Raw genomic sequence first — 288,358 nt, 5'->3', positions numbered from 1 at the left:
GGCACAGAGAAGAGGAATGACTGGCCCCTTTCCACACATTTGAAAATGGCGGAGAGTTCAGCTCAAGAGATCAGACCACTCTGTTATGATGCCTCTCCTTTATTCTCACATATGTTTTCATACTCTTTAATTGTGCTACCTTTTCAGGTCTGTAAAAATATTTTTAATATTCTAGGGGTGCCTGGGTGGCTCAGTCAGTTAAGCATTCAACTCTTGATTTTGGCATATCATGATCTCATGGTTGGTGAGTTTGAGCCCTGCATTGGGCCCTATGCTGACAGTGTGGAACCTGCTTGGTCTCTTTCCCTCTCTCCCTACGCCTCCCCTGCTCACACTCTCACTCTCTCTCAAGAATAAATAAATAAAAATAGTGATGCTTATTGGATCAAATATTATGCTTGATGGATCAAATGAGCAAAAACTAGCAACCACTCTGAAGGATGGATAAGACATTTGCATGATAGGGGGCAGGAACCAAGAAAATTCAGAGATCTATCTCAGTAAAATTTCTAGGGGTTCAGCAGTGTGGGGCATGTCAAAATATCCCTTCTTTGTGAAGGTAGAATGAAGGATAAGTTATTACATGTTGCCTTCCTGCAATCAAAAAAGGAGGCACAATGCCTAGGGGCCTTTTGGATTTTAGAGGCAACATATTCCTCATTTGGGTGTGCCACTCAAGCCCGTTTAGCAAGTTAGAAGAAGAACAAGAGAAGGCTGTGCAACAAGTCAGCTGATGTTCAGGCTGCTGTGCCTCTTGGATCATATGATTCAACAGACCTAATGGGTCTTGAAGTAATATTGGCAGATAGAGATGCTGTTCGGAGCCTTTGGCAGGATCCTATAGTGGACCACAGTCCAAATACTTAAGATTTTAGAGCAAAGACCTGCCATCCTCTTTGGATAATTACTCTTCTTTTGAGGAAAAGCTTTAGGCTTGCTGTTGGAATTCCTAGCTGAATGTTTAACCATAGGCCACCAAGTTACCATATGACCTTACCTGCCTATCACGTATTGATGATGTCAGACACACCAAGCCGCACGTTTGGGTAGGCACGGCAGTACTTCTTCATCAAATGGGCGTGGTACCTAGGAGACTGAACTTGTGCAGGATCTGAAGTCACAAATAAGTTGCATAAGAAAGTAGCCCAAATGCCTGTGGTCCCAACGCCTGCTGCATTACTTTCTCTCATCCTGTCTATATCTATGGCCTCATGGGAAGTTCCCTCCAACCAGTTGACTGTGGAAAAGAAAACCTGGTCCTGGTTTACATGTGGTTCTGTGCAATACGCAGGAGCCACCCAGAAGTGGACAGCTGTAGTACTTCTTGGGACATCTGCGAAGCACAGTTGAAGCAGTGTGTCTGGTTGTTCATTTTCCCTGAAAGATGAAAGGGCCAGAAGTGTGATTGCATACTAATTTATGGGCTGTGGTTAGTAGTTTGGCTGGATAGTCAGGACGTTGGAAGGAATAGGATTGGAAAACTGGTGACAGAGAGATCTAGGGAAGAAGTATATGGAGAGACGTCTCTGAGTGGGTGAAAAACATACAAACATTTATTTATGTTCCGTGTGAACTTTCACCAAAGCATGACCTAGCAGAGGAGGATTTTCATAGTCAAATAAATAGGAAGATCTGTCTTATGGCTACCAGTCAGCCTATTTGTTCAGTCACTCCATTATTCCTTCCAATATTGCCTCTGCTCCATTTTCTTCTTTCAGGAACTATGATAAGATGTGTGTAAGACTTTCTAAATCTAGGTTTCTTGTCTACTAAACAGCTCTGCTTTTTCTATTTTTTGGGTATCTTCATTCTAAATTACAGATGCTTTCTTTTAACCTACCTCCTGGTTCGCTAATAATTATCTTTTCTGTTTTGTATAATCTGCTACCATACTTATCTATTGAGCTTTTCACTTCAGTTTTTTTTTTCAGTTCTTAAAGCTCTCTTAGTTCTTCTACAAATCTTCTACATCATTTCTTACATTCTATTTCATGCATATAGCTTCAAATTTCTCTTTTGTTTCTTTTAGGCATGGTGAGCATCAGTTTATTATAAGCTATCTGATAATGGCAGTATTTGTAGTCTTCTGCCTATTATCTCTTCTGTTTATTGCTTATGGCAACTTATTTACTTTTATGCTTAGTTACCTTTAATTGTACACTGAACATTGTCCTTGAAAACATTATTTATGGAAATTCCTTGAGGCTTAGGATATATGTGTTTTCTTCTAGAAGTGATTTACATTTGTTCCTTTCAGGTGTTTAGGAGAACTATTAGTTCAATACTGCTTCAAATTTATTGCTTATGGATTCTTGGAACACTTTGATGATAAAAAAAAATGTAGACTGCAGATACACCAGCCAGGATTATATCTCAACTCAAGATCATTTTCTTAACATATGTTCCCCGTAATCTGCCAGTGCCATGTAAATTTTTTGGGCATCCTAGGATTTATGGTAGAGGGAGTAGGCTCGGTCCTCCTTACCTTGAAGGTGTAGCCACTTGGAGTTCTACCTTACCATAAAGGTTTAGTCCTTTGGGGTGCTGACTTTCAGGTGGGCAGTCTCCAGTTCAGGTTTATAGTTCATTTTGTTCTGGATGGATAAAGGGCTTCTGGGCCAAAGCAGGCTTTGTCCTGCTTGCTTACATGATTCTCTGGGTTCTTGTTTTCTCATATCCTTTGAGCTGATAATTCTTTATATTGTAAGGTTTTCAATATTAGGAAACTATTTTATCAAGCATATTTCCTTGTTTTTAGGGTAGCATGTGTATGTGTGTGTAAATAGTCTAGCCTGCCATGACTAAACAATGGAAATCCAAAGTCGTCTTTTCAGCATGGTAAATTATGGCTTAGGGAAAGATGAAACATTTCATGCAGGTTGGCAATCATATGCTTCTAAGCTGTCATTCTACATTGTAAATTGATGGTGCACTTATTTTTCTTTAAGATGACTTTCGGGGAGGGATGTTGAAATTATACTAGAGAGTCTGAAAAATCTAAGGTAAGATTAGAAACAAAATAAGGTCAATAATTTTTAATATGTTCTAGTATGGCGTTGGATTCATACATAAGTATAAATGTGCAATATCTCTTTAGAACAAAAAGCCACTGTTCACTTTATCTAACACTGACTATATAGCTTTGAAATCCAACTGGTTAGTGAGCTCTGCCACTCTGATGGAAGTGTTATTGTCATGATCTTATAGTAGGGAAAGGATCCACCTTAAATGATGGTTGTATGGAAATCTGTATTATTCAGTCCTTTTTTCTAGGAATTGGATAACTTAATTTAGAACATAGTCATTTCATAAGTACTATTATATATAGTGCTTTATAACTAAGACGTTTTTGGTAATAATGGAACATGTTTGACCCTTATAGTTTTGCTCTTAATTCATTTCTACATATAAAGAATTTGGCAAGGAGCTACAATAGAGCTAGTAAAATAATTAAAGTAAAAAATTACAACTCAGGGGAAAAGGTTAAGAAAAGTAGGAGTTATTTGAGGAAAGAGGTGGCTGAGAGAAAGATAACATTCATTTGAGAAGAGGCATTAGCAATGGATTGTTTCTTCTTCTAAAGCAGTAGTTCTCCAATTTGACCTCATACTGTAATCACCAGGGAAACTTTAAAAATATACCGATACCGTAGTCCCATCCCCAGGACTTCCAAGTTAATTGGTCTGGGATTTTGAAAAAATTTTCCACGTGACTCTATGGTTCAAGACATTATTTACTATAAAATTACTTTAGGAAGCAAATTCCTGTAGCGCAATGACAATTTGTAATACTTTAAGTACAACTGTTTGGGCATTTGAGATACACCATGAAGTAGAGAATACTAGAAGATGAGATGTCTGCATTTTCATTATAAATAGGACAAACCAAACCAAACCAAAACAACACAGTGCTTCAATAGTAGCACAAAGAATTTTAATTGGAAAAGAAGAAAATACTTCCCTAGAGTTTGGTATGTAAAATTCTGGAATGGGTAACAGAGGCATGTTGTGGCATTTTGTTGCTTGTTTGCACTAATTCAAGAATAGTTTTGCTTCAGGCTCTAAAGTCAGACAGAGTTGAGCTTGAATTCCTACTCCTGGAATTACTAGGTGTGCAACCCTTAAGAAAATTAAACTCTCCACACCTTAGTTTCATCGTTCATTAAATCATGAAACAAATATTTATCAAACAATACCAAATAGTACACACAGGTGCTGGGGATAAAGCTGTGAATGAGACAATATATGCCACACCTACCTTGTCAGGCTATTTGCAAGGGTAGCAAGGGTCACGTGAAGAAATATATGCAAAGAGGTTGGTAGAGTACGTGCTTATTCTTGTTATTCTAATTATGTGAAATATTTTCTCTAAGGAATAGATAGCATTAAATTGGAGTTAAAATCGGTGAGAATTTTTATTAATAATCTATAACAATAGTTATGTTTTGCTATTCTCTGTATTTCCAATAGACCTTAAAACAAAAACAAAGTAGACACACACCTTTTCCTAAAACCAACCACCTAACCACCACCACCACCACCAAGAACAAAGCTTATGACATGTCCCGGGACACCGAGCAATCAAAATATTTCAGAACCACTTTGAAAACCATCCATAATATGTTCACCACAGGATGTAATGGATCAACTGCTCTCCTCAGTCTCCTTTTTATTCTTAGAAAAGAGGATGTTACTGATAAGAAGAAATAAAGTTTGTGTGAACTGTACATTGCTAAAGCATTAGCACAGAAATGTGGAGTTGAATATCTGACTTAGAAATTTCATTAAAATATAGAGAATTCTCCTTAAAAAGGATGTTCTTGGAATAGAGTAAAAAAACAAAAAGGTAAAAAAATCTGAGAAATATTGATGTTGCCCTTCAGATGTGGGCTACGTAGTTATTACTGAATGGAACTTTGGAATAGAAATCTGTTATATAAAGCTAAGTATCTGTAGAGATATTCGTTAGTCACCATCACTGGAAGCCTGGGAAATGTAAACCATTTACAGATATGAAACTCTGTCACATAGTTGGGCAGTTAAGTTTTCATGTAAAATCTGTACTAGAGTTACTAATAAAGTGAAAGCCTTTAGATTTCTTTCAGGTTATTACAGTTTTTAGCATACAGTAAATTCTTGACAGTGTTATTTTCTTTTCCTCCTTTCCTTGATGGTCTTTATACACTTTCTTCAGTGAAGTAGAAGAGTCCAGAAAGGACAAGTGCATATGAATACCACACTTAACTTTGGATCAATCTCAAGGGCTCCTATGCAGCAAAAAGGGCCAACAGATGTCATACACAGTCTACTGTTTCCTTTCGTACAAGCTTGCTCACATACAAATAGATTGGTTCTTTAGTTCATCTAATTTCATTGTTAGGGTGTTAAAAATCCTCAGTCTGAAATATTCAGTATAAAATACATTTTTACACTGCAGAGATATGATCTGAGTTTCTAACCCATGCTGATCAGGGTAGAAAAGATGGTCTGCATTAGGAATTCATAACTTCTTTTTGAAAGTTTGTTTTAAAACTGCTTAGGTTACTCATAGATATTAGAAATTAGTTTTTTGAAGACTGTTTCCATAAGTAACAAATTTTGCTGACTTAATTCTACTGAGGTGGAAATTGTAAAAACAAACAAAAACAAAAAAAACAAAACAAACAATGACAAAAAACAAAACAAAACAAAAACAAAGGAAGAAAACCTGACATACCAAGTGAGCGAAATTACATTCAGACCAGCTTTTCCAAAACTATAGTGTAGTGTACTTTAACTATGTATTATTAGTCTATATATAGTCTGTGGTATTATTTTAAATACTGACAAATGATATTTAAAGGTGACAAAAAAGTAACTGACCATACGCTGCTATAATGGAATTGCCCAGACGTTGTTGAGATGAGGGCAGATTGAGATACTTTGGAAGCTGTGCAGCCCTTGATGGGCCCATGCTCATTGGCGTTGAGCCTTATTGCTTTGTTTTCCTGGAGGCCAGTGACTTCTAAGTGTTCCTCCTTCGTGATCTGTCATCCTCCCTCCCTTGGTTGGCAAGTCAGCTTCTCTTTCCTTCCCGTTCCTCACACTTGACCTCTTGACCCCTTATTCAGTTACTCTTTATTCTGTCTATATAACCAAATGAGAATAGGACTAAAAGGAAAAAAAAATGGATATAATGATTTTTGAATTAAAAGATGTCAACTTTTTCCTTGTTTTCAAATGTCTTAAAAGTTAATGAAAGAATGAGGCATAATATTATATTTTGTGATTATGCATTGACTCAACCAAGCAATAAGTATTTATTAGAAACCTACTTCGTGTAAGGCATTATAACACAGGCTGAATTTAAATTCTGGGAGTGTTCTTACTATTTGGGTTTTAACATTATGTCACTAGGAAATACAATTTGGTAAGAAATGCAAACATACAATACAGGGCAACACACATACACACCCAGAGTCTCTCTCTGTTTTCTTTTCCTTAAACACAACATAAATAAATGGAAACACATTGATCCTAAAGGTAAAAAAAAAAAAAATCTGTGCTTCTTTATGGCTTGTTGATACTGACAGCGGAAAAAAAAAAAAGACAAGTAAAAAATGAAATTGTTTTGGGCTTGGGCTTTCACCCTTCATTTCCCATGACAGTCACCTATGCCGCTGAATCCAGCCAACACTCCTTGACAGCACAGCAGTGAGAGGGAGAGTGGAAAAGGGGAAATGTTGGGACTTGATCCAATTATGGTAGGACAAATGTACCACTTCATATTAAATGACTGAATGGCTCCTTTACCCCATTTGATGTCCAGTTAAAACTGTGAGAACTATGTCCAGATGCAGTTGTAACAGCTAATGTTCGATACTTGTTTAGTAATGAAGATAGATCTTTAGGGTGCCTGGGCAGCACAGTTGGGTGAGTGTCTGACTTTGGCTCAGGTCATGATCTTGCGGTTTGTGAGTTGGAGCCCCGTGTCGGGCTCTGTGCTGACAGCTCAGAGCCTGGAGCCTGCTTCAGATTCTGTGTCTCCCTCTCTCTCTGCCCCTCCGTTGCATACACTCTGTCTCTCTCTCTCAAAAATAAATAAACATTAAGAAAAAAAAAGAAGATTTGCAGATTTTCCATTTTAAGAGACTTGGATAGCATAGCTAATTTAAGGACGATTTAGCAAAGATTTTGGGGAAAATCTAGAGTAGCATAGTAATGATCTAACATACATTAGGTTATGTTGTGCTGGTCACTGCTTTCATCCTAGTTGTGACTGCTAATAATATCTATAAATATGTAAATTCAGATTAAGTTGTCTTAAATCTTCAGAGCATTAACTGGTCTCCCGCAGAGCCCTCAAATTTAGCGTGCTGATGGCAAAGCCCCGAGTTTCTGTCTTTTCTTTATCCTTTGGTCCACATCCAAAGCACATCGTTTCCTTCAGCGGTCCATTTAGATTTATTCAAGAAGAGGCTATTCATTTTGTGTTGACTACATTCACTGTTGTGTAGTTAGAGATTAGGCATCAAGAGACTGGATTCTGGTCTGTTACCTTGGAATGAAACTTACAATTTATTTAGGCAAACATCCTCACTTTATAGCCAGTGAAAGGAAGGTGTGAGGGGTAAGGGGATTCCCCAAGGGTGCCCAACTCAGTAACCTCAGAGGAAACTCTCCTTACTGCCCATCTGGTGATTTTCCCTCCACCAGGGACATTCACTTCCCTTAACTCTCTTGGTGACTCCACCTGTTACAGAATTGAAGACTCAATTTCCTTATCTGTGAAATGGAGATTCTAAAATAAGGTATTTTGTAGCATTGTTGTAAATAGAAAATAGTTTTTCATGTCCACTGAGTAGTATAGTGCCTCATGTATTGAGTGTATTCATTTCATCATCCTGCAAGTGGGACCAACCACATTCATTGCAGCTGCATCACAGAGGCTATATCATAATAGACCTTTCAGGGGCACCTGGGTGGCTCAGTCAGTTGAGCCTCCGACTTTGGCTCAGGTCATGATCTCACAGTTGGTGAGTTTGAGCCCAGCATTGGGCTGTCTACTGTCAGCACAGAGCCTGCTTTGGATCCTCTGTCTCCCTCTCTCTCTGCTCCTTACCCACTCACACTCTTTCTCTCAAAAACAAACAAACATTAAAAAACAAAAAAGAACAGGCCTGTCAGAGCTTCTCACCTATTCATGTTGTGAACAATTTTTGCTAAGGAATCTGACTGATTGTAATAGAATTGAGATAGTACATGATTATGAATTATATTTTTTAGGTCTTTCCCCTAATTTTAAAATTTATTTTAAAAGGGTAGTCTGAGTACCACTGAAGTATATTTCAAAGTACATTAACTCGGTATTGGTAGCTTCCCAGTGTTATCACCTGACCTTTGGCAACATAAGAGGCATGACAGGTTGGAGCAGTGGTCTGCAGTCACAAGTCCTGGATTTGTCCTGGCTACTTCAGTGTGACCTTAGCCACATTGTTTAACTGCTGTAATACTCCACTTCTTTTCATGTAAAATGCAGACAGAAATGGATGATTTCTAAATTCCTTTATAATTCTAAGATACAGAGAAATCTCAGCATGATAATCATAAACAAAACAAATATTACTGGTGTAGTATGGTATTTTCTGGGAAAATAGATTGTCTCACACGGGTTTTGAATTAAAGTTACTAAAAATCAAAGCAAAAGAGCAGAAAGTCTTAAATTAGTGGCAGAAGGCCTTCTCTTGCTGGCGATTTACAGTAGTTTTAGAATGAAAACAGCCATTAAATTAAAATTGACTTTGTACCTTCAGAGACACAAGAATAAAACCTATTAACAGTGTAACAGAGTTTAATTGAATACTATGAGTAATAAAAGAGATGTCTGGGGGTGAATGCTGAGAACACTTATGGATGATTTTGAAGTGCAATATTTGACTTTCTGTAAGACCAAAGAGCTGAGTTCCAACTGTGTGTGCACTGAGTTGATTAAAGAAGCTAAATTTCCATTGACATGGAAATGTACATGTACATGTGGTGTCTTTTCCCGGAATACCCAGGACAGCCTGACATTGCCTGGAGGTGGAGAGAATAAGCTCCTATCCAGCACTTGTTTCCCATGGCCCCTCCGTACCCTGAGACCATGAGCCAGCTGACTGCACACTTTCACCTCTGTCTGGCTCTGTGATATTCAAGGCCGGGAAGGGAATGGGGGAGGACAGAAGGCACATCTGGTGTTATGTAGACTTGAGGTTTTGAATTCTGGCTCTGGCTACTTAATAGCTTCGTGAACTTGAGCTAGTCATTGAACCTGTCTAAGCCTGTTTCTTCACCTTCAAAATGACCTTGGTAATGGTTACATGGTCCTGTCTCATCTTTTTGGCTTAGTCTTTGCTGGGATTTACATTCCAATTTGAGTTTCTTCACCTGGTTTTCATGTCTCTGGATTTTGTTTATGGAATACACAACCCTGCCTTGTACCTAAATGATGTCCCCTATTCCTTTATTGTAGTTCTCTACCCAGTTTCTGATTTCTTGACATCTAAGTGTACCTACACCAGACAAAACAAGACAAACATTTAAATGAATGATAGGTATTTCCAAGTAAAATGCAATTAGTATAAAGTTACTTAATTTCTTCACTAATAGAATCCAAATGTTCAGATCAATTGATACTTAAATATAAACACATTTGCTTAGTATGAAGTCCTAATATTGCAACCACTTTCCTCTCCAAACTTCTGGAAAGATATCACACCTCCTAATATTTCATCTGTCATTCATATAAATAAATACTTGGCTACTTTTATGAGTCACTAAATGTTCGTCTTAGCTTCCTTCTCATCCCTTTGTATTGTTTCCTTGTGCCCTTTGTGGGGAGCCTCAGGGAAGTCACCCTGTAATGGGACATTGCTCAATGTATCATTTTTTCCTTCTTATGGGATCATAGAAAAAGAATAAATTATGATTAGTATTCTTAAGATGGACTACATCCACTGAATATTTATTTAAAAGATAGACTGTTTACGTTGAGGTAAAATGAGCTGATTCCTTGGCTAATGGCCCTCTTGTTTAGGAAACCCACATGCTTGCTCTGAAAAGAAGTTAAGGAGAAAATTTTCTCTTGTGTATGCCAAATAAAACAAAATGAAATTACAATTGGATTTCACTGAGGAACCATAATTTCTGCCCGAGGGAGAATAGTGAAAAGTAGGAGAGCACTCTCTTACTTTTGCTACAACTAGTTCATCCCACAGAATCTGGGCTATAAGGTAAGGACGACTCCTTTTTCCCTAAGGGACTAAAGTCAGCTCAGGGACCCTGTAAGAGTCAGACACCCAGAAATTCCCATCTTAAGAAGAGGGTTGGGAGAAGGAAAGTGAGGACTATGGAAACTGGAGACACTAATTGGTTGGTATGTCTTAGTGTCCCGAAATGTCAGTGTCACTGCTATAAGGATACAGATATGGTTCTGTTCAGAGATAGAGGAGGTCCAAATGTTGTAGACTTTGAAAAATTCACAATGCACTTTCAGTATTGTTACACTAAAATCCTGGGGACACGCCTTTTCATGTTGATAGTAAACGTTTTGTTTTCAAATTTGTGTTCATTATTGCACCTAAAATAGTCTTCTCTAAGAGAGCAAAATTATAAATATATATATTTAGAGAGAGAGAGAGAGAGAGAGAGAGAGAGATCTCTATCTAGAGCTCTATTAAAAAACCTTTCTTTAAATTCCTTCTACCCAGAATATATTGAAAAAATATTTTGAAAAAGAATACCCCACATGGAATGGTAAGCAAATCAATGTTGATGAGAACTCCCTATTACTTCCCCCCACCCCCATCTCCTTGATTCTGACATACCTACTGAAAATCTTGCTTGCCATGATGGTTAATCATTTGAATTGTCTTTTAAAACCTGAAATTGAAAGATGCTATCACCAAAGACCTATTAACATCTCTCTAAAATTTCATTCTGTGTTGAATTAAAGGAGCAACATATTTCTGCCCAAATAATTTGTTATGGATTCTTGGTAGTAACTACTTGATTTCCATTCTCAGCTGACAACCAACATTTCTTCAATAATACTTTCTCTTGTGTTTTAGTTAGCTCACGACTATGCCGAGCTTTACTGCTGTGTCTACAACCACACTCCATTCTCCTTCAGTAACATTTTTACCTGATGTACTACAACTAGAAAAGGAAAGGGCACAAGCCTCATCTTTTGGACTCTCCTGAATTCTTCCTCAGGCTCACGTTTGGACCATTACTATGAGTTTGCACCATTTCCCTACTATTGAATCAGCACTGGGACGAACCTTCAATTTGTTTTTACTGTACAAAGGCTTTGATCCCTGAAATACATTTTTTAGTTTATGAATGGTAAGCTTACTATTTTCACCTGAAAATGGCTTTCTATTCTTTATTCCTGATTGATGGTTTAGCTAAATGTAGATTTCTAGGTTGATAGATATTATTTTAGTATTTTGAAGATATTATTTTATTTCTTCTGATTCCTACTGATGCTGAAAATAAGTTTGCTATCAACCAAATTGTTGCTGTTTTCAAGGCAATCTTTCTTCTCTGGTTGCTTTTAATTCTTGATGTCTGGTGTTCTGTAATTTCATCATGCCACCATTCTGGATTTGTTTCTGTTTATCCTTTTTGGTGCTTATTGCATTTCTTCAAGCTGAAGACATGTCTTTTTCTTTTATCTGAAAAATCCTTGCTATAGACTGAATGTTTGTGTCTCCCCTCCCCCCAAGTGCATATGTTGAAACCTAATCCCCAATGTGAGGGTGTTTGTAGGTGAGCACTTTAGGGAGGTGATTAGGTCACCAGAGTACAACCCTCCTGATGGGACTGTTCCCTTATAAAAGAGACCTCTGAGAGTTCCCTTGCCTCTTCTGTCATGTGAGAACACAGAAAGAATTCTGCAGTCCAGAAGAGGACCCTTACCCAACCATGCTGATCTTGGACTTCCAGTCTTCAGAATTATGAGAAATAGCTTTCCACCCAATCTATGATATTTTGTTATAGCAACCAGAGTGGGCTGAGATAGAGAAATGTAAGTATACATTTCCATGAGCTTTGCAATTGTTTATATTCTATAACTCCCATCACAACCAAGATAGAGAACATTGTATTACCCTGCAGAGTTCCTTTATATTCATGTCCATCAGTCCTCTCCACCCTTGATCACAGGCAACCACCGATTTGCTTACTGTCACTAAGATAGGTTATGCTTCTTTTTTTGAGTTTTATTTGACTTCCCATTAATTTAAAAATTTAATGACTATTTGGGACAATGGACATCTTCCAAAACAAGATTGTAGTAATGGATGTACAACTCTACACATTTACTAAAAATTATTGACCTGTGTTCTTGTAATGGATTAACTTTCTGGTATGTAAATTATACCTTGATAAAGCTATTAACTTCGATATAAAAATTTAATGACTGTATTTATTTCCTTTTAGAAATTTCATTTGGTTCTATTTTTACATCTTCATATTTACCTATTCTTATGTTATAGTTTCTTTTCCTTTCTCTTAACCTCTTAAGGTTTTTAATATATTTTCTTGAGATCTCTTTCCAATGATTTTACTTGTTCTGTTTCTTAAGAGTGATAATTCCATTAATTGATTGTCTGTAGACTCTTCATTCTTATGGTTTACTTCATTATCAAATGTATAATTTTTTATTGTCAGCTCTTCTTCAGAAGTTGTTTTAACTGGGAATATCTTGTGCCTTGGATTTTAAGTGTCCTATTGAGAGATTTTGATTTTTCTGGATCTGGTTTTTTGTTAATTCTTAACCATGCAGGCAGTATGTGTCCAGATGTTTCTGGAATGACCATTTATGTTTCTTTCATTGCTCTATAGGAAAAGCAGATTTCTTTACTGCTTTCTCATCCAGTTGTATACAGCTTTTTTACTTCCTTTTTTAAAAGACAGGACACCCTTTGAGGCCCTACTTGCCTGAGGCTGTGTCTCAAGACCTGCATGGGTAGTGAACATTTAGGCTCCAATCTCAGAGCTAATACTGGTCTGAGCACTCAAACTCCCAACACAATATTAGTTTCTACTACCCATTAAGTATTTGAGTTCAGTCTTCTTTTTTGGTATTTTGGAATGTTTCCCCCTTTTTTAAGAAAAAAGTTTATTTATTTATTTTGAGAGAGAGTGAACACATGTGAGTGTGAGTGGGGGAGAGGCAGAGAGAAAGGGAGAGAGAATCGCAGGCAGGCTCTGTGTTGTCAAAACTGTGAGATCACGGCTCTCATGAACCATGAGATCATGACCTGAGCTGAAATCAAGAGTCAGACACTTAACGAACTGAGCCACCCAGGCACCACTCCCTTTATTTTGAGCTCAACTTTGTTTTAAAAAATATCTTTGACTACCTTTATCCATCATTTCTATTTATTTCTAATGTGTTAAAGGCTTAACTACATTAGCTTAGTACACCCTGTTGCAAGAATTACTTACTCTGCAAATCATACGGTCCCCTTTCAGTTCTTAGTTCACTGATTCCTTGAAACATTGAAAGGGTCAACTTCTATATGGTAGCTCCTTATACCTTGGCTTTTGTGACATTACTTGGTCTCATCTTTTCTTCTACTTATAAAAAAACAGTATAAACTGTTGGAAAAGCGTGAATTTTGTTCTCAGATAGACTCAAATTCAAATACCGATTTGTACTTCTACTCATGTACTGTATGATCTTTAAATTCATAATTTAACTGTATTTTTCCACTGTACTCTTTTGTTGCTTGAACCACACAATTCAAGTCTGAGAATACATAACTAATTGTAACAGGATTCTTGGCAGTAGAGAACAGTAGTGATGGGCTATTTTTCTTGCCTTTTTAATATCTTCACCTTGCAGTGAGTTACTGCTTTTGAAAAATTGATATAATAATTGACATAGATTATATTAGTTTCAGGTATACAACAATGATTCTATATATGTATATATTGAGAAATGATCACCACAGTGACTAGTTAACATCCATCACCCTGCACATTTATATTCTTTTTTCTTTGTGATGAGAACTTCAAGATGTATTCTCTAAGCAACTTATACTGGGGTGCCTGGACCCCCTTGGGCAGATCTGGGGCTGCCAGTTGCTTTAGTCAGGGGACTTGGATGGGGCTGTCTTTCAGGGAGATAACAGCACTGCTCCCCCCGCACCCCCCTCCCCCGTTAACAATTTAACTTTAAGATCTTTATCTGTAAAAGAGAAAAGTAAGTATTCTTTACAGTTATAATGACGAATAACCTAAATAATGTATATAAAGGACACAGAGTAACTGACAAAGATTAATTGCCTTAATATTAGTAGTAAGAGCAGATATTTATGATACTCTTGCTTTCAGCTTGAAAGTAATAATTCTTCACATTCCTTAGTTTTCTGGATTCTTCAAACTGGGTCAGTTCATTGAGTTTTTGAAGGGAAAAAAAACCAGAGGGGATACCCATTATTTGTTGCCAAATCTCTGCCAATACATCAGTACATCATCGATCATTCCAAAGAAGATTTATTATTTATTTATTTATTTATTTATTTATATTATTACTATTATTTTTTTATCCTTGTAATTAGTTTCCTAAAGACAGGGATTGTGGACAGATAGTAACATCCAGGTAAAAGTCTTGGGTCATTTGAGGTGAGCTCGGTGGTGATATTAATTAATAAATCCCTTCCCACGTTGGAGACAAAGGTGAGTAGATTTTTCTTCATTTTCCAATAAAAACAGATTTAAGTCAATGTGTCATACAAACATACAGCCTTTGCCCAAGAGGACTTACCTTCATATTCTTGGTCAGTAGCGTCTATCTTCTATGAAAGGAGTACACAAATGTTAGATTTACAGTGTTTCAGTACCATGAATTACGATTCACAAGAAGGAAAAAGTCTCAAGGGTCCCTAGCTGCTCTCTTTCCTTCTGATTCCACACTTCTCCCTGCACCGCCCAAGGATAATCCTTTCTACTCCCATGATTCCCAATATCATTCATGAGCTATCTACTCTCAAAATTATAATTTTAGACTTCATCTCTCACCTCTCTCCTGAGTTCTGTATCTAAATGCTATTAGAAGTTCCTGGTGCCTGAATAATCTCAACTATGATTCTTTTCCTCTCTGGTTTCCTACAAGTAAAGAAACATACAAGGGTAATAACCAAACTGGAAAGTACCACTTTGACAATAGTTAGGTAATTATCTTATAACTTTGTGAAAATCTCTAGTAAAAGTTGTATGGAAAGGTTTGAGAAAGGTCTTGGGTTAAAGCAGCATTTCTTGCTTCCTTAACACTTAAACAATGTATATTTCACTTTTTGACTCCCACTCAAATATGGCCCCCCATGACTGCACTGAGAGAGATGCCAATCCAAAGCACATCACCTAGTCAGGGGACAAAGAAGAAAATAAATAGCCAGAAAGATCTCTATGTCTCCAATACCTAGTACTGAGCTGAGATGGACTACACATCCATGGGCAGAGCAATCTGGAGGTCATTGTGCAGGTGCAGAAAGGACAGAGAGATTTCCCAGTGTACTTCCAACACAGGGTAACAGAGGTCCCAGTTTTCTCATTACACTTGCTACATGGATCCAGAAAGTAGAAGACAGGTTTCTGATTTTAAAAGTGTACCCATCCCCTTCTGGACGTTTCATAGATAATGTATAGTCAGCATCTGATGCTTTAGTCTATACACTCATTCTTCTTCTGGTATTAGTAGCATCTTCCATTGCAGAGCTGCTTCTCTGCCTCTCCTTGTGGTTCCAAGGATGCTGATTTCAGAATTGTCCTACTCGGGAGTACAACCCAAATCTGGGCAATCGTAGTATCTATCTAATTGGCAATAGTGTTTGGCCTGAGCATGAACATACTAACCAAGCCAATCAGTCCTTTTCTTCAATTTCACATTGGGAGGGAAAAAAAATCTCTTTATTCTTAGATCATGAGCTTTAAAGATAGACTCCAAAGCTAGATCATCTCTATAGCTGCTATGTGGTAACACCTGAAAGAAATAAGCCTACAACTAGAGAGGCATGGTGAAAGGCAAAGCACAGGACATTGATGATGCATTTGGATTCCTGGATTACCCATATATATATATATCTATATATATATAGATAGATAGATATATAGATAGATATATAGATAGATATATATAGATATAGATATATAGATATCTATATATATATTTCAAACAGAAACCATTGGCATGCATATATATATATATATATATATATATATATATATATATGGTTTCTGTTTGAAATGTTTTGAGTTAGATTTCTGTAACTTGGAAGTAAAATATTCTAATATACATCTTAGCATATCTAAAGTAGAACTCAGCATTATATAACTCCCAAATCTCTCCTCCCTTCTGTCTATACCGGTTGATGAAATCTCCAGCTACATGCTCTCCCAAGTCAGAAACAAAGAAGTCATTTTAATCCTGCTACTGCTGTTGCTGCTTCTCTTTGGTGAATGGTGGTGTTCTAGACACCATAGAACTGATGGTGGCAGCCATGAATTCCTTACACAGTTAGCATTCAAGAGGATGGCTTTGAATCTAGCTTCCAGGATGACCCAAACTGAGAAATCAGTACATGCCCAAGCACTCACAAAAATATTGAGGAGAACCTCTACATTAGAGTCAGCTACGTGATTTGCAAGGGTCCAGTGTGAAATGAAAAGACGTGGTCCTCATTCAAAAGACAGGGGAAAAAAAGTGCCATTAAAGGTACTGAAGTATAAGGCTTTTCCCTTACTTCCTGGTTCTCTCTTATATATCTCTTATATAATAATACACTGTAATAGTGTATTATTTGCTATTTAATGCCAAGCCCTTGGGATGGGGATATTCATTGGGTTTAGATGCTCCCAGGTGCCCCCTAATTTGGCGACTGCACAGCCCACCAGTGGCAGGGCTTTTTCCCCCAACCATCACTGCATAGCACCATGTCCCAGTGGGAGGCAGGGAAATAAATCTCCTGTTGTGATTTGCCACCCCAATTCACAGTGGACTGGAGATGGCCAAAGATAAAAATCTCAATGGATGAGCCCATTCTGAGGATGGAGTGGGAGAGAGGCTCACAAGCACACCTTTGCTTCGTGACAACTGAATGTGTGCAGGCAGTACCTGCTCATGGCAGGGACAGCCACTGCCCTGTCTGCCCTGAGGTTCTGTCTCACGTGCCTGTCTCATCTGGACCCTCCACACATCCACACTCAGGCCTGCAGAAGAGGCTGAGTACAGCAGTGTTTGTTGGGCAGAGAAAGGGAGAAGAAGTAGAGAGACAGGGTGCAGTGGGACAGGGATGGGCTGCGGAGATCCTCTCCAGGGAAGGCCGGAGGTGGTGGGAATCAAGGCTGCATATAAACAGGACTGCTGTGAGCCAAGGCTCCAAGCTCCCAATACATTCTCCATTGTTCTGTGGACTTCACGTGTAGCATACACATTCAAATATAAAATTATTGAAAATTTTAAGATGATGACCAAAGAGCAATAAACCCCAAGCACAGGGCCCTTCTGAGCTTGGGGTCCTGTGTGACCACACTGGTTCAACCTGTATGAAGCCTACCCTGTGAACAAATAATCTTTCTGTTAATTTGGCCAAAGGCAGCTCAGCAGAACTGTAATTTAGAACATGTGTCTTGAACATTTTTACCAACAGAACAATGGACATGTAACCCAGAAGCCCCATATGTAAACCACATAAGACTGCTCTGCTTAATCAGTCAGAGGCAGGACACCCAGCTTCGGGTCCTCCCAGTTACACTGTCCTGCGGCATCCCTCCAACCCTACCTGTGGCCCAGGAGGCACCAAGTACTCCCTGAAACAGTTTGAACATTAAAAACAAAAGAAAACAAACAAAACGTTTGTATTCAACAGTCCGGGAAAATTCTGGCACTTCAACTGTAACATGCTTTCATTTTCTATAAAGATTCAGAAGACGGCCTATATTTAATAACAAGTAATCATTTAAAATATTAAAAAAACCCAAAAAACAAAACCCACTTGACCCTATTTCTTGGCCAGGAATTTAACAAGTCTTCATTTCCTTTACTACACACCCATTTCCTATTCTTGTGTTGCTTTTTCCTGAGATTATAATTATAGACCATGATTATGAATTTTTGACATCAAGGGTTTGACCTCAGGAATATTTTTGAGTTTTCACGTTGATTTTGAGAATTTTCAGAAGACACATTAAAACACCTTCGCGTATTTGTAGTTAGTTTCACTGTTCAGTACTAACCAATTCAGATGTACTTCCCCATTTTAGAGACCTTGATGATGATTAAACTTCCTACTGGGTGGAGTACATCTCCAAGGTTTTGTTTCATTTCTCTCATTCATGAGAGGGAAATCGGTGTTATAGTTTTTGGAGCATTTGTATATATAAAAATGTTTTCTGTTACTTTCATACATGAATGACATTTGGCTTGATTTGAGATTCTGTGTTCCCCATTTTTAAACTTCTTATCTCTATAGACATTATTCTATTCTTTACTGGAATTTAACATTTAAGAGAACATCCTAGTCTTTATACTTGTAATTAAAATATTTTATTAATTTTTCATGGAACACAACAGAGTGTGGTCTTTCCTGCCTAGAAAAATATTCTATTATATCTTGGATTATAGTTTCTCTTTTACTTATTTTGTTTCCTTGTTTTAGAATATCTTTTGAATCAGTATATTGGATTTCTCATATACTGTGACTCTCATAATTTTTATGATTTCTCCCTCTTTCCTGGGAGAAATTTTGGTTTTTTGCTTATATCACTGACTTGATTTGTTTGCTTACATCAATTCTGTTCCACATGAAAATTTTAATCCTATTACAATTTTTAAAATTCCTTCACAGTGTTTTTTTATTTCATTTGCTCTTACCTTACTCTCTGCTATTGTTTTCATGCTGGTATGAAGTGATTTATATCTAGGCCTTGGGTTTGCAGACACATTGCTGGTACAGATTGTCCATGGCCATCCTTACTGTCACTCGTGTTTCGGTAAAAACCATGCTCTCAAGTGTGTACAGCCTTAGCTCAATTTATGATACCTCAGAAACACTTACCTGGCACTGAAATAGAAAATTCTGTTTTTACTTCTCAGTTTCTTTACTCTGAGAGAGATAGCATGTATCCTAAAACAGCCCTCCATTATTTAATCATGTGCAGTCCGTGAAAAATTGTTCTTCCCAGCAAACACCAGTCCCAGGACCCTTTTTGTCTCTGCTACTATTTACATAGCTTTACCTGAAAGGTCATTTTCCTAGGATATGAAGGCCACTTTCCATTGTTCTCTATCACCAGCCTTCCTATACAAATGGCATCGTGCCAGATGAGGGTAATTAAGAAAGGAGGTACAAGATCTCAGCTCTCTTAAAGATAGTATAGGCTGGCTGCTCAGTTTTCTGATTAATGCAATCTGTTGCTTTGAAAACAAGCAATAAACATGAGTCAAAGCCTCTTTCTCTCCTTTTTATTTACAGTTGTGTCTCTCTACTTCAGAGACTAGATTGCATACAGGCCACTGATAATGCTTTTCATCCAACTGCTGCAACTTTAAAGTTGATGGAAATATCTGTCAATGTCTGGCATGTGCATTTGATTTCTGTCCTTATGTTTTAAGCTATTGTTAATTATTGTCTTCCCATATGACTTTACCTGCAATTCATTTACAAGTTGGAAGATCATGATCTCAACCCAGAAGTCAGGGTGTTCTAAATGCAGGTATAATCAACAAGCTAATGAATGTCGTAATCATTTTGTTATTTATAAAGAAACTGTTAACGTATCCAAGTTGAAGCAGTGTGATTGAGTGGAAAGAATGCCAGTGTCAGAAAATTTAGAGTCAAGTTTTTAACCCTGTTTATTATGTGACCTTAAGTCACTTAGCCTTTATGAATCTGTTTATTTTTTCATAAAGTGGCAATAATCATGCTTGTTCTAAGGATCTCACAGGGGTGTTGTGAGGACCAAATGGGTTAATACTTGTATAAGACTTTTGAGTCATTAACACTCTAGACCCAATTATAACTATCACTCTCATGACCTTGGCTTCATCAGTGGCAAGTTGAAACAGGTGAGATAGCTGAGCTACCAGGTCACAGAAGTGATCCATGAACATTTATTTCTAATTTTTAGCCATTAGTGACTATAGGTTTGGGCATAAAAAGTAAATGGTAATTGTGAGTCCTGACCCTCTGTCATTAAAAGAAAATAAAAAGGAAAAATAGATATCTTTTTTTTTTTTTTTTGCAAGTTGTTAAGTTCACATGAATTTTACCTGTTACTCCTAGGTTCTATAAATAGAGGGTTTCTTTAATGATTTTTTTTCCTTTTTATCCAAAAAAGCATGTGAATTTTCAGACTCTGTAATAGTCTTAGCTACATAAAGGATAGACCGAATGAGACCAAGGAGTCACAGATAAAACTTTTGCTCTTATTAAATTTGATTACAACAAAAGACCTGACAATTAAAATTGGAAAGTATTGTGTATAAAAGGAAGCAATGAAAAATTGGTCTTTAATTGTCTTTAAGGCTAATTGGAGACAGAGACTTCTAAATAGAGTTATAAGTTATAGGCTAATAAATGCCACAGACATCTCGTTATTAACATGAAAATTAGCAAACATACAAGGAGAGACTAGTTTGGAACATGACAGTTGTAAGCACATGGAAATAAAACAAAAATTAGTTATATATTTTATTTTTAATTGGTATATAATGCACTCCTCTAAGAAGAGAGAAAAATAAAAACTTCTAGTTGTAAGTGAATGAAATGGCCTGCTTCATGGCATAGCAAATAGCTTTTTTTAAGAAGCAAAATTCTTTGCTGGACTATGACAAAAGATTCTCTTTCTTTTTTCCTTAGCCCTAAGTTATTGAAAGAAGTCTGTAAGCCAATCTTTATTTTCCATGTGATATAGCTTTTCATTTTGTAGATAGGAAAACTGAGAGAGAAATTGAAGCATATTAGTGTCCTTTCTTATCATTTTACACTTCGTGTATATTTTTCCCATGTCTTTTTTTTCTTAATAAACTAGCTATTCCTTTAGTTAAAAACCATATCTTATCCCTCACAAGCCACCACAGCCTTGGATGCTGTCACTCAGTGTGCACTTGTCCCAGAGCTATATCCCTCTAATACAAAGGGGGAAATGACTAACAGCAGGTCTGTGATCTTTCCTCTAGCCTCTGGGATTCCTTGAAACATTAACTTAGGAAATTCATACAAGGATATTGAAAATTCTGGAGGTTTTACAACACCATCTTCAAGTGCAAGGATTTGCTAAAAGGACTCCTAGAAGTCAGAAGGGCTGTTATACTCACAGTTACAGTTTCTTATGGCAAAAACAGCAAAGGGAAGAGGAAGATAAGGCAGGTTCCAGGGGGTTCTAAGCATGAGCTTCCAGTTGTTCTCTCCCAGTAGAGTCTTGTGAACAATGCTTACTTCTCCCAGCAGTGATGTGTGATAGTACATGCGGAGTATTTCCAATCAGGGAAGCTCCCCCAAGCCTTGGAGGCTTTTTCCACACCCAGCTTTATTGAGGTATAATTGACAAAATCGTAAGATATTTAAGGTGTACATTGTGATTATTTGATATATGTATACATTGTGAAAGGATTTTCCACATATTGTTAATTAACACATCCATGACCTCACATTTTTACCTCGTTTGGTGTGTTTGTGAGGACATTTAAGTTCTACTGTCTCAGCAAATTTCAATTATGCAATACAGTGGTATAGGGAGAGGTTGGTTAAAGGGTATAAGCTTTCAGCTATAAGATAAAAATGTTTTGATGATCTAATATATAACATGGTGACTATAGTTGATAATACTTTATCATATAATTGAAATTTTCTAAGGAGTTCAGAAATTTTTATTGGGGATCAACCATATAGACACGATTGACTACCCATGGCTGACCTTATTTCTAGCCCATCCATTGGTCGAGCTAGTATCTGCATGGTCCACGGCCTTCAACGTAAATAAAAATGTTTGCATAGACCAGAAGTGGCCTAAGACTTCCAGTTAAACAGACGTTCCTATCAGGCGGACATTTCAAGGGCTTAGGGACAAAGTTAATGCTTTATTGCGCGCACACACACACACACGTGCGCACGCTCTCTATATCTGCTATCTACATTATCTTTACTATTATTGAGACTACTTTCACTGTATCCCAGATAAATCAGAATTGGTTGCAGTTGCTATGGACCTCATTGTTGACATTGTGCATCAAGTACTTGTAGCTGCTACAATGAGGTACAGCTGCACTGAAACTAGATACAAAAGCTCAAGAGATCGCAGAGCTGATGGCTTTCCTTGGCTGAACCCGTCCATGTCTAGTCAGCCTATTCTTTTGTGGCCACAGGCCCCTACATGAGGAGAGTTTGGAGGATATTTGGAAACTGCATCTATTGGGAGTAAAGAGACCTTCCCTATGTCATTACCAGTCAGGCTGTGAGTTTTCTATCCCATATCCTTTCTGCCAGCTAAGTAAACCTGATACTAGGGAAAAACTATTGTATCTCATGGATTTTTTGTTATCAATCCAAAACCAAGACACTTGATGGTTGAGCAGAGTGGATATTGGATTATATAACTAATGTTATTTGTGAGGCCTGCAATAAAATGAATCTCTTTAGTTTTTCCAGTTAGTTACATTAGCACCTGCCAAACCACATTAGCAGTAAGTCCATTTTCTCTCTTGAGATCTTTCTCACCACTATTCTCATCTCTGATATGGTGAATTGTGCAAGAAATCTGGAGGGACACCCAATCAGTGTCACTGTGGTCCATTCTAATCTGTTATAAATTTGGGGAGACTTAGATCTAGGACTTCTCCTTAGGAGATCCTTGAGCTTTTTATACAAGGTAGTATAGAATGAGGAGAGAAGGGACAGCATTGCTAAGGTACAAAGGAAATACAAACTACTGAAATAATGGAGCCTGTGTGGTTAGAGAAGACATATGCAATATGTGTGTCCACCATGTTCCTTGCTGCTCTGGTCACAAATAGTGTTCATGATGCCCAATGAGCACAAAGTTTGGTGGAACCACTATGTGTGGGAGTTCAGTGGGATTCAAAGTGAGTACAAGGTAAGCATATTCCATCTCTGACTGGATAAGCAGGTCTCTGACAGCCTTGAGAGGCTATGCTTCCTCTTAATGCCAAAACTTGCCTAAAAGAAGGCAATGGTATTTTAAAAAGCACACATAATCAAGGAACCCTGTCATATCCTTTCTTACTAGTATTACTTCCTTGTATTAGCCAATCACTTATGCTGAAAATAATGACATAGGAAATAGAGCAACTCATATTTCTTTTCTTTTTAATTCCATATCACTTATCAGTAAGCTGAAGTTAGAGTGTTAGTAGAATGTGTGTGTATCAAGAAGTGAAATAAAAATTGCTGAATTACTTTTGTGCAGCATTTCCATTATTCTATGAAGAACAAAATACATATACAATTATGAGTTATAAATTACAAATTGTGTTATTTCAGTGATTCTGTGTACAAGTTATCTTAAATTTTTATTTAAAACTAACACCACAGAATATAAAGATGCTAATAATTTAAACTTCTAATTTTTCTCTACTTAGAAAGGCATCAAATAGCAAATAAGAAACACATTGTGAGGATTCTGGGAAGATGGCAGAATAGGAAGCACCAAGAATATATCTCCCCAAATAGACAACAATTGACTGGCAGAATCTGACCGATATAACTATTTGGGAACTCTGGAGTATTTTGGAGGCTAGTAACTTGCGGGGGAAGACTTGAATAGTAAGTTGTGGTTAATTTCAGTCATTTCACCTCTTAGCACAGTAGCAGCTACCCATCCCCCACCCCTCAGCCAAATAGCAGGCAACTGTGTACATGTTCCTGGAGAAGCTTACATACAGCTTGTGGGATCCAGGGTGAGAAAAACACCTTGTTCTCTGAATACTAGGGATCTGATTACTGATTGCTGCTTCTGATCATAGAGATGGAAAGAGGCGGGGGTCTTGGTTGTAACCCTTCCTCCTGTTGCTGCAAACCCTTCCCCTTCTGGCTGAAGTGACTTCCAGGAATTTTAAAGAGCCAATGCCCTTTTCCCCTTTTTGTTCCTCTTCATTTTCCTCTTCTTCCCCTTTTGGGAATAATATGTTAAAGACTAGAACATTCAAAAACAACTGCATGGGGAAAATTAGGAAATGACTGCATGCCCAGGAAAGTCTAAGAAAAGACCTAATAAGTTTAAATTTACACCTCAGGCTGATCCTCAGCATGGAGACAGTCTATAACAATCAAAAATAAATCAATAAACAAAAATAATAATGATATACAGCAAATGCTGGAGAAGGTGGAAAATCTGATTTCCAGTGTTACCACACCATGAGATTCAACTGTCCAATTTTCAACCAATCACAAAGCATGCAAAGAAACAAAAAAGTATGACCCATTCACAGAAAAAACTACATCAACAGAAACTGTCCCTGAAAAAGGCCTAATGGCAGATCTATTTAAAAACAACAACAATGACAACAACAGCAAACCTCTAAAACAACTTTTAAAACTGCTCAGAGAACTAAAGGAAGAGGTGAGGGAAGTCAAGAAAATCATCAATGAGCAAAATAAAAATATCATTAAGAGATAGAAAATAACAACAACAAAAAAACCTAAAAAGAATTTCTCGAGCAAAATGTATGATAACTGAAATGAAAAATTAATTAGAAGGATACAAAAGCATATTTGAACAAGCAGAAGTATTAATCAATGAACTTGAAGATAGGACAATGGATGTGACCAAGTTTGAGGAAAAGAAAGAAAAAAATGGAAGAAAAGTAAACATAGTCTAAGGGATCTGTGGGACGCTATCAAGTAGGCCAGTATATGTATTGTGAGAATTCCAGAAGGAGAGGAAAGAGAGAAAGAGGCAGAGAGAATATTTGAAGAAATAATGGCTAGAAACTACCCAAGGACATGGATATACATATTCAAGAAGCTCAAATAACTCCAAATAAGATAAACTTAAGAGACCTAAACCAAGACATATTATACTTAAACTTTTGAAAGACAAAGACAAAGGGAAAATCTTGAAAGCAGCAAAAGAGAAGTGACTAATCACACAGAAAAATCCTCAATGAGATTATCAGTGGATTTCTCATCAAAAACTTTGGAGATCAGAAGGCAGTGGGCTGATCTATTCAAAGTGCTAGAAAATGTCAGTCAAGAACTCCGTATTTAACAAAACTGTCCTCCAAACATGATGGAGAGATTAAGATATTCCCACATAAAGAAAAGCTGCAGGAATTTATTGCCATTAAATTTGTCCTGAAAGAAAGGCTATATAGAGAGTTCTACAGGGTGAAATGAAAAAAACACTAACTAGACAGTAGCTTGAGGTCATGTGAAGAAATAAGATCTCAATAAAAATAAAAATATGAGCAATGATAAAAACTAATATTATTGTAACAATGGTTCGTCACTCCACTTTTTGTTCTCTACTTGAGTAAAGAGAATAATTTAAAAAAATCTATTTATGTGGAATTCCAAATTTTGTTTTCTACATAATTTAAGAGGCTAATGTATTTTAAAAATATTAATTTATACTTTGAGACACATAGTGTAATTTTGTGATATCAACAACCAGAAAGGGTGGGGATAAAGCTGTAAAGGAGAATTTTTTGTATGTTAACGAAGTTAAGCTTGTATAAATTCAAATTAGAGCGTTACAACTTTAGAATGTTAGATATAATCCCTATGGTAACCACAAAGAAAATAGCTATAGAATATACACAATAGGAAATAAAGGAATTTAAACATTTCACTATAAAAAAAAAATTAAACCCAAAAGAAAACACTAATGCAGGAAATAAGAGACAATAAATCTATAAAGTATATAGAAAACAAATAACAAAATGACAGAAATAAGTCCCTTCTTATAATTAATTACTTTAAATGGGTTAAACTCTTCATTCAAATACAGAGATTAGCAGATGGATAAAAATACATAATCCAACTATGTGATGTTTATAAGAGATTCACTTTAGATCCAAAGCCACAGATGGGTTGAAAGTGAAAAGATGGAAAAAGATATCCTATGCAAATAGTGATCCAAAAAGAGAAGGAATGGCTATACTAATATCAGACAAAATAGAGTTTAAATCAAAAAGTTTATATGAGACAAAAGGCATAATATATTAATAAAATGTTCAACATAACAAGAAAATATAACAATTATAAACATTTATAGAACTAATGAACAATTTAGTTTGGACAACAGTATGTAGGTTTCTCAAAAAACTAAACATAGAACTACCTTAACAAATGCACTACTAGGTATTTACCCAAAGGATGCAAAAATACTGTTTGAAGGGGCACATGCACTCCGATGTTTATAGCAGCATTACCAACAATAGCCAAATTAACAGAAACAGCGCAAATGTCCATTGACTAATGGATGGATAAAGAAGAGATAGTATACAATGTGATATTACTTAGCCATCAAAAAGAATGAAACCTTGCCATTTGCAATGATATGTTTGGAGCTAGAGTGTATTATGCTAAGTGAAATAAGTCAGAGAAAGAAAATTACCATATGATTTTACTTATATGTGGAATTTAAGAAACAAAACAGATGAATATAGGGGAAGAAAATAAAAGAGAGAGAAGCAAACCACAAGAAACTCTTAACTAAAAGAAAAACTGAAGGTTGATGGAGGGAAGGTAGACAGGGGATGGGCTAAATGGGTGATGGTTATGAAGGAGGGCACTTGTGTTGAGCATTGAATGTTATATGTAAGTGATGAATCACTGAATTCTATTCCTGAAACCAATATTACACTATATGTTAACTAACTAGGATTTACATAAAAATTTGAAACAAAAAAATTAAAGAATAGAATTACCATATGGCCCAGCAATTCCACTTCTGGATATATACCCAAAAGAACTGAAAGCAGGGTCTCAAAGAAATATTTGTATACCCATGTTCATGGCAGAATTATTCACAATAGCTAAATTATGGAAGCAATCCAAATGTCCATCAACAGATGAATGAATAGCAAAATGTGGTCTAAAAATACAGTAGAATATTATTCGGTCTTAAGGAAAGAAATTCTGACATATACATGGGTGGACCTTGAAGATATAATGCTAAGTGAAACAAGGCAGTCACAAAAAGACAAACACTGTGTGACCCTCACTTATATGAGATACTTAGAGTAGTCAAAATCATAGAGATAGACAGTAGAATGGTGATTGCCATGGCCTGGGGAAAGAGAGAATGGAGAGTTAGTGTGTAAGAGATACAGTTTCAGTTTTATAAGATGAAAGGAATTATGGAGATGTATGGCAGTGATGGTTGTACAAGATTATGAACATATTTAGTACCATTGAACTCGACACTTAAAAATAGTTATGATGGTAAATTTCATGTTATATGGATTTTACCATAATAAAAAAAAATGGAAATAAAAAACACTATGACAAGTCAAAAGTAGATCTTAGAAGAAAAGGAAAAAAACTGTATTTTAATATTTGTAATAGCATTTTATTCCTGCTTCTTTATCAGGTGGCCCTGCATTTTCAGTTTGCACTGGACCTTACAAATTACGTACTCAGCCCTGCAACGGAAGTTTCGTTTAGGCATTAAAAAAATATTTTATGATCAGACTAAAATACAGTTGAATTTTCTGGTAGAATTCGTTAAAAAGTACAGGAAGATAGAAGCATATAACAGAGATACAGTGAAGTTGGATTTGCCAGAGTCTTAAACCTGAATCAGACAAATACGATAGGGCCTGGACAGTCTTTCTAACAACGCATCTTGAAGACTATTCATTACACCAATGAGAATTATTTCAGGTAAACCCTCTGGTGTAGGTTTTGAGAACAGGATTTTGAAAGCAACAACATCTGTAGTATGAATTTCTGATTAGGGCACTTTAAAAGTTAATCATCTAGCTCTAGAATATAGATTAAAATTTAATTGCATGCACAGGCATTCAGCCATTTACATTTCTCTGACAATATAATGCCCAGACCAATCCCTCTTGGGAGTGCTAGGACCCCCTTCCCTCTAGCCAGACAGGGACTGATTCTCTCCCATTAGCGTTTAATACAGTAAAACTTTGGTTTGTGAGAATAACTCATTATGAAAATATGCTTCTAATCCAAAGCACTTGTATATCAAAGTGAATTTCCCCATAAGAAATAATGGAAACTCAGATGATTCATTCCACAACACAAAAATATTCATAACAAAATGATTACAATAGTGTAATATAATACCAAATAATAAAGAAAATACAAAATATAAAGAAAAATAAACATATTAACCTGCACTTACCTTTGAAAACCTTTGTGGCTGGTGTGAGGGAGACAAGAGAGAGGAAAACTATTGGGTAGGACAACTTTTACTGCTATCACTAATGGAATCACTGCTATCTATTGGCTCAGTAGAATCTTTTTGTTTTCATGCAACTTTAACAAGGAACCTATCCAGTGACACTTGCTTTTGTCTCCTTTTGAGAATTTCACGGAAATGTGACATTGCATTGTCCTGAAACAGATTTATCACTCACACTGCTACAGCCTTATTTGTGTGGTGCTTTTCTACAAAATTTTGCACTGTTTCCCACATTTTACACAACTCCCTGATCTCATTTGAAGTGAGGGATCCCTCCGCCTTTTTCTCCTCCTCCTCTGCAGAAGAGATCTCCTCCATAACCTCTTGCTGTTGCTCACGATGCAGATTCATCAGTTCGTCAATGGTCAGCTCCTGACCATGTTTCTCCACCAGCTCCTGGATGTCAGTCACCTCCAGTCCCATGGTCTTCCCCAAGGACACGATTTCATTGACTACTGGTGGCTCCTGTTCATAAGCAAGCCCCTCTAAGTCATGTTCCAGAACATAATCAGGCCACAGTTTTCTCCAAGCAGAATTGAGGATTCTCTTGGTGACCCCATCCTAGGCTTTATTGATGATCTTAAGGCAGTTAAGGATGTGGAGATGATTTTTCCAAAACTCTTGGAGGGTAAGGTTTGTTCTTTCGATCACTTCAAAGCATCTCTGAGATAGTGCTTTGGTGTAAAGCTTTTTAAATTTTGAAATGATGTGCTGATCCATGGGCTGGAGGATTGGCATGGTGTTAGGAGGAAGGAACTTACCATAATGAACTCAAATTCCTCTAGTAAGTCATTCTCAAAGCCTGAAGGATGATCAGGAGCATTATCCATAACCAGCAAGGCTTTGAGTGGCAGATTCTTTTCTAAAAGGCATTTCTTCACTGCAGAACTGAAGACCTCATTGATCCACTCAACAAACGAGATACAAGTTTCCCAAGCCTTGCTGTTGGACCTCCACATAACATTTAACTGTCTCTTCTGCACCTTGCATTTCTGGAAGGCTCACGGATTCTTGGAATGATACAAGAACAGGGGCCTGACTGTGAAATCCCCACTTGCATTAGCACAAAACTAGAGGGTGTGACGGTCTTTCATGGGCTTGTGACCCGGCATTGCATTGTCTTCTTCTGTAAAGTAGGTCCTTTTTGGCATCTTTTCCCAAAAAGCCCCCTCTCATAACAGTTAAAAACTTGCTTCAGCAGATAACACTAAGAAACCATGAGCTTCTGGAACTCTGTAGTGAATGCCTCAGCTGCTTAGCGTCCAAACTCACAGACTCTCCATGCCTCACAATACTATGGATGCCACTTCTTCTTTTAAAGTTATCAAACCATCCCGTTTGCCTTGAAGACTTCTTCATTTTCTGTTAATGTACCTGACAGTTAACTGATGAGGTCCGTGTACAAGGCCTTTGCTTTCCCACAGAGGAAGTTTTCCATCACAGTATCACCTGCTTGTTGCTTCTCATTTATCCAAACCAGAAGCAACATTTCTACATCTTCCAGAACACGTGGCTGTTGCTTTGATGTTGTCATAACTCCTTTTGCTGTATCTAGCCGCCTTATTTCTTTTTCCTTCTTTAATGTACAAATGGTTGACGTAGACTTCTTATAAAATCTTGCAATTTCAGCCACTCACATACCTCGCTTGTACTTCTTGATGATTTTCTTCTTCCATATAATCATCTCCTTCTTCTTACCACCTTTATTTTCAGCCTTTTTCTGAATGGTGGTCATTGTATACACCTGCACAGATGTTGACTACAGTACAATATTAATAAACTCTTGCAAATACTGTATTTAATAATGTAACTGGCAATAAGGCAGCAGAGGAAAGAGTCTATATCCGCAGGCAGCCTGATCTAGAATGAAGCAAACATTCCTAAGCTTAATCTTGTATGGGAAAGCAAAGGATTGTCCATAGGTGCTTTGAAGTGACAAAAAATACCCTAGTGCCAGTTGTGGGAACCTTCCAGTGTTCTGAAAAATCTGATTTCTTCCAAATACCACAGCCTGAGACCAAGCATCCGAGCATGGGAGACGATCACCCACAATCCAGCAGTGACAGAGAGAGAGGGAGAGAGAGGGAAGAACCACTGGCTCAATTGTGATCATGTGCTACTCATATTGGAAGACATTGCTCATTTATCAAGTGAAAATTTATTAGAAATGTTTGTTTGTCTTGTGGCACACTCAGAGAACAAGTTACTCGCAATGCAAGGTTTTACTGTATATGTAAATCTATCCCATCTTTAAAATCAAAATTAATCCCCCATCCCTATCTTTGCCTCTCCCAGCCACATATGTGTGTGCCTGTGTGCAGACAGACAGACACAACACGTATATACAAGCTGCCTTGACTTCAAGATATCACTCTTATTACCACCAAACCATTTCACCTCTTAGTACCTTGATTTCCTTACTTATAAAATGAGGACACTAATATTTACTTGTAGAGAATTTTATTTTCATCCTTCCCTTTTCATTTGAAATATTATTTCCCTTGGAAAGCCCTCCCTGACTTAGTAGTCCTTCCTGTTTATCTTGTAATGCTCTATCTCCGCTTTCATATCACTCATCATGCTTCGTTATTCCTTTACTTGTTTTTGTACCTAACACACTGTAAGTTCTGAGACAAGAAAATTGGCATGTATTACTCACAATTGTCTCTCTAGTGCCTGACAGAATGGCTGCCTAATAGTATTAATTTAATACATTTGATATATTTTGTATTCATTTAGAAATATCTACATGAATATTTTCATCCAAATTTGCTGCTATATAAAGAAAATTTTCTCATTTAAGCTGCCAATGATCTTTTTTTTTAAGTTGCAGAACTTTCTTATAGCAGTTCACCTCTCTGAATGTTACATGCTTATAAGGTTCAGAGATGCCTTCTGGCTAACTTCCAAAAGGACATTTGCAATATTATATCTATATATCTTCTTCCTGTCCGTATTCCACCCACTGGTACCCCCTCCCAAAGAAATACATCAGTTTGTTTTCTCCGGACGTCCATGATTGATAGCTACAGCAAGAGACTCTCTGACGGCTTGGTCATAGCAGCCAGACTGTCACTCAAGCAGGACTGATGAAAACAAGATTGAATATCACCGTTTATGGAGTTTAATTGTCCCTGCAAAACCTTAAGATGTTCCTTATGGAAAGACACAATTATAAAAGTTGAAACTTCCTCCAGGAACATTTTGCATTTTTAAAAATAAGAATCATTCGTGTTATCAAAATTGCCACATGTACACATACACACATCCCACTTCGTTTTAGTCTTTTAAGATACTTTTTGCCCCTACGTTCATATTATAGATGAGGAAACAAGCTTAGCAAGAAGAGTTAACCCAAGGCCTAGAAGCGAGGGAGTAGGATCAGTTTTCAGACATCAAGTTCTGGGCCTTTCTACCTCACCCAGAGGCTTCCACAGAGGAGTAAGATGCCTCACTCCTTAGTTTATATAACGTTCAATACACATACGAAACTTCATTGAGACTGAAGAATCTCAGTGATATAAATGTCTTTTGGGGTTCCTACTGCTAGAACTTGCCCTTTGAGATGTAGAACTATCTGTAAAAGGGCTTGGGAATTGAAATACAAGTTCAGTGCAACTTGATTCTTAGACACCAACACTGTGATTAACTGTCATAGAAATAACTGAACTATAACATTGAACTTTATTGTTTTGGAGTGCTAAAAAGGATTTGTATTTTGGAATTCACCAAATAGTATTGAATAGTCTTTGTGGCCAAAGGCCAGGGTTGATTTTCCTTGGTGTCCTGCATGTCTAACATGGTGCCTGGCACCCAATAGGAACTTAGTACTTATTAGCGGATAAGGGAAGAAGACATGGCTCACTCTAACCATTGTAAGCTCACTCTGGCACACCGTCCTCCTAATGACAGGCAGTGTGGACAGCTGTTCAGTGTGCACTCTGAAATCAAGCTGCCAACTTGAAAGTCCAGGTCTGACATGCATGTCTATAAAATGGTTATAATTGCAATATCTACATCATAGGGTTCTATCATTTTGAAGAGTAACTGACTTATATGTACTTAGTTAGAATAGTGTCTGGCATTTAATAAGCTTTGTATGTGTTTGTAGTTATTATTATTAAAAAAATTTTTTTTAATGTTTATCTTTATTTTTGAGACAGAGAGAGACAGAGCATGAGCAGGGGAGATGCAGAGAGAGAAGGAGACACAGAATCAGAAGTAGGCTCCAGGCTCTGAGCTGTCAGCACAGAGCCTGACATGGGGCTCGAACTCGTCAACTGCAAGATCATGACCTGAGCTGAAGTCAGACGCTCAACTGACTGAGCCACCCAGGTGCCCCTGTGTTGGTAGTTATTATAAACATGGGTACAAGGGTCATAATAGGGGATGTCAGTCATGATTTAACAGCTGTTAACATGTAAAAGACTAAATGAGTTTATAAGATGTGATGTATATATTTATACAGATGCATATGCTTGGGATTTATCACCATGAAGAATTTTTATAAAATTGTTTTGTACTGTCCTTTTAAAAATTGCTTCCCTCCTGCCCTACAAAAGAAAACCAGTCAGTAGAAGTTTATAGTTATGTTCTCTTAATCTCTTGTGGTATTTATTTGATTAAGCCAAAATAAGTATTGGTGAGGCAATATTGTATAAGGCAGATGGATTCCTGATTTATACAGCCTGTCATCTACAATAGGCAATGGTTGCAGTAGGGGGAGATGGTCTGACCTAGATATTTCTCTAAACAATACCAGAAGAGGATATTTACTGAGATAAGAAATACTGATTACAACTGTCTGGATCCTCACTGTGTAATATACAGTAACTGAAGCATAAATTATAAATGCCTATTATGTACCCAACATATAGTATTTGGAAGAATGAAAAGAATAGTACAGAAAAAGCTGGTGAAAACCCTTACCCTGCAGTATGGATTTTTCTTGTCTAAGCTTTTTCTTGTTCATCATTGGCCTTGTCCTGTATTGGTACATTCTGCAATGCTACTTCCTAGAATCGAGGTCCTTATTTCCACTTGCAGAGAAATCTGAGTTTATTTGTGTGTAATTGCCCCAAAATTCTTTTTTTTTAATTTGTTTTTAATGTTTATTTATTTTTGAGACAGAGACAGAATGCGAGTGGGTTGGGGCAGAGAGAGAGGGAGGCACAGAATGCAAGGCAGGCTCCAGGCTCCGAGCTGTCCGCACAGATCCCGACACAGGGCTCGAACTCACGAGCCGTGAGATCGTGACCTGAGCTGAGGTCGGACACCCAACCGACTGAGGCACCCAGGCACCCCCCCAAATTCTTTATTTATGGAATTATTGCCAGCTAGGCTTTTGGATGCAGCTTGTACGATAAACTATGTCTCTAGGTCCACTCCAGGCTGCCTCACTTCTCATCAACTCGAGCACAGTTGGTTTAGTGTGTGTTGTCAGGAAGGCAATGCCCTAGTCCTTTGCTGGAAACAATGGCTTCCCAGTGGAGATGTAAGCTGAAAACAAACTGCAGGCCCCCTTTAGATAGAAGCCTGGGTGCCATTTGCACTTTATGTGACTCTTACACAAGCTACCGACTGCAGCAGTTGAAGAGTATTAACTTTTTTTACCACTTACAGTCAATAACAATGTGAGTTAACTGGTCATTTGAAAGAGGAGCAATTAATTCCAGAAAGGGAGAGGTCAGTGGATGCACTGTGTTCTCAGAGTTTGAGTTTCTTCTTTCCCCTTTGGAAGTTGAAATACAGGTTATAATCCATAATAAATAAAATGTCTGAATTATTTAATAATATGTTGAGATTGTCACTATTTGTATCAATAAGCATGAAAAACAGAAGAAGAAAATTAAGAGAAAGTAAAATTATTCCCACAGACAGAAATGAAGTCATAAAAAGTCCTACAAAGCATGGTATTTAGGGAATACTGAACACATAAAATCTCAAACAATCCACTAAAACTGGTACTTTTTATTACAGTGAGAAAAAAAGTATGTGGAGGAAATAACGTGACCCTTTGATACCAAGTTAAACTAAACAGGAAGCATATTTATAGAGTTAATTCATCTAATCACAATTTCTCCATGAGAAGATTTTTTTTAACATTTTGTTCCTTATGTGAAAGATGTGTTCCTTCAAATCTTTAATCAAGCTCAATAATTCATTTCATCAACATACTATAACATATGCCATCAAAATATAATGTGCCATAGATCATTCTACTGACAGAGCGCCATAAACCAAGGAGTCAGTGAAAATAAATCACGTTGTCTTCTATTTTGCCTTGAGAGTAAACACGAATACTCATAGAAGAGAAATACAAAAGGGAAACCACAATTTGTGGATAAAATGTAAAACATCATTAAAGGCTTTAATTAACATTAAGTACTTTATCTGAAAATAGTGCCCATTAAAGTTTAAAGGTTTATGGGATTAGTTTGTTATTATACATTTCAATTCTGCAACAGTATTTTTAACTGTCTTCATTCTAAAGTGGAGCTGGCTAAAGGAGAATAACATAGTATATATAATATACTCCAGGCAATTCTATACAATGCTGCAAAATTATCCTTCTTCCAAAAGCCAGCTCTAGTCACACCATTTCTTGCTCAAAAATCTTAATGGTTTTCCATTTGCCTAAGGAATAAAAATTCACTGCATAGTCGTCACTTTATGCTCCAGCCAAACTTCATTATTCCCTTAATACCCTCTCTGTGTCTTTGTCCACACTGCTCCCTCTGCCAGCAATTTCTTCCCCATCTCTACATGCCAAAAGCTAGATGACTCTTTCCCCTCCATTATTTGTATGTTCGAACCCTAGATAACTTTTAGGGCTCAATCAGATGCCAACTCTGTTATGAATCCTTCTCTCTATACAAAATTCTTTTTCCAAACCCCTACATATCATAAATACTTTCTATCCTAAATTATAATTATGTTCACACCTGCCTTAACTCCTTTACAAAACCATAAGCTCTGTGATGGCGGGATCCAAAAGAGATTAATTTTAGTAAAAATGTCTTAGAATGCATTTGATGGAATAGTTGCTTATAGAAATTACGTATTTCTATAAAATTATAAAAAATTATAAAATTATAAAATTATAATAAAATTATAAAAATTATGTATTTTTGAGATTCAAAGAGTTGATTCTTGGGGCACCTGGATGGCTCTGTTAGTTAAGCATCTGACTCTTGGTTTTGGCTCAGGTCATGGTCTCATTCATGGTGAGTTTGAGCCCTGCATTGGGCTCTGTGCTGACAGCACAAAACCTGCTTGGGATTCTCTCTCTCCCTCTTTCTCTGCCCCTCCCCTGCTTGCTCTGTCTCTCTCTCTGTCTCCCTCTCTCTCTCAAAATAAACTTAAAAAAAAAAAAAGAGTTGATTCTCAGTTAGTTGAGTGATTCTCTCCTTTCGTGCTTATTTGCATATAGCACACTTAAAAGATGAGGGGTGGGGTAAAGAAGGAAATCTCAAAAGCAGTGAGTTCTCTCTGTTGTCTCTTTTAGGGGGGCAGAAAAAAAGCCCAGGTTTCTGCCTTTAGCTCAACAATTACCTGACTACTTGACTATTTACCCATATTTCAGGTTTTGAACTGGTCACTTAAACCTCATAGATAACTGAGTCTAAGTAAAGCAAAATGTCAAATATTTCTCAGTTATAAACAATAAGAAAATATTCTTTTAAGTAGAAGGGAAATATAAGATGGAAATGGAGCATATCCATTTATGTTCCCAGTATGTCATAGAGTTAAAACATAAGGCTTGCTCAGTTGAACAAATTCTCACATTTCCCATTAAAAAGCCATATCTTCCTCAGTGATGGAAAAATACACACATTTTAAAATATTTAAAATGTATAAAATTGAAGAGGACCTAATATTTAGCTCACACAGTAGAATTCATATCAAAAAAAGTAAAAAAAAAAAGTAATTATTATAGCCCCATATTTTGGAGGGAGGTCACATTTTAGAGTTCAGAATAAAGATAAATCCCAGACTCCCTAAGCAGACATATTTTTTTCTAATTTTCAAAACCATTTGTCAACCTGTTTCATATATCAGCTGCAATGAATTACAGCACAGAAAAATCACACTTAGATTAGAAGCAAAGTGAGATTAACCCATAGACTATATCTTGTTTTTAAACACTCAGCTCCAGCATCAGATAAAAAAAGAAAGAAAGAAAGAAAGAAAGAAAGAAAAAGAAAATAAAAGACTTTTATTACTTTGGCATTGATGAAAGTGGAATTTATTCTGGTAAGTTTTCCTTTCCTTTCAATCTTTTGGAAGAAAATTTCAATTACTTTAAACTGGTAGAATAACAAAATCCCAAAAGCTTTACTATCCACCTCTCCCCCCAGAGCACTGGTAAATTAATGTGTGGAAGCCTAGAAAATTTAAGAGGTCTGTCTTAGAATAGAATGACTATGAAATTTGGGTTCTCTTTGGTGAATTAAATGCCCAAGGATATTGTATGATTCATTTTAATAGTAAGTCTCACTTTTCCTGAGCTCCTAAATCCATGTTCTATATAATATCAACATCTTGGGAAGGACTTTTAGTAAATTTCACTTATAAAAGTGGTGATAGCATGTTCTAAATTTTCAGAGTTTGGGGATTCATGTTTTATTCTTTTTTGTATACTCAGGCCTACATAACATGATTAGTATCAGACCAACCAAATGTTGCCTTTCACTCTGTTTTTCCATCTTATGGAACATTACTTGTATTCTTCTGTTAATAATATTTCCATTAATTTATCTACTCTGTATAATCCCCCATTGACTCTGAACTTTAACTTGGTTCTCATCTGCCACCAGTCAAATGAAATTCTTCCTCCAAGGGTCAATGATGACGTCTTAAATCCAAAACTCTTTTCTTGGCCATTCTCCATGGTCTCTCTACAATACTTGGAACTGTTGGCCGCCTTCTCTTTCTTGAAACTCTTTTCCTTTATGAATCTGATTACTCCTTTGTTACTTTCCATGATTCTTCTCCTATATGTCTGATCACTCAGATCATTTCACTTCACTATGCCTTATTTTTTTTTTTTAAGATTTTATCTTTAAATAATCTTGACAACCAATGTGGGGCTTGAATTTACAACCCCAAGATCAAGAGTCACATGCTCTACTGACTGAGCCAGCCAAGTGGCCCCTACTATGCCTTCTGATCTCTAAGTGTTGGCTTTCTCTGGGTTTCATTTTTGGTCCTTCTATACCTTATTCCCTTGATTGATGTTAAAGAAAACCCAGAGCTGAACAGCAGTTGAAATGGTGAAGCCGGATTATTGCAGTAGGGGAAAAGACTTCAGTGCAGAGCTGGGCTCAATTCTGAATACAGTATGGACAAGAGGGGATTTATAGCCAGGGAGCAGAGTAGGGGTCACTGGATGGAAAATTACTAAGAAGAAACATCAGGGGTAATGAGGTATTCTAGCTAAATGGACTTAGCAAGATTCTTACCAAAGGCAGGCCAGGTAACTAGATATAAAGGATGGGGATGAAGAATTTGACCAGATATCAAGGGTGGGGAGTTCTGTCTAAGCTGACTTAAGAGGATCTTGCTATAATGTGGTAATGCAGGCCTGAGAAAAGTAGGCACTGAAGCCCAAGGTTGAAGCGTGGAGGGCTTACCAGAGTCTGACTAAAGTTTAGAGGGAGAGAGGCTTAGTGAGTGGTGCCCTTTTCAGTGATGAATGCGAGGCAGACCTTCCTACCAAAATACAGATTCCTATTTCTAAATGCATTCTGAATATGTCCACTTAGATATTCTGGGGATCTCTCAAAACTAGTATGTCCCAAATTAAACTAATCTTTTTTCCCTGCAAACCTGTTTTTCCTCATTAGATGTTGCCAGTTTTATTTGAGGCCCCCACTCAGGCTCCAGCCTGGAGACCTCATGTTGGGTTTTAACTCCTACTCTCCTTCTCCTCCTCTGCCCGATCTAACCCATTACAGTCTCGTGCATTTACATGCACGGTGTTTCTCAGATGATTCCTTCTTTGCTGCTTCTGCTCTTCCATTCCTTGATCTGATCATAATTTTTCATCTGGTACTCAAATCACCCTCCTATTTCCCTACATGCAATTCCTCCCCCACCTTTTTAACTGTTGGTCAAATCCTCATTCTTAAATACATGGTTAATGATAATTATTCCCTTCCCTAAATTCTTTTTTTTAAAGTTTATTTATTCATTTTGAGAGAGACAGAGGCAGCATGAGTGGGGGAGGGGCAAAGAGATTGAGAGACAGAGAATCCTAAGCAGGCTCCGCATGTGGGGCTTGAACTCACAAAGCCATGAAATCATGACCTGAGCCGAAACCAATAATCAGACGCTTAACCTACCGAGCCACCCAGGCACCCCATCCCTTCCCTGAATTATTTGGTCATTTTTTTGGTCATTATTGGTCATTATTTCCTCAGCCTATAAAGTAGAAGTAGGCAAAAAACAAAGGGACAGTGGTGAGCTGGAGTCAGTTCCTAGCAGCTCTTGAGAGCCAATGGTGTGCATCTCTTCCTAATTCTAAATTCAGTGATGCTCCTATAGCTTTAAATTGACCATGATAGCAGTATTTACAATCTCAAAACCAGCAAATGCCGCAAATCAGGGATTTTTTTTTTAAAAGATCTCTTTATTAAACATACCAGTACATCATTACAGAGAGAACTTGGCATTTGTTAAGTGTCTATCCTGATGAGATAGTGTTACTTGCTACAACTCAGTAGCCTTAAAATTCTTTGCTCTTATGTAACTTGAAATAATTTTGGCAATGTTCGAATCCATGTATTTTCAACTGACATCTGTGTTAGATATTATTATTATTCAAAATATATGCTGCTCCTCCAAGGAGATAGTTACATGTCTCCACAGCACTGAAGTCAGCCTCATGACCTGCTTTGTCCAATGAAATGCGAGAAAAAGTAATATGTGTCACTTCTGAAGAGAAACTCTGAGCCAGCTGTGAGGGACCAGAATGCTGTTCTGGCATTAATCTGGCCATAATCCAGATAAAGCTTGCTCTGTCTTCCTGGATCCCAGAGTAAATTTTTTTCTTTTCTTTTTTTTTTTTACAGAGTAAATTTTTTTCTAATGCATTATATTTTTATTTTTGAAAGTCTCTTATTGATTACTGTATGGCCCTGTATAAAAGTATATAGATTATATCCATATTTATATTATGGGTGTGTATATTTTTATTATGAAAGAATATATGTAAATTATATAAAGTTACATACACAATGGTATATATATATTGTATATATGCAGTCCCAAATCCAACTTTTTGAGCCCTATATCTTATATCCGTATGCCCTTTTTTTATTTCTGCATTTGTACCCTAACCAAACCCTTCAAATACATAGCTTCTGAAGCTTCTATGTCAAGGCTAAAACACCAGGTCCACCTAGAATGTCCTTTTCTCCTTTTCCCACTCCAACCCTACCTCCTTGCAAAATCCCTTCAAAGCCAAGTTCAACTCTAATCACCTCTGTGAAGGTTTCCTAGATACCCTTTAACTCAGACACAATTTATTTTAGCTCAATTTATATCTATCTGCCTCCCTCGCTAGATTGTGAGACATTTTAATAAAAATGTTGAACTTTGTTTAAATGTATTTATATTTATTTACATTCACCTTACTTATATATTCTGCATTGCCTAATATATTGTATAGCACATGGTTTAAGTTTAATAAATGTTGAACAAATGAATAAATTTGGGAGATTTTGTTAGATTCTCATTTCATAGCAGCTACAAAAGTAAATCCCAGATGGACTAAAGATTTGAATGTAAAAAGCAAATGTGTTTATATACTTGCAGAGGCCCTTTCTAAGTAAAATGAGGAACTCAGAAGCCAGAAAGAACTGTTGACAGATTTGACTAATTAAAATTAAAAACTTAAGTGTAAATCAATGACAAGAAAAAGTCTGGAAAGAGCACAAATACATGGAGGTTCAGTAACATGCTGCTAAACAATGAATGGGTCAACCAAGAAATAAGAAGGAATAAAAAAAGTACATGGAGACAAATGAAAATTAAAATACTATGGTTCAAAATCTTTGGGATGCAACAAAAGCTAAGAGGGAAGATTATACCAATATAGGTCCACATCAAGAAGAAAGAAAAATCTCAAATAAACAATCTACACCTAATACACCTAAAGGAGTTAGAAAAAAAAAAGTCAGTAGAAGGAAGGAAATAATAAAGATTAGAGCAGAATGAAATACAGACAACAAAGCCAATAGAACAAATCAATGAAGCCAGGAACTGGTTCTTTGAAAACATCAACAAAATTGATAAACATTTAGCCAGACTTATAAAGAGAGGGAGAGGAAGGGTGGGAGAGAGAGAGAGAGAGAGAGAGAGAGAGAGAGAGAGAGAGAGGACTCAGGTAAATAAAATCAGTAATAGAAGAGAAAAAAAAAAACAACTTTATGTATAGAAAGGAACACCCTAAACAATAAATAAAGAGAAAACTGTGAGAATATGATTTTTCAACAGAAATAACATAAAAATCATTTATAAGTCTAATATTAAGAAGGAAACTCTATATAAAAAAGAATTCAACCCAAAAGAAAAATTGGCAAAGCAATGGGTAATAAAAAGGAGAAATAGAAATTTCAAAACCAAATATGCCAAGATGTCCAATTTGGCTAACAAGAAAATGCAAATTAAAATGAAATCCATTATATTAGAAAATATTAAAAATACCCATTGTATCCATTGCTGCCCAGGGTACTCACATACAGGTTGGTGGAGTATATATTGATATAGCATTGGAGAGCAAATTTAGCAATATTTATTAAAACCTAAAACATGAGCTATTTGATTGCTACAATAAATTCCTGGGTGCTTGGGTGGATAGTCACTTAAGCATCTGTCTCTTGATTTTGACTCAGGTCATGATCTCATGGTTCGTGAGATTGAACCCTGCATTTTTCTCTGTGCTGACATCATGGAGCCTGCTTGGGATTCTCTCTCTCCCTCTCTCTTTGCCTCTCCCCATTCATGCTTGTTCTCTCTCTCCCTCTCAAAATAAATAAACATTAAAAAGAATAAAAGAATTCCTACCTCTGAGAATGTAGCTCATTAAAACAAAACCACTAATGTATAAAGAAATATGTAAGGTGGTAATTGTTATATTGTTTCATGTTAAAAAAATTGAATATTTATTAATATAAAACATAATACATATAATTTTATGTAATAAACTATAAAAAATTAATATAAAATGATTGAATTATTGTATATTAATTTTATTAAATATGATACAGCCATTGAAATGAATGGGGTAAATAGACAAATTGATTTAGAAAGATATCTACAACATTAAGTGGAAAAGTACAAATGGCAAAATATTAAGTGTAACAAAATTTCTTATTTTATTTTAAGCATAAGAATAATAGAAGTCTATCAATGTTCTATAAACATTAAAAAATATGACGGACGGTGCACACACTGTTAATATCAGCTACTTTAAGAGGTTGGTATTGCTTTCACTGAGGTATAATTGACACGCAATAATGTATTAGAGGTTGGTTTGCTTTTCATATATTTGATATTTAACTTTTACAATCACCATGTATTACTTTTGCTTAAGTACTCTCCTCATAAAGGTTTGTTTATATTTTTGATAGTGGAAAAAGTAAAATAGATCATTGTCTAAGCTGAAATAAAATCGCTTGATGAATTAAGTAACCACTCCCCCCCCAAGCCCCACACACATACCTTTCAGTAAAATAAAAAGAGTATATGAGTAGTGAGAGAGATGTAGGTGTGTGTACAGGTCTGTAAAGCCCTGGTTCTAGAGTAAGCAGATTACCTGGGTTTGACTCCACCATTCCCTTCCTAGGTGACTTTGAGAACATCCCATAACTTCTGTGTTTCAGTTTTATAATTTCTAAAAACTTAGATTAAAATGCTATCTGTGTCTTAGGCTTATCGTGAAAATTAAGTAAATTAATAACATTGAGAACAGGAGGCAAACAGATGTATCTGATTATAAGTGAGAGAATTACTTGATTAATGGTTAGCAGGTGGAGGATATTAATAATGTACTCTTCTGTAACTGTGAAAAAAATATTAACAGGCACATAGTAACAGTTCTAACAAGGTTAATTATTACTATACATTTAATAAAATCTGGAATAAATTATAGCAATCTATTGAGGTTGAGTGACAAAAACTTTCACTTCTTACTGGCAGTGTATCAAAGGCTGATATGGAGTATTCCACCCAGATGCAGGCAGTAAGTGAGTGCACTGGGTGGTAATGGGTGAGAATTTAAAAACCATTCATACTTTGCTATTGTTGAACATGCTGCTATAAACATTGAGATACAAATGCCCCTATGCATCAGCACTCCTGTATCCCTTGGGTAAATTCCTAGCAGTGCTATTGCTGGGTCATAGCGTAGGTCTATTTTTAATTTTTTGAGGACCCTCCACACTGTTTTCCAGAGTGGCTGCACCAGTTTGCATTCCCACCAACAGTGCAAGAGGGTTCCCATTTCTCCACATCCTCTCTAGCATCTATAGTCTCCTGATTTGTTCATTTTGGCCACTCTGACTGGCGTGAGGTGATATCTGAGTGTGGTTTTGATTTGTATTTCCCTGATGAGGAGCGACATTGAGCATCTTTTCATGTGCCTGTTGGCCATGTGGATGTCTTCTTTGGAGAAGTGTCTATTCATGTCTTCTGCCCATTTCTTCACTGGATTATTTGTTTTTTGGGTGTGGAGTTTGGTGAGCTCTTTATAGATTTTGGATACTAACCCTTTGTCCGATATGTCATTTACAAATATCTTTTCCCATTCTGTTGGTTGCCTTTTAGTTTTGTTGGTTGTTTCCTTTGCTGTGCAGGTTTTTATCTTCATGAGGTCCCAATAGTTCATTTTTGCTTATAATTCCCTTGCCTTTGGAGATGTGTCAAGTAAAAAATTGCTGCGGCTGAGGTCAGAGAGGTCTTTTCCTGCTTTCTCCTCTAGGATTTTGATGGTTTCCTGTCTCACATTCAGGTCCTTCATCCATTTTGAGTTTATTTTTGTGAATGGTATGAGAAAGTGGTCTAGTTTCAACCTTCTGCATATTGCTGTCCAGTTCTCTCAGCACCATTTGTTAAAGACTCTGTCTTTTTTCCATTGGATATTCTTTCCTGCTTTGTCAAAGGTTGGTTGGCCATACTTTTGTGGGTCCAATTCTGGAGTCTCTATTCTATTCCATTGGTCGATGTGTCTGGTTTTGTGCCAATACCATGCTGTCTTGATGATGACAGCTTTGTAGTAGAGGCTAAAGTCTGGGATTGTGATGCCTCCTGCTTTGGTCTTCTTCAATATTACTTTGGCTATTCGGGGTCTCTTGTGGTTCCATACAAGTCTTAGGATTGCTTGTCCTAGCTTCGAGAAGAATGCTGGTGCAATTTTGATTGGGATTACATTGAATGTGTGATTGCTTTGGGTAGTATTGACATTTTAACAATATTTATTGTTCCAACCCATGAGCATGGAATGTCTTTCCATTTCTTTGTATCTTCATAAATTTCCTTCATAAACTTTCTATAGTTTTCATCATACAGATCTTTTACATCTTTGGTTAGGTTTATTCCTAGTTATTTTATGATTCTTGGTACAATGTGAATGGGATCGATTTCTTGATTTCTCTTTCTGTTGCTTCATTATTGTATAGAAATGCAACTGATTTCTGTACATTAATTTTGTATCCTGCGACTTTGCTGAATTCATGTATCAGTTCTAGCAGACTTTTGGTGGAGGCTATTGGGCTTTCCATGTATAATATCATGTCATCTGCAAAAAGTGAAAGCTTGACTTCATCTTTGCCAATTTTGATGCCTTTGATTTCCTTTTGTTGTCTGATTGCTGATGCTAGAACTTCCAAACCTATGTTAAATAACAGCAGTGAGAGTGGACATCCTATCGTGTTCCTGATCTCGGGGAAAGCTCTCAGTTTTTCCCCATTGAGGATGATATGAGCTGTGGGCTTTTCATAAATGGCTTTTATGATATTTAAGTATGTTTCTTCTATCCCAACTTTCTTGAGGGTTTTTATTAAGAAAGGATGCTAAATTTTGTCAATTTTTTTTTCTGCATCGATTGACAAGATCATGTGGTTCTTGTCTTTTCTTTTATTAATGTGATATATCACATTGATTGATTTGTGAATATTGAACCAGCCCTGCAGCCCAGGAATGAATCCGACTTGATCATGGTGAATAATTTTTTTTATATGCTGTTGAATTCAATTTGCTAGTATCTGGTTGAGAATTTTTGCATCCATATTCATCAGGGATATTGGCCTGTAGTTCTCTTTTTTTTTTTTTTTCTGGGTCTGTCTGGTTTGGGAATCAAAGTAATGCTGACTTCACAGAATGAGTCTGGAAACTTTCCTTCCCTTTCTATTTTTTGGAACAGCTTGAGAAGGATAGGTATTATCTCTGCTTTAAATGTCTGGTAGAATTCCCCAGGGAAGCCATCTGGTCCTGGACTCTTATTTGTTGGGAGATTTTTGATAACTGATTCAATTTCTTCGCTGTTTATGGGTCTGTTCAAGTTTTCTATTTCTTCCTGTTTGAGTTTTGGAAGTGTGTGGGTGTTTAGGAATTTATCCATTTCTTCCAGGTTGTCCAGTTTGTTGGCATATACATTTTCATAGTATTCCCTGACAATTGCTTGTATTTCTGAGGGATTGGTTGTAATAATTCCATTTTCATTCATGATTTTATCTAGTTGGGTCCTCTCCCTTTTCTTTTTGAGAAGCCTGGCTAGAGGTTTATCAATTTTGTTTATTTTTTCAAAAAACCAATCTTGGTTTCATTGATCTGCTCTACAGTATTTTTTAGATTCAATATTGATTGTTTCTGCTCTGATCTTTATTATTTCTCTTCTTCTGCTGGGTTTGGGCTGTCTTTGCCTATTTCCTTTGTCTTTGTCTATTTCCTTTAGGTGTGCTGTTAGATTTTGTATTTGGGATTTTTCTTGTTTCTTGACATAGGCCTGGATTGCAAAGTATTTTCCTCTCAGGACTGCCTTCACTGCATCCCAAAGCATTTGGATTGTTGTATTTTCATTTTCATCTGTTTCCATATATTTTTTAATTTCTTCTTTAATTGCCTGGTTGACCCATTCATTCTTTAGTAGGGTGTTCTTTAACCTTCATGCTTTTGGAGGTTTTCCAGACTTCTTCCTGTGGTTGATTTCAAGCTTCATAGCATTGTGGTCTGAAAGTATGCATGGTATGATCTCAATTCTTTTATACTTTTTTAAGGGCTGTTTTGTGACCCATTATGTGATCTATCTTGGAGAATGTTCCATGTGCACTCCAAAAGAAAGTATATTCTGTTGCTTTGGGATGCAGAGTTCTAAATATATCTGTCAAGTCCATCTGATCCAATGTATCATTCAGGGCCCTTGTTTCTTTATTGATTCTGTGTCTAGATGATCTATCCATTGCTGCAAATGGAGTATTAAAGTCCCCTGCAATTACCACATTCTTATCAATAAGGTTGCTTATGTTTGTGATTAATTGTTTTATATATTTGGGGGCTTCCATATTCGGTGCATAGACATTTATAATTGTTAGCTCTTCCTGATGGATAAACCCTGTAATTATTATATAATGCCCTTCTTCATCTTTTGTTACAGCCTTTAATTTAAAGTCTAGTTTGTCTGATATAAGTATGGCTACTCCAGCTTTCTTTTGACTTCCAGTAGCGTGATAGAAAGTTCTCCATCCCCTCACTTTCAATATGAAGGTGTCCTCAGGTCTAAAATGAGTCTCTTGTAGACAGCAAATAGATGGGTCTTGTTTTTTTTTAATCCATCCTGATACCCTGTGTCTTTTGGTTGGAGCATTTAGTCCATTTACATTATTGAAAGATAATGGGTTTACAGTCATTGTGATGTCTGTAGGTTTCATGTTTGTAGTGATGTCTCTGGTACTTTGTGGTCTTTGCAACATTTCACTCACAGAGTCTGCCTTAGGATCTCTTTGAGGGCTAGTTTAGTGGTGATGAATTCCTTCAGTCTTTGTTTGGGAAAGCCTTTATCTCTCCTTCTATTCTGAATGACAGACTTGCTGGATAAAGGGTTCTCGGCTGCATATTTTTTTCTGTTCATCACATTGAAGATTTCCTGCCATTCCTTTCTGGCCTGCCAAGTTTCAGTAGATAGGTCTGCTACTACCCTTATGTGTCTACCTTTGTAAGTCAGAGCCTGTTTATCCCTAGCTGCTTTCAGAATTCACTCTTTATCCTTGTATTTTGTCAGTTTCACTATGATATGTTGTGCAGAAGATCGATTCCAGTTATGTCTGAAGGGTGTTTTCTGTACCTCTTGGATTTCAATGCCTGTTTGCTTCCTCAGATCAGGGAAGTTTTCAGCTATGATTTGTTCAACTACCCCTTCAGCCCCTTTCTTTCTCTCTCTTCTTCTTCTGGAATTCCTATAATATGGATATAGTTCAGTTTGATTGCATCACTTAGTTCTCTAATTCTCCCCTTATACTCCTGGATTTTTTATCTCTCTTTTTCTCAGCTTCCTCTTTTTCCATCATTTTATCTTCTAATTCACCTGTCTCTCCTCTGCCTCTTCAATCCGTGCTATGGCTGCCTCCATTTTATTTTGCACCTCATTTACATTTTTTAACTCCTCATGACTATTTTTTAGTCCCTCGATCTCTGTAGCAATAGATTCTATGCTGTCCTCTATGCTTTTTTAAAGCCCAGCGATTAATTTTATGAGTATTATTCTAAATTCTTGTTCCGTTATATTGCTTAAATCGGTTTTGATCAATTCGTTAGCTGTCACTACTTCCTGGAGTTTCTTTTGAGGAAAATTCTTCTGTTTTGTCATTTTGGTCAGTCCCTGTGGTAGCTCCAAACTGCAGGGCATTTCCCCTGTGCTGTCCAGAGACACTTGTGTTGGTGGGCGGGGCGCAGTCAGACCCGATGTCTGCCTCCAGCCCACTGCTGGGACCACAGTCAGACTGATGTATACCTTATCTTCCCCTCTCCCAGGGGCAGGACTCACTATGGAGCGGTGTGGCCCCTGTCTGGGCTGCTTACACACTGTCAAGCTTGTGGTGCAGCTTTCGATGGGATCTGGCCAAGGGCGTTTTAGACGGGGTGGATCCGCAAGTTGCACAGGGGCAGGAGGGGCAGGTTTAGTTAGCTTTGCCATCAGTGGTCCACTGCGAGAGAGACCCTGCAGCACCGGGAGGGAGGCAGGCTCATGGAAGGATGGATCCACAGAAGCACAGTGTTGGGCGTTTGCACGGTACAAGCAAGTTCGGTGATGGGAACTGGTTCCCTTTGGAATTTTGGCTGGGGGATGGGAGAGGGAAATGGCACTTGCCAGCGCTTTTGTTCCCCCCTCCAAGCTGAGCTCTCTCCTTCCGGGGTTCAACAACACTCCCTCCTGGCGGCATCCTCTTGCCCTCCCCGCTCTCTGAGAGCAGAGCTGTTGACTTTTAACATTCCAGATGTTAAGTCTTGCTGGCTGTCAGAACACACTCCATCTGGCCCCTCCACTTTTGCAAGCCAGACTTCGGGGGCTCTGCCTTGCCCAGTGGGCTGCCCCTCCACCACCCGGGCTCCCTCCCACCAGTCTGTGTAGCGCGCACCGCCTCTCTGCCCTTCCTACCCTCTTCTGTGGGCCTCTTGTCTATGCTTGGCCCTGGAGAGTCTGTTCTGCTAGTCTTCTGGCAGTTTTCTGGGTTATTTAGGCTGATGTGGGTGGAATCTAAGTGATCAGCAGGACACGGTGAGCCCAGTGTCCTCCTATGCTGCCATCTTTTCTCTCTCTATCTTAAATTATATTTCGTAACATTTTTCTAGAATTTGTCATTCTGGAAGTAAATTGTAAAGGAGTAAAAACGCTCAGGCAAGAGTAGAGTCACACAAATGCAGTCAACTGATCTCTGACGAAAGAACAAAATGAATGCAGTGGGGAAAAGATAATCTTTCTAACAAATGGTGCCAGAACAACTGGGCGCTCATTGTGAAAAAAAATTAATCTAGATGTAGACTTACATCTTTCATAAAAGTTAACTCAAAATGGATCATAAACCTAAACGTAAAAGCAAAACTATAAAAATCCTAGAAGATAACATAGAATCTAGATGACCTTGGGTTTGGCATTAACTTTGTAGATACAAAACCAAAGGACATCATTGATAAATCAAATTTCTTTAAAATTAAAAACTTCTGTTATGAGAAAGATACTGTCCAGAGAATAAGAAGACAAATATAGACTAGGAGAAAATATTTGCAAAAGACACATCTGATAAAGGACTGTAATCCAAAATATACAAAAGTAAAAACTCTTAAAACTCGACAATAAGAAAATGAACAACCCATTAAATAATGTGCAAATCACCTTAACAGATACCTCACCAAACAAAGTATATAGATGACAAATATATGAAAAGATGCTTCACATAATATGTCATCAGGGGAATGCAAATGAAAACAATGAGATGTTTCTACACATCTGTCAGAATAGCCAAAACACTGACAAAACCAAATGCTGGCAAGAATGTGTAGCAATAGAAATTTCATTTATTGTTGGTGGGAATGCAAAATAGTACAGCCGCTTTGGAAGAGAGTTTGTTGATTTCTCACAAAATGAGACATACTATTTTTTTTAATGTTTATTTATTTTTGAAAGAGAGAGACATGGTACGGGTTGGGGAGGGGCAGAGAGAGAGGGAGACACAGAATCCAAGGCAGTCTCCAGGCTCTCAGCTGTCAGCACAGCTCGAACTCACCTGCTATGAGATCATGGGGCTTGAACTCACCAGCTATGAGATCATGACTTGAGCCGAAGTCAGATGCTCAGCCGACTGAGCCACCCAAGCGCCCCTGAAATGTTCTCTTATCCCATGTTGTAGAAGCCATGTTCTGTGATATTTACCCAAAAGAGCTGAAACTTAGGTCCACACAAAAAACTGCTCATGTGTTTAGCAGCTTTAGTTATAACTGCCAAAACTTGGAAGCAACCTAGACATCCTTCAGTAGGTGAGTGAATAAGTAAACTGTGGGTACATCCAAACAATGGACTATTCTTCAGCAGTAAAATGAAATGAGCTGCCAAGCCACGAAAAGACATAGGTGGTGGTGGGGGGCAGGGACTTTAAATGCATATTACTAAGTGGAAGAAGCCAATCTGGAAAATCTACATAATGTAGGCTTCTAATTATATAACATTCTAGAAAAATTATGGAGATGGTAAAAAGATCGGGGTTGCTAGGACTTAGGGGTTAAGATGGATGAACAGGCAAAACACAGAGAATTTTTAGGTCAGTGAAACTGCTCTACATGATACTATAATGGTGATTTCATGTCATTATACATTTATCCAAACTCATAGAATGTACAGGCTGAAGAGTGAACCCTATTGCAAAGTGTGGACTTTAGGTGATAATGATGTGTTAGGTAAGTTCATGGATTGCAACAAATGTACCTCTGGTGGGGATGTTGACTGAGAGGCCGTGCAAGTGTGGGGGCAGGAAGTATTTTGGATCCCTGTACTTTCCACTCAATTTTGCTCTGAACCTAAAACTGCTCTGAAAAAATGAAGTCTATTAAAAAGATTCTTTTTAGGGGTGCCTGTGTGGTTCAGTTGGTTGAATGTCTGATTTCAGCTTAGGTCATGATCTCATACCTCATGAGTTCAAGCCCTGTGTCAGGCTCTGTGCTGACAGCTTGGAGCCTGGAACCTGGTTCAGATTCTGTCCCCCTCTCTCTCTGCCCCTCCCCCACTCTCTCTCTCAAAAAAAAAAAAAAAAGAAAGAAAGAAAGAAAACAAAAACAAAAAAACATTAAGGAAAAAAAGGTTTTTTTTTTTTTTTTTAAGCCAAAAAGCACTTGGGCACACCTTTTCCCTGTCGTCATCTGTTATCCTGGCCTTAAATGACCATACTCTGAGCGCCTCCCATGGAGGGCTTTCGGGAGGAAGCTGGGTTTTTCTCACACTCTGTGAACATTGGGTTTAGAGGTGAGATACTTCTCTTCCTTATTCTCTGTGGTTGCTTCCAGAACTGTACTCTCTTTCATCTTATAAAACCCCAACTCTTTTAATGACAACACACATTGACATATCCCCCTGTTTCCTCACTTCTGTCTTCTCCAGAACACTTTGCTTGCTAAGGTGGTATTTTCTAACCCCTATTCTTTCCTGTGGCTCAGCTCTTGCCATCACTCCTGGTGATGGCACCAGCCATGTGGATATCCAGTCCAACACCTTCTCCTTTTTTCCACTTCTGATGGAACTGAGGGTCTATTCTGCCTCCTTTTAAAGACTTGTTCCTCCATAGGATCTCAGGATCCTGGCAGCATCCTCTACCATCAGCCCAAGGACTTTGTCTCTCTAGTTACCACCTCTACGTCTGGGTCTTCAATTATCTCTCACTATTACATCATTAACATCAGCGTAAAAATACCTTCCTTGATGCTGCATTTCTCTCCAGGTACCATCTTATTTATTTATTCTCCCTCACAATGAAACTTCTTGGCCTGTTTTTTTTAAAGCATTATACTTTAGTCATATCCTTCTGTAAAAGCCTTTTATGACTCACCTTGATACTTTGTATAAAGTGTGATCTCTTAACAATAGCTCAAAACACCACAGCTGATTCACTACCACTCCCCTTCATGTCTTGTTTCCCCTAACTCTCTGCATTCAGGCCACACTAGCTTTCACGCCAGACTTACTCCCACCTCAGATACTTTGTGCATGCTTTTAACCTTTGATTGAATCTGTCTTCCCTGATTCTCCCCATGGCTGAATTCTATCCTCCAGGCTCAAGTAAATTTCACTTCTTTAGAACTTTCCTGAAACCCCCTCCCCCAGTATATTTATCTCCTTCTACCCATTCTCCATCAATGCACCCTGCTCAGTATTTATTATGATTTTTATTTATAGATTTATTTGTGTAATATTTTTGTTCATTTCTCCCATTTGGACAATGCATCTTAGTAACAACGGTCCAAGTATAAATCCTTTTGTTTGGGGTGCCTGGGTGGCACAGTCAGTTAAGCATCTGACTCTTGATTTCGGCTCAGGTCATGATCTCACAGTTCATGAGATCGAGCCCTACATTGGACTCTGCACTGATGCAGAGGCTGCTTGGGATTCTCACTCTCCCTCTCTCTCTGCTCTCTCTCTCTCTCTCTCTCTCTTAAAATAAATAAACATTACAAAAATAAATCCTTTGGTTTGGATTGTAAGTTTGAGGGTAGGTTCAGTGGATCAGAATGTCATCACCAAGATGCAAATTCCTTGACCTGGCCTGGATGGTCCTAAGATAGCTGCAAATAGCAACAGCCTTTATATCTGTATTCCACTCAGAAGGAAGATGAGGGGCACCTGGGTGGCTGAGTTGTTTAACTGTCTCACTCTTGGTTTTGGCTCAGGTCATGATCTCATGGTTTCATGGATTCAAGCCTCACATTGGCCTCCACACTTACAGTGTAGAACCTGCTTAGGATTCTCTGTCTCCCTCTCTCTCTGCCCCTCTCCCACTTGTGCTGTCTCTGTCTCTCTCAAAATGAATAAATAATTTTTTTTTAATGGGAAGGAAGATGAAAAAAAGCAGCAGCCATATCTGTAGCAGAAAAGAGTTTCTTAGAAAATTCTAGAAGATCAATAAAGTTTCATTGGCTAGAATTCTGGCCAAGTGGACATCTTGCAAGAAGGAATTCTCCTGAGGTGATTTATTACGTTTTCTAGTCTCTATAGTTTGTAGACTGAAGAAAATCCCATTGGAATGAGTATTGAGTGAACTACTCAATACCTTTACCACCATTTCTTCCCCATACATATACATTATATGAAATATATTTATTTTTTAATCCAGGGAAGATGACCTCAAAGTTATATCCAAATTTTCATTCATTCATTTATTCCTTTAAAAATATTTATCAAGAACTTATGTAATGCCAGGAACCATCTATGCTTTTGGAACAGTGGATGATCCCTGGCTTCACAGAGTCTTTTTTTTATTAATTAAATTTTTTAAAATTTACATCCAAATTAGTTAGCATATAGTGCAACAGTGATTTCAGGAGTAGATTCCTTAATGCCCCTTACCCGTTTAGCCCATCCCCCCTCCCACACCCCATCCAGTAACCCTCTGTTCTCCATATTTAAGAGTCTCTTATGTTTTGTCCCCCCTCCCTGTTTTTATATTATTTTTGCTTCCCTTCCTTTATGTTCATCTGTTCTGTGTCTTAAAGTCCTCATATGAGTGAAGCCACATGATTTTTGTCTTTCTCTGACTAATTTTGCTTAGTATAATACCCTCTAGTTCCATCCACGTAGTTGCAAATGGCAAGATTTCATTCTTTTTGATTGCACCACATCTTCTTTATCCATTCATCCATCGATGGACATTTGGGCTCTTTCCATACTTCAGCCATTGTTGATAGTGCTGCTGTAAACATTGGGGTGTGTGTGTCCCTTCAAAACAGCATATCTGTATCCTTTGGATAAATACCTAGTAGTGAAATTGCTGGGTCATAGGGTAGTTCTATTTTTAAGTTTTTGAGGAACCTCCATACCATTTTCCAGAGTGGCTATGCCAGCTTGTATTCCCACCAGCAATGCAAAAGAGATCCTCTTTTTCCCCATCCTCGCCAACATCTGTTGTTGTCTCAGTTGTTAATGTTAGCCATTCTGACAGGTATGAGGTGGTATCTCATGTGGTTTTGATTTGTATTTCCCTGATGATGAGTGATGTTGAGCATTTTTTCATGTGTTGGTTGGCCATCTGTATGTCTTCTTTGGAGAAGTGTCTATTCATGTCTTTTGCCCATTTCTTCACTGGATTATTTGTTTTTTTGGGAGCCAAGGAAAAAATGGATAAATTGGACAGCATCAGAACTAAAACTTATGTACTTCAAAGGACACTATGAAGAAAGTAAAAAGACAGTCTATTGCTGGAGAGAAGATATTTGCAAAGCATATATCTGATAAGAGCCTGGTATCCAGAATATATAAAGAATTATTACAGGGTACCTGGGTGGCTCAGTCAGTTAAGCATCTGACTTCAGTTCAGGTCATGATCTCACAGTTTGTGAGTTTGAGCTCCACATCAGTTTCACACTGACAGTCCAGAGTCTGCTTGGGTTTCTCTCTCATTCCCTCTGTCTCTCTTCTCCTCCCCTACTTGCTCTCTCTCTGTCTCTCAAAATAAATAAAAAATAGAATTATTAGGGTGCCTGGGTGGCTTAGTCGGTTGAGCATCTGACTCTGGATTTTGGATCAGGTCATGATCTCACAACTCATAATCTCACAGTTCATGAGTTCAAGTCCTGCATTGGGCTCCATGCTGGCAGTGCAGAGCCTGCTTGGGTTTCTCTCCCTCTCTCAAAGATAAAATAAATAAACTTAAAAAAAAAAAGAATTATTACAACCAAACAATAAAAAGACAACCTAATTTTAAAAATGGGCAAAAGATTTGAATATCTTCAAAGAATATATTCAAATAGCCAATAAACACATGCTTATCATCCTTTGCCATTGGAGAAATGACCAAGAAAAAAGTACAATGAGAAACCGCTTACCCATTAGAATGTCTTTAAAAAAAAGATGAACAGTAAAAGTGTTAGGTTGTGGAGAAATTGGAACCTTCATGTAGGGCTGGTGGGAATGTAAAATGGTACCGCCATTTGCATGGTTTCATATAAAAACTGATATATGATTATTAATAGCAGTGTTTTTCATAATAGCTAGAAGAAAAGGAAAGCACTCAACTGTCAAATGATGAATGGATAAATGAAATGTGGTATATCCATAAAATAAAATATTATTCAACCAAAAAAAGTAATGAAGTAGTGCTACATGCTACATAAAGGATGAATTTGAAAACATCATGATAAATGGAAGGAGTCAGACAGAGAAAAGGTACGTATTATATGATTCTATTTTTATGAAATGGCCAGAATAGGCAAATCCAGAGAAAGAAAAGAGATTAATGTTTTGCAGGGAATAGGGGTCAGGAGGAATTGGGAGTGACCGCTAATGACTATGAGGCTTCATTTTGGGATGATAAAAATATCTGAGGGGTCCCTGGGTGGCTCAGTCAACTCAGGTCATGATCTCACACTTTGTGGGTTCGAGCCTCACACTGGGCTCGGTAATGACAGCTCAGAGCCTGGAGCCTGCTTCAGATTCTCTCTCTCTCTCTCTCTCTCTCTCTCTCTTCCCCTCTCCCACTTATGCCCTCTCTCTCAAAAAAAAAAAAAAAGAAAAAAAGAAAAAAAAATCTGAAATTACGAAGTGGTGATAGTTGCACAACATTGGACATGTACTAAAACTACTGAATTATATGAAAGGGTGAATTCTTTTGCAGTAAAAAACAAACAAACAAACATGAATTGGAAGTTCTGTGAACATGGATAGGACTTTGACTAGTAGTAACTACTGGGCTTCACTGTAGGGTGATGAGGTAGAGAGACTGAGTAATTCTACTTTGACTCCCAACAGTTATTCTCTGTGGGTCTTTAGTTGGGGCTTAGCTTGCTGCTCCAGAAATGGATTTATAATCCCCCAGATTCTCAGGGAATTCTCGTAGGGAAGGGAGACTGGAGTCTTCGGTATGTGACACTTAGACTTGTACTCTGTCCACCTGCCTCAGCATGCTACTTCATCATCCTGCTGTGTTCAGTCTCCAAATCTGTTTCTGAATCAACCTCTCAAGAGGTGAATCTCATTTCTGAAGGAATTATGAAGAGGCAGTTGCCAGGAAGCTGCAAGTGGAGAAGAAGATCTGGAGGTGCAAGTTTCATGCTATAAATACATTGAACTCCACTTACTCTCCTACTTTTTATGGTTATGAGGCAGGAATCAGCTTGTTTCTGCACTTTCCCACATGCTGACGGAGATGTTAGCATTCTCCGGCCTGCCAAATCAGTCACCACGATTCTCAGTTTATAAATTTGTGCTGTTATCTCCTCGCCCCTTCTCTTTGGATTTGTGAATTGATGGTCTTTTTTTTTTTTTTTTTTTTTTTTTTTAAATCCTTTTACTGTCTGAGGTGGGCAGAATAATGGCCTTCCAAAAACTTCTGTAACCTAATCCTTGGAATCTGTGGATAAATTGGATTATATAGCAAAGGGAATTAAATTTGCAATGCAGCTGAATTTAAGATAGGAAGGTTATCTTGGATTATCAGGGTGCCCCATGGTAATTACAAGGGTCCTTAAAAGTGGAAGAGGAAGCAAAAGAAAAGAATTAGAGGGAACTATGCAGGAATAGTAAGAGATGCAATGTTGCCAGCTTCGAAGATACAGTGGAGGTACAATGAGTCAGGGAATGTGGGTGTCCTCTAGACCATTTGCAGGTGGAGAGAGCAAGAAAATGGATTATCCTCTAGAGCCTTGGTAAAGGAATAAATTTGTGTTGTTTAAGCCATGAAATTAGTTGTTGTTTTTTGCAGCAGCAATGGAAAACTACTATGTTGTCATTACAGTTAGTTGAGGAAGGTATAGTGTTTCACCTTCCATATTTAACTAGAAATCTCTCCCTTTGTTTTTCACATGCTGAAACTGATTTATCACACGCTGAAATTGATTTATCACACTATAAATTTTCTCTTTGGCTTGCAGTTTCTTTCAGCTTATGTGTGCTATCATTTTTTTATTTCCTAGCCAGTTAACACTGAATCATAAGGTTGACCTTGTGTGCACCCATGAAAACTAACCTCTGGTTTCAGTTCTAATTGGTTGGTTTCTGTGCCATAGCAGTCACTAGATATTTTGAACATTACACCTGGAGATAAACCAAAACAAACTTTTTTGCTACTGTGGCATTTAACTTAATACTCTTTAGTCAAAGAATGTTTTACTTTTCTGTTCAGTCAACATCCCAGCCCCTTGCCCCCACCTCCCATACTATGTACTTTCCAAGCATTCAGATCTACAGTGTGGATTTCGGGGATATCTGTTTTCGAAGATTAGGGAATGTAACTAAATATTTTCTCACTGACTGTAAGCTTCCCTGTAAATAATAACAGAAATTTCCTAAGGTAGACATCTCTAAACTTGAAAACTTAGTATCTCTTTCAGCAACTTTATGGTAGGATTCTCCTTTATGAAATGATTTTAATGGGCTTCTATCCTGCACCTACACTGAAAATTTGATAGATTAGAATCAGCATGACTTTTTTAGCATGCCATACCTCTGATATTATGAATTTGTTTCAGAAATAGGTAATCTGGAGCCTACAGAAGAAATCAAACAATCAGATTCTTAGATTCTAAGCCCTTTTGAGTCCTGAGTGAACCAAGACTGTCATCTTCCCAGGGTACCTCCTGACCAAGAAAAACAAATACTTCAAAGACCAGATGGTAAGTGTCTAGTGCTCACATCTAATCCAAACTCTGGAGTTGCATCCTCACATTTGATTCCACCTTGAACCTTGGCTGAGCTCCAGCTAGACTTGGATTTTAATGAATCATTCTTGATTAGTCACAGCACAATACTCAAATTCTCTCTTCTGGCTTAGAAATCGTAGCTTGCAGATCCTCGATTATTATTTAATTCCTTAATGTTCTTCCTTGTTTTCTCTAAATGCCACATCATTTTATCACAATGCAAATTATTTTGGAACTCAAGGAACACAATTATCTGGCTGCTAAAGCAACTTTTGAAAAATGAACCACTCTTAGCATAAAATCTGTTAATCCGAATTCGGCTAATCCACCACAATGAATAAAATCCTATAAAGTCACATTTTAAATTTGTTTACTTTAAGAAAGAAGATTATATCTCAAAATTATAGCTGGAGTATTTAGATTTTATGGGCAATTCAGGGAGGCCCAGAGATTGCTGATAAGCATGTTAAAATTTCTGAGAATGTCCTTTAAAAAAAATTGTTTTGAAAGGGAGAGGCAGAGAGAGAGAGAGGGAAAGAGAGAATCCCAAGCAGGTTTAGTGCTGTCAGGGCAGAGCCAGACGCAGGGTCTGAACTCTGGAACCGTGAGATCATGACCTGAGCCAAAATCGAGAGTCTGATGCCTAACCAGCTGAGCCACCCACGCATTCCTAAAATTTCTGAAAAATTTCAAGAGCTGATTTCTTTAGAAAGTGTTAGATGAGTGTGTTAAATAGTGTCTGTTTTCTTTAACTCCTTTATTCCCTTAAAGAAATACTGATTAGGTAGGTAGGTTTGCAGCAGCAAATTCTTTTCTGCCCTGGCTATGACACATGCACAGGTGACCACTCTGTACTTCTCTTCTAGAACTTCATCTGGAACTTTTTAAAACACACATTTCTAAATATATTAAGTCTGAGTTTCATGGGGACCTGTGTTCTTATTTCTTTAAAAAAAAATAGCATCACTTGCATTTCCAATTCAAGTAGTTTGTTCAGCCTTTTTAAAATTTACTTTTGAATCAGTTTGGACTTGTATGATTTTAACTATATTCTGTTTTCTGAATGATGTTTCTCAATTGTATTCAGAAATGAGATGGGGGCGCCTGGGTGACTCAGTCACTTAAGCACGTCTGGCTTCAGCTCAGGTCATGATCTTGCAGTTCATGAGTTCAAGCCCCATGTAGGGCTCTGTACTGACAGCTCAGAGCCTGGACCCTGCTTAGGATTCTGTGTCTCCCTCACTCTCTGCACCCCCCACCCCCGTGCTTGAGTGCTTATGAGTGCATTGTTGAAGGGGAAATTGATAACTTTTTACTTTACCAAGCAGAAGTTGTGTATTTAATGATTCAGTGCTAGGACTTAAAGATGATATTCTGGGCCTGCATCCTGGGAAAAGCTGTGTGAATTTAGGGAAGTAACTTGGCTTTTCTAGGCCTCAGTTTCCCCTTCTGTGAAAAGAGGGATGTCTTATTTCACTTTTCACAGAAGTTAGCTTTGAGACAGGGATTTAAGTGTAAATACTGCATTTGAAATGTAGAGAAAAAATAGTAAGAGTCAGTAAAAGTGCATTAGGGAGGAGAAGGTAGTCAGCAAAAATTGTGTTTGGAAGCAGTTAACACGTGACCCTTAGAGCTGAATCCCACCGGGGAAACTGTGGGAGTCAGTGCAGTTACCCCACGGGAATGGGGATGGAGGGAAGTGGAGGAGAAATGCCAGCTCTTGTCAGTCTCTGGAGGAAGGCTGCTCCAAGGGAGTTAATTCTCTGCTAGCCTACTTGCCTACCACACAAGCTAGTATCACAGAAAGCCCTTGGGTAAAGGTTGAGGAAATGCAGTTACTGGAGGTTGGAGGCTGGGCAGTGTGCAATGAAGCAGTAAAGGGAAGAGAATGTGGATGGGACAGCAAGAGCCCTTATTTCATAGGGCTTCTGGGAAAACTGAATGAAGCAATACATATTAAACACTTAAACCATGGTGAATACTGCAGGTTTCTGCCTCTCAACCTTGGAGTGCTTACAAGGCTTTATACACTCATTTTCTTAAATATCTAGTGGCTGCTTTCTTACAATCATTAACCCTAACTTTAAATTTTTTGGTAACAATGCAATGAATGAATGTTTATTTAAAATATAATCTTTAAGAGTTAAACAACAAAACTATTTCCATAATTATGATTCCTGGTGGTATATTAAAGTGACAATGTAGTAAGGAAAATCACTACTTTGTTCCTCTTTTGTATGCTTTGCAAGACCTGGCTGTTTAAGAAAATTAAAAGTAAAAAATGCTGTGTTCTTGCTGCTGTCATACAGCAAAGTCAATATAGCAGCAAAAGAATAAGCTGTGTTCCATTCTGTCTCATATATCAACAGAATTGCCCCCTGAGTTCAGACACGCTGTTATTCAAGATAGTTGATGATATATTGGCCTACAGAATATAGCTAGATTCCCAGGTTGCAGTTCAGTTTATGGTAAATTGTAGTTTGATTTGTATGGAGAGATAAAATGATAGGAAAGGTATTGATAAAAAAAATACATAACAGCAAGACACAGTTTTAACTGTCCATCTTGGGCTATTAAGAGTTTCAGAAAACATTATTTGATCTGTTATTTCATGACAAAGCTTATAAAGGATAGAGTGACAGTCTTTCTTTCAGTTCATTGATAAGATATATAACTACCTGAAGGCCACGCTGCTAAGAAGATAGTGTGGGTTTTATGGCATGGCTGTCTCCATTGGTGGCATTATTATATGCCCAAAATATGGAGGAAATTTACCTGATTCATGTAAAAGTTAAATGAGGATTTTGACAGACCTTTAAGTTAAGAAAGCTGCTATGATCATCATATGTTCTCTGGGTCTATGCAGTGATAATGACTTTGAAAGCTCTCAGATCTGTTTTACCTTGCCCTAGGGGCAAGGTTTCCTAATGCACATTGGTAGGGATGAAATTAAATTTCTGTAGTCCTGGTGAGGATTTTCACTCTTTCTGTTCTAGTCACCCTTACCTCCTAAACCTTTTCAAAGGAAGATTGGTGATAGTATTTGCTTTCTGTTTGGCATCAGTGAATATTGGTCCATGTTGTCAGGAACAAAGAAGAAAAGAATATAGGGAATTAGGTCCTTTGGTTCCAGTGATTCTTTCTGGGAAATCAAGTAAAGGCACCGAAGTGGAACTATGCAGGTGTCTGCACCCCAGCCGTAGCCAAATCCACGTAATGTTCTGGAAACAATTTCAGCATGAAGGCAGATACCTATTGGTATGAAGTGTGGTTTAGGATTCTTGGGAGATCTTTGTAAACCTGATAGATGTTACATTAAGTCACATGAATCCTGAATTCATGGGATTAAGGTGTTTTAAGAAAGGCCAGGAAAGGATTTGGAGAATTACCTTCTATGTTCCTGAGATGAGCACAGGGAAAGAAAAAGTATCTTATTAACAAAGGCAACATGTATGAATCTGATGATAACATAAAGAAGACATATATATTAATGATTATATGTCATTAAGCAAATGTTCTGAAGAGGATGTTGTTTTTCCATTTAAAACAGACATAAATGTAGAACATAAATATGCAGCTTATTTTTACGAAAATAACTACCCATTAAGATCAGATTTCAACATCCCAAGACAAATCTCTCAAGTACTTAATTAACTTAGGCTCCTGGTAATGCAGTATGTGTCCTTGTCCTCACCCACATTGATTCTACAGCCTCTGCTTCCTTCTTATCTTGCTGACTTATGTCATGAATACCTGAAATGCTTCTCCAACATATGATGGGTTAGAGGCCATGTGTATAGAGGTTATCGGCAAACACAGCTGTGCTCTTTAATCTGTAGATTTTTAAACAGGAGAGTAATACAGTCAAATTTGTTTCACAGCTATTTTGTGACCATGCAGATTGTGGATGGTGGCTGAGCGTGAAAGGGTGTTAGAAGGGACTTCTGGAGTCCAGGGCAGGGGGAGATTATCAGCTTGAATTTAGGTAATATAGGTGAAAATAGAGACAAGTAGACATATTTGAATGTTACTTTTGTGCTATCAATAATATTGCTTATGTTTCTCTAGTGTGAGCAGGAAATCATACATAATAGATGATGAAATTTTCTTTTGTAGACTCTTTAGAGGAAAAAATAATAGGACACCATATTCATATTCTAGATCTTCATGAATCATGCTGGGGGTTCAGTAGCATATTCATAAGATCACAAGTTATAGAACACTGTACAAATTCATGGTTATCATTGTTATCCTTGTGAATACTTTTTGCTAAGAATAATTAACATAACTTGCTGCTTTATGATTGACAAAGCTACAAAGTGCTTTAGTATTATCTATTTAATGTTATCTCATCTGCCATCCCCTTTGTATCCGCGTATACATGTTGGCTTCTTTCCCACATGGTGGGATTATTCACGCTGTTGCCTTTGCTCAGAATACCTTACCTGTATTTTTTCCCTGATGGCTGTATTTATCCTTCACATCTTGGCTTCAATGTCACTTTCTCATGGACGCTTTCCACTCTCCCACTCTTAATTCTGTCCTGTACGCCTACCATAATACACAGAGAAACACTTTTCCTTCAAAACACTTAAACCACTATTTGTAATTATGTATTTACATGTGGAATGCTGTTGCTAATGGCTTCCTTCTCCACTCCATAAGGTCCATGAGGAGGATGTTTTGTTCTTCACAGTATCACCATTGTAGTCCTACTACAATGCCTAGCTCACAGTAAAAGGTGAATAAATACTTTTTGTAAAGAATAAAGGAAAATAATAATTTTCACAATTCCCCTTTCCATGTGGAGGATATACTGAACTTTTTTCATTGTGTTTGACTTTAGTTACTTTCAAGGTTTTGTTAGCATCATTGCTGTTAACACCATATTGTATTGTAATTTTTCTGGGGCCACTAGAGCGTGAATCCTTCGAGGGAGTTTATTCCTGTCACATTATTTTTGTATGACCAGGTTCAAGGCACAGAATAGAGTAGGCACACAATTTGCTGAATGAAGGAGTCATTGTGAGCCATATGGAGATTTTTTCCAATAACTCAGGTGAGAGGTTATGAAGACTAGAATTAGGGTAGTAAGTTTTATGAACTGAGATAAAATAGAAATAGATTTTATAGAAGTAGAAGCAGTAGGACTAGATGACTTATACTAATTATACACAGCAAATGAAAGAATTAAAGAAGACATTTCAAATGCAGGGACCGAAGTTCTGGGAAGAAGATAATACACTTTATTAGGTTGAACCATGTGAAATTGCTGTTTTTATAAGGCAAAAGCTGTCAGTATTGTCAGTTTCACAGGGTTCAACAGATGCATTTGTCCTTTATGATGTTGAGTTTGAAATGTTGGTGGTTTCTTCAACATTCATTCCACACTCATGTGAAAAATTTTCCAGATTTGGGCATACTTAGAGTTTGGGCTAGATTGATCAGTTTGGTAATCATTTGAAACATGGTTTTGCTAGTGTAGGGAGAAAAAAGAGAAATCAAGAGAAAAAACTCAAAGAACATATTTATTGGTGGACACAAGTCATTTCTACATTTGTTCTGACTATCAGCAATGTATTAACTTTGCATGTGTGTTTGAACAAACTTTGAATTTTTTGCACATATCCTTTATTTATTTGTCATAACTTCCTGGAGAAGCATTCTTGGATTAAACAAAGAAGGAATTTAACATGTTTAAACACACTGACAGATTTCCCTTCAGAAAAGTCATCCTAATTTTCAGTCCTAAAGACAGGCTTTCTACCCAGGAAATAACGTAGACTAATAGAAAATATGTAAGCTATAGAAAGAACATAAAGTGATATTTCATTTTCCCTAAAAAAGTATTCTTTAAAATGGTTGTTCCCAAACTTTTAGATCTCAAGAACTCCTTACACTGCTAATAATTATTAAAAATTCCAAAGAACACTATTATATTAAAATCCATCGTCTCTCTTGCATTTTCATGTAGTCATTTACTTTTACATTGCAAGTGTGTACATTTGGAAAATATCAGTGCCCTGAGTTATGAAGATCTTATAAAGGATATATCCCATCATATAACATCAAATAATCTTATTGATATCACTGCAGATCTCATCAGAAAGTCCATAAGTATTGTGATGCTGTCAAGTTCAGGATACAAATTTCCCAAAATTTTAATTTTCACTTGAAAACTCCAATTGCATCATTGGTAGCAAATAGTTGTTTTCTTTGAAGGGTAAAAAATGTCTGCCAAATACCTAAATATGGATAACCATATTTTGTCCATCATTGTTTCAAGTAAAATTGTGTCCCATTAAAAAAGCAGAAAGAAGGAACACAACAAAGATGTCCACTCTCACCATTGTTATTCAACATAGTGTTGGAAGTCCTAGCCTCAGCAATCAGACAACACAAAGAAGTGAAAGGCACCCAGATTGGCAAGGAGGAGGTGAAAATTTCACTCTTTGCAGATGACTTGATACTCTATGTGGAAAAACCAAATACTCTACCAAAAAACTGCTAGAATTGATATGTGAACTCGGCAAAGTCATAGGATATAAAATCAATGTACAGAAATCAGTTGCATTTCTATAAGCCAATAATGAAGCAACAAAAATAGAAATCAAGGAATCGATCCCATTTACAATTGTACCAACAACCATAAAATACCTAGGAATAAAGCTAATCAAAGAGGTGAAAAATCTATACACTGAAAACTATAGAAAGCTTATGAAAGAAATCAAAGAAGACACAAAAAAAGTGGAAAAACATTCCATGCTCATGAATTGGAAGAACAAATATTGTTAAAATGTTGATACTGCCCAAAGCAATCTACATATTCAGTGCAATCCCTATCAAAATAACACCAGCATTCTTCACAGAGCTAGAACACACAATCCTAAAATTTGTATGTAACCAAAAACCCCCAAATAGCCAAAGTAATCCTGGAAAAGGAAAACAAAGCTGGAGGTATTGCAGCCTGCACTTCAAGCTGTATTACAAAGCTATAATCATCCAGAGAGTATGGTACTGGCACAAAAACAGACACATAGATTAATGTAACGGAATAAAGAACACAGATATGGACTTACAAACATATGGCCAACTAATCTTTGACAAAGCAGGAAAGAATATCCAATGGAAAAAAGTCAGTCTCTTCAGCAAATGGTTGGGGAAACTCGACAGCAACATGCAGAAAAATGAACCTGGACCACTTTCTTACACCATACACAAAAATAAACTCAAAATGGATGAAAGACCTGAACATTAGACAGGAAACCATCAAAATCTTAGAGGAGAAAACAGGCAATGACCTCTTTGACCTTGGCCTCAGTAACCTCTTACTTGACATGTCTCTGGAGGCAAGGGACACAAAAGTAGAAATGGACTATTGAGACCTCACCTAGAGAAAAAGCTTCTGCACAGCAAAGGAAACAATTAGCCAAACTAAAAGGCAACTGACAAAATGGAAGAAGATATTTGTAAATGACATACCAGATAAAGAGTTAGTATCCAAAATCTACAAAGAACTTATCAAACTCAACACCCCAAAACAAATAACCCAGTGAAGAAGTAAGCAAAAGACATGAATAGACACTTTTGCAAAGAAGACATCCAGATGGCTAACAGACACATGAAAAAATGCTCCACATCACTCATCATCAGGGAAATACAAATCAAAACCACAATAAGACACCACCTCACAGCTGTGATAATGGCTAAAATTAACAACTCAGGCAACAACAGATGCTGGAGAGGATGTGGAGAAAGGGGAACCCTTTTGCACTGCTAGTGGGAATGTGAGCTGGTGCAGCCACTCTGGGAAACAGTATGGAGGTTCCTCAAAAAATTAAAAATAGAACTACCCTATGACCCAGCAATTGCACTACTAGATATTTATCCAAAGGATACAGTAGTGCTGATTTGAATGGGCACATATACCCCAGTGTTTATAGCAGCTCTATTGGCAATAGTCCAAGTATGGAAAGAGCCCAAATGTCTATTGACTGATGAATGGATAAAAAAGATGTAGTATATATATACAATGGAATACTACTCAGCAATGAAAAAGAATGAAATCTTGCCATTTCCAACAATGTGGATGGAACTAGAGTGTATGATGCTAAATGAAATAAGTCAGTCAGGGAAAGGCAAATATCATATGATTTCACTCGTATGTGGAATTTAAGATACAAAACAGATGAACATAAGGGAAGGGAAGCAAAACTAAATAAAAACAGACAGGGAGAGAAACCATAAGAGACTCTTAAATACAGAGAACAAACTGAGGGTAGCTGCGGGGGGGGGTGGGGGGTGTTGGGTAGGGGGACGGGCTAAATGGGTGAGGGCCATTAAGGAAGACATTTGTTGGGATGAGCACTGGTCATTATATATAAGTGATGAATCTCTAAATTCTATTTTTTTAAATCATTAAAATAATAACAATAAAATAGAAAAGAAATAAATGAGAATAATTAAGAAAAGCAGAAAGGTCATAAAACATCTAAAAAAAAAGAAAAATACTGATACTATTAGACTTGACAAAGATATGAAGAAATGTGCACATTCTCAAATTAATAAAGCAAATAAAAATTGGCACCACCATTTACATATCCTCAAATTAATTTTGCAAATATAAATTAGAATAAGAAAAATTTGGCAATAGCTTCCATTTCTGGGGACTTATCTGAAGGAAAAAACTGGATGACTGTTTAAAGATGTGGTGTATGTGTGTGTGTGTGTGTGTGTGTGTGTGTGTGTACTCACTAAAATAGTAGTTATAATAGTAAAAAATTGATAACAATAATACATATGGATTTAGTTATAGGAATTCTGGTGTATTCACACTATGGCATTCTATGCAGCCATCAAAGATAATGATATAAATGTTTCCCATTGTCAGGAATGGTCTAAGATACATTAGATAATTAAAAATCATCAACATGCTACCAAAAGGACATAAGTAGTATGACTATTTAAAAATAATATGTATGTATAAACGCATATGCAACAGATATACAACACATGTTAACAGAGTGTCTTAACATGTAGTGGAATTGTAGGTGATTTTGAATGCAGTTTAATTTAAGGCAATGTCTCTCAATGACATTTGTGTGGTGAGGAGACAGTAGTTGTTTTTTTTTTCCTCGGGACATTTGTCAATACTGGGGACACTCTTGGTTGTCACAGTAGAGAAAGTGCTACTGGCATCAAGTTGGGGAAGACAGGGATGCTGCTAAACATTGTACAATTATTCAGGCCAAAATGTCAGTAGTGCCAAGGTTTTAAGGTCATTCAAGCTAATTTGATTTCATGAATATATATTGAGCTACTAACATGTGGAAGGCACTGGCTTTACAGGCAGTAAGCAAAACAGATATGGTTGCTTTCTATAAGGAATAATGATATTTGTAATACCTGGATCTTATATAATGAATCTTTTATAAATTCATAAAAATCATAAAGTTATGTTAATTAAAGAGAAATCATAAAGTTATATTAATTGAAGAGACTAAAAATAGTCTCTTTCTTTGATGTTTTAATCTCAATTATAGGCATTTTTTAAGGAAATAATAAGAAATTTGCACAACAATTTATGTACGATATTGTTCAATGGATTATTATTTACCGTAGTGGTAATTTGGAAACAAATGTTGAAGAGGAAGGTAAAATAAAATATGAACATTCAGTTGATGGACTACTAAATTTACATGTTTAAAAGATACTAATATGACAGATGTTCATTGTATAAAGTTAAATGAAAAAAGCAAAGCACAAATCTCTAAGTACTACATGATCCCAATTTTTCAAAACACACATGGGGGACAGACTAGCAGGAAATATGCCAAAGTGAGTTATGAGTGGCACTCTCTATGGTGTTGTATTAGGAGTAATTTTAATTTTTTTCTTTGTAAGTTTAAGTAGTTTCTAAATCATCCCAATGAACATATATTATTTTTATAATTAGGAAAAAAAAGCCATATCATATTGATTACTCCATTAGTATAGACAAAATGCCCTCCATTAGTATAGACGGAAAAGGAGAAATGATTTTTCTACCCTTGAGGAGCTTCTACATAAAAGTTAGAGAGATGAGTCAGATACATGTGGAGAGTTTATAATTAATAATAATAAATACAACAGTAAAGACAGAGAAGACGAATGAAATGGACTTATTTTGCATACCCGCTAATCTGGCACTGCACTAGGCACCCTCCCCATTATCACAGCTCAGGTGACATTAGTCCTGTGAGCCTGGGCTTATCCTCCCTTTCTTAGTGATGAAACTGAAGCTCATTGAAATTAAGTATCTTGCCTCAGGTCACCCCCAGGTAGGAAGTAGGAGTGTGAGAATTCAACCCCAGGCCTGACTCATTTGTATAAGAAATGATCCTTTCCACCTTCTGTGTCTTTCCGTTACTGAAGCGCAGAAGGGATGACCATCTTTATTAACAGAAGTGTTTCAAAGGAAGCTGTGAAAATTCTTACATTTTTCTCAAGTGATTTGGGAGTCGTCGCCAACCAGAAAAGCTGAAAAGTATTTTTTAATTCCTTCAAGGACTGTGAATGTCTTATATGCTTAATGCGTATGAGTGCAGAATTTTTATGTTTCTGATACTTGATTGCTTTAAAGACATAACATGAAGCTCTGCACAGTCAGCAGTTGCTTCTGCAAAAGGGGAGTTCTGAAACACCAAAGGTGAAGCGCTGGTGTGTGATTAATGCCTGCAGGCCGTATTACTTTTCAGGCCGTTCTTCTTATCTACAAGTGATATAACTTGGCAGAAAGTCAGAAAATGAGTGTTTTAATCAATCCTGCTTTCATCTGTGACAGATCTCTGCCTGAAAAGGAGTGGGCAGTCCCGTGTCCTTCCTATTCTTTGTCTATATTACTGGGCTTTGGACTCCATTTTCTCTGACACAGGAGAAGAATTTATTCAAAATAATGGTTCTCATTTAGATAAGAGAGTTAGATCTATCACTGTGTCCAGACAGCACAACCACAGCTAATTCCCTCCCTCTCTATTAAACAAATAAAACATCACCCTGTGTCTGCCATTGAAAAATGTCTGCCAGTAGTTCAAGATTTATTAGTTTGTTCAAGCCCCCCATTACAAGAAATCTAGAATTTCTTTTGTTGTTGAACTCAGAACTTTAACCGCGCAAAAGGGTTTGAGAGTAGAGAGGAGACAAAAAATATGGGGTGTGTTTTATTTAGGAAAAAAAGCATTGGGGTGCCTGGGTGGCTCAGTTGGTTAAGCGTCCAACTTCATTCAGCTCAGGTCATCATCTCACAGCTCGGCTCATGAGTTTAAGCCCTGCATCAGGCTCTGTGCTGACAGCTCAGAGCCTGGAGCCTGCTTGGGATTCTGCATCTCCCTCTCTCTCTCTCTGTCCCTCTCCCACTCATGCTCTGTCTCTCAAAAATGAATAAATGTTAAAAGAAAGAAAAAGAAGGAAGGATGGAAGGAAGGAAGGAAGGAAGGAAGAAAGGAAAGAAAAGAAAAAAGGCATTAAAGTATTTCGTTTCACTTTTACTTTTATACATTAACATGCAAGTTTATGATGATTAGTCTTCTTATTTTAAGGACTATTTTCTTTATTTCTCCCTTAATGTAATGTTAAATGACTTGGGAAATAGAGAATTTTTTCACTATCAGAAAAGCTGGAATCTCATTTGGAATTTTGCCAGTCTATCTAGTGTCCTGAAATAGAACATTATATTTGTTTTCTTCTTTTCAAAGTTATTAATTCTGACCATTATTTGAGTGTCTACCTTATGCTCTGGAAAATAGTATTACTTCCCTCACTTTATAAATGAAGATGCAGAGGTTCAAAGAGTTTAAATGAATTAGTCTTGGTCATATGGTGGTAGTTATCGGATTTGGAATTCTGACCTAGTCTTTCTAAGTGCAAATTCCATGTTTTTTCCCATATACCATGTTCACTTTTATGTCAAATATAATTGTTGAAGCACATGAAAATATGTTCGACATCAATGTCATTATGGAAATATGAATGAAAACTATTTTGAAGGATGAAGTATGAAGTGAGACACCACTTCATACCCATTAGGTTGGCTATCATGAAAACAAAAAACAAACAGGAAAACAAAACCAAAAAAAAACCCCAGAAAATAACGTTTGGTAAAGCTGTCAAAAAGTTCAGACTCTCGTGCATTGCTGGTGGAATGTAAAATGGTGCAGCCACTGTGGAAAACAATATTGTGGCTCCTCAAAAAGTTAAACACAGAATTGCCATATGATCCAGCAATTCCACTTCTAGGTATATTCCCCCCAGAAATTGAAAGTGGGAACTCAAACAAATACTTGTACACAGATGTTCATAGCTGCATGATTCACACTAGCCAAAAGGTGGAAACAACTGAAATGTCCACCAACAGATAAATGGATAAACAAAATGTGCTGTATACATATGATGGAAGATTATCCTGCCTTAGAAGTTAATGAAATTCTGATACATGCTACAACCTGGATGAACATTGGAGATACTATAATAAGCAAAATAAGTCAGTCACAGAATAACAAATCTTGTATATTCCACTCGTATGAAGCACCTAGAAAAGGTAAAATTCATAGAGACAGGAAGTATAATTGAGATTACCAGGAGGTGGGGGCAGGGAAAAGAGAGAATAATTTTTTAAGGGGTACAGAGTTTCTCTTTGGGCTAAAGAACAAGTTCTAGATATGGTGATGGTTGCGCAATATTGTAAATGTACTTAATGCCACTGACTTGCACACTTAAAATAGTTGAAATGGTAAGTGTTATACTATGTGTATTTTGTAACAATAAAAAATATAATCATTGAAAAATGATAAAATTAGGGTTTACAAAGCCATTTCTCTATGATAGACATTAAGCTTCAGGGGTGCCTGGGTGGCTCAGTCTGTTGAGCATCTGACTTTTTTTTTTAATGTTTATTTATTTTATGGGGGGCGGGGAGGAGCAGAGAGGGAGGGAGAGAGAGAATCGTAAGCAGGCTCCACGCTGTGGCTGTAAGGCTCGGACCGACAAACCAAGAATCGGACACTTGATTGAGCCACCCAGGAGCCCCAGAGCCTCTAACTCTTGGTTTCAGCTCAGGTCATGATCTCAGAGTTCGTGGGTTGGAGCCCCACATCAGGGTCTACGCTAACAGAATGGAGCCTGCTTGGGATACTCTCTCTCCCTCTCTCTTTGCCCATCTTGTGCTCTCTCTCTCTCTCAAAAATAAAAAAAAACATGTTTAAGAAAGAAGAAACTGAGCTTCAGTATTTGCATAACAATAAAGTTGTATTTCAAATATCAAACCAAGTTGTAAGGGATACTAAGGATTCTCTGGGATAAGAAGAAAATGTTTGCACAGAGAAAAACATTGATGTAGTAACATCTCTAGTGGCACACATCTCCCAAATTTGAAAGATTTTAAAATTCAAAACAGTGGTAATTAGTTTAGTTGAAGGAAGTTGTATAAAACTTCATTGAGAATACAGATTTTAATCTATGCAAATTAGGTGAAGGAATTGGATATCAGTATGGATTTAAAGCCCTTGATCACCTAGTGAGTCTAACGAAGGACTAAGCATGTCAGTTTGAGATTCAGATGATCACTCTGTTGTGTGTCTTTCTGGGCCCTGACCCTCAGGTAATCATATCATTATCATGAATCATCAACCTCACTCTTCTGAAATAGTGAATGGGTTTCACTTGATTATGTAGTTTATCAAAACAAGAAAGTTTTAATTTAAATACAGTTATGATAAAATATATTAACCATTTTTACTTTGAGTTTAAGGTCTGGAATAAACTTTTAAATTATTGGGGCAGTTTTTCATATTTGGTAGCTAAAGAATTGGTAATGTTTAAAGGAATTTGGTAAGTGAAAAAATCTTAGTATAAATTAAAACATGTCATGGATTTTGGAATTGTGTTTTTAAGCTAAAACTATACTTGAGAATTTGAGTAAATTTGTAAAAATATAAGAACTGGCAATGCACTCTATTTAAAATCATACTTTATTATATTTACAAGGCTGTTTGCAATGTACAGACAGGTTTTTCTTGTGAAGGGTTTCATTTTGAGTTGTCAGGAAGTTTTTTTAAGTGTTTTAAAAATAAAATATATTAAACTTTTAAGTATAGTCTAAAATATTTTAGAAAATGTAATTTACTAAATTTGTCAATAGGATTAATTATTTAAAGTAATTTAGTCTATTCAACTTGAATTAATTGGATATTCATCAAGGAAAAGTGGAAAATAATTGCTCTTTGCTTATTAGTTTTATAAATAGTAGAACAAGATTTGTTAGTTAAAAGCCTAAGAGAACCAGTTTCCTTTATAATTACAACTTTAATAAAAGTTACATTAATTTAAAAACTAAGTAATTGGGCATAGTTTTGCCATGAGCAAAGATCTCTTTAAGACATTTAAGAATTCACAGTGATGATCTCAACTTCCAAATGATTCTCATCTCCAATGGATACACTTTTGGTTTGGGATCAAGTAAATTGTTAATAATAAAATTATTAAAGCGTAGAAATCATTTACATTAGAGAATGGAGTAGATTTTAGGTTATCCCTACAATAATATCAACCTTTTCCTTGCTTTACTATATGTTGTCTTCAGCGGGAATTATTTCTGAATTGTAATTCACTGGGATGTGTGACGATTATCCATGAGGATCTCCCACCCAGGAGCATCTCCAAGGGCTGTGGAATGACTAGGAGAGCTAGAAGATTAAGGAATTATAGAGCAAAACAAAGAGTTCACTAGAATATAGCATTCTCTTTGGGTTCTAGTACAAAATGCCATTTTTTGACATCCATACTTGCCAGAATATTGCTGTTTCTGTCTCTGCCCATGAAGGTTCTGGGCAGTAAGACCTGACATATGAGATTTTAAGGTATGAAAAATTTTGATAAAACTTTTGATGATTCTAGTTGTGTATCATTGAATGGACACCAATTGAATACAAATCAACTGTACCTTTGAGTATTAATACTTTAAGAAATATTTTTCTTAAGGGTTAAATAAAAAGAAAGCATAGGATAAGGCCTCATATACAACTTCTAAGCATAGTCTGCTGGTAAATATTTAAGAACCAGGTGTCCAGGGGAAAAAATAACCCCCAAACTCTGATATGTAGCATTTGCCAATTTCCCTGTTGTAGATGATCTCACCATGCTGATTTCAAGCTCTCAACATCAGCACAGGTGCAAGCCAACCCTAGCACACCACTGCCTTTAATGCTTCCATTTCTGCAATTCAGGCAGCTGATTATGATGGGGAATTTTTTTTTTAATTATATGTGTATTTGGGGAGGTTGTTTTGTACCAACTTGTTTTTAAAAAAAAAATTTTTTTTATATATATATCATGTTGACTCTGCTTGTTACTTCATGGCTCATGACCATGAATCCCAAATGGGCTGTTGATCTGCCAGGCAGTCTTACTATATATTCCCAGTCTGTTCACACTTCCACTGTTCTAGATGACTGTTTTGTACCTTCTCTTTTCTCCTTAAGCTGCAGACAACCCTTCCCCATTTTTACTCTCTGCTGGTGTTTTTACTAAGAAACATAAAGCAATCAGTTAAGAAGCACTGCAAACTTCCTTTATTTCAGGACGCACCTCCAAGTACCTGTACCCTCTTCTTTCACCGACCTGTTGGCTCCTATCCACAAATGGTTCCTTCATGTGTGGGTCACAGTCCATCCCTACTGAAGTCATCAGGCTTGTAAGTCACCCCACTTTTCTCTGAAGCATTAGTTTCTTGCTTTCTCCCAGATCAGTAGCAGCAGTTAAAGTGTTACAATTGCCATCCTTGTGTTAGAGCTTATCTCAGGGTCACCTCCTTCATTAGCTGCTGCATCAGATTTCTGCCCCCTCTTCAGTAGAATTACTCTTTAAAGAGTAGTCTGTTCTCATGTCATCAGCCCCTCCCCTGCCCCCCTCTGTCATACCCCCTCCAGCCCGGCTTTCCTCAGAATCACCACTCCCCCTGAAGTGCCCACCCACACCATTTAGGTTGTTAACCATTTCACTGTGCTGCAGCTCTGCCTGGAAAGTACCGGAATCAGCACCTACAGCTGAAAGTTCTTTCCAGATCCTTGGAAAGTCCCATTCATATGAGAGGAAAGCAAGAAACATCAGGGAGTGAATATCACCCACACCCTCCCCTATAGCGTTTATTCTTCTTGGGAAGAATAAAATACCACAACTCCCTTGCCCCTTGGCTGGAATAATTCTGACCTGTATTTTACACTCTCCCAGAGTATTCTTGTGAGATGAAGCTCCAGTTGTCCCCTGTGGCATAACACACTTATGGCTTAACACACTTACTGGCTGCCTTCTGTCATTCCCCATTCCACTCTTGACCTTCTCCATACCTCTCAAATAAACCCGTTCTCTCAAGTTCTTGTTTAGGGTCTGCTGTTGGGGACCCAAACTAACACTGTCTCCAGTGACCTCCACATCACTAAACTGAATGATTATTTCTCAGGTTGCTTCTGGCTGGGCCTTGCAGCAGGATCTGTTCTCTCCCTTCTCCTGGAATCATTTTCCACCTTTGACTCTAGCTCAACACACCTTTAGACTTTTCTCCTAAATTACTAGTCACTCTTTCTCAGTCTCTTTCCTTGGTTCTGTTCCTTCTCTCCACTTCTACATTTGGGAGTGAACCTTCCTTGGTCCTCTTTCTTTCTCTGTGGGTGGCTCTCAGGGCTTTATTTACCAGCTCTGTGCCAATGATCAGCAAAGTCCTATCTAAAGCACAGATTTCTCTTTTAAACTTCACACTCATAGGTGGACAGCTGAGTGCTCAGCATCTCCACTTTGATGTTCTCTAGTCATCTGAAATTCAAGATGTTGAAACTGAACTCCTCTCCCCCTCCCCCACACTGGCTCCCGTTAGGAGGGCAATCTTGCCTGAAAAGATACTTCTGCTAATATTTCCTTTTTTCTGCTTCTTCTCTATCTTTAAAAACTTTTCCTTTTCTACAGCTCGAAGGAGCTCCTTTCTATTTTGCTGGATGGGATCCTGTCCAATTCATGGATCATGTAATGTAGCCAATCAGATCTTCAAATTTTCTCATTTAAATATTTTATTATTTAACAGTATATTCTCCCACCTCAGATGTCAGGCCCATGAGAACAGCAATCTTTGACTGTTTTGTTTAGTTACATATACCAACTGTTAAATGAATAAATGAATCTCTTGAAATGAAAAATTGATTAACTGAACAGTAGTTTTTTCAGTGTCTAAGGGTATTTAACTTTAGGCTGTTTATTCTTTAAGGATTTCATTTAACATTAAATAATAAATGCTTTTGCTGTCTCCTCATCACAAATTAAAAACAGCAACAACAAAAAAATGTATTTGATGACGTACGGACCATCAACACCTCTCATATGTAGATTTTTTACTTTTAGGGTAAAGTTATACATATCCTAGTGGTCCTCAGTGGGTATGTGTGTGAGGGGGGTATGATTTTTATCACCCAGTAAGTATTTGGCACTGTCTGAAGATAGTTTAAGTGTCATAACTCGAGGGGGAAGTGCTATTGGCACATAGTGGGTAGAGATCAGGGATGCTGATAAACATCTTACCGTGCACAGGACAGCCTTTAGAACAAAGACTTATGTAGTCTGAAATCTCAATAGTGTTGAGTGAAAAAACATGGGTTAACCTAAAAATTCTCTTAATAGGTCATTGATTCAACAAGTCTATTCAACACATATTTATTGAATGCCTACTTCCTGCTAGGAGGTTATCAGTGACCAAAACATTCTTGTCTAAATAGAGCTTACATTGTATCAATAGTTGGACATAATGAAATAGAGGACCATTTATGTAGTTCTTATTGTGTGCCAGACACCAACTCATTTAAACCTCAGAATGGTCCCAGAGAAGAACGTGTTATTGTCTCCATCTTAAAGCAAAGTGAAGTAAAGAGAAGCAGAGCAACATGCCCAACTTCACACAGACCATACATAGCAGAGAAAGAAATTGGACTGAAGCTGTTTGGCTCTACTCTGTGCTCTTGTCTCAATATGAGGTTCAAATACAAACTTATCTATTAAACAAAGAAACACTAAAAAATTTTAATTGATTTGATGCAATATTCCCAGTGCTTCAGATTTCAGAAAGTTTTAGTATAACTCCATATGTCTTAGGAATTTCTGCTAAGAGGTGGAACATTCAGTAAGTATCTATCAGTATAGAGCAAAAGTCATTGGAGGCATCTAATGGGAATATAAAGAAAATACTCATCTTCACCTCATTTCAGATAAGCCAGTGAAAATTCATTAAGCAGAAATGTCCAATAAATGATTCTAATAATATCACATAGAGGCACTGGGAGAATCAGTTGGAGAAGAGCACACATATTTGATCATTCCACAAAAAATAAGTTATTGTTATTGTTGAACACATAAAATTCCAGTTTCACTTCTTGTGGCATTTAAAGATGACAACGGTCATAAACTATGAACTATGTTAGGAATTGGAGTTCATTGATTTTACTTCCCTCAATTTATATGCATCAATAAAAAGAAATGTAAAGAGATTCATTGACTTGTTTAAAAGGAAACAGCCAAAAATTGGTAGAACCATGACAATCTATTCCTACATTCATAGTTCAGGTGTTTTTCCATTATTATTTCAAGCAATTAAAATCTCTTTGGGGTAACATACAAAGTGTATCTATTCAACTCTGTATAACACCCATTATGGTATTTTATTCACTGAATTATACCTGCTTGGCAGATAGTAAGTAGTTAATATATATTTTCTGAAAGTATGATAATTTGGGAGAAAAATGATTGTGTTTAATTATGTGGTAAAAATTTAAATGCTTTTGAAAGTTGGAGAATATAAAAACAATTGAAAATTGAAATGTTGCAGAAAGACTTCACAAAAGTGGGACATCAGCTGTATAATTAAAAGAAGTCTGCTCAATATAAAAAATTTCTAAATTTGCAGTATTCAGATAATGCAGAAGTATTCTTGCCAAAAGAATCTGAGTAACATTCAATGGAAGAGAATAAAAGACATCGAAAATAGTTAAGTGTATATCAGACTACATAGTATATAGTAAAATGAGCATTTTATATCAGTGGGAAAAAGTATTTAATGAATGATTGTAGGGTTATTTGACTGTTTCTTTATTAGAAAAAACTTATTCGAACCAGAAACAAACAAAAAACAAAAATGATCATTTTGCATTATGTATAAATATTGAATCATTATGTTTTATACCTGAAACTAATATAATATTATGTCAATTATATATAAATAAAAAAAGATTACCTCAGCAATAAATTATCTAATAAAAAAACAAATCAATATGTCTAAGAGTAGCATTTAAAAAATAATATGTCCTCAAAATCTAGAAGAAAATATTCACAAATATTACAAAATCTTGAGAGTACAAAAGGCCTTTTTGAAGTATGTAAGCAAAGACAGAACTCATAGATAAGATTAGTTATATAATTTATGGTATAAATTAAAAGAATTTTCAAGTCAAAAAATGTCATAAACTAGATTTAAATCATGATCTGAAAAGAGTCAAACTATTTGTAACAAATAAAGAAAAATATCCTTAATGTAGAAAGTGTTCTTTCAAATAAATATGAAAATATGAAAAAGGTGAACATAGGCAACATAAAATAACAAAATCCCATCTTACATAATTTAGACAACTCTTTTACACATATTATGTCAATCGGCTTCTCATACCAAGTCATATAATCCAACAGGGGAGAAGTTAATTACAGAGACACAACTAGAATAAAACTTCCATATGTATGCTAAAAATAAAGATATAGGGGATTACTTTACATTTGTGAAACTGATATAACTGAAGTCTTAAAAATTATATTACTCAGATGATCCATTAATATACTCACTTTTTCTTTTCCACTTGATCACAAATTTTATATTAAGTTTGGGTTTAGCTGTGTCTGACAGAAACCCCCAAATAAGACTGACTTAAACGAGGTAGAGGTTTTTATTTTGCTTTCACACAAACAGAAGCACAGAGAACCTTGGGCTACTAGGAACTCTATACAGTGTGATCAAGGCTTTACAATAGCATCAGGACCCAGACTTCTCTTACCTTGCTGTTCCACCAGTGCTTACCTCACAGTCCAAAATGGTAACTGACCATTAGCTGTTAACAGTCACCTTCCAGCAGAAGGGAGAAGGAGGAGAGGAGGAAGGGATGCCCTCTTCCTTCATAAACTCTTCCCAGAAGTTGGAGACAAGTTGATCACACATAACAAAAAGCAGTTGTGGGGGAAGCTGGCAAATGCAGTGTCTATTTCTGTTAGCCTTGTGTCCAAAGTTCTGGAAATTCTATTATGAGAAAAAGAAAACATATATGGAGACCTAGCTGTCTCTGCCTCTGACTTAGTTCATTAAAGTACATCTGTTAGAAAATCTGTATTTTTCTGAGTGTTTATTTTTAAACAAAGGACTAGAGAGTTAATGTGTCAATACTGCACCACCAAGGGGGGTGAAATACAAATCAGAGAGATATCAAGTACCAGAATTTCAATCTCTCTCTGTCTCTCTGAATCATTTGTCTGTCTGTCGATCATCTATCTTGACCTCTGTTAAAATTTGTATTGATAACCTTTACTTATGCATATAGGAGAAATTCACATTAGGTAAGGCTACTAGATTTTAAAGTAGTTGCTGCACTGATATCTAGAATTTACTTCAAAATGCCCGAAAAAACAAGACTGATGGTTGTATAGAGGGATGGAAGCAGATGGGAAAATCTCTGATAAAACAAATATAATAAAATGTAAGTGATGGAAACTAGGTAGTGGTCATATGGGTATTGACTTTAAAAGACTGCCATCTTTCTCTTTTTGAAAAATGTTGTTAAAAGATGTTGAAATACAGACTCCATTAGCAAAACTCATGAGTCTGTGAGGAGAGGATTAAAGAGTCAGGAATGGGGCGCCTGGGTGGCTCATTCAGTTAAGCATTGGACCCTTGATTTCAGCTCAGGTCGTGATCCCATGGTTTGTGAGATCGAGCCCCACATAGGGCTTTGTGCTGACAGCATGCAGAGCCTGCTTGGGATTCTTTCTCTTCCCTGTCTCTCTCCCCCTTCCCCCACTCACATGTGTGCACGTGCTCTCTCTCTCTCTCTCTCTCAAAATAAATAAACTTAAAAAAAATAAAAGGAAATAAAATAATTCAAAATGTCTTGTCACAAGTACAAATCAATAAGACTGTGAGAAAAATTCCTAAATATTTGGATATAAAGTATAATATTTCTAAATTACCCATAGTCAAAGAAGAAATCACATAACTCATAAATTATTTAAGCTAAATAGTAAAAACAACATATAAAAATTTTTGAGATGTGGACAAAGCAATTCTTAGATGAAAATGCATCACTTTAAGTGCAATTTATTAGAACAAAACAAAGTAGGTTTAATATCAAGGAGGTAAGCTACCTATCCAAGAAGATGGGGAAAACAAATTTAAAGTAAAAAAAAAAAAAGAAAGCAATAAGATAAGAATAGAAATCAATGAAATATGAATCAGTTAGAAAATAAGGAAAGTTGACAAAGCATCTAAAAATTTGTTCTTTGAAATGACTATCATAATTCATAAACCCTTACAGGATTGAAATGAGAGAAAAAATACAATGTATCAAAAAATGTTTCAGAGACATTTCAGAACATCTCTGAAAACAGAGATATTCCTATAAGTTGTATGATATTTCAAGGGTAATAAGGAAATAACTTTATGCCAACAATTTTGACATTTTAAATGAAATGGCCAAATTCCCTGAAAACCACATAATTCTAATTCTGATATAATAAGAAACAGAAAAATATGAATAGCTCTACATCTACTAAAGAAACTGAAACTTACTTAAAACCTTCTTGTGAAGACTTCATGTCCACTATATAAGAAATAATACCAATTATATACAATTTTTCCTCAGTGGAGGAAAAAATACTTACAAAGTCTTCTTTGGGGCTGATATATCACCCTAATATAAAAGCAGGCAAAGAAAGAAAAATACAGCCAAATATCTCTCACAAACCTAGGCGTAAAAGACCTGAACAAAATATTAGCAAATTAAATACACTAATATATAAAAAAGATAGTGTATTATGGCATAGGGGAATTTACCTTTAAAATGCGTGGTTGTCTATAATATCTAAAAATTAACCAATGTAGTTAACCCCTACATTGAATAAAGGATAAAAACAAAATTATTACCTCAATAAGTGCAAAAAAAGTGTTTCATAAAATTCAATTATGCTTAAAAAAAACCCAGGAAACTAGTCATTTGAAAGTACTTAATTTGATTTTATAAGGAGTATCTTTTAAAAATGTACAGCTAGAATCATGCCTAATGGTAAAATATTAAATACTTTTACCTTCATTTCAGGAAAGGCAAGGAAATTCACTTCTATTCAGTATTATATAGGTGATTTTAGCTAATGCAACAAGGCAATAAAACAACCAAAAGAGACTGACCATCTCAAGTGTGGTGAAAATGTGGAACAGTTGGAAATGGCATGTATTACTGGTAGGAGAATAAATAATTCAACCACTTTGGAAAACAGTTGGCAGTTTCTTTTTTTAAAGCTAAACAGGTATCTATCTCATGATCCATCAATTCCACTACTAAATGGAAAAGATAAATGAAAAACACAAGTCACAGAAGACTTATACACAATGTTTCCTAGTGGTTTTATTTTTCATATCCCAAGCCTGGAAACAACCCAGGTGAAGACAATAATGAGCAACCAAAATGAGTTTATATTGTCAATATCCACTTATATTGAGGTCTTAAAAAGCAAAACTAATTTAGGATAATATAAATCCAAATAATGGTTGCTTCTATTTAAGGGGTTGTTATTTAGTAGAAAAGTACATGGGAGAACTTTCATGGATGATAGAAATATTCTACATCTTGATTTGGGTGATGAATACACAAGCATACACGTTTGGCAAAATCCATTAACTATATATACATTTAAGCTGTGTGAGTTTTACTACATGAAATGTGTATTACAATAAAACAAATACATAAAAAGGAAAAGGAGACAAAGGAAATAAATCAGTGGATGTATATATATAATATTTTTGAAAAGCTTATCTTTAAATGAAGGAATGAAATGAAGCAGTAATGTAAGGGAGAAATAGAGATAAATAAGATATTTGCTGTTTGTTATGCTTTGGCTCTCTTCCACTCTAAACTCTTTTTTTTTTTTTTTTTTAAACTGAGAACAAACTGAGGGTTTATGGGGGGTAGGAGGGGGGTGAGGGCGGGTGATGGGTATCGAGGGGGGCACCTTTTGGGATGAGCACTGGGTGTTGTATGGAAACCAATTTGACAATAAACTTCATATATTGAAAAAAAATAAAAATAAAATAAAATAAAATAAAATAAAATAAAATAAAATAAAATATCTCAAAAAAAGATATTTGCTGTTTGGTTATTGGTAGTGCTATTTATTAACATATCTGTTGCTGAGATCATTGCAGTAGTGGAAATATAATATTTTTATATAATGAAAGGAAATGTCCAGAAGGAAAAAAAAACCACCGTGATGATATAAGAGAGAGATAATTGGTGAAGGCTGTCCTTATAGCTGCTTGGGTATGACACCTAATGCGTTAGTGGAGATGCTGGCTTTAGTTTGGAGCTCAGACAGTTCCTTCACTTAAACATAAGAGGAGATTTATTTGGACAAAGATGTATTTTTCTATTTTTAAATTTTATTTCTCTTCTTGGCTCCCTGAAAAAAATTATTTATTTCTTTTAATTTTTAGTTTACTTATTTTGAGATAGAGAAAGAGAGAGCAGGGGAGGGGCAGAGAGAGAGGGAGAGAGAGAATCCCAAGCAGGCTCCACATTGTTAGCATAGAGCCCAGTGAGGGGCTCGAACTCACGAACTGTGAGATCGTGACCTGAGCTGAAATCAACAGTCAGATGCTTAACTGACTGAGCCACCCAGGCGCCCCCAAAATTATTTCTTTAATTTTCAAACTTGGTAGCTTAGTTAGGATGTATCTCATCACTGAATTCTCTTTATCTGCAAAATCATTTTTGTTTTCACTTCAGAGAATTTTTCATATGTTGTATCTTTGAGTACATCTACATGTTCATTTGTTGGGTGCTTGCCTTCAGGGATACCTGTTATCTTTACATTGAATTATCTTTCTCAGTTTTCTCTCTAATGTATTTTATCATTTTTTATTTGTACTTATTGTGGTTATCTTGGGCCTTTTCTGTGACAATAATTTGATTTTTGTCATCTATTTCATTCCTTGATGATTCTAATTTATATATTAATTCTATAATGATGTTATTTTTGTCCCCAATTTATTTCCTCACGTTAGGCAATTTCTCTTATTATCTTATTCTATTGTACTGTCATCTTGTGTTTAAATTCTTATTTTATTGAATTCATAGTCATCCTGCATTCTTCTATAGCATAAAACAGCTCTGTGGAATTTTCTTCTATTTGTGATTTTCTTTAGGTTATGAGTGCAAATTTTGCAAACTGTTCTTTTCCTTCATCTTTGCCGTATTCTGTTTACATCATTTCCACAAAATTTCTTTTCATTTAGCTCAGAGCTAGGTGGCTCTTCATGAGTCATCATATTAGCTCTAATATAGTGAAGCTTTCTTTTTCACTTCAGGGCCTCAACATATCCTTGTGTAACTGCTTTATTGAACAGAGTGTCTGGTCCAAGAGGCAATTGGGGTTGACATTCAGCCAAGTCATCATTCATGGTGCTGCATCTTGTAGTGGATGCTTTCTCTTATCTGACACAAGTATGCCTTAGAGTGGTCCTGCTAGATTCTCTTCCCACCAAAACTGACACCCAGGTTTTGAATCCCTTCCAAACTGTAGTTTAAACTCTACAAGACAATTGCAGTTCTAGCTGCTTGTTTGAGAGAATGGAGGTAAAAGTACAGCTGAGGCAATAGGGATACATTTTTGGCATACCTTGCTGCTAGGTCTTTGCTGTCCTGAGATTTCTTAAATGTCCTGTGCCAGTACTCAGGCCACATCCTCTAGGATTCAGGGCAATGTTGGGAGTGATTTTCATTCTCATGAGAATAATCCTTAAACTGTGAGTGCTTTGCCCAATTCGGGGAGGAGCTCTGGAATTCATGTCAGACACAGAGTCACCCACATTGCTCCTTCTAGAAAATGTCCTGTTTGTCCCTCCACCCCCACCCCAGCAGTGGTTTAGCCCGTAATCAGTAGATAAGAAACACAGGACCCTATTCAGTTGCTTTTCTCAAAATTTGGAGAGTCTCCATGAGAACATCAGACAGTTCTTGGCTCAGGAGCATGGTTTCTTTGGGGGAAAGCAGTAGTTCATTGCTGATCAGTATTTCCTTGCTCTGTCTAGAATCCTGTGTTTTTCTCAGTCACCTGTACTCATGTGATAACTGTTAGAAGTTTTGACTTTTTTAAAATTAGTTTTGTTCACCACATTTGGGAAGGGAAATTCGATAGTGCATTTTATTCATTATTTTTAAAACCAGAACACAAAGATAAAACTTTAAAATAGAAGAGTGATCCCATAAATAAAACTATTATGGCACCTTAAGATTATGGCACTAGCTGGCCAGAGCTGTGGATATTTCAAAACATAAGGAATATTGTGAGCTTGATCATATCAAATGCTTAGTTTACATAATTATGGCCAAAACAATTATTTTTCCTGAAGGTATAGTTACCCTCCACTCTCAGAAAGTCCCATGACTATCCATTCCCCATTTCTCCTCCACCTACATTATTAAGATATAGCCAGTGGTCTTCATAGGGAATGCCATCATTAGGGAAGGTAATCAGAACTGTGCTGTAGGAACTCCTTGGGTGCAGAATAAGTCAGTATTTCAGACCAGGAAACTGCAGGGCCTTCTTCTCCTCTTTTTCTCCCTTTCCTCATCCTCTCCTTTTTTCTTCTCTTCCTCTTTTCCTCTATTTTTCCCTTTCCTCCTTCTCTACATTTTCCCCATCGTCTCCTCTTTTTCTCTTGCTCCTCTTCATTCTCCTCCCCCACAAAGATCATTTCCTCACTCTAAAAAATCGACAGCATTCTCAAACTCTGTGTCTGAGTTTTCATATGGCAACTTCATAAAGGAGTACTTGCAGATTTAATTGATGTAAGATCAAGGAAGGGTCATTCTGGAAAGTATCAATTCTATTGTTTTGTTCATTAGCTTTATTCTTCTTTTAAAAATTAGAAATAACTTGAATGGTGGGAATAATGCCAAGAAGGCCTTGACATAAAGGAAAAGAAATAGTTTTTAAAGATCAGAGTAAACAACAATTTAAATTTTAGCATATTCTTACAATCCTATTTTCCTTTTTCATTGACCAGAAAAGAATTTTGTAATGTTGACATTGAAAGTAAAACAGCTAGTTGTTTTACGGCAACATGGGTTCATTTAGGAATAGCAGAGGAATTACAATTCAGGGCAAGCAAGCTATAGTCAAAGCCATAGGCAAGTCTGGAGAGCAAAGTAGAGGGACCTCTTTTATAGAGTAAAAGAGGGAAGTTGGGGGGGGGGGCTGTTATAAACAAAAAGTCCATTAGAGTAAACCGGGGGTTCAGAGTCTAGTGGCTTTTCACTCTCTAAGTTGTGACAGTCTCTCATTGGTTGAACTGTTGCTGGGCAAAGAGAAAAATCTTCCTTCCTTCTGCTGAGCTAGTAGAGTAGGTTTCTTCCAGTTGAGAATACAACCTATGTCTCTTCCTGTTGGGGCTGCAAAAGGCTACCAGGAGAGGTAGGGTGTGAGACCTCCCCCTTTTGGCCTCCTGACTCCATTTTGAATGAGGTTTCCTTTATTCAGTTTCACAAATTAATACTCACCTGCTGATCTTGAGCAAAAAGATGCAGACTTCATTATTTCAAACAATCCCACTTTTTCCTGAGAGACAAACATAGTGTATGTTTCCTAGTGAGGTAGACAGCAAATTGGCTGGGTTGTAAGGACAGTGTAGACCTACCCAAAGCAGAGTTCCTGAGACAGGCAGTGTGTACTTTTAATGGGCACATCATGAAAACACAGTTCTGGGTTGAGATGAGCTGGTAAAAGTTAAACAGTTTTGAAAAAATTGTTTTAACACCAAAACGCCTTATAGTTTTTAATATGTAAATTTTGAGAGACCTATCTTTATCATGGTTGAATTCCATATTATTTTGCTATAAGGAGTTTTGTTTATGATGTACTTGTTTCGTCTTACCTCATGAGGCACATGTGTTCCAAAGGGTGTAATTTGGGAAAAGATAATCTAAGGGCAAGAGGCAAAAATTGTACGTTAAAAGTTTGTTTTCTGTACATTTGTTTCCTTTTTCTGCCATGTTATACCTTTGTGTGACCTCAACTGTGCTTTCAGGAGTATTTGATTGGTTTTCTTATTTCTAATTATAGGATAAAAGTCTTTCTCTAGTGATGGATCTTAAAATAAAGGATGATTGAGGTGGAGACTGTAGGGAAGCCCACACCAGGACCACTGCATCCTGTGTGGAGACCTGAAAGAGCTCAGTCAGTTGGCTGGGTTAAGGCTACTTCTGCCAGTCAAAATTGTAGATGCGAAAAAGAGGCCATTTTCATTGCCAATCTGATACTCACTTTCTGCTACCTTGAGGTAAGGACCCTGGAAATTCTAAGCTATTTTGAAAGGCTCTGCACTAATCTCTGTTGTGCTCCCAGGGCTGGTATTGCTGATGCCGTGTGCACCTGGGTGGGTCTGGCTTGCTTAATCATGTGCTGGTTTCCAGCTGCCAGACCCGAAGACTCTTCTGATCCATTGGCTCTGTTAGCACCTCTGCTTGCCCTCACCATGTCATTTGGGCACATCGCAGTGTTTTCATTTCACATGCAGGCAATAAGGAACATGGAGGACAGAATCAGGCTTGTCTGTATCACTGTGTTCAGCTGCTGCTATTGCCCCAAAAACTATGTTGAATGACTTCTCCTGCCTAACAGCCTCTCCCTATGTTTCTGGGAAAGCATACCACTACCACTATCATACCTATTTTAATGTTTTTAAAACCCCGTACCAGTTAGCTTTTGCTAAAAATAAGGCTGTATAACAAATAACCAACAAACCTCAGAGGTATACCTTACAGGTATACTTTTATTGCTCAGATGTTTGGAATCAACTAGGCACGTCTACTGATCTTGGTTGGGCTCACTCACCTATGTGGGGCTGGCTGGGTGTTCACTTCTCTAAGCTGCTGATAGATTTAAGGCAACTCAGTTATGCTCTAGTCTCTCATCCTCCAATAGACTAGCCTGGGCATGTTCTCATGGTGGGGACTGAGGCACAAGAAAGCAAACAGAGACAGGCAGATTTCTTGAAGTTGAGACTCAGGACTGCCTTGCCGCCCCTTCTGTTTCAATCTGTTGGATAAAGCCAGTCGGTGGTTGAGTTCAGAATCAAGTGGCAAGGCAAGTCACCCTCTGTATGGGACGGGCACTACAGAGTTACATGGCAAACGCGTATAGAGACAGGGAGACCTGAAGTAATGTAGTCAAATGATGCTATTTCCCAAGTCTTGGTACCAGACACATTTGGAGGTGAGCAAGGGCAAACCAGGGACCTGGTGTTTGATTTTCCTATTCTGCTTCCTCTGCCTCAATTTTGTATTATTTGATGAGGGAGCATAAGGTAGGCTGAGGCAAAGTAAAAGCTAGCACACCACCCCTGCCCCTCCGGGTGGGATATGTGTGATATTCTTCAGAAACTCCTAAAAGCTGCCTAAAAGTGAAGGAAAGGAAACAAATGGTTAACTGATAGAGATCACAGTCATACAGGACATGAGTCTCCATCTGTTTACATATATCTTTGTAAATGACAAGAAAGATGCAATCATATCAATAGCCTAATAATCTCCAGAAACTTGTAGTCTTAGTTTCCCGGAACCCCAACATCACCTTCCCCTCCATAGCGTTATGGGGAACAAAGGCAAGAAGAAAATGGCAGGTGAAATTAAATTTCCTTAAACCTAGAGCCCATTGACAAATACTTTAGGCAGGCAGAGTAAAACATTTCTCCAGGAGCTCCCTACTGTCTTAATGTTAATGCTTTGCTAGAGGGAAAAACAACCTTAGCTATATATATAGTCAGTCTCTCTTCGTGGTCCTGGGGCAGCTCTTTCTGCCCATGGGTCCTGTCCCTGTGCTTTAATAAAATCACCTTTTCACACCAAAGACATCTTCAAGAATTCTTTCTTGGCCATCAGCTCCTAACACAATCATCACCCCAAGAAACTTCATCACCATTCACTAATACCCTAAGGAGCCAACTCCCTTCCTTTCCTGTTATGAGCTGGATGAGATCTCCCTTATACAATATCATATAATCAAGCCCATCAAAAAGCCTCTTTAGTTATGAAAGAGTGAAATAAAATAGCTTAAGAAATCTGTTTCTTTATTAACATCTGATTTGCATGACTAAATTATTGCTAGAGAGACTGAGAAATTCAGGTTTAAATTTCAAGGTTGATTGTTGGCTTCTTTGCTTTAGGCAGTATCCTTGTTCTTCTTCCCTTGAGAAATAAGCCTTGAGCTTAGCTCTGAAAATTTAAGGCTACCAGTGACCATGATTTAATGAAGAAATAAAAATGCATCCGTTTAATATTTACAAAATACACTTCCATTACATTTTACCTCTAACTTCAGGTCCAGATTTTACTTCAGGCAGCGGATTTTATTGCTTGATTTCATAGTTTGTTCCAAGGATGTTTACATTGTGATACAGGACCTACGTTATTTCACCTCTTTTGGTTTCCATTTCCTTATCTATAAAAATAAAGTAAACAGAATTGAAATGTATAAGCTTGGGAAAATTATTTAACTGTTCTGGATTTCAGTTTCCCCTTCTGTCCAATAAAGCCTATTGGGAATCCCTTGCAACCCAATAGTCCTGTTATTCTTAAAATTCCAAAAACCTTCAAGACTTAAATTCAAGATCCCAATTGTAGCAGCAGAATAACTTCAATACTGTGCAAATGGGAAAGGAGACATTTAGAGATGTAGGGGAGCAAAATCTGTCACCCTAAAATGTGTCTCTTTGACATGTAGATTTTAGGCTTATTATTTTTAAGGGATAGAAGATTCAGGAAGAAGCTTTGACCTTCCCCTTAACTGCCTAAAAGAATTTAGGTATAGGACCTGCTCTAGGAAGGGAGCTACCACCATAGGTAACTACAGTATAATATGAGCTAGAGGTAGTGGAGGGCAGGAACTTAGCAAAATCTGTTTGTTAAAATTCCTCTCTATGTTACACTGTTTCTGCATACCCCAGCAAGCATTTGTTTACCAAAAATTTACTCTTTTTCATCTTCCTGTAAATTATCTTCCCTCCCTTTGAAGTCCCAGACCCCTAGCCTCTTCTCCTTAGCTCTGGATGACACATAAGCCTCAGTTGCCTGAATGCATGTGAGCATCATATTTTTATAGGGCTTCTGTCATATGTGATTAAATTTGTTTTTCTCCTGTTGATCTGTCTCATGTCAGTTTAATTCTTAAACCATCCAAATGAATCTTGAAGGTAATAGGAAAATTTTTTCTCCACAACAGAGAGAAAGGACTCATTTCAGTATTGTTCAAGTCAGAGAATGTAACCCTAATACAATTTCTAAGGCCAGTTCTGCTAGAGATGGAATACTGCCTATATAAAAACAGAAGATTCTGGAGAATGTTGGCCTTCTAAGGAAGCAAGTCAGGAATACCTAACTTGTACCTCAAACAGCTAAATGACTAACAGAAAATTGAGAGTTCATTTAAGTAAAGGAGAAGGTTAACTGAGGGCATATAAAACAGCAATAAAGGCAACCATGTAAAGTTTATTCGTCAGTAATTGCTGTAACTTATTATATTTCAGTGTTTCAGATACCATACTTTCATTTCTCCACTAATCTTCACAAATACTCTGGCTAGATAAGCATTATTATCCCAACTTCCAAAAGTATGAATGAAATTGATCTACCCAAGAGCACCACACATATTGGGGGGTGTGCTGGCTGGAGGTTTTGGGCATAATACAGGCTTTGCACAGGCCCAGCACAACTAGGTGGTACACCAAGTGGCTCTTTGGGGCCGCAATATTGTGTACAACTCTTCCCAACCTCTCACATTGCCTACTGAGTTGAGAAAGTTGAGTTAGCTGTCTTAGCTACTCTTGTTGGAACACCAGTCATTCTGTCACACATGCCGTACATTTTGTCCTTTAAAACAAATGTTAATTCCATTCAGTCTGAAGTAGGTTGAGTAAAGAGAGGTAGGCTATTGCGGGTCATCGTTCAGAGTCAACCATGAGTTAAATCAGAACTCTATTCCCTCCATGTGTGTGTCAACCACTTCTAAACAAGACCATAGTAGAATATGGAAATATAAAGTGGAGGTCTACCAAACTCACCCCTAATTATTCTGATACTATGATTAATAATAATACTTTGCTAAAGAATGAAAAAAGCCATCTGAGAAGAAAATGCAACGGAATGGTAAATTGATACAACACGTGAGATCCAGGACTATCTCTGGCAAAATGGGAATATGGTCACAAAAACACTTGACTTCTTTAGTTAGCCATCAGGCATTCACAGCCAGCCTTTTTGTATAAAGAAAGTTTTGCTAAATTCCTTTGGTTCCTGTTTAGGCTCTAGGCCCAGTGGACTGATTATGAAGTTTCCTCCATACTGTAAGGGTATGGACACCTCAGTCTTCTCTGACTTTGGACCTAGGAAGGAAGACCACACAAAAGGCATGGCATTCAAACTTTTTTTAACCCTAACTTAAAAAAAAATTTTATGTTTTAAGTCACAGCAAAAAACCATATTTCCTTTAGATATCCAACACATACACACACACGCATGCATACACACACACACCCCACACACAAGAAAAGTATCACAAAACAATATTCGTGCACCCTTCTGGTTTGCAATGCACCCTTCTAGTTTTGCAATGCATTTTGATATTTTCCACTCTTTTTCATTAAAAAAATGACAATTGCCTTTAAAATTTTTTTAATGTTTATTCTTTAGAGAGAGAGACAGAGTGTGAGTGGAGAAGGGGCAGACAGAATCTCAAGCAGGCTCCAGGCTCTGAGCTGTCAGCACAGAGCCTGACGCGGGGTTCAAACTCATGAACCATGAGATCATGACCTGAGCCAAAGTCAGACGCTTAACCCACTAACACCCGGGCACCCCTAACAATTGCCTTTTAAATTAATGCCATGTCCTGGTGACTGTTGGGTAGTGATTAGCAATTTGAAAGATGCTATACAAAAAAGAAACTGATATCTTCTGTTCTCAAGGCATTTTCTTAGAAGAAAAGAGATGGGGTAAAGGAGGAAAATTCTCTTTCTTCTCCCTTTTCTCCTGCTAAGCCTAGGGGTTGAGAGAGAGTGGTTTTAGAAGTCACCAGAAAAGTAAAGGAGCTCCTTGAGTTTCTACTGTGCCTCTTACTAGTACTCTGGCAGGTGGCAAACATTGGGGATTTGCTCGCACATGAATTCAGGGTGTTTTAATTGAAATATATTCATCAGTGCACTTAGGTAGAGGGAGGTTTCCAGGCTGACTGCCCCCTGACTTCCATGTATGATGTATTCAAGACTGTGAAATGATCCTGTGGAGACTTGATAGGTATCTCACAAGCTTGGCTGACAAATTAGTCAGAAATACTCACCATAGTAATGAGAGAAAAGGCCTTGGACCTGGGGCAAGGCAGACGACAATCAGAAACAAATGGAATTACAAAGCAAACCTCAGTGGGTTAAGGCACCGTGAGAGCTGAATGGGTCCCAGTCAGAAAGTGACAGATGGTCAGTTCCTAAGGAGAGGTGCCAGAGTCAAAGAGCAGACCACAAGATCACCAGTCACAGACTTTGACATAGAAGATGAGCAGAGAATCTAGTGAGCAGGTGGAGAAAGGGCATTGCTGAGGAATCCCAGAAGAACCAAGGGTAGTATAAGGATATTACATCCTAAGCTAGTACCTATACCCTTTCACCTGCTGGTCAACCCACAAGGGCATAGTCAACTCCCAGAAACAATCATAGGGCAAGGGGATGGCGTAAAAAAAAAACAAAAAAACAAACTGAGTAATATCTCAACACTTGACTATTTAAGTGTTTGTGCTGGGGAAAATTTATGAGATGACACTGAATTTTATATTTTTACCCTCACTCCAACCCCTCCACCCAGTTCTTATAAAAAACAACAGTTTAATTATCAAAAAAAAAAAAAAAAAAAAGAAACTCTTTTTCTTCCTCATGTCTGAGAATAGTGTGACAGAATCCCAATCATACTGTATGTCATTGTGATATTGTTTTCATTGTTACATAACCTCATTTATAAATGATATAATTCTTCAGATCATTTCATATACCAGTGTCAGATATTTTTAGTATAACAATGTTATAAAAGCCATTAAACCTTCTTTCAAATAAGGCATGTTATGTGTTCTTCAAAGATGCTAATAAAGGAATCCTGGTACCTACAGGTAGGAGACACATCGATGTATTTCTGTTGTCAATGTATATTGAGTATACTATTTTATCATGTAACTGTCATGTTAATATTAATGGATAAAATTTTGGAAAATAGAGACTGTGGCCCAAATGTGAAGTTAAATGCTACACTGAGACAATTTTTAGATAATTCTAGTAAAGTATTCACTTCTACAACCCATAGCAACAAAAGTATATTTTCTCTAAACTTGGCTTTTTATGTGTAACTATCATATAAATGTTTCCTTAGGGGGAAAAGACAAGCTATTCTTTTTTAAAATGAATATGTGCTTGTATCACACATCTATTCATATATTAATTTCTTTAAATGAAGACTTTGGAATGTATTTGCCATTAACAACTTGTCTTTGTAAAGAATTATAGCTACCAGTTTAAAGTAGATACCTATTTCAAGTAATAATACTTTCATCTTACTGCGAAACAACTCTGAATATCTGGTCAAGTACAGCAATAAATACAATAATATGAACTTTTATTATCTAGCGGTCTTTTTGGAAATAAGACACAATGTATTTGAAATGAACAGATTTTGGAGTGGAGCTTTTAGAGAAGATTAAGCATTATAGTAAAGTTTTTATTGTACTATTTTTACTAGAAAAATATTATTCAGTTTTAATAGTTATTTTAATTTCACGAAGCTTGCCCTGTGTTCTTAATGAAGAGCAACAAAATTAAGAGAGAAAAGGGACAATTTGAAAACACATCACCTATAGGAAATTCGGCAAAGGAAAAATGAGTGATTGAAAAATACCTATACCAGTGTTCAGAATTGAGAGGCCACACGGAGGTGCCAACTCCCCACCAAGAACATGAGATGATAGAAATATGACTCTTTCTTGATCATCAAACTGTAAGATCTTGACATTACCTAAAAGCACAGAACTCGCAAGACGTATTTCCTGATAGGATGTATAAACTCCTTAAAGAGGTGTCTGTATCTCTTAAGGTCTAGGGATGGAGGCTGGGGGCACAGCACTGTTAGTGCCCATCCAAGCACTATCCAGAGAGGGAGAAGCTTTAGTTAGCTGGTAACTAAAGGCAACTAGTTTAGGCTGTAAGTTACCTGGTCAGTTAGCTAAGTCAGTCCCAGTCATTCGATGGGTGAATTAATCCTCTGTGTTGATTCTGTGCACATAAAACAATCTGCTGATTCATGTCTATATGCATGTATTCATACAGGTTTCCTCATTTTAGGTGTACCTATAGAGAAAGAATGCACTGGTCCTGTAAGTACAGATACTTCAGTCCATGTGAAAATTACATTTCACTTTCTGAATAAATAGCTCTTTTTATCAGTTTGAGTGTTCTATTAATAGGATGCTGGCACTACATCCAAATCTCTACTCTCTCACCAAAGTCACAGATGACCCTGTGAGGCCCATTGGGAGATATCCAGCCTGATTTCATGCTCAGTGGCTGAAAGGAACTTTATTTTTTAATAGTCATGGCATTTTAGTATAATAAATGCTGAGTCTTAGTTTCCCTCTTACAGCGAGGATAATAGTCCTTATATGCCTATATCATCTTGCCAGTACTTTGCTTGGCAAACACTCCTGGATCCTACTTCTGGTCCCTTGCACTCAATTTCTTGGCTTGAAGAGCCTGCTTCCCATAATAGAGGGTGACTATTCTGGATAATTCTAGGTAATTGCTTTCCTAGCTTCCCCTGAAGTTGGAGCATGGAGTTATCACTCAGTCCTGGACAACAAGAACCCTGTAGGGAAATTATGGGAAGTTTTCCTCCCTAATGAAAATCACATTTGACAAGCTGAAAAACAAAGGGGATACTTCAACGTACACTTCTTCTTTCTAAAGCTTTCAAAATAAAATTTTCACTAGTAGAGTTTTCCTTTGGGGGCAGCAGAAAATGGGAGAGGACAAGAGGAGTTTGAATTCTTTGGTGCATGTGGTATGATTCCTCTCTGACTTGAGAGTCATGCCTTCCCTTTTCTTACAACCGTTGCTGGAACTGACACAGACCAGGACTCAACTGTGGCAGCTGCCTAATTGTATTACCAAAGCAGTGAATCTGTCTCTCTTTATCTCTCCTCTCTCTCTTTCATATCACCCCCTGCCACACACACACACACACACACACACACACACAACGTGAGCTGAAACAGCTAGGCACTTGACAAGTAAAACAACTTCAAAAACGGAGGAAAACAGGGGCGCCTGGGTGGTGCAGTCGGTTAAGCCTCCGACTTCAGCCAGGTCACGATCTCGCGGTCCGTGAGTTCGAGCCCTGCGTCAGGCTCTGGGCCGATGGCTCGGAGCCTGGAGCCTGTTTCCGATTCTGTGTCTCCCTCTCTCTCTGCCCCTCCCCCGTTCATGCTCTGTCTCTCTCTGTCCCAAAAATAAATAAAAAACGTTGAAAAAAAAAATTAAAAAAAAAAATAAATAAAAAAAAAAAAAAACGGAGGAAAACAAAGTGGATAGAATACGCAGTGTGAAAAAGAAATATTGGAATGGACTAATATTTTATAATAGCATTGATAATGTTCCAAATAGATATAAAGAAAGAACTTCGCAATATAAAAAAGAATCAAAATGTATTTTAAAAATAAAAAACAGGGGCGCCTGGGTGGCTCAGTCGGTTAAGCGTCCGACTTCAGCTCGGGTCACAATCTCGCGGTCCGTGGGTTCGAGCCCCGCGTCGGGCTCTGGGCTGATGGCTCAGAGCCTGGAGCCTGCTTCTGATTCTGTGTCTCCCTTTCTCTCTGTGCCTCCCCCGTTCATGCTCTGTCTCTCTCTGTCTCAAAAATAAATAAATGTTAAAAAAAATTAAAAAAAAATAAAAAACAGAAAACAGAAACTATGAAAAATAAAATTATTAAAACAATAAATCAGGTTAAGTAGATGGATAACAGCCAAAAACGAAAATAGTATGTTGAATAACACATTGAGGAATTCTCCCAGAAAGCACCGGGTAATAACAGAAAAGTAAAAAATATGGATAGCAGGAAGAAAAGCCTAAATATTTGGCTAATAGGAATGTCAGAAGAAGAAAAAAATTGAAAAGAGGCTATAACTGAAGAAGTAATGGACATAATCATCAAAATTAAAAATTAGAGACTCTGGGCCACCTGGATGGCTCAGTTGGTTGAGTGTCTGACTCCTTATTTCAGCTCACATTGTGATCTTCATAGTTTGTGAGATTGAGCCACGTGATGGGCTGGGTGTGGAGACTACTTGGGGTTCTCTCTCTCTTTCTCTCCCTCTCTCTCTCTCTCTCTCTCTCCCTCCCTCCCTCTGCCCTTCTACCGCACCCCCCTCAAATAAATAAACATTAAAAAAAATTATGAGAGACTCTGATCGAAAGGGTTCACAGAAAAAAAAAACCCTCAAAATCTATGCACATTAGAATGACACTGAAGAAAACTAAAGATACGTTCTAAAGGCTTCAAGAAACAAACTACAAAAAAAAATTAGAGTTACATCAGGTTTCTCAACAGCATCATTGGAAGTTAGAAGATAATGGAATAATACTTTTAAGATATTGAATAAAAATATTTTTGTTCATAGAATTTTATACCTGGCCAAACTGCCAGTCACCTGTAAGAACATAATTGCCTTAGAAGTTTGGTGGGCAGAATTCTAAATGCCCCCCAAGATCGCTGACTGTGTGTACACATCCACATAATCCCCCTGGACTTGTAAACGTGATGAATTTTACTTCTGTGGTGAAATTATGTTATTGTCTGGGTGGGCCTTTTGCAAACACACGAGCCCCTTTAAGTCTAGATCTAGAGGTCAGAGACAGAGACTCAGAGATCTGAAACAACAGACGCTCTCTTGCTTGCCATGAAGAAACGACTGCCAAATTTTGGAGAGGTTGACATGGCAGGGAATGGCAAGCAGGCTCTAGGAGCTGAAAATGGCTTTTGGCAAATAGCCAGCAAGAACTAGATTCTCCCAACAACCAGAATGAACTTGAAAGTGGATTTTTTTCCCCAGTGAACTCCAGACAAGAACCCAGCTTGGCCACCATCTTGTTTTCAGCCATGGGAGACACTGAGCAGAGGACCCAGGTCTCCAAGCAGACTCCTAACGCACTGAGACTGAGATAATAACTTTGTGTTGTTTTAAGCTGCTAACTGTACAGTAAATTGTTCCACAGCAGTAAAAACGAATGCAGAAGTCTTGCCACATAAATACTTTATCAAAAACAACTAGTGTTTTCAAAGAAGAAAAATCCAGGAAATACTTCAAGATGAGAACAAATGAACAGAAAAGTATACTCTTATTTCACTAACAGACATGGCTTAAAAAGCTCCTAAATAAAATATTAGCTAATTCCAGCCATATCCATTTGTTTTAAAAATTATGATTAAGTGCAGTTACTTTCAAGATGTTTGACCTGGTGTCACATGAGAATAAAACAGTTTTTGTTTTTTTTGTTTCTTGTTTGGTACTTTTTTGTTGTTGTTATGGTTAAAAAATAAGATAAAATAAATAAAAGATTGCTTTCTAAAATTCCATTTTCTTGGGGCTCCTGGGTGGCTCAGTCGGTTGAGCGGCCGACTTCGGCTCAGGTCACGATCTCACGGTCCGTGAGTTCGAGCCCCGCGTCGGGCTCTATGCTGACAGCTCAGAGCCTGGAGCCTGTTTCGGATTCTGTGTCTCCCTCTCTCTCTGCCCCTCCCCTGTTCATGCTCTGTCTCTCTCTGTCTCAAAAATAAATAAACGTTAAAAAATTAAAAAAGAATTCCATTTTCTTAAGATTAGCTAAAGATGCATGCAGCTTCATCTTCAAAAATGTTTCTCTTTTTTAAAGTTTAAAATTCTCTTTGATCAGTATTCAAGATTACCTATTTGTGAGACATTGATGAAATGTTGAGGGACATATCAAGATGGAAAAAAAAAAGCATGGGTTTCTGGCCTTTTGAGGATTATATTACAGTAGGAGAGACTGTGGCACAAAAATAATATAATATCAGGTAAAATAGAATGCATGCCATCAAAATGTAATGTAAAATAAGATGAATGTGGTTTTGTCTCTATCCTCAATGACATCATGTAGCTTTAGGTTTGAGTTTCCAGTATTTTTAAAACTGCATTGTGAGAATAGAATCTAGCACTGGAACTGACTCCTAATGAGGATAGTGTCAGAGAAATGTAATTACCTGTTCATGGTCACATGGTTAAGCCACAAGATTCTGACACAATGTTTCACAGTGTTTACTTTCTAAATTGGGAGTCTAGATTCACCACCTGTTGCTAAATTTGGTTCACAACTCTGTCTTAATATTATTTTTAGCTATTTCAGTATTTGAAAATTATTTCCTTGAATTACATCTGGTGTGCATACTTTCTTGAGTTGCTACAGGTATGAGTATGTATATGATGATTTGACCACCTTAACAATTGTGAGCCTCCAAGGGCATCTGAGTCCGAAATTGCTTCTGAATCTCTGGTCTACAGCATATGCCAAATACTACCTGAAGTGCGGTACTTGTGGTTCCCAGAAACCTGTCAGGTTCCACTTAAGTTCTGCTTCTTTGAATTTACAGCTCCCACTTCCTGGGACAAACATGACCATTCTTTCTTTTTTTGAACCGAGTGTTATTTATATCAAGACTCCGCTAAGCAACTACCTCCCTAGGAAATTGAATCAGCCTAGTTTTGCCATATCTCCTATTTGTAAGCACTGCATCCTGAATTTATCTCTAACAAAACACCTTTACTGTATATTGCAATCACCCCTTTACTTCCAGATGAATTGATGATGGGTATTACCTATTCATCTTTGAATCTCTAGTGCTGTAGGATATCTCTGACACATAGAAAAAATTAAATAAATGTTTATTGACAAAATGTTATTTTGTTAAATGATATGGAGAGGTAAAAATGACATGAGAGTTCCATATTTATTTATACTTTTCCAGAAAAGTACTCTGACATAAGCACATTCTTGGGATTTGTGATTTAATATTGAATGCTTTTTGTCCTTAATTATATTTTTAAATCTTCTAGGAAAAATAATTATACATCTTAAATTATAGAAACAGTATTAATAGCCATATGGTACTGAAAAGGGGGAATAACAAAGAACTTTACCTTTTAAGTTGTTTTTGAAAGTATGGCTTAATAAAGTTGATCTAGACCAAAGGAAAATAAAATACACGAGTGAATAACAAGGAAATTCATAATGTTTATGGTAAAGCCTACTATAGTGAAGACTTGTTTGAGCTGTGAGTCTCTATGACCAATAATCTTGCCAGTTGAAGACTCTGGCTAAGGGAGGCAGCTCCTCCTGGCAGGTACACTTTGAGGTTTGGATTTACCACCTCCCAATCACATCTAGCTATTAGCTTGTTTGGGGGTTCTTTTCAAAAATAAATCCCTGACTCAAGGATCCCTCTCTGGCCTGCTATTTCCATTTTGGGGTGGTTCAACTCAGACTCCATAATGGACAAGGTGGGAAGACTATGTAAGGCTGTCCTTGTCAAATGGAAATGGTGTATTCAAGAATGAAATTGATCTGGTTCCAGTGGCTTCTTGATTTTACGGGAAAAAGCAGAAGCTATCTCATTGGGAGAAACTTTATCCCCTACTGTGCTGCCTGAAGCTTAGCCACTGGATATTCTTGTTTCAAGAAGACTCCTCTAAATATCTGGGCCTACTTCACGTACAGCTTGGTCAAGCTGAAACCCGATGTTGTCTACTGGATTGCAGCCACAGTTCAGCCTCAGTCCCAGCTATGCAGGATCAAAAATAGAAAAGGTTACTTGTCAGTTGCAGGACTCAAAGCATTTCTCATTGGTCTTTCCAAAACTACACTCCCTAACTTTGTTACACTTTATTCACTCTTCAACATTTGTGAATGAACTGGCTGTTTGGTTTGTCAGTTGGAAAACTACAGATGGCAAATTAAAGAGAGTTCTTTTGGGGGCCATGAACTATAGAAATAAAATCATGATTAATAATGGTACTGTCTGAGTCACACAAATAGATGCTCATGATAAGGGCTTGTTTTCTGATGATACCACATGGAATCAAGCTACTAATGGAGGCTTCTACACTCAGATGCCACCATTGCTGTCTGATTCACCATAGTACCAGACGTAGCAACACATAAACCATCAGAGACTCGGCACAAAGTAAAGGACTCCTGCTTTTGATTTAGAGGGTACCACTCTCAGACCTAGGACTCCTATCCAAAATTGACCAATTTGTCTTGCCCTGGGGACACTACATCACACAGAGCATTGCCCCTGTTGTTACTAGAAGATGGTGTATGTTAGGCCTTTGAACCCTTTCAGGGCTATCAGTCATGCCTCACTTACATTAACACATTTTCAGGTTACAGTATTGTTATAGTCTGATCAGCCAACTCTAGCCATGTTATTGTGTCCCATAGAATAATCTATGTCATGGTTTTTACTTTCTGGGCCATCTGCAATTGGGAAATAATGTACCTTTGATCACAAAAGCCAGTCAACAATGGGTATGGTAGGCTGATCCTACCCTGATGTGTAAAGTCCTGTTGATGGTAGCTTTACTAAATGTTGTGTAAGACAACTAAACATATTTTGTCCTAACTTCTTTCAGTCAGATTAACTGACAGGATGGTATACTCATAAGAAAATTTGCCAGAAGCCACGTGGTGTAAAAAGCAGAGGTTCATAATGTGAGGATAATTGAGATATCACCTCCCACCTGTCAGAATGGCTAAAATCAACAACAGAAGAAACAACAACTGTTGGCAAGGATGTGGAGAAAGGGGAACCCTCCTGCACTGTTGAGGAGAATGCAAACTCGTGCAGGCCACTCTGGAAAACAGTATGGAGGTTCCTCAAAAACATCAAAATAGAACTACCCCACAATCCAGGATTGTATGACTAGGTATTTCCCCAAAGAATAAAAAAAAATACTAATTCAGAGGGATCCATGCAACCCAATGTTTATAGAAGCATTATCCACAATAGCAAAATTATGGAAACAGCCCAAATGGCCCTTCAGATTTTGTGTTTCTGTGTGTAAGGTGTCCAGAAGCACTGATATCCTTAATTCTGAACCATTTTTTAAGGATTTTTTGTAATAGACTTTATTTTTTAGAGCAGTTTGAGGGGTATGGAGAAATTGCACAGCAAATATAAAGAGTCCTATATACTGCCTACCAGCCTTCACCACCACACCCACCTCATGGTTTCCCCTTTTATTAACATCTTGACCTAGTGTGCTATATTTGCTACAATTGATGAACCAATATTGATATTAACTAATAAAGACCTTAGTTTACATTCAGGTTTACTCTTTATGTTATGCAATTCTCTGGGTTTTGGCAAGTGTTTAATATCATGTAGCCACCATTTGAGTATCGTACAGAATGATTGCACTGCCTTAAAGATGTCCCGTGTGCCATCTATTTCATCCCTCTCCTCTTACCAATGACCCCTTGACAACCACTGTTCTTTTTGCTTTCTCTATGGTTTTGCCTTTTCCAGAATGTCATATATTTGGATTCACAGTATGCAACATTTTCAAACTGGTTTCTTTAGTAATACCTATTTAATGTTCCAGCATGTCTTATCCAGTCCTGATAGCACATTTCCTTATATCACTGATAATAGTCCATCGAATGCATGTACTGTGGCTTGTTTAGTCCCCTATTGAAGGGCACCTTGGTTGCTTCCAAGTTTTGGTAATTATGAATACCATTAGTGTAAACATTCATGCCTAGGTTTTTGTGTGGATGTAAGTTTTCAGTTCATTTGGATAAATACCTAAGAGTGTGATTGCTGGATCATATGGTAAACATATGTTTAGTGTTATAAGAAGCTGCCAAACTGTCTTCCAAAGTGGCTGTACCATTTTGCATTCCCATCGGAAATGAATGAGAACTCCTGTTGCTCCACATCCTTCTCAGCATTTGATGTCGTCACCATTTGGTGTCACAAACCCACGGCATGCGTAACATCCAGCTGGGTCTCCCTATATTACCCCGTAGGACTTGGAGGCCTGGGCAACCCATGCAAGTAGACTGTTACTTACGCTGTTTGCTGTGCCCTGAGGGATAAAGTCTTTAGTCTCTGACTCAGTAGTCTCAAGCCTTCTCTGCCAGAACCTACACAACTGTGCCAAGCAAACTTGATAAAGGGTAAAATCGCAGACTTTTTACCGTCCTTAGCATGCATTCCACCAAGAAAATATCTTACACAAAAATGTCTATTGTAGCTTTATTCATAACAGCACACATTTGGGAACAAACTAAATATCCAACAAGAGGTGAGTGGATAAACAGATTCTGGTGTTTCATACATTGGAGTACTACTTAGCAAAATGAAGGAATGACTTACTGATTGGCACAGCCACACGGATGGAAATCTATGACATATGCTGACCAAAGTAAGGCAGACGTGAAAGTGCACGGGCGGTGTGGCTCCACTTATATGAAATCCTAGGATTTGCATAATGAATTTGTGGTTCTAGAAATGAGCACAGTGCTTGCTGCTGGGTGACAGAGATTGACTGGGAAGGAAATTTCTTAGAGGAGAGAGATCTTGGCAAGGATGTAGTTTCTACAGTTGCATTTTAAAAACTGATCCAACTGCACATGCAAGGTCTTTGTACCACTGTGAATTATACCTTAAGAAATAACAACAACAACCAAAACAACCCTAGATGAATAAAAACATGATATGAAATTTCCAAACCAATGAAATCTAATTCAAGCCACCAGTATAACAAAAAGGAATAAATAAAGAAGAAAACAAGAATATGTGTAAATGGAAAACAAACCAAATAAGTGGCAGAGATGAAAAATAACAGCATAGGGAATATAGTCAGTAATATTGTGGTAACAGTGTCTAGTGACAGAAGATGACTATGCTTATCATGGTATCGACTAATGTATACACCTGAAACTGATATAACATTGCATATCAAGTATACTTCATTATTTTTTTTAATGTCTGTTTATTTTTGAGAGAGAGAGCGCAAGTGGGGAAGGGGCAGAGAGAAAGAGCAACAGAGTATCCAAAGCAGGCTCCACACTGATGGCAGAAAGCCAGGTGCAGGGCTCAAACTCCCAAAGCCCGAGATCATGACCTGAGCCCAAGTCCGAAGCTCAGTCGACTGAACCACCCAGGTGCCCCCTATACTTCAATATTTAAAGAAAAACAAACAAAAAACTGAAGGAAAAAAGAAAACAAAATAGATGGTCAGATAGTCAAAATATTTAAATAACCACGGCTAATTCTTTTCAAAAGACAGAAGTTTTCAGACTAAGCTATATAAAATAAATTTTAAAAAACAAATGTTAAAACTCTAGTCATTAGTACTACTCTCTCTCTCTCTCTCAAAAATAAATAATAATGATTAAAAAAAAATTTAAAAAAAAGGGGTGCCTGGGTGGCTCAGTTGGTTGAGCAATTGACTTCGGCTCAGGTCATGATCTCGCGGTTCATGGGTTCAAGCCCTGCATCAGGCTCTGTGCTACCAGCTTGGAGCCTGGAGCCTGCTTCAGATTCTGTGTCTCCCTCTTTCTCTGACCCTCCCATTCTCATACTCTCTCTCTCTCTCTCTCTTGCTCTCAATAATAAATAATAAATATTTAAAAAAATTAAAACAAAATTCTAGTCTTAGTGCTTTGAAAGAGGCACCTGTAAAACAATATAAAGCCAAATGGCTTAAGGCTAAAGGACCAAAAATAATGTAACAAGCAAAAAACTAACTAAAAGAAATGCTTTATGATACTATCAGAAAATATGCATTCCCAGTCAGACAAAAGAAATTCAATGTGACAGTTTTATATTATTGTTATAAGGTACAATCTACCAACATGTTCTAGCTCATGAATCTTTTAATGCACCTAACATAATACCTTTAAAGTAAAGGAAAAACTGTTAGAAATTTTAAAAGTACCTGACAAAAGGACAATCATAGTTGGGTCATCTAATAAAGTTCTCTTAAAAACTGGCAGATAATACAGACACAATGTATCAGTATGTATGACCTGGCAAATTCTGTTAATAATATTGTACATTAAACCTAAAAACATTTTCTAGTGTTGATTGAATAGTCACACATTTGATCATGTAATAGGCCAAAAATGAATTTGCAAACATTTCTCCTTAAAAGTTTGCAGGGAAAGTAGCACTCTGCTGTACAGTTGGTAATACAAACAGTTCTAACTACTTTGTAAGGCAGTTTGGACATATCTAACAAGATTTCAGATGCACATATATTTTGTCCCAAAGGACTTTGCCTCCAGGGATATATATGACAAAATTACTCAATATGTGCAGAAGGATATATATTGTAATAGCAAAAAACTGTAGGGGCACCTGGGTGGCTGTATCAGTTGAGTGTCTGACTCTTGATTCTGGCTTGGGTAATGATCGTAGGGTTGTGGGATCAAGCCCTGCACTGGGCATGGAGCCTGCTTAAGATTCTCTCTCTCTCTCTCTCTCTCTCTCTCTCTCTCTTTCTCTACCTGTGCCCCTCTCCTCCCACTTGTGCTCTTTCTCTTGTGTTCTCTCTCTCTGAAACAAACAAACCAAAAACAAACAAAAACCAGAAACTGTCAACGATCTAATTAAATCACAGTCAGGAGACTGGCTATATCATGGTAAATGCATACTATGGAAAAGTATGAATTCATGAAAAACATATACGTATATATCCCACTGCTCAGTGCCACGTGAGATTGAAAGGATTACTCAGAGTCCAAATGGTGTGGAACAAAGAGAAGCCAGGGAGGACTGCACCAAGAAAAACTCCCTCAAGCAAGAGAGGGGTGGGTGCGGCCCCAACCTGGATAGCTCTCTTGTGTTTATTGGGGAGTGAACAATAGTATGTGAAAATGAAAGCAGAAAAACAAGTTAATAAATCACGTGAAATATACCATGACTCTACGTACCTGCCTGCGCATATATGTTAGCAAACTTAGGAAGAATGCACTGGGAGAAGGAAGGGGTAAGGGTGGACTCAACCTTCTTTGGTAATCTAAGCATTTCATCTTGAGGAAAAACTCTTCTGCTATTTCCAGCATGTCTTGGTTTTTCTTTGGCTGAGCAGCTACTGTGTTCAGCGTGTACTGTGTTCAGCACGCATGCTCTTGCCTTACTTTCTCTGTGTCCCACATATATATATCTTCTGTCCATTTATAAACTTGCCTATGTATATAAATTTATATGTTACTATGTGAGTTGATAGATGTTAAGTAAATTTATTGTGGTAATCCTTTCACAATATATACCTATATCAAATAATTATTTTGTGCATCTTTAATATTATATATCAATATGTCTCAATAAAAATAGAGAAATAAATAATGTATATCTGCACATGATATATATAAATATAATGCTTCAAAACTTATGAATGAGGACAAATTTATTTTTTATATATTTATTAATTAATTTATTTTATTTTTTGTGTGTGTATATTTAAATGCCTGAAGTAATAAAAATCTACATCTCACAGTGTAGGTAAAGGTGACTTCTGAAGAAAATGGGATTTGGGTGGTAGGGGATGAAGAAGCATACTAAATGGGACTTGTACACTTTATTCCGTATTCATTATGACTTGAGTATTTTTACTGACACTCATTTGTTAAATTTTTAACAAAATATAATTCTCATTTAATCTGCAAGTTACCAGTAATCTAATTTTGAAAGACATCTTAACCCGAGTTCATCACATAAAGAAAAATAAGATTTTAGTTTTCAATTTATGTAAAATATATGCTTTTATTTTTTTGTTTTAAATTTTTTTTCTTAATGTTTTTATTTATTTTTGAGACAGAGAGAGAGACAGAGCATGAACAAGGGAGGGGCAGAGAGAGAGGGAGACACAGAATCGGAAGCAGGCTTCAGGCTCTGAGCCATCAAGCTCTGAGCCCCGACGCGGGGCTCGAACTCACCAACCGCGAGATCGTGACCTGAGCTGAAGTCGTAGGCTTAACCGACTGAGCCACCCAGGCACCCCTAAAATATATGTTTTTAAAGAACAAATTTGAATTTGATTATCATATGTGCCATAATAAAAAGTCTGTCACTATGGAACACTTAACACTAGTAGAATATGATGCTTGTCCACTGTGGACTCAAGAAAAATGTGTTAAATGAACAATAAACTCTTAGTAATTAGAGATTACATGGATGACAATGACAACAACAACAAATATAAACTTTAATTGACTCACTTAGGAAATCTGCAGGTTGTTTTGTTTTATTTTGTTTTGTTTTTATAAATATGTTTTTCCCATCTCCGTGAATTCCCCAAAGCTTCTCTGTGTATGGGCTTTGGAACCAAATAAGAGATCACAACAAATAGGGTATTTTTCTTAATATGAAGAGAATAGTAAGATGTTCTAATGTTGAGTTGAGCAGATATAGACAGGGTAAATTTAAGAAGCCATAAAGGCGTTGATATTTTCTGTGCTTCATAATTAAAAAACTAGCATGATTTGGAGGCACTATAATCACGACATCATTATTTATTTTCTAGTTCACTTCTGTCTTTGTTATAGACCTGTCTCATCTATAAGTCTTTGACTCTGTTCAGGAACTACCATATGCATTGTATGGAATATTAGACTAGATCAGAAATTCCCAATGTTTTTCAGTTCATGGCATTGCTAGTATCTCAGTAATTTTTCCATGACATCCTTAGACCAAAAGAAGTATCTTATAGTTATTTTGTAAGGAAGTTGTTAGGACCAAAAAATTTAATAAGTTATTTTATATCCTCAAAACTCAGAATCCATATTATGAAAAAATAATACATAAATTAGGAGATTGAGATTAAAAAATAAAGATTTATGAGCCACCTTAAACAAGTAGTATCATTTTTCTGAGTACATTCTTTTTTAAGAGCATATCGACTTTTTAAAAAGTAAGTATGCATTAATTTCTACTTATTTTATAAAAGTATAACCTAAAAACTATATTTATTCTGTTTTTCAGATGGCCAGAGAATTAAAAGATAGGAATCTTAGAAAATTATTGACATTGGTAACTTGGTTATAATACTTTTAAAACACATATAATAAAATTAATTACATGATTTGTATATGAATTTTTAATAAAAATTTATATTTAATACAGCATTCCATTCCTCAATATAAAGGGTAAAAGATAGAATCTCTTGAATCTTTTTTCTCCGTTTAAGCTTATTGCAAGTTTCTGAAGCTTTTCACTCTGTGCCTGTCAAACAAATGTTTTCCAATATGAGCAAAATAGATCTTGAAAACTGTGGCATTTTTCATTTCCCTTCTGAAAGCAGAGCTCAACTTGGAGAGAGAGGGAGGAATAGAGGCAGAGAGAAAGAGAGAAGGAATCAGCATATGCCAATTGACAGATACATAGTCAAGAGTAAAAGAGAAAACTTGTTATACTGGTTTTTCTCATTCTTATCAGTTTGCAAATCATTTGTGATAGCTGTGCTCTGGTTGAAGATTTAATTTAATTAGTAACTTAAAAATAATCCTCAAATCATAATTACTAGATAAGCTTCAGATCTGCCTGAAGGAGGAGAGTTCATATCACATTTGAGTACTTTTGCGGCCAACACATGAATTTACCAGAAGCTTCAAGCATACATTTATTGAGCAGTATTGTTCCTATAAACTCTGACTTCATGGCACAATAAAGGTAACATCAAAGTCCTGGAACAGATCCAGTCACTAAAGCAGTTGCAGTGCTGAGTAATAACACTCCTGTTGATCTGGTGGGGCAGAGACTGTACAATTGCAGTGAAGTGATCACCTCAAATACAGTAGGCAAAAGATACGCTGTAGGGTTGAGTGAACTGAATCTGCAAACTTGAGCACAGGAAATTGGAAAACAATAGTTATGGACCAGAATAGAATAACATTATTGGCATGAAATCATTGGTATGAGACCCAAGAAAAAGAAAACTACCTACTAAGAACCTGTCTAAAATCTTGAAGAATTTATCTACATGTTTTTGTGCATTTTTCTCTGAGATCTCTGATCTCTCAATGATACTTTAAGGGAGATTTGCCCTCCCTATTTCCCCACCTCTACGATGGATAATACAGAAACAAAAATAATGACTCAGAGGAGCCATTAGCACAGAAAGATTACTGTGTACCCTTGCAGAATATTTTTCTTCTTGCTTATAGAAACCAAATGTGATTGGGGCTAGGGAGACAGAAGGCAGAGAGAACTGAAAGGAAGGACCCAGTCAAGAGGTAAGGGGTAAATGAGACGGTGTCATCAGCTAGAGACTCAGCATTGAGCAGTCTATCTGTGTAGACGTTCCTTGTAATCCACTGTCTGTGTCCAGCTTCCTTTGCAACAATCCTAGACTTTTGTACTGGCCTCTGACGTTGAAGTATCTTAGATGGGGACGAAGCCACGAAAGGAAAACTCTACTCCTGACCGAGGCAGAACTGAACGAGCTGGACATTTCTCTTGTAGCTTGACCAAGGTAAACACACTGCCAATGGTAAAATCTTCACTTGAGGTCATTGGTTTCAAGCAACATTACAAGTTCCCAGAAATTCTGAAATATTCTGTAAGGTATGTCAAAAAAAAAAAAAAAAAAACCTCTTAAAATGCTGAGTAAAAGTTTAGAAAATAGCAATCACATATATAAATGAGAAATATATATATATATATATATATATATATATATATATATATATAAAGAAATTTATGGAAATTCTCTGAAGTCAGGAATGAGGCGAGAGCACAAGTCCAAGAGGTAACTGAAAGTTGGAGCTACTGGCCCAGGGGAGATAATCTCTAGTAGTTTAGAGCTTTGGTTTTAATGATTGTGCTTAAAAGAGGGCAAGGCAAAGATTAGGGCCAGTGTGCTGTGAGGAATTAGATTGGAGAGTCTTATGGAAAGCCCAGACTCGTCGTAATGACCCAAATCAGGGAAACCATGAAATGGGAGACTTCTCTGACTAGGACTGGTTTTGGGTAAAGGGATAAGAAGCAATAGTTTTCCCAAATATTTTTTGTCCGTAGGGCTGCTCCTTAATGGGCTTTGAGCTTGAATTCACGTTATTTTCAATTAAAGAAATTTGGCTTAAAGAAGATCTGTGTTTGTAGCTTTCTGGGACATAGAGAAAGTGGGCAAACTCTTTCTTGCTGAACACATCCTCACATCAAGCCTCAACAAAGCCCCACAGAATTTTAGCAAACACATGCTCAGAATCAGAGCTCACAGAACCCATAAATAAAACAAGGAATTGTGAGTGAGAGATAACAGGATTAACAGAACAGATATTGGAATTATTAGGGATATAAATATGTAAGCACGACTAATAAATGTATGTAAACAAAATCTAGACTAAAAACATGAGTAAAGATCAAACATCTATCAAAGATGAGCAGGCATAGTTGACAAAAAGTGAAATTAAGCTTTTAGAAATGAACAATGTAGTCAGTGAAATGAAAGCCATATTTGCAAAATAACTGTTTAAAAGAGAATTAACAAACCAGAAGATATAAATTAAGAAATCATATAATTGGTGCTCACAGAGAGAAACTGATGAAAAAGTATAAAAGAGAGCTTGAGGGACACAGAAGATAGTACAAGCTAGTCCAACACAGCTAATCAAAGTTCTGGGGAAAAAAATAGACTGAAGAGGCAACATTTAAATTTTTTTAATGTTCAGTTTTGAGAGAGAAAGAGAAGGAATGAGCAGGGGAGGGGCAGAGAGAGAGAGGGAGACAGAATCCAAAGCAGGCTCCAGGCTCTGAGCTGTCAGCACAGAGCCCGACATGGGACTCAGGCTGGTGAACCACGAAATCATGACCTGAGGCGAAGTAAGTGAGATGCTTAACTGACTGACCACCTAGGTGCCCTAAAGAGGCAACATTTAAATAGAGGATAGCTGAGAATTTCACGAGACCTAGTGAACGCATTCTGAGGAATACCAACAAATCCCAAATAAAGTAAATGATCATATATAGGTATAAAATTAGAAAGGGTGCAGAGAACCAAATAAAATAGCAAGTGTTAGAAAAAAAAAAAAACAGAGAAAAAATATGGGTTATGAACAAAGGAGTGGTAACTGGACTAATATTTCACTTCTCAACAACCTCTTCACAGAAGCCAGAAGGCACTAGAACAACATCCTCAACATGCTGAAAGTTTATTTAAACCTAGAATCATGCCCAGCAAAGTATCTTCCAAAGAAAGCCAAATTAAAAATGTTTTCATGTAAAAAGTGGTCTACCACAACAGATTCCTCCTGAAGGAATATCTGAAGGATATGCTTTCACAAGAAGGAGAAAGATGCTAGAAGGAGGGTCTGAGATGTATTAACAAAAGGGGAGGGCACAAAAACAGGTAATGGGAGAGGGTTTACAGGAAACTTCAACAGTCTGGGGAATGTGCTGTTTCCTTGCATATTATTTATTATATATGTTACATATATTCTTTTATGTACCAAGTGGTATATAATTTTAAAAGTAGATGAAAATCATCATCATATGGTCCCTCTAGAAAAGAAAAGACTATAGTATAAAAGAAAGCAGAGCATATCATTCTGAAAATCCAATCTCTGGAAAAATTATTTATAAGAGAAAGCAAAAGAAACTTTTAGACAACTGCACGGCTTATCCAAAAAGATTCAACTCGTTGTCATTCTTAAGAAATACGAAATTGGTCAAATGTAGAGTACAGGCTGAGAAAGAGACAACTAGCTGCTATGGAAAAAGAAGAATTTCAGAAGGAAAAGGAGGTGGTTAGAAGGGCAACTGACCAGTAAAATAGCAATAGTGGAATGGGCCCTGCTGAAAAACCTGATGCAAAAAATTGCCTCTCTGTGTTGAAGAAAAATTTCAGGTTCTCTTACATAAGAAATAAAATAATAAGGTGAAGGGCTTGATGAAAGAACAATAAACATGAAAAACACAGGCCAGAAATACAATTTATAAAGTAAAGATAGTGCTGAGGAGGAAGGTGGACAGTAGGGACAATTCACAGCATACATACTGAGCACACGTCATGTCACTTACTAGTCTACTGACATGTGAGGTTAGCTTTCTACCCCCCAATTACAGGGAGAAGAGATTAAGCCTGAAAGAAGTTGCTTGGGGCACCTGGGTAGCTCAGTTGGTTAAGTGCCCAACTCTTGATTTCGGCTCAGATCATGATTTCACAGTTAATGGGTTCGAGCCCCATGTGGGGTTCTGTACTGATAGCATGGAATGTGCTTGGGATTCTCTCTCTCCCTCTGTCTCTGCCTCTCTCTCTCTCAAAAATAAATGAACAACAAAACAACAACAAAAAGAAGTTGCTTGCTGAAATTTGAGCCCTGATTTTTCTTATTCACTGTTTGAACTGTTTATCTTTTCCAATAATATCAAGAAAGAATTCAAGTTAATGTCCTTTGGATAAAAGTCATTGTTGTATTCATAATAGACCAAGCATCGGTGGAGATAAAACAATGTTAAACATAATATTAACAATATTAAAAACTTTATACTACCATAGAAATATTATATATTTCTATATATAGAATATAGAAATACACTGACTGACCACCTAGGTGCCCTAGGTGTATCACATAAATCAAAGAAGGGAATGAATAAAGACACCAACATACTTGAGGAGTGCATATGTGGATCTCTGAAATCCAATCAACGACTATTGAATTCATCAGATGTGCAAAAGAATAAACACCACGTGATAGTTTAGTATATATAACATATGACTGAAGTATGCCAAAGGAGAAAATGTATTGTAATTTATCATTTAAATGAAACAATGAAATTCAATTACAAGGCAATCTCAGTTGAATCATAAAGGCATTTAATAACCTTAAAACACTTCTATAATAAAATAACGTATTAAATGAGAATATACTTACTTGTTTCATATGATAAAGAGTGTTTTTCTACCAACAACCAAAATTATATGGGAGGTTAAAATACCAGAATGATTCACAATAAAGTCAAGAAGCAAGGCACCAATATCTACTTAAAATTTTTCTGGAATTGTACTCCAACTCATTAAGTATTGAAAAACATTAAGAAATGTAGTTTTGGAAAGTGTACAGAATTATGATTACATGCAGATAATTGGTATGATTACCAATTATAAAAACAACAACTTCTAATTCAACCAATTTGAATGCTGTTGGCATGGCACAGGGAAATGGGGCTGTCATATACCATGAATGCTCATGGGTGGTAAGTTCTCAAAAGAAACTTAGCAGTTTAATTAAGAGCCTTGTGATTGGTGACTGCTAAGACTCTATACTAAAAATACCAAAACACATACAAAACTGTATATGTTTAAAGATGATTACCCTGATGCTGATTGTGTAATATTGAAAATTTTTAATATGTCTAAATGTCCAACTAAAGAAAGTTTAATTGAAGTATTATTCTACACATTCATTAAATTTGGATTTTGAAAGATGTCAAATGACCTGGGATGTCAATATAAGTGCAAAGGGTGTATATTATTTTTATACTCTTAAAAATATAATTTAAAAATACATTTCAAAAAGATTTTCTATGTACAGTATACTCACTACAAGGAAAAGACTGGTGCTACACTTAACATTTATTATCTTTTAGTGCGAAGATTACAAGTGATCTTCATGTTTCTGTGTATTTCTATATTCAATTCAAGTAGGAGAAAGGATGCATGTGAGAGGGAGAAAGTAGGAGGGAGGGAGGGAGCGAGAGAGAGAGAGGGAGAGAGAGAAAGGAGAAAGGGGTTTCCTAGGCCAGAGCTACATTTGATCACAATTATACCTTCAGAAAGAAACACAGGGAAGGTTGCTGGGTGATGGGAGCAGACAGGAAGGGACTTGGTGGTGGTGCCCATTTATATACCTTCCAGGACAAAGAGTGTTTTGATAAAAATAGTAGTTATTTGATGGGGCTATTGAGAATCTTGACACATGATATTATATAACCCTAATATTATTAAACATTCAAATCATATAACACACAGCTGGACCATATTAAATTTGTTGAAATTAATATGGTGAGGGCTCCTGACAACCGAACAGCTGGCCTCTGTTCAGGACAGCCCAATCTCAGCTTGTTCACACTAATGAAAACTTTATCGTGTAAATTATCTTAAATTAATTCTCACAACACTTAAAAACTGGGGTATGCTTGTCATCATTTTATAAATGTGGAAACTACAGGTAAAAATGGACCTGTCCAAGACAACACAGAAATGAACAGTGAATCCAGTATTTGAACCCAGATCTCTCTCCCTCCCTTCCACCTCCCACAGCACCTCCATCTCTCTCCAAAGCCCCGTGTTTCCAGAGTAAGCTTACTGCCTCCCATATGCCAGGCCCTCATCTCTAATCCTAAAACTAGCACCACGAAATAGGGATTGTTAAACAAACAAAAACTCTGTGTTCTCTTCAGTCTGTCCCAGCTCTGAGACATTTATTTATCTGATTTCTGGAAGGCCAACCATCTGGAAGTACCACCATCTTGTGAGGACATAGAACCACACCTGACACAGCTTGAGAACAAACACTCACTGATGCACAAATAAGTGTGCTCAAGTACAAAGGAATTATTCTAAAGGAACTGGAACATGAATTGAACATGGAAAGTCTCCTTGAAGGAGAAACCTCTTGAGCTGGTCTTTGAAAGAGGATTTGGCTTAAAGTCACCAGAAAAGGAGCTAGTGAGATATATTTGAAGTGACAGGAGGAGGCGGCAGCAAAGTGATGCTTTTTTTTTTTTTAGGGCCAATATAATTACACAAGATTAAAAAGAGAAACGAAACTCAGTAGAACAGCTAATCAGAGACTTTTTAAATAACGGCCTAAGGAGTTAGTATCTGATTTTATAGGCAATTACCTTAAGGTTCAGCTGTGGTTGACATCAGTATGTAAAGTTGGTGTCTGATCTTTTCTTTTCCTTTGCAAGTCAAAGAACACTTCATCATCCATTTCTCTCTGTGTTAATTCAAAAAGCTACCCAATAAAGTCTGTGTTTTACCGTTTATTTTGAAACTTTTTTGTTGAAACTGTAGGTGCAGACATGATTTTTTTCTCCATAAAGAATATTGAATTCAGGCTACACAAAAAAATCAGATGTCTCAGTTATAAAGCTAAATACTCACAGGTTGACAGAAAAAAATTTATTTCATACTTAAAGTAATATCATAAGACTATTTTAATTGACCGGGTCTCCTCGCAACCATGGTTGTTTATTGATTCAGTCTCCAAGAAAGTATATGTAAGTCTGTGTGTGTTTTATTGAAACACAAGTAGAATTAAGGAAATGGCATTTTATGCTATTTCTCTAGCTATATTTCCTGTAGCAACAACTGAATCTCTTTGAACCCAAGTTTTGCCATGCATAAACTGGAGATAATAATTCCTACCATGTTGAATTTAGTTGACTATTAAACCACAAGAGTATGCAAGCCATAGGGTGGACAGTGAACAATAGAGTAATTGTTAATTATATGGCCAATCCTCAATGAGCTTGCAATATATAAGGGAAGACGAGGCTTTTCTAATAGTGATGGATTCAAACATTGGATTCACCATTTAATTTCTATGTGACCCTGAACAAGTTTATCTCTGATTTTCAGTTTCCAAATGAATAAAGCACCCACCTACGGCCACATTAGATTGTTTCACAATTTTATATTTTCCATGTTTCATCAAGCTGATAACACAAAACAATATCTTATCTCAGTGAGTCCACATCTGTGAGATACGTTTGCATGACTAATGGTACTCGCTTAAATCTGTTTGAGACTTTAATCCCAGAATTCCTTTTCTCTCCATTTTTGAGTGCATAAGAATTAGCACACATCTAGCATGAAAATTCCCACTAAGAAATCACAGAAAAAAAAGCTAGCCAATCAAAAATGCTACTGTAATATTATCTCAAAGTAAGTGTAATAGAAAATTCTAGCAAAGTTTTTCATGTAGGGTTTTCTATAAACCACTATTTGCAGTTATATTAATCTACAAGATCAACCACAAAACATTGCAAACTTCTCAATGGTAGCAATTATGTCTTATATTTTCCCTTTGGAAAGGAGGGGCTATACCATGCTATGTCTGTATAATCTGTGGGAGGTTCAGAGTGCAGTTAATCCACACATGCTTGTGAAGGGGTAATTTGGTAACATTAGTTTTAGATCCGTTAAAGTCTATTTCAAATCCACAAGTCTTAGATTTCACAAACTAAACTTAGGTATAAATGCAAACAAATGTAAATTTGAAAGAGAGGATGTGTATTTTTGGGGTGACATAAGCAAATGTGGCAGCAAGGCTCCCAACACAATTTACATACCCAGAATTACTTATTCTTGAAAGTACCTGCAGACATCATGTGTAACTATTTCCAGCACTTCTTCTGTTTTCACCACTTTGAACATAAAAGTTAACTTTGTGAACGTAAAATTTTCCTTTGCCTGATCTATAACTTCATTTCTTATTCATGTTTTACACAGAATAAGCCAACTCTTCCTTTTGAAAGCCATTTTTCAGGAAAATGGGCATTCAATGTTTGCATGAATTTCTGACTTTATGTAATCTATAGTAAATTTTGAAATGCTTTCTTGGAATATAGCACATTTTCTGTGTGCTATATTGGATAGGAATCCAAATAGGTACCATATTACTCCTATCTAAAATTTGCTATGCTGTTTTAGCTATATGAGAGTGGTTGCTTCTGTGGTTTATGTAATTAATGCAGTGTTTGTGACAATACTATCTTACATTGGACAAATGCTGGTGTTTGATGGGTCCTTATTCGGAATATTTTGGAATATAATCATTATTGTCTCTTTTAATTTAAGACTTACGGCTGAGGAATTTTAGTAATATTCTTAGCACTTCTCAAGGCATTTGTTCTGAGGCCTGCCATTACTTGGATATATCATTAGATGTGAATCACCTAGTTTCTCTGTGCCCCAGTTTCTCTCAAAGTAAAGTAGAAATATAGTGAATTTCCTTTTAGAATTTTGTAGGATTAACACCTCTTCTTGGCGATGTTTTTTAGACTCCTTTAACCAGAGCAAGTGTGACCTAGGTTTAAATTTGAAATTCTCCAGCCAAATTTTATATGAGGACTTCTTAATTTTAATAAAAAATAAATCAAGTTGTAAGTAAAGTTTATTACAGAAGAAAGTAATGTGTCTTCAATAGTACTTTGCTGGTGTGTTTTTTGGAATATAAATTCTGTAAAAGATAAAAAAAAAAAAAAACAACACACCAAATTCTGTAAAAGATTACTTGGTATTCTACTTTAAAATGGTTCTTAAACCAACAAATTTGTGAAAGAAGTCAAACAATATTAAATAGGACTTTTACTGCAGTGTTCTCCAGAAATTTTAGTATATTAGTAGTCATTTTGGACCTTAAAGAGAGAAAAATTTTGCATTTTAATGAGATCTAATTATATCACCTTTCTTTTTTTTTTTCCTTCAGAGCTAGTACCTTTTGTGTTCTGTCCAGGAAATCTTAACTTATCTCAAGATTGCAAAGATTTTATTCTGTTTTTTTTTCTTTTAAAGGCTTATAGTTTTAGTTTTTATATTTAGGTCTCTGCACATTTTTATGTTGGTTTTTAAGAATGATGTATGTAAATAATTTTTTTTCAACCCAGTTGAAACCCTAAAAAACCCAGTTGGTCCTATTTCGTTTGTTATCCTTTCATTTTTTTTCACTTTGGCACAGCTGTCTAGTCCAATTGACCATATATATGGACTTTCTTCTCACCTCTTCATTCTGTTCCATTGATTTGTCTGTCAATCGTTATGCCATTACCACATTGCTTTGGCTTTTATGGCCTCATGGTAAATCTTGATATCTGGGAGTATAAATCCTCCAACATTGTTATTTTTACAAGAGGAGTTTGCCTCTTCTAGCTCCTCTATATTTGCATATCAATCTTAGAATCAGCTCACCAAGTTGTAAAAGAAAGTCTGCTGAAAATGCATTGAATCTGTAGATAACATTTGGGGAAAATTGTAATGTTAACAACAAATCATCCAAGTCATGAGCATGGTATCTCTCCAAATATTTAGATGAAGTGTTGATAAACTTTTCTGTAAAGGGCAAAGTCGTAAATCTTTTAAGTTTTGCTAAATTTTATGATCTCTGCTGCAACCTCTCAACTGTAAAAGCAGTCTTAGCCACATGTAAACAAATAGCTGTGACTATATTCTAAAAACAAAAACAGGCCACCACTGTAAGCCACAGTTTGCCAACCCCAGATTTAGATCATCTTCAGTTTCTCCCAACAATATTTTGTAGTTTTCAGAGTACGTGTCAGTAAAATTATGCATAAGTATTTTATGTTGGATGCTTTTGCAAATTACATTTAAAAACTTTAGATTTCCAATTATTCATTGCTGTATACAAAAATATACTTTTGTTTTTATATTTATCTTATATCCTGTGACCTGCTAAATTCAATTATAGTTCTACAAATATTTTTTATGGGTTCCTCAGGAATCTATTGTCTGCAGTTTATCTATTTTTTTCTGATATTTGTGACTTCCTTTTTTTTTTCTTTTTCTTTTTTTTTTTTCTTATTTGATAGCCCTGCTTAGGATCTCCAGTACCAATTGAATAGAGCAGGCGTATTTGCTGATTTTAGGAGTAAAGCATTCATTTTTCATTATAAAGATATTAGCTGTAGACTTTTTTAGGGTTCTTTCTATTTCTGGTTTGCTGGGAGGTTTTCTTATAGCTAAATGGTGAATTTTGATAAATGCCTTTTTTTCCCCTTTATTCAATTAATGTGGAGAATTATATTGATTGGCTTTCAAAGATATTTCTGTGTAGATTTCTCTTCATGTAATATCTTTGTTTTTGACAGGATATTTCTGCCACAAGATAAGTTGAGAGGTGTTTATTTCTTTTATATTTTCTTAAAGGTTTGCTTATAACCTTGTATAAAGTTGGCAATATTTTTTCTTAATTTTTTATTAGAATTTTCCAGTGAAGCCATTTGGACCTAGAATTTTCTTTGTGGGAAAAATTTTTATTATGAATTAAATTTCTATAATAGATATAATTAAAACATTTTATTATTATTATTTTTTTTGTATGTCAGCCTTTTTAACTTACGGCTTTTAAGGAATTTGTCTCTTTCTTTTAAATTGCTAAATTTATTGCCGTAAGTTTGATGAGGGAGCATAAAGTAAGCTGAGGGCAAAGTACAGGCTAATAGCACCCCTTTGTGCCCAGGTGGGATATGTGTGATATACCTTGGACACTCCTGGCTGCCCAAGAACAAAGGAAAGGAAAGAAAGCAAATGGTTGACTGATAGAGATCACAGTCATGCAGGACAGGAGTCTCCTTCAGTTTACAGATAACTTAGTAAACTGCAAGAAAAAAGCAAACTTATCTATAGCCTAATCTTCAGAAACCTATAGACTCCATTTCCTGGAGCCCCAATATCACCCTCATTAAGATGTAAGGGGGTTTAAGTGCTTGACAAGGTGATGTGGGAAATAAAGCCAAATGAAAAATTAAATTCCCTTTCTGCCTATTAGCCCATTGACAATTCCTTGAAACAGGCATAGTGACCCTCCTCTAGGAGCTCAGCTGCCTTGATGATGATACTTTGCTGCGGGCAAAAGGGAGTCTTGGCTTAATGTTATCCTGACTCCTCCCCGTGCCCCGCCCCTAGGATCCTATGAGTCTCCTTAAACACATAAAAATTATTTTGCAAACTTCCTTTATCTTTAACCCCCAAGTATGTGTTGGCAATTATACTCCAACCATATGCCCCTGCTAAACATCTGAAGGTCTCATGACTGAGGCTTTACTAAACAGTAATAAATGGTGTTTTCCTAACACTAGCTAGCCCCTCAAGATCCTGGAAACCTTGCTTCCAAAATTCCCTAGAGACTTATGCTATTACCAAACCCCTCCCAACCTGAAGGTGTATAATCAATCTCTCTTCCCAACCCCAGTGCAGCTCTTTCTGCCCACGGGTCCTGTCCCTGTGCTTTAATAAAATCACCTTTTTTTGCACCGAAGACGTCTTCAAGAATTCTTTCTTGGCCATCGGCTCTGAATCCCCACCATCACCCCAAAACCTCATCAAATTGTTTTAATATTCTTTATTTTTCATTTATGTCTGCAGTATTCATTGTCATGGCTCCTCCTTTAATATTGATATTGGTAATTTTTTATTTTCTCCCTTTTTTCTTGACCAATTTAGGTTGAGAGTTACCAATTTTATTGATCTTTTCATTGTAACTTTTCTCATTGATATTGTTTTCCATTGCATCTCTTGTCTTTATTATTTGCTTCCTTCTCTTAACTTTGTTTTGCCTTTTTTTCTAGATTCTTAAGGTAGAAGCTTATTCTATTGATTTTACCTTTTTTACTTGCAATATAAGTATTGATAATTATAAATTTTTATCTAAGAACTATGTTAGCTGCATTCCTCAATTTTTGGTATATTTTGTTTTCATTATCATTCAGTTCAAGGAATCTTACAATTTCCTCTGTGATTTATTCTTTAATCCATGGTGTAATTAGAACCTTATTGTTTAATTTCATAAATTGTCAAAACACACTCTGGGAAACTGGTAAACACTACTTTTTACCTCTAAAATATATATACTTGGAATGTAAAGCATAGGTAGAAGATAGCTTCAGAGGTGGGTCATATATACATATACACTCATATATGTATATATTTACATTAGATATATAAAATATACTTATAAATCTAAGTAAGGTAATTAATGTGCTAGATTTTAATAAGATCAACCTTTAAAGACTGTTCAGAATAATATTGTTAGTACATTAAATCATCTCTTGGTTCTATTTAAACTCTTTCTCCCCTCTACTAAGCACCAAAACATTTAAGAATATGTCTGTTCTTATTATATATATATATATATATATATATATAGACATATCTATTTATCTATAGATACCTATCTATATCTATATCTATATCTATATCTATATCTTTTATATCTATATCTATATCTATATCTATATCTATATATACATATCTATATATATATATATTATATATATATATATATATATAATATATATATATCCCAAAGGAATAGTAGGTTTGGATTCATTCCATGGAGTCACTGAGACCCAAGATAGAATGGTGTAAGTGTGCAGGATATAGCTTCAGAATCAGAGCAGCCATGATCCTACAAGTCAAGAGGGCCTTCAGTTGAGGACATCATTCCTGATGCAGGACAAATACTTATAAATGTGATAAAAGTTTCCAAGCATACCAGTCTCAAATAAATAAAACACATTAGCACAAAGAATTGCTATAATATATATTATTAAAGAAAATTCGATTCTTCTATACAGGACAAGAAAACAATGAGATGGATAAAGCTACTAAGAAGTGTTAATCATAGATAGTAAGTGGTCTAGCAGCTTTTGAGATATGGGCAAAAATCATAGGGTGTGTATTAAATACAAATAATACATGAGTGAGTACCTTGTGAAGCATAGGCAAATTTGTAAGATGTGTTAAAAATAGATAGTAGGTAACCTGAAAGACATGTTAAAAATGGGTAGTATAATAAAATATAAACAAGAACAAAGATACTACTTATAGATAGAAGGGATAGAAAGTCATAGTTATGATCATGACTTTCTCAGTAGACGTTTTTATAGATCATCTTTAAATTGGCCATTCATTGGTGATATCCAGTATAGTCCTGTTCTAGCCTTACATGTTCTGTGTCCATAAAATGTAGATAAAATCCATAGCTGTTTAGGAGGCTAATTGGAAATATACATCTTCACTCCAATGTCTTTAATAGAGCAAGCGTGTGTTTTGGTCCTAGATAACTTTCATCGGTGTACCCCATCTTTATTCAAACCTCAATTTCGGTCTTCACCACTACACCATCATCAGAGAAGGAAGGTGTGGCAGAGAGAGAGAAAAAGAAAGAGACAGAAGAAGAGGTTATATGAACACTGTATTATCCAGGATTTGGGTTAGTGAGGTCTTTCACCCATGTACTCTATCGTTAAGTATGCTTAACCTGGTGCCTGGGGTCTCTTCTTTTGCTTCTCATTGTGAATTTTAGATTGATTTAATAAATCATGTTGTTTATCTTCATTTGGCTAGAAAGGCTTTTCATTCTGATTCTTCCAGGACAGTAATTGGAGGCTACCGCTTCATCAAGGTAATTGCCCATACAACAATAGCTATAATAAAACTAATGGTATTTTAGTAGATGATTATAAGCCTTTTATTGGCATATTTGATATTTGTCAAGAGTGCTTCTGAAAATTGATTTTGATAAATGTTTTGAATACATTTTAGTTAAAAACTCAATAAAAAGTGATTATAATGTAAAATATATATGTAGATCACAGAATTAAATTATCAAATTATTTCACACTTGCAAAGAAGTATTATGTACATTTATACATATATACATATATAACATGTGTTGATATATGGATTTGTATGTATATGTATATATGTGCATACAGATACACATATCTACATGTAGATCTATAAGTTCTCAGATTTTGATTCTAGCCAGAATTAATTTTATTTATTAAAAAAAATTAACGTTTATTAATTTTTGAGACACAGAGACAGAGCACGAGTTGGGGAGGGGCAGAGAGAGAAGGAGACAGAGAATCTGAAGCAAGCTTCAGGGTCTGAGCCATCATCACAGAGCCTGGTGCAGGGCTCATACCCACGAAGCGCAGATCATGACTTGAGCTGAAGTCAGACGCTTAACTGACTGAGCCACCCAGCCTCCCTGATTCTAGGAAGAAATTATTTCTCACCAAAGTAAATTCAACAAACATTTACTCAGGGTCTATTTGCCAGCCACAGAATCAATATCAATATCAATGTCAGTTTGACTTTTTTTTTTTTTTTGTCAGCATGTATCATTGCTATTGACTTTGGATCACATCTTTTACATGTTGCAAAATGTGCATAAAATTAAATTATAGAGTTAATTCAAGAAGATGTGTTTTTTCCAAGTACCTGTGATGAAAAGTAAAATCCCTTTTACAGTTAATCATTGAAATAAATGCCATCACAATTCATATTGTGTACATTTATGATATGCTTTCACTATAAATCTAAGTAAAGTAAGTAACGTTTTTTGAACTAAATTTTGATTAGTGAGTTCAGCCTTAAAAGACTACTGAGCACAGTATTGTCAGTTCATTAAATTATCTCTCAATTCTACTTAAACCCCTTCTCTCCCACTTAATAAGTACCCAAACATTTAAGATTCCATATACATTTACATATATGAAGAATTAAGGATGTTATTATTTAATTGCTTATAATTCACCTGTAGCTTGAAAGTAGGTGTCCCTTCTCCTTTACCATGGGTACATCTGACCCTTCAATTCAAACAAAATCACCCGTTTCTAGCAGAAACCAATTCTGCAGTGTCTAATCTGCTCTGCTAGCCTTTTGCCAGTCACTTTATTCAGATATCTGTTTTTAGTGGGGCTTCCACATCCATAGTAGTTTCATTACAGAAATACAAGGAGATCAGGAAGCACACATTCATGGAACTGGTGAGTTTCCTTCTTAGTGGTAGCGACAATTACTCCAGAACAAACAAGATAAGACTGAAAGACACTGACTGGAAGTCAATGTTTTGGTTTTTTTTTTCTCAAGAACCCTTCCCTTCACAGGGTAGTTGTCAATTTAGAGGCAGCAGAGGGTAGGGATGTATACTTAAGCCAGACCACCTGAGTTCAAATCCTTGTTCGCTAGTCAGTTGTATAAGACCTTAGTCAAGTTGTGTAATTTCTCTGGGTTTTGGTTTCTCCATCTGTTAAATGGATATGATAGTTCATATCTCATAGCATTGCTGTGAGAATTTAATATTTGAGATTCAGCGACACAGTAGGAACTGTAAGAAGTGTTAGCTAGTATTGCCACACCTCTGAAAAAAACGCAATATAACAACTTCTTGAAAACTTAACTAATTTTTAAGAGAAAGATTATCCTATTATCATGATCACCAAAAAACCCCAAAAAACAAAACAGAGGTGGGGAGCAACCTTGAGGTAAAGCTGCATTTCAGGCATGTTTTAATCAAAATGGAAACTTGAGGGGTCCTGGGCCAGGTTTTTAAAGACCCAAAGACCGGGGGCTTTTGGGAAGATGGCGGCATAGGAGGACGCTGAGCTCACCGCATCCTGCGGATCACTTAGATTCCACCCACACCTGCCTAAATAACCCAGAAAATCGCCAGAAGTCTAGTAGAATGGATTCTCTGGAGGCAAGCGTAGACAAGAGGCCCACGGAAGAGGGTAGGAAGGGCGGAGAGGTGGTGCGCACTACACGAACTGGTGGGAGGGAGCTGGGGCAGAGGGGTGCCCCGCAGGCCAAGCAGAGCCCCCCAGTCTGGCTGGCAAAAGCGGAGGGGCCAGACGGAGTGTGATCTGACAGCAAGAGGGACTTGACATCTGGAAGGTTATAAGCTAACAGCTCTGCTCGGAGAACGGGAGGGCTGGAGTACAACGGGAGGGAAAGTTGTTGAACCCCGGACGACAGAGCACAGCTTGGCGGGGAACAAAGGCGCTTGCCAACGCCATCTCCCTCGCCCATCCCCCAGCCAAAATCCCAAGGGGAACCAGTTCCTGCCAGGGAACTTGCTTGCACCGCGCAAACACCGAACTCTGTGCTTCTGCGGATCCATCCCTCCAGCGGGTCTGACTCCCTCCCGGTGCCGCAGGGCCCCGCCTGAAGCAGATCTCCAAAGGAAAAGCGAGCTGAGCCTGGCCCTCCAGCCCCTATGTACCTTGCCAAGCCACCACAGCTAATACACTAGATCCCCAGCACCACAGGCTGGCAGTGTGCAAGTAGCCCAGACGGGCCACGCCACCCCACAGTGAATCCCGCCCTTAGGAGAGGGGAAGAGAAGGCACACACCAGTCTGACTGTGGCCCCAGCGGTGGGCTGGGGGCAGACATCAGGTCTGACTGTGGCCCCGCCCACCAACGCAAGTTATTCAAGACAGCACAAGTGAAGTGCCCTGCAGTTCCTCACCACTCCAGAGACTATCCAAAATGACGAAATGGAAGAATTCCCCTCAGAAAAACATCCAGGAAATAACAACAGCTAACGAACTGATCAAAAATGATTTAAACAATATAACAGAAAGTGAATTTAGAGTAATAGTCATAAAATTAATCGCTGCGCTTGAAAACAGTATAAAGGACAGCAGAGAATCTCTTGCTACAGAGATCAAGGGACTAAGGAACAGTCACAAGGAGCTAAAAAATGCTATTAATGATCTGCAAAATAAAATAGAGACAACCATGGCTCGGATTGAAGAGGCAGAGGAGAGAATAGGTGAACTAGAAGATAAAATTATGGAAAAAGAAGCTGAGAAAAAGAGAGATAATAAAATCCAGGAGTATGAGAGGAAAACTAGAGAACTAAGTGATGCACTGAAGAGAAATAATCTATGCATAATTGGTATTCCAGAGGAGGAAGAGAGAGGGAAAGGTGCTGAAGGTGTACTTGAAGAAATCATAGCTGAGAACTTTCCTGATCTGGGGAAGGAAAAAGGCATTGAAATCCAAGAGGCACAGAAAACTCCCTTCATACGTAACTTGAATTGATCTTCTGCATGACATATAATAGTGAAACTGGCAAAATACAAGGATAAAGAGAAAATTCTGAAAGCAGGTAGGGATAAACATGCTCTAACATATAAAGGGAGACCTATAAGACTCGTGACCGATCTCTCTACTGAAACGTGGCAGGCCAGAAAGGAATGGCAGGAGATCTTCAATGTGATGAACAGAAAAAAAAATATGCAGCCAAGAATCCTTTATCCAGCAAGTCTGTCATTTAGAATAGAAGGAGAGATAAAGGTCTTCCCAAACAAACAAAAACTGAGGGAATTCGTCACCACTAAACCAGCCCTACAAGAGATCCTAAGGGGGATCCTGTGAGACAAAGTACCAGAGACATTGCTACAAGCATGAAACCTATGGACATCACAATGACTCTAAACCCATATCTTTCTATAATAACACTGAATGTAAATGGACTAAATGCTCCAACCAAAAGACACAGGGTACCAGAATGGATAAAAAAACAAGACCCATCTATTTGCTGTCTACAAGAGACTCATTTTAGACCTGAGGACACCTTCAGATTGAGAGTGAGGGGATGGAGAACTATTTATTATGTCACTGGAAGTAAAAAGAAAGCTGGAGTAGCCATACCTATATCAGACAAACTAGACTTTACATTAAAGGCTGTAACAAGAGGTGAAGAAGGGCATTATATAATAATTACAGGGTCTATCCATCAGGAAGAGCTAACAATTATAAATGTCTATGTGCCGAATACAGGAGCCCCCAAATATATAAAACAATTACTCACAAACATAAGCAACCTTATTTATAAGAATGTGGTAATTGCAGGGGACTTTAACACTCCACTTACAGAAATGGATAGATCATCTAGACACAGAATCAATAAAGAAACAAGGGCCCTGAATGATACATTGGATCAGATGGACTTGACAGATATATTTAGAACTCTGCATCCCAAAGCAACAGAATATACTTTCTTCACAAGTGCACATGGAACATTCTCCAAGATAGATCATATACTGGGTCACAAAACAGCCCTTCATAAGTTTACAAGAATTGAAATTATACCATGCATACTTTCAGACCACAATGCTATGAAGCTTGAAATCAACCACAGAAAAAGTCTGGAAAACCTCCAAAAGCATGGAGGTTAAAGAACACCCTACTAAAGAATGAGTGGGTCAACCAGGCAATTAGAGAAGAAATTAAAAAATATATGGAAACAAACGAAAATGAAAATACAACAATCCAAACGCTTTGGGACGCAGCGAAGGCAGTCCTGAGAGGAAAATACATTGCAATCCAGGCCTATGTCAAGAAACAAGAAAAATCCCAAATACAAAATCTAACAGCACACCTAAAGGAAATAGAAGCGGAACAGCAAAGGCAGCCTAAACCCAGCAGAAGAAGAGAAATAATAAAGATCAGAGCAGAAATAATATAGAATCTAAAAAAACTGTAGAGCAGATCAACAAAAGCAAGAGTTGGTTTGGAAAAAATAAACAAAATTGATAAACCTCTAGCCAGGCTTCTCAAAAAGAAAAGTGAGAGGACCCAAATAGATAAAATCATGAATGAAAATGGAATTACAACCAATCCCTCAGAGATACAAGCAATTATCAGGGAATACTATGAAAACTTATATGCCAACAAACTGGACAACCTGGAAGAAATGGACAAATTCCTAAACACCCACACACTTCCAAAACTCAATCAGGAGGAAATAGAAAGCTTGAACAGACCCATAACCAGCAAAGAAATAGAATCAGTCATCAAAAATCTCCCAACAAATAAGAGTCCAGGACCAGATGACTTCCCAGGGGAGTTCTACCAGACGTTTACAGCAGAGATAATACTTATCCTTCTCAAGCTATTCCAAAAAATAGAAAGGGAAGGAAAACTTCGAGACTCATTCTATGAAGCCAGTATTACTTTGATTCCTATACCAGACAGAGACCCAGTAAAAAAAGAGAACTACAGGCCAATATCCCTGATGAATATGGATGCAAAAATTCTCAATAAGATCCTAGCAAATCGAATTCAACAGCATATAAAAAGAATTATTCACCATGATCAAGTGGGATTCATTCCTGGGATGCAGGGCTGGTTCAACATTCGCAAATCAATCAACGTGATACATCACATTAATAAAAGAAAAGATAAGAACCATATGATCCAGTCAATCGATGCAGAAAAGGCCTTTGACAAAATTCAGCACACTTTCTTAATAAAAACTCTCGAGAAAGTCGGGATAGAAGGAACATACTTAAACATCATCAAAGCCATTTATGAAAAGCCCACAGCTAACATCATCCTCAATGGGGAAAAACTGAGAGCTTTTTCCCTGAGATCAGGAACATGACAGGGATGTCCACGCTCACTGCTGTTGTTTAACATAGTGTTGGAAGTTCTAGCATCAGCAATCAGACAACAAAAGGAAATCAAAGACATCCAAATTGGCAAAGATGAAGTCAAGCTTTTGCTTTTTGCAGATGACATGATACTATACATGGAAAATCTGATAGACTCCACCAAAAGTCTGCTAGAACTGATACATGAATTCAGCAAAGTTGCAGGATACAAAATCAATGTACAGAAATCAGTTGCATTCTTATACACTAACAATGAAGCAACAGAAGGACAAATAAAGAAACTGATCCCATTCACAAGTGCACCAAGAAGCATAAAATACCTAGGGATAAATCTAACCAAAGATGTAAAAGATCTGTATGCTGAAAACTATAGAAAGCTTATGAAGGTAATTGAAGAAGATATAAAGAAATGGAAAGACATTCCCTGCTCATGGATTGGAAGAATAAATATTGTCAAAATGTCAATACTACCCAAAGCTATCTACACATTCAATGCAATCCCAATCAAAATTGCACCAGCATTCTTCTCGAAACTAGAACAAGCAATCCTAAAATTCATATGGAACCACAAAAGGCCCTGAATAGCCAAAGTAATTTTGAAGAAGAAGACCAAAGCAGGAGGCATCACAATCCCACACTTTAGCCTCTACTACAAAGCTGTCATCATCAAGACAGCATGGTATTGGCATAAAAACAGACACATAGACCAATGGAATAGAATAGAAACCCCAGAACTAGACCCACAAACGTATGGCCAACTCATCTTTGACAAAGCAGGAAAGAACATCCAATGGAAAAAAGACAGTCTCTTTAACAAATGGTGCTGGGAGAACTGGACAGCAACATGCAGAAGAATGAAACTAGACCACTTTCTCACACCATTCACAAAAATAAACTCAAAATGGATGAAGGACCTGAATGTGAGACAGGAAACCATCAAAACCCTAGAGGAGAAAGCAGGAAAAGACCTCTCTGACCTCAGTCGTAGCAAGTTCTTACTTGACACATCCCCAAAGGCAAGGGAATTAAAAGCAAAAATGAACTACTGGGACCTTATGAAGATAAAAAGCTTCTGCACAGCAAAGGAAACACCCAATGGAAGGCAACCAACGGAATGGGAAAAGATATTTGCAAATGACATATCGGACAAAGGGCTAGTATCCAAAATCTATAAAGAGCTCACCAAACTCCACACCCAAAAAACAAATAACCCAGTGAAGAAATGGGCAGAAAACATGAATAGACACTTCTCTAAAGAAGACATCCGGATGGGGGCGCCTGGGTGGCTCAGTCAGTTAAGCGGCCGACTTCGGCTCAGGTCATGATCTCGCGGTCCGTGAGTTCGAGCCCTGCGTCCGGCTCTGTGCTGACAGCTCAGAGCCTGGAGCCTGTTTCAGATTCTGTGTCTCCCTCTCTCTGACCCTCCCCTGTTCATGCTCTGTCTCTCCTTGTCTCAAAAATAAATAAAACATTAAAAAAAAATTAAAAAAAATTTAAAAAAAAGAAGACATCCGGATGGCCAACAGGCACATGAAAAGATGCTCAACGTCGCTCCTCATCAGGGAAATACAAATCAAAACTACACTCAGATACCACCTCACGCCAGTCAGAGTGGCCAAAATGCACAAATCAGGAGACTATAGATGCTGGAGAGGATGTGGAGAAACGGGAACCCTCTTGCACTGTTGGTGGGAATGCAAATTGGTGCAGCCAGTCTGGAAAATAGTGTGGAGGTTCCTCAAAAAATTAAAAATAGACCTACGCTATGACCCAGCAATAGCACTGCTAGGAATTTACCCAAGGGATACAGGAGTACTGATGCATAGGGGCACTTGTACCCCAATGTTTATAGCCGCTCTCAACAATAGCCAAATTGTGGAAAAAGCCTAAGTGTCCATCAACTGATGAATGGATAAAGAAATTGTGGTTTATATACACAATGGAGTACTACGTGGCAATGAGAAAGAATGAAATATGGCCCTTTGTAGCAAGGTGGATGGAACTGGAGAGTGTGATGCTAAGTGAAATAAGCCGTACAGAGAAAGACAGATACCATATAGTTTCACTCTTATGTGGATCCTGAGAAACTTAACAGAAACCCATGGGGGAGGGGATGGAAAAAAAAAAAAAAAAGAGGTTAGAGTGGGAGAGAGCCAAAGCATAAGAGACTGTTAAAAACTGAGAACAAACTGAGGGTTGATGGGGGGTGGGAGGGAGGGGAGGGTGGGTGATGGGTATTGAGGAGGGCACCTTTTGGGATGAGCACTGGGTGTTGTATGGAAACCAATTAGACAATACATTTTATATATTGAAAAAAAAAAAAAAAAGACCCAAAGGTCAACTAGTTCTTGGCCTGTGGTTCATTCTTAGGATCATAAATAAGGTCACAATCATGGACTTTGAACTCTGAATCAGATGAGCTAACTGGTAACTACTGCCATGTAGTCTCAAAAGCTATAGGAAACACTTACCAGTAATTTATTTTGTTTATTTTTTTAGTAATTTATTTTATTTTATTTTATTTTTTTTTAAATTTTTTTTTTCAACGTTTTTTATTTATTTTTGGGACAGAGAGAGACAGAGCATGAACGGGGGAGGGTCAGAGAGAGAGGGAGACACAGAATCGGAAACAGGCTCCAGGCTCCGAGCCATCAACCCAGAGACTGACGCGGGGCTCGAACTCACGGACCGCGAGATCGTGACCTGGCTGAAGTCGGTCGCTTAACCGACTGCGCCACCCAGGCGCCCCAGTAATTTATTTTAAAGACAAATAACCCAGTTAACAAATGGGCAGAAAACATTAATAGACGCTTTGCCAAAGAAGACATCCAGACATAACAGACACATGAAAAGATGCTCAGTATCACTCATTATAAGGCAACTACAAATCAAAACCACAATGAGATACCACTTTACACTTGTTGGAATGGCTAAATTTAACAACACAAGAAACAACAAGTGTTGGTGAAGTTGCAGGAAAAGGGGGACCCTCTTGCACCACTGATGGGAATGCAAACTGGTGCAGCCACTCTGGAGAACAGTATGGAGGTTCCTCAAAAAATTAAAAATAGAACTACCCTATGATTCAGCAATTGTACGACTCGGTATTTACCCAAAGGATACAAATATATAGTTTCGAAGGGGTGTGTGCACCGCGATATTTACAGCAGCACTATCAACAATAGCCAAACTATGGAGAAAGTCCAAAAATTAAACAAACAACCAAACAAGGATAAAGAACAAACTGAGGGTTGATTGAGGTACGTGGGTGAGGGAGGTAAAATGGGTGATGGGTATTAAAGAGGGCACTAGTGAGGAGCCCTGGGTGTTGCACGTAAGTGATGTATCACTGAATTCTACTCCTGAAACCAGTCTTTCACTGTATATTAACTAAAATTTAAATATACATTAAAAAATAAAAGGACAACTGCCCAATTGGCAAACATTGCCTTTGGAAAGAAAAATCAGATATTAAAAATGTATTGAACTATGATTTTATTGTTAATTATTTAAATTCAAAGAAAGGTTATTATGGTCACTTCTATGAGGTTTAGTTAATTTTTACTTCTTTCTACATTATAATTTTATGAATTATGGTAGTTTCGAATTATTTCATCAGTCTTGGTCTTTGTTTGTTTTTTTATTATTTTATTATTTTTTTAATTTTTTATTTTTTCAACGTTTTTTGTTTATTTTTGGGACAGAGAGAGACAGAGCATGAACGGGGGAGGGGCAGAGAGAGAGGGAGACACAGAATAGGAAACAGGCTCCAGGCTCCGAGCCATCAGCCCAGAGCCTGACGCGGGGCTCGAACTCACGGACCGCGAGATCGTGACCTGGCTGAAGTCGGACGCTTAACCGACTGCGCCACCCAGGCGCCCCTCTTGGTCTTTGTTTTTAATTTATACAGTGGAATTTACTTGTTCATTGGTGTGAGGAATTTTCAATATCTTGCCAAACAGCCTGTGGCAACTAAAAATACAAGTTGCATATATTAGACTTTTCTCTTTGAGTGTAGTGCAACAAAAACAAACTATGCTGAAAACCCACCATCATTGAATTGCAGGCACTTCTATAACTAATTCAAAATAGTTTTATTTTCTGTAATTAAGAAAACAAATTTGACCTATCTATTTAGGAGGCAAATAGTAGAGCAAAGCCTATTTTATGGCTGTAATCATTTTCAATTTCACTTTATTGTTATTTATGTTTTTTATCTCCCCAACGTAACTAAATGCTTTATATCCCATTCAGCCCATCTTGGTTTAGAACTCGTATGTATTAGCTTGGTCAGTATTTGTAGACCAGTTTTATTATTCTTATGTACTCAGATTATACTTTAAAACTCAGGTTTATGAAGAAAATCCCCATCAGTTTTCCAGAGCATTGTGAAAACCTCTCTAGTAGCTCATGGTGGTCACATGTTCAAAGTGTGCTTTTGGACCTTGATGCCCCTTAGCCCTGTGGGCAGCTGGAGCCCATAGGCTAGTAAGCCCTAGCTAAGAGCAGCTTTCTCCAGTGCTCCCGGGCAGCCGGATCACAGCAAGTTCTGAGATGGGAGGTGTCCTCTGGCAGCAATGATATCTGGCTCTGTGTGGCCATGAGATGTCATACTGTCTGGACATCTATTGCAGCTCCCAGCTGCAGAGTACACAGCATCCGTAAGTGTGCTGAAGGACGTATGACAGGAGCCCACTTCGCAGGAGCCCAAGAAGCTCTGCTTCAGTCCAAGTTGACGGTAGGACACAGATCCGCTTCTCCATTCCTAATCTGCATATTCGTGTTTACACATAGTGTCCGCCTTTTGTGGCCACCATCTTTGTTACAGAATCCAATCCCACGGCAGGCCTGCTCTCACAATGAATGCCCATTCTGCAAATTAGAGCTTCAGCAATTGCTATGAAAAAGTCTGATTCGATTTGAGATCCTTGGCATTCTTACAAGAAAATTCAACACTACATTGTCTCGGACAGAAAAGAATGCTCAATTTCTTTAACTATCATTTACAACTATGGTAAATTTTTGAATTCTTAAAATGGTCTTTACATGTTTATATATCACTTATTTTGCTGATAGTGACTACCTGCAGATGAACTTTTTCATAAAAATGAAATTTTTTTTTACGTGGAATTTTATGCACATTTAATATTTAAGTCACTTCTAATATGTTTCTATTTTTTTAAAACATATACTCAATTGTAAAGGAAAGATGGTTAAGTGTTTATTAAACTCCAGGAGCCATATCCTTTTTTTCTGTGACATGACTGGAAAATTTGGGGAAGCACTTTTTATTAGGGATTTTCAGTAATTCAAATGTGTTCAAGGTTTTCTCCAAAGTGTTTCCAAAACTGGGCAGGAGGTCTTTTCTGATGACTCTGTGTAGCATAAAGATCACTCAGCTTCAGAGAACCTAGTCCCTTCCTTCCACTGTAAAATATTATAATAACATTTCACACGGTCCTATTTGATGGGACCATGTGCAGTGTAAGACTAGACTGGAAAAGTAATTTACAGGCTGGCTCATTCCTTCCAGTTTACCCTAACTCCCTAGTCATCCAGGTGTCTTACTCCGTTCTCTCCAACAAAACTTGAGGCTTCCTTCTTACAGCCTGCGCCGCGCGGGTTGAGGGGCTGGTCTGGAATAGTCGCCCAACTCGCTCCTACACGTTTTCCCCTCGCCTGTGGGCCACTTGGGTGCACGCCACGCGCCCAGGTCTCCAGGCTTCTCTGGGGAAGCCTCCTGCGCCAAGCTAGGCTGGGTGGGTGCGGCGGGTGGTCTCTGAGATTTCTCGCTTTCCCTGCAGGTGCCCCAGAAAGTAAAGGACGAAATCGGGGGCAGGCGCTCCCTGCCTTCGTCCAAGCTCTCCCTCCAGGTTCTGCGCCCCAGGACTGGGCAGTGGCGGAAACCTGCGGGGCGTCCCAGCCCTGGGGGCGTGGAGCTGCAACACCTGGGCAATCGTTCAGGGGCTGCGGCCATCCCGCCCCTCCCCCAGCCTCCTCTGAAGATGTTTATCTTGCCCTCTGCTCCTTGCTCTTTTCTCTTTCACTTTTCTTTTCGCTGAGGGTTGGGACTCCCTGGGTTCAGGGCGCCCAGGGGAACCCCAGCTGACTCGCTCTTTGTAGTCGAAGCCCAACGCCAGGGCAGGGAGCCGGGTGGCAGTTCCTGTCCGGCTGCGCCGCTCGCCGCCCCCCAGCCCTACAGCCGGGACTCGATGGAGGTACAGAGTTCTGCTTCTCCGCCTGTGGGGGGGGAAGGTGGTGGTGGTTGAAAGGTCGATGGAATTTTCCCCGAAAGTCTACGCCTCGGGCCTCTCCCAGCTCCGGGCGGACCTACCCATTTCCCCCCACCAGCTGCGGACCGGGCCGCCCCGCCCTCTCACGGGGAACACTTAACCGCGACTTCAGTTTTCCGTTGCACTACGTGCAGAGGTTTTCCCCCTTCTGACCCTTTATTCCTCCCGTGGGCTCTCCTCGCCATCCTGGCTCCCAGAGGAACGCAGATTGGGAACGCAGATTGCTGGCCCGCTTGCGGTTCCCGCGCGGCTCCTCCGTGCGCTTGGCTCTTTCGGTGCTGCAGGCAGCGGGTCAGCGGGAGGCAGCGCCCGGCGCCGGTGTCTCCTCTCCGCTAACTCCGCAGCTGACCCGCGGAGAGCGAGGGACGTGCGCCTGCCTCCCGCCCCAGGCTGCCCGTTTCGGAGAAGACGCGGTCTGGCAGCACTGAGCGCTGAGTTCTGCACCTAACTGACCCCAGAGAGTTCGAAGAAAGGTACCGCAGCTCCCCGCTTCTTCCCTGCCCCCTCCCACACTCCTTGCGGGTCAGCTCAAATGTGTCTAGGACCCTGCGGGTGGGTCTCTCCCTTTGCTTGCAAAATCAAGTCACCCTCCCCTTCTTTGATCAGGAGGACACTTGTCCTTGGGAGAGGAACTTGCAGAAATGGTTACTGATGGGCACTCAGGCCTGGGTCTATATTATTAGTTCCAGCCTTGATCAAGCCACTCATCTCTTAGAAAAGCAGTATTAGAAACTTGGAAGAGACACAGGAGACTTAAACTTGCAGTAAAATCCTTATTCAAGATGGATTTAAATGAAAGTCCAGTTAATTTTTTTCCATTGTTACTGAGACTGCATTTTGCGAATGTTTACAATTCATTTTAATTGAACTATGAAATTCCGTGCGTTGAAGACTTTGATAACGTCAGCGTATCCATAAAGCAAGAGGATTCTTAAACGATGCTTATAACAGATTCTTAAACAGGATGTGTCAGAAGTTTCAGAACTGGAAGTAAAGTGGTTTTCGCTAGCTATTTTTCCATTATGTTTTTAAAAGTACTTTCTAATGTTATGGCAAGGGGCATGCCATCTACCTGTAACTGATGGGCTCCCTCATCTTGTCAGTGTGCCTAAAATAAAAAGGTTTTATTGACTTGATTGAATGAACAGATAAGGTCCGGGTGATCGTGGCCTTCAGCAGTGCAGTGGCTGTGTGGTGGACTATTCCACTGAAAGCATCAAGGTACAATATGGATCAAATTTTAAACTACTGTTCTTTTATTGAAAAGCGGTGTGATGGGCATGGTAGACAGAGGAAGGAGGCACAAAGGAAAAAGCATAAAGATATATAAAAGATATAAATATATCATTATTTATATAAAGATATATAAAAGAAGGAACTGAAGGAAAAGCAATAGCCTTCTTAGACTTAAAAAGCGATGAAGAATTTAAAATTTTACATAATCAAGTTAAGATATCTCAGAAAGTTCTAAAGGTTTGTTGTGATTGTGTTTTAAGGTCACATTCTTACATCTCTCCCTCTGTTTCCTCCTCTCAAAATTTTAGTCATACTCAGAATGGCCTTTTCCTGCAGTATCATCTGCTCTGTGACAGAGTGACACAGAGGAATTAGATTAGTCACTGGTCTTGAATCTCTAGTAGGCAGTGTTCCTATACTTTGATTTTTAATTGTTTGTCTGCCTGTCTGCCTGTCTGTCTATCTATCTATCTATCTATCTATCTATCTATCTATCTATCTATCATCTCTCTCCCTCTCTCTCTCTCCCTCTCTCTCTCTATATATATTAAGTAAGCTCTGCACCCAATGTGGGGCTTGCAGTCACATCCTTGAGATCAAGAGTCGCATGCTCTGTGGACTGAGCCAGCCAGATGCTCCTTCCCATACTTTGGTTCACTATTCTCTGCCGATTGGGAGTGGCAACTCTAGAACCTGGTTTGAAGCTGTTGTCCTGGAGTTTGGAACTTTACTGCAGATTATTGGGGGACTTAAGAAGAACAATTTGATGATTTTCTTTTCATCAATGAGATTTGTATATAAATGTCAACAGCTATATTGCAAGACACAATATTTGTCAATGAAATACAAGTTTATAATGTTTTTTGGAGGATGGGGAAAATCTGTGGTTTAACGTTTATTGGAATAGAGTTCGATAATTGAAGGATTTTAAACCCTAGAAGGTTCTCCATCTCAGGTTTGCTGGCTCTGAGTAGATTTCAGGAAGGATGTGAATGAAGCCCTGAAATGTTGTATGTAAGTGGATTTTTCTGAAGAAAATATCCACAACTCTAATTAGGTTTTCAAATGTCTCTTGGACCCCAAATAGTTTTTAAAACATTTTAAAACTTAGAAAACTGTCCTTTTTTTCATTTCTCTCTTAGAGTTGACTGTTAAGTTTGTTCATTAGATAACTATTCTTTTGAAGGTTAGTTAATGATAATACAGACAGTGCTGTCTTTTGGCCAGCAACTTGAATTATGGGAAATAATATGAATCATAGCTAATACTTGTTGAGTTCTTAGTATGTACCGGACATTGTTCCGAGTATGTATGTATTTTTAAAAATCATCATGATAAACTTAGGTGGTGGTACGGACTGTGTTATATAGCCGAGAAAATGGAAGCATAGGGTAATTAAATAACTTTCCCAAAGTCACAGAGCTAGTTAAGTGGTAGAGCTGGGATTTGAACCTGGACAGATTTCAGATCACTGGTGTTTATGAAGGATGATATTTCCAGAGAAGTATTTCCCACAATTTGTCAGTGACAACTATCTACTACTTCATTTTGATGCAGTTTTATGATAGAAGGTTGGTTTTCAAGTAATACTGCTTATACAGTACTTGCATGATTGACTTCATTAATTATACATTTATTATATTATTATACATAGATAGATAGATAGATAGACAGGCAGATTAGCCTTATGATCAAATAATATTCGCATGAGTATTTATTTGTGTTTGGTTCCTTGGAGAAATTTCTCTTACGGTTCCTGAATGAAAACATTTGTTTAATTTGCATCAGTTTTTGCTGATAGAGCATGACATAGGTACAGGTGGATTGATCAGTGTGTGAATCTATCGATCTAACTATTCATTCATCCATCCAAGTAGAAAGGTGGGATTCGTGGAGAGATCAGAACAGAAGCCTTTCCCAATTATGTCACAACCGAGGTGGTGTAGTCAACTATTTAAGAAGCCTTTTCACAGGCTCCAATGGTATGAGAGTTGGCAAGAAGCCAGCTTCTTTCCTTAGCTCAGTATTAGCTCTTAGATTTACTTACTCAGTGATTGCAGATTACCACGTGAGGCTTTTGAGGTTGAACAATGCTTAAGTGCTTGCTGCTCTCCTATTTGAATGGATTGAATGGAAAAATTCCATAGGGGCGTTGAGAGAACATGTGTGGTTTTAGCTAGTACTGCGATGTATTTACTACTAGCTATTTAATGGTGAGTTTTACTAATTAACTATTAGTAATTATATTAATTACTATTTATTACTTCACTTTTTTTTCAAGTTACATTCAGTGTTGGAATGAAAAATAAATAAGAGGCTGTTTGATCTCATTTCAGTTCAGCAGTGTTATTCATATATGTTTTATGTCTGGAGGCAGGGCATATGTATACATATATTTTTCAGTGTTTTATTCCAGAGTCCAGTAGTGTCTTGCAGGTCATCTTTGGAAGGACCAAAATATACGTAGATCTGCTATCTATCTATCTATCTATCTATCTATCTATCTATCTCCATGTATATTTTGTATATAGACTATATAAATATGGATTAAAAAAGTCTGAATGCCTGTTAGCTGATCATGTTCTAAGAATACATAGTTGATTGTTTTCCAAATACTAAGGTTTCTCCAAGTGCTAACAGGGTGCAGAGGGGATCAGGAGAGTGACGACCGTATTTTGTTAAATAGAGGAATTGAAACTGAAAATGATCCTACAACAAGAAAATATGATCGGTTGTAAGGTTGGTGGGGGGAGGCTCTACTCATCAGAGTGACATAGAAAAGCAGCCCTGTGGCACATGCCATGATCCCTTGTATCATTTCACTCTCACTGGGCATTTCGTTCATGTACCTTCTAATAGAAACTCGAGAAATGAAATACTCCTCGTGCACTGTTAGCACTGACCCCAGTTATTCTTTAACTGAACATTTTATAGGTAGAAACTTTACAGTATATTTTCCCCTCTTATTTTCTCCTTGTACATATCAACAACAAAAAGTATATGTTTAAAAGTTTTAAAATAATTTTGTTAAAATTATTCTTTATGTTATTGTAAAGATCATTAGTACACAGGTAACCAGAGTAATTCATTTGAGTTTTGGTAATTATGAGGCATAAAACTATATTGTATCATAAGATGTGTATCATAAATGTAGACCTGGGTGGTGTTGATATCAATGCTTTGATTAAGGCAGGTTTCTCTAATACCAGTTTTTCAAATTGCCCCTTTATTTGGCACCCTGGAGAGGCAAGGCACATGGTAAGATTCTGAATGGGAGAGTGATGTGCCTTTCTTTGGTAAAATGGGTGGAGGGTAATTATGAAAGGGGAAGTGGGAAAGGAGAACTTGCCAGAAAATGCTTGCCGTCAGCACATTTCAGGCATATTGCTTATAAAAAGGGGTCCCTTTGTAAATAGTGGATCTGGAAATTGGTTCCGTTAGAACTCTCTATACCGTTACAGACCTTGGACAGCTATGGGGTTCCCCATGGGTGCCTGTTCTTCCCTTTGAAGATCTCAGTTTGCTCTGGTTCAACCTGTTGCCCGCCCTGCCCCTATGCTTGGTTTCTGGATTGCCATGGCCCATTGTGCTTAAGCAATAGTGTGTGTTTTTGTCGAGGGGTGGGGTGGGGGGGAATGGTAAAGAACTGGCAGCTGCAGAGGCTTCCCACTGAGAGCAGTGTTGGGGGGCAGGAATAGGTTCTAGCCCTGCTTGGGGTCTTAGATAGCCTTCCCAGTCTGGGCTCCTCTTCCATGCAGTTCTAGACACACTTCTCTATACTCTAGACCACCCTTGCTATTCCTGCTCACTTTTTGTCATTCTTCCTGCCTCCTGCTCAAAGCCTCCAATCTCCACAATTTCTGAAACCCCTTCTACTGCCCAGGTAGAGTTATTTTCTCCTTATATTTCTCCTTATATGCTGTAATAGCTTTTGTCTCTGTAAATTCATCTTGTTATGTGTCTCTACAGTTATATTTTGAATAAAGACATAAAAGTGTGAGCCCAGCCAAAGGTTGTTCACATGATTGGTTTGTATCGACTTCAATGAGAGATCATTCAACAATCTAAGAAGTAATAAGAGGAATGTAAAACAGGTAGGAAATATAGCAAAAAACCAATGTTGGAGTATTATAATAAAAACAGTACTTGGGGAAAATTAGTCTGGGGTAGGATTTATTGAAGAAAAAATAATTAGAGGTAAGGAAATGAGCCAGAAATCCATGGCAGTCCTTCAGATATACAGTCTTATTCCTATTATCTGCTAAGGGATATAGCTATAGCAATTCATTCCTTCTCTCTATCATCAATTTTTGTCTCTCTCTAATGGGTCTTTCCCATGAATGTAATTTCTCCCATAAACAGCAACAACAAACAACTCTCTTTGGCTTAGTGTTTCTCTCCAGCTGCCACCTGGTTTTTAGGTCTCCATTTTATAGGAAAGCTCTGAAAGTCAATTTTACTTTCTGTCTCCAATTTCTCTCTTCTCATTCTCTCTTGAACCAGGCAGCCTGTCATTCCTACTGCTCCATAAAACTGTATCATTAGAGATACCCAGACCCCCCCCCCCCATGTTAAATCCGTGGTTAGGGCTGGGTTCTCTTTCAACAGGACCTGAGTTCTTCATTTTTGCTTCCAGACAGTCCTGCTCTCTTCATTGTCCTCTGCCTCCCCATCATCCATTTCAGTAGCTTGCTGGTTCCTATTCCCTGTCCTCTCAACAGAGGAGTCCGCTGCTCAGTCACTGGATCCTTTCTGTATCTATGTACACTCACTCCCTGACTGCATCCTGCCTGGTGGTGGTTAGTGTCTTCCGAGAGTGGTGATTCGTGTCTCCAGTCATGACCTCCCCCTGAACTCCAGACTCATCTAGACAACAGTCTAGTCTGCATTCCTATGTAGATGTATCCTACTCGTTGAATTCCTGACTTAACCCCCAAAACTGCTTCTTCCATGGTCTCCCTTATCTCACTTGATGGCCATTCTATTCTTTGAGTTGCATGGATAATCTCTTAGTCAGTCTCGGAGTTCTCCTTTTTTTTTTTTTTTCATACCCCACATTTTAATCTGCCACTAAGTCCTTTAAGCTGTCCTTTCAAAATATATCCCACATCTGACTTCTTGTCACCTTTGCAGCTGCCATCTAGGTCCAAGCCACTATTGTCCTGCCTTATGGTATTATTGCAAGAGTTGGTCTCCCTGATGCTATACTTGCTCCCCCCACCCCCAGCTTGTTCTTAACACAGCACAGCAGTCAGAATGCTTCTGTTATTTGCCCTGCCTGCATTAAACAAACAAACAAACCCACAAAATAAATAAACAGAAACACCCAGAACCCACTGGCTTGACAAATAGTAATTTGTTATTTGTCATGATTCTGCAATCTGGGCTACATTCAGCTTGTTGGAGATGAAACATCCCAGAAGATTTCTTCATTCCTGTGTCTGGCACCTCAGCTGGGCTGACTGGAAAGTTGAAGACCCCTCCTTTGAGTCATTCTTCCTTTTCCATGAGAAATAGCTCTTGTCAGCACTTGGGTAGACTGCTTCCAGCTTTGAGTTCGGGATCTAGGGATCTTCTGTGTCCTCCTTTTCGTTTACCTGGTGGTGAGTTATTTTAGTACAATTTTCTCATAAACCTCGAGGCCTTCCTATACATTTTATTGAGGTTCATTCCATTATGGAAAACTTATGTATCCAAGACTTTTACGACAGGCCCCTCTTTACTTCGGCTGCAAATCTGAATGCTGTAGGAGAGACCCTTACTGTTTTAGAAACCCTTTGGAGAGCATCTGGGTGTCTCAGTCAGTTAAGCGTCAGACTTTGGCTCAGGTCATGATCTTGTGGTTCATGGGTTTGAGCCCCATGTCAGGCTCTGTGCTGGCAGCTCAGAGCCTGGAACCTGCTTCGGATTCTGTGTCTCTCCATCTCTCTCTGCCCCTCCCCCACCTTGCGCTCTGTCTCTGTCTCTGTGTCTCACACAAAAATAAAAAATAAGTGTTAAAAAAAAAAAAAAGAAGAAGTCCTTTGTCCTGCTGAGTCTCTGAGGCTCTGCCTTAATGTGAGGTCTTAATGAGGCATCTTCCAGCCACATGCTTGATTTGATCTTTAACCTGAGAGCACATTGTACTAATACTTGGCTTTGAACTTTGTCCTAAGACTGCTTCTTTCTTTGAGCATCTTCTGCTGTCTGGAGAGGCAAGAATGACAAAAAGTTTAATTTTCTTTTTTTTTTTTTTTTTAATTTTCTTTTTTTAAATATTTATTTATTTTTGAGACAGGGAGAGATAGCATGAACGGGGGAGGGTCAGAGAGAGAGAGGGAGACACAGAACCTGAAACAGGCTCCAGGCTCTGAGCTGTCAACACAGAGCCCGATGCGGGGCTCGAACTCACGGACCGCAAGATCATGACCTGAGCCGAAGTCGGACGCTCAACCGACTGAGCCACCCAGGCGCCCCAAAAAGTTTTATTTTCTAACCTAGCAAGTCCTGTGTTGAATGATTCCCTCTTACTTCTACTTGAACACTTCAGTTCATCTTTCTCTTCCCGTAATTAATTCTAGGCAGCTGAATGAAGCCAGTTATCACATTCAGAAATCTCCTTAGGTAGGCCCACAAGCTCATGAGGTATGTTTTCATTCTTCCATATTGTTGCAGTGTTGCCAAACATTCTGCCACTACGTAATATGAGTTGCCTCTGTCTGGCCTCCAGGAAGAAGTTCATTAATGCCTTTCTGGCCTTCACTGTGTCCTTGATACTCTTCAGGTGTCTACACATCACCCGGTCTCATCCCAATTTTAGTGTCAGGTTTTCATTGCTATACAATAAACTCCAAAATTTAGAACCATTTTATTTGTTCAAGGTTTTGAGTTTAGAAATTTGGACAGGACACAGTGACAATGACTTGTCTCTACTCCACAATGTCTGTGGTCTCAGTTGATTTGACTCCATTTGTCCAAGGACTATTGGAGATGGTTCAAGACATTGAATCTGGCTGTTGGCTGGGTTCCTTCATTCTCTTCCACTTGGCCTTTTCACATGGCGAGATTGGGCCTTCTTCTGGCATGATGGTCTCAGGGTTGTCAGACTCCTTCCATAGTGTCCAGGGCCATAAAAGAGGAAGTGGGAGCTGCAAATCCTCTTAAGGCCTGGGTACGGAATTCCCATACTTTATGTTTGCTTCATCGGTCAGAATGAAACAGTCAGAAGCCCATCCCAGATTCAGTGGGAGAGGACACAGACTCTGCCTCTTGCTGGGTAACTTGTCATGCTTGTTCACGAAAGGAAGGCAGTGATGACAGCATCCATCTTTGGAGATTATCAGCTGCACGTTGTGATTTTATTTTTAGTCTATTTATTTTTGAGAGAGGGAGAGCATGAGAGGGGGAGGTGCAGAGAGAGAGAGCGAGACAGAAGATCTGAAACAGTCTCCGTGCTGACAGCAGAAAGCCCGATGTGGGGCCTGAACTCAAGAATTGTGAGATAATGACTGGAGCCTAAGTCTGATGCTTAACCTACTGAGCCTCCCAGGTACCCTCATTGTGATTCTGTTAAAACATTAATTAGGTCATGCTACTCTATTCAAAACCACTGTTGCCTTCTCATCTCACTTCTCTAAAAGCCAAATTCTGTTACAATGGTCAGTAAGGCCCTAAGTGATTTGTATCTCTGTTACCTCCTCTACTATTATTCCTTTAGCTCACTGTTTCAGTCACACTGACAGTCTTTCTTTTTTTTTTTTCAATATATGAAATTTATTGTCACACCATTCACAAAAATAAACTCTTTCTACTCAGCACCCATACTGCACTGCTTTTATCTAAGAGTCTTTGAACTTGCTGTTCCCCTTCTTAGACTGGTGTTATCTCAGATATAGCCCACTCCCTTACTTCACTGGTTTAGTTCAATATCCCATTTGCAGTGAGGTTTTCCCTAACCCATGTACTTCCTGTGGCACTCCCACCAGCACTGTGCTTAAACTCTTTTCCATGTACCTATAACTATAAACTAAGGTTTATAGTACTTTATCCCAAACTCTTAGGGTCAGATGTGTTTGGAGTTCAGATTTTTTTCAGTTTTTGGAAAGGTAACTGTTATGGACTGAATTGAATGTCCCTGCGCCCCTTCCCCCCCCCCCCCCCCCCACTACTTCTAAACTCCCATGCAAGAGAGGCTTACCCTCTTAGAAACTTTCAGACAGGCAGTATAGTGTCATTAACTGTAGTCACCAGGCTGTACATTGCATTCCCATGGCATGTTTATTTTATAACGGGAAGCTTGTACCTTTTGACGCCTTGTATCCATTTCACCCACCCACCAAGCCCCTGCTTCTGGCAACCACCAATCTATTTTCTGTAGCTGTGAGTTCATTTTGTAAATATACCAGTCTTTAAAGAGTCACTTTCTCTGCGAAATTCTCCAGGCAAAACCCCAACATTACTTCCCCTCTAGCCACCTCCTCCCCCCCGGAAATATTGACTACATTTTCTCCTTTGTTCTGTCCTCTCCCGATGGATAGCTCTCTAATTGTATCTGCGACATTTTATCATTATTGACTTGTGTTTGTATTGACTCTCCTCTTGAATAAATGATGAAGATGGGACAAAGGATGACAAGAACTGTGATCATGGAGTTGGAAGGGCTGGAGTTTGGGAAACACCGTATTTATAAAATTACTCCCTCAATAAAAACGGGCACATAGTAAACCTTTAATAATGTTATTTTTCTTGTCAATAATCTATCACAGGGGGGCCTGGGTGGCTCAGTCAGTTAAGTGTCCGACTTCGGCTCAGGTTGTGATCTCACAGTCCCTGAGTTCCAGCCCCACGTGGGGCTCTGTGCTGACAGCTCAGAACCTGGAGCCTGCTTCAGATTCTTTGTCTCCCTCTCTCTCTGCCCCTCCCCCACTTGTGGTCTGTCTGTCTCTCTCCCAAAAATAAACATTAAAAAATTAAAAATAATAATCTATCACATATTGCTGAGGGGTCAAGTGATAGTAAGTTTTTGAGAAAAGGAGTTTGACCAGATTTGACTAGAAATACCTCACCAGTGATCATCACAGAGCTGTTGGAAAACCACTCCCAGCAGACTCCTTATTGTCAAGGTCAGGAGGGGAAATAGAATTTCCCAAGGATCTAATTTGGGCCAGGCTACTGATAAAATCCTTACATTCATTTTTAGGATGATGCTTATGAACTTTATAGATTAGAATGAACCTTTTTAGAACTAAAACAAAGGAAGGGAGGGGCTGTTTAATATTTTGTGCCCGTTTTTATTGAGGGAGTAATTTTATAAGTGCAAAGCAAATGCTTCAACAAATGAAATGAAACAAGATACACCCTATTCTCTAAATTTCTTCAAATAAATTTTTTTTTAACTTTCTTAATTTTTTTTGCCAAGATACACCCTATTCTCTAAATTTCTTCAAATAAAATTTTTTTTAACTTTCTTAATTTTTTTTGCCAAGTATTTTGAAAAAAAAATGATTTCCAAGTACAAAAAAGATGAGAAAATTTTTTTAAAAATATTAGGATGGTTAATATTTAACTTATTTAGTGCTCCTTTTCCCAAGAATCCTAGGAAACAAATATATAGTTATAACAGCTTTATGATGTCACTTGAAAATTTGCAGTAACCCCAAATGGCAACATTTTAAGGATCTATATTGTATACCTTTAGACTCTACTCCTGGGAAGCAAGATCCTCTTTTCATTATTTCGTGAAGGACGTCTAAAACTTCAGACGTGTGGTTTTATGATGGCTCATTTAGATTGATATTGAGGTATTTCTCCTCTAAACTTTGACCTTTCTTAATTCAAGATGCATTACTCTCAGCCTCTGCAGTTTATAAAGTATTGGCTTCCATGCTATGGTTGTCAATCAGGCCGATGAACAACGGACCATAAACCTTCCTAAAAATAGAAATATTTATTGAACATTTTCTCAGTGCATGGCTCAGTGCCAAGTGCTCTGAGGGATAAAAAGCTGAACTGAACATGATTCCTTTCAGGAACTTGTTATCTACTGGAGAAATGAATATTGGTATATGAATAGCTGGGTCATCCATGTATGGTTGTACTAAACAGCTGTCCATTCTCTAAACATGTTTTCTGTCATCACTAAGCATGTGGATATGTGTGTCTCCCCTCCAGAGTGCATTATTCCATCCGTTCTTTTCCCTCTCCCCTTTCTCCTGATTCACCCACCTGGTCCAGAGGTCTCAGTTTGGTATTGTTTTTTTTGAGGATATTTTCCTAAATTTCCAAGATTGGATTAGGTATCTCTTGTTCTTAACTTTATTCAGTAAATATTTCAATAGCTAACATTTATTGTTGGCCATGTGCCAAGCACTTTAACTTGTGGAACCCTCATAAACTACCGGAGGTGCTTTTCCAGCTACTCTTCAGATGACTCAGAGGCACCAAGACCCTGTGCCCAAGGTCCTCAGTTAAGTCTGTCTCCAGAGCCTGTACCCTTCACCTAGTCTGCTACCTCACTGGAAGAACTAAGAAGAGGCATGAAGATTAAAAGGGAGGAGGTAAAATTATCTTTATTTATAAATGAAAGCCATGAAAATTAACCAGCTATGAAAACTAATAAGCAAGTTCATCAAGACTGTCGGAGTAACAAAGCCTCAGCAGCATTTTTTAATATTAAATAAAATATTAGCTAACGTAAGAGTAAAACACAGTGCTACTGCCCCTGCCAGGAGACACTCTTATCTTAATCAAATGGAATTTACCTACAGATCGTATGGATGGTCCAATATTAGAAACCCTATTAATATAATCCTAATGGATGCATGCAGAAAAAGTTTTATCAAACTTTTGAGTACGAGTTTCGTAAGATTAAATGGGATCTTCCAAATGGGTAAATGAATGAATGATATTTGCAAAATAATCTCTAGTAAACATCATACTTAATACAGAACTATGCTAAAAAAGCATTTTCTTTAGTTTTGGAGAATGATGACAGTGTCAGTAAGAGTGCAACTATTGAGCAGAGTAAATAGAATAAATAAAAAAAAACAAAGTAAATAAAAAAACAAAGATAACAGCTGCTTATTTTTACTGAGTACTTAATGTGTAAGCAGTATTCTAAGTGCTTTGTAAGTTTTGCTTTATTTAAACAATAGTAAATGTCAAATTTTTACTTACCTTTACTTCCTATATCATTTTGCTTCCTCCGAAAATTACTTCAAACAGGCTGCAAAGGGCAAATTTTTCTGAGGTCTTATGTGCCTGTGAATATACTAATTTTTCCCAGATGTAATTAATTCTAGGTACAAGGTTAGTTTTCTTCAGCATTTAAAAAAAATTTTTTTTAATGCTTATCCATTTTTGAGAGACAGAGAGAGACAGACCGTGAGTGGGGGAGGGGCAGAAATAGGGGTAGACACAGAATGAGAAGCAAGCTCCAGACTCCGAGCTGTCAGCACAGAACCTGATGCGGGGCTGGAACTCACAAACCCTGCAATCATAACATGAGCCGAAGTCGGGCACTTAACTGACTGAGCCACTCGGGCACCCCTATTTTTCTTCAGCATTGTGGGGACTCTGCTCCATTATCTTCTTGTATCTGTTGTTTCTTTCAAGAAGCCTGATGTCACTGTGACCTTTGTTTGTTTTCACTCTAATGAATATTGTTGAAGTTTCTCTTTGGCGTGAATTTTTTTTTTTTTTTTAATTCCAGTGTAGTTAATATACAGTGCTGTATTAGTTTCCAATGTACAGTATAATGATTCAATAGTTCTATATATGACTCAGTGCTTATCATGGAAAATGTACACTTAATCCTCTTCGCCTGTTTCAGCAATCTCCCCACCTACCTCCCCTCTGGTAGCCATCTGTTTGTTCTCTATAGTTAAGAGTCTGTTTTTTTGTTTGTTTGTTTGTCTCTTTTTTCTTTGTTTTGTTTCTTAAACTCCACCTATGAGTGAAATCAAATGGTATTTATCTTTCTTTGACTGACATATTTTACTTAGCATTATACTCTCTAGATCCATCTATATTGTTGCAAATGGAAGATTTCATTCTTTTTTACGGCTGAGTAATATTCCGTTGTAAATATACCACATCTTCTTTATCCATTCATCTATATAAATGGACTCGGGTTGCTTCCATAATTTGGCTATTGTAAATAACGCTGCAGTAAATATAGGGGTGCGTATATCTTTCCAAATTAGTGTTTTTGTGCTATTTGGGTAAATACCCAGTAGTAGAATTATTGCATCATATGGTAATTCTATTTTTAATTTTTTAAAGAACTTCTGTACTGTTTTCCACTGTGGCTCTATCTGTTTGCATTCTCACCAACAGTACATGGGAGTTCCTTTTTCTCTACATCCTTGCCAACGCTTGCTGTTTCTTGTATTTTTTATTTTAGCCATTCTGACAGGTGTGAGTTGATACCCCATTGTGGTTTTGATTTGCATTCCCTGATGATCAGTGATGTTGAGCATCTTTTAATGTGTCTGTTGGCCATTTGTGTGTCTTCTTTGGAGGTCTTAAATCTTTGTGAATGCTACTAAAATATCCCTAACTAGGAGTGGGATGTGTTTTTAAGTTATTTTCTTTGCTATTCTGTTATCTTCTTTATTTTGAGGTCTGATGTTTAGAATTTTGGAAAAATCTTGATTATTATCTTTTTATTTGTTGTCTTATTTTTCAGACTGCAAGTAGACAGAGTTGAATTTCCTACTTTCATCCTCCATGTACACTTCACTCTTCCTTTTTTTTTTTTTCCCTAGCTAATTTTTACTTACTAGTGGCTTCCAGGATATTGCCCGATCTACCTGTGTAGCTCATTCTGCCACTTTCCAGCAGTATTGTTTCCGACATTCAGGCTATCTACTTAATTCTCTACTTTATGACTTGTGGCTTTTTTATATTTATTATACCCACTTATTTCTTCATATTTCTTGCTCCAGATTCATATTTCCAAAATCCTTCTTACATTCTACAAAACATTTTTTTTTAATTCTTGTTTTATCTGTTTCATTAGGCTTTTCCCATCTGGCATAAATTTTTTTAAGTTTTATCTCTCTTTTATAGAGACCACACTATATATTCTTCCATGTAAACTTCTCTTTCCTAGATTGGGATCATCATGGCTAGCATTATCATCAGCCAGGAGACAAAACCCTTGGCTCTAGCTTATGTCCTCCAAATGCGTTGGTGTGGGATACTCTCCAGGTTGAAGGGTATACTGTTGCACTCTGGATTTAACAGTTCCGTGACTCTCCAGTTCCAGTACCTTGTTTGTCAAGGATCTTTCCCAGTGTCTTACTGGAGGTACCCCTCTGTCTTGTAGCAATGATGGGAAGAGCAATTACTTGGACCCAGGGTACGGGTTCATGCAGTTATGTTGCCAATTTTCTAGGTTCTGAGTGCCCCACAATCCAGGTCCAACCAGAAAGTGCCAGTCAAGTTTAACCTGCGCAGTAAAACAAGATCACCTAATCCTACCTTTCAGGGAAGATAAGGAGGGAAGGGGGTACAACAACTACAACCTTCTTCCTCATCTTATCCTCTGCTTCTGGCCCCCAACTATCCAAGTCTGGTCTGCCAAACAGATCCTTCTCTCTCCCAAGGGATTTTTATAGATTTGGAATTAGCTCCTGAGCATATATTGGCATTCTACAAACTATCTTGTTTCTCTGGAACCTACAGGGTGTATTTCCAAATACAAAGCTAGCTGCTCTTGATGGTTCTTCATTTAACTAGGAACTTCCTAGGATTAATTGCTCTCCTTTTTCCCAAGTGATTCTTCCAATAAATAGATATGTAAATGTATGATGGTATTTATGATTGTTATTATCAAACCACGTTGGGAAAAGATCCCAGGAATCCCAGGGTAAAAACAAGAGTGTGGTGGCTTAGCCACAGGGTAAAGGAGATTATGAAACTTCCATCTTCCCATTCTTCCAAGGTAGATGTCAGCTGGGCTACCGTGGGTTAGGATGACACAGAGTTGTTACGGATGACATGTTTACTTTAGTTGTTCAGACCTAGAAAGTAGCTATTTGGAAATAAGTAGAGTGAAGTAAATTGGATTATAGCAGCATTTTGCTGGTCATGCTGGTATAGGATCATTAGATTTAAGGCATGAAATTAAAACAATTCAAATTCCGCTAATACTGCCCTTTAGTTATAATCAAGACATACGGGATGGTGAGCCCCAAGCATTTTATAACTCTTGGTTTTAGGGATAAGAAGACCTGGTTTGAAATTGAAGGTAATGTGGAGAGGAAGCACAATGATAGCTCACACGCCTTGTGCTTCCTGTTAGCTGAATGAACTACTAATGACAAATGAAATCCAGGAAATCCAGGACACGTGGCAAACCCCAACTTTACCTCTTTGTGTAAGCCTGGATACTATGTTTAGTTTCTCTGCACTTTTGTTCTCTTCTGGAGAACTAAGGTGATTAGAGCAGAGGAATTCCCTCAGGCATCAAACCTGACAGTACAAACGATGAACATAATATGGATAAATTTGACCATATGCTCGTAAGCTACCTGTGACCTTAATAGGTGCACTTCAACACTGGGGAGAACTTTGGACACCTTCCAGTCTAGTTTCTTTATTTTAAAGATAAAGAAACTGAGGTTAAAAGACATGAAGTACCTTGCTAAGGTCACATAGCTGTCTAAAGACAACCAGGACCAGAGTTCAATTCTCTAAGCTTTCAGTCCATTCCATGGTTTTGGTAAGATGAGGGAGGCTCCAAATTTTATCAAAGAGCCTTCAGTCTCAATGTTACATGAACCATAGTTTTGGAAATTGTAATTTTCTAGTGATGAATAGTTTGTAAACATGGTAGTCTCCATAGAGTCTAGTCAAAGAAAAGGTGGTGAATGCCACTGCTATTGTTTACACAAGTCCAAAGAGAGAAATTCTATGTCTATAGAAATGAATGTCCGTGGTCCCAGCACATGGAGTGACACATTTAATGGTAGTTGCCTGGAGGGCTATGTTCTATAACTGAATGGAGATAATTTTCTGTGCTGTTTTCTATCCTAGATGATACGTTCTACAAGGCTTTGAAGTTTCATTTGTTCCCATTCCACGTTTGTCAGAAATCTTCTCATTAGTAATTTGGTCATTTAAGTTAATAGGACAGTCTTTGTCGTAGGAATGGCTCTGGTCAAAGAAGCAAGCCGCCTATTTTACCTTTCCATAACCACCTCTGAGGGGGAAAAAAACAACTTCAAAAGAAATGTGACATTTTAGACTACAAAAATACAGCCATTTGGAGCATTCTGTACAAATACACCCAACAGAAAGGGTTAGAATTTTAAACACTGTAACAAACGGGTAATCCCATAGAAGGAATGGGGCACACAACGTGTTTGATGATGTCTGTGTAGCCCATTTTTCTCTGCACAAAAGCTGAGGAGTGTGGAAGAAGTGCTAAAAAGCAGAGAAGAATGAAAAGCAAAGATTAGAAAGGATAAAGGAAGGGCAATCTAGTCGTAGTAGTAGTTTGGTAACTACTATGTGAATAAGAATATTTAGTGAGACCAAGGAAAGAAGAGATAAAGAACTAAAACTAATGAAATGCCCTAATCTGGGTTCACGATGTCTGGGGTAATTTCACTGAGCCCTGGTGGAGAGGAGGGAACCAGTATCTCTGTAAAAGATAGCCGAGTTCTCTGGCCAGCCATGACATGGACCACCCTGGAACTCAAGAGTCCAAGCACTCTCCCAATCGCAAATAACTTTTATTAATAGAGACAGTCTGCTTCTCATCAGTTTTATAAGCACCTACTGCTTTGCTGTGGAGACTTGAGAAGTTTAGTTTTCTTGTCAGGAAGGAGCTCAGCAAGCAGTGCTTTAGGAATAAGACATTTGGGACTCCAACAGCCAATTCGTGGCCACTGTGTTGATTCAGAGATCCAATGCTCTGAGTAAATCACTTGATGCATCTCATAATAAGCCAACTATTTGGAATGGAAGATACCAAAGGCCTAATAAGCAAGAAAAATAGAACATTAGAAGGATGACAGCCAGCTCTGGTAAAGCTGTCTGGAGACAGAGGACTGAGGGATTATGTGGGCTAAAGTTCATCTGTATTTAATAAAAGATCCACTTTGCCTTAGGTTTTTTTTTTTTTACTTAATTATTAGTGTTATTTCTGAGGATCGTGGTAATCGTTCCTCTTGGCTTCTGTAAGGGATTTGTGAGAAGCCATAGAAATGTTCAAATCCAGTTATTTGCCAGTAGGAGATATGCTATATAATTAAGCTGTCGTTTTCCCTGATAGGTTATTATCAACAGGTAAGAAGAAGTGTGGATCATTATAAATTGTCATACGGCATTTCATGCTGCAGCAGATAAGGTATGTCTTCTGTGGCAACACTGAGCAATCATATAGAAACTGGTGCCATTATGGCTGTTGTAAATCACAACATACACTTTAATAGTTAAACAATTATCTATAGTAGCAGTCCTAGAGAATTGGTTAGTAATAATTGACTTATTTTTATGATGAAGATTAATTTTTATATAGGTCTTTTTATATAAATACCTGAAGAATTCAAAACAAGAACATTCATTTAAAACACACACACGTGGGCACTTTTTGGGTGTTTTTTCTTTTTTTTTTTTTTGGTCCATTTATCTTTTTTTTTTTTTAATGTTATTTATTTTTGAGAGAGACAGAGACAGAGACAGAGACAGAGCATGAGTGGGGAAGGGCAGGAGATAGAAGGAGACACAGAAATCTGAAGCAGGCTCCAGGCTTTGGGCTGTCAGCACAGAGCCCAACACGGGACTTGAACCCACAGACCGTGAGATCGTGACCTGAGCTGAAATTGGAGGCTTAACTGACTGAGCCACCCGGGTGCCCCTTGGCTCATTTATCTTTACCTGCAAATGTTTGAAGGATCATATATGTAATTATATGTATATATTGTATGTATATATATGTATATTTGTATGTATATATATGTGTATATATACGTATGTATATATATATATATATACATGTATATATATAATAAAATTATATGTATATATTTAGTTTAGAATTATATATATTTAATATTTCTATTATATGAAGATGGTAGCGCTAAAGAGGCCCAAACTGGCCACCAGTAGATTCAAGTCTGTCTGGTTTTCTGTTGTTGGAAGCCACAAGTGAACAAGGGAATGGCCTGGCATCTGGGATAAAAGGAAAGTATTTCTTTATTTTTGAAGGCCTAAAGCTATAAGTCTTCTCTCCTTTCTCTTTCCTTTCTCTTGGTATTGTTCCTTTGCCATTCTTCTCCCTTATCTCTTCTCTCATCATGATTTATGTTCTCTAAAACTTAGTTCACATTAGTCAGCTATAAAAACCTCACCTTGACTGACCCAGCTGCCTCTGCCCCTTCAATTTTGCTGTACTACATGTCGCCCTTTTCATGGCAAAATGTGACAGCTGTCTTCTTTGTGAGAATTTTAAAAACCTATCCACCTAGACCATTGAAATCCACAGTACGAACATGTTTGTCTCCAGGATTTGACCCAAGAAAGGGCTTGCGCCAGAATGTAACTTCACCCCATCAGTAGCACACATTAGTTCACCTGACAGGTTTTTCACAACGAGTCTTTCCTGGAGAAGGAATCGGTGTAAGTTGTACTCACTGTAAACTGGTGCTTTAATAACACTGAACTAGACGGCAAGGGTGCTAATGGCTCCTTTCTCTGTGGGACCTATGGGAGTGACGGAACAGCCTGATTGTGAGTGATATGAGGACTGGTTCATGGTGAGGGGGGTCACATTCATGGGGGTGATAATCACTAAGAGGTCACATTTTCAAGGGCTCCCTGTGTGTCAGAGACTGTTCTATGTAGGTTTTGGTGAATGAGCTCACTTGACCCTTACCGTGACCCGGGGAGGGTAGACACTATCATTTCCTGAGGCCCTTGGAGATGAATTCATCTCCTCCAAACCTTATTGTTAGTAAGTAGCTGAGCTGGAATTCAATCTAGATGGGACTGAAACCAAAGTGTCTGCTCTACCTGCATCAGTGCCATCCAAACGAGGTTTCTGCCGTGGTGCATGTGTTCTCTAGCTGCTGTGTCCAATATGGTAACCACAAACCATGTGTGGCTTTTGAGCACTTGAAATGTGGCTAGCTCCACTGAGGAAGTGAACTGTTAGCTTTGTGTTTTCAAATTTGCATTTATGTTTAAATAGCCACATATGGTTAGCGGCTGCTGTATTGGACAGCATAACTCCAGATACTTTTTAGGTGTTGCTGACTATAGGCTAATAGAAAAACCAAGGCAGGAGTAAAAGAATGTGGTATTCTTTCCCCATTTGTAGAGTTTCCCCGGATCCTACATTTTTTAAAAAATTTGTGTATTTATTTTGAGAGAGACAGAGACAGCATGTGTGGGGGAGGGGCAGAGAGAAAGGGGAAGAGAGAGAATCGCAAACTTACTCCACACTGCCAGCTGCAGAGCCCAACTAGGGCTTGAACTCATGAACCTTGGGATCATGACCTGAGCCAAAACCAAGAGTTGGATGTTTAACCCACTGAACCACCCAGGTGCCCCCTGCATCCTACATTAAAAGACAAAACCAAAAAAAAAAAACAAAAAAAACCCCGAAAACCCAACAAAGTTTAATATTAAAAAAAGAAAGAAAAGGCTGTTTTAAATCTGTTGCTGTATGGAAGCAACAGGATTAAAAAACAAATTATTGACTGCCTTCTCTGCTTCAGGTCTTCTGCTAGGTTTTGGGCATTACGAATAAATGAATAAAAAGATATAGTTCCTGTCTTCAAGGAGCTCATAATCTGAGTAACTTTTTAGTGATATTACACATTTTTTTTCGAGAGTCTCTTCATATGCTTCGACAAAGTTTTTAAATACCTGCTATTTAATACTTGGCAGTGTTTTGTTTTTAATTTTTAATATTTTATTTTTTTCAAAAGGTAATCCATTCCTGTGGTTTCAAATTCAGAGGGTACCAAGCTGCTTTTAATTCCCTTTTATAGAAACAACTACTGGTAGCGTTTCTTAGTTCATACCTTTATAAATATTTTGTGCATACACGAGGAAACACAAACATGTGTTTAATTCTTTTTTAAAAAACAGATATGCACTGTTGAGTAACCTTGTTTCTTGCACTTAAAATAATACACCTTGGATACTTTTTCATACTAGCACTTAAAGACCTTCTCATTTTTTCCTATGGATGCACAATATTCCATTATATGTATACATCATAATTTATTTAAGCAGTCTTCTGTGGACTTTTAGGTCGTTCCCAGTCTTTTGCTATTACAGGACATATTGACAATAGTAACTTTAGCAATCATATTCTAATGTGAGCTAGAGTGAATTGCCTTCATGTTTCCCAGAGGAGATTCCATAAACAGTCTGAGAAGATGTTCAATATAAATAGAGGGTTCTCTGGCTAAATAACTTTCGGTTAACTGTGGATATTCATTGGGGATCCATAGTGCACCTTGTTGAATTAAAGAAAATCCCACAGTAATTTATGTCAGTGTAATCCAAGTGTTTCCCAGGCTTCGCTTTTCTCAAGTAGTAGAATAGACTGTTTTTGTAGGTTGAGTTCCCTGGGAGTCAGACTCTGAGCTAGAAATGTACATGCAAGAGACCTATTGAGGCATGTTCTCAGGAATGGCACTTGATGGAAGTGAGTGCTGATAGAAGTAAGGTAGACAGAGGGAGAAGGTGAACTGTGATACAGTTGCACAGAGGTCTCAGCCAACTGGTCCCATGGAGAGTGAGTGCTCTCAAGCTGGGATGGCCCTTTAGGGATATTCCAACTCCAGGGAAGGAGGCCAGTCCCCTACAGGGAGGTGTTGTGACTTTGTCCCAGGTGGCTCCCTTCCACTGGGGGCACATTTCTGGGAAGAGACTCAGCTCTGAGCTGTCAGCTGGGGTGATGAGTGCTTCAATGTTCACTATAACTCTGAATAGCACCTTCACATTCTTTATGGAGATGAGTATCAATTCCTTCATAATTTTGATGTTCAGAGCAAGTCACTTGATTTCTTGGTGACCCAATTTCTTTCTCTATGAAATATGGATGCCCAACTGGAAGTTCTTTGGAATATCTAACATTCTTTGCTTCTAATTCCATTTAAATATGTACTAATTAAACTCCAGGGGATGGGACTAGTTTTCCTAAACATGTATTTGGCCACATAGAGGCCATCGACCTGACTAGGTCAGCCCTAATCATCTGCTATCACTGCTGTGCATTTATGGAGAAGATGTATTGTGACAGCATTTTTAAGAGTATGCCACTTAATCTCAAGCAGATCCTTGGGGCAAAATGTCATGAGATCCGAGTTAGTTTCTTTTGTTTTTTAAATATTTTTGTTACCTTTTGGTAAGTGTTTCCTGAAGAAGCTATCCCCCCATCTCTCTGGAAACATGAGTGCCCATCCTGTGCCTTTTAGCGTATTTGCTACTTTCATTCTCATGCCTTATGCAGGAATCATCAGTTGCGGTGGCTGTCACAGAAGCTTGTTTTTGATTGGAGAGGGAAGAGGGTCCACGGAATGGACCTCTCTTAGGTGTGCCTAATAGAGTTGATGGAGCTTCATAGAGAAGATGGAAAAATCTCTAAGCAAAATTCTCAACGAAGTTGTTACAAGATAATGGAGGAGACAGTGACATGGCAAATAAAATCAGGAGTAAAGAGTTGGCTGTTATATGAACATCACGTACAGGTGAAGATGGAAAAGAAAAAAAAACATGCTAAGATTGATGGCTGTGTCTAAGATTAACTTTTAAATTGAACACTTTTCTCAAAAACCTTAATCTGTTCTTTCAACACAAAGCTTAATAAGAATTCTTGTTATGCTTATTATGTTAGGCTTATTATTATTACTATGGTAATGGATCAGGTGAAAGATTGTTAAAAAGGGAATCTGAAAGGGAACAAACTACAAAAGATATTGTTAGGGGGTAGGAGGAAATGATGAAATATGAATTTGCCCTAAATAGATCCAAAACAAATTAATCTTTTCTGACCAATCATTGACTCCTTCCTTTTCGTCTGCTAACAGATGGTATGTAAAACCTCTTTATGCTAACTCTGAAATGTTTCTGGAACCACTGCCCTCATCATCCATTTGCAATGATTTGTTTTCAAAGTGTCAGATCCTATAGCATGCTGGTCACTTCCAACTATTCAACTGTGGAGCCCATTTTAAATGCCAGTATCACTGGGGCACCTGGGTAGCTCAGTTGGTTAAGCATCTGACTCTTGGTTTCAGCTCAGATCATGATCTCATGGTTCCTATATTTGAGCCCCAGGTTGGGCTATGTGCTGACAGGGCTAAGCCTGCTTGGGATTCTCTTTCCCTCTCTCTGCCCCACCCCCCACTCGCATACATGCTCTCTTTCTCTCAAAATAAATAAACTTTAAAAAAATAAGGGGCGCCTGGGTGGCTCAGTTGGTTAAGAGTCCAACTTCGGCCTAGGTCATGATCTCACTGTTCCCACGTTCGAGCCCTGCGTTGGGCTCTGTGCTGACAGCTCAGAGCCTGGAGCCTGTTTCAGATTCTGTGTCTCCCTCTCTCTCTCTGCCCCTCCCCTGCTCATGGTCTGTCTCTCTCCTTCAAAAATAAATAAACCTTAAAAAAATTTTGTTAAAAAAAAATAAAAGTAAAATGCCGGTGTCATCTTACGTTCTGCCAATTGAAGTGAGACCTGTGGGGCCCATTGGAGGAAGAGGGTGTGGTTCATGTTTTCTTGCCTTCTAACTTCCTTCTGGTTTTCACTGATGGAATTTGGGACTGAGAGGGGGGCTAGGGCACGAAGGCCAGATATTTTCTGATTGGAGGTCATCCTCTGTTGGTTGTGCTTCTCTTCCTGCTGATAGTAACTAACCATGGATACCTTATGTGGGGGAGGTCTCCAAAGCTGGTCATTTCTATGGAACATGTGTGAGTTCTTCCTCACAGGTACAGTGGTCTCTACCCTGGCCCTCCGAGCATAATTAGGCTTAATCTCTTCCTCCCCCCTCACCTCCCTCCCCTAGTGGTATAGCCCACTAGGTCTGATTATCTGGGTCCCCTTGCAAAGAGGCCAGCTTGGATCCACAGCTTTGCTGAATCAAATACTGGAAATAAAATCTGATGCTTTTCTCCATTATTACAATAATAATTGTAATACCTTTGGTCAGGTAGGTTTAACAGCAAATCTGCAATCCCTTAAGGTGATATGTATACCTGGGAAATGAGATGCCAGTCTGTTTTACTCAGCTCAGTCTGCCATAACAAAATACCATGCCTGGCTTCTGAAGGCTGGGAAGTCCAAGATCAAGGTGGCAGCTGAGTCATTTCTCTGGTGAAGTCTCTTCTTGGCTTGCAGATGGCTGCCTTCTTGCTATGTCCTACACGGTGGAGAGATAAAGGGTGGAGATAATTTCTCTGGTGTCTCTTCTTATAGGGGCACTAATCCCATCATGAGGGCCTCACCCTTATGACCTCATTTAACTCTAATTACATTTCCAAAGCCTCATCTCCAAACACCATCACACCGAAGTTAGGGCTTCAACATAAGAATTTGGGGGGGAAACAATTCAGTCTATAGCACTGTCTCTTCTGTGTATAGTCTCATAGCGTTTTTCATTATGCCCTTGGCTAGTGATTCCAACCATTGCCTTTCTATTCTTTTCTGTTTTTTTAGTCTTCTGTATATGGACTCAGGAAGGATGTTGGGGTGGAGTTGGTGGTTGGAGAAAGTAAAAGTAAGGGCTTGCCTACCTCTGAGTTAGCACTGGAATGGGTGTCTGAACCAAGCTGTAAGACTTTCTTTACAACAGGAGGCAACTTAACGCTTCTTTACCCCCAACATTAGGTTCTATTCACCAATTACAGGGCAAGAGTAGAGACACATTCAAAATCCCCTTAAAATACCATTCCTCACCTGCCTTCTTGAATTCAGAGCCTCTGCAGGCATCACTCCCTTGGCTAGAGTAACATTACTCATTCTGAAAGGCTAGCTCAGATGTCAACTTCAAACTGAAGTCTTTCCAAATCCCTCATTTTCCTCACCTCTTTAGAATTAATTACCTCACACTGTGTTTTAACATAGGCCTTTCTTTAGTCTTTTATTCAAACACTAAGAGGATTAGTTGTTTGCAGTTTTTTTCCCCCACTGGTTGGTGAGTTCCTTAAGGATCAAAACCAGTTATTAGGTCCTTATACATGATAAGTTTTGAATAAATATTTTATTTTTTATTTATCTTTTTAAGTTTATTTATTTATTTTGAGAGAGACAGGGACAGCATGAGAGGGAGAGGGGCACAGAGAAGGGGAGAGAGAGAGAATCCCAAGCAGGCTCTGCTCTACCAGCGTAGATCCTGACTCGGGACTCGAACTCATGAACCGTGAGATCATGACCTGAGCCAAAACCAAGAATCTGACACTTAGCCAACTGAGCCATCCAGGCTCCGCCAAATAAATATTTTAAATAAAACAGGAACGTTCCATCATATAGGCAATGTATATCAAATGGTTATACTTTTGACTTACAATTATGTGAAACTTTTATTAAATGAGTAATAGTAAAAAATGAGACTATAGAGATAATTTTATTAGTATAAAATATAAATATATAAATATCCTTTATATCATGGACCATACTGAATTTTGGTTAAGATGTTTATCATTTTATAATATAGAAATTACACTCCTTAACTTTTAAAAATGATATAAGTTTGATTACCTTTTTTTTTTTAATAGGAAATACCTACTTTAGGGTTTTCTGATGCTGCAATATGTTGGCATATTCAAACCCTTTCAAAATCACATATCCCTTGAAAATATGATGTTGTGATTTTGTGTTTTCCTGCTGAGGGTACCAGTGGAGACTTTGCTACTCCGCTCGTAGAACAGATATTTGTAACTTATTCTCAGCACCTTCCTTGGAGTTGGCCAGTGACTTGGTATCAAGTTCACAGATACATTTGACATCAATGTACTTTGTGCTATGTTTGGGGAACTGAACAACTTTAACGAGAAACTGCATGAAACATTATAGTTTATTTTAAATAGTGTGTGATTACTTGTCTTCCAACATGAAGTAGCTGTAGTCAGCGTGGGTATGAGTTACATTATGGGGGAGTTTGAAGATTTTAGGAAAGATTAATAAAAATTCCCGTGGACTTCTGAGGCTTTCTCCATATGAGTCTTCCTGTCTTTTCTAGTATGATCAGATATGGAGGTAATCATAAATCCAAAGTATTATTCAATATGTAATTTTAAATCTTTTAATCCCCACCTTTGACACCTACAGAATGCATTCCTACATATTGCCATCTGGCTTTTTAAAGCAATATCTCATCATGTGCCATACTGGTATTGTCAGAAGAAGCAAATAAATCAATGTTAGCACACAGCCAGCCCACAGGAGGTTGTATAAATAAGTTTTTAAGAATTATATCATGTAGTATAGATTCTTTTATGTAATAATGTAACTAATAATAAGGAAGATGTGAAAAACCGGTTGAAGTTTTACACACACACACACACACACACACACACACACACACACACATTCTTAGTATTTTAAACATGAACATCTTGGTTTATAGGAAAATGCTGTTTGTCGTAAAATGTTTAAAGCATTTTCTGAGGACAGGAGGCACTGTACCTACAAAGGTAGGCAGATTTTTTTTCTGAAGAGAGCCAGATAATAAATATTTTAGGCTTTATGAGCCAAATGATCTGTGGAAATTACTCAAATCTGCCTTTATTCCTGGAAAGCAGCCATAGACATGAATAGGTGTGGCTCTGTCTCGATAGAACTTTATTTATAAAACCGGTGGTGGGTGAGGTTTGGACTGTGGGTCAAAACTTGCCTACCCTGAGCATATAAGAAGATGACAATGTGTATCTCACCTTCTGCTATAGTATTAGGTTAATTTTAAAGGAACTGAGATGCTCAAAACTAAACAATATATGTAATCCAACCACCCAATTTCTGAATGATTTCACTAATGTAAGGAAATTAGACAATGATGTAGATCAGATATTTTGGATGACCCATTGAAACTTTTGAAAATATTGAGAATAATGTGAAGTCAAGTTCAATCTCAGGAATTAAACAAAAGAAAGTCACAGAAATGGAAATTCAAGGAACTGACTTCTTTTTGAATAAAGTGAAAGCACACCTTTCATTTTTACTTTCAGTTATAATTTACATTTATTCCTTCAGAAGAAATCCTGTGGCATGTGTACAGATCAGGATACACAATAGAGCAAGTAAAAATGATTATAAGAATTGAAACTCTACAAGAATCCTAGGAGGAAAAAGCTAATTCCTCTCTTGTGCAGTCATTTCTGCCATCAGAAAATAAAGGAAATATAAACTGAAAGAAAAAGTATGAAGAGCATGCTTCATATGCTTCCTTGAAACGGCTCTATTTCCTAGAATTATTAAGAATTCCCCAAATTCAAGGGGCACCCGGGTGGCTCAGTCAGTTAAGCGTCCCACCTCAGCTAAGGTCATGATCTCTCAGTTCACAAGTTTGAGCCCCACGTTGGGCTCTGTGCTGACAGCTCAGAGCCTGGAGCTTCCTTCGGATTCTGTGTCTCCCTCTCTCTCTGCCCCTCCCCTGATCATGCTCTGTCTCTCTTTCAAAAACAAATAAGCATTAAAAAAAAAGTATTCCCCAAATTCAAGAAACAACCTACTGATAGTCTTAGGGTAGACACATAACAGATCTTGCCACCATTGGGAGCTCAGAGAAGCAGCAGGAGAACATTTTGGATGTTGAGAGGTAGAACTTGTGACATTCTTACCATAGCGACATAGTTTTGAATTTCTAGATGTCTTGTCATTTCTAGATATTTATGAAAATGAATAAACACATTTTTCAAAATTCCATTATGGTCAATGCCAGAGCAAGAAACGGGGGAATTTTCTTTAAATGAAATCATTCTTGCAGTATGCAAGAAACTAAACAGGAATCTCCCCTCATTTGTTTTGAAGTCATAAGCCAAGTGTCATGTGCTTTCTGTTTTTCTGATTCTCCTTGATTCCTAGATTTTTTAGTTATTGCTTCCAAGGGGTACTTCAAAACAGAGGTGTTTTGATGTGGGTATTTTGTGGAGGCCTGTGAGAGTTGTTCTTGTCTGATGTGAGGGAGGGTTGAGAAGAATACAGGCTAGGTAGAAATAAAGATGTATCTCTTACAATTTGCATAGTAAAAGCAGACCATCAATTTTAAGATGCTCCTTAATGAGCACCTGGGTTACTGTAACAAGGATCCAGAAAGGTTTTATTTCTGTGGGATGTTCCTTTGAAGGTAGCTTTTATTTTGGGTAATCTGTTGGGAAACATACTAGACTATGCTCAAGAGATTTTGGCTGCATTGACATTTATGCTAACTGAATCTCACTTGTAGTATTTACTATTATCTTTGTTTCCTTTCTTATATTCTGAGAAAAAAATGCACTTAGGAAGATGAATTTGGGTACAGACCAGGTTATGTAGGCTCTCATCTGTGCATGCGTTCACTCAAAGCCCCTTCCTCTTTTATTTTGTCCAGGACTGCAACCTCCAGGCTTGGGTGGCCTTGAGTCACCATCATTTAATTCAATTTATGTCAAGTTTAAAATTTTTCTCTTACTATTTTTCTGATTATCAAAGTAGTATGTGCTCATTATAGTAAGAGTGAACACTACAGAAAACTGTAAAGTGGGGAAAATATTACCAGCAAGGCAATTACTAATCGGCAACTTGTTGCATTGTTGTTTTTTCTACATAGTTGATATAAAAAGGTTTGAAAATTTGCCTTGTAGTTTTGTTTTTTAACAGCAGACAGTGACATTTCCCTGTGACATTACATAAAAGTAATGTAAGTATTATTTTTAATACTGTGAGGTATTAATACTGTGAGTATTTTTAATACTATTTTAATGTGAGGATAATACTGAGGTTTAAAAAAGGGGTGCCTGGGTGGCTCAGTCTGTTAAGCATTGTACTCTTGAGTTCAGCTCAGGTCATGATCTCATGGTTCATCGGATCAAGCCCCATGTCAGTGTCTGTGCTGACAGCTTAGGACCTGCTTGGGATTCTCTCTCTCCCTCTCTCTCTGCCCTTCCTCTGCTCATGCTCACTTGCTCACTATGTCTCACAAAATGAATAAATGAAATTAAAAAAATAAATAGGGGTGCCTGGGTGGCTCAGTCGGTTGAATGTCTGACTTCTGCTCAGGTCATGATCTCGTGGTTTGTGGGTTTGAGTCCCGTGTCAGGCTCTGAGCTGTCAGCACAGAGCCTGGAGCCTGCTTCCGATTCTGTGTCTCCCTCTCTCTCTGCCCCACCCCTCACTCACACTCTGTCTTTCTCTCCTTCAAAAATAAATAAACATTAAAATAAATAAATAAATAAAATGACAAAAAATGTATCACAGTCCATTATGATTTTGTTAATTTGTGGTTATTCAAAATAATATTTATGTGAATTTATTTTTGAATAAATTACTGTCCAGATTTCTGACAATTGTGTTAAGAAAAATTTTCTAGGAGGAGAATTAAGATGTCTGACACCTTAAATATTTTAACGGGGCTCAACACATATTCCAGGAAATATGTACAAATTTATACCTTCGTCACCATTTCGTGAGTCTTAATGACACTGCATCCTCACCAGTGACATTTAACGGTTTTAAAACAATTCTTCCTGGTTCCACGATGAATAGGGCAGTAGTTTGGGCCAAAGGTAATTTTCCTCCTAGAAACCATATAGAATGGAACTGTAGGGAGACTCAAAACTAAGTCTATCGTAAACCACAGAGACAATGAAAAGCCATAAAATCCAAAACATGTGTCAGCATAGGCAAAAGCAACTGAGGCCAGCAGAATTTGTGCAGGAAGCCCTGCCGAGTGACACAGAGGAATGGCAGTATGGGAGGGGCCCTGCTGCAAATGTCAGTAGTCACAGGCAGATAAGTAGTCCAACAAGGAAAGAACCCTGTTCCCAGTGGGAACTAAGCTCCAGCAGGAAGTCATTGCTGTAAGAAATGGAGAAAGATTTTTTGTTCCACTGGTAGCAGATCTCACAGAGTATGTCTTTCAAAAAGGAGTGGAATGCAATTGGATGGAAGGGGGGCTGTGTAACTTGGTGGCAGGTTCCAGTGACGAAGCTGAGGAGCTCAGAAGAGATGCATGAACCACCTCTTAAAAACTCCGAGGGACTTCCCAAGGTGCATCCCGCCAGGTGGGGCCAAGTCATGGACTTTTTGCCTGGACTTTCCTCCTGACATGAAAATGTGAACAAATTAACAGGCTCTGTAGCTCATCCTGATTAGTGTGATTCAGCAGTTAGTAACAAATTCTTGCCCTTTTCTCTGCCTGTGAATAACCACGAAGGTGTGTTTTTTGTCACTGTGCGCACTTAGAAATGGCCAGCCTCACAGTAGCCCTTCTGCTAGCTTTCTCCCCTCTCCTGCTTCTTTCCCATTTTCACTTCCTCCTGCTTGCCTGGAATCCCACTCCTTAATGGAATACTTCTGTGCCTGATGATGATTTCATTTCTTTATTGTTTGGTTTCCATTGGGATTTCTCCTCTGCTTCACTTGCTACTCACAAAACATACTGCTCGATTTTCAAGCAATTAAAAATTCCCTGGTTACCTTTTTTGTTATTGATTTTGCAGCCAGAATTCTATCAGAGAAGAAACATTGAATAATTTTGGTCCTTTTAATTTTGTAATGACTTGCTTAATGGCCCAACATATGGTAAATTTTGGCCAATATTCCAGTAGTAACTTAAAAAAAAGTGTGAATTTTGCCACTGTTGGGTACGTGTCAGGTAGATCAAGTTATTATTATTTGTTTGTTTTTTTTTCAGACCTACCCTATCATTCCTGAATTTTTATTTTATTGTCAATCTATTCACTTGTAAGAGAGATATTTTAAAATCACCCACAGTAATGGGACATCTGCCTGTTTTTTCTTTAGTTCTATTCATTTTCTTTATAAAATTTAAAGCTATGGTTTTTAGAGGGTTATCTTTTAGATTGTATCCCCCTGGTGGATGGAGCTTTGCAGGGGTATGAAATACCCTCCTGTCTTTCTAATAAAGTTATTTGGCTTAACATCTGCTTTTTCCAATATATTTGCATGATCTATATTTTCCCTTCCATTTACCTTCAGCATGTCTTTGTCCTCATGTTACAGGTGCATCTCTTGTAAACAACATGTGGCTGTGTTTTACATTTTTGTTTTGAATTCCACCTGACAATCTTAGTCTTTTTCAGAGTATTTAGTCCATTTTCATTTAAAATAATCACTGATATGGTTGTGTTTATATCTACCATCCAACTATGGTTTCTTGTTTGACCCATCTCTTTATGTAGCTTTTTCTTCCTTTCTTGCCTTTGGGTGGATTAATCAATTTTTTATTATCCCTTTCTTCTATTAATTTGTTAATTAATCTTATTTTACTCTTATATGTTACCTTAAATATAACAATGTGTGTCTTTTTAATTTTTAATTTTTTGAAGTTTATTTATTTTGAGAGAGAGAGAGAGAGAGAGAGAAAGCAGGGGAGGGGCAGAGGGGGGGAGAGAGAGAATACCAAGCAGCCTGCATGCTGTCAGCACAGAGCCCAATGTGGGGCTCAAACTCATGATCCTTGAGATCATGACCTGAGCTGAAATCAAGAGTTGGACACTTGACTGACTGAGTCACCCAGGCGCCCCAGCAACATGCATCTTCTTAAAGTTGTACTCTAGATATTAACTATTAACTAGATATTATGATATTCCTCATTTGTGTATTATATTCTTTCTGATGATTTTTTAAAGAAGTATGATTTAACTCCTTTCAGAATAATACAAACTTTAAATTATTTTCATGAAGTCATAATATCATTGACACCTGAGGTTGGTCAAAATTTCACAAGAAGAAAACTATCCATGCTTTCATTTATAAATAGGAATGCAAACTCTTCAGAAAATTATCAAGAGAAAGACTCCAGCAACTCATTCAAGGAGTAATATATCATGATGAAGGAGAGATCACTCCAGGAATGAAAAATGATGAACTCTACTAAAAATAATTCATCATATTAATTAATCTAAGGGAAAAATTATGTGTTAATCTCTATAGATGCTGAGTGTTCATTTAACAAAATTCAACAGCCATTGTGGATTTTTTTTTTTTTTAAAAAGAGATAACTCAATACGGTAAGAGTTAAACATTTTGTAACCATGACAAACTATTTATGCACTCACACATTCATACACACACAAACTCAGCCCAAAGACAGCAAAATAATTAATGGCAAAATGCTAGAGGCACTTCTGCTATTTCTGCTAAAAGACAAACAAGATAAGGGCGCACAGCTCTCACACCTATTTGTAATAGTATGCCAGAGTTATTAATCAACAAAGCTAGACAAGAGAAACTGTTATTTGTAGATGACTTAATACTTAGAAAACCCCAAAAAATGTAACTGGAAAGATTTCTAACTATGATTCGATTCTAACATCTAAAAGAGAGAAAAAAAGAGACAAATCTGACTCACTAAATCCTTTGGTTGACAACAAAATCAAAAAGCAGCAACTCTGGAGAAATTCTAAAGAAGAATGATAAGCTGGGGAAAAGTATTTACCTCTGAAATCATCAAGAGTTGTTTCTCTAATATATTTTAGAAACTGTGGGGTTGGGGAGAAATAAAAACAGTAGAACAATGGAAAAAGATAATGATAATGAATAGACAGTTTGCAAGAAATACAAGTAGTGTATGTAACAAGAAATAGTCTTTCAATTCATTAAAAATATTCAACCTCATGCAAATTTTTAGTTGTTTTTTAATTTTATTTAGGGAATATGGGAATATAAGTATATGCTTTTCAATTTGCTTGCATTTCATTAGGAAACTTTCAAGAATTCACAGGAGCTAATACAAAAGGTTGTTTAAATAAAAAGAAGAATGTGGAGAGAATATAGAGTAGACAGGGAAAAGAATCACGGCACAATTTCTAACTGAATACCTTTTCGTATTGTTTTGTTATTCAACCATGTTTTACCTTTCCAGAAAAAATAAAATGTAATTTTTTGAGAATTTTTAAATTTAATCATATTTTATCTTGCATTGTTGATTACTGTAGGTTGAATTCTTTAAAGCGCTCATTTGTTATTTATATTTTTATTCTTTGAAATTATCTGTTCAAATTTTTTATAGAGATTTTTTCTTACAAAATTTTATAATCATTTCATATATAAGGAACTAGTACATTTTAAGATGTTTATTTCCACATTTTTAGTCTGTTTATCCTATTTTATTCATTGCACATTAATTTATAGAAATTAATCGTTTTTATTTTGTCAAATCTATCAATCTTATTTTGTTGAGGTTTTAAAAAATTGCTTTAAGCCTATCCAGAAATCAGATGCTTACTTACATATTGTTTTCTAGATGTCTTTTTTTACAAACTGGAATTTGTCATATGAAGTGAGATGAGAATATAATTTTTCTCCTAAATAGCTAACCAGCAACTGTATAGAATTTTTGTGAAATAGCAAACATTCTCTTACCTGCTGCTTTAAGATTTCTTTCACTGAGACAGCTATCAATCCTTCAGTGACAAGCTTATTTTCATTTTGTAGTAAATTTCAACATCTACTAGGCCTAGTTATTTTTTATTACTTTTATATTTCAAAATTATTTTTACCAGTGTATTTTTCCACATAAACTTAAAAATAATAGTGTCAATTTCACTTCCTTTGTCAAGTTTTTTTGTCAATTTTACTTCCAATTTCATTTCTTGTGAAATAATTTGGAAAAATGATATCTCTGTAATATACATTGTTACCATCCAGGAATAAAATATGCATTTCAACTTATTTGATTGTTCTTTTTGCTTTTCAAGCTAGTTTTATTGATTTTTTTATATAGTTCTAGTACATTCCTTATCCTATTCATTCCTGAGTATTGTATAATTTTGTCAGTAATGTGAATTAGATAATTTTCTATCTTGCTAAGATATAGAATGATGAATATGAAAATAAGTAGTTATTTAATTTTTATTTTTCATTCATTTCTTTATAAACCATCTCATAGAACTTGTGATTTTAGGGGCTCCTGGGCTCAGTCAGTCAGATGTCAGACTCTTGGTTTTGGTTCAGGTCATGAACTCATGGTTCCTGGGTTCAAGCCCTGTGTCAGGCTCTGGGGTGATAGTGAGGAGCCTGCTTTGGATTTTCTCTCTCCCTCTCTGTCCCTCCCCTGCTCACTCTCTCTCTTTCTCTCTCAAAATAAACATTAAAACAAACAAACAAACAAAAAAACAACCTTGTTGTTTTAGTCCAGTATGATGTCTCAGGTAATTTGCTTAGCTTTGTTAATTAAATAATTGTAGAATAAAAAGGAACAATTGTAGAGGAGTGTCTGGATGGCTCAGTCGGTTAAGCATCTGACTCTTGGTTTGGGCTCAGGTCATGATCTCACTGTTCATGGGTTTGAGCCCTGCATCTGGCTCTCCACTGACAGTGTGGAGCCTGCTTAGGATTCTCTTTCTCTCTCCTTTTCTCTCTGTGCCCCTCCACTATTTTCTGTCTCCCTCTCTCTCTCTATCTCTCAAAAAAAAAAAAAAAAGAAAGAAAAAAAGAAAGAAAACCACAAAACTTAAAAATACAATTGTATAATCTGTAAGTAATAGTTTTATGTTTTTGAATATAATTATAATTGTAGTTTCTTATTTTTATACGTTATGTGTATTAATTAGAAATTCCAAGAAAGTGCCGAAAAATAGCCATCAGAGTATCTATTCTTATTCTTGAATACAGTGGGGATACTTACAGTGATTTGCTAGTAGGTTTGAAGTTGGTATTAGTTTAAGGAAGATTTGATTAAGAAATTATTCTATCCCCATTACTAAGAATTTACTATTTTTTAAAAAAAAGAATGGGTAGTGAATTTTGTCAAAGGTATTTTTAGGGCACAACTGATGCAGTATTTAAGAGATTGGACTGACTGGAATTTGAAGCCCTGCTCTACTGGTTAGTACAGCATTGCATTGGAACCTGGGGCTAGCGGCTTATGCAGTCGTGTCAGCATTTATACAGTGCAGATAGAAATCATACCTGCCTCATAGGCATTCTATAAATGGCACATGAGCTGAAGCCTTTCATGTGTTTTTCATTGCCCTTGGAATATAGTTGGCGCTCAGTAAGCAATGACTATTATTGCCATCTGTTGAGGTGATGGTATGATTTTTCTATGGGATAACTTACAGTGAATGAACTTCAGCAAAGCAAGTCTGACTGGAATCTTGGATAGCAGTGGCCTGTCTTTGTCAGAGCACATATCCGCCCACCCTGTGTTTGAGCACCTGTGGTTTAACTCACACCCCTTTTTTCACTCTCAGCATGCCACTCACCTTAAAAAAAAACAAAAACAAAAAATGTGCTTGCTTTGTCCAGTCAGCAGGATTAGGAAACAAGTTTGTCTTCTACTTTTCAGGACTCTGTTTATTCAGTTATAGGAAGGAAGGGTGGAGTGAAGTCAAATGCTAACCTTTCAAACACTTTTATTTTCTTTTAGTTCTCTTATAGTGGGTGATATTGGGAAATGTGTTATTTTTGTCTTGGTATTGTGCACATAATTTAGGAAGTTGTCAAAACACTCTGAGGGGTAGCCATATACACATATATACTGAGGGCTGGTCATATATGTATATTAACATGAACCTCACTTGCTAACCTCACTTAGTAAGCTTATGTAATTCACTATCTAAATTTTAATTTTCTGATGCAATAGATCACTTAAATATTCGATGGAAAAGCTGACCCGACGTTAACATTTTATGGGATATTAAGCTTCGTCTTCTGTCTTTGTTGTTAGTAAAGCTCACTTTACAGAGATGGAATTTGTGCATTAAATGAGTATACAGGATGCACGATTATCTTTTACTAATACATATTTTATAATTGTGGTTAAGCCACTTTGTAATTTTATTAAAATTTGTTAAATGATTGCTTTTGAGATAGAGATAATACTTAGTGCCACATTTCCCGGAAAATATATGCGTATCCTTGTGGAGATATATTTTCTTTAAAGTGGAAGGCGTTTGGAAAGATAGATGCCACAGATCCTCTGAGCCTCCGTCTGTGTTACCAGGCCATGCTTTTAAGCCATGTCTGTTGTCCTAGGGTCAGCTTCCTTTACGCCACCTCACCGCTGCCTCTCCTGTGCAAGCTGCTGGCTCTTTCTCAGCCATCTTCTGTGTTCCTTTGTGGGTTTAGGCAGACACGCCTGAATTCCTTCCAGAGAGGAGGCTTGGCTGTGTTACCTCAGTCCTTTCCTCTGCTTAGCTAATCCTTTGTTGTTGTTGTTGTTGTTGTTGTTGTTTTTTTTTTTTTTTTATCACATTCGGCTACCTCCCGAATGGATATCACATTTGGTATCCATGAGGAATTGCGAAGCAGGGAGGCAGGACCAAGTGCCCTCTCAACCCACTTTCCCAAGGGTATCCACCCATGGCTGGAGAATTTATTGCACACATGTCTTCTTCAACCTCTGTTTCTCTTAGCCTTCTTACCCTCCTGGCTGAAACATCACCTTGCATCACATCTTTCCGATTCCGAGGGCAACCTGTTTTCTAGCATTTATACATAGATAGTGTTTTCACTCTTTACTGTGAGAGAAACTCTATCTAGACCAAGTTTCATTTTCAGGGCAGAAGCCTCCAGAAAGCTAGGTGGTAGGGATCTTCCAAACAGGAGTAAATATTGACTTAACTGAGAAGAGTGTAGCACAGGGGTAAAAACAGGTAAGCCAGGCTGCTTGGTTTCCTGCTCTAGTGATGCTACTTACTTACTAGCTGTGTAACTTTAGGTGTGTTATGTAATTTCTCTGTTCCTCAGATTTCTCACCTTTAAAATGATGATAATAATTACCTTCCTTAGAAAGTTGCCATCAAAAAAAATTTAGTTAAAAATATATGTATAGCTTAGAACAGTAACTGATACATAGTATTTGGTATTTGTTAGCAATTATTATTTTAATATTATTAACCACATTCCAAAAATTATCCTTCTTTAATATATCTGAAAGTATTGGAACATAAGTATAATGTGGTAAAGTGATCGACCCAACTGGAGGGAGATAGGTAACTTCTTATTGGCAACCAAATGCAAAATTTAGAAATGCAGGTGCCTGATTAAGTAGGACTTTGAAGGTGCCATAGAATTTAGACATAATAGTAAGCAGGAGGAAGATTTGATAAAATATGGGTGATAATATTGCTTTAAATGAATCCATAAGGAATACAAAGAGTAGAATCAAAGTGAGAGAGAGAGATTGTACTCAAGGCAATTCAGCCTTAAGGACACACAAGCCTAGATTAAGTTGTTACAAATAGCAGCAGGGATACAGGAAAACATAGAGATGGCCATCTGGGGTCAGACAGAGGTTCTGGCCACTGCTGAATTTCAGATAAATGGAGATTTGTCAGAAGAGAGTATTGTCTGGCAGAATTTTGTGTGTGGGGGGGGGGGGGCATGTTGGGAAGTATTCCTTTCTCTGCTATAGTCTCTAAGAGTTTTTGTAGGCCTGGGCAGAAAAATTTTTATTTTATTTTTATTTTTTTTAAGTTTATTTATTTAGAGAGAGAGAGAGAGACGGGGTGGGGGGGGCACAGAGAGAGAGGGAGAGAGAGAATCTCAGGCAGGCTCCATGCTGTCAGTGCAGAGCCCAATGTGCGGTTCCATCTCACGAACCATGAGATTGTGTCCTGTGCTGAAATCAAGAGTCAGACACTTAACCAACTGATCCACCCAGGCTCCCCCAAAATTTTGATTTTAGATTAATTTTGAGATAGTGATAGGCCATTCAGGTAGAAATACCAATTGGTCAGGAATTGACAAATGTTTTGTGTTAAGGGCAAGATGGTAAATATTTTAGTCTTTGTGGGCCAGATATGGAATCTGTTACATAATCTTTTTAAATTTTCTAAGTTCTGCTTTTGATTTTTTAAAAAAGGTAAAATTGTAGAACAAAAACAGGCTGCAACCTGATTTGCCCCATCAAGACATAGTTTGCCAACACTTGCTGTAATTTACTGCAAAAGAACAGAACCTTGGCAGAGTTGTTGGGGTCAGAGATTTAGAATTCTTCATCTTTAGCATGATGTGATTTGAGAAATCATTAGTGAGCACGGACACTATATACAGTATTCTCATTCAAATTGAATATTGCTGTTAAAATAAAATTATATAAATATTTAAAGTGAGAAAATTTTTGCCTAGAAATAGATTTTATAAAATGATGTTCTACATTTTGTGAGCTCTGTAAAGTTACATTGTAAAAACTTCTCTATCAACATATACAAAAGTATATTCAGTAAAATTAACATAGATGTGTTTTAAAAATATTGATTAGAACTTAACAGTTAAACTGTTTCAGAGAATTCTTAATTTCATAGTTCCATAGAAATTGATGCAAAATAATGTTTGACTTATTGGGTGTTGCAGAGACAAAAAGTGAAGATTTTGGTTTATGATGCTTTCATCTTGATAAACTACAGAATGAAACAGGACATAAGAATGGTAGCTAGCTGCATTTGGGCTTCAAGGCATTGGGATTACTTATGTTTTAACTGTGGGATTGGAAGGAATAGTATTCTTTTAAAACTGACCAAAATATATGCATAATAGAAAGAATTTAATAAAACAATTTGAGTTCTTTAATTATATACAAATTAACCAAAATCAATGGTGCAATCCAAAGAAGATTCTTAAGATAGCCAAAAGTAATGAGTCTGCTTATTCCCTCAATTCAAGTAGATTACTATGGAGGAAGTACATTTTCCTAACTGAATTTTATTGATCTTAAATTTAGCAAAAGCATTTTGCATTTTACAACAGATTTCTAGAGAGGTTGAATATTTTCCTGTTAAAACCCAGAAATTATTGTTTTCTTTAAGGTGATACTTTATTTCAGATAAACTTTTGAAATCTACAAAGAATATTACTGTCTCGCAGATTCAGAGTTCAGATTACAAAAAAAAAAATTATTTTAGATAAGCACAATATTATGTTCAGTTTCAGGTTCTAAGTTTTGAGGGAAACATTGATAAATAGAATTTGACTTAGGAGAAGTCAACCGAGACTATAAAATATCTAGGTACTAACTCAGATGAAAAATAGTCAAAACAGCTAGCATGGAAAAGAAAGACCTTGAAGGGGCTGGATGTGGGGGTGGGCTACATGTATATCATTTTTCTCCAATATTTAAAATAGCAGAAGCAGCAGATTAATCCATTCATCCATTCATCCATCTATCTATCCACCCATTTATCCATCCAACCTTTTAAAAATAACCTTCTTTATTTTGGTCACCGTGCATATACTTGAGGTACAAAGATGTGTAGGATAACCCCTACCTAAAGCAGCTCACAGACCAGTGGGAAGACTCAGTTTTATGGGCACACTTACTAGCTAGGTAAACTAATCAGTCTTTGTTTCCTCCTCCTTAAATCTGAATAACAATAACTAGCTCATAGGTTATATGAGGAAAAAATGAGGGTGTGGAAGGTACTTCAGAGTGCTAGGGAAGCTTAGATGATTTCATGTGGTAGTCTGAGGGTTACATTGACAAGAAATTACCAACATATTTTCTAAATCTCGTGATTGAAAAATTTATATATAGTGAATCAGTTATATGTTGCTGTATAACAAAACATCCAAAATTTAGTAGCTTAAAGCCACAACACTTATTTCTCATGATTCTGTCTATTGGCTGGGCAGCTTTTCTGCTGGTCTTGTCCGGTCTTATCCATGATCTCCTTACTCACATATCTAGGAGCTTGAGACTGGCTGTGGTCTGAGTTTTTCTCTCCCTGTAGCTTCTTCATTAGTAATTTCCCTGGATTTTCTTTCATATGAACAGGAGCTCCAAGATGGCGACAGTAGGGTGGCAGGGCCCCCTAGGACCTACCCTTGGAGATTACTCATTGTTTCTGCCACATCCTCTCAGTCGTAGAAAGTTATAGGGACAGGACCAGCCCACATTAGTGGGAGGGGAAATAGATTCCAGCTCTTGATGGGAGGAATGGTGAAGTAAGAGCACAGGGACAGGACAAAATTTTAGGACCATGTTTGTAATGTGGTGCATCTTCATTCCACATTCGATAAAATGTAAATATTTTTCTATATACCATGGCTAACAGTTGTATATTTTTTTTCTGTGCTTCAGTAATCATTACTAGCAAATAATAATATGAGATAAGATATGGTGGCCTTCTCTACAGCTCATAGTAATTGCTTATAATTAAAGAAAACTTGCACCCACATCTAGCTGGTGGCTTGAGTGAAGGATCTGTTTGCATCTATAGGAAATCTACTAGTTGAAGAGTTTTAAAGTCTTAGTTGAGCATTACTGTGTCTTCAGTGGTTTAGCAATAGAAAATAAATGCTGTCTCTTAATAGCTGTCACGTTTATTCCTCAACGACAGAAAGATAAATGTATTTTAATTCAACTTTTTTTTTCCTCTTCGTGCATAACCAAGGCTTATAGAGCATAGAGTGGGGATGGGGAGTGATTTTGTTTGTTTGTTTGTTGCTCCCAATAATGTGGAGCATTGAACAAGCAGATGAAACTCAGCACGTAGCACTTGGTCTTTCCGGTTTGGGTGCCAGCTTGGTTGACACTAGATTTGTGTAGGTTTCAGGCAGTTTTTCGGGCATTCTTTGTTGTAGTATAAAACCACAACCTAGAGCACTTCCAACCTCTGTTTACTTAATAGGATGTGAATCCCTTTTGTTGTTTTTTTAATGGTCAACTGAAATGCAGCATGCATAGGATGCACATACAGATTAATGAAACTGATTTTCACATGTGCTTTGTGGAATCCTCTGATTATTTTATTGTGATATCTCCTATAAAACTTCATTCTGCTTTCGGGGCGCCTGGGTGACGCAGTCGGTTAAGCGTCCGACTTCAGCCAGGTCACGATCTCGCGGTCCGTGAGTTCGAGCCCTGCGTCAGGCTCTGGGCTGATGGCTCGGAGCCTGGAGCCTGTTTCCGATTCTGTGTCTCCCTCTCTCTCTGCCCCTCCCCCGTTCATGCTCTGTCTCTCTCTGTCCCAAAAATAAATAAAAAACGTTGAAAAAAAATTTAAAAAAAAAAAAAACTTCATTCTGCTTTCACAAACCTGTATATCTCTTCAGTGTATAGGGAAATGAAGGCAGAAGTATTACCCAAATGAGTTTGCAGAGGATTTCAGAAAGGTCGACTTATAAAATGTGTCAGAAATCTCTGAAGTTTCATAAAATAAAGTATTTAGAGGTACAGTAATTGCATCTTAAATGCTTACTGCACCTTAAATACTGCGTTAGGCACGTTGCGTGCAGGACCTCATTACTTCTCATTACAACCATTTATTATTTGTATTATTATGTTTTTCAGAAGCTCTGGAAGTTAAATAAATAAACATATAGGGATATATTAGTTTTCTATGCTGTGTAATAAATATTTACAAACTTAGTGACTTAAAGTAACACCCATTAACTATATCACAGTTCTGGGGATTAAAAGTCAAACAAGTTCTACTGGGTATTCTACTCAGAGTATCAAGGTAGAAATTAAGGTTTCTGCCAGACTGAGCTGTTGTTATCTGGAGGTTCTGGAAAGAATCCATGCCAAGCTCATTCAGCTTGTGGGCAGAATTTAGTTCTTTGTTATAGGAGTAAGGTCCTTATTTCCTTGCTGGCTGTCAGCAGGGGTCATGCACCATACCTAGAAACCATCAGTATTCCCTCTTTTTTTAATTTAATTAAAAAAAAATGTTTATTTTTGAGAGATAGAGCATGAGCCAGGGAGGGACAGAGAGAGAGGGAGACACAGAATCTGAAGCAGGCTCCAGGCTCTGAGCTGGTGTGGGGCTCGAACTCACAAACTGCGAGATAATAACCTGAGTCAAAGTCGGATGCTTAACCAACAGAGCCACCCAGGTGCCCTGAGTAGTCCCTTTTATATGGCTCCCTCAATCTTCAGACCAGCAAAGGCATGTGTGGTCCTTATGATCTGAGACTCCCTGACTTCCCTTTCTTCTGCCAGGCAGAAAGAGTTCTCTGTTTTTAAAGATTCATGTGATTAGATTAGCCACTGTTTCTCCCCCTGCACCATTGCCTTCAATAATCTCCCTATTAAGGTCGACTATACCCATATAATGTGACACAACCGCAGCAGTGGTATTTCATCATATGCACATCTAGGGTGGGATTTGGGGGGTGGGGTGGGATGTATAATTCTGCTTGCTACATCCTATTACTCAAAACAGTAATTGACAGATTTGGAGGTCAAGCCTGGGTTTTGGGTGAATGACAGACCTTTGTCCCTGTATCACATTGATCATAGGGTTTGATTTTATCCATAGGCATTATGGAGACCAGCCTTACTGCTATATAGCCAGACTGTGTTGGTGCCACAGACTGCTGTAAAAAATACTGCCTTGGAGGGTTCCAACACAAGCTTTACATGCACACTGGTCCTGTAAAATAGGAGATGCAGATGGTCAAGAATCACATAAATTAGGTTTTGTTATGCTCTACATATTTCTGTGATTTGTGCTAATGTCTGTTTAGTCTGCCCTATTTGATTTCAAGCTTTGGTTTCTACTTTGTACCCTGTCTTCCCACTGTTTATCTTATAAACACACTTTAAATATTTGGTTAACTGAGAGTCAGGCTCATTTGTTTCTTTTGGAAATATGAGTGCAATAATGGTTTTTCTTTTTATTTATATACTTTTAAGAATTAATTTGAGTATGATTCCTATAGCAATATGCTAAAGGAACTAATTGCAGAAGATATAAAGCCAATTAAGAAAAATTCCATTCTTGATCAAACAAAGCTACCATTGACTGGAGACCACATGAAGCATGTTTTTATGAAGCAGAATATTGGAAGTGGGGTATACCACAATAAAGGAAAACAGATAAGTGTTATCTTATTGATTTTAAATAACATAAACAATTATGTATCATGTATTTCTTAGGCTCTTGAAGCTAACATTTTTGAGAGAACCATTGATTTCTTTATTGGCAGCTTTGAATCTTCTTCTCCACCGCCCCTCCCCCCCACCACATTAAGACACTAATAGGCACCTGCTTTGTTCCCCATGATTTACTAGGTCAAGCAGAGCCGTACGGACTATAACCTCCTCACCTGTATCAGGAACAGTGCAGTTTGTGTGCGAAACAAAGTCCAGTCCTGGTTTTCTCAATAGCTAAGTAATTTGGGATCACTAGACATCTCTGAAATAGGCAGTTCTAAAATTCTATTACATTTTAAACACATCTGTGACATATTTTGGTTAGTTTCTGAGTTGCCAGAAATATTTCATTTATTTTGGTTTGACTGCTTAGAAATTTGTTTGCTGGATCTCATAAAGACATATGAAAAAATTTTACAGTTGAACTTGCATGAGCATTACAGTAAAGTTCATTGGCACGTATATGGGGTTTGTCATACTTAAATTATAGGATTGTTCTTTCTTTACACAAGAATACTTTCTTGGGTTCTGGCTTTTATGCACACTTTGTTCTTCTTGAATAAGTGTTCCATTTTTATCCTGTCTCTCTTATTTCACCAGAACTCTTTTACCTGGATTGTTATTGGTCACCATTTATGCATCATTGTCCTTTAATGAGATGTTCATATTTCTTCTATCTAGGATAAAATACCAATATATTAAAGCACAGACATCATGATAGCAGACTATGGCCAGAGTTGTCTTGCATTGAATTGTTAAAGACAACTTGGTAAAGTTGATTGCGCCTTTCTTTGTGAACTACGTTGTATGAAACACTGGTATTGTCATTCTTATGGGTTCTCTTCCAAGTTGATGGCCCACTTGTGACAAGTCAAAGCATCCTGTTGATATTTTAAAGTGTTAAAGAAAATTAAATGAACAGTTAAATTAGAAACGGGGTCTGAGCTATAACTTCTTTCCCTGGAAGGGAGGATATTATGGGGAACATGCACATAGGGAATGATTTTTCTGGTAATAAAGTTTGGAAAATAGCAACCAAAACAGAACGTAACTATTCATGCTGTCATTCAGTACGTAGAGAACAAAAAGAGTTTTCACTATGTAAAAGCCTATACTACTATATGTTTGCAGTGATGCCTTAGTGCAAGGGGAAACAGCTGTTTGTCTGTTTTTCTTTTGGTTTTATTTTCTTTTTACACCGCCATTCTATCAGTACGTGGCTTCATAAAGCTGTAGGATTCTGATAGGAAAACTACCGAGTCCATGTGCTTTGGAAGCCAATGTGTTGATTTTCTAGCTGGATAGCAATATTTTATTATAGCTGGAGGGAGAGTGTGACTCTAAGTGTTCAAGGCAGGAAGCCTAATGCCACCAATACCATGTCCAGGAGTGAGCTATCTCCTGTGTTTTATGTGCTTCATTCTACTGAATGAATATTGGATTACTGTTTTTATTTTGTTGTTGTTGTTGTTGTTCTTTGAATATCAGAGACTTGTCAGTGGGTTCTGTTTCTGCTGAACACTTGATGGAAAGTTTTGTTGTAAAGCTTCCTTCATGGAGATGGCTTTATGTCTTGGCTATAAAGGGAAGTCCTATAAAATGTGATCGGAAGTTATGTTTATAGTTGCCACCCGTGTGCTATTAAAAGCTCAGAACCTGAGTGTTAGTTTTAACTCAGAGCTGTGTTTGCCCAGTATATTTGGACACACCCTTCATCCTTCCGCTTTCTTTCTCCAAAACACCCCCCCCCCCCCCCCCCCAGTATTCCTGGAGGGGCTCCATAGTCTTGTTCCACTCACCCGTGGTGTACATTAGAACCAAGCTTTCTGGGTGTCCTCCTTGGATATTTACATTGTCAAAGGCCAAAAATCCTTGATGTTCAGTAATTTCCTCTTTTATTACTCTAGGAATAGCTCCCAAGAACTGCTTCACGCATGGGAGTCCCCAGTGAGTATTAACTGAGATTTTAGGAAGATTTTTAAATTGAAAGCAACATTTTTTAATGGCAGTTCTTCTGTATTGAAATTTCTTGTTCTCCACCTACGTTTTGTGGCCAGAAGCTATTCAGTAGCCTATCTTTGTATTCTTATTAGCTGATATCTATGACCTTCAGCCCAGCCAGTACACGCCTAAATTCTCCATGTAATTCTGTAACTTATTAGTGGTCCCGTTTTGCCTAAACAGGGAGAGCCTGAGAGACTGCCTGTTTTCCATTACTGTATATTTTTCTTCTTTCCCCCAAACACTTTGAGATTGTTGTTCTGAACTCGAACACGAGATAACCCATGAAACATGGTTTCTTTCCTTCTCTTTTTTTCATATGAGTTGGTGTGTTTAATTAACTTGAGTAAAAAAGGAGAAGACATTTTTAAAAGAGAAATAGAAGTCATAGTAATCTTTTGTTCTGCCTGGAAACAGGTTGCTCAGCATACAAAGGGAGACTAAACTATACAGATATTTCCTCACATTTTCCTTTAAAAATAAATAAATAAAAAGGTATGTGGCAGTCCAGGCAGACTGTTTCATTGTGCTTTAATGGCCCATGGTAACCCAGATGTTGAAATGCTCTAAGTGGGAAAGGAATTTTCTGTCATCTTCTTTTCTGCTAATGGTGTTTATTTTATGTAAATATTCAGTTCTAGCATGATAATGGGTGCCCAAGGGAATCAAAGTGAAATAACAGGATTCTTAACATATTTCTCATTCCCATATAATTTATGTTTCATATATTTCTACTGGAAACTGAGAAAACATTTTTTTTTCCTAAGGCAATTCCTCTGCATGGCCTTTTTACCCTATTATAAAGCTTTCTTTCTTTTCAGACAATAGCCCACAGAATCTCTCCGGTGCTCAGTTTAAGTCATTAATTGGCTTGATAAGGGTTGTTAGTACAGAAGGCTTATTCTCTCCATTTGTTGTATGTAACTCCCAGACATTAAGTGACCCATTTTGTTGTTCCTGAGGCCAAGACTCATTATTTTCTTTTGGCACCATACAGACTGTGGATTTCAATTAAATTCACAGACTTATAGCTCATATTGAAGTATCTTCTGCTGAGCAGTGATTTTTCTAGACAATTGTTCAAAATTTTTGATGAAGAGTCAACATTAGATACAACATTTGAATGCATGTACTCTACCATAGAGATTGTTATTGTAAGATTTTGTTCTTTTCGTGTGTCTTTCCTCCTTTAAAATAGGTTTTGCTATTTTATTTTTTGCTATTTTGCTAAAAAACTGTGTTTTTTTTTCTGAACCTTTGTTCGGAGTTAACAAGGGCAAGTTTAACTATTAGCTTCTCATATAAATTATTAATATGTTAATATCCAGCTTTGTTCTTCTTATATATATACTTCCCTCTTAAATCCATATTTGTTGAGAGAAAATGTGAACACTAGGGAAACTTTACTTAACAGTGATTAACTGTGAATATTCTTTATTGAATCTAACCTTGGAAAATATTGATAATTGAATTCCACCAACAGAATTAATTTTAATAATGTTACAAAATTTTCCCACCAAAGTTTTGTAACTGAACCAAATGAAAGTTTGTCCACTCAGTGCACAGCAAGCCAATAAAAACTGACACTGAGCGTTTACAGTGAACAAAGATACTGTATTGGTGTGGCACCACCCAGGAAAATGGGGAGCTAATGCTCAAAGGTCCCAAACTCTCTGATGTCTTGGAGGTGAGGGGTTTTAAGGGCAAAATTTGGAGCAAGGGTCTCCTGAGAAGGTGGACACTGTTGATTGGAGGCCCTGAGGGTCATGTTAGCAGATGCTACTTAATAACTTCTGGTGCCACTCCATCTGGTCCTTGGGACGTCTGTGCCATCCCAATAGACTTGGAATCTGAGATTTTGTTCTGTATGTGAGAGATTTCATTAGTGCTGATTAACTACTTGTCCTGTAGTTACTTTGAATAGTAAGTAAACCTTCTTGCCCCTTGAGCATGTGTGTTCTTGCCTGGTCCAGCCATGCATTGGAGGTGATATGACCTCTAGTGTTTATCTTTCCATCTGAATTAGCAAGATGGATGCTGGCTTCCTAGTTAGAGTTCTAGAGGGGACTATATCCCAATCATACCGTGAACGGATTTGTAGAGATTGAATAATGAAGAGCATTAGTAGCCAAAGAGGGTCACAATCCAGAAGAGAGATCCTATTAGGCATATGTGCTGAGGATGCTAGAAAATTTCATATAGATATGGATACCAACTAATTATGACTCAACCCTGTACTTTTTCAGCTAATAATTAACACATGGGCTCAACATTAAATCAACTACAAATTCTCAGGTCTTCCCTTTTCCTGTAAAAGGGATGACTGTCAATTACCAGGAATCACAAATGTATTTATTAAAGTAGAAGGACTGTTTATCAGATTAAGGTAATAGTTTAATAGATGAACAGCTAGTCTGACTATTCTTACTAGCTGATGTTAAAAAAATGATATGTGACATTTTTCTCTTCAGTTTTTCATTTAATTACTAATTCCTGTCAAGGACAATTCGTAGGTAACATTACTGTCTAAGAATCTAAAATAGTATCCCATTGCTTAGAAAATCAAATCAGATCCCTCAGCTTCATTTTGTAGGTCATATGTAATCCTACACCAGCCTGACTATTCAAATGTGTTTTATTGGTGAAAAATTTTCCTGTACCTTTTAAGATTCTGGTGGCTGGTCTAAGAATTAAGTTGACATGAGACAAATTAACAGGAGAAAATAAAATTGAATTATGTACGTAGGGGGCTCCATAAGATTATGAGGCCCATAAGCAGTCAGGCATTTGAGGCTTATGTGCCATCCAGAGCTAAGGAGAAGAGGATGGGGTCTGGGACTTCAATGGGAGGGAAGACAATTCACAGGAAGATGAAAAAGAGCAAATGTTTGGTAAACAAATATTTGCTAGGTGATACAGAAGCAATGGGGCATAGAGAAGGATTTTACCAAACAGATTTTGCTAAATTCCTCCCTGTCTACCACTCCTAGCTCATATTATATACTGTTGTTATCTCTGGTGGTAGCTCCCTTCCCAAGGTGGGTCCTCTAAATTCTTTTAGGCAGTTGGGGGAAGGCCAAAGATTTTTCTGGAACCTTCTGTTTCTTAAAAATAATCAGCTTAGAATAATCTACATGCCAAAGAGACACATCCTGGGATGACAAATTTTGCTTCTCTACAATTTCCTTTGACTTCCTTTGATACCTTTTTTTTCAATGGCACCTCTTAGGTTTTCTCATACTCAGGTGTTATTATTTATACTGGATCAATATTAGCTGGGCTAGCCTCCTTCTTATTCAAATTCTATTCATTTATTTATTTATTTTTTTTAGTTTTGTTTAAATTCCAGTTAGTTAACATACTAATAGTGTAATATTAGTCAGCTGTACAATATAGTGAGTCAACACTTCCAGACAACATCTGGTGCTCCTCACAGCTCACTCTTCAATAGTAACCACAATCGCCACTACATCCCAAAGCTTTCTCCATTTGCAGCAGCATTTATTCATTCTTATTTCTTATTTATTTATTTATGGGTTCACAGTCACTCTCCAAATATTTACTGAGTACTTTCTGTGTTAGAGGTGCTGCCCTTTCCTAAACATGAATTGTTATTCCGTGTACCGTCATATCTAAGTGGTTATACCAAGTTTGTACTTGGACATTTATTTTACCTCCATTGTAAAACTGAGCCCACAATGGCAATGATTAGGTGTTTTTTGTTTTTAAGAGAAATCATGAAATAGTGTAAGAGGTGACCAGGCAGGCAGTTGAGGCTGGTTCCGTGTCTTCAGTTGGCTACAATTTAGTTCTCGGATAATTCGAATTGGTGGAAATTTATTAAGCTTCTATCATATTGATTGCAACTTTAAGCACTATGGGAGATACACAGATAAATGTATTTTACGCATGTATTATGGGCATAGATGAGAAAAAAATCATTTTATGAAGCCAGCAATCCAGAAGAGAGATTATTAATCTGGGATCCTGAGACCTCTGGAGGATTGAATTTGTAATATTAAGATGATTTTATTTAAGTTTTTGGACATGTACTTATGTGCATTTTTCTGAGGAAAAAGCGTATAGCTTTTAGATGCTATGTATCTAAAGGTACCATTGATCATTTAAAAAAGAGTTAAAAAGCTCATGATCTCCATATAAAAAAACAAGACCCAACTAAAGGACAAGAGCCATAAAAGTGTGCTGAGTTTAGAAAAAAGTAAAATGGTAGCCGATTGTGATCATTTAGGAAAGGCTTCCTGAAAAAGACGACTCTTGTAATATATGCCACGTATCTTTCTGGCCTCAGCTTCCTCATTACAAAAGAGGGTAGATTATAGGAGCTCTGTTATTGTTTCCAGATATAAACTTTTTTCCCAATGTGATCACCAAATACCTATCAAAATGCCAGTCACATCATAGGTACTCAGAAAATATGTGTTAATTAGTCCTAAAATGAAACTTTAAAAATTTGTTACCCAAATATATCCACTATCTTGAGTTGAAATTCTAAAATATTGTCACATTAGCTCCCCAATGTTCCATGAATGAAAGGAAAACGTATCCTATGTTCATACACCATTGCTCACTCTCTTTCACCTGGCAGATGAGAATGTTTAATTCACTATTTCTCCTTTACTTATTTGTAGCACTTTTTAAAACCTGTGTATTTTATTGTGCTTTCTGTTGCAGCATTTTGGGTCTCCTTATTAGTCTTTGTGGTTTGTGGGGGGTAGGAACTATATAATATCTGCCTGATACTCTCTAGCACCTGGCACATTCCCTTAACCAAAAAAGGGGCTTAGTAAATGTTGAATGATAAATGAAAGGCTACATATCAAAGTGCATCAAAAGAATCTATAAATGGATTATTTCAGTATAGCATAGAATTTAAAGAACGTGAGCTCAAAAAAAATTTAATGTTTATTTTTGAGAGAAGAGAGAGCATAAGTGGGGGAGGGGCAGAGACAGAGAGAAAGAGAGAGATGGAGACAAAGAATCTGAAACAGGCTCCAGGCTTCAAGCTGTCAGCACAGAGCCTGATGCGGGGCTTCAACCCACAAACAGTGAGATCATGACCTGAGCAGAAGTTGGAAGCTTAACCGACTGAGCCACCCACACACCCCCCTAACTCATCTTTATATACTTTATTTCCTACAAATTTTTGTCTGCATACAACTCAGATTTCCTCTTTTATATGGTAATGATTTTTAATATTTTTTTATAAAGCAAATAGAAAATTTATTTTTGTCTATAGCAGTGTGGGTAGAAATTTGTTTCTTATTATTGATGGTTTAGGAAGTATTCATTTACCTTGATAATGCATTACTAGAAACACTGCATTTCTGTTTCCACAGCGTCATGCTCAGGCAGTCCTTCTTGTTTGGAGGGAAACTGTGGAGAAATCCAGCTTTTGGGTTTCACTTGACATGATCTCAGACAGGCAGTGCCTCCACAGCTTGGCCAGGTCCTTACTGTTCCCTCTTGGCTCCCCATCCCCACCCTGTGGATGAGGTCTTGCTATGAGAGATGGGGGCAAGGCATATAAAGTGGCTGAGAACCTGGGACCCATAGTGGCCCTGATGCATTGCATTCACATCCTTAGAGTCACAGATAAGGTCCAGATTCTTCATGAGGTCCAATGGGGCTAGATTATCATTAGAGTCCAAACAGATTGAAGGAAGTTCTGGCAGCCTGCCGGCAGGTAGTAGCTGCTTACAAACCCAGTATGACTTCTAGGAGGTAGAAGGTGACCAAAAGCAGGGGTCCCACTACAGGGCTAGGACTGTTGCTTCCTCACCATTGGCAATGCAAGACAGAGGTATGGGAGCACCACTGAGTTTGTGGTAAATCTGCCTCTCATTCTAAGTGCTCAGTAGGTTAGCTCTTACCATGATTATTTTACTCTTTCATTGCCAAATATTTTTGAGGAAATCCCTAGGAATTTTGCAGTGGATGTCTTTTTTGACCTTACATAATTTTTTTTAAAGAAATAATGCTCTTTTTTCTACTTTATCCCCAACAGGGTAGGATTTCAGATGACCTATATTTTTACTAAAATTGATTTTGAAATGGGTTGTGCCAGAGAAAATTTATGTTTAATACTTCATGATCATAGTAAGATCACATCATGCTGAGATAAAAATGCTGCATTTCCTTCATTCCTAAATAATCATTAGTATTGGATGCGTGCTGTGGGCATACTCATCTTAAGGAATGAAGAGTTTGTTATGCTAGCTGCTGGGAGTACTGCTTGCTAGAGTCTCAGGGGACAGTTCTCTCTGGGAGAGACTCTCCTTGTCCAAGGTCACACCCACTCCCCTGGGGCAGCCTGCATCCAGTGTTTCTTGGGAGGGAGTGTTATAAAGGCCCTCCTTTCCCCAACTTGGTGCAACTCCTGAGAGCTATCCCAGCTTTAGAGCTCCACAAAGCCCAGGTGGTGATGGCCTTACTTCTCCCTCTGCCCAATTGAGCTTTTTTTCCCTCACAGATACTGATCCTAAAGGCACTTCTCAATATACGTCCTGCACATAAATCCCTCATAGTCTCTTTTTCCAGTGCACCGCTGGTGAAACATCGTCATTTTTTTTAAGCACAGTCTTTTTAAGAGCAGCTTTTCTGAGGATGACGATAGGGATCATTTATAAGACGTGACCCTATTTCAGAAATGTTCACATTGAAAAAACGTGCTTCTTACATTCAAGGAAATGCGCCATCAGAGTCCATGAGAGTGCTATAATTGCTTGCTGTGTGATCACGTTAGCTGTGACCAATAACCTGAAGCAATTAGGAGCCTTTCACTGAAGCCATTATCTGAAGAAAGGTTAAAGATGTTTGTTCTCTCTTTTCTCACCGTAGTTTTCTCTTTACATGTTCTTCTAGCTTGCTCTCCTCTGAACTCACGGTTTTAAGCCAATGCCTTCTGTCTCCAGCCCTGCCATCTCTTCAGCTTTGATTTGCATATTCATCTGTGTGCCTGAACATTTTCTTTGGTGTCCCACCAGTCTTCCCAACTTGACATTTCCAACACTGAGCGAACCATCTTCCCTTCAAATGAGCCCAGCCTGGGTCCAATCTCAATTAGTGATCCCACCATCCTACCATCAAAGCATACAAGCCATTAGTCATCCTAGACTCTTCCTCCCCACCTCAGCGTACATTCTAGGACAGCCAACAGGACCTGCCAATTTTGCAGGGAAGTATTACTATGATAACTAATATTATTATTACTTTTCAATTCCTATTACTTCTTCCTCAGTTTAGTCCTTATGTTGACTACCGTAATAATAATTGACTCATTTTCCTGCCTTCAGTCTTGCTTCCTTTACGTACACCCTCTGCCCAGTGGTCAAGATGATCTATATCCAATGCAGATTTAATCATGCCACAGCACTCATGAACACAGTGAACAGCAAATTCTCCTGTGAGGCAGGGCTCCCGTTTATCATTTACTATACCACTACCACTCCTTTTCTCTAACTTGATATGGAAATTCACAGTGTTGGGGTTTACCTGCATGCTCCCTATTGTTTCCTGCCTCTGTGCCTTTGCCCATTATTTCCCCTCTACCTGGTTAGTCCTTCTCTTCTTCCTTGGATTGGTTAACTTTATTTATTCTCTCAGGGAATCTATTTTTGTCATCTCCTCTAGGATTTCTCTCAACCTAAAAATCTGGATACCCAAACTGTCTTAGTATTTATGATATCATAATGAAAGTATATGTGTGTTTTTGTAACTTCTTGAAGAACAAGGACTCTGCTTATTCTCCTTTATAACCCTAGTTCCGGGCACATAGGGGATACCCAGTAAATATCTGCTGTACAGAACTGAATCGTAAAGACCAATAGGCCTCTGGTTTCCTTTGCACTCACCGATTCATTGCTTATTTGGTATATTATCAATATTCCCATAATTCTTTCTGGGATCTCGGGCTGAAATCAAACTTCTCCCAATGTCTTGATAAAGTTGACTACTTAATAACCATGAAAATTAATCTTTTTAAAACCGAACTCCTCTTTTCTCTGACCTGTTCCTCTCACAGCTTCCTTTGTTTTAATAAATGGTAATACTCTTCTTGCCATTTCTGGTTCAAAGCCTTCAGAGTCATCCTTGACACTTCTCTTTCTTTCATACCTAACATCCAGTTCATCAGGACATATACCTCTCTGCATCTCTATTACTATTATTGTGGATTATTGTAGCAACCCTGTGCTACATTGTCTCCCTGTGCCCAGGCTTGCCCACACAGTCTTTCTCAATATGGCAACCAGAGTGCGGCCTTTAAAGTCTAAGCCAATTCACATCCTTCCAGTGCTCAAGATGCTTCACACAAGTTTTCCAGTTAAGCCCAAGTCCTTACCTGATGATATACTTCCTGCCACTCTCCCTTACCTAACCCTGACCTTACCTGTTGAATTTCTGACTCAGTTAGCCTCCTTGCTGTTCCTAACACACTTCTCCCACAAGGTCTTTGCATTTCTTGTTGCTTCTTCCTGGAAAGCTATTTCCTCAGATACTGTTTGCTAACCCTCTTTCTTTAAATGCAATGCCATCTTATTGGTGAGGTCTTTCTTACCATCCTGTACAAAACAGAGATTAATTTCACACATGCTGCATTTATTGTTCTCCATAGTAATTGAGGACATTGTAGTCAAACTTTAGAATTACACATTTTCTGTTTTGTTTTTTTTTTCCTTTTTCCGTGCTGTGTCCTTAGAGGAAGAATTACTGACACATATTAGGGGCTCAGTAAATATTTGATAAATGTATAAGTGAATGAAGGAGCCAAGACTAAATTCTGAAACTTCCTTCTTAGCATGTGTGATGTTGGGCAAATTACTCAACTTCTGAGTTTTACTTTCTTTATTTGTAATTTACTTTTTAAATTTGTAATTTGTAATAATGATGCTTGCCATATTTTCTCAAAGGTTCTTGATGAATTGCCAAGGTAATGTTAATAAATATTGTTACGACTCTTTCCTGTTTCATGCAGTGTCTAAAGTGCTTTACATGTAAAGCATTCATCTTCACAGTAATCATAGGAGGTATGTTCTGAGCTCATCTTCCATTTCACTGACTTAGAAAGAAAAATAACCAAGGTATATACATGTCTTAGGGTCACCCTGATAGTAAGTGAGAGAGCCAGGATTTGAACCTACGTAGCTGTGATCATATATCAGTGTTGACTAGCAGCCCTGATTGTGTGCCTCCTTGTTCTGTACCTATAGTGAAAATGGCCCCAGATAAGAATCCTGCGGGTTTGTATTAAATAGTCTTTATCAGTTGGAGAATATTTTGACATTTTGTATTTTAGGAATTTATGCTGAGTTTTGTCCTGTCTATGAAGGCAACCACATGACTTTTCTCCTTTAATCTCTTAATATAGCAAGTACACTAATAAACTTCCCGATGTTAATCATCCTTTCAATTCAAAAATGAAATCTACTTAGTCGTTTAATTGTACTCTGTTAAAACACTGCTTGATGAATTTGTTAAATTTTTTTTTTTTTTAAGTAGGCTTCATGCCCATTATGGAGCCCAATGCGAGTCTTGAACTCACGACTGTGAGATCAAGACCTGAACTGAGGTCAACAGTCAGACACTTAACTGACAGAACCACCCAGGCACCCTTGAATTGGTTAATTTTTTATTTTGGAAAATTGCATCTGTGTTCACAAGAGATTGCCATATAATTTTCTTTTTTGAGATACTATTATTTAGTATTGGTATTTTGGTGCCCCCAGTTTTTTTTAATGAAGTGTACTTTTCATATTGACTTTATCTTTTATACTAGCATTATTTAAAAGTATCATTTTACATTTTTTAGTGGGCAGATTTTAGAATTTTTCTTTTCTTTTATTATTGATTTTAATTCAAAGTTACTAATATTATTGTAATTCAATATGATTCCATTCAGTAATCCAACGTTTATTGGTTTGTGATCATATAATGTGGCATATATGCTTTCAGATTTTTATAATTTTTGAGGCTTTGTTTTAGGTCTGGCACATGGACATTTTAGATCTAGGTCATGGGCAACTTTTATGAGTATTTTATGTGCTATTCTGTAGGGTAGATTGTTTTCATCTATCTATATCTATTTAATCTAAAAGACATACATACTACATGAAACATTATTCATTCTGCTTTTAAATTTTACCATAGGCAATGGTTTGCTGAAAACAGTTCTAATTGGCTTGTGGAAGTAAGTAGCTAGTCAGGCATTTAATGAACTAGCTGTTAAACCATTGGTGGCTTGAAATCAGAATGAGTGGGTATTTTCCACATTAGAAATTGGCAAATGCTATGTATCAGTGTTTTGTTTGTTTGTTTGTTTGTTTGTTTTAAAGAACCAGCTTACTTGCACACCACAAACCATAGGCCGCCTCATTTTCATATTTAAATTTCTGAAAAATGTTCTAAAATCTATAATAACCCCTTGTTTTTCTATTAGTTTTTCCTTTATACAATTTATAACCATGTTATTAGGTGCATAAAGTTCATGATTATTATATATTTTGAAGATTATAACTTCTATCCATGTGTATCAGCCTTTGTGTTGCTTAGTACTTGCCACTTGAATTCTAATTTTTCCATAATTTATTATTACTATAATCATATTGGCTTAAGCGTATCATTTTTTGTTCTTTCATTTTCAAGCTTTTCGTGCCATTTTATTTTTGTTCCTTTTGTTATAAATAGCATATTTTAACATTCATCTGTCTTTCTGTCTCTCTACTTTTTAAACTCAGTCTCAGTGTCTGTTCTTTCAGGAAGCAGGTGTAGTTTTTATCACATATCACAATTTTATCACATTGCATGTGTGGAGGGATACGCTTGTATATTTAGACTTACTACTGCCACTTTACTCTGTATTTTTTTACTATACTTCCTCTATTTTTTTTTTTTTTCCTTTTCTGCCTCCGCTGTCTTCTGTTAGATTCCTCAAGTTTTCATTGCCTTATTTTCCTTTTTTTGGGGGGAGGGGCGGGGTTTGGAAATTATAATGATAATATATATTTAGTTTTTTGTTTTTTTTTTCTGTAGTAAGCTTTTATCTTGATTGTTTTGCAGTTACTCACCATGAATGTGTTTTATGTTCTGTAAGTAAATAATGATCCTAGCATGTGTTTACTTCCTCTTCTTTTCCCACAGAGATTATCTGTACTTTTCCTTCCGCATCACTATTTGGGAAAGTACATTTTAGGTCAGTAGTTACCTGGTATTGGGGTTGGGAATAGAGTGACTGTAAAGGCGCTTGAAGGCAATTTTTGTGATTATATGTATATGTTTTCTATCTATGTGTTTTAGGGTTGCCATGGTGATTTTAAGATGTATACAATTGTTAAAATCCTGCATACTGTATACCTAAAATAGGTGTTTTTTATTATGTTGAAATTATACCTCAATAAAGTGGATTTTAAAAGTGGTGGAGAATGTCAGGGAGAGCAAGAAATTATTGGCTGGATGTAGAAAAGGCCCAGCAGTTCTCAAGAAGTTATAATGATGCATTTTTTCCAGCAGTGCTTTGTAGCTTGTAATTTGAAATTAGCAAAATAAAAATAGCAGAAAGATGAAACGTGGAGGGAATTTAGGATGCCATGTAGCATAGTATTACAGTGACTAACTGGGACATCTGGATGGAGAAGCAAGTGCAGTGAAGAGGTTGATGGTTGTGAGGACAAGAACAATGTAGTTGCAAACAAATGAAAAATCAAATCCAACAAACATAGAATATGTGCTTATTATGTACCTAGTGTGCTTTTATGTGTTGGAGGTACGTAATGGACAAGATAAGTAAGGTTTTTAACCACAAAGATCTCAAATTTTATTTTTATTTTTACTTTTTTTAATATTTATTTTTGAGAGAGAGAAAGAGCACAAGCAGGGGAGGGGCAGAAAGAGAGGGAGACACAGAATCTGAAGCAGCCTTCAGGCTCTGAGCTGTCAGCACAGAGCCCAACACGGCCTGAACCCAATAATCATGAGATCATGACCTGAGCTGAAGTCGGAAGCTTAACCGACTGAGCCACCCAGGTGTCCCAAGGATCTCACATTTTTGCAAAATAAATGAATGAATAAAGTAGGTAAAAACCCACATACTTCAGAAGAATGGTGCCATTATTTAGACCCAAATATAAATGTTATTTGTTTTATGCTTCCTATTTTTACATCCCACATCTTTTTCTATTATTTTGGACATTTTTATTTTCCCAAAATACATTTTCACACTATTTTTTCACATTCTGTGGTTCTTACATTTTCTAAGATATTGTTATGAAACAGTATTTTTTCCCTCTTTCTTTAATACCTTCTTAGGGTCAAGTCCATTTTCCATTAAAGTTTGAAGGTTAGTTCTATTGTCTTTTAAGTAACAGATTTAATCAGATTCATTCTGATTCTTGTGTTTAAAGTAACTTGGTTTTACTCCATGAATACTATTAGCATGGTTTTCTTTATCCTGGAATTAGAGAGTTTAAATTAAAAATACCACATTTTTTATCTATGCTTTTTATGTCCCTTCAATGTAAAAGCTAGTGTCCTTTTCCAACTCTGTAGAATTTGTAAAAATCATTTTGTAATTAATTCTTGCTCTCTATTCTCTTTGCTCTTTCTGGAGTTCTGCTTCAGTACTATGTTGGAATTTCTAGACCTATCTCATAATTTCCATATTTTTCCTTTTGTGCTCTGGTTTGGGAGAATTTCTTCACCTTTCCCAAGCGTTCTGAATGCAGTACTTTTGGAAAGTGGGGTAGAGGAACAGATCTCATTACCTATTCCTAGACAGTAGGTTAAATATTATAGCTGTGCTATCCTGAGCAAGCTGTCCATTATACCTGCCCTAGAGAATTATACTAGCTACCATTTTTCAAAAACACTTACATAACACATTTTTCAAGAACATTTGCACCAAATAATCAAAAAAAAGCACATGAACATATTGCTACATGGAACTATGATCATAGAGTGGTATGAGCGTATATGCCCTCCAGCTACATTTACGTACCATCGTCTTTGTTAGATGATAAACTACTTGAAGTGTTTCTATATTCATTTTTTATACCATCTATTTAATTAATGTTTTTTGAGTAGTCATGGTAACTAATGTGTCCAGATTTTATCACTGCCTTTGTCCTTGGCAGTATAGACATGTAAATGGTTGTGATTTGCTTTAGAAGCATTTCACTATAATTAAGCAATTTGTCTTGTCTTAAGTATTCCAGAAAACTTAACCATTGTTTAATTGAAAATATATATTGAAAATATGTATTTTGTAAACCTTATATGAAATGGTATTTTTAAAAGAAGAAATATCTTAATCATTTATTTTTTTATTTTGATAAATTGTGAGATTTACAGGCTCTGTTAATATGATGTGTGGCCTTATGAGAGAATTAAATACCAACTTCAGATCTTACATGAATTAATTTTTAAAAGTCAAAGTAGTGACCTTATGTGGGGCATCCAGGTGGCTCCTTCAGTTGGGTGTCTGACTTTAAAAAACAATTTTTTTTAATTTTATTTATTTTTGAGAGAGGGGGGTGGGGAGCAAGAGCTTGAGTGGGGTAGGGGCAGAAAGAGGGAGACAGAGGATCTGAAGCAGGCTCCACACTTTAAGCACAAAGCCCAGTGCAGGGCTTGATCTCAGGAACTGTGAGATTATGACCTGAGCCGAAATCAAGAGTCGGCCACTTAACTAACTGAGCCACCTAGGTGCCCCATCAGTTGAGCGTCTGACTCTTGATTTTGGCTCAGATCATGATCCCAGGGTTGTGGCATCGAGCCCTGCATTGGGCCCTGTGCCGAGTATGGAGCCTGCTTAAGATTCCTTGTCCCTTTGCCCCTCTCCCTCGCTCTCTCACTCTCAAAAAAAAAAAAAAAAAAAAAAAGGAACCCACAGTAACATAGTCCAAATTGGGTGTTTTTTAAAGCTTTAATATCAAACACAGATTGTGTTTAATGTAATTTCATATTTGAAAATTTCATATTAGTGTCAATTGAAAACAGCTAAAAAGCAATTACTGAAAAAAATGCTGGTACCGTTAATGGTAGGACAATTTGAGACGTTTAAACATACCGCTTTCTCAGCTGTATTCCAATTGGGACTGATTAAGAGATCCCCAGGAGTCAGAGGTCTGTAAACGATAGCCTGTGGGCCAAATTCACCAACTGTCTGTTCTGAATGCATTCATTCATACATCATCTATGGCTGTTTTCCCACTATCATAGCAGGCTTAAGTAGTTGTGACCGAGAATGTAAGACAAAGGCTGACATATGTCCCTTTAGAGAAGATGTTTGGCAATCCCTGCTTTATATACTCATAACAGTTTTGTCCATTCTTCCTTATCACTGCTTTCACACTATTATCAAATGACACATTTTCCTCTGAATACACACTGCACTTGTGTGCGTATGTCCTCGTTCAGGCTCTTTCCTCTACCTAACCTAGAATGTTGTCTCTCTGTCTTTACTCACATCTAAAATCTAATCATTCTTTTTTTTTTTTAATTTTTTTTTTAACATTTTATTTATTTTTGAGACAGGGAGAGACAGAGCATGAACAGGGGAGGGTCAGAGAGAGGGAGACACAGAATCTGAAACAGGCTCCAGGCTCTGAGCGGTCTGCACAGAGCCCGACGCGGGGCTCGAACCCACGGACCGCGAGATCATGACCTGAGCTGAAGTCGGACACTCAACCGACTGAGCCACCCAGGCGCCCCTAAAATCTAATCATTCTTTAAGGTATGATTCCAGGAACACTTCCTCCATGAAGTCTTACAGTAAAAACAAAAACTTAGATTTCCTGGCCATATCTCCATTGTACTTTCTCACATAACCTCAAGTCCCTTGCCTCTCTCTTGTTTGTGGTTGCTGGCATACGTGACCATGATCAAATCCAGTTCTCCACCTATGGCAGGCCTGCCTGATCCTTGCAGTTTAATGTGGCTGCAGAAAACACGCACATGCTGATGAATCTCACTCTCTGACCATTCACGGCCATGGACTTCCTTCCAATAGGCATGGCTCTCATACCCTACTTACATTTGTCATTCTCCTCTGTCATATATTTTCCTCTGTCCTCAACCCAACACCTCTTTCCCTGTCCTCACTGTCTGCTAATGACTTTTTATCCTGATTCATTGAGAATATTGAAGCAGTAGTGGAGGACATATACCACCACGGTTATCTACCACCTAGCTATTGCACCACCTTGACCCTCAGCCTTCCTTCCATGACAACAGGTGACCTAGCCACCGCCCCACTTGTGCATGAAATTCCTTTCTCATCCTCACCTGCCTTTTCAAGAACGTCATCTGGCAATGGTCCTGGCAATGGTCCTTTCTCCCGCTAACATCCTCGATTTTTCCCTCAGCACATCTCTACCTTCTAATACCTATTACCACCATCTTTTGTTTCTCCCTTTTGGAGCACTATTCTGCAAAACATTGCCTGTACTTAGCATTTCATAAATTCTTTCCTCCTACTTTCTCCTCAGTCCATTTCAGGCAGGCTTCTGTCTCCATCACTCTGCTGAGAGTGCTCTTGTCGGAGTCACCCATGACCCCCAGGTTACAAGCTCACTGGTCAGGGCTCAATCTGTATCTTCTTTGAAGTCTCAGCACCTTTGACGTGATTGTCATTTCTTGTCCTGGATATAATTCTCATTGATTTCTAGAACATCACACTCTCTCCTTTTTCCCCCCTTTCACTGGTCTTCCCTTTGAGATTTTCTTTGCTGGTCCTTCTCCCCCTCTGCCCCCCCCCCCCAACTAATTAATATTGAAATACCTCGGCTCAGGTTTGGTCCTCTTCTCTACCTTTCCCTCTGCGAAGTCCACCAGCATCATGAGCTCCATATCGATTTCAGGCTCAAACCACTTTCCCGAACTCAAGATTCTTGCATCCGATGGCCCGTTTGATGTTTCTGTGTGGCTGTGCCCTTGGCCTCTCACAAATTCCACATGTCCAAAATGAAGACTCCTGATACGACCCCTCCTTTCAGAGCATCTGTTCGGCCCATAGTCCATCTCGTTTCAGTTTACGGCAGCTTCAGATCTCAGGTGCTCAGGGCAAAGACTTGGGAGTATTTTGTTGTCTTATGGCCCACATTCAGTCTGTCAGGAAATCCTGTTGGTTCTGTCATATCAATGTTTCCTGACTGCAACTACACGTCCCTGTCTCTACTGCCACCCCTCGCACTGCAGCCACCACTGTGTGTCACCTGCATTCCTGTAGTCTCAGGACCTCTGCTTCCATCCTTGCCTGTCCTTAACACAGGGGCCAAGACAGATTGCTTAAAATGTCATTCAGAGGGTATCAGTTATTTGCCCAAAATGCTGCAGTGACTTCTCACTTCAGATCCTTAGAGTGTGGAGTGGCTGAAAGGGCACAATCTGAGCCACCCCTCCCTGTCCACCTTTCTGACCCCCATCTCAGACTATGCTCTGCCTTGCTTGCTCCCTCAGCCTCTTTTCTGATCCTCAGACTCACAGACATGCAGGTGCCAATGTGCCTTTGATCTAGCTCTTCCGGGTGCCTCAAATGCTCTTTACTTGGGTGTATTAGGGCACATTCCCTTCCTGCCTTTACATCTCTGATGTGATTTTCTTCTCGCTGAACTCTATCCTGATCACCTATTCAAAATCGCGACCACATCCTTCTTGCCTTACTTTGTGTTTTCTTTTCCCTATATCACTTACCTCTTTCTAATCAAATATATAATTAAATAGTTTATGTATGTTACAAATGGTCTCTTTCCCCCTAAAACCAAGGTTCTCTGTCCTCTGCATTGATTGATGTATCCCAAGGTCATAGAGAAATGTCTAGCACATAGTAAGTACTCAGTAAATATTTACTAAATGCATAAGGGGCAGCAATGCTGTCTTCCATTCTCTATATTCTCCAGAAGCACGCAACGTTGGTTTGCCCTCACTTTTAGTTTTTTTTTTTTTTGAGTGAACAGATTAATGTGTTTACCAAATTAACCAATACTTATAACTCTTCTTTTGTGCTAAGCCTTTTTAAATTTACTTTGAATGTGTGACAAGGCGAGTAAATAATGAAACAGAATAAAACAAGGCCAAACGGCAGTGCATTAGGTTATATTTCCTCACCGGGAAGGACTACAATATTGGTATGGAATGCAAGATGTGCACAATTATTTTCCACAAGTCACTCCGGAATTAGAGCTCTTAGAGCTGCCCAGCTGTGTTGATTTGTCAACTCTTCCCAATGTCTTACCCCTGGGCAGTGACATCCTGCTAGCTTTGCAGTGCCACCATAAGGTCAACAGCCACCCTGCAGTGACACCCAATCACAAGATCACAAAAAATTTCCTGCTCAAACTTGGTGAGCAACTTGGGTGTAGGGCTGGGATTTAGTCTTTCTTTATTTCCTGGAGTCGTGCACCCAGTTGAGTGAAGGGCAAACCAAAGACGCTGATTGTGAGGACATTTCATGACCATATGCCATTAGTACACCAGGATTAAACACTGCTTTCCCAGTTCTCCAAAAATATGACATAAAGGGAAGTGGATAATTTATTTCATACCTAGATTTGCCTTCTCAGAAAGTAATTAACCTGGTTTCAGCCACTTCTAGCGAGTGTTTTGTGAGAATCACATGGAATAATGGATGTGGAAGAACTTGAATTCTGTTTCACACAAGAAATTTGAAAGACCTATTTTTAAACTGTTAGAGAGCAGGGCTTTTTATTATATATATATATATATATATATATATATATATATATATATATGTATATTCACATATATATTTTTATTATTCACATATGTATATATTTTTTAATGTCTGTTGATTTTGAGACAGAGAGAGAGAGCAGGGAAGGGGCAGAGAGAGAGGAGAGAGAGAAAATTCCAAGCAGGCTCTGCGCTGCCAGAGCAGAGCTGGATGTGGAGCTTGAACCCACAAACCACCAAGATCATGACTTGAGCCAAAACCAAGAGTCAGATGCTCAGCCATCTGAGCCACCCAGGTGCCCCAGCTACTTCCTATATTAAGGGGCTTACACTTCTCAGTTTGTTGCATCCCTCCTCCTTCTGCCCAACTTGGATTGTGAGGTAGATTTTCATGGCCACATGCATGACATTTACCTGAAGCAAGTCATTTAACCTCTCAGAACCTCAATTTCGTCACTGTGAAATAAGAGTAATGTCTTTCGCTATAAGATATTGCCAGGATTGAATGTAGTACTGTATAGGAAATAATGTTATAAACCAAAAGCACTAGGTAAGCAATACATATTATAATATTACCGTCATTAATATTAATTATATTAATAGTTAACATTGAGTCCTGGCTAAAGAGAAAGGAATAGGGTATTCTACATTTTCAGTTTTTAAGATCCACACTGATTTTTGACCCACACACGTGCGTGCTTACACTCACACATATTTTAGTAAAATTACTGGTCCACAGCACTAGTAGGTGGCAGGTTGAATGCTTCCAAAGCTGCTTTGAAAGCCAGATATTTTGCTCTTAGCCTAGGAAACCACATCAGTTCTTTTGTTGGTGGCAAAGCTGTAAAAGTTTCCTTTTCTCCTCCATTGGTCTCTATTAACATTATTTTGCTTGAAGCTTTTGATGTGGTTTTCTGCTGCATTCCACCATGCTTGGTAGGAGCATTCTGAGCACAGCACTTAGTCTCCTTGACCTATGCCAGCTGGAGGTGGTTGGGCGGGGCAGTGCAAGTCCACTGCCACACTGGTAAGGGTCAGACACCCTGCACGTGGGGAGATGCGCTGCCGCAAAAGCCCAGAAGTGAAATCCTCATTGCTTACTGCAGTAGTTTCCCAAGGCCTGATTAACACCTCCATCACCCTCAGTACCGCTCAGTCCCAGGTCAATAGATACTGTTATTTGACCAATGCGAAGTTTGGGATACCATAACTCAAAAAGATGGAAGGAATTTAAGAGGCTTCGGACAATTACGAGATAACTGTGAAGTTTTGTAAAAACTTGAAGCATTGAGATAATACAGGCAAAGAGAATGATTATTGGTTGAGAGGAATAAGGAGAGTTTGCTTTAATTAAAATCGTACATATGATTCAGGTCATATGACTGCATTTAATATGTTTTTGAAAAAGAGGCATTCCTGTTGAAGGTACTCTCATAGTGTCTTGTTTAACATGTAGATAAATACTAGTTTTTCTTTTAAAGATTTTATATCAGGGGTGCCTGGGTGGCTCAGTCGGTTGAGCGTCCGACTTCGGCTCAGGTCATGATCTCACGGTTCATGAGTTCAAGCCCCTTGTCAGGCTCACTGCTGTCAGCACAGAGCCCAGAGCCTGCTTTGGATCCTCTGTCTCCCTCTTTCTCTCTGCTTCACACCCACTCATGCATGTGCGTGTGCACTCTCTCTGTCAAAAATAAATAAAACATTAAAAAAATAAAGATTTATACATCATATATCATAAAACAGTCATGTGAAAAATAAAATAATTTAATTAATTGAGTTTACAAAACTTAATTGCAATGAATATTTATGTCAGGGGCAAAGCAGATTTTGATTTTTGTGGAGAGGTCAACAAATACATACTATTTTTAAAGGATGGCAAAAATAATTGTTTATATTTTATATTTCTTAGTTTTAATCTTTACTTTAATAAAATGGAGTTGAATATGGGACTGTGTAAACCTCACATTCTTCATTGCCTTGAATTAGAAAAAATAGAATTTGTTACTTATGAAATTCTCAAATAACATTTCAATTAACAGTGATTTATTTCAAAGACTGAAAACAGCTGTTCAATGTCTATAGAAGTAGATACTTCTGTTGTAAATTAAATTAACAGTCAGTGGTTTATATGAAGCCAGGTATTTGGTGACTTCTACTGGTTACTAAGTAAATATGCAACTTTGGAATTTGCCAATTCAAGAACATACTATAGTGGAAAGTGTTTGGGCTTTGTCTTCAGACAGACCTGGTCTCAAATCCTGGTGGTCTTGGACTTGCTCTGGGGCCTGGGCAGTTTACCCAAATGCTGGTAACCCCACCCCGTAGGATTGTTGTGAGGATTAAAGGTGATGTGTATAGAGGCACCTGGGTAGCTCAGTGGGGTAAAGGTCCGACTCTTGGTTTCAGCTCAGGTCATGGTCTCACAGTTTGTGAGTTCAAGCCCCACATCGGGCTCTGTGCTGACAGTGCAGAGCTTGCTTGGGATTCTCTGTCTCTCTCTCTCTCTCTCTCTCTCTGTGCCCCACGCTGCTCACTCTTTCTGTCCCTTTCTCAAAAATAAATAAATAAACTTAAAAAATAATTTAAAAGTGATGTATGTATTAAGTGACTGATGAGTGCCCATGAAAAAGTAAGTGCTCAGTGAATATTAATTCTCTTCCTTCCTTTTCCTCACTAGTCCTTTTCCTCACTAGTCCACCGTGTTTTTAATTCCTTACCCTCGATTGTATTGTAGGAAGTATTCTGGATGGATGGCTGCTGGAATCCCACTGTCATAGCCAGCTCTTCTTCAACACTTAAGGATTTACTCTGGCATTGAGTAATGAGAATTTCGGTAAGGAAAATTAGTAGAGATAGTATATGGACTTTTCAAAAGGATCACTTGAATCTCAGATACTTCATGATAAGTTATATGACAATTCTCCAAAGATCTTGTTGTGTCCCAGGGGTCTATTCATGTGTGGACTATTCTTATTTTGAAAGTAAGTGGAATAGGTATTTGAACTCTACTAGCACCCTGATGGGCTCTTCATGCCATTGTAAATGTATCATTTCACTTTTCTCACCCTGTTTTGTTCTTCGAATTTTCATCTACTCAATGAATGGTGTAGTCTTTGATGGCAAGGTCTAGGTATTATTCATCCTTTCAGTGTAGACTAAATGAAACAGATTCTTAGTGGTTCAAGGGCTCTCTGAAACTGTAAAGGCTTTGACAGTGTGAAAGAGGCAGGCAAACATATCAAAACTCTGAGAAGTTCTAAGATGAATATTTCCCTAAATCACCAAGAAAAATTATTATGTATCACTTGTTAGGATGGCACAGAGTGTCTTTAGTTGGGTCTGTAACTGTTTTCAATGACATCCAAAGAAAAAAAAAATGAACATGCCATAGAGAATTAAGAACAAACAAACAAAAAATATATGTTGAATTATTAAAAAGGAAAAAAAAATATGAGGAGAATAAGGATAATAGAAACAAAGTAAGTAGTGATATTAGTATATACACAGATTAGTAATATGGGAATTTTCTTAAAATTATCGTCATTGAAATGCATCTGGAAAAATATATAGTAAGTAAGTAATTTTGCACATAAGAGACAGAGATGGCAGGAGGGAGAAAGGAAGAAAGATAAGTTCTAGCTTCATTAATTCTAATAGCATTAATTCTGAAGTTTTGATCAATTTACCTCCTGGAAACTACAACATGATAAAATATCATTTTAAATGTATATCATTTTTTAACTAAACATGTTTTAACTGCTTTGCATATGATTCTGTTTTTCAGAAACCATATTTGAGAAGTACTTCCATCCAGTGCTACTTGTGTTTACTTCTGAACAGCCATTTTTTAACTGAAGCTTGCATTCCTGTCTTCATTTTGAGGTAATTGTATCTTTCAGCCTAAATATCATCATGTTAATGGCCATGATCATTGTTACTCAGCATATTCTCTATTAAATTGGTTTATGTCCAGTTTGCTTAAATCCTTAGGCTCTAAGTATTTGGGAACAATAGAGGGCAGATTATGAACACTCAGAGGAAGTTTGGTTAACACCCACTTGAACATTTCTACATTCTGCTAATATCCCAGCTAAGTGTTATACCCTTCCAATAAACTGGATCTCTTAACATTTACCTAAACTTGGAAGTACATTCCTCATTCACATCTTACATGATTTTCACAACATAAAAAATAGATACTGAGGGCTTGTTCGTGTTACTCTGTTATCTATCCCTGGCACTGAAGTCTCCTGTCCTTTGAACCTTATCCTCCCTCAATTGGAAACATTTCTTTATTTAGGCCTTTTGCTTTTCCTCTTCATAAACATTCAGACATTTCTGTGCTTTATTAACTTTCTTCTTCTTTCTTAGATGTAGCTAACACTCTGTACACAGTTGGCCCAAAGTACCCAACCTGTAGTTATGTAGTATGACTCCCAGCTCACTTTCCCTTATTGATTCCCTCCTGGTGTGGGGAGCTGTGGATGTGTGTAGTGCATCTTTGCTCACAGGAAAAATTAGTATTGGCTATCTTGCTTCTGTATAAGATCCATCAGGGAGCAGCTATTGGTTCCTGAAGTTTGAAGAATCATTCCACAGTCACTTGGTCAGTGTATGATGAGTCTTTTGTCCTGATGTTAAATTTCAGTGTTACCAAAATGAGTAAGTATATGATCATTCAAGACTGGATTTGGCTCAAGTCTGTAATATTTATGAAGAAAGCTAGGGCAAGCATAGTCGTAGCCTGAGCAATGTGCAAGGTGCATGTTGAATCTATAGTAAAGAATATTTACTATCAGAGTCATTCCATGAAAGTGATTATTGCTTATTTTAAGAATCACACCTGGGGCACCTGGGTGGCTCAGTCCATTAAACGTCTGACTTGGGCTTAGGTCATGATCTGGTGGTTTGTGAGTTTAAGCCCAGTGTCAGGCTCTGTGCTGATAGTTCAGAGCCTGGAGCCTGCTTCAGATTCTGTGTCTCTCTCTTTCTCTGCCCCTCCCTACACTCGTGCCCTGTGTCTCTCTCTCTCAGTAATAAATAAACATTAAAAAATATATAGGGGCGCCTGTGTGGCTCAGTCAGTTAAGCGTCCAACTTCGGCTCAGGTCATGATCTCATGGTCTGTGATTTCGAGCCCCGCATCGGGCTCTGTGCTGACAGCTCACAGCCTGGAGCCTGTTTCAGATTCTGTGTCTCCCTCTCTCTCTGACCCTCCCCTGTTCATGCTCTGTCTCTCTGCCTCAAAAATAAATAAATGTTAAAAAAAAATTTTTAAATATATATATGTGTGTGTGTATATATATATATATATATATATATATATATATATAAAGAATTGCACCAATTTAATAGACTTAAAAGTCTGATGGATCTGCTACTTAAAGAATATCAGCAGTTTATTCAAAAACATTTACTGAGCACTACCACACATTACGTGCTGTGTGTTTTCCATTGTGATAAATCGCACCAGGTTATTTATAGTTATCCTCCCAAATTAGGTTTTTCTCTAATCCCAGTTGGTCAGCCCTTAAATTAGTCTAAAGTGTCAAGGGGTTGTACTGTATATTCTGCGTTTATATTCATCTACAAAGCTGTTGAATGCACAAAGGCAAGGATAACACTTATCTTTTCGCTGATCGGAATAAGAAAATCTTGATTGCTCTTTTGCCTATGTATTCATCAAGCCAGTATTATGCTTATTCAAAATGTTTTGCTCTTTGGTTTTGCTTTCAGCTGTATCAGTGCAGGTCTTCCCAAAACAGAGGCAAACTGGCAGGATGTAATAAGTGATTTGAAAATAATTGACAAGCTTATTCAAGTGAGTACTCATTTTTCCATAAGCTATCTGGTATGATTGCTGTGGAGTATGCCTCTCCCTGTGTTTCGCTGTCAGTCTTAATGAAATCTCACTTGAAGCAATATTTTTGTAGAAATTCATGAGCCTGGTAAAACCTTCAATGCTTTTACTTAACAATTTTCGGATCGTAATTATCTTTAAAACTCAATTTATAAGTGGCCCAGTATGAAGAGCTCTCTATCACCACAGGCCAGAGACTCCCTTCTCCTACCAAAGAAACCTGGCAGCCTGGAGGCACTTGCAGGGGGCATGGCCTGTCCCAGGGAAGAGCTCTCTGTCCTGTGGCCAGAGAACCCCGTCTCTCATCTAGAGACACCAGCTGGCCTGGCAGAACTAGCAGGGGGAAGAAAACAGGAGTCCCACTGACAATTGGCCAAGAGAATTGTCCTCCACCCCTTGGGTGATACAGCAGGGGCCAGTGGGCATCCCAGGGGCATCTGGTGAACTGAGCATTTCAAGTTAGCACCACAAAGATTCTGAAAACTAAATTGTCATGGGAACCACAGCAAATATATGTAAATCAGAGCCTCAACCCAAACAGGGTGGCTGTATGCTAAAATAGAAGGTTTAGATGGAACCAGGGTCTCCTAACATAAAGCTAAAATATCAGAATACAGCTGAAAATCACTCATTGTACCAAGAAGCAGGAAAAACACAACTGGAATGAGAAAAGTCTCTGAAATAGACTTTGAAATGGAGATGTTTTAGATGTTAGAATTATTTGACAAGGATTTTAAAGCAGCCATCATAAAAATGTACCAAGCAATTACACATACCTTTGAAAACAACTGGATAAAATGAAGTCTTAGCAAAGAAATACAATATGTAAAAGGAACCAAATGAAAATGACAGAACTGAAAAATACAATAACTGAAATACAAAACAAACTGGAGAGACTCATGAGCAGGATGACTGTGACAGAGGAAAGGCAGTGAACTTGAAGATAGAGTGATAGAAAACAGACTGGGGGGAAAAAAGCCTCAGGGATCTTTGGGATAATAAAAGGTTCAACATTCCTAGCATTAGCATCTCAAAAGGGAGGAGAAACAGAATACAGTAAAGGAGGGAGATTGGCCAAATTGATAACAAAACACCAACCACATTTTGCCATTTTGCTGTCTACAATTGGAAATTAAACAATAATACTTCAAACTCAGTGGCATAAGTAGGTTGAAATTGAAAAGAGAAAAAAAATATACCATATTATAATGGTTTGAATAGTGCCCCCCTGCCCCCATAAAAAAGTTATGTCTACTGGGAAACTCAGAATGTGAACTTATTTGGAAATAGGGTCTTTGCAAATATAATTAGTTAAGATGAAGTCATACTGGGGTGGGTTGGGCCTTAACTCCAATGTCTAGCTGTCCTTACAAGAAGAGGTCAGAACATAGAGAGACTCACAGGGAAGAAGGCCATGTGAAATTGGAGGCGGCTATAAGCCAAAGAAGGCCAGACTGATGCAGCTATGAGCCACAAGAGGCCCAAGATTGCCAGGAGCCACTAGAGACTTGGGAGAGGTAAACAAGGATTGTTCTAGAACCTTTGGAGGCAGCATGGCCCTACTGACATCTTGATTTTGGACCTTTAGCTTCCAAAGCTGTAAGAGAATAAATTATTTTTGTTTTAAGCCCTCATTTTGATACTTAATTACAATAGCTTTAGGAAGCTGATGCACATGCACACAGTAATTTTTAAAAATCAGAAGTAGTTATATTAATATCAGATAAAGTAGACTTCACGGCAAGTAAAATTACTAGAATCAAGAGGTACATTTCAAAATGGTAAGAGATCAATCCACCAGGAAAATGTGATCTTAAATGTGTACACACCCAATGACAGAGCCTGACAAGGCAAGAAGCAAAAACGAATCAAACTGAAAGGAGAAAAAGCACATTCACAATTATAGTGGAGGACTTTACCGCTTCCTAAGTAACAAATGAATCACTGGACACAGAATCAAAAAGGATATAGAAGAACTCGACAACACAGTCAGCCAACAATAGATGAAACCTTTCACCCACCAACAGGGAATTCGTATTTTTTTCAGGCACGATTCACCAAGACTAAACATATCATGGGCCATAAAACAAACTTTAACAAATTCATCAGAATTGCAATCATGCAGAGTATGTTCTCTGACCACAGTGGAATAAAGTAGAAGTCGATTATATAAATATAGCAGGAAAGTCTCCAAACGCTTGAAAATTAAATAATAATAATTCTAAGTATTCCATAGGTCAAAGATTAAGTCTCAAAGTTTATAAAAAAAAGTACATAGAACTGAATGAAAATGAAAATACAACATATCAAGATCTGTAGGATTCAGGTAAAGCATTACTGAGAAGGAAATTTGTAAAGCTAAGTGATTATATTAGGAAAAAGGAAAGATCTTGTATCAACTAGCCAAGTTCCCACCTCAAAAAACTGGAGAGAGAAGAGCAAAATAAACCTAACACAAGCAGAAGGAAAGAAAAAGTAAATATAAGGGCAGAAAATAATGAAATTGAAATCAGGAAAACAATAGAGAAACTTAATGAAACATGATGCTCATTACTAGGGGAAAAAAATCAGTAAAATTGATAAACTTCCAGCAGGACTGACAAAGATTAAAAGAGAGATGATATAGACCATTAATGTCAGGACTGAAATTAGAGACTATCACTACAGAATCTGCAGACATTAAAAGGATAATAAAGAAAAACTATAAACAACTTTATTCTCTAAATTTGACAATTTGGAAGAAATGGACCAATTCCTCAAAAACACAAACTACCAAAATTTAACAAAGATGAAATAAACAATCCCCAAACTACTATAACTATTAAAGACACTGAATTCGCCAAAAAGAACTCCCCCAAATGAATCCCTACGCCCAGCTGGTTTCACTGGAGTGTTCTACCAAACACTTAAAGAAGAATTAACACCAATTTTACAATAACTTCCAAAAATAGAAGAACATCTTCTAACTCATTAGGAGCCAAGTATTACCCAGATGCTAAAACCAGACAAAGGCAGTACCAAAAGAGAAAGCAGAAAATACTTCTAATGACTTAGATGCAAAATTCTCAATAAAATATTAGCAAATAAAATCCACCAGTGTATTAAAAAAAATTACACACCATGACCAAAGGGATTGTTTCCAAATATGCAAGACCTGCTTAATATTGGAAAATCAGTCAATGTAATCCACCTTATCAACAGGCTAAAGTAGACTATCCTATGATCAGATCAATTGATGGAGAAATAGCATTTTAAAATATACCTGTTGCTAGTAAAATTTCTCAGCAAACCAGAAATAGAGAAGTAACTTTTTCAACTTGATACCAAGAATGTACAAAAAACTTAGAGCTAACATCATACATAATGGGTAAAGACTGAATGTTTTTCTGCTGAGATTAGAAACAAGGCAAATATGTCACCTCTCACTACTCTTATTCAAAACAGTGTTGGAACTTTAGCTAAATTGGCAAGGCAAGAACAAGAACTAAACGTGGGCAGATTAGAAAGGAAGAAATTATAAATCACCCCAAGACTTTTTTCTGGAAGAAAGTACCAATAAATTGCTGCATATTATTTAGAGGTTGCAGATTAAAAAGACAATGACATATCACTATACACTTGTAAGAATATTTAAATTAAAAGTAATAATGCTAAATGCTGGCAAGGATGTGGAGAAATTGGATCACACATATGTCTGATGAGAATGTAAAATTTTATAGCTACTCTAAAATAGTTTGGGTGTTTTTTATAAAACATATTTGCCACGTGATCCAACAGTTGCACTCTCGAACATTTATATCAGAGAAATGAAAACTTACCTCCACAGGAAAACAGGCACATGTACGTTCATAGACCTTTATTTATAATAGCTAAAAACTGAAAACAGCCCAAATGCCCTTGAACAGATAAATAAACTGTGGTACATTAATCATGGAATAATACTGAGCAAATAAAAGGAAAAAATTACTGATAAAACAAGTTGGATGGCTCTCCAAAGTATTATGCTGTGTGAAAAAAAGCCAGTCTGAATAAGCTAACAGAGGTACATCCATACAATAGAATATTATTCAGCAATAAAAAGAAATGAGCTTCTAGACATGAAAAGACATGGAGAAACCTTAAAAACATATCACTGAGTGAAAAAAGCCAATCTAAAAAGGCTACATGTGGTTCCAACTCTATGACATTTTGCAAGAATGTATACAGAATGTATCCATTTGATAAGAATGTCCAATGGATAAGAATATCCAATGGATGCACAATGTATCCAATGGATAAGAATGTCCTTTGGATACAGTAAAAACATCAGTGGTTTCCAGGTGTTAGAGGAAAGGGAGAGATGAATAGATGGAGCACAGGTGATTTTTATAATAAAACTATTTTGTGTGATACTGTAATGGTGGATACATGTCATTATATATTGGTTAAAATTCATAGAATATACAACACTGAGAGTGAATCCCAATGTAATCTATGAACTTTTGTTACAGATGTATCAGTATTGGCTCATCAATTGTAATAGATGTACCACGCTAATGCAAGATACTAATAATAGAAGAAACTGTGCAGGGGGACAAGGAAGTTTGGGAAGTTTCTGTACTTTCTTCTCATGTTCCAGAAACCTACAACTGCTCAAAGAATAGTCTATTAAGTTTTTCAAAAAGCCAGTCTCAAAAGGTTCTGTACTATATGATTCCACTTATATAACATTCTTGAAGTGATATAGGAATGGAGATGAGAGAAGTGGGTGCCAGGGATTAGAAAGTGGGGGGTGGAATGTGTAGGGAGAAAGGTGGTTTGGGCTATGGAAGTGTGGGAGGAGGATTTTAATGGTGATGGAACTGTTCTGTGCCTTGACTGTGGAGGTGGTTACATGAATTTACACATCTGGTAAAACTGAGTAGAACTACATAGCCACATCAGTGCACATGGAACTGGTGAAATCTCAACAAGGTGGGTGGATCGGATGAGTGTCAGTTTCCTGGTTATGGTATTGTACTATGGCATTCGGGATATTCCCACTGAGGAATGGTGAAGGGTTTGTGGGATCTCTCTACATTTTCTCTTATAATTGCATATGAAACTGAAATCATCTCAAAATTTTAAAAAATGTAATTTAAAAAGTTTAAAATGTTCAGTAAGTTGTTTTCACTTTATCTAAAGGAGGTCATAATTTTTCATATTATCTAATTTTGTTTCCTTTCAGTCCTTACATATCGATGCCACTTTATATACTGAAAGTGATGTTCATGTGAGTAGAGTTTTTTTTTTTTTGAAAATTGTTATATTTTCCAGTTTTCAAAAGTTGAAGAAGTATATTTTCATAAACTTACTGAAGAATGTATAGTTTTTAAGTCTAACTTTTGTTGTGTTCTGACAACATGCGATCAATGCATTTTGTAAGTAATTGTTGAGGTTGTGGGACTTGGGGACAAAGAGCTTACATAGATGCTATTTTCATAATGGTACCAAATCAAAATATAAAACAGCCTTTTCCATCAATGTCAAACAAAACATATTACATATTTTATGATGCAATTAGATCATGATGCAATTAAGTGCAAAAATCAGGTTAATGGATTCAATTTAAAGCTGTCCGCCATAGCCCTTGTTTCCAGTCCTGGAGTGTATTTCCACGCTTAATTATATTTTCTACAAATTGCTTAAATGCACTCATGTTCCACATTTTGCATGAATCTCTACAATTGTCAGAAAAGAATTCTGGCCAGTTACTCTCGATGTGAGAAAATAAATAAACACAGCTCATAAAACCTATCAGAATTAAAAAATGATCTTGAACTTGTTTCATTAATACACTGACATTGCCTAAGGCATGTATAATTTTAGCGATGTTGCTGTTCTTTCCCTCTGAGTTGGCTACTAAAAAACAAGAAACAAATCCCCAACTTCTTCACCACACGGAAAACAAACTCTATGTTGTGTGCGAGGAGAACAGTGAGTCCACTCTCTGTGATTGCTCAATTAGAACTTCTCTGAAATCGAAGAATTTGCACCTGCGAAGGCTTTTTCAGCTTTGGGAAGAGGGCTTCACCACAAGCTAGAAAAACCAGATATTCATCAACCCCTTGGATAGTGGTGCTACACATAGACATTGTCTTCCTCCTTAGGCTTTAGTATATTTTCCATTTTTCTTTCAAAGTAGAGAGCAGGCAGGTAACCACCCAAACTCAGCAACCTGAGATTGCTTTTTTTGCAAGAAGATAACCTTGTAACTCATGGCTTACAGAAAGAAGCTGAGGTTGAAATTTAGATGTAAACTCTGATTCAGCCACTTCCTAGGTGCATTGCCTAAGAAGTCACTAAACATTTATGAGCCTCAGTTTTATTTATTATTTTATCTATCTACCTACTTACCTACCTACCTACCTACCTACCTACGTATCTGTCTGTGGGGATGGTATTTACCCTTGCAATCCTGAGCAGCTGCTGTGGGAGATAAGGAATATGGCCAATGCCAGGCATGTGGGTGTGTTCCCTCCTCCCTTCATCCATTCTGTAAGCATTCTGGAAGTGCCTGTAGGATCCCAGGCATTGTACAAGGCAGTGAGAACCTAAAGTCAGACAATCCATGGTCACATCCCCAGATGATGATTAATGCTTCTTTTCTTTTAAGTTGGGGATTTTGTTAAAGTCACTATTGTGGGAAACATATTTTTGTGGTATCTGAAAGGTACCTTTCTGATGTGGCCAGCCCGTGAATGGGCAGTACTCCTACCCTGATTTTTCTAATAAATTCCTTGGGATTTCTTCTGCCCCTGGAGCTCTGGGACTTATGGAACTAGCATGACCAGCAGCTGTCACTGTTTCAGATATTAACAGTACAGTCTGATTCTAAAAATTCTTTTAGCAGACTATCTATACTAATGTTTTGAGAGTCTCAGGATGGTATTACTACCCTTTTACAAGGAGGAAATGCTCTCATTGAGAAAAAGTGGCCTGTTATTTCCATGTTTTCTAGCTTTGTGTTCTTTCTTCTGTATACTATTGCCATCTTTTTAGATTGTTTTATTGTCTGTTTGTTTTGGTTTTGATTTAAAAACAAAACAAAGCAAAAAATTGCCTCCTGTGTAAAACTTCTTAGGGGTTTTGTGTTTCTTTATAAAATATTTGGATTAACTTTTTAAAAAATCAAAATTGCATCTATGTAAAAGTGCATAATGGAAAGATACTTTTTTTTCAAAGTGATTCTTTGTAACTCTTTTTTTAGCCCAATTGCAAAGTAACAGCGATGAAGTGCTTTCTCCTGGAGTTACATGTTATTTCGCTTGAGTCCAAAAACGAGACCATTCATCAAACAGTAGAAAACATTATTATCCTAGCAAACAGCGGTTTATCTTCTAACAGGGTGAGTTACCCAATAGTCATACAGAGCTATATCGGATGTTTATGTCTTGGTTGGGAGAAGTCATTAGCTGGATGTAATGAACAAGCAGATTGTCCGAAGAGACACTCGGGAGAGGGAGTTAATGCCAGCGAAGTGACCTTCAGAACTGGCACAATCAGTAGTGTGTCCAAAATCCTAAAGTGGTCTATCAGTGTATTCATTCAACAAACATTTACTGCGTGATTCCAGGCCCTTTTGTGCTAGAGTGACAGTGATGAACCAGTGAGGTCGTTGGCCCCAAGGTGTTTATCACCAGGTGCAGTGGATAGACATCGTTCTAATTACATAGTTAAGTGTTTAGCATCAATAATAGCAATCCACATTTATTCAGTAATTACTCTATGCCAGACACTGTTCTTTGAGGCTTAAATGGTGATTCATTATATCCTCACAATAAATCTGTGAGTTACCCTTGTTTCTGTTTTTTTTTTAAGTTTATTTATTTATTTTGAGAGAGAGAGAATGCACGAGGGGAAGGGGGAGAAAGAGGGAGAGACAGAATCCCAAGCAGGCTCCACACTGCCAGCACAGAGCCCGATGTGGGGCTCAAACTCATGAACTGTGAGATCACGACCTGAGCCGAGATCAAGAGTCAGACTCTTAACCAAATGAGCTGCCCAGGTGCCCCTCCTTGTTTCTGTTTTAAGGTTGAAGAAATCAGAGCACCAAGGGCTTGAATCACTTTCTCCAGTCCACACAGCTGGTAAAATGGGGAGCCAGATTCATACCCAAGTGGCTTCACTTCAGGGGAGGTCTTCTTCTTATCCACTGGAAGGACAAATGCCACAAGAGGATAATAATAAAAATATTAAAAATTCAAGTAGAATTTGGGCCTTGCCATGCACCACGAGAAGTATGGTTCTAGGAGAGAAAATGCGAAGGACTCCCACAGCAGGTCTGAGGGTGAGCTGGGCAAAGGCCCTGAAGTAAAAGAATGATGGTTTTCATGGCAAAACACTAGTGGCCAAAGCAGAGTGGATAGAAGGAAGTTTTACAAACGAAGAAGGCATAACAATAATTCATGAATTTAACATATACTTTTGGGGCCTCGTTGTAGGCCTTCAGGATAACAGAAGTGAAAAAACACACATGGTCTCTGCTCTTAAGGGACATAAGTAAAACGTAAAACATAAATAAAGCAAGCAAAAGGAAATGAATAATGACTCAGTTATTTATTAAATCAGTGGCCAAAAAGAAGGCAGGTAAGAGGGCCGGGGTTCTATTTTAGAGGTTTACCTGCTAAGCTGATATTTGGAAAGACATGAGGGAATGAGCCTCCTATCTGGGGAAGTATGTTTAACAGGCAGAGGTAACTGAATGTTCCAAGACCCTCTGAGCGAGTAGGGCTGGACACCCTGAACTGCTCTAAAAATGCCAGGTTGCTTTAAGGTCTTTGCTTAAATGTCTCCTTCTCAGTGATGTCACCTCTTCACAGTTGCAATCCACCCCCACACCCTGTCCCCTTCTCTGCACGCCCCACTATCTGACATTTTACTTACTTGTCTGCTTTTCCCTACTAGAATGTCAGTGTCTAAGGGGCAGGTATTTCTGTGTGTCTGTGTATATGTGTGTGTGTTTTAGAGCTGTATCCCAGCTCCCAGAACAATGCCGGGCATATTCTAGACACTTAATATATTTATGAAATGCCTATACTGATGTTTAAAATACTCTTGTGATAGGTTACCTCTCTGTTATTGGTAGAATATTCAATGTGCATGTTCACAGTCGCTGTCATCATGGCCTGGTATGTGTAGCACGTGTAGTAGAAGGAGCTGGCAAGACTGTAGTCAGAAGAGCCGGATGTAGAGCATTTCACTGGTTATGTCAACTGAGATGCATCGTGTAATATCTCTGCCTTGCTATCTGACATGATTATTTTCAAATAGGACAGCGCTACATAGAATATGACAGTCCCTGGCATAGAGTATGTGCTTGATAAATGTTGGTGAATCTGAATTTCAAGTGCTTAATGGACATAAAATCTAATTTTGATTTTTGCTGGTACAGCTTTCCTGGTTTGGATGATCTCTAAGTAGTTTATTTATGATTACTACATTCGGAATATTCTAGTTATCCATGAAACGGTGTTTGAATTACAATTTGTGGTATTCACCTAAATAGTTTAGTTCAACCAGCAATGACTGGGGGAATACTATGTGCTAGGCCTTATGCTAAAGGCTAGGGAAACAAAAATATGTGGCCTTGTGCTCTTAGAAAAGCCTAGAGACTAGTGGTATAAAAATCAAAAAACTCCCTAATATCAATATATGATATGATATGATATGATATGATGTGATATGATTGATATATGAGGGAGAGTTCTGAGAATGTAAAGATGGAACATTTAGCCCAACCTGGGGAACTCCTAGGTTTAGGAATGCCTTCCTAATGGAGATAGGACCTGAGTAATCTCAGCCTGACTAGTGGTAGCTAAAATAGCAAGTGTGGAATATGCAGAGAGAAGAACAAAGGCAGTGGGGCATCTAATAGCATGATGTGTATGTGGGGGTAAAGGCATGAGCTCATTGTACTTAGGGTATGTCATTGGAGGTGGTGGGGACAGGTGAAAGAAACAGGTGAGGAACCCCTCAGGAGGGCCTGTGTCCCATGCAAGGGAGGCATAGTCTTTATGGGGTAGATGATCAGAAACTACTGAAGGGCTCTAAGCAGGAAGTCCATGGTCTGATAGACATGGCTTATTTCTCCAATGTCCTTAACCCATTATAGGAAAAATAAGCCTAAACCAGATCTCCCAGTTTTTTCCAGTGGTTTTTCCAAATATGACATTAATGTGCCAAAGTTTTTATGTCTCAAGACCTCACTGTATGGTTCAAATGATGTGATATTCCCAGGAAAGGGATATAGTAGTCTTTGCAATCTAATCCTTTCTTCTTATTCACTAGAATATAACTGAAACAGGATGCAAAGAATGTGAGGAACTGGAGGAAAAGAACATTAAAGAATTTCTGCAGAGTTTTGTACATATTGTACAAATGTTTATCAACTCTTGATTGTGATTGATCCCCTTCAGCATTTCTACTGTTAGCAAACATCTTCCTGCGGCTTAGAGGCTGTGAAACTCCTCATTTCTTGCATGCTGCCCCAATTTTTTTAACAAGAGGACAATCTGGAATCTTGGATCACACGAACTCTTAGAAATGAAGGCAGAAAAATGTCATTGAGCAACATGGTGTCTATGAACTGTCTTCGTACTTATTTCGTTCATTTATTCTTAATTTATTATTGAAATTGTACATATTTGTAGCATAATATAAAGTATTGAATAAAATTGTGTATATACTTTATCCTTCGAAATTGCATTGATGTTTACCTCCTGTAAGAAAATAGGGGACATTCGTTCAATAGTCAAATAGTCAAATCACACAAGCTGTGGGGCTGAGCACCCCTGGGGCAGGGAAACCGTATGTTCCAGCCAGCATAGGACCACTGACCACCAGCCTTCACTTCTCCATTAGGTGTAGCACAAGGAGGAAGAATTAACTACCAATGAGAAAGGAAGAAATAGGTGTGAAACCGGTGTTTTACTCTGTAATTGATATATAAAGCACCTGTTATAAAAGACAAAAAGTGCATGTACCTGGCAGGTAATATGCGTCAGTAAATCTTCGGTGGGAGTGACAATAATAAAGCTCCACTGAGGTAGATAGGTAGAATCGTGTATAGGAAACTAATGGTTGTAATGATGTTTGTATTCCATGCTTTCCCAAGTGCAGGTATTTTATTTTCACTTTTTTTTTTTTTTGCCATGCATGTATAATAAAAAATTTGCTGGTTCGTTAAAGCCAGCATTATCTGACATAAAGTAATTGTTTATATATTTTTGCAGTATACTGTCTGAAATTTGCAAGGTCTTTTTTAATAAAACTATGACTAAAATGAAATATTTTTGTCTTATCACCATTTCTTTCACCTAGTTCACTTATGGTGTTTTTGTTTTTCATTTTTTTCTTTTGTTTTGTTTTTCCTCAAGTTAGTTAGCTTATGGTATAGTCTTGGCTTCAGGAATAGAACCCAGTGATTTATCTTTTATATATGACACCCAGTGCTCATCCCAACAAGTACCTTCCTTAATGCCCATCACCCCTTTAACCCACTCCCCCACCCCCTATCAACCCTCATTTTTTTCTCTGTATTTAAGAGTCTCTTATCGTTTGCCTCCTCTGTTTTTATCTTCTTTTTCCTTCCTTTCCCCTATGGTCATCTGTTAAGTTTCTCAAATTCCACATATGAGTGAAATCATATGATCTCTGTCTTTCTCTGACTGACTTATTTCGCTAAGCATAATACCCTCCAGTTCCATCCATACTGTTGCAAATGGCAAGATTTCATTCTTTTTTGTCGCTGAGCAGTATTCCATTGTGAGTATATACCACATCCTCTTAATCCATTCCCCCATTAGTTGATGGACATTTGGGCTCTTTCCATACTTTGACTATTGTCGATAGCACTGCTATAAACATTGGGGTGCATGTGCCCCTTCAAATCAGCATTTTTGTATCCTTTGGATAAATCCCTAGTAGTGCAATTGCTGGGTCATAGGGTAGTTCTATTTTTAATTTTTTGAGGAACCTCCACACTGTTTCCCAGAGTGGCTGCACTCCCACCAACAGTGCAGTAGGGTTCCCCTTTCTCCACATCCTCACCAACATTTGTTGTTTCCTGAGTTGTGAAATTAGCCATTCTGACACGTGTGAGGTGGTATCTCAGTGTGGTTTTGATTTGTATTTCCCTGATGATGAGCAATGTTGAGCATCTTCTCATGTGTCTGTTTGCCATCTGGATGTCTTCTTTGGAAAAAATGTCTATTCATGTCCTCTGCCCATTTCTTCACTGGATTATTTGTGTTTTGGGAGTTCGGTAAGTTCTTTGTAGATTTTGGATACTAACCCTTTACCTGATATGTCATTTGCAAGTATCTTCTCCCATTCTGTCGGTTGCCTTTTAGTTTTGTTTATTGTTTACTTCACTGTGTGGAAGCTTTTTATCTTGATGAGGTCCCAATAGTTCATTTTTGCTTTTTTTTCTCTTGCCTCCGGAGACATGTCTAGTAAGAAGTTGCTGTGACCAAGGTCAGAGAGGTTGCTGCCTGTTTTCTCCTGTCAGATTTTGATGGTTTCCTGTCTCACATTTAGGTGTTTCATCCGTTTTGAGTTTATTTTTGTGTATGGTGTAAGAAAGTGGTCCAGTTCCATTCTTCTGCATGCTGTGGTCTGGTTCTCCCAGCACCATTTACTAAAGAGACTGTCTTTTTTTCTATTGTATACTCTTCCGTGCTTTGTTGAAGATTAGTTGACCATATATTTGTGGGTCCGTTCTTCATTGAGAGACTCCAGGTTAGGAACTGATCTCCTACAAATTCATTTTCTCTCCATTTCACAATACAAACCAGTTATCTGTCAAAACATTCTTTTATCCCCAGTACCCCACCCATGCTCGTGTATCTCCATTACTCTAGTCAATGTATGCTTAAGCATTTCTTTCAAGATAGTTTTGGAGAAATCTATATCCTATTTGACTTTCAAAGAGTTGTGTGTTGGCTATCAGTTTGTTCCCTGATATCAAATAGTATTTTACAGCCACACTTTAAAGTTTAGGGATTGAGATTGTGGCAAGTTTTTTTGTTTATTTGTTTTAATTTCATCTGAAATGGGTTTTTTAAATCTACAGTTTATTTTTTTTCCTAGCTTTTCTATTGATGGAGAATAGGAAAAGTGCACCATTTTTAACTGCAAGTTGCTATTCCAACCCTTAGACAAAAGTTAGCCTCCTTACAGTGTTTGTTGGGATGGGGAAGGAAAATCATGATGTCATGTCACCAATATTTTATAGTGGCCAATGATCTGTTCTTGTTATATAAGCACACAAGTCCAATTTGGCATTTTCCAGGGGCACCTGGGTGGCTCAGTTGGTTAAGCATCTGACTTTGGCTCAAGTCATGATCTCGTCATTGGTGAGTTTGAGCCCCATGTTGGGCTCTGTGCTGACAGAGCAGAGCCTGGAACCTGCTTTGGATTCTGTGTCTCCCTCTCTCTCTGCCCCACCCCCTGCTCATGCTCTATCTCTGTCTCTCAAAAATTAAAAACATTAATTTTTTTTTAATTTGGCATTTTCCAGCACTCAGAATTCCTCACACATTATTTACTTAGTATGAGTCACTTCAGTTAATCTTAAGGAACTCAAGGCATAGATGTGAAGCTTCTTAAAACATTCTTAGCTAACTTAAGAAAAGAACTAATCATGTAAAACACCCTAAGTGTTTTTTTTTCATGCCTGAATTCTTAACAAAATCAGTTTTTCATTTATGTTTCAAAATTTTGCCTTCTTAAACTGTCCTCTGTAGTAAACCAGCTTAATGTTATTTGTGTAGACTAGAATACAGTGTTTGTGTCTCACCTGCTGTCCTATATGCTGAAAGCATTGGCCTCACACTACATTTAATCAAGCACAAATCCATAGACTTAAAACTCCAAATAGAAAAGGCAAGCCTAATAAAAATTAGGTTTACAGTCCAATATCATTTTTGTGGATTATATCCTTACCTTTTAAAAATTTCAGATGAAGAAAAGATATGAGAGAATATCATTTCTACACTCTCTTGCAATAAGCAAAAATGGGTTAGAAGTTAGAGGACATGGAAATGCAAACTGAACCAATACATAATTTGTGAGCCCAGAGATTTTTAAAACCCAAGCAGAAACCTAGTTTTACATACTCTCATTTTTCACCTCAGAACAGAGAATCGATGGAATTATTTCTTTTGCTGCTGTTACTGTTGTGAGAGAGCCCTGTTATGTGTTTTGATGTGTTACTTCTTCTGTCCATCAAATTCAAAGGCTCATAAGGTCAAACCAACATACACAATATGAAAACCAAGTAAGTATGTGGTTGATCCCTTTCCCCACATGCAGAAATACTAGAAAATGCATTTTTGTTCCTCTATCTGTGTTAGATCAGGCTTAGTGTAAGTTCTCTGCATTCATATATGAGTCACAGTTAACATATGCATATCATGTATAAATATTTTGCCCAGAGGAAATCCCATTTCCATAGAGATTTAGTTCAATGCTTCTGAATGTATCTGATGATTGAATTTTATCTTCGCTAAGGAATTTATTATGCAAGGCAAACTTTAGCTTCATTGAAAAGTCCCCTAATTGTACAATCCATTGGATGCAACGTAGAAAAAAACACTAATGAATCATTAATAAAGAGTTGTGATTTTGTCCTTGTTAAAAAACAAATGGAGACCAGCCTTGAAAATCCCCTAAGCAGACAAAATCAGTTTAGTCATACAAAGAAACCCTAATTTAGCTTATTTTGCAAGGCTGAACTGACTGGGTCATTTCTTGCTTATGCCTCTGAAAACCATAAACAAAATCTGAACTATTTCTCGAGATGGATATGAGGTAACCATTGACCAATTCCCTATCATTTAAGAAAATTTTAGTATTATAACCAATCACTGTAAAGAATAGTCTGCCTTCTCGCTAAAGGAACTACTTTATCACAATATACCCCTTGAGCTGCCTTCCATGTTTTGGTCTGAGCGCTTCTGGTTTGCAGACTTTTTGGTGTGTGCACAATAAACTTTTACTAATTACTACTTCAGTGATTCGCTGGTTGTATTTCTGTTATTTCTGAACTTTTGACAGTCTTATATTTTAGCTCTTTAATCCTGGATTTGAAAAGAAGTTATCTACAAGAGGAATTGAAGAGGAAATTGTTACATAGAAGCCAAATTGAAAATTGTACATTTAGTTTTTACAAACTGTGTCAACACTTTGAGAACATTATCCGGGACTCCAGTGTCACCCTAAAGGCGATTTGTCTTCATCATCCTCACTATCATGAAAGAATTCACTTCTCTGGGCATATTGTAACTCCATTTATTGAAAACCCACTGTGTGCAAGCATTCTGCCAGATGCTGCGGTTACAACTCTGAAGAAGGCAGCCATAGGTTCAGCTCTCACAGAGTTTACATTCTAGGAGGAGGGTCGTGTTATCAAATTAATCGTGTGCTGATTCAGTCATTATCGGTTCTATGAAGGGCACGAGGTGAGCATGTAAAGGAAGGGGCAGATTCATCCCAGCTGTCAGAGCTTCTTTGAACAGTGGTATCTGAGCTCTGCTATGAATTATAAAGTCTTGCTGCAGGGGGATCAGTCTGGGAAACAGCCTGCCGAAACCTTGAGTATGGAAGGATTACAGCACGTTCAAAGAGCAGAAGAAAGGCCAGAGTGGCTAGGGTCAAAGAAAACAATGAAAGAAGCTGGTAAGATAAATATCAACTGGTCTCATAGGCCAAGTAAGGATATTGGTGGTAAAAATTTTGCTTTATACTCCAAAAGAAAGGGACTCTTACTCTGATACATATAAAAATATCGCAGGTTTTGTTTCTGCTGTTGAGAAAAGAGTTGAAGTCAAAATCTCCTTACTGCTAAATCCCAGGATAATAAAATTATTTCTAATAGCATCATCTTCTACAGGCCTTATTATTGTCATCATTAATGGACTCCTTGCAACACTTAATGGAGACCAACTTCAGCAAGTAATTATTCATTCACTGTCAAGTGCAACAAACCTGTTTGCCGTATATATGACTTGAGAGGCCAAGGTCTCAGGATTAACACGTAAATCCAGTGCTGGGTTCTGAGGCCAGTCAGCATTGATCTGTGGTCCGAATCTTCACACCTGGAAGACTTTCTGGAAAAAAAGGACTTTTTAAAATCACTTTTTAAATGAGAACTATTTGATATAAGGGAAACCAACCATCTTCAGCAAGAAAAATGGGATAGAGGAAGGCATCAGGAGGTAATAATGGTGCTCTGCTGTCTGGTGGCAAGGCACAGTTAAAACAGGGAATGGAAAGGTGCAAGATAGGTGTGACTGGGGGGGTGGTGGGAGGTGGGGGGGAAGCTTTGAAAGCACAATTACACACAAATAATCAGGGGGTTAGGCTGCAGAAGGATTGAGAAGAGATGAATCCGTGATGTTTAAGGAGAGGATAAGAAAGAAGCCAAATTTCTGAATAAGCAGCTAAAAGCCTACAGGTGAGACTAGAATGTCAGGGCAGTGATGGCTCCACATGACAAGTACCATCTTCTCCAGAGTTTTTAAAGATCATGGCTGTCAGCGAAGTTCACTTTCGAGAGTTGATTTAATAAAGTCAAAGCCCTCGGTGTGTTTGAGTTCTGCGCTCTAAGGGCACACCAGGCTGATGGAAATAATATGAATCCCCTTATACTTTTATGGCTCTTTAAAGTCCACAAAACACTTGTATCTATATGATTGTATTCGATAAGAGTTTCTGTCCCTTATGGGTAGAGATGAGAAGAGATGCTTTGTCGCTTATGTGTAACATTTTGCTTATGTTGCTGATGTGTAAAAAACAAAGGAAGAAAGAAATCACCTGAAATTTTTGTCCGTGTTCAGTTCTGTATTTTTAAATGCCCTATTGCCTTTTATATTTACTTTCAAGTAAGCAGGAGCATAATACTTGGGGTGGAAAATTATTTGTTGTTAAAGAAATCAAAACAGAGCTTAAGCATGTATTTTAATTCCATATTTTGATTATTTTTTCTTCACACAATTCTATTCTGGTGTTTTGTTTGCTTTGCCCAGATGGCAAATGCACCATTAAGTTTATTCAGCCTGAATTAATTATCTTTTTATAGTAAAAGAAAATCCTCTCCTTGTGACAAGTAAGATGTTTGTGCTGTATTTATGAATAAATAAAGGCAGCTGTTATACACAGCATTATTAATAGCATTGCTTTAAACATCTCATGTGAAAAGAAATCCACTATTTTCAATACAACATAAGCTCTTGGTGTCCCAGAGTTTATGAAAACCACAGACCTGTTATCTTTCCTCACTGCAGCATAAGAAAAATATCACACTTTCTGTACAAGAAGGATTTAATTCAAATTGCAGATGTTAGGCAGTACTTTTTTAAAATGGTTATTGTTTGTGTTGGTCATTTGGCCCTGATTCTTCAGTGTTTCACAGGTTAAGCATCTGGAAATCAGCAAAGCCACTCTCCCTGGAAACAGAAAGTTAACAGGCAGCCGCAGACTTCATCTAAATGGCCACCGTGATGCTACTCCCTGCTTTTCAGTTGAATGGCTTTTTTGATGGGTGATATGGCTAATATAGAAGGGATTTTTTTTTTTCCTTTGGTAAGACAGGGTAGGTCTGCAAAGCAGAGGAACCCTTTCTCCTCACAGAGAGGTCTTTTGAACCTTGAACCAGAAGAGATAAGAGGAAGTATAACCTCCTGTCAACACGATGAGATCATAACTCTGCAAGGCATCTGGGCTTCAGACTTTTCCTGTTTTAAGGAACTTGGTTTCCCATGAGGCCACAGTGTTTTCCAGGCAAGCTGACTTGTCCCTAAAGATTTATTTCATTTCTTAGTCATCTTCATTTTATTTCAAACAATAAACATAAAATATGCTCAGAGGAATAAATATTTGCAAGCAGAGGTATACCTAGGGCTGACCATGGAAGCCCAGGTGTAGGCTTCAAGTGGGTGCATTGTCTATAGAGAATTGAAAAACAATAATAAAACTGAAAGTCTGTCTGGTTTTATGATCACTATGTGCCAGTGATTCTAAGCAATGTCAATGGTAAAATACCCTTCCCTGAAAAATATTTTTGGAAGTCCCAAGTGTTAAGCAATTGTTCAGGTTACATTGTTTTAAATAATATATATGTGATCTGCAAATTGGCACATATTTATTACTTATCCTTTAATAAGCATTATATTCTACATGGAAGCTAACTTGGAGACCTCAGTTACATGGTTGGCCATCAACTCTAGTGGATTCGATTGTCAGCCACTTCTGAAGTGTTCAGGCTTGTTCACACTGGCTTTGAGCACAGTCGGTATTCTCACTGCTCTGGTCTTGCACATTCTTTAAATAGATTGAAATAAACAAGGATAATATAGTGATTGTGGAGATTAAGAAATCAAATATTACTTCAATTTTGATTTGTGGTTAACATTTGAATCTGAGAAAGCGAGCAAACCATAAGGTGTATTAGTTTAGTAAATTCAGATTTTAATTCACTCATTAAATAGTTTTCTGCATGTGACTAATTATATTTAACTTTGAAATTTGATCTTGTTACGGTGTTAAGTGTTTGGTTTAAAACTAAAACAAAAAGGAAGAAAACAAAAAGTGTCATTGGTGGTATGATTTATTTAGACAATGTCAAAATTGTGCCTTTTGCAGATGTTTCAATTTCATTAAAATGTACTGATTAGTTTATGGTCAGTTATTTATTTATTTACTTATTTATTTTAATGAATATAATTTATTGTCAAGTTGGCTTACATACAACACCCAGTGCTCATCCCAAGTGCCCTCCTCAATGCCCATCACCCATTTTCCCTCTCCCCTACCCCCCCATCCACCCTTAGTTTGTTCTCTGTATTTAATAGTCTATTGTGGTTTGCCTCTCTCCCTCTCTGTTTGTAACTATTTTTTCCCCCTTTTCTTCCCCCTTGTGAAAAGATGCTCAGTCAGTTATTTATACAAAATGTTACTTTATCAGACTGCCACTACAGAATCAAAGTCTGAACTCATACTGATTTTAAAAAATTAAGTAGTTGTGGTTTTTTTCTTCATAAACTCAAAGGAACTTAAAATTTTTGTAGCATTTTTGTGAAAGTTAACAACGAATTCTAATTATTCTGATTTTGTAAAGAAATGTGTGTGAGGAAATTATTCCAACATGAAATTACATTGACAGTGAATTCTCTTCTAGGGGGGCATGGACAGTGAGGACAAGAGAAGAAATGTTAGCAAAATTCAAACCAAGAGTTTTCTTTTCTTTTTCTTTTTCTTTTTTTTAATGGAAGAGAGAAAGGCACTAGCAAAAGCCAAGTAAGACTAGATCAAGACACTAGTAAAGGCTTGGGCAAGACCAAAACTTTATGCAAGAGGACAGGATGGATGATAATCTATTTCTATATTACTATTTGTCCAGAACCAGTTCCAGATGATGTGAAAGTCTGGCTAGGAAGGAAATGAACTCTTCAGGATAAAAATATCCGTTCTCTGAAGTCCAAAGGAAAGGGGGAAAAGGGTAAAGAAGGAAGTCCCTATTTGATGACTTTATAGCTTTAAGAATATTTATAAAATGGTGAAAAAGAGTTGAGAACTTGGAGAGTCTATTCAAAATAAAAAATACATATTTGGTTGTGTTTTTTTTTTTTCTGTAGACTTATAGTTAATAATACAAAAGCTGAAATATCCAGGTTTATAACTAAGTACATAATTATAAAATTATTGAAGTTAGGTTTTGAAATCATAGTTGAAGCTATATCCAAAAGTCCCCAGAGTAATGTAACATTCAAACATCATCTTTGAAAACCACATTTTATCAATATGGAAGATCTTAGCATTGGGAGTGAAACTCCAAATAACTATTGATCAAGTCCATGGAGAAGGAATGAATAAATAAAGAAATAGAGGCAAAAATTGATTTTCTTCTAGGAAAGTCAATTGTGTCCATGTAAATGAGTTAAAGATGATAATGTTCTGCCAATTTCTTTTTTTTTTTAATTTTTTTTTAACATTTATTTATTTTTGAGACAGAGAGAGAGCATGAACAGGGGAGGGTCAGAGAAAGAGGGAGACACAGAATCTGAAACAGGCTCCAGGCTCTGAGCTGTCAGCACAGAGCCCGACGTGGGGCTCGAACCCACAGACCGCGAGATCATGACCTGAGCTGAAGTCGGACGCTTAACAGACTGAGCCACCCAGGCACCCCTGTTCTGCCAATTTCTAAGAATATGTATGTGGTTCAACTTATATGATCATACTGCTGATGATTGAAAGAGTAAATTTTTCTCTTTTGGCCATGGTTTTTCACTATCCAAACTTTGTATACTGTGTAGATTTCTCTGTTACCTTAATCACCTCTCAAAGGCATTTTTAACCTAGCATCTAGATACCTAGGTTGTACTGCATGGGTTTCAGGGAGTCATTAACTCTCAAGAAGTAAGTATAAGTGTGTCTATCAGTGTGCATATATTGTTTTTTAGGAGAAGGTCTAAAGTTTTCATCAGGCTCTTAGAGTGTTCCATGAATCAGAAGGTGCTAAGATTACCTCTCTAGGAATCTTTTTTTCCTCCTTACTAAGTCAAAGGGTCAGGCAGTGCTAGGTCTTGTAAAACTTGCATCCTACTTTAATGCCATCTCAGGATCTTGTTTCAATGCAGATTATGACTCATTAGCTCCCAGGAAGTGCGATGTTGTGGGCCAAGGACCACATTTTGAATAACAAAGGTATAATACTCATAAAATGTGACATAGGAGAGCTTTTGCCTCTGAGGTCTTCCAGGAGGCCACAATTCCAGGAGCCATTACTGAGTTGACACCACCTACAGAGTCAAGAAACGCATGTGGTATTCATCGTCACCTGATGCTGGGCAAGTTGCCTAACCACTCTGAACCTATTTTCTTGTCTCTAAAAAAGCAGTAACAATATTACCTGACAGGATTGTTGTGAATTAAATTAGATGCTGACTACAGTTCTTGGTACAGAGTAAATACTAGATAACTGTGTTCCCTATCTCCTCCCCTGAGCACTTTGTGGTTTCCTGTTATTCTAGTGAGGTGATTACTTAGGAGTTATAATCAGCAAAAGAGAATAGCCTCAGGACAAAAAAAGTACAGTATTAAATATGTCCAGAATTTCCTTGAAAGAGTTCTATTTTAATACCTCCTGGACTTGAGCAGAATTTTTAGAGTTCCAGTCTTTTCTACCTATCAGATTTCATCAGTAAATTCTCAAAACAAATTGTCCATTTGCTAGGCTTTTTGGCTTAGCAACTGGTTGCCCTGGTGTATGCTGCCTTTAAGCTAATTTGACCATTGCCTCTCCCACCTCTATTTCAACTTTAACACTTACTTATCTGAATTGTATTGGTTAATTGTCACCTGTTACAGGGAATATTGTGATATTCCAAAATTCTTATCTTCTCTTCCAACTCATTTTCAAGCTGTTTCATCTGCTAGGTTTCACCTATCTTACAAACATAAGACCTGCAATGTTGACCCTATTACTGCTGCTGAATGTAATTGCTTACATTATTTATATTATTTTTTTATCTGATATATTACCTTAGTTACTCATGTTCTTATTTTTTGTCCTCAGATTGTCAATAAGCAAATATGTCTAGGTTGTATTGCATCACAACTCCCAAGTGCCAGGTGAAGCTGAGGCTGAAATGCTTTCGAATAGGTCATGGTCACTCTTTCTTGTAGTTTAGTTCACTGCCTTGCTAATGAATGATTTCATGCTCTCATTAAGCTACAAAGGCAGGGCAATTTGGTCTGTACTTTTTTTTTTTTTTACCAAAGTATCAAGGTCGTGATTAACATGGAACTTACATTAGGTTGACCTACTATCAAAATTTCATTATTGATAAAGTCTCTAAGCAGATGGTAGTAAACAAATGTGGTAGAAAACAGGTCTTAATCTACAAGTTTTCAATTCTTGAAGTTGCCACTTACAAAGAGAAATCACAGTGTAAAAAAATAGAGAGAAAGGAAGACTTTTGTGTTATTCTTGAAGACCATTAGTCTCAAGGTTACCAGCCAAGCGTAATTCTTGTTTAATTCTCCCATTACCACCTAATCCTGTTTATATCAGGAACACCTTTAATAGAATGTCACTTCAAATCACTGAAATACAAAGACAGGCACTGTAATTTACATTAGCTACAAAATGAACACCCTTCCCATGGGGACTCTTCAGCTAGCAAGCACATCAGTGATGATGCATGTTGCCTCTGAGATCTTTCTGGAAGCTGTAGCCATTAAGTTGATTGATACCATCTAAAAAAAAAAAAAGTAATTTCCTTATTTTCTTTTTTTCTGGGACATAGGTCTGAGTGTTCTCCTCCCTTTTCCTAAAGGAGGTTCTGGGTGTTTACCTGAGGGAGGGGGATTTGTTGTTTCTAGTACTTTTTTTTTTTTTTTAATTTTAGCATTTCTGTCTAAAAAGAAAGGATTTGACTTATCTACCCAATTCCTGGGTGTTATTTCTCCTTTCCAGAGTGTTTTGATATTCCCAAGTGACTTTGGCTATCAGATATATTGAAGAGATCTGCATTAATATCTTTTTTTTAAGTTTCTTTATTTATTTTGAGAGAGAAAGAGAGAGCAGGGGAGGGGCAGTGAAAGAGGTAGAGAGAAAAAATCCTGAGCAGGCTCCACATTGTCAGTGCAGAGCCAAACTCGGGGCTTGAACCCATGAACTGTGAGATTACGACCAGAGCCTAAACCAAGAGTAGGATGCTTAACCAACTGAGCCATGTAGGCACCCCTCTGCACCAATATCTTTAACTCTGTTTTGGTCCCAATGTATTTATGGAGGTCAGGTATGTGGCTGGCCATTGGTAGCTATAAAAAAAAAAAAACAAAAAAAAACAAAAAAAAACCAGAGTAGAATTTATTGATGGAACCTCAAAAAAAAAAAACAATTTTAAGAACAAATTGCTAGGAATAAAAACTCTTATGGACATACCATATAATTTTTCAGTAAGTCAATTATCACATTGATAAGGCAAGGATACAAATTGTTGACTATGCCATGTGATGACAAGTAGGAACCTGATGATTTCTCTTAGCCATGAATTGGGGCAGTGGAATATTCCTTTATTCTACAAGTAAATAAAGTTATGGAAACCATCATTGGCTGATAGAATTTATTGCATGGCCAACAAATAGGTAACTTATCATTGGACATACTTTGCAAAGGCAAAACCACACAGCATTTTACCTTTGTCTCTATCATATGTCCTACAGAATTTTGGGTGTCGTAACTCTGTTTTCTACCTTTCACAGCTAAATTTCCCAGACCTCAAGGAGGATGAGGTAAGGCAAAAGGAGGCAGAGTCACACTTCTATCTGTACCTCAAAAGAGTACTAAATGGAAGTGCATCGTTAGATATATTCTTGGGAGTGTTATAGGAACTCAAGAGTCTTGAAAGGAGCCTGACAGGGGTTAAAGCATATCTCTTGAAAGATGTAATATCAAAAATTTAAAAGATGAGTAGAAGTTGACCAAAAGAGGTGGATGGACAAGGGCATCCCAATACCATTACCTTGACCTCAGAATTTTTGCTGTCACCACTGTGCTCTCTTCACTTTCACCTCTTGGATATTTTCTCCCCACCCCTGTGACCATCTCAGTCTTCCTCCCTCTTACAGAAGAGTGGAAGAAAGCATGCACTAGAGCAAAGTTTTTGTGATCTTTTGTTCTTAAGTGCTGCACAGATTGTTCTTTGTTAGAACAAGACAAAATTATTTTTCATTTTCTCCCCACATCATTTTCCCCAAACACTAATAATTTAACCTTTTCTGTACAGCTGTTTCCCCAAAAACTTAAGAACAAAATTGTTACTTGGGATGATCTTGCTTTAATGTCCTAGCAATCACATAAGGAAAATTAATCCAACTGAAATGAGGATTGGTGTTTGAGAAAGAAGGCAGGGTCTACAGAGATACTGGTCCTAAACAATTGCCAGGGAATTCTGGTGGTTCACCCAACACAGGGGCTGTAATATTTTAGAAAGAATTATCAAGAATGCATGACTTCTGGCTTTTCTGGTCATCTTTGAGATTGGCTTAGATTCTTTTGTGTCTTTCCTTGACATTTCAGACATTTCTGAGAGAGTTGGGTGACGATTTGAAGTCATTTTATAGTTTTATAAAATACTCAGCTTAATCCAACATTTCTTTTATCAATGGGGCAGGCTCTATTTCGACACAGTCTCCACATGCCTGCCTGGCTTTTACATCTGTGTAACTCCCTGGTCTCTGCTGCCATTTGATTATACAACCACTGGAAGATCCTGACACTTATATTTTATATCATGGGGTCATCTTAAAATCCATGGTGTCAGAACACAAATCCTGGCTGCTAGTGCCACCTTTTCCAGAGAGATTTCTGAGACACATGTATGTACAAAAGAAGAAGATAGACACAACTTGTATCTTGTTTTGGCAATTCTAAGTCCCAGTATGGAATCTTTTTGAGCTATGCTATGTGATGGCCCTGGTGGTTGCTCTTGCCTTTGACACTGTAAGCTCATCCCCTGAATCTCAAAGCTCAGCACCAAGGCTGAGACATTAAAAATAAACTATCAGGAAAAACAAAGAATGGGACATTTCCTTAATCCTTAGAGGAGAGTCAGCCTGGTTACTCTTAGTCATAGAATTCTTGTTAACATTATTGGTTCCATAAGAAGTGGAGAGTCTCTAGTGAAAAAGGAAAGCCAAAAAAGACCCCCCTCCCCACCCACACCAACACAAAGACTAAAATCTTTAATCCCTCCCCCATAACTAGTCCTATTTAGCACAATGGTCTAACATAACATCTTTAAGTCTAATCCTGCTATGTCTTAGGGTTTACAAGGTGTTGCAAATGTGGCTGGAGAAAGGTACTTAGCATTCTTCAGTGATCCTGAACAGGATCTTGTTGGTTGGGGATGTTATTGCCTGGAAGTGGCCAAACAATGGGCACCATAGACAGATTTGGGAATAATTATAGTGACTTTAATTATGGAGGTCAGTTTTTTTTTTTTAATTTAATTTTTGAGTTAAAAAAATTCCTTAATCCGGATTTTGGAATTTTCCACCAAATGGGTCCACTTTAGTTTTCCAACCCCATCTCTCTAGTTCCCTAAAACTTCCTCTTCCCCTAACCTCATCATTTCTGATGCCCTAAAATAATGAAATATTCCCTCCTGCAAATTCAAATCCCATTTACTCTCTAAGGTTCAAGGTAAGTTGATTTTTCGCCAAGAATCCTTAACCATGGCATGCTAGGACATCTGGATCTGTCCAACTCTTCACAGTCCTTGGTGAAAATTTCTGCGTCATGCAGTGTTATATTATCTTGTGAGTGTAATCAAGTTATTTCACGCAGGTATGATATGTTTCCCAGAATAGGCATCAAGTTTGCAGAAAGTTTCTTTCAGGAGGAACTATTATCTTTTTTGCATCTCCAGGGCACTAGTAAATCATGCATTCATTCCACTTGCAAATGTGCGTGACTAGATAGATGAATGAACCTGCAGATCTCTAAATTAGTTCATCTGCAGGTGAGAGTGAATAATGTAAGGTCAAATAGGCAAGACAAAACCAGGTGACATTTACTTTAGAAGAAACCCATGTAAGAGACACATAGCAATTTCTAATAAGAGACCCAAAATGGAGTGTTTCGATCAATTATTGAGTTGTTGAGAAGTGGTTCTTGCATAAATCAGATGTTAATACTCTTTGCCGATTCCTGACACAGCTGTGTCTTTCATAGTGATAGACCCAATCCACTCTTCATTATTAATTTTCATATTACGTATTTGCTATGGGAAGATCAGACAATTCAGGTTCTAATAAAGAAATAATTAAAATCACACCTGGTTCTACCACTTAGAGACAATCACTACGAGCAATTATTTTTCTAACTTGCCATTCTTGTGTGTGTACATTTCTTAAATATAAAAATAAGATTATATTATATATAATTTCTTATGAGCAATTTTCACCAAATTTATTGTTAACCTGATTTTAATGGCTATATAGCAGTCTATTGTATTAATATAAAATATTTTCTTATTCAAAGCCTTTTTTTTTATTGTTGGACATTAGTTACTTTACACTCTTATTGTTATAAACCACCTCTTCAGTGAATATCTTTGAGACAATATTTTTGCATACTTCTAATTATTCTTTTAGGATATATGCCTCTCTGTCAAAGTATCTGGATAAATTTAAGGATGCAGTGTGGTTGAATGGGGCCCTTCTCCCCCTCTCACATTTCTGCTCCTGCTCAGAAAAAAAGATTTAACATGCCCCAGCTTATTTATTTAGGAAAGTGTGATAGAGGATACATCTGACATTTCAGCCTCTCATTCTCCACCCTCTCCCAGGAGGAAGGGTGGCTAATCTAATTGATCAAAGGGCTCTTTCCACTAGCAGTTAGCATTTTTAAATCAAAAGTCAGATTTGAGTGCATCTTGCCTCTTGCCTTGTCTCCTACCTCCAGCATCTTGTTCTGTGTTCTGGGCCTGACCATCTATCTACCTCTCTCTGACCCAACCATACTTTGTTCTGTGACTGAGTGGGTGGGTAAATTGAAACCATAATTCTCTCTCTTGATTCCAGGTTCTTTTGGTTGGGAGCATAAGTAGAGTTAGTTAGGTTCAAAGGTTAAGGATTAAGAAATAAGAGGTCTTACTTAAGACTCCTGGCCATGTTTCTAGCTTGGTCCAATATGTCAGTGTGTATGTGAAGGGGATCAAGGCAGGGGTAGTATTAAGCACTGGCCAATATTAAATGGAAGAGTACTTTACTTTTCCATCATTTCTTTTGTGCATCCTCTCTCATTAGTAAAACCCAGAACAGAGGATAGGTGAGTAGTGAAATAAAAAAAATCTATGCTTATTTCCTTAAGAAAGTGCTGTGGCCATGAGAAAGACTCAGAGCATATTATCAAGTACACTTGTCATGGTTTTGACAAAAGTTTTTATGTCTATGTACTCATGGTCAAATCAATCAAATACTTTCTTTATGGTTTCAGCCCTTGGTACCCTGTTTGGAAAGTCTTTAGCCCAAATGAAAGTCCATGAACCTTTCCTCCAAGTAGGTTTTTGGTTTCATTTTGGTTTTGGAAAAATTTGATCCTTTATTTTGATATAACATATGAAGTGAGGCTGGGGTGGGGGGTGGTGTCTCAGTTCATTATTTCCCCCAAAGGTTAACCTGCCACATTTTATTATATGATTATTCTTTTACATATATACATAGATCCCTTTCTAGATTCTATCTTTTTTTTCCTCTCTGTTAGTCTTGTTATTTGAGCTGACCATGTAACGTTCTGCTGGTCTTACCGATATTGACAAGTAAACGTGGAAAAATAACATTAAAGATTAGATTTCTAAGACAATTTAAACACAAGTTTTACTCTGCATAGAATGGTGAATTCAGAGCTTTGCAAAGTCTTGTTTAAAAGAGGAAATGAGGGGGGGCCTGGGTGGCTCAGTCGGTTAAGCGTCCGACTTCGGCTCGGGTCATGATCTCGCGGTCCGTGGGTTCGAGCCCCGCATCGGGCTCTGGGCTGGTGGCTTGGAGCCTGGAACCTGCTTCCGATTCTGTGTCTCCTTCTCTCTCTGCCCCTCCCCCATTCATGCTCTGTCTCTCTCTGTCTCAAAAATAAATAAAGGTTAAAAAATTAAAAAAAAAATAAAAGAGGAAATGAGTGGAATATAACTTTATGGATAAAGCTAATATGACTGAAGAAGGGGTGTGTCCATGATAAGGAGTTTTAGCCATAAATGGAACCAAGATAAAGGAGAGCTACAGAGACAAGCAAATGCAGGGAACGGTCATGTTTTTGTTCCCTGGAAAAAGGGTTTTGTGGTTTAAGACTTGACTTATTGCCAGAGATAACTATACTCCTCTCATAGTGACACATGTACCAGGCTCTCAGAACCTGAACTTCAGTAAGTATTTGAATTTCCCTTATTCTCTTGCTCTGATGTCCTGTTCAATGAGCAAATCTCTGAATAAAAGCTGGATTCCTGTTGGTTTGCCTACAGAGAGAGGAGGTACTAGCCTAAAGATGCATGCATCTGGTCCTTTGCCAATTATACATCTTGTGATAATTTTTTTTCACTGTTGTCCTCTTGTGAGCTTGTTTGTGTTGGCATCATTGAAATTTGGGTCTGCACATATACAAGTAGCATAACGACTAAGTAATTTTGTATAAGCAGAGCTAATAGGACTTATATAATACTAATCAAATACTCAACCTCGGTCTTAACTGAACCAAACAATCTAGATACCTAATAACACACTTTCTTTATGTCCATCAATTACAGTTCATTCCCAGATCTTAGCATTTTAAATGGCAAGAGAGCAGGGTCTTTGGGGTGCCCAAAGGATTTTTAAGAAAGATTTAAAATAAGAAAACGCAGATATTAATTATTTACTGCCAAGAAAGTATCCTCAAGTTAAAAATGTGTTAACTCCTCTTGGAAGAAAACAAACAAATCATATGTGGTTATGGCCACTTGATTGCATCAACTTCAAGAGGTCTTTAAGTTTAAGTAAAAATTGGTGAACCACTCAAAAGAAAAAAAGTTGGAGACAATATGTAGAAGAATCCTATTCAATTTGTTTTTCAGGATTTGATCTGAAAAACAAATGAGTGGATCTAATTGGTGAGCAATTCTCCATCCATCAGGTAGGAAGAGATGAGAAGAAAAAAGGAAATTTCATTGCAAATCTGTTTCTTTTCTTCCTGAGACAAACTATTTGAAATGATGGCTCTAAAAGTAATTGTGTTCTCTCAAATTCTTTTCTGTGTGATCCAATAAAAATAGAAATCATTTTTAAAGATTTGTCATGAGGGTAAAGAAATATGGTGTATTTCTTTTGACCTTAAACTTTGAGGAGGGAGCGGATGGTGCTTTATAACAAGTTAGCTCCAGAAGACACGCAAAAGTCTCTCAGTAGCTAACAAACTATCCCTTCTCCTTTCTTTTCTCATTCTGTCCAAACTGTTTAATTTCCTTTCTCATTAAGTCAAAGAGGATTGGACTACCCCCTCCTACCTTGAGTGCCTTTCCAGCTAATGTCATGACTCGTTTCTCCTCCAGTGTTACCCTTACTGTGTTTTCACCTGTACAAAAGTATTCAAAAGAGGAAACCATTTATCTGGAGTGATATGTTATTTGTGGTTATCTAAGCTTGGGAGTTGGTATTACAAAATTAAGTACATTTCAGCCTGTTGATGTATTTTTTTTCTACAGAACAGGTTTTTGTTTCAAATGAAAGAACTAAAATTTCATTAATATTAGAATTTGATAAATTCTATTAGAATATTAGAATTTGGTAAATTTGATACATGTGGCACAAAAATGTATCAGGGAGAAAAAATTAACTTTATACAGATTTGTCTATGAGACCCATGTCTGAAGGTTCTATTCTATTAAATGTGTGTGTGTCTCTTTCTTTAATAAAAATAATTCATGGACATGGTTTTTTCACAAGCCGAGTACCACAAAAAGTGTTATGATGGAAACAAAAGCTGTCCCATGCCCCATGCCTGAGTCCTGCTCCCAGGTCACATCTGCTATCAATAATTTTAACACTTCCATGTTTCTTCTCATATTTCTAAATGCTAAGTTTATACTTTATTTCTAAGGAGAATAGATTTTTTTTTAATGTACAAAATTTTATTTAGGTTCCAGTTAGTCAACATGAGGTGTAATATTAGTTTCAGGAGTAGAATCTAGTGATTCATCACTTACATGCAATATCCAGTGCTCACCACAAGTGCCCTTCTAAATACCCAACACCCATTTAGCCTATCCCCCACCCACCTCCCCTCCAGCAATCCTCAGTTTCTTCTCCATAGTTACAATTGTGTTTTATGGTTTGCCTCGCATTCTTTCTCTTTTTTCTTGCCCCTTTGTTCTTCTGTTTTGTTTCTTAAATTCCAAATATGAGTGAAATCACATGGTATTTTTCTTTCTCTGATTGACTTACTTAGCTTTTAGCATAATATACTCTAGCTCCATCCATTTTGTTGCAAATGGCAAAATTTCATTCTTTTTTATGGCTGAGTAATATCCCATTGTATATACATGCACCCCAATGTTTATAGCAGCATTATCAACAATAGCCTAATTATGGAAAGAGCCCAAACGTCCATCCTTTGATGAATGGATAAAGAAAATGTGGTATATATAAATAGAATAGAATTTTTAACTCTAGATATTATCTATTAATTCCTTTCTCTGGCAGGTATGATTTTTCAGTTTCATTTTCCCACCATACACTTCCCCTCGTACCAATACAGCAATTCCAAAATCTTTGGTTAAATTAATCCCAAGGGTTTAACTCTTATGACTATGTAGACACTATTCACTGGTGAGTCAATAGTGCAATCTATCTTGCTAAAGAGCATGTTTTTGTTGTTTGTTTTAAGGAGAATTAGCTCAAATAGCATCATTAACAGGGATATCAGTACAACTCATAAGTCGTATTGATTCATATGATATTTGTCACACAGTGGTAATATTTTGAGGCCATTAGGGAGGAAAAAAGGTGATCTCACATTTAAAACAAAACCTCAGTATAATACAAGTACTTTACAAAACTTCTGAGAGTCCTATAAATACCTTTTTTTGGAGCAAGATGTTGCTGGTTTAGTGGGTGCAAGAACTGCTAAGCTTTCAACAGTTTTTAACAAAATTATATTAAGTATTTTGGGAAGCTAAGTGTAGAAGACATTTCCTCTGATATTAAAAAATATTGATGGAGAAGTCTATTCCTGTATCATATTTTTAATTTTGATGAAATTAATTACTTACAAAATGAGATCAAGCCAGATAATCTTAAAAAAAAAAAGAACTTTATTTTTTTTAACCCATCAAAGACCTAAGTTCTCAAAATAACATAATCAACTAAAATATGAGAAACGCCAAGTTCTCTTAGGAGAGATAGAACCCATGGATATTTTCATCTCCAACAGAGTAGAAGAGGAAACTGCCATAAAAACAGTGTGAAGAAAATAGGTGAACTTATAAGGATTTTTAAAGGTTGAGTATAGCTTGGTCTAAGAGTTTGGAGATCTTGAAGGTCCCATACACGGGTGAATCCATACTACCCTGCCAGCTCCTTAACCTAGGCCTTCACTGAGTGTTCAGCAGAGGGCTTGGTGGCAAGGCAGGAGAATGGAGAGAACCTTCTATGGTACAAGTGCCCCAGCCTGCTGTAGTCTGAGGACAAAGCAAAAGAACTGAGAGAAATTCTCCCACACTCCAGGCCTTATACTGAATATGAGATAATAGCATTTCTACTTCTGGGGGTGGAACAGGAGAGTTGAAAATACCTTCTGAGGGATGGATGCACATATGGAGCCTTCCTAATTATGATGGTGGGGAAAAGATCTGAGAGAAACATCACAGGAAATCCGAGCCTTCCGCCAAGTACTAAGGAATGTCAGCCAAACACTGGAGGAAGACCAAGGGCTGAGGGAAACCCTCAGTGCGGGGGCACTATGGTGAAGGAGGAAACTGAGAAGAACCCCAGTATTTCAGGTCTGACACTGGAGATCAAGCAGTGGCTTCTATCACTGACGAAGTCAGAAACAGACTTGTGTATAGATCAAATGGTTTCAAACAAGGAGATCAAAACAATTCAATGAAGAAACTGAAATCTTTTCAACTAGTAGTGCTTGAGGAACTGGATATCCACATAGAAAAAAAGTACATATCACATCATGAAGGAAACATAATTTATGATGGATTATACAGTTAGACCTAAAGCTAAAACTATACAACTTCTAGAAAATATCATAGGAGGACCTTCACTACTGTGATTTAGGCAAAGCTTTCTTTCTTTTTGGTTTATAGTTTTTTTTTAATGTTTTATTTATTTTTGAGAGACAGAGACACAGAACCCGAAGCAGGCTCCAGGCTCTGAGTTGTCAGCACAGAGCCTGATGTGGGGCTCATACCCATGAACCGTGAGATCATGACCTGAACCAATGTTGGAGGTTAACCGACTGAGCTACCCAGGGGCCCCTAGGCAAAGTTTTCTTAGAGCAGATTCAGTATTAACTATAAAAGTATTGATAAGCTACATGTCATCAAAACTAAAACTTATGCTCATGAAAACTCACCATTAAGAAAATAAATAGGCAAGTCTCAGATTAGAGAAAGCATTCTTAACACAAATGTTTGACAAAGGATTTTTTCCCCAGAATATATAAAGAACTTTTACCACAAAGAATCCAACATGTAAAAGATTTGACAGATATTTCACCAGAGAAGATATATAAATGGCCAATAAGTACAGGAAAAGGTACTCAATACCTTTACTCATCAGGGAAATGCAATTCGAAACCACAATGAGAATCTAGTATATACCAATTAGAATGGTTACATTGAAAAAGAGTGATAACACCAAATGTTAGAAAGGATGTGGAGCAACTAGAACTCTTGTTTATTGCTCTGAGTGTGTTAAATAGTGTAATAGCTTTGGAAGACAGTTTGGCAATTATGAAGCTAAGCATATACTTTTCAAACAACTCAGCAATTGCCCCCTTCGGTACAATAATGTTTATAGCGGTTTTATATACAATAGCCCCAAACTGAAAACAGACCAGGTGTTTTACCAATTAGAGAACAGTTCAACAAAACGTGGTGTGGTCATACAACTAAATACTACTTAGTAATAAAAAAGAACAGATTGCTGAAACATGCAAGGATATGGATAAATCTTGAGATTCATCATTATAAAATTCACCAAAACCATTATGCAAAATAAAAGAAGAGAAACCCAACAAAGTATTTATGGTAAGATTTTAGTTATATAAGCTTCTAGGACAAATATATGGTATTTGTTTTAGGTGGGGCTTTCTTTAACTGAGAAAAGGCATGAGGGAAATGTCTGTGGTGATGAAAATATTCTGTACCTTGATAGACGTGTGGCCTATACTAATGTATGCATTTGTTAAAATCTTTGACATGTACATTTAAGATTTCCATATTTCACTGTATGTAAATTATATTCAACAACAACAACATTTTTAAAAAAGTTTTTCAATCTTATCTTATATCAAATAGACATGACCTGATACATTTTCCCTTTATGGAATTAACTTAATGTAGCCAAATTTGAGTTATCTTTTAAAGAACTTTAATGAATGTCCTTTCCACCCAAAGACTTTGGGGATTTAAATAATTCATGTTAACAGATATGAACCAACTTTAAATTGAACTAAGCCCACTTAGTGAGTGAAGTTCATTCACTAGCAAGTGTAAGGCAGCTATCCAGTGGGGAAGTGTCTGAGCATTGCAAGAAGCCTGACTAATGCATTCATTATCTCATGGAGCATGATTTCACAGTGCTGCAAATGTGTTAAACTCTAAGCCAGAGGACTTAATCCTATTTTGCTGTGATGCCTTAAACAATGGAATAATCCAAAATATTCAGTCAACATAGATTTGCTAAGAACTCACAAAGGACATAACCCTACCCAGGGCTGCTTTGCAAACACCAAGAGAATGCTGAGACTAATTTGTTAATAAAAATATCAATCTCACTTATCTAAATCAGTGTTGTCCTTGCAAGTCCTTGGCTCTAGGTCCCCATTTAAAATTATATGCTTTTTGCTTAAAATTTTGAGCACTAATTTAAAAAATAACACTAACAAGAAGGAAATCTGGTAGACACTGGCTTGTATTTTTAAAAATCTTGAAAAAAAAACACATGAAAGAAAACTTATTATGGATTTTTAAAAATTGGGTTACCTATATTCTTTATCCAAATATAGTTCCAAATTACACTTGCTTACTATTTTTAAAAATAATCTCCTTCAGAGATGGTGATTTGCTACTATTGAGAACATTTAAGAGCTCCATGTAGGACTTGGTGTTATTTCTAAGAACTACATCTTTAATTTAGTTGAAAATATTAAATAAGTAATTTCAAGGCAATTGGCACTATGATGGGTACTAGGAAAATAATATAAAAAATACACAACTTCTACCTACAACTGCTCCAACCTTCAAGATATTCAGAAACACCCCATCATAATATAATTTTATAAGTCCATGCTAGAATTATGTAAAAGCTGCTATGTGGTCAGTGAAGGACCAAATAATTTAATCAGGGATAGTTTCACAGAGGCAGTAACAAGGAAGGAATATGACTTTGGTAGGCAAACAAGGCAGGGGAAATTATCTTTAACAGAAAGAATAGCATGTGTGATGGCATGAAGGCAAGGAGCCAAGAAAGGTATACTATATTTAGAGATGTGCAAAGACTCTAATGTCTGAAGCACAGACATACAGAAAAGTAGCTAGGATGTCAGATGAAGAAGATAGTCTTATAAGACAAGTTAGGAGTTTTGGTTTTATTCTATATGAGAACAAGAAGCGAATATTCTTAAATTTGAAAGAGCCACCGTGTCCATATTTATATTTTGGAAACATCACTCAACTGCCACTGTCCAAGATGCACTTAAAGTTCCTTCAACCTGACTAAACTTTAGATGGATTTCTTTCTGTCTATAGGCCCCTGACCTCCCTTTTCTTGGAGCATTTACTTTAGAAAACTTGTAATTATGATTTCTCTGTCCCCTTGAAATGTATGTAAATCTCCTTAAAAGCCTCTTCCCAGTTTTACAATCCAGAGAATATCTTTCTCAAGGACCTAGGGGCCATCCTTTTGAAATGTAATAGTCAAGGAAGATTGCTCCCCTATCTCCCAGTCTCTGTGGGAGGCAGGGACCTAATGTCCATGGGCTACTTGCTCCAAGTTGTGAAACCATTTCCTATCATGAAGGTAGAAGAAAGTCTATTTCCTTGGGGGTAAGGCCAATTAGCAAACACAGGCAGCAGGTGTTAGGGTGACAGATAATTCCTCCCATCCCAGCTCTTCAAAAATCTTAAGGCTTTTGTTTCAGCAGAGTTGAGTTCAGTCTCTCTTCCTTAATGAAATAGTCTTGAGTAAAGTCTTCCTTTCCTGTTAACTTTGTCTAGTGTAGTTTTTTGTTTTGTTTTGTTTTGTTTTTGTTTTACTTTGACACGAATTTGGACAATGGTCCTATAAATAATGGATAAGCAGGAGGGGGCACTGGGAGCAAGTGATTAATTATGAATCTATTACGATAATCCAGGCAAAGTTATTGAGACTCCGTTAAGAAATTAGCAGGAAGAGACAGAAATAAATATTTAAAGGGTAGAATCTATAGGACTTGGGGACCATGGATTTTTAAAGATGTGTTTGGAGAATGAGTCTCAGAAAACGAGTGGAGAATCAAACTTCTGACTGGGTGAATGATACTAAAAATCACCGATGGAGAGAATAAAAAGTTTGCGTTTGAAAATGGAGATGGGTAACTACATTTTTCTCCTTCTTTCTTTTCTGAGTTGATATTTGGAGGCCTGTACAAATTACACACCTCCAAGTTTCCCTGCATGTATTGAGGGTACAGTCTATAGAGAAAAGAATGTGGTTGCAGGTAATGTTGGCTGACTTCATCCTGAGAAAAATGGAAGTTCTCTCTTATAGTTCTTTCTTTCAGAGCTGTCTCTAAATTCCTGCTAACATGCTGCTGGCTGATGAGAAGTTTTAGGGGATAGGCAGCTTATATCTCATCTCTACATTGATCAAAGTAATCCCATCACTTCCATCATTTGATTAGATCTAATGCTGGAACCAAAAGTCCATTTGAAAGATATTGGCAAATAATAGCATTGAACAGATTCAGGTTTCTGCATATTTTCAACCAGAACATAAAACTCTGTCTCCAGGGCCATTCTCTACATTTCATCAACAGACGGTGTCACAGTTGATTGCTGTGCTCTTGTACCAGCATACAAAATCTAAAGCAGCTATCCAAGGGTGCATTAAATATAAAACGCCTGAGTCATTCTGTCTTACACGGAAACATATGGGAATCTTTGCTTCCTAATAAAGAAAACAATGGGGGTGGAAGCAGTCACCACGGGAATAATCTGAATCACAAAGCTTCCAGACTCAGCAAACAGCTTGAAATGTGCAACAGTTTTAGGCTGTTAACTTTCAAGTATAATGGAATTTTGGAGGGGCAGTACTTATTTCCCCCAAATTTCCAATAAATTCAATTCCTCTTTGACCCAAGGAGCCCAGATGAGCTCCTCAGCTTAATATTAAGCTTCTTTTTTTTTTTTTAACGTTTATTTATTTTTGAGACAGAGAGAGACAGAGCACGAATGGGGGAGGGTCAGAGAGAGGGAGACACAGAATCTGAAACAGGCTCCAGGCTCTGAGCTGTCAGCACAGAGCCCGACGCGGGGCTCGAACTCACGGACCGCGAGATCATGACCTGAGCCGAAGTCGGCGCTCAACCGACTGAGCCACCCAGGCGCCCCAATATTAAGCTTCTTTAAACAATCCCTTATTATTCATGTTCAGCACACTTTATTTCTCTGAATACTAATCTCAGTTTGCTGTTACATTTTAGCCATCCTCCACCAAGGAAAATCCAGAATGAATGTGCTTGACCTTATCTTCCTATTGGAAACTTTTGAGTCAACTTGATGTATTAAGGCCATTTTGGCTCAATCAGCTGAATTAAACTGTACTTGGAATGGGGACGGGAGTGCAAGAACAGAGAGCAAGTGCTTTGAAACTGGGATGGTTCTTAAATTTCTGAGGTTCTGTCTTTATCTTAGAGATCGTTGAACTGGTGGCATCATATTCATGCAATGGATTGGAGCAGCTGCATGATGAGCTGTGCTGCTCCCACATGGAAAAGTACAGAGAAGAGAAAGAATGCTTTTGCCCTTCCAGATGTAAACTTATGGAAGCTTATCTTTTGTGAATGTATGCAAGCTCAATAGTAATCATACAGGTTAGAGACTAGAACTGTTTTGTACGTGTTGACCTTTCTTTCTTTCTTTCTTTCTTTCTTTCTCTCTTTCTTTCTTTTTTTCTTTGTCTTCCTTTCTTCCTTTCTTCCTTCCTTTCTTTCTTTTCTTTCTTTCTTTCTTTCTTTCTTTCTTTCTTTCTTTTCTTCTTTCTTTCTTTCTTTCTTTCTTCTTTCTTTCCTTCCTTCCTGCCTTCCCTCCTTTCATCTGTCCTTCCTTCTATCCTTCCTTCCAGTGTGGTGAGAGACCACTGAGGTGTTCTACTGCTGCTTGATGTTGTTGGCAAATTACTGAGGCCTTTAATATGGTTCCATCCTAGTTGTCTAAAAATTTCATTTCTTACTAAAATCAAGATAAAACTTCAAGGATTTTAGTAGAAATCTTCTACCTTTGAAGGACATGACATAAATTTCATTGAGGGTATTATTTATTATGTTCTAGTTCTAAAGTATTGAGGAGTAGTTGATTTTCATGTCAGTAGTAGTATAACCAGTGCCCTCTAGTGAAATAAAATTCTTATTCCTTCCTTTGTTGTTCAGTACCATAACTCAAAATGATAGAACTCCAAACAATTGGGTCTCAAGAACATAATTACATAGAAAAAACGTGCAATTCTAAGTTGGAGTATGGAAATATTTACTAAAGTTGACATAGTCACAAAATACCATTTAATTATCACTTAGGACCTGACTTACCACAAACAATTTTACTTTCCCAAATGCATATCCCTCTTATTCTACACACCCATCAACCATCTGCATTTTCCAGGTCATCCATGTCAGTCCTTGATGACAATACCAACAGGGTATTAATCGAACAGTTAGTTCCATTAATGGGAATTCAATGGATGGCAGCAACAGAAGTTCAAACTATAATGGAAGGAAAGAATAAAACCCTATAGATAATGAGCTTTTATGGTATGGGTCTCATGCATATTGCCGACCTAAAAATAGTTTTATTTTATGCCTCTGAGGTTTACTATCCAGTTACCAAAGTCTGTTTTCATCTTTAGTTAAGGTGGGTAAATGCTAAGCTACCTTCTTGAAATAGGATATACAAAGCATTAGTCTTTTGTGAATGACTTTAAGGGAGTGAAATAAATATTTTACAGCCTTCTTGGGCATGTTAACCATCAGGGGAGCAAATTAATTGAATAGATCTTGGACTTCATCAAAGTACCAAGCCCATTTGCTTGACAGTCACACATGTCTGCTCTGAAGTAAAGAGTAAAATGACTTATACCTAAATTAATGTTTTGAAAAGATTCTTTAATAATTTACAGTATAAATTAATCACAAACCAATCTTTAATAATGATATGTGTATCTCTGTTAGTATAAGAAATTTAAAAATTGCCAAAGCATATTCTCTCAGAGATTTTTGTTTTTTAAAGGTCTAGAAAATTCCAATAAATTGTGAATCCCTAGAAGAGAATTAATACCCATAATTATTCGGTCCCATGTGTGTAAGTCATATTTTTCTGGGAAGAAAATTGAAATAAAGAAGGACAAAGCAATGGAAGTTTTATTTGTATGAAAAATAAGCTATGCTAAAAAAATTTTTAACTTCCAAATGTAGATAACCCAATCATTGATGAACGTTTCAAAGGACTTTCATGATTCTCTAATACTACCAATGCAGATTTCACAATTATTACTGAGTATTGAGAGCATTATTTTCTGTTTAAAAAATGTATTTTTTATTTAAGTACTTATTTTAAAGTCATGCTGTAATATGTCAGAGATTTTATAATTCCAAAGTTGTTAAAAAAGTATCCTAGGTGGGGTGCCTGGATGGCTCAGTTGGTTGAGTGTCTGACTTCAGCTCAGGTCATGATCTCATGTCTCATGGTTTCGAGCCCCACATCAGGCTCTGCACTGACAGCCTGGAGCCTGCTTCGGGTTCTGTGTCTCCCTCTCCCCACCAACCCCCCCTCCCCCCCAGAGGTCCACCCCCCAGGAAAAACCTCTGTCTCTCTCTTTTTTCAAAAACAAACATTAAATATTTTTTTACAAAAAAGGAGAAAGTCAAAATCAAGATTATGAATGTTTCAAGGTACTAACAATATTCTGAAAGAAAGAGCTGAATGTGTAAACATGAAGCTGGTGTGTAAATTATAGCAATAACCTTAAGTCCAAAATAAAAAAGAGACTTCAGAAACAAACAGAATGGTGGCTACTCTGTAGGATGGATAAAATAGGAAATTGTGCCTATCTAATTAGAAAAGTAATCATGTTTTTTCGTACTGTAGAAATGTAGACATGTTACATTCTAAGTACCTTTTTCTGCTTCTTGCTATGAGTTAAAAACAAGCAAACAAACAAAAAAACCCAAGGGGAAATATGAATGAAGAAGCATATAGTACAAAAAATGTTCCTTTTCTGTGCTAAAAGGACTAAAACAGGCATAATAGAAAGTCTCCAATTTTTCCTTTGTCTACTTCTTTCCTTCCTTCCTTCCTTCCTTCCTCCCGTCCTTCCTTCCTTCCTTCCTTCCTTCCTTCCTTCCTTCCCTTCCTTCCTGTTTCTCTTCCTCCCTCCCTCCCTTTCTTTCTTACTTGCTTGCTTCCTTGCTTTTTACTACCTTCATACACTTTCCTTCATGTTGCTTAACCACCAAACTGAAAGGCTTTGCAAAAACAGGTTTCAGAAAATACTGTTAGGACATATTTTAGGATGGGATTGCACTAATAACCTTGAGCAAGAGCCACAAACTCTGAAACATCTCCAACTGCAAGTTTCACAGTATTTAATGAGGAAACTGTGACCCCAGCCAAACCACCAGGACCTGTGTCCTCTTCTTCTCACCTTCTGAAACTCTGACCTGCATCTAGACGAGTTACCTGTCCTTCAGTGTTCCCTGATGCTTATCAGCTGAATAAAGCCTTCAACCTTGGTTTGAGTCACTTTTTTTTTTTTCTGAAAGAGTTTATTTGCATCTCTAATAAATGGAAGTCAATGAAAAATTATAAAACTTCTGTCTGAAAGGAATTTGATAGTAGAACCAGTATGAACAATCAAAAAATGTAATATAGAAATGTCTTAAAAACATTCTGAATATAAACTAAAATATTTAAGGAGTGTGATTTTTCACAACCTTGGGGACATAACTTGAATAAATAAGCTCCCTAGTCATAAGTAAACATACCCTAACAATCATGTTTGACCTAATGTAAACAGTATTAAACAAAAATTTTTATTTTTGTTTTAAAGGAAACATTAGTGAGTGGAAAGACACAGTATACTCCATTACTCTGATAGACATACCTAGAGGCATTAACACAACTAAGCACCTTTCAACACATGCCAGATAACTCTGTTTAATGGCAACAAACCTAGCAAGAGATACTGTTACCAAACTACCCAAATATTTTTCTTCACTATTGCTTGGTTAGAACATCCTCTAGATTTTTTCATTATAAAACCATTTATGGTCTTTTAAAAATACATATGATTATTTAGAATCATAGCACCATTATATTAGCACATTTATACCCTTCTGGCCTTCATTCCTAGGCTCTATGAAGCCCTCCAGAGTTTGTGAAGAGCTTGGACACTTCTAGGGTAAATATTTTGTTGGAAATAAATTCTCTACTCCTCATAAGAAAATGTGTAGATATAACTTAGGTACTTAGATCTACTTGTAACCAGTTTAATTGACATTATCTAGAGGAATCAAAGTAAAATCACATGATACACAGAGACATGTATACTTCGGAATTCATTTGGAAAGTAGCTATGATAATAAAGTTTGTGCATTCAGCTGTAAGTCACCATTGATTAAGCAATTCCAAATGGCTACTTATAATTAAGGATTCCAATTTGGCTGTGCTCTAAGAGGCCCTTGAGAGTAAATAGGAAATGAAAGAACATCCAAATGAAATATACTTTATTAAGATATGGATTCTTTTTTCATTTGTAGGTTTACACTTCATTTATTTTAGAAAATTAAAGTTTTAACCTAATTTAGCTAAGACAGTGAACTACAAGGAACTAATAGAGGTAGATTTGTGGTTCACTACGAAGTTTGGAAAAATACTGGAGGCATTGATTCCATATCAGACCACACCAGGGCATCATGAATGATGTAGTGTTTTTGTTCTTTTTTTTTTTTTTTTTTTTAAGTTTATTTATTTATTTGAGAGAGAGACATACACAGGAGGGGCAGAGAGAGGGAGAGAGAGAATCCCCAGCAGGCTCTGTACCATCAGTGTAGAGCCCAACGAGGGGCTCAAATTCACCAACTGTGAGGTCATGACCAGAGCTGAAACCAAGAGTCAGATGCTCAACTGACTGAGCCACCCAGATGCCCCTTTATTGTGGTATTTTTGGTCTCGGTTGATTTTATAGTAACACCCAAAGCTGTAAGAGAGAAAAACATACATTGAGGGCCTATTTTGTGATAGGCACTGCTAAAAGTGCCTAGACTTTTACAGACCTTTTCATATAATCCTTAAATAGCGTTAAGAAATAAGCATTATAATCTTAAAAACATATGCTCAGAAAGGCTAAATAACTCATCCCAGAGAAAAAACCCTAAAGATACAAAAATCAACATTGGAAGCCAAGCCTTTTTTAGTTGGGCACTTATTTGACAATGAGAAGATCAAATATCTTGAAATGTGGATTTGAGATTTCCTGAGATTTTTGATTTAGCTGCCATTTATGTGTGTGTGTGTGTGTGTGTGTATGCAAAATTATAACATGTGAAAGTATAGTTATACCATATAATTATATTATATGTATTAAAATTATAATTATAATTCTCCCCAAATGATATGAGTTTATTTCTTATGTCAAATCTCTAACAGGCAGTCCTGATTTTTGGATGGTTATCCTAGTGATGATTCAGTCAGGCTTTTTATACCTTCTTACTCTATCATCTTCAGCACTTGGCTTCTGTTAGTTGCTTCAGGATGGCAGAGGGAGAAATAGGATGAGAGGTGTTTCCTTTTTTTTTAAAAGTTGGGCCACTTTTTATTAATATTTTGAAGTGTGCAATTTGCTGGCATTAATTATATTCACAATGTTGTAGACTCATCACCGCTATTTCCAAAAAGGTTTTACATTTTTAAAGAGTGGTAAAAAACAAAAAGAATATGCAACAGACTACATGTTGTTCTCAAAGCCTGAAATATTTACTACCTGGCACTTTACATAAAAGGTTTGTTGTTACTTGCTCTAGACTCATGAAACTGTCAAAAGAAAATGTTCCTATGGCAAAAAGACTCTAAAGATCAGGATCAGCTCCCTGTTTTGTCTACCTTGGTAGTTTCTTTCTTTCTTTTTTTTTTTATTTCCTTTTTTTTTATAAGACTATTATTTATTTATTTTTTTAATCTAAAAAATTTTTTTTAATGTTTATTTATTTTTGAGAGACAGAGAGAGAGAGAGAGCGCAAGCAGGGGAGGCGCAGAGAGAGAGGGAGAGACAGAATGCGAAGCAGGCTTCAGGCTCTGAGCTGTCAGCACAGAGCCTGACGTGGGGCTTGAGTCCACAGACTGGGAGATCATGATGGAGCCGAAGTTGGGTGCTTAATCAACTCAGCCACCCAGGCACCCCAGGACTACATTTTTTAGAGAAGTTTTGTGGTTACAGCAAATCTGACAGGAAATATAGAGATTCTTATCATATGTCATATGATAAGAATATGTATAGTATTGCAAGAAACTGGCAGACTGTGTTCCAAAGTGGCTGAACCATTTTGCATTTCCACCACCAATGAATAAGAGTTCCTGTTGTTCCATATCCTGATCAACATTTGGTGTTGTCAGTGTTTCAAATTTTGGTCATTTTAATAGATGTGTAGTGATATCTTGTTTATATTTGCATTTCCCTGAATTTCTGCATATGATGTGGAACATCTTTTCATATGCTTATTTGCCATTTGTATTTCTTCTTTGGCGACTGTCAAAGTCTTTGGCTAATTTTTTAACCAGGTTGTTTATTAAGTTTTTAATATTAATTCCTGTATAGTTAACATACAGTGTTATATCAGTTTCAGGTTTACAGTGTAGTGATTCAGCAATTCTATACATTAGTCAGTGCTTATCATGATGAATGTACTCTTTAATCCCCATAACCTATTTTATGCATCCCTCCCCCTGCCACCTCCCTTTTGTTTTTTGTTTTTTTTTAAATTATTTTTTTAATGTTATTTATTTTTGAGACAGAGAGAGACAGAGCATGAACAAGGGAAGGTTAGAGAAAGGGAGACACAGAATCCGAAGCAGGCTCCAAGCTCCGAGCTGTTAGCACAGAGCCCGACATGGGGCTTGAACTCACGGACTGTGAGATCATGACCCGAGCCGAAGTTGGATGCTCAACCTACTGAGCCACCCAGGCTCCCCTGCCACCTCCCTTTTGGTAACCATCAGTGTGTTCTCTTTAGTTAAGTGTCTGTTTCTTGGTTTGTCTTTCTCTCTCTTTCTCTGTCTTTTTCATTTGTTTATTTGTTTCATTTCTTAAATTCCACACATGAGTGAGATCATATGGTATTTGTCTGCCTGTGACTGACTTATTGTGATTAGCATTGTATTCTCTAGTTCCGTTCATGTCGTTGGAAATGACAAAATTTTATTCTTTTTTTTGGCTGAATAATATTCCATTTCATACATATATACCATATATGTATACATATACATACATAGATGTACCACCATATATGACACCTCTTTTGTATCTATATACTTGTTGATGGACACTTGGGCTGCTTCCATAATTTGATATTGTAAATAATGCTGCTATAAACATAAGGGTGCATGTATCCCTTTGAATTATAAACTGTTGACTTTTAAAAGTTTTTTGAATGTTTTGGGAGCACGTGGCTGGCTCTGTCGGTTAAGCAGTAGACTTCAGTTCAGGTCATGATTTCACAGTTCATGGGTTTGAGGCCCGTGTCGAGCTCTGTACTGACAGCTCAGAGCCTGGTGCCTGCTTGGGATTCTTTGTCTGTTTCTCTCTCTCTCTTTCTCCCTCCTGATTTGTGGTCTGCCTCTCTCTCAACATAAATAAATAAACATTAAAAAAAAAGAGTTCTTTGAATAGTTTGGATAATAGCCTCTATGAGATGTCTTTTGCAAATATTTCCTCCCAGTCTGTGACTTGTCTTCTTGTTCTTTTGACATTGTCTTTTGTAGAGCAGGAGTTTTAAATTTTAACAAAGTTGAGCTTATCAATTATTTCTTTCATGGATCATTCCATGAAACTATCATTAGCTATTGTGTCCAATAAGTCATCACAACCCCTAATCATCTAGATTTTCTTTGATGTTATCTTCTAGGAGTTTTATAATTTTTTTGTTTTATATTTAGGTCTATGATCCATTTTGACTTAATTTTTGTGACAGGTGTTTTCACCTTTTGTGTAAGGTCTGTGTCTAGATTCAGTTTTTGGCATGTGCATGTCCAGCTGTGCCAGCACCTTTGTTGAAAAGACTATCTTTACTCCACTACCTTTGTTATTTTGCCAAAGATCAGTTGACTATATTTATGTGGGTCTATTTCTGAGCCCTATATTCTGTTTCACTAATCTATTTGTTTATTCTTTTGCCAATATTATAGTGTCTTGATTACTGTAGCTTTAGAGTAAGTCTTGAAATCAGGTAGGGTTAGTCCTCTAAATTTGATCTTTAATTTTGTGTTGGCTACTCTAGGCCGCTTGCCTTTTCATATAAGCTTTAAATTGCTTTATCAGTATTCACAGAATAATGGCTTGTATTTTGATTGGAATTACATTGAATCTATAGATTCAATATAGTTGGGAGGAACTGTCATCTTGACAGTACTGAGCCTTCCTATCCATGGACATAGGATGTCTCTAATTCCTTAGTTCTTTGACTTCATTCATCAGAGTCTTATAGTTTTTCTCACATATATCTTGTACATATGTTGTCAGATTTATATCTCAGTATTTCATTTGTGGAGTGTTAATATAAATTGTATTTTTTAAGTTTATTTATTTATTTTGAAAGAGAGAGAGAAAGAGAGCAAGAGTGCATAAGTGGGGTAGGGGCAGAGAGAAAGGGGAAGAGACAATCCTAAGCAGGCACTAAATTGTCAGCACAGAGCCTGATAAGGGGCTTGATCCCATGACGGTGAGATTGTGACCTGAACCCAAATCAAGAATCTGATGCTCAGATGACTGAGCCACCCAGGTACCCCAATGGTATTTTATTTTTAGTTCCAAATTCTGCATGTTCATTGCTGGTGTATAGGAAAGCAATGACTTTTGCTTATTTTATATTCTGTTTATTTATATATTTTGTATATTGACTTTGTATCCTGTAACCTTGCCATACTTGTTTATTAGACCCAGGAGTTTTTATCAATTCATTTAGATTTTCTCCACAGATAATCATGTCATTTGCAAATATAGACAGTTTTATTTCTTCCTTCCCTATATATGTACATTTTATTTCCTTTTCCTGTCTTATTGCATTAATGAGAACTTCCAGTATAATGTTGAAAAAGAATGGTGAGAGGGAACATCCTTGCCTTGAATCTAATCTTAACTGAAAAGATTTGGGTTTCTCACAATTAAGTATGTTAGCTTTTACTATATCACACAAGTTTTCTCTATTGCATGAGTTTTTAGTTCATGGTAACATCAAATTGTAAGGGATCTGGAAAATGTCATCTATATATGTTCTTAGGAATAAAAAAAATAGATTTATTGAATTTTATTGAATAACATGCGTTTATTCAATAACACATCTTTAGACAATTCAAAGAAACATTTTCCACTTGAGTTGCAGGATGAACGTTATTGCCAAATGGTGCTATATACACGTGAAGTGTCAACAAAGGACAAAAAATAATTGAGAGGAAAAAGAATGCTATGTTGGAATCAGAAACAAAACAAAACAAAACAGGTTTAGTCTCAGATCTGATATGTACAGTCTACAGCACCTCTCTCAATCTGAACTGTCCAATTCCAATGGGAATATTAACAACTCTCCCTTATATGATTGCAAAGAAGCTATAGGTGAAGAGATTTAGTAAAATGTAAACTCCTAAAACTTTTTTTAACCTGCCTGTTATCAACATTGCTGATAGAAAATCATTTCCTAAAAGAAATACTGATTATGTTACTCACATGCTTAAAATCTTTCACTGGTTCTCTACTACCTATACTATAGTACTATAGCCTTTAGAAGACTTTAGTGTCTTCAATTCTATAGAACTAATGCTAAATTCTTCAGCATTTAGCATAAGTCCTTATCACATGGCTCAATAAATGTGTTTAAGAAAATTTTCTTCTGTTTTTCTTTGATAAATTTATTTCCTCTAATTTTTTTCTTTGGTTTTTCTTCTAGAATACTTACTAATTAGATATCAGTGTAACAACACATGTTCTCTGTCTCTAATGTTCTTTCTCAGATGTTGTGTCTTTAAAGTTTCCTTCTAATTCTCTAGGATGTCTTTGAGTTTATCTTCTAGCTAATCTAGTATCTTCCATCTGTTCTATTTTAGCAATTTTATTTTTAACTTTTGTGTACTTTGCAATATCTCCTCAAATTTCTCTCAGGATAATAATTAGAAGATTTAAGTTGTCTTTCCTATATTATGTGTGGATCTTTTCTTTATCTTCTCTTTCATGACACAGTTTTCCTTACACATCTGGTTATCCTTAGTTGTCCTCTCATATTTAAGAATTGCGGGCTAGACTTATTTCTCTTGATAGCTACTTGGGGCTTTCTTCACTCTCATATAGGTAGCATGGTTTCCCATATATTCTTCTCTTTAAATAGGAATAATCTCTTGGGAGATTTGTGTACCTGGCCCTGTCAGCTGATTCACTTCATTTTGGGGTATTTACACAAGAATCTGTTAGACTTCAATTAGAATAGCTTAATGCTAAAAGGGATTACATTAATAGCAGAAATCTTGGCTCCCCTCCCCCTTCACCCACACCCTGGCCAAGTCATTTATTTAAATTCTTTATTTAATTTCCTTTAAACACTCTGAGGACTAGTACTTTATCATCACAAATACTAAGTTTACATGGTCTGACGATAATAGACATCTTAAAAACATCTTTTCATATATTTCTGAGAAATTGAAAACAGCTAAACACGTTGAGTGAAGAAATGGAGGATTTGAATAAAATAACTGATGAGTTATGTATAATAACTTTTTCTTCTTCCTGGAATGTTCTTCCCCAAGATCTCCACAAGGTCATTCTATAACTGCATACAGGCCTCTTCTCAATGTCTGATTTAAAACTTTTCCTGGCTACCCTATTGAAACTGGCGCCTCTGTCACTTTTTATCCCTTTACTTTTTTGTTTTTGTTTTTGTTTTTTTGTTTCTTTTTCTCCATAGCTATTAGCACGAAATACCCCTTTATTTATTGATTGTTTCCTCCACCAGAGCGTCAATTACATTGAGGACAGTGATTTGTCGACAATATGGTTGACTCTTCTATCCTCATAGCCTATGACAGAGCTTAACATATAACAGTAGTCAATGAATGTCTGTAGTGTAAACTAATATAAAGAATCATAAACTTATCCTTAACCCCAGAAAAGGGAAATATTTTCAGCATACAAAGTCAGTTTAAATACAAGTAACGGTTACAAAAATTGGTTAGATATTAGGTAAAGAGTGATATTTATCACTTCTAAACACCATATGTCATATGGTTCATAATTAATAACATAACATAATATAAATAAGGAATTAAGCTCAAGGTGAACCCAGATATTTAAACAATGATATCTTAAAGAATAAAACCCTTTTTAATAACTGCTAGGTTAAAAAGAAATCACTGTTATTAAGTTCCTGTTTAAAATTATCTACATATCAAAACCAGTGGATGCAGCCAAACAAGTAGTCAGAGAAAGAATCATGCACCTAAATGCATTCACTAGGTAGAAAAAGCTGAGAATAAATACATTTTAATCTCAAAAAAACTAGAAAAAGAGCAGAGAAATCACCACTTTCTCCCAAGTAGAATGGTAGAATTAATAAAGATAAGAACAGAGGACTTTCAGCTAAGCAAATAGAAAACTAAGTTATTCAGACAAACTTCATGCTGCTTACAAGTAAAAGTACTGAATAAACTACCTTAAGAATCTTCTTGAAAAGTATCAAGAATTGACAACCTAGTAAAAATTAGCAGAGCCAAGTGGAAGGGAAAACAAAGGAGGGATTCCAGAAAGATATGCAGATCCCAAATTTTGCCTTAAGAAATTTTGCCATTTCAGAAAATGTGAACTTTTTTTTAGTTCTGTGAAAGATAGGGGAGGCTAAATGACACCAAAGTCCAGGGACTGCATAAAATGGGGAGTGTAGTGTACATTCTAGTGGACACATGCGCCACAACAAATTGTTACACAGAAAAAAAGAGACTTCAAAAGTAAGCCAGTGATCCTATTCTGTGGGGAATGGAAAACTCAAACCTTGAACTTGGTTTAAGATTGCCCTGGACTAGTCTCATCTTCAGGGTACCTTATAACCCATACATAAATCTTCTTTGGATAAAGCCGCCATTTCCTAGTCTTCAAATAATTTCTTCATATAATTTTTAAAGTACACTGAGCAGCACAAAGTCAGAGATATCTCAGCACTACAGAGCATAAAATGACATGAAAAAGACAAATAGAAAATATTTGTAGCATACAGAACAGATAAGAAGCTAAGTCTTAAAATATAAACTGACAAACCAATAAGGGAAAGAGTTTTTAAAGAAAGAGGGAGAAAAATAAGAAGTATAAATAAATCATTCACAAAAAAGATACCAAACTCTAATATAAGCATGTGAAAAAGTATTCAGGATCAATTGTAATTATGAAAATGCAAATTAAACACAATATTTTTTCTTCATGAGCTTGAGAAAAGTCTTAAAATATTGATGATATATTACTAAATATTTATATATTACTATAAAACTAACGTTTTCCAACACTAATTGTGGTCATGAATATTATATTAAAAATGCATTTACCTATCAAAATTTAAAGTGCATGTATGTACATATCATCTGACAACAATTTCATTTCTAAAAATGTATTCTCTGTATATTTATACTAAAGAATGCCAAGGTAATTACATAAACATAGTTTGCATTATTTTTATATAAAAGACAAAACTAGAAAAACCCAGATGTCCATCAATGAGAGAAAAGTCAATTATATCATCAAAAATCTGTTCAATTATATTTTAAGCAGCTACAAGAATGAAGTAGATCTGAATGTCTTGATACACAAATAAATTGAAACTCTTTTAATATGAAAAAACAGTGAGGAGTGAAATAGAGATTGATTATAGTATGATATAAAAATTTGCCTAAAATTCTAAACTATAGTATATATTGTTTTATGGATGAATACATGAAAAATGTTTACTGTGGTCACCCTTGAAGAGAAGGACCAGGATTCTGAGTGGGAAGAAAGACTTTTACTTATTGTTGTATACTGTTCTGTTCGGTTTTAATTAAAACAACTTATTCTAAATAATTATTTTAAAATATATTTCTTAAAATAATAATTCAATAATTTAGCACATAATTTTAAATAAAATTTCAAATAATTTTACTTAAAAGAATTAAACTTTAGCGAAATAATGGTTGAGGATTTTTCTTTCACAACATCTTCCTGACCTTTTTGCCTCCCCCTCTTCCCACTTCTGAAGTGCCCCTCAGTTTTTCAATGGCCAATTTCTCTCCCAGCAGTTCCCCAGTCAGGATGTCAGGCTCCAACCTAAGTAGGCCTATGAAGATAAACCCAATCCAGTGTCCCTCCATCCTTCAGAGTCTTTGTGCTCCTTAGGGCAGGGGTATAAATTCCTTCTTCCACAGCAAACTTATGGGCATTACATTTATAGAAATCCCAGGTTAGCAAAAGGCTTGTTTTTCCTTAGGAAACAATAGCAAAAATTTTCAGTTGTTCAGCCAATGGAAAGGACACAGTCTGCTTATTCATAATTTTTACATTCTCTCTAATGACTATGTTTTCTCAATTAATTATTACTTGCTCCTATTCTGACTTTATCTCAGTTTTTTTAAGGTCACATTTTACTTTCTTTAACCAAGAGAAGCATACAAATTGTTCCAAACTGAACTAGATGCTATTTGTAATTTAAGACAAATTCTTAAGACATTGTCTTCTTTTAGATTTTTTTTTTTTTAATTTTTTTTTTTAACGTTTATTTATTTTTGAGACAGAGAGAGACAGAGCATGGACGGGGGAGAGGCAGAGAGAGAGGGAGACACAGAATTGGAAGCAGGCTCCAGGCTCTGAGCCATTGGCCCAGGGCCCGACGCGAGGCTCGAACTCACGGACCGCGAGATCGTGACCTGAGCTGAAGTCGGACGCTTAACCAACTGAGCCACCCAGGCGGCCCATAGATTTTGTTTTTTTAACGTGAGGTGTTTTTCTTGTTTTCCCCCTCCTCTAAAATCTATTGTTGTAAATTCAGGGTTTATCTTTGTTCTGACTGAGTGAAGTCATATGGTGACTATAATTTGAGTTAACTCCAGTAAGCATTAAAAAGATTACCATATACCCAAATCAGCAATCTGGTCCTGTCTTATAGCCCATCCCCACCAAATAACTCCCTTTTCAGCCTTATGCCTGTGGGTGTGGTATTCTGATTTCACTGTTACCGCTTATAGCATTGGGCTGCACTGGTGCAAAAACATTTTCCCAAATGATTTCCAAACTCAATCCATCCTTCAGTAATTACATTTGTAGATAATGGAAAAGAAACCATTAACGCAGACTGCTTTTAAATCATAATTAATTGCACATGCAAATGCACTGCTAAATTTGGATGCTCAATTAGACAGCTAATTGCATTGAAAATGAAAGTGTGCCCTTAAATTAACGACCATGGGCCGTGGCCCACCTGTGTGCATCCTTACACTTAAGTAAGACTCCTTTCTTGATACAATTGTAGGTATGGAAAGGGAAAAGAAAAAAAAAAAAGGAAAAAAAAAAGTACCACTTGCAGGAAGCAGAAGATGTGGCCAATCATAATTGTCACACAATTTACATCTGTAATAAAGACAGTCTATTTTAAATCAGATCCTCTGAAGATGAGGCACCCTGGAGCTTCCATGAGTTTTAGGGCTTTCTAAAAACATTTTACTCATGAAGGAAATGCTGTGCTTATATAATAGTTCATTCTTTGATAATGTAGGAGACATTTTCCTATAGGTCTTTAACCAATTCTTGTAACATTTAGTATCTTGAAACACTGAGATAAGAAACTAGTAGTGGAATTGGAACATTCAAATTATCATAACCAACATTATTACTGATAGATATATTGTCTCATATTTGTATAGCAATGACAATGTAATATTTTAACATGTATTTGCTGATCTCATCATCACTCCATGGGAAAAGTAGGAAATGTACAATTATCCACATGCTATGAGCTGGAAACTATGATTCAGAGATGGGTTTGTGTTAGAAAGTCAATAGTAGAAAAGAAACTCTTCCATTTTAAAACTCAGTCTGATAGTCTTCATGAAACCAGCATTGAGTGTTAAAAATATACTTTGCAAAATAAGTGAGCCTAACATCTTTAGCACTCTAAAATAAATTTGAAAAAATTGAGATGGTTTTGAAATTAAATAATAGAACATCTTAAGAGAAAAGTAGAGTGTTAGGCAAAATAATGCACACCCCTCTGCCCAGTAGATGGCCATGTGCAATCCCTGAACAGCAAATACATCAGGTTACATCAAAAAGGGGAATTAAGGCTGCTAATCAATTCATCTTAAAATAGGTCCTGGATTGGAGCACCCGGGTGGCTCAGTCAGTTGAGCATCTGACTTCGGCTCAGGTCATGATCTCAAGGTTCGTGAGTTCAAGCCCTGCATCGGGCTCTGTGCTGACAGCTCAGAGCCTGGAGCCTGCTTCGAATTCTGTGTCTCCTTCTCTCTCTGCTCCTCCCCTTCTCATGCTCTTTCTCTCCCTCTCTCCTTCAAAAATAAATTTAAAAAACATTAAAAACATTAAAAAAAAATAGGTCTTGGATTATATGAGTGGCTCCAGTGTAATCACATGAGTCCTTAAAAGTGGAAGAGGGAGATGAAGAAGAGTGTCAGAGGGAGATCGCCTGTAAGGAAAAGGCACAGATGGATGCAACATTATTGGTTTTGAAGGTGGAGAAAGGAAGTTATGCGCCAAGGAATGTGGGCAACCTCTAGGAGCTGGAAAGGTGAGGATGTCAATTCTCCCCCAGAGCCATCAGAGAGGAACACAGCCCTGCTGACACTCTGATGCTAGCCCAATGAGATCTGTGTGACTTCTGACCTCCAGAATTGTAAGATGTATATTTGTGTTGTTTTAAGCCACTTAGTTTGTGGCAATTAGTTATGGCACCAAGCCAGAAATTCGTATAAATTGTGCTAAAATGTACACGCTGAACTGGAAACAAATGCTTGTAGAATAAGTGAAAGGTGTCTCCTGAATGTTGTGACTATATCAGGATGATATAACTACACACGACATTTGCCTCTCGGCCTGTCTCTCTCCATTACTAGTCAGAAAACTTTCCTGACCCTTTCTTGAGAATTTACTCACATTTATTGAAATCGCTGGTTAGAGTAGATTCACAAATTCTTGCTTTGCAAAGGCAATTGTTTCTATTTTTCATTTTACCCAAGAAAGGCTTGTCAGGCTCTGTCAGTGGAAGTCTACTGCATGCTGATATAAACTGCTTTGATGGATGACTTTCTAACTCTCTTTTGGACATCAAACTTAGTGTTCTGAATTGATTTCTTACATATTCTTGAGAGATCCTAAATATAACATAAAAGTTGCCTGAGGGTATAATAAGTGAGGTGAAAGAGGCCCAATTTGGTTTTAAAAAGATTGAATTGCACCTTGAAATTAACCAGGTTGTGTCCCACACAACCATTGTTAGAGTAAAACTTGGACAATAAGAGAAGTTCACTGGTTCAATACAAGCTTTTATATTTTAACATACTAGAAGTCAACATTTATCATAGAACCAATGGCATTCACCATCCTTCCATCCAAGTGGGTGTGCATGACTTGTTCATAATTGTTCTGATTTGTCATCATTTCCATGAACTTACTGACATGTACGATGTTCCTACTGAAGGTGAAATCTAATTGGCATTGAAGAAAAAGTTGGTGTGTAAGCAAAAAGACACAAAACAGTGCAGCAGGGTATAAATTTGCTTCTATCAAATAGTCATTGCTGGTAGAATAACTAAAATTACACATTTCTCTTTTTTGGGGGGGGCAAAGCAGCCATCAAGAATTTAAGAAATAAAGTACTAACAAATAATGAAGCTATATGTTTTCTTAATGGGATATATGCAAAAAGATTGTCTATTAGATTCCAAGCAATGTATTTAAGGGCCGGAGAAATTGACAAGTCCCTTAGAAGAGGGACAAGTATATGAAAGGCTAGTGTGACTAATACATTAATGGTGCAGGACATTCATTAAAGCATTGATTCATAACTTAATTTGTACAATTCTTTATATTACAATCATTAATATCTCATACTAGATAAAAAATAACATGTAAAGAAACGGAGGAACAAGATGAGTGATCTAGTTTATGTGTTGCTCCTAAAGTATGACACGGAGGCAATTTAGAATAGAATATGGATACATTTGAAATCATTATAGATTAGGTTCTCTTCCTTAGCCTTATTATATAATTAGAGAAAAGTAATTTTTCTGAACCTCTGTTCCGATCTATTAGAAGAGATAATAATGTTTACAAAGAGCTGTGATTCAAGGATTAAATGAACTTTTCATTTGCTTCTCTTCCTTAGAGTCAAAGGGAATATTTGTAAGTTGGGTCAGTTGTGGGATAACCTGTAAGGAATTTGGAGTCTAGAGACAGGAGTTCAACATCTGGCTCTGCCTCTCACAGTGTGACCTTATACTTGTTAGCTAACTTCTTGGTTTGTGTGACAGTGAACCTGCAAGATGGCCTCAGGGAGCCCTCTGTATACCCTCCCTCACTGGACTAGTTTTTATCTGTATGGCAGAAACATTATTAGGTCACTTTTGAGATCGGGTTATAAAGACTGTGGTTTCTGTCTCAGGCAGCAGCACTTTGGGGGAAGCCAGGGGCTGTGTCTTGAGGATACCCAGGCAACCTTGTGGAAAGGCCTACATGGCAAGAAACTAAGACTTTTAGACAACAGCCCGTAGGGAACTGAGGGCTCCAGCCAATAGTCATTGGACTGAATCTTCTCAGAAGCTGAGCCTGGAATCTAGTCAAGGATTTACAGTATCATGCAACCCCAGGTGACTGAGACTCTGTGAGAAACCCTGAGCCGAAATCATCCAGCTAAGCCATACTGAGATTCCTGAGTCAGAAATTATGAGGTAATATTTGTTTGTTGTTTTAATCCAGTAAACTGGAGTCTTGTTTTTTTTTTTTTAATACAAAAATAAATAACTAATGTAGTCTCTTATCTAAAAAAATGAGGTTACTACTACTTCACAGAGTTTTGGAGTGTCAAAAGAGAGCATGTTGTAAACTATAAAGTATCAATACAAATGCTAATGACAATGATTATTCCACATGTCCACTTACCACACTTCAGATAACCTAGGTGCTCTTAGACTTTCTCTTAATCCTAAGTAAGCCATCAAGAGGTATTGTTTCAGGGGTCCCCAAGATCATGCTTAGATTTGTTTCTTTTGTTTTTAATTTTTTAAATGTTTATTTGTTTTTGAGAGAGAGAGAGAAAAGGAGAGAGAGACAGAGCGTGAGCTGGGGAGGAGCAGAGAGAGAGAGACAAGGGACACACAGATTGAGAAGCAGGCTCCAGGCTCTGATCTGTCAGCACAGAGTCCCACACGGGGCTCGAGCTCACGAACCACAAGATCATGACCTGAGCCGAAGCTGGACACACAACCGACTGAGCCACTCCAGGTGCCCATCAGGTTTAATGATTTTCTAGATGAACTTACAGAACTCAGGCAAGCTATTATACTCGTGCTTATGGTTTATCACAGTGACAGGATCCAAATTAAAATCTGCAAATTTAGAAGGTGCACAAGGCAGAGTCTAGGAGAGACCAGACGCAAACTCCCAGTTCTCTCCCAATGGAGTCGTACAAATAGCACTTAATACTCCCAGTGATGATATGGAATAAGGCAGAGTATTGTCAGAGAATCCCACCTGAGTCTTGGTGTTCAGTATTTTAACTGGGGAACAGTCATATAGGCATAGAGCACCTATGTAGCTGACATTAGTTACCCAACAGCTTCTCTAGGCGCGAAATTTATGCAGTTTGGCCCAAGGCTTCTGCCACATATGGCATTACTGGCACAAATTCTCTGGCATGGCCCAAGTCCCCAGGCATGCAAAGACCTTGTAGGCAAGATATTACAAGGGCCTTGAGATTACCTCCCAGGGGCTAGCAAAGACCAGTCCTTTATTTGGAATGTTCAGGGTTTGAGCTTCCCAACCCCACTGAGTTAACCCTTTACTACATAATTATGGTTTTATAGATTTATAGGTTTTCCTTTTTTCCTTTACCTATGAAACATCCTTCGTCTTATTCTCTGGGCTACTCTTGTTTCCAATTATGATGATGTGATTTTGCTATTCTCGTGCCTTCAGGGGACTTCTGGATAGCTCTAGTATGCAATGGAATTATACTGCAAAGAATCCTATCTTCTTCCAGAGAACCAAAAGCCCCCAATGTTATAAATGTAATTGTGTGCCCTAGTAATGCTGGAGATAGTGGTCTGGTTTCAGTAATCCACAGACAAGAAAGCAGCATACTCTAGTGGGAAAACTACAAGCATGAAAGTCAGGGCTTGGCATTCTTGTTTTCTTTTTCCTCTAACTGTGCAACTTTCTCTGTGCCTTTCTCGGGGTCCTCATTAATAAAATATAAATGGAAAGGTAGTAATGCTTTCATACCTATGATTGGCTTTGTTTGAAAATTGTTGCAAATTAAAAAACAAACATTTGTGGGGGCAACTGGGTGGCTCAATTAGCTGAGTGACCAACTCTTGATTTTGGCTCAGGTCATGATTCCAGGCTATGGGATCAAGCCACGTGTCAGGCTTGGTGATGAGCATGGAGCCTGCTTGAGATTCTCTCTCTCTCTCTCTCTCTCTCTCTTTCTCTCTCTCCATCTGCCCCCCTTCCTCTCTCTCTAAAATAAAAAATAAATACATAAAATAAGCATTTGCTAAAAATATATTGGATTTCGTGTCCCTTTTGGTAGGGAACAAAATGTCAATGCCTTAAACATTATTCTCAGAAACTGGAGAAATCTCTATAGATTTCTCACATAATTAAAGTGGATATTTGAATGGAGTAATGATTAAAATGGATTGAAAGTGGGGCAAAGTGAATAAACCAAACTGTTAGGTTAGTGTGATTTCAGTGAGATTGTGTCAGCAAGGAAAAAGGTGGGAATAGATTTTGGGTGGGCAACCCTGCATTGCCCCATGTAAAACTTATTTATAGAGGTGAAATGCTTCCCACCTTCTGGATTTCTGTTCCACAAGCACAGCCTTTATATCACACATTTCAGCATCCAGCCACAAAAATCCCTTTTATCATCTCCACAAAGAACACAAGGTTATCCCCAGGCTTACCTATGGACACAGAAAAAGATGAAGCAAAGACTGACTGGTGCAGCCCAAATCCAGCCTGAATGAAACATCAAGAGCAGTTGCATGGCTCACAGGTCTGTAGGGTCGACTGGCTGCCTCCCTGAAGAAGAGTTCAGTGTCCACAGTGCAGCCTGCCTGTCGGAGGCCCACCTTCTTTCTACCACTCATTCCAGCAGTGTCTCCTTGTCTGAGCAAAGAGTGAATCCCTTCTAGTGTTTTGCTTGAAGAGAATTTGAAACTGTAGTGGTAGATGAGCAATCACAATATCAGGAGCTTCAGATGGCTTAAAATGAAGCATACCTTAATCTGTTGCAAAAGAGTAGCCACTTTAGCTTGTAGAGATCCCTTGAGTATCTATCTTCAAGAGATCAGCTCATCTTCCTGGACCACATGTTTCATCTTAAGTTATTCCCTTGGCTGCTGGATCACTAATTCAGACATGGCCCTGCTTTCCTCTCTCTGATAATATACCCTCACTGAAACTCCTAAATTTATTAACAGACAATCTTTAAAATTCCAAGTGATTGATGCTTGATTTGAGGTACAGCAAGGAAATAGGGTACAGGGATGAGTAGACTCTAGTCCATATCTCATCCTAGTAGAATGTGACTTCAAGAAATAAATAGCAAAGCTAAGGCACTACAGCTATACAAAAAAAGCCCTGGATTTTGGAGAAGGAAGAAAATACTAGACAGAGAGATGGTTAAGGGACTTGATTAGAGTATATGTCATGGTTTGCTTGGGGCATAATCTGTTTACAACTCTTGCCCTGGAATGATTTTTTTTAACGTTTATTTATTCTTGAGACAGAGACAGAGCGTGAACAGGGGAGGTGGAGAGAGAGGGAGACACAGAATCTGAAACAGGCTCCAGGCTCTGAGCTGGAGTCCAACGTCCAACAACACAGGGCAAAAACCCACGAACTGTGAGATCATGACCTGAGCCGAAGTCGGACGCTTAACCGACTGAGCCACCCAGGCACCCCTGCCCTGGAATGATTATTAAAAGCATCTCTTTTATCCTAAAAGTATCCTGGTTTGGATGATGAATTATATGGTGGACCCTAAACTTAACTGGCAGATGGTCAACCTGGTCATCCCCAGAGAACTTAAAAAAAGATGGAGAATGCCAAAGAGAAGCAGAAGTGTGTGATTTAGAAATCTCCTGAATGCCCCAGAAAGGGGAATGGGCAAGTGTGGTCAATACTGTAGAAAATGCAAGAATTCTGACTGAGAAAACACAATTAAATAGAGTAATTTGGAGGTCACCGGTGATTTCCAGGGAGCAACCTTCTGGGCATTTTTGAGCCATAGGTTGTAATTTCAGTAGAAAGAGAAGTGAGTTAGAGGTTCATACTACCCACCTACACTTTAGAAAAATGTGTTCATTAAGCAAAGGAAAGGAATAAAAAATGGGGCAAGTAAATGTATGATTTGATTTTAAAAGAAGAGAAAAGGAAATACAGAAGACTGCTTAACATAAATAGGTAATTAAAATTAGAACTATGCTGCAATGTAATTTTTTAGCCGTCATGTTAGAAATGGTGAGATAAAGAGGCCCTTTCATATCATGGTTGGTAGTGTATAAATTATTACAATCTGAGTGGAAGGCGGCTTGGCAGAATGTGTGAATATATAAAATGCACGTTTGATTTGACCTAGAAACTTCCACTTTCAGAAATTATCTTGCAGATATACTTACATAGGTACAAAATGACTTTATATGAGGATATTTATTATAGAATTATTTGCAACACCAAAATATTGGAAATAATCTGAAGTCTTTCAATAGAAAACTGGATAAATGCTAACAGAAAAAAAAATGTTGAATGCTTACTATGAGCTAGACACCATGGTAAGTGTTTTGTATGTATTGGCTATTTTATTAAATAGTCAATTAATATATGACTCAATCCGTGAGTCATATATTTATAGATGAGGAAACTGAGGCACAGAGAGATAGGTAACTTGCCCAGGGTAATATGGCTAGTAAATGGTAGACATAGGATTTGAACTCAGAGCTTAGTTTCATAACCGTTGATATAAGCATATCTTGTTCTATAAAAGAATGAGGTCTTTTATTGTGGCTCTTAAGAAGAATGAGGTAGACCTGTATGTACTTCCATGGAATGATCTCCAAGGCATAGTTCTAAGGGAAAAAGAGAATGGTGCAAAACACTATGTTTAATATACTATCATTTGTGCGCAAAATGTATTTGTCTGTCTATGCATAGTTTCTGTCTGGAAAACTAAACAAGCAATAGGGGTTCTCTCTGAGAAGAGAGAGAACTTCTGAACATTTTTGAGCCAGAGGTTGTAATTTCAATAGAAAGGGAAGTGACAGAGGTAGGAGAAGACTTATGTTTTACTGTGTGCTCTTTTGTATCTGAAAAAATATATATATTCATTTATTTTGAGGGAGAGAGCAGGGGAGGGGCAGAGAGAGAGGGAGAGAGAGAATCTCAAGCAGGTTCTGCTTGGGCAGCATGGAGCCCCCGAGGCAGGGCTCCATCTCAGGACCTGAGCCGACACCAAGACTTGGTTGCTTATGTGACTGAGCCACCAGTCAGTTCAAATCTTTTGGATTTTGTACCACGTGTTTCTATTTTTTTCCTTCAAATTAATTTTTTAAATAAAAATAAAATGTAGATGATACAAAAGAAAGAAAGGAAAACGGAGGTGCTAATGACAAATGATAGGGGGATAAGTGAGAAAACCTGGGTTGGAAGGAGGTTAGAAGGCTTGGATGGCTGTGTGTAGAAACAGGACATGGGCTTAAAGAAAAGGAACACACTGGAGCAGCATGAGGATTTATACAAATACAACTATATTTTTCTTAACTGGGTAAAAAACATATAAGATGAGCTCTATCCTCCTAACAAATGTTGAAGTATACAGTATAGTATATAGTATAGTATTGTTAACTAAGTGCACATTTTTGTATAGTAGTTTTCTAGAACTTGTTCATCTTGTATGACTGAAACTCTACACCTGCTTTTGTTAGCTCAGGATCCTATAACAAAATACATGAGATGCTGGCTTAAACAACAGACATTTATTTTCTCATAGTAGTGGAGACTGGAAATCCGAGATCAGGGCATGTGAATTGTGGGTTTCTGATGATGGCTCTCTCCCTGGTTTTTAGGTGGCTATATGAATTGCTGTATACTCACATGACTTCTTCTTGGGGGATGGTGCAATGAGAGAGAGAAAGAGAGAGAGAGAGAGAGAGAGAGAGAGAGCGCTCTGGTGTTTCTTCTTATAAGGGTGCTAATCCCATCAGACCATGGCTCTATGCTATGATTTCATTTAATCTTAATCACATCCTTAAAAGCCCTGTTTCTGATGCAAATCACATAGTGGGTTAGGGCTTCAATATATGAATTTGAGAGGAACACAGTTTAGTCCATAGTTCCATTGAACAACAAATCTCCATTTCCCCCTTCCCTCAGCCAGAGGCTGGCAACTACCATTCAACTTTTTCTTGTATGAGTTTGACTATTATAGATATTTGATGTAAGTGGACTCATGCAGTACTTGTCCTTCTGTGATTGGTTTATTTCACTTAACATAATATGCTCAAAATTCATCCATTTGCAGCATATAAAATTTCCTTTTTTAAGACTGCATAATATTCAACTGTTTATATTTATACCATGTTTTATTCATCCATTCATCTGTCTGTGGGCATTTAGGTTGTTTCCATATCTTGAGTATTGTAAATAATGCCTCAATGAAAATGCATGTGTTTTTTCTCAGGACTTGGGCATGTAAATTTTCAGTTAGAGGAGTTTGCAGATTTTTTTTCAGGAGCTCATAATCTCTTCCCTCTGGTGTCTGTCTACAGCACCATGGTTACAGTATTACAGTATTCTGTATTTGTCTATATGTTTACCTAAAATCCAGGTTTTCTAGAGCTGCTACAAGATGTACAGCTTTCTTTTGTTCTCAGTGGCCACCAGGCTTCTAGTGTATGCTGTAGAACTGGGCCCCATCAGTTCTTTGAGTTGGGAAAGACAGAAATCACCCCTCAGATAGTCTCTCCAAAAGCTGCAACATTGGATACATGTTCCAACTCTCTCCCACCCCAGGGATAAGCTGGGAGTTGGGCTTTTTTTTTTCTCCTGATGTTCCACAATGAACCAGGAAGAGGGGCTATAGTGAGTGAGGGTACCTTAGGCCAAACCTTTGCCTTTGTTCTCAGCAGCTCCCAACCTGATGCCCTGATGCCCTGATGTCAGCACTTAGAGTCAGGCAACACAGAAGCCAGTCCCTTGAGCAGCCCCCTGAAAAGTCTGCATGTTGGACCTATGTTTTAGTCTTCTGTTTCTTTCTCCATGGAAAAGTAAAGAACTGAGAATTTTTTCCCAATCATACTGCACTAAGTTTGGGGGAAGGACTTTGGCAAGTGGGTGCCATGAGCTTTCCTACTGGAATTGATATGGCTTGTTTCATGCTCACCTGGGGTACAGGAGTTTCTTAACTATTTTATGGATTTCTCACAAAGGAAACTGATCTGCGTATTTTTGCTATGTTGGTGTGTCTGTGGAAGGGTCTGGAGCTTCCCATTCTGCTGTCTTCCTGATGTCACTCCCAAATATCACTATGTTTTGATTAATGGGTAAAAGTTGCTGTGCTTAAATAAATACATATCCTAATGTAGGTGACACAAAACTTTGAATTCCTCAGTCCATGAGACTTGTTGTAAGAAATAGGAAAAGCCCCAGTGTGGTATCAGATGGTCACCAATGAAAGAACTTGTTTTCTGGGAAATTTTACAACTTTATTATCTTCTGTAGAGGAAAAGACCTCAGCCTGGGAATAAACCATTCTGTTCCAACAATGATCCAGCCCTAAGATTGACCAAACAAATAAGAATTATAAAGATTGGAAATGCTTTGGCACTGTAGTGGTGATTGCTCACATATTCTTTTAAATGTTGGATGTTATGATTTCTTTTTAATTTTGCTGCCAAAAATTCTCAGAAGAATCAAATAATACAAGGACTGAGAAAAACTGACTGTCCTAGTCCTGGCTTTTGCACAAGGCGAATCCTTAGCAGTGAGAAGGATGTTCTGAAGTTGAAGACAGAAGTTGTGAGTCAAAAAAAGCAGAACAAACAAGTGGAAACAGCAGGTGGGAGCAAGGGCTATCTTCTACCTCACAAGTTTTTGAGGCAGAAGAATTGGAGGTGGGGAGGATGCTCCTGAATGTGTTCCAGGAGCACAGGGGTTTCAGAGAGCTCAGGGCAAGTGGCCATGGAGTATATTTAAAAGAGCACAGGATAACTGACATGGAAAGAAGAAGGGGGTGATAATTAGGAATGAGATCACAAAAAGCAAAAACAACACAGAGAAGCTAGCTCCTTGGGGTTAGTAACTGTGGATCATGAGTTGATAGAGGTCAAATGTTGGGAGGAGGCAGAAGGGGTAGGACTACTGAGTAGTTGAAGCTAAATTAAGATATATGTGTGAAATTAGTGAATCTCAAGGTACCCATTTGAAATATTTCTGCTCAAAGATTTACTGTTGTGGTGCTGAGTTTCTAGTACTTAAGATTTCTCTCTAGACTTTGCTAACGGTAATGGTGATGGGGCAAGCTGACAGAAAGGCAAGAACAATTTTTTTTCACAAAAGTAGAAAGAATGTGAAAGAATTCTTCTGACCTGGACTTCCTGTTTCAGGCTTGAGGCTGAAACTCACCCTTAGCCTTCCCAATTAAGTAAGCCCCTTCCCTAGCCACCTTGATATTGAAGCCACCTCCACTCCAGCAATCTCTCATGCTATAAAGCAAGCTCAGAAAACTTCCTCTTTTCATCAGTCCCAGCTTCCAGGCCTCAAATAATGACGATATGGTTCTTGGTAAAATTTTTATTTATAAAAGGAATACGACCACATTATAGAAATGATGAAAATCAGAAGGAACAACACTTCTGATTCATCCATAATCTACCATTTTGAAAGAATCGGCGATATAACTTTGGTATTTTTTTGGATGTTCATGTTCTTATAAAGTTTTGATGATACAGTAAATTTAGTTTTGTACCTTTCCTTTTTATATATTAATGCATGGCCATATTTTTCTGTGATTGTATAAAATTACCTTTATTTACCAATCTTTAATAGCTCGTTAGCATTATGCATTGTTATTGATTTTTTTTTACTTCTGAGTCAGGAGGGAAGGCAAACTCAGAAGATAAGTTGTTTTGGTTTTAGGCTGACTCTTAACCTAAAAATCAGGAGGTCATAAAAAGAGTAACAACGTCCAGTTCATGGAAAACAACAAGACCCCACTCCTTTCGACAGTAAAATCCACAAAGGCTGTACAAAAGGCTGTACAATGGAAAAACTAACAACCCAATGTAGATGATAAACTCCACATTAAAGAACAAGCCCCTCCTTATATGGTCAGCTAATTTTTTAAAAAAACTTATAAAACTCTTCACTAGAAGGAAAGGACGGTCCTCTTCCTCATCTGTGAGGAAAGACCACTACTTTGTGAAGTAGCCCTTTTCTTTTATATTTAACAAATCTTTGTCCTTTTCCCTAAATAGCAAAGCCAAGAAACCTTGCTGTTGGCCCTGAGGCCCTCCCTCTAGGGGCCTTGGCTCATCTGACATCACTTTGGTTAATATCACTACTGAACATCTTTGTATATATGACTTATTCTATATGCTAGATTATTTATTTTTTATAATTTTTTTAATGTACTATTTATTTTTGACAGAGAGAGAAAATGAGCAAGGGAGGGACAGAGAGAGAAGAGAACAATGAGATCACAGAGCCCGACACAGGGCTCAAACTCACAAACCATGAGATCATGACCTGAGCTGAAGTCAGACACTTGACCAACTGAGCCACCCGGGTGCCCCTATGCTAGATTATTTCTTTAGAGCATTATCTCAAATGTGAACTATGTTTAAACTGTATAAATATGTTGGGGATCCTCAGTGGCTCAGTTGGTTGAGCATCTGACTCTTGATTTCGGCTCAGGTAATGATCCTAGGGTCATGGAATCGAGCCCCTCATGGAGCCTGCTTAATATATTCTCTCTCTCTCTCTCTCTCTCTCTCTCTCTCTCTTTCTCTCCCCCTGCCCTTCCCCCCCACTTGTTCTCTCACTGTCTCAAAATAAAAATAAATAAGTAAAAATAAATAAAAAAGTATAAACATGTTATTTTTTTACTCTTAGTGACTTTGCTAAACACTGTAGGCATATTTAAAAAAATACTCACTATCTGTATATTTGAGGTGGACATTTAACCCCATTTATGGATGGGGATGTTAAGCTTAGAGAGGTAGACTAGTTTACCCAAGATCAGACAGCTGGAAGATGGATGAAACTGGACATGAAACCATCCAGTGAGAACCAGAAGTGAGAAGCTAAAATCTTGTGTAAATTGCAACCCAAGCAAAGAAGGTGGACATGGAATTTGCTGTTGAGATCTATGTGCAGTTTCAATTCTCTGTAAAGAAAAAAATCAGCCTTTGACCTTAGTGCTCTTCTGTAAAGAGAAACTAATAGACTCTACATGCCCCTAGCAACTAAAGAGTAATATTAGGACATTCACTTTATCATTCATTCCTGTGAACTGAGAAAAGATTGTGCATAATGTCAAAAGCTGAAATAGACACATTAGGCATTAAGGTAGCTTTAATTACTAGTTTAATGGATGGCCATATATGTCAAAACAAAAACCATAGGGACTGAATCTCAGACTCACTTAACTCACTGATATCCTTTTTAATCATAGATATCAGAGAGATGCAGTTCTCTCTAGAATTAAACTTCTGTCAATGGGCTGAACAAAACAATAAGCATAGATTTCAACAATGGATCCCAACCAACTTAACACTAAAAATGCCATGGGTTAAAATTAAGGAAAAATGTTCAATGATATGGTATAATAAATAATGTAACTATCCTTAAATAGGGGCCTCATCAAATGACTATGAGTAGATAAGTCAAAATTCTAGATGTGCATTATGGATGGTGAACAAAAGTACCCAGGATTTTTTTTTCTATCTAAACTATTATGTGTACTTTATTTTTTTAATTTATTAAATTTTTTTAACGTTTATTGATTATTGAGAGAGACAGAGACAGAGTGTGAGTGGGGGAGGGGCAGAGAGAGGAGGAGACACAGAATCCGAAGCAGGCTCCAGGCTCTGAGCTGTCAGCACAGAGCCCGATGCGGGGCTCGAACTCACAAACCACGAGATCATGACCTGAGCTGAAGTCAGACACCCAACCGACTGAGCCACCCAGGCACCCCCTATTATGTGTACTTTAGTTACAAAGCAGAATCAACTCTTGCTCAACAATCTGTTTGGTTCTTTTTAATCTCTAACCAATATTCCTTAAATTACTGATAAGTCCAAAAAATATTATCAGAAACCAAGCCTATATAGACTTTCATTTTTTTTTTTCTGATTTCTCAGAGGGACTCACCAGAAGAAGAATGAAATTCAACCCTATGAAAAGAAATTTAGAAGCATCTGTAGTGAACTGAAATAATATGGGAAGAATGAAAAAAATAAATCATTTGGGAAGAATGAAAAAAGAAATCATTCACCAGAAAAAGAAAAAACAGTCTTTTAAAACCCTAACAGGAAAATATCTACTGCTACCTAAGAAATGGACCCTTAAGCCATGTCCCACTATGTGGTGAAGTTATTCCTTCTCCTTTCTATAACACATGTGCCTAAGTTAGAATTTTTTTTTTCTTTAGCAGATCTAATATAAATCTATTCAAGTCTAGAAGACACTAAGCTTTCTCTCTCAGTACCAGTTGCTAGCTTCTTCCTTGGGGTACCTCTTTTTCTATTTCCTTACTTAGGATTTTTATAAGATTATATACGTAAACATTGAAAATTTAAAAAAAATTAAAGAGAAGGAATTGATAATACTCATGAATATTTAAATGAAAATATACATCCTATATCAAATACAATAAAAAGCCTTTGCTACTTAAAGTGGGTACATAGAAAATATCCCTTTATAAAATAAATGTGTTCTACAAAAACCTTTTCCAATACCTTGAACTTGTATCAATCATGACTGACTGAATGCATTGTCATTTCATAACCATACTTGTACGTACAGATATATAGCTGGTAGTGATATAAGAACAGATCACACAGATTTGTATCGTTGGAATGAGTGAGTGGCAAGGCCTGGAGTTTCCTAAAGAAGAGTGGAAATCAAGCTGACCATTGGCCAAGCCCAAGAAGAATATCACAGTGGGAAAAATCCAAATGTGAAGTTCTCTCCCATTGTTAGCCAACCTGATATATACAAGACCAGGAATGGAGAAGCATGAGCATAGGAAACAAAGGCTAAATGACAGTTTCTGTGTCATCCATTGAGCTAATGTTAAATTGCTTATTTGGGGTTGATTTGACTTGTTGATGTAATGTCTTGATTTTTAGTGATTACAAGAACTGGGTTCATATAATATATGTCCAGGTATGAACTATGTTAAAAAATGCAAGATACTTTATCAGATTAAAAAATGAAATCCTCTGAACCAACAATAAGAGATACAGAAATCATTTCTGTCACAGTAAATGTAGGTAAAATTCAAAGCTTAATGTCAGGCACCATATTTGTGTGAAGGATAGATTCTTTTCTTTTTCTGCACTCAGTCTAATCATTGGAGAATCTTCACAACCTATAAACAATCAGGTTGGGTGAAGTGTGCACAAATCCCTGGTCCTCAAGCCCAAAGTCATCCCTCACAATTGGACTACTTGTGCCGGATGCTGATGATACATTACTGGCGGCATACATAGCTTTGCTCATTTCTATGAAAATTATGTATAGAGGAGCTTCTGTGTTAAGGTAACTGTCAATTAATATTGAAGTTACCTAAATTTTATTGAAATGAAGAAGGAAAGAAGAGAATAAACTGTATTTTATTGAGATACTCAAGCGTAAGGTTAATTTCTATCCTGTGTGTCAATTATTTTTTTCCAGGAATAAGAGGCTTTTAACAGAATTAGAAGTTTGATATATTGATTGAAAAAACACCTGTGAAGGCTATAGCAGAGAGAGAGAGAGAGAGAGAAAACAGAAGTAGCCAGAGAACTGTCAGATGACTTTTACGTATGCTGCCTGTCAAAGCAGAGAAGAAAGGAAGAAAGACTGTGTAAGAAGAGTCTCAAAGTGCAATGCATCTCTGAGAAATTCTAAATCAGGCCTGGAACCCCAGGGCAAAGATACTTCCTTACAAGAGACTCACATCAAGTAAAAACTACCTTGCTCTAGTATCCCATCCATGCTCATTCATTGGCTGGGAGCAGTCAGGTAGCTCATCAATCAGTGTGAGGACTTCAGTGGATCCCAAAGATGTGGCAGCTTGGTCAGTCTTGAAGGGAGATCGTACGCCTCCATAACCGGCACACCACTTCCATCAACTATGAACTATAAACCTACCCTCCTCCATCTATTTCCCAAACTTTGGTTAAGTCCAGAAAAGAGATGGAAAATTTAAAGTTTTCCTTTGTGCATCGTGGTAGACATCATGAATCCATCAGTGTAATCTTTCCTGCTGATCTCAGACACAGACACATGATTGTTCTCAACACAGCTCTTGAGGAAGCCATTGTAGATGTGACATGTGGAATAAAACCTGACTGCTACTTCTGATTAGGTATCTAACTTTTCTCTTTGAATAGGAGCAGAGATATAGGTCAGTGTGAAATGATACAAATGGATGCTCTGCTGGACAGCAACACATTTTCAGTGACTCTATGTATGTTTTCTCTCAAAGAATATATACACCATTCTGAAAAACACATGTACACATATGTATGTGCATGTATCTATACTTCTATCTCCATACCTTTATGTATGAGATAGGATTTTTTTCAATCAAGGAAGCCAAATTTATAATCTTTGTATACTTTTAGTATACCCATACTCATTTGGTAGACAAACTGTTCAGTCTTTAAATGATACTTTTTTTTCTTAGACATAATGAGTGTCTGTATTTTGGGGGTGGGACTCAGCTGCCTCCTTCTTCAATCTGCCAGCCCCCAACACTTTGCTGACACTGCACTTCTCGGCACATCTTTGTGTGTGTCTCATCTTAAGTACAATTGGAAGCAAGTCAGAGATGACTGCCTCAAGGTTTGTATCCTTTTATAGAGTACTTGGCATAATCTTCACATTATGGATATTATTCTTTAATGCAAAAATCAAATAATACCATTACAGTGGAGATCAAATTGGGTTTTGCCCATCCACTCCTAACGTGTCTCTGAAATTTTTCATTTCCTCAAGTTCCCCCTGATTGAGAAAATAAAAAAAAAAAATCCCTGGAGCAAGAGCTCTCTAAAGAGTTATGCTTATGTATTAAATTCCTGCCACTAGGCAAATCTCTTGACCCAGAAAGATTTATTCTAAAACTTTTATAAATAATCCCATCCCTTTTCATAAACCTCTCCCTGCATTCTAATTACATTTTTGAGAGAGGTGAGAACAAATTTAATTGCCGCTATTCTTATGAGATGAAGCTGGTTTAACCTGAGCTGAGTACAGCTCCATTGCCCTTCTCAATATTCCCCCCTCCACCCCCAATCTTTAGCAGCGTGTCAAGAAGAATTTATTTGTCCTGATTTGATTGGATTTTTGAAAGGAAGAGAAGCTGGAAATATGGAGTTACTCATTTATGACTCAGTGTAGGGGTATTCTGAAAAGACCCTCCGCAGTTCAAGCAGATCCAGGGATGCGGGCTAAGCACCCATTTCAACTGGGTTGTCTAAGAAGTAAATTTGGCCCCAGTCACCATGATGATCAGAGGCACTTAAAATTTGCATTTGAATATGTGCGATTAATTCTTTAAAAATTAAGCCCCCCCCCAAGTAATTGGGCAGAAAAGAGGGAGTAGAAAATGCTACGAATTGATAGGAGGGAGTGGACATGCTTGCTGAAGCACATCTCCTTGGCATAAAGAAGACACTGAGAAAAACAAAGTTAATGTGATATTTGCTTGATCAATTGTATCCAGACTTACTGGATTGCTGTGTCTCACAAACAAATGTGCAACAGGGGTGCCAAATATGTGTCCAGGCATATAGGAGAGGGCAAGGGGAGTTGAGGTGGGGGTGGTTATACTGAGAGGAGTTGGGCAACACATTAGCTGTTCAGTAGTCCTGTTCTGTAGTTGAGTGCTGCCCATTTTGCTTCATACCCACCTGCAGTCATGGCTTACTTAGAAGATAGAGAGGATCCTGTGATTAGAAAAAAAAAAAAAAAACAGCGGCACATGGGTGGCTCACTCAGTTAAGCGTCCCACTCTTGATGTCTACTCAGGTCATGATCTCCTAGTTCATGAGATCGAGGTCCATGTTGGGCTCTGTGCTGACAGCACAGAGCCTACTTGGGATTCTCTCTCTCTCTCTCTCTCTCTGCCCCATCCCTGCCCACAGACTTTCTCTCTCTCTCTCAAAATAAGTAAATAAACTAAAAACAAAAAATCTGGATGCTGATTTAGACTAGGCTTTAAACATACAGACATACCTTAAATGTTTGGTTCCATGGCATCTTTGTCTAATAATAACCAGATTACAGAAGCGGCCTTAGAGGACCCCGAGAAAGAGACCTCCTTAAGAGGAGAAGGAAATTTTATATGGAGAGCTAGAGCCTATCAGAGTCCCTAAACTGGCATAGGAAGGCTGGTTCCAGAGAAGTGTGGCTGATGATGTAACCAGGGCTGGCTTTTTTGGGTAGGTAAATCTGTTTAGTCACACAGAGACCCTTGCTCTGGAGAACCCCACACTTTGGCTAGTACTCTGCTGTCCCTGTCTTGACATTCTTCTTCTTCTTATTATTATTATTTTTAAATAGACTTCACACACAGCACAGAGTTCAGTGTGGGGCTTGAACTCATGACCCTGAGATCAAGACCTGAGCTGAGATCAGGAGTCAGACACTTAACCAACTGAGACACCCAGGTGCCAGTCTGTCTTGAAATTCTTAACAGCTGACTAGAGGCTCTGCATTTTCCTTTTACAAATGAACCCCACAAATTATGTGGCCGGTTCTGACTACAAGCTTTCCTGGTATCCCTCCCCAGTTCCTGTCTATTTGAAATAGGCCTTCCCTTAATTGGTTCCTTCTCCTGTGGCAATAATGTATGGTGAGAGTAGGGTTGGAGATGATCTCTTACTGGTTTAATTCTTCTTAAAACCCAGTCATCAAATGATAATTGTTCAGGGATTGAGAAAGAAGTGATTGAATTACTACTAGATTACCTTCTTGATCTTTTAAGAAAAATGACATAAGTAAAACAAATAACCATTTTCTGGCCAGGGTGCATTGACCACTACAGAAGGAGCCACTTTTCATTTTAAAGTAAGTTCTCTGAAATACCCTCTCCAATACAAGGACTTCTCCCTTCCCATGCTGAGCCTAAACTCGTCAGTATGTCCTCTTGACTTGCATTTAAGAGGAAAAAAAAAAAAGTAATAATCTGCCGATACAGAGTAAGAAAATAGGTTGGAGAATTCTGGATTGGGCCTAAATTTGGACAAAGTATGAAACGCAATCGAATTTTCAGATCCCCTGTAGAAGGCAGGGCTGGTAAAAAAAAAAAAAAAATGTTAAGTAAATGTCTAGATATCCAGCACCTCACAAACATTTTGAGGCTGAAGTGTTAGCTTCTGTAGATATAGTCTGATCCAGGCTTAGTTCATGTCTGGTCAACGTCTGTACATAATGCTTTAGTTTGCCCTGTCACCCAGCTGTCTCTCTTGGTTTTTCAATACTCTTTGTTTAGCTTTACTAAGGCAAGGCCTGTCGAAATTGCTTAGTTTTGAACACACGTTCCAATGCCACTTAGCTGAAGCAACCTGAATCCATATTCCTTCTCACATCAGGCTTTCTTTTTATCACTAAGGAACACTTACAAAAAGAATAAATAAAAATTTTTAATCAAATTGAAACTATTGTTGCATTAGGTCTTTGTAAAAATTAAGCCAGATGAACGTTTTTCTTATAGTTTTCACCGGAGGGATTTTATGCATAAAGGGTACTGAGGCAATAGCCAGAAAATGAACTAGTCTTTTTGAAGGAAAGACGAGTTGAGGACGTGGAAGGAAGTCTTAGGGATGGCATCAACAGTGGTGTCAGGCCCTGGAGAAAAACTGCAGTAGGTATGAAATGAGAAGCACCCACACGATTAGTCATATGGATAATGGCCCTTTGCAGGAATTCTGCCTTTATTTATTTATTTTTTTTAATTTTTTTTAACGTTTATTTATTTTTGAGACAGAGAGAGACAGAGCATGAACAGGGGAGGGGCAGAGAGAGAGGGAGACACAGAATCGGAAGCAGGCCCCAGGCTCTGAGCCATCAGCACAGAGCCTGACGCGGGGCTTGAACTCACCGACCGTGAGATCGCGACCTGAGCGGAAGTCGGCCGCTTAACCGACTGAGCCACCCAGGTGCCCCAGGAATTCTGCCTTTAAAATCACAGAATAATGTGAATATAAAATTCCTCTAACATTGTTTGATGAACTAATATTCCTTGAATGTTTTAGAGTTTGGATAAATGCATGAGCATGAGAAATTTTGAAATTTCGGGAGTGCTATATAAAATGTGGGTTTTTTTTTTTAGTGCTTGGGACGACGGACAAAGAAAGTGATGTACTTTGAATATAATTCAGAACTTTATCTAAAACAGCAAAATTAAAGTCTCTATAAAGTATTGAAAAAGTATCTACAGATGTATGTTTTAATTTTTCCTCAAATTATCTTCAGCTTTTTCAAAGCCTATGAGGTAGGAATGGAGATTATAAGAACAATTTGCAAAAACTCATTCTTAAATCCTTTCTCCTGGCTTCCTATGTTCCCCAGGGAGACGTTCTTGTGTTGGAGAGGGTATTTCAGAGAATTTAATTGTGTTCCTTTGTATAAAATCAGACCTGTCTGAAACACTTCAGAACAATTAGCAAATTTTCATCCATTTTCTTCTTATGCACCAGCCCCCAGGGAAAATGGAGGACTGTCACAGTGGTAATTGTAGGCATTCTTTTTCCTTTACCTTTTCCTGCTGACTCCTAATCCAAACCTCATGCAAATACAGTTTTAGGGTTTATGGAAAAAGAGCAAAATGTAGCCGCAAAGCGCCAAACTTATTTTCCGGTCCCATGGTTTCCTCCCTCTTGGTATTTCACATGGGAGCTGATTTCCATTTCATACCCCTGAGAAAGAGCATTATCATATCATCATGAAGAACTAAATTAGCTCCTATTATCCCTGAGCCAAGAGTCTGAGGTCGGCCAATTGGAATTTATCCTTCTGATTTTAGAGCTGCTGGGGAACACTGAAGCCAGGCAGTGAACCAAGAGGTGCCTGGAGTCCCTCCCGAGGACTGAGAAAAATGACTATCACTCAGGTCTGATAAGGAGAAGAATGGTTGCGTGCCAAATGACATTAGCACTGTGATCTGAACCTTTTAAAATTAATTATTATTTCCAAGAGCAAATGCACTTGAAAAAAGGTCAGCGCCTCTCACTTTGAAGCTCTCAACATCAGGTGGAGCTCCAGACGCAAAGACTGTGTGAAATGGCAGTAGCTTAGGGGAGGCTCAAGCCTCTCTCAGGGGAAATAGCTCAGTAATCATTGCCTCCAGATACTGCTTTGAGGACCCTGCTTTTCTTTTCCCTTTTCCCTACAAATTTCAGTGTTTCTCTCTCAGCTCTGTTTGGGCCAGTGAGCGAGTCCCAGGGGCTGAAAGTGGTGTTAGCAAGCACGGTGTGTAGAAAAAATGAACACAGCAGGGCTGAGCCTGCTCACCTTAGACAGGATGGCAAATTAGACCTGCCTGCAAGGTTGGCCCTTGGCTGACATCTGGGACCTTGGATTTTGGGAAGGTTCTCACCACGCCCAAGGAGTGACTCATGTGCCTAAAGTGTTTGTACAAATAATGTGGTTTGTGCTGAACACCTGCTTTCCTTCAGGGAAATTCTGAGTCTGGAATTTTGGCACATGCTAGGCAGAGGGGGCTTATGTGACCAACCCCCTATAAAAGCCTTGTGCACTGAGTTTCTAATGAGCATCACTGGTAGACGATATTTCACACACGTTCCTGGAGGAATTAAGTGCATTCTACGTGAATCTCCTGGGAAAGGACTTTTGGAAGCATCTGTCTGGTTTCTTCCAGATGTCACCTTTTGTGCCTTATCCTTTGCTGATTCCACTTTGTATCTTTTCACTGTAATAAATCACAGCCATGAATACAACTATAGGCTGGGTCCTGTGGGACTTCCTAACAAATCATCAAACCTTGGAGTGGTCCTGAGGGCCCCTCAAGACACAAATTACAATAAAAAATGTTCACTCCATTTCTCATCTAGACTTTTAAGATAAAGCTTTAGGATGGATCTCTAGTATTTGGTATCACTTTAGATCAGCTCTAAAAGAACTCACCTCAGCATTATGATTTTGGAAAAAACTTCAATGCAAGCTATAATCTTGTATCAAAGTTGATTCTATATTTAATTTTTTAAATGTTTATTTATTTTTGAAGGGAGAGAGACAGAACATGAGCAGGGGAGGGGCAGAGAGAGAGGGAGACACAGAATCCGAAGCAGACTCGAGGCTCTGAGCTGTCAGCACAGAGCCTGCCACGGGGCTTGAACTCACAGACTGCGAGATCACGACCTGAGCCAAAGTCAGATGCTCAACCGACTGAGCCACCCAGGCACCCGGTGATTCTATATTTAAATTAGTTATTTCCATAATAGTGTACTGTAGTCTCCTCAAGTTGGATATTGTGGCAGCTTTTATTTTTGCAGAAGTTATCTTACAAGGGGCACCTGGGTGGCTCAGTGGGTTAAGGGATCTGACTTCTTGTGATCTTGCTGGTGGAGTGCTCACTTTCCTGAAAATAGGACTTGACTCACCCTTTGCTGGCCTCCAGGCATCCTGTTAAAGCCTAACTACCTACCTACTCTAACATGAGTACAGGACACATGACTTTGGGGAGCACTGTGGGGAGACTCTGGGGATGTGGGGAACATCCTGGTAGGCATTAAATCAATGGTAGAAATTCTGGCCTATTCCTTGTCGTTTCAGAGAGCCATAACCTTTGACAGATGGTGAAGTTGGTATAAATAAATACATTTCTACTCAACCTACTTTAGAGCAATTAGGGTTTCCCATGTGAGAAGTAGTTTGATTGAAAAGTTATAGTTTAGAATTCAAAGCATCTCCTCTCATGACTTGTGATTTGAAGCCTGTTTCTTTCTCCTGTACCCTTTAACACTATGACATGTTTCTCCTGATTAATAATCACATGGGCCTCCACTAACCCTTATTTCAGTGAGAAGAGGAAAGTCTACGGCTTTGTGATTCCTACCCCATGAATGATGCCATGACACTTTGTATTCTATATTTTCGGTCTGACCAAATTTGGTGAAAACCCACCAGTCATTTTCTGGGACTGTAGTGACAGGTAAATAGGTATGTGTAAACTTCTTTTCATTTATATTGGAAATGATCACTGTAGACGCTGCTGCTTGCTCTTCCCCCTGTTTCTAACTAATATCTTGACAACAGTAAGGTGTGCTTCATGTAACTAGTACTCCAGAACAATGCGGTCCAGCATATAGATTTCATAGACATTTGGGAATGGAAAATTTACAAAACGAAGCATAATTAATAGAGTTAGAGCAACTAAGGTTTAAAAAGTGAAGGGAAAGGTGTTGTGACCAAGCAGGGGAGTTAATTCAAAATCAGAACAAAGATTTCCTAGCACTATCATGGGAATATTACAAACAGGATAGAGGGGCCTGAGACCAAAGAGAAAAGGCAAGTTTGCTTTTGAGAATGATGCAAAGAATTTCATTCTTTGAATGACATCCAGATTTATCCTCTGTCATGGTCCTCCTATGTCCTCGACACACCTAATGATGTGTGGTGCCCTTGATGCACCATGCTGATATTGCAAACTATCGATCACATTGCTTCCTCAACTCAGCATGATCTTTATTACCTATTTGTCTGCTTACTAAATGTGTTCAGCGTTGAAGATTCAACTCATGGATCACTCTTCATAGAAAATGAAGATTTTCTGACCCTAATCCAGGTAAAACTGATCAGTAATTCCTTCGGATCTTCTCTGTACTCAGTAATTACTTAGATCAGAGCACCCATACATACTATTGCATTTGTTTCTTTATGTGTCTCTTTTCTTCTTGTAGATTGTAATCTTCTTATGGGCTAGGAACCTAATTCATCTTTGTATGTGCCTGACACAAAAATATATTATTTGATTAATAGCTATTCCCATGAATGAATGCAACACAAAGGGAATGAAAGAAGGAATACAAAGGATCTCATACATTTAATAAAATGGTAGAAAAGTAGTGTTTTGGGGCGCCTGGGTGGCTCAGTCCGTTGAGCGTCTGACTTTGGCTCAGGTCTTGATCTCGTGGCCTGTGAGTTCAAGCCCCGCATCAGGCTCTGTGCTGACAGCTCAGGGCCTGGAGCCTGTTTCGGATTCTGTGTCTCCCTCTCTCTCTCTGCCCCTCCCCTGTTCATGCTCTGTCTCTCTCTGTCTCAAAAATAAATAAAACATTAAAAAAAAAATTAAAAAAAAAAAAGAAAAGTAGTGTTTTTCTCCCTGAGGTTTACTTAAACCATGGGGACAAAAGTTGCTCCTTTCAAGCCAGTGTTCAAAGATGACTGATTACAAAAGGATTCAAAAAACAAAACATGGAATTTTTGATCACTAAAGTGTTTATTAAACAAAACAAAACAAAACAAAACTTGCAGTCTAGGCACTGGGTAGCACAGACCAAAGAAAAGTAAAACTTCAGTACTGACATTCACATTTTTTTTTAACAGCAAAACCTTTCAAACTGAATAGAGATGTCAGATGAATAGACATTTCAGATGAAAAGTCCAAAAGCCAGGTGGACACATACACTAAAGTTTGGCAAGAGGTTAGAAGACACTTTGCTTTCCTCAAGGCCACAATTAGCCTCTAGAGTATTACCTTAGTGTTGTCTACTTCTTTTACCTCTTTATTTTTCTACTCTAAAATTGCATTTCAGGCATCAGTGCTATTCTAAGATATTAAAGAATGGGCTTGGCAATAATGTTTCCTAAGGTCATCAGAGCTCTGCTTTCCAGCATCAATCACATGAGACGTTTATTAGCACCAAGATACTTTCTCATTAGTAAACATCCAAAAGAAAATATTTCTTAATGAATTTGAACCAGAGCTGGCATTGTTGGTCTTGAAGCAAATGAGACACGTTCAGCAGCCTCATTATGTGCAATTATCAATTTTGGAGGGATGGTATTAAGGCCTATCATTGGGCATACCCAAACATATGGATTTGCTACCTGCTGAGACCCTGGAGATTTTGATGCCCAGCTATCACCTGTTTCCATTACATAGACCTCATAATCATATTTGGTATTTTGCTCTTTGCGAAGCTGTCAAATTCTGGTTTGCTAAAGTAAAACTAGAACAAATATCTTATGTTTAGAGTCTGTTCTTTTCTTCATTTACTGCTCTACATATGTATTCTATATAACTGAACTAGAAAAGAGAGATTAAATGTATATTTACTCAATTCAAAAAACTCAGGCTAAATGACTCGAGTGTCAGAAGTGCACTGAGAACTTAAAGCAATATGAAGATGACTATTTGCCTGTTTCTGCTTTCTGGAGCATGCAACTAGTGGCTGATGAAAGAGAAGATAACAGCAAGAAAGAAATGACAACTGGGGCGCCTGGGTGGCGCAGTCGGTTAAGCGTCCGACTTCAGCCAGGTCACGATCTCGCGGTCCGTGAGTTCGAGCCCCGCGTCAGGCTCTGGGCTGACGGCTCGGAGCCTGGAGCCTGTTTCCGATTCTGTGTCTCCCTCTCTCTGCCCCTCCCCCGTTCATGCTCTGTCTCTCTCTGTACCAAAAATAAATTAAAAAAAAGTTGAAAAAAAAATTTAAAAAGAAAGAAATGACAACTTTAGAGTTACAACTGTGTTTATAAGAGTTCAAGGAAACAGAAATTCTTACCAATATGGGGATGAAGAAGAAGGGATGGGAAGCAAGGAAATGGTTCATGGGAAAACGTGAGGTGGATGTTGAGGGAGAAGAAAGATTTTTGAAAACCCGAAGGAGACCTTCAAAAGTGGAACAGAATGAGCGTGGAGGCTGGAAACTCTGAGGTAGAATCTGCAGCATTTCACTTTGGAGAACTATGGGAATTAGAGAACTGAAGGAAGAAAGAAGAGGAAATACGGGCTTAATCATGTTGTAGAGGACACCAAGTTCAAAATGGAGGAAGCTGCATTTACATTTGTCCAAAAGGGATTTATTGATGTTTTTTGAGGCAGCTAATAACATGTAATAACATGACCAGAGATTTATTTATAAAGATTAATTTAAAATTCAGATTACTGGACAGTGGGAAGCAAGTTGTAAAAATCAAAGCAAGACCTAATGAAAGGCTGAACTCGATACTTGAAAGTCAAATTGATAAGGAGGAAATTCTTTTTTTTTTTTAAGTTTATTTATTTTGAGAAAGAGAGAGAGAGCACAAGCGGGGGAGGGTTAGAGAGAAGTAGACACAGAATCCCAAGCAGGCTCTGCAACATTAGTGCAGAGCACAGTGCAGGGTTTGAACTCACAAACTGTGAGATCATGACCTGAGCCAAGATCAAGAGTAGGATGCTTAACTGACTATGCCATCCAGGTGCCCCAAGGAGGAAATTCTTCTACATAGCAGTAGAGGAATCTAATATTTGTTAAATTATTGGACGTAGATATTGAGGAGAGGAAAGGAGTCAAAGATCAGTTTAAGATCATATATATATATATATATATATGATCTTAAACTTAAATATATAAACTCAAACTTAATATCTTAAACTTAAATATATATATATATATATATATATATATACACACACACATATATATATTTGGCTTAAATTATAGTAACATTAACAGATGCAGGACAGGGGAAAGTCTGGAATGGGGAATGAGGTTGACATGACTTAGATTAGGTTTTGATGTGTTGATTCTTAGATAATGTTGGGTCATTCAGGCAAGAGTCTATAAATTTTATCAGGTAAAAATACTGATATTTTTATACATACCAAATTCATGCCTACAAATTTCATAACTATCATCATTATCATCATCATCATCACCATCAAATAAGTTATGAAATGCAAAATTGAACATGTGAATATTATATGTGGACTCTTCCCTGGTGTCTTTAGAAATGAGGTGGTTCCCTTACAGCCCTGGCCTTCTGTTAGGTACCTCCCCAGCAAAAGGTGTATAAACTCATGAGACATATGCAAATATGTGGGTGTTGTGATTTCCTGTATGTTCCTCTGTGTGGTCACTACCATGTTTTTCTTCTGCTGTTGCTTTGAGACCTGTTATTTCTAATAGGAGGAAGAAAACCAAGTACAATACATATAAGCTTCAGGTTGTTGAAGTATCAAGGGACGAAAGTATCCTTATGATGGTAATACAAGATGATGTGATTTTTTGCTTGAATTTTCTCTCTCTGCTCTCAGACAGGGACAAAGCTTAAAAGGACATCTTTTATCCAGGGCATGATAGTTCTTCTCCAAAGATGAGCTATTTGTGTGACATCCTTTCCCAGTTGTCACTTTCCTTTGTGTCAGATTGGCACAAGCTGACAGAATCACTTAAACCATCCAATTCGAACATTCAAACACTGAATAAGGTAACTTTAACTTGCCTTCCAATTCTGAGATTCTATCATTTTGAGAATCTATTAAATGTTATATTCTTGTGATAGTAATTGAGGTCATTTTTCAGAAAATGATAAACTGTCACAATTAAGAAAACAAATTCTTTAAAAAAAAATTCTTATATCCATTAATGATGGGGTCTAATATTCTGAAGTATCATTTAGCATTTTTTATGTTAATGACTTTTCTGATGTAAGAGCAATATTTGATGCTTGGAGGAGAAAAAGCTATGGAGAGCAGCTGGTAATTTTGAAGGTTTAAATACAAAATATAAATATTTTATATGTTTGTGTATGTACCTATACACATATATTAGATTTAAGTGGAACAACAGCAATAATAAGTTTATGAATAATCATTAACTATCTTAAGATGAGAATAATGATCAGTTTTTCCTTAATGAATTGAAGACAAGAGGAAAGAATTATTAACAAACCATTGGAGATTTCAATTTAGTATCTGAAAAAAAAAATCTACTGGAAGACTAATGACATTGAAGTGAGTTCCAATGTGGCGATAGTTTTTCCATAAAGATAATCTGAATTTGGAGTGAATGTTTTGCTGGGTGGTTGGATGAGAAGTTAGAGGCTGGGCAATTGTCCCACCCACTTCAGACTTATTCAAATACCTGTCAACGTCCAAACTGAAAACAGCTGTTAAAAGCCCTTTGCAAATGGAAGCAGATAAAAATAAATACAGTCTATGTTAAACATAATGCTACATGCAAATGTGTCATAATTTTTTATGACTTCTCATTATTTCCAACTATCACCATATCTGTATAGAAGACATATTTATTTTAAAGCATAGTGTGGTTTCATCCTATGTGATGTTTTTAAACTAATTAATTAGGTAATCCAATAGACCTTTACTGATCCCTTCTAAATGCCAGGTACTTCTTCAGATACTGGCAATATAGCAGTGAAGAAACTATTCAAATAGCCTTGCCTTTAGGGAGATTACATTTTACTGAAGAGATGAGGCTAATAATTAAGAAGACAAAAAGTACAACATATGGTATGTTAGAGGGTGATAAATGCGAATGAAAGTAAAAGAAGCCTTCAAATAAGAAGTGTGTATATATTGTGGGGAAATGTTATTACAGTTTTAAGCAAGGTGGTAAAGGAAGGCCTTCCTAAGAATGTGGTAAAAACCTAGAAAATGAGGAAGGAAATCATGGATATGTGGGAGAAGAGCATTCCAGGCAAAGGGAACAATAATTGCAAATGCCCTGAGGTGAAGATTTTGGAAATGAGAGAATGAGAGTGGCATGATTTTTTTTAATGTTTTATTTATTTTGAGAGAGAAAGAGAGGGAGAGAGAGCAAGAAAGAGCAGGGAAGGGGCAGAAAGAGGGGGAGAGAGAATCTGAAGTGGGCTCCAGCAGAGACCCTGATGTGGGGCTCAAGCCCACGAACTGTGAGATCATGATCTAAGCTGACATTACTGAGCCACCCAGGAACCCTGACATGATCTAATTTATTTTTAAAGGATTGCCCTGCATGCTGTGGGTTGAGGACATGGCAAGGCAGGCAAAGGCAGAAGCAGAGAGCATAGTCCAGGGGCTATTTCCATAATTATAACAGGGGTCTTGAGTTGAGCCAGAATGAGAGCCAGACACGAATGTGGTCAAATATGGTCAGAGTATATTCTGAAGTAGAACTGCTGATGGGTTAGTTACAAGGTATGAGAGGAAGGGAAATTGAGTAACAGGAATGGGTGGCATTGCCCATAACTGGAATGGAGAAGACTGCAAGGGAAATGCATTTGGAAGAAAGGTCTCAAGCTAAGTTTTGGACATTTTAAATTTCATATGTGTATAAGTGGATGAAAGAGTTTAGGGAGAGAAACAGAATTTTTGGCCCATGAATGACATTTAAAACTATGATTCTAAATGAGATTAGATGAAGTTACCTGGACACTGAGTACAAGATAGCCAGTTCCCTAGGGCATCCAAGCATTAAGAGATCAGAGATGAGGAGGAAATGTAAGCCAGTGAGGCAGGCAGAAAATGAATGACATATCCGGAAAAGGAAGAAAGCATATGGAACAGGAGGAAGTGATGAGCTGTGGCAAATGCTGCTTGTTGGTCAAGTTCACAAGGATGACAAATTGACCACTGGATTTAGCACATTGTAGGAAATTAGTGACTTTGCTAAAAAGTCAAAACAAGACAAAACAAAAAACTTTGGTGTGGGAGTAAGGATGAAAGACTAATTAGATATCTAAAAGGTATTAAATTTGAAAATCTATGATTGGTTGCTGTTTATTAACTCAAAGCCTTTAAAAAGTTTGAGAAGGTACTTGCACAATATTGTAAGTGAGAAAATAAACAATCACTATAAATGATACACATTAATGAGTAGCCATCCACCAGCTAGAAATATGATGAGGAAAGAGAGTAGATATGGAAATGATGTCTGGAAAAAGAAGACAAAATGGTGCCTCCTGGAATTCACATGGTTGGCATATATTGGCCCATGATTTCCGTTTATGCAGTGACGCAGAGTCTGGTATTAGCATGGGACCTGGAATCAAATTCATCTACTAAGCTTGGCTGGAAGTAGCAGTTTTACATTTTCCCAGGTTGAGTTGAGTTTGGAATTTGAGATCACAACCAACCAAGAGTTATATTGGTGTACTCACATACTTCCAGAAATCACTGAGGAAACCAGCCTACATTCAGTACAATGTGCATGTCTCATTAAAAAGAAATAAAGAAAAGAAAAGAAAAGAAAGAAAGGAAGGAAGGAAGGAAGATATGTATGAACAAGTTAGAAAGTTATGTTCTACTCAAAGATGAGAAAAAATTAAAATTAGCAATGTTCAAAAGACAAAATCAAATTAACAAATATTTGTTCAATATCTACTATTGGGAGGGCAATGTAATAATGCCATATGGAATACAAATATCATTCAGTATGTCACATTGAAGATTTGTCTTCAATGATCTTCAAGTCTATTTGGGAAAAAAAAAAAAGCCAGGGTGGGGGCACCGGGGTGGTTCAGTTCGTTAAGCTTCTAACTCTTGATTTTGGCTCAGGTCATGATCTCATGGTTTGAGTTCGAGCCCCACTTCAGGCTCCACACTGGCGGTGCAGAGCCTGCTTGGGATTCTCTCTCTTTCTCTCTGACCCTCCCCTGCTTGTGAGCATATGGACTCTCTTTCTCTCCCTCTTAACATAAATAAGAAAAAAAAAAATTTAAGGAAAAAGAGAAGACCAAATGCTAAATAACCACTTGTGATTTAAAAATGTAAAGAGAAGGGGAGCCTGGGTGGCTCAATCGGTTAAGCGTCCGACTTTGGCTCACAGTTTGTGAGTTCGAGCACCGCATTGGGCTCTGCTGACAGCTCAGAGCCTGGAGCCTGCTTCAGATTCTGTGTCTCCCTCTCTCTCTGACCCTCCCCTGCTCACACTCTGTCTCTCAAAAAAATAATAAATTTTAAAAAATTAAAAAAATGTATAAAGAGAAAAACTTAATAGCTGTCATGAGGTAACACATGGTTGATAATATAATCAAGGGGACTTTCAGTATTATAGAATGCTTCGTAAAGGAAGCACTGATTCAGTTTAGTAGGCTTTGTGAAATAGGTCAAATTTTGTTCAGATATTAGACACAGTCACTCTTCCTGATACTCACCATCAAATAGGGGGAAACATATGAACAAAAAATGTCAACATAAATGCTGACCAAAAATATAAAAGTATATGATTAGAGCAAATAACTTTATTAAAAGGATTAAGGAAAGGTTTCATAGATCCAGAGTTTTGAATTGAGATTTAAAGGATAGATAACATCTAGAAAGGTAAACCAGAGACAAAAACAGCCCCACGTTTTTTCACAGGACTCTGCACAAAGCAAGTATTTATAGAAAATAATTGCACATTGGAAGGGCATGATAAAATTAACATTGTAGAATTATTTTTTGATAATGGTGTTGCCATCAATAAACCAAAGAGAGAAGAGATTTGTAATAGGACATCAGAAAAAACACTTAGTACTTGTCTTTAGTTAAATATTACACAAATGCCAAGTACCTTGGTGAACATTATGTTTGTCTACTTCAGTAAAACATATGTCCTTGGGCTTATAAAATATATTACAATGTATTTACAAAAATTACCGGCAAATGCTACCTTTTCCATATGCTAGATGGTACTTTACTTACATTACAAATATGGTATTTAGGGGCTAGTAGCTGTGCCTGAATTGTTACCCTTGCATACAAATATGCCATCCAAAGTATACTTTTAAAAAAGTTGAAGCCATGAATCATAGTGAGAACATGTCAAATATACTTAACTCATTAATGAGGGAACCAGTGGAATAACTAAAGTGCATCAAAAAGCATCTAAGAGATTTACATTGTCAACTTAGAAAGGAATACTGAAATATAAGTTAGACACAGAACTCATTAATATACTATAGATCAATAAAATGGTAAACTTTTCTATCAGACAGCAATCATTGCATCGCTAGCAGACAAACTCTCTGATAACAAACAGAAAAAAAAATATGGATAAAACCTTGTTAAAGTGAACATATAATTGCCCAGAGTCCAGACCTAATCATGAGCAAATACTGAATCAATCTAGAGCATATCACATAGGGAAATAATCTTCGGGTAGGTCTATTAGACAATGCTCCAGTATAACATTGAAAAGGCAGGCAGTCATCCTCTTTCCTTATTTACACATTTTAAGGTAGTTGTAAACAAACTTTCCTTGTGATTTTAAATAATCATTAGAGATGATATTGTTTATCACAAAAAGGCTGGCCTCATATTTCATTTACATAGATTCAGCAAGAAGTATGAAGTGACATGTGTTCATGTCCTTTCTGAATGGTCATCAAATCTAGAGTCATACTGAGTTGGAAAACTACTGAGTCACAGAATCAAATTCTATGTGGAAGTTTCAGAAGACTATAGGATTGAAATTCTAAAAGTTCCTATTATTTGCTCTTCTTTCTCAAGTTTAGGAACAAAACACAAGAGATTCATCTCTACCAAGTTTTGCTTTTGGTACATGAAACATTGGTGAATTTCTTTCTTTTTGAGGTCTTCAAACTCTGTTGAGGTTCCTGAACTATCAGGAAATGACCTTTCTTAATATCCTTATAGAAGAGTCTCTATTATCAGGCCAGTATCCTGGAAGGGTTTTGTAGACATTGGACACAAACAAGTTACAACCTCTTTTCCCTTAATGGTTGACTTTTCTTATATATATGAATGCATGAAATTTATTCTCAGATATGATACTCTAATCACATTCTTTACTGCACAGCTTATTTACCTAATTTTATTATGGTTAAAAAGGACAGAATTCTAGTGAACCTATGTAAATAACTACATTGCCATGAAAAGTAGAGACTCGGTATCTGTTCCTATTCACTGATGAGTTAGTGAATAAAAACCATATTTAAAAATTATTATTTTAATTTGCAAAAGCATATTCTACTAATATACCCATAAAAGTAGTACATTAAAATATTACCAACAATATTCCAAAATGAATAATCACAATTAGATTTATCTTATAAGTTCATTCAGTCCTACTTAATCAATTATTTTTCCACTGGATCTTGATCAGCAGTCTGCTTTCATGAAGTTGTATGCTTCTTGATTAAAAAGAGCTTTTGAAATCTTGAATGGGTCCCCTGGTAAAATCTAATAGTTATCTGAGTGATGTTAGCTTAGAAGCCTGTGCTTAAAAATCTATCCCTGGAAGTATCAGTAATGAATACAGTCTTTTCTCTGAGGCCCGAAGAACATGCTTCATTTTTGAGGACCACATTTCTAGACTGTAGCTTATAATGAGCCTTTAGACAAACATAAAAGGAAAGTATAAGCCGTCTGTTGATGGTAAGACTAAATGACAGTGATTAATTTCTTACATCAGCAACATTATGAAATTGAATGGGAGTAAAATTCTCTGTTGGTTATAACACATAATGGTATCTTGAGGATTTGATCTAGATTTCTCCTGAGGGTAAAACATTATGAACAATGAGGTCATTGCCTCAATCCTGAAGACTTCCAACTTCTTCTGTAATGTGGATAGTATCTGAAACATATTTGTGTTAATGGTATTTTCCTGTATAAAACTAACTTAGGAAAGGCATATTTTTTCCTGATTTGATAGTTTTTCCCAAGCAGCTCTTACAGTAGTGTTGAACTAATTAAGAAATATTGAGCACATCAAACAACCTAATTATTATTAGTATTCCTCCTTTAATAAGATGAAAGAATCTTTGCAGGAACCCAGGGACTTCTACAAAACCCCAAACATTATTTAGGTATTAAAGATATCTTGAGGGGCGCCTGGGTGGCGCAGTCGGTTAAGCGTCCGACTTCAGCCAGGTCACGATCTCGCGGTCCGTGAGTTCGAGCCCCGCGTCAGGCTCTGTGCTGACAGCTCGGAGCCTGGAGCCTGTTTCCGATTCTGTGTCTCCCTCTCTCTCTGCCCCTCCCCTGTTCATGCTCTGTCTCTCTCTGTCCCAAAAAAAAAAAAAAAAAAAAAAAAAAAAAACAAAAAACGTTGAAAAAAAAAAAAGATATCTTGAAAAAATACTTTTCTGAATCTAGTATGTGATTTTAGGAGAGCCAAATCAAAAGAGTTATCAAAGGAGATAAGACAATTAAGATAGGAACATAGGTGCCTAAGAAAAATAAATGGTCGTAGCCTGCCTACCTATTAATCATAACGTCAAAAGAATATTTTTAAAATAACATAACAAAAGGTAACCTAATTGTAAGATATCTGCTCTTTCAGAAGTAACTTTTATTCTTTGTCTATTTAAACAAATAATCAAGGGCATTATTACAAAGGCAGCAGAACAAACAAAAAGTTATTCTTTTAAGATACAGATTCTCTGTTGTTTGAAAAATTGCACAAAAGCTAAAGAGTAACCTTTTATTATTTCTTGTTAAGAGTTGCTGAACATTCATGATCAATTTCTCATTTTAGCAGAGAGAAAATCTAAGTTCTGTGACTGCATTAATATAATCTTTGGCAGTAAAGGACTCACAACCTTTTCCCCCCTTTATGAATAAACCCATCAAAATTGCACCAACACGTTCGTTGCTTCTTTATAGACACATGCTTTTTGGGTATTATAATCCAAGCCAAAGAAAATTACTTTCCTCAACCCACAGTTGGCTATAAACACACTTTGTCATTCACTATATTCTTTCATATTCTGGAACAACTTGACATTTTATTTTAGGACAAAACTATTCTCTATTTCCTTTAAACAAAACAAAACAACAACAACAGAACAAATACACAGTTGTGTTTATTTTCTATTCGTTTTCTGCATAGATTCTCACCCATCCATGTTAATCACAACTTTAAACCAAAGTGGCAAGTTCTACCTCACAGCAAAAAATGAAAGATAGATAATTGAAAACTGTCTGCCTCATACAAAAATGTCAGCAGATCAGGGAAGCTCATAAGTACACATTATACAACCTCTAAGGTTAACTTCCTTTTATATTCTTTTTTTTTTAAAGGATATAAAATCTTTATTTATTTATTTATTTTTTAAATATAATTTATTGTCAAATTGGTTTCCATACAACACTAAGTGCTCATCCCAACAGGTGCCCTCCTCAATGCCCATCACCCACTTTCCCCTCTCCCTCACCCCCTATCAACCCTCAGTTTGTTCTCAGTATTTAAGAGTCTCTTATGTATGGTTTGCCTCCTTCCCTCTCTGTAACTTTTTTTTCCCCCTTTGCCTCCCCATGGTCTTCTGTTAAGTTTCTCAGGATCCACATAAGAGTGAAAACATATGGTATCTGTCTTTCTCTGCCTGACTTATTTCACTTAGCATGATACTATTTTTGCCACTTTAAGAACGTAAAAAAGAAATAGACTTTCCTTTACATTCTTAAAGTGGCAAAAATAAAAATGCTCAGTAACATGTCTCAAAGGTATAGACAATTTTTAATTTTTTAAAATAAAAAGTATGTTTGGTGACCAAATTTTCAGTGTTCTGTGTTACTTGGATATAATCCATGCATAACCTATTAATTAATTCTGATGTTAATCAAGGTCTCAAATTTAACTAAAGATCTTAGAAATTTTATTTAAGTTGACAAAAAAATCCTAATAATTATTTATATTTAAAAGTTTGCCAGTATTATAATACAGTTAATTGAACACATTATTTTATATCTTTCATAGTCTTAAAATTTATATAGAAGAATATTAGTTAATCTGAACAATAAACCAGTATAGAATTTTAGTGCATTCATATTAGCAGCCTCTTCATGAGAAAACAAACCAAAACCTAAAAAAAAAAAAAAAAAAAAAAAAAGTTTTTCTTACCCTTTACAGTGATAAAAATCAGGAAAAAAAATAAAGCTGTTTTTAAAACCCCAAATATCCAACCTATTTCATTTTTTCCTAAGGATTCATTTTGAGCATGTGAACTTGAATTAGTATATAAAAATACTTCTCAGGGGCGCCTGGGTGGCTCAGTTGGCTGAGCGTCGGACTTTGGCTCAGGTCATGAACTCACAGTCAGTGAGTTCGATCCCTGCCTGGGGCTCTGTGCTGACAGCTTGGAGCCTGGAGCCTGCTTCAGATTCTGTGTCTCCCTCTCTCTCTGCCCCTCCCCTCCTCATGCTCTGTCTCTCTCTGTCTCAAAAATAAATAAAAACATTAAAAAAATTTTTTTAAATACTTCTGAGCCAATAGTTTCTGAGAGAAAGTTTTTTTCTTTTTAAGAGCCTGTGATTCCTAATCAGGAGACTAGATGCTGGAGAGGATGCGGGGAAATGGCAACTCTCTTGTACTGTTGGTAGGAATGCAAACTGGTGCAGCCACTCTGGAAAACAGTGTGGAGGTTCCTCAAAAAATTAAAAATAGATCTACCCTCTGACCCAGCAATACCACTGCTAGGAATTTACCCAAGGGATACAAGAGTACTGATGCATAGGGACACTTGTACCCCAATGTTTATAGCAGCACTTTCAATATGAGCCAAACTATGGAAAGAGCCTAAATGTCCATCGACTGATGAATGGATCAATAAATTGTGGCTTATATATACAATGAAATGCTACTTGGCAATGAGAAAGACTGAAATCTGGCTTTTTGTAGCAACGTGGATGGAACTGGAGAGTGTTATGCTAAGTGAAATAAGTCATACAGAGAAAGACAGATACCATATGTTTTCACTCTTATGTGGATCCTGAGAAACTTAATAGAAGGTCATGGGGGAGGGTAAGGGGAAAAATGAAAAGTTAGAGAGGGAGGGAGCCAAAGCATAAGAGACTCTTAAAAACTGAGATAAACTGAGGATTGGGGAGTGGGAGGGAGGGGAAAGTGGGCAATGGGCATTGAGGAGGGCACCTGTTGGGATGAGCACTGGGTGTTGTATGGAAACCAATTTGACAATAAATTTCATATTTAAAAAAAAGAGCCTGTGATTCCTGGTTTGAACCACAGGACACGGAAGATTATTTGTGTAACTATTTTCTCAATTTTCTCAAAGATGATACATATCTAGTACTGTTGTAGGTATATCAGAGAGAAGTTAATTCATTATATACAAGAAGATGCCTTAGGAAATTAGGTTTAATTCTCTGGTGGAGGGGGAGGAAACAATAAGAGTACATACAAAGTAATAATAGAACATTTACCTTTCCTTCCCCCCCAAAAATCCTTGTATTTTCTTATATTTATATAAACCTTATGTTTTTTTTTAATATGAAATTTATTGTCAAATTGGTTTCCATGTAACACCCAGTGCTCATCCCTACAGGTGCCCTTCTCAATGCCCAACACCCACTTTCCCCTCCCTCCCACCCCCCATCAACCCTCAGATAAACCTTATGTTTTATAATATTCTTTTGATGACAGAAAACACATGACACTCAGATGAAAGATACTTAAAGTTCCAAACGAGAGAAGGCTGTCAGGGGGAGCCACATAGGAGGTTATATCTGGGGACATGTGGAATCAAGCTGGAGCTGTAAGGAGGAGCTTAAATATGGCAAACCTGGCAGGGTTACCTATATTTCATGAGCTTTCTGTGGATTGGGTAATTTGAAAAGTGTTGGCAGGCTTTGGGGCAAAGAGGCTGTTTCTGGTTGTCTGGTAGCTGGCCCCAAAGTGATTGGGAAGTCTGTATTCCGGCCTGGAGTTTGAGAACCCTCCAAAGAAGTGGTTGATACATGGGTTTGATCAGCTACTCAAAAAGGGCACCTCAAAAAAGCGTCTAGTTGGGCCTCAGAACTGATTAAAGACATTAAAACAAAACAAAACAAAACAAAACAAAAATGTTAGTACACCTTCTATTTTTAAATTATTATTATTTTTTATTTTTTAAGAGGGAGAGAAAGTGCATGCTGCAGAAGTGGGGGGAGGGGCAGAGAGAGAGGGAGGGTAAGAATCTTTTTTTTTAACATTTTATTTTTGAGAGACAGAGAGTGTGAGTGGGGGAGGGACAGAGAGAGAGAGGGAGACACAGAATCTGAAGCAGTCTCCAGGCTCTGAGCTGTCAGCACAAAGCCCAATGCAGGGCTTGAACCTACCAACCTTGAGATCATGACCTGAGCTGAAGTCGGATGCCCAACTGACTGAGCCACCCAGGCGCCCCTGGGGGAGGGTAAGAATCTTAAGCAGGCTCCCAGGGCTTGATCTCAAGACCACGAAATCATGACCTGAGTGGAAATCAAGAGTTAGATGCTTAACCAACTGAGCCACCCAGGCACCCTGATAGTAGACCTTATTAGTTCCTATAAACCAGTCAGAACCAGAGATCTCTAATTTAAGATAATTTATAATCCTGCTTACTAATGCATCTGGAAAACAGGAATATAGCTTAAACTCACACGATTAGAGGTAAAGGCTTTCTCAGTTACTGGTAAATATGTACAGATAGTGTCTTAGTCAGCTCAGGCTGTCATAATAAAAGTCACAGATTGGGTGGCCTAAAGAGCAGACATTCGTTTCTCTGGGAGACTGGAGGTCCCAGATCAAGGTTTCAGTGTGGACTGGGTGTGGTGAGGATTCCTCCTAGCTTGTAGATCACTACCTGCCCTGATGCCTCACCTGGCAGATGAGAACAAGTTTTCTGGTCTCTATTTCTTCTTATAAGACCATTAATCCCATCACAAAGGCCCTACTCTCATGACCTAATCTAACCCAAATTACCTCCCCAAAGCCCTGTCTCCAAATACCATCACACTGGGAAGTAGGCCTTCAACATATAAACTTAAGAGGGACACAATTCAGTCCATAGCAGACAGCATACAACTTCAGATCAACCTCCTCAGCCATGAAGAGGCAGAGTCACAGGTAAAAGCAGGACACAAAATCTCCCTGGCCCAGAGATCCCAAAGTCTCGAAAATTATGTCCAGTAGGTATGACATATTCTTTTAATTGAATTAAGCTCAAAAATAGGTAAACATACTATTACTATGCAGAAAAAAAATGAACACAGTAGGCTTGATGCTGCTGGATTCTCCATTTCTTAAAAAAAAAAAAAAAATTAATGTTTATTTATTTTTGAGAGAGAGAGAGACAGAGATAAAGTGTGAGTGGGGGAGGGGCAGAGAGAGAGGGAGACACAGAATCTGAAGCAGGCTCCAGGCCCTGAACTGTCAGCACAGAGCCCAACACGGGACTGGAACTCACAAACTGTGAGATCATGACCTGAGCCAAAGTTGGATGCCTAACCAACTGAGCCACCCAGGAGCCCCAGTGGATTCTCCATTTCTTTAGACGGGCCTACTTCGGGGATTGACGTTGGCTGACATGTGGGAATTTGGCTTTCATAATTCTTCCTTTATTATTAATTGTTAAGGGTGTTAAGTGCCCAGGGCACT

The 288,358-nt window shown here is 37.5% G+C and overlaps 1 protein-coding gene across 3 annotated transcripts; it reads left to right on the top strand.

Annotated features, from left to right (window-relative positions):
- The first annotated feature begins 56,652 nt into the window (after positions 1-56,652).
- Positions 56,653-209,606, top strand: IL15 (interleukin 15). Of its 3 annotated transcripts, XM_053901227.1 has the most exons (8): positions 56,653-56,780; positions 72,419-72,531; positions 195,174-195,272; positions 196,224-196,321; positions 198,176-198,260; positions 203,506-203,550; positions 205,528-205,665; positions 208,608-209,606. In XM_053901227.1, exons 3-8 carry the CDS (start codon positions 195,261-195,263, stop codon positions 208,713-208,715), a joined length of 486 nt encoding a protein of 161 aa, XP_053757202.1. In that variant the 5' UTR covers positions 56,653-56,780; positions 72,419-72,531; positions 195,174-195,260; the 3' UTR covers positions 208,716-209,606. The 3 variants fall into 3 exon arrangements, with proteins under 3 accessions (XP_053757202.1, XP_019275813.1, XP_019275823.1); XM_019420268.2 differs by lacking the exons at positions 56,653-56,780; positions 72,419-72,531 and adding an exon at positions 130,286-130,440; XM_019420278.2 differs by lacking the exons at positions 56,653-56,780; positions 72,419-72,531 and adding an exon at positions 130,716-130,988.
- Positions 209,607-288,358: the final 78,752 nt, after the last annotated feature.

This window comes from Panthera pardus, unplaced genomic scaffold, assembly GCF_024362965.1.
Source record: "Panthera pardus isolate Hobbes unplaced genomic scaffold, ASM2436296v1 HiC_scaffold_13, whole genome shotgun sequence".
NCBI classification, from domain to species: domain Eukaryota; kingdom Metazoa; phylum Chordata; class Mammalia; order Carnivora; family Felidae; genus Panthera; species Panthera pardus.
Note: the sequence above shows the minus strand (reverse complement) of the source record. Positions and strands in the feature narration are given on the sequence as shown.

Bases quoted from the DNA above. Each gene is read 5' to 3' on its own strand.
- IL15 (XM_053901227.1), top strand. The intron at 196,322-198,175 runs GTAATTGTATCT...TTTTGCTTTCAG, and splicing joins ATTCCTGTCTTCATTTTGAG to CTGTATCAGTGCAGGTCTTC. The intron at 198,261-203,505 runs GTGAGTACTCAT...GTTTCCTTTCAG, and splicing joins TAATTGACAAGCTTATTCAA to TCCTTACATATCGATGCCAC.